The following is a 288,358-nucleotide window of genomic DNA, read 5'->3' as shown; positions in this document are numbered from 1 at the left end:
AGATGGATTTGTTTGCATTGCTGCATGTAACATGATGTATAAATATATGTTTTGTTTGTTTGTTTATTTTATTATTTATGTATAATATGTTAATGCTTTGGCAACACTGTGATTCACAGTCATGCTAATAAAGCTCATTTGAAATTGAAATTGAAATTGAGAGAGAGAGAGAGAGAGAGAGAGAGAGAGAAATGAGTAACAAGGCCTAAAAGCTTCATACTTATGCTGCATTTACGTCACCTCGTATTTACCGGAATCTTGAAATGACAACACGTGACGTTATATTCGGAGCTGTTCACGACCTTTTGGTCCTTGGACTGGGAATTATGCATTTCCATGGCACCACTATCAACGCCTAATAAATCAATCTACAGTGGTCAAGTGGTACAGCGGCCACGTGGTACATCTGGGAGCTTTCAGAAAACTCCAAGCTTACAAGCTGTAATTACGAGCTCTACGAGGACATGAACGCTTTTTACAAGCTAGAATCTTGTAACTACAGGAATTACGAGGCCGCGTGAACGCACCTTTAACATTTTACAAATCAGCAAAAGAATTATTACCATCAGGTGGATCTAATTTCTTGCTGTTTTGTCTCACAAGTTTCAGTCCTTCAAACTCAATTGGTCCAGTGTCTTCTTGAGGTTTGGGTTTGAACACTATGAATAAAAAGAACATTATATTAAAAACTAAAAACTTATTTGGAAGTATTTGGACACTTTTTATTTAAAGAATTTTATGTTACAAGACACACATACAGATCTCTTAGGTGAAATGAAATATGAAGTTAATCATTACTTAAATGTAGTTATGGGAATTTTGAATCAGGTCAAGACACTGTAAATGCATTGAGTGCACAGCCCATAATAACACCTTTCATAAACCAATTGAAAATGTTTTCATGAAAGTTTAAGATATGTAATCTACATATGATTAAATGCAGTTAAATGTGAAGGACTTGTATAATTTGTCTTATTTTGACGTTTGATAGTAGCTTGGAACAACATTCGAACCGCTGATTCGAAACAAAAGATTAGTAAAGGTTTTGAAACTGATACAGTGTTTCAAAAGCATCCATATTTACCAGATAATGGATGGTGAACATACTTACCACTAGGGGGAGTAACTGCTGTTGAGAAATGAATGCCATGCTGTGATCCAGTGACTGTCTGCAGCAGTTTTCTCTTTCTCTCACCCGGTTCCACCTCTCTTCTATGCAAATTTCTTGGTCTGTTATGCTCTTCTTCTGCTGAGGCCTGTTCTTCTTTTTGCTTCTGTAATCTGTTCTTCTCTGTGAGCAGAAATTCTTCTAGGTCCTTTGATTCTCTTGGATTCTTTTCTCTCTTTTTCTCATTGTCTTTGAGTTGCTCCAGTTCTCTTTGTAGCTTCTCATAGTCAGACTTCAGCTGACTCTCTCTTTCATTGGAGGCGATCAGTTCTGCATTGACCCGTCTCTTATGATACCTGAGCGCATACAGCTCTTCTTTAAGTTCATATTTTTTCTTTTTGAGAGCATCAATCTGTTGACTTAACTGCTTCTCTCTGCTTATGGAAGCATCTAATTCTTCCTTTAACCGATTCTCTCTGGCTCTTTGAGCATCCAGTTCTTCCCTTAACTGATCCAGTTCTTCACGCAGATCTTGTAATTCTCTCACATTTTCAGAATTCTGATTTTCCATTTCTGTCATTTTAGCTCTTAGATTTTCCTCTGCTGTTTTAATTTCTGCCAAATCTCCTCTCAGTGTACTCTCCCTCTCCTCATATTTAGCATCAAATTCTTTCTTAAAATAGGTTTCTGCTTTGTCCAGCAATTCAAGATCCTTTGTAAAAAATGTAGCTTTTCTCTGTTTCATCATTGTCCCAGTAGCATCATGGAATAGCTTTAGGACATTGTCCTCATTGTCCTTTAAAATGTGGTACCTTTCGCTGCACTTTCTGACACAACGGTTCCTGCCTATATCTCTGTCACTGTATCCATGCATAAATAACACCATACTGTAGTCTAACGCCTCCTGCCCAAACACTTCACTGAGGGCTCGTAGCAGATAATGCTCTTTACCAGAGTTACACACATCTCCAAGCACTAACAGAAATGCATGAGGTCCAGGAAACACCATTGAGTAAGAAAACTCCATTTCCATTTTCATAGATCTGACTCTATTGCTGAAGGAGAGGTAAGTTTTCAAGTTATTCAGCCAATAAGCAGGTGTTTTTACTACAGAGACATGTCGTCCACTGACACAAGCCTCTCTAAACTCACATGTTCCCTGTTTAATGGTATCCATTTTGTCTGTTGACCTAAGAATGGTATCACAAGCTTCATTGATCAGAACCTCATCACTTCCAAGCACAATGAATCTAAGTCTTTTAATGGAGTCTGGTTGTTTTGCTTCAGCTGACAATGTTTCATCTGTTACAAAGACAATGAAACCAGGTAATATTTTAATGCATTTGTAGTAACTAAATCTCATCTAAAATCTGCATCAGTGGTATAATCTCTGATGCCTCAATAGACAATTAGTTTGAGAAGCTCAAATCTAAATAAAATGTAATCTTCATTTTTGTCAAAAAAATAAATAAATAAATAATAATAATAATAATAAAATAAAAAATAATAAAAAGTGTGCAAAGTCAACAAGACAAAACTAAAGTGTTACCTCTCTTTTGTAGTCTCTGCGCCATGTTGAATCTGGAAAAGATTCTGATAAAAAGTCTAAGGCTAATAATAAGTTAAGTTTAGAATAATAAAAAATGAGCCATCTTCCATCCAGCTGCTATTAAGACAGAAGTTATGAAAATGAAACCATACTTGTACTACAGACTGAAGTAAAACAGGATGTGTTTGAGCATACACACTTCAAACCAAGAAGAATCAGGAAGCATTATTGTGTGGCATCCAAAAAGTTTAATTTAATATTATATATTTTTTCTGTTGCCATTTAATCTTATATTGTGTCATATTGTCTTTACAAAAAAAGTTAATAATATAATAAGGTAATGAGGTAAATAAGGTAAATAAGGTTATGTCAATCATCATCAGACATCAGACTTGCAACTTTGGGAAGTACTTTGAGCACCACAATAATGTAACGCTTAGTTCACATGTTTTCGCAACCCTTCAATTTGCAGTTGTCATTTCCTCTCTTATTGCAATATCAAGTTATTTAACAATAGACTATGAAGAAAACAATGTAATTCACACAAAGGTGTCGCTAGCTTTTTCTGTATATAGTGACAAATTGTATATAGGTCAAAATGCGATACCTCCTACACAAAATACAAACTTGACTAGGTCTGCCACATTGTGATGATATATTTCAAAATGTAATTGTATTCATCAATTATAAAATACGTTTATTTCTCTACAGAGGACAATAGTATTCATAGTATTAATAGAAGGTCATTATTCAGGTCAGTTCAAGACTTGTTCTCATCTAATAGTGCCAGTGAGTGTGGCTCCGTTGTATCCTTAATTTTACATAAAAATGTATTAAAATCAATTAAACATTAAAATCAATATCAAACTCAACTATACATATATTCAGACTATTCAAGCTTCAAATAATGAAAATATTTGCCTCATATAGTTTTTCTTGTTCTTATACTTATTTCACTAACTGTTAAAACACAGACAGGCATGACTGAATGTTTAAACTCTGTATCAACTGGAGCACTGTACATTTCCATTTGTTTCTTAAACAAATTTTAAAATACTTTATTTTTGGTTGTTCTTTTAAAACTTGACAGATATGGTCACCATGAACTGTTGAGCAGCATGAAGATTCTTTTAAGTTCCGCAGAAGAAAGAAATTCATACAGGTTTGGGACATATGACAGATTTTCATTTTTGGATGAACTATCCCTTTAGGACCTGGGAAAAACTCACCTCAGCACTAAAACAATCTATTCACAGAGGTCTGTGTTCACTTTCAGACACTAAGGAAAAGGAGATTTTAGGGCCAATATCTTATTAATTTTAGACAAAGATTAACTGAACTGTATATTATATTTTAGATAAAATTCTTACTATCAGGTGCTCTAATTTATTTCAGTTTTTTCTCAAAGGTTTCTGGATCCCAAGTTAACCAGTGGATTGTGAATCTTCTCTGCTCTTCAGCTCTCCTTTATGTACATACAGAGGTCTGTCATTCTCTTCAAACACTATAAAAAAAGCAATGTTTTTTTTTCTAAATTTGTCCTGTTGCAAAATAATGTCACTGAGCTTGTGTTTGTGATTTAAACTTTTAACCTTGTGAAATTAAAGAGTTAGAGGACACTCTCTGTGTACACAAAACCTTAATACGTTATCTGTGAGTTGAGCTCAACTGTTTGTAATTTATATTAGGGGTGATAGTGACTTTTCGTAGAATAAAATACTCACCAGCAGGGAGAGTATCTGCTGTGGTTTTATGATGTTCTCTAGATCTCACATCTCTCTGTGTCACTTCTCTCTCTCTGATCTCCAGCTCCTTCTGTCTTTTATCCAGATTTCTCTGTCTGTCCTCCATGATTTAAGAAAACAAATTTGCTTCATTCATCACATGATGAATTAAAGTAAGATAACTCCAGAATGTTACTGAACATGCAAATTATGATTCCAAAAAGACACTTTAAAAGCATCATTAGCAATAATTTCAAAAAGCCAAACACGCAAAGAGAGAAGAAAATAGAGGTAACAAGGCAGACTGGGTACAGGAGGTTATAGGAGTTCGATTTTACCTATTTCACCTGGTGACGACCGATGGAGGTGGAGCCAATAGATCCCAGGGCGCAGAGGGAAGCCTTGTCAAAATACCCACATTTGCGGTCTTTGCACTTGACCACTTGTCTACTTACATGACGTATTTCCTGTATTTGGCTCAAGTGTTTAAGTGGGCATGAAGACTGAAGCCCTGCATTCCATTCGGAAGGGCTCATCCTGTGCCCTAATCCCTTTAAAGGGTTTACCCTCCGGAGTGAGAGCTTCAAAAGAGATGAAGGGTGTAGGGGTCAAAAAAACCTCTTCTTTTGGAACACACTTCTGCGTCATCTTAACTAGACCATCAAAGAGGAGTAAATTGTGCAAGTTGCGCCCTTTGTTTAGCGTTCGTTTATTTATTAATTTATTTTAGGTTTATCGCATGTAGGCTATATTGTGTCTATGTATTTGAAACATTTGAATGGACTGATAAAGGGAGCTGTAAAGTATTTTTGTTGAAGTACAATGTCATTTTGACCATAATAATGTACCAAATCTAACTTGCATAAATATAGAAAAATACTATATATACATTTATAGGTAAAATCGAACTCCTATAACCTAATGTACCCATTCTGTGACGTCAAACAACTTCCCTGTGCAAAGGATCATGGGGGCCCGAAGTGTCCATCAGTTGTACTCTTCGAAATCCTTTATTCCCTTTGAAGTGGCCAGTTTTGAGCACTTCAGTTTGGAACGACCCTTCAACATGGCGGCCATGATTATTTTCACTCCGAAGTGCCTTTCGGAGGGTGATATATCCCGTTTGGAACGCACCGCAAGTGTGTGTAGAACTTTTGATTGCCCAATGGTGGGACTCACTAACAGTCTTGCAAAAAAATGCAAGCGTTTACAGTTTTTTTGTTTTTTTGTTTTTTTAATTATTATTTTCAATACTTTCCATTTTAAAATACAGTCCCTATGTAACTAACAGAAGCTATTTTAAAATTGTGGTGCTTCTAATGTGGTGATAAAAAGCAGTTGTAAATGTTGTATAAAATACACATAGCCCACTCATCTTTGCATCAATAAAATGTGCAACACTTTATATTTTACTACCAAATTATATGTAATATATAATTAATTCAACTCAGTCGAATGTTTTCCTTGACATCTCGGCATGTGAGTTCCCGAATGCATGATGGGATACGCTTAGCCTCGAATACTGCGATATTTGAGATAGTGTGGGTCTAGTGTGCACTGCACTAGGGCATTTTTAAGACATGGGACAGTCTTGCGCACTCTCAAGTGGCCAAGACCGCAAGTGTGGGTATTTGGACAGGGCAGAAGAGCCGGTGTTACAATATTCCTGAAATATTCTGTTCCAATGGCTGGCGCTTACAAGAATATTCATGATATTCTCGTATTGTGGGCGTGTCCTTGAGACAACGCGCAAGCGAATGGAACTGAAAATATTAGTACACGCTCCTCAAATCGCATATGGATTATTTAGAAAAGGTAATAAAATATCCAATGTTAGTCAACAGTTCACATGTTCAAAACAATGCATAATTTGTTTAATATGATGAACAGAGCTATTTTGCCTGATTGAGTACAGGACAGGCATTCAGATAAACAGTTAACATAAGGATACAGCATAGCAAACCTGAGCGAATAACCTTGTTTTACACTGATGTGTTTTCTGTTTAGCTTTATTATTATTATTTGAGGCTTTAAAACGTTTTTGAATATTTTTATTAGTCTGATTCCTTCGTTGTCATTCTGCGACTACAGTACTGCATGTTAACAACTTGAAATAAACCTCTACAAATGCATCTGTGTCCTAATAAAAATAAGCTATAGACTGGTGTGAATATTCGATGTCAACCTTAATTTCTTGATAATTATCCAATCAATATTGGTGCACATTGAGTTTTTCACTTTCAACTGTTTTTCCAGCAAATTTCTTAACATTTAAATATTTGTACAAACAAAAAGTCCTCTTGTCTCCTGCAGCAGGACTAAGGCACGTTCACACAGAGACCCTGGGCATCTTTCTTCTGGTGTTTTTCAGAGTCAGTAGAAAGGTCTCTTTAGTGTCCTAAGTTACTGTAACTGATGACCTTGATTGACCTATAGGTGCATGTGCAATAATTTAAAAACATGACAAACATTGTTAAAACCCTTTCTAAAGATCTGTAAAGCTTATTTGGATTGTACAAAATTATCTTTAAAATATTATCCTGAAAATTGACTTTTTTTGCAGATTTTTTCATCTTTTCTTAGTTTTATTTCAATTCTTTAAAACAACAAATCCAGTTGTAGCCTATATAAATATTAATTACATTAAATGTTATAACAAGTACAGAAGTAATTACTCTATGAATGTAACTCAAATTGAAAAGACATTTAAAAATTCAAAACAATGTGTGAAAAGAAGCAATGCTAAATGTGAGGTTCTCTAAATATTAAAACAGGGCCTTGACACTCGGGAACAGCCTTCATGTATGTCCGGATCACACACTGCCAGAGCTATCAAAGACTTCAGCTCTCACATCCAATTCGAAACAGACAGTGTCCTCCTCAGAGAGATTCACTAAGATGATGAGTATAATGTGGAAAATCACAAAAGCAAAACAAAACCATATTATGACATGGTGATAATAACAAGTATAACGTCACCTTGTAAAGTAGCTGTCTATTTTTTCTGTGCATTTGTGCTGTATTACCGCACAGACATAAATTATATTATTATCAGAATTATTTTATTTGACTGCTTTTGAAATTGTTTTAAATCAGGTAAGGTTGTTTGAGAATGTGTTATGGGCACTCTATTTCAGGAACCGAATATATTGTAACACCTGTTCTTTGGGAGTCAAAAACACAGCGCAGCCAAGTTCACTTATGAATTGTTTTTCCATTTGTTCATGAATCGGAAAATTACTGCTTCTTGGCTAACTCAGAAGTCCTCGAATTTTCTTAATTTTTTGCACGCCGATTCACCGATCGCCCGCTCCACTTTCATCATGGATGAAGGTCTTTTTGCCATCCGACGAAACGGTAACATGAAATCAATAAGAAGATCCCGATCACAGAAACTAGTTAGGTAAGAATCTAAATGTATTTTAGCTTTTCTCGATTGCTAATACAGTGATTCAGTTGGCCCAGTTTCCCAAACCATTCGCTCAGTTCTCAAAACAAAGACACATTTCTCAAAACATTTAACAATGACAGCATTTGGTAGCAAAACTGATGACACACACCAGTCAAAATCTGAGAGAGAGAGCTGAATGAATAATTTCAGTACCAGTACTTTAGATTAGGGAAATTTCACTATGTACAGTCAAAGTTGTGATTGTCAACTTTCTCTGTAGCTGTTATGTTATGTTATGTTATGTTATGTTATGTTATGTTATGTTATGTATGTGTTATGTGTACTGTATTTTGCAGAACTAAGACATGACTGCCTAGGTATATAGTCTTGTGTCAGAAGACAAATACACTGCTATAGTGCCTGATATACTGTAATAAAATATGGCCAAATGTGCAGAGGATGCTGAATTTAGTTTTACTGTAATTGACAGTATACTGTATTGTGGTGCATACCAATTTACAATAGTAAATGAAAAAAATGAAGAAACTGAAAATGAAAAAAAAGAAAAAAATCATTGCTGTATTTTACTGTATCTGTAAATTTATTTTTGTATAGTGTATAGACATCATCAACACGACAGCCAGTGCCACAGTTCCTCAACAGACCGTCCATACCAGCGTGATGAATACGATCCTCAACTGGACACGACCACAACGCAGTTCTGAAGTATCAGCAGAGATCGAGTCAACTGGATCATCCATTGTGAAGGCCTCATCAACACGACAGCCAGTGCCACAGTTCCTCAACAGACCGTCCATACCGGCGTGATGAATACGATCCTCAACTGGATGGAACTGAAATAAATACTTTGATTGTTGTGATTCTATCAGACTTATGATAGCAACCTGATTGTAACAAAGCACTGTTCGCCAGAGGAAAACTGGCCCCCCGACTAAGCCTGGTTTCTCCCAAGGTTTTTTTTTCTTCTCCATTTTAACACCTATTTGCCACTTGTTTGCCACCTGATGTCACCTGATGGAGTTTGGGTTCCTTGCCGCTGTCGCCTTTGGCTTGCTTAGTTGGGGACACTTGACATTTGATATTCAATAGTATTCTTGACATTTATTCAACAGTGCTTCTGATCTGCCTGCACTGACACTATTATTTAAGAGCTGCTGTGCAGCCAAATTATCTACCAGTTATCAATGTAAAGCTGCTTTGACACAATCTGCATTGTAAAAAGCGCTATATAAATAAAGGTGACTTGACTTGACTTGACTTGACTAGTGTAGTAGACAGTGAGCTGCAAATAATTCCTGAATCCCAGTAAGCGGTATTTTTGTTACAGTGTTACATGAATTGATCTCACTAGTGTTCACTGGGCAGTGCAGTAGTCTGTGTATTTGTTAAGTTTTGTGTGTCATCTGAGGCCAAAGTTTGATTTTGTCAGACAAGAATAAGTTTTTTGACTAGAACATTTTATTTTGACCTGGAAGTTTGAGGTTTGTACAAGTTGGTGCATAGTTTTGAGATTGTGTTTATAGTTGTGAGAAAATGTTGAATTGTTTCATTTCAACTAGATTGAAAAGTTTGAAAGACAAATTTATGTTGGCTTGTCATAAAGCCAACCTAAAGTCTTGTTTAAAAAACATAAATAGTTTGGTCAGTTAGGCCAGAATATAGATGTTCTGGGTGATTGCTAAAGTGTTGCTAGGTGGTTGCTAGGAGATTCTGGGTGGTTGCTAGGCTCTTGCTGTGCAGTTGATGGGGTGTTGCTAGAGTAGCCTATGTAGCCTATGAGTTTGCAAAAAACAAGTTTTTGTTGTTCTTTAACTTGAACTAAAACATGTGATTTATGCCATCAAAGTAACCTGTGTAATATTAATAAAACTGCTCATCTCCTTTAGTGATACAAGCTCAGACTCATTTTAAATCTGTTGATGTTTTTCATATAGTGCCTTTACTTGGTACCATGATGGATAGTGAACTCTTGTTATTTATTTTTTTAATTTTAAACAGTATATAGATGACTACTTTGTGGTAATGCAATGTGTGTGAACACAATTGTGTATGTCAGGCCATAAATCTCCAAAAACTATGCATGGGCACTTGCTTTGGTGTTGCCACCCCTCATAGACCTCATGCCACCCCTTTGCCACCCTATAAATCATTTTCTAGATCCGCCCCTGGATACTGAGCGACATCGCTGGCACTGGAGAACTAAGTGATGCCATGGTGATGAGCGTTTGAGGTGGAACCAGAGTACCCAACGACTGAGGTGGAGCTGGTGGTTGCTCTCCGTCTGCGGGGAGCACTCGCGAGCTCGCAAAATCAGGTGATGGCGAGACGACAAAAGTTAAAATTAAGGCTTTGGCAGGCTTTATAGTCCATATTTAGCTGTGGTCCAGTCATCTGTCACGGGTGTGTGTTACAGAATGATGATAAGAATAAAGTTCCAACACAAATTTATTAACAATCCACAGGCAAACAGATGGTAGTAACATATATTAACGTAAATGTGACCAGACATCAAACAGAGGACAAGGAACAACTTGAGTACAAACCAATTGAATGAAGTAATAATGAACACCTGTGCTAATTAAATGAATTACTATGACAACTAAAGAGTGGTGGGGAAAATAGAACAAAGGATAACAGAAACTAATAAATAGAAACTAAAAGAAAACAGAAACTAACTAAACATAATTGTGACACTTTCCTTTTTGTTACCTCTTTCCTTTACCACTAGATTTCCTGAGGGGAGATTGTAACACTGCATTCAGTTTAACATTAAAGGGTTAGTTCACCCAAAAATGAAATTTCTATCATACTCACTCTCATGTCGTTCCACACCTGTAAGACCTTCATTCATCTTCAGAACACAAATTAAGATATTTTTGATGAAATCTGATGGCTCAGTGAGGCCTGCATTGACAGCAAGATAATTAACACTTTCAGTGGCCAGAAAGCTACTAAAGACATATTTAAAACAGTTCATGTGACTACAGTGGTTCAACCTTAATGTTATGAACAGTAAAACTAAATTTATTCCACAATATCTAGTGATGGGCGATTTCAATGGTGTAGCCTCTGTGACAGTGCAGCAAAAGTCAGTTCTGTTTCATCTCCCCTTCTGCAACATATTAAAGCTTTTATGCTTTTACTTCATACTTTTAGGTCTTAAACTGTTGACTTGATCAATGTTGCATAATTTCATTAATTATTTGGCATTAAAGGCACAGTGAAATCAAAATTGACAATTCTTGTTTTTTGTATGGAATATTACTGTATTTATTTTACATTGAATCAAAGTATACAAAATATTTGCAGTATTCTTTGCAAAACATTCAGATAAGTTCATAGATCTAATGAAAATATTTGAAATATTTACATTTACATTTTTGCTTAATAAATTGTCTAATGTTAACACAATGTTGACTTCTTTTAAACAGAGATTATTAGCACTGTTAAAACACAGCATGACAAGACATAGTGTGTGAAAGTCATTAACTTTTTTTAACTGCTCCAATAGTTAATTATTCTAAGATGCTTTAATGTTTTAAAGCACAATATTGTGTCAAAACTATTGATTTCATACAAATAGTACATTCTTTTTAGGCCTACATCAAACACCATAGCTGCGTCTGAAATCGCGTACTGTTGAGTAGGTACTGCATTTATTTACTTCACGACCATTGAAAAAGTATGTTCTATATAGTAAGACTGCATGTAGTATGAATGAATTCAGATACACCCACCATGTTTTTACTGTCACATGACCTACCAGCATCAGTTACATCCCTTCAACTCCATTCACAAATTCTCTCCCGTGGCCTCATGGGATAGTAAAGTGTCCATATGCACTCTTCACAATCTCGCAGGAAGTAGTAAGTCACCCGGGTACTTTTCGCCTCCTTTTTTTTTTCGAATACTATGAATTCGGACTTACTGGTCTGTTCGCATACTGTTTTTCACGTACTATATAGAAGAGAAGTATGCGATTTCAGATGCAGCGCATATGTTTCTATTAGCAACAAAATACTGAATATATACATTTCATACAATATATGAGTATATTAGCACAGAAAATTGACCTTTACATCAGATGGTTAAAAGTACCTCAGAAAAACTGAAACTTGTGTTTCAAATATGAACAAAATGAGGATCAACTGTTCCTTTTAACAAATCTCTTTGAGACCCACATTATGAAAGAATCTTGGGCAGTTGAGAGAAGTAAATGCAACACTATAATTTTCAGTCTGTTCTTCACACAAAGCATCACATGACTTCAGAAGAATCAAAAAATAGTGCACGTTATTTTGAATACTTCATGGTGTTTTTTTTTTTTTTTTTTCATTTTAGAGATTGACAGCTGTGGTTACATGAACTTCCAGTCACTGTATGAAAAAGAGCAGCATGAATATTTATAGGTTTGGAATGACATTATAATCAATATGGTGACAGAATTTCATTTGTATGTGAATTATCTCTTTAAGAAGAAAACAGGAAAAAACTCACCTCTGGACAATCCCAGTCCGTTCACAGATTTTGTAGTGGTCTGTGTTCACTTTCAGACACTAAGGAGAAGGAATAGAGAGTAGTTTATTAATGTTAAAGCATTTATAGAAAGTTGATTATAGTTGTAAGACTTTATTACAAATAGAGTTCTTACTATAAGGTGTCTCTAATTCCTTGCTGTTTCGTCTAACAGGTTTCTGGATCCCAATAGATCCACGGGTTTGTGAATCATTTCTGCTCTTCAGCTCTCCTTCACGTTCTGTGTTTGTGAATAATCTCTCACTACAAAAACCTCTAATGCTAATACATCTTCTTAACTCAGTAAATGTATAATAATGGCTGCTGAGTGTCAGATAACAGATGTTATACTCACCAGCAGGAGGAGGATCTTCTGTGGTCTGAAGATGTTCTCTGGATCTCACATCTCTCTGTTTCACTTCTCTTTCTCTGATCTCCAGCTCCTTCTGTCTTTCTTCCAGTTCCTTGACTTTCCTGTCCAGTTCTCTCTCTCTCTCATTCAGCTCATTTTCTTTGGCTTGTGCTTCTTTCTCTCTCTGTATTACATTACATTCTGACTGTAACTTTGTAAGTAGAAAAGTTTCTTTAACTTTTGCTTCACTCAGATTATTTTGTAGGTGTTTTTCCTTCTCACTGAGCTGTTCCACTTTTCTTTGAAGTTTCTCTTTATCATCTTTTAATTGTCTCTCTCTGTCTTTGTAATTGATCAGCTCTTTTTTCAGTTGATTCTCATGATGGGAGGAAGTGGAAAAGGCCTCCCTCATCTGATTCTCTTTCTCTTTTGAATCTTTCAATTCTTTGCTTAACTGATTCTCTTTCTTTTTTGATTCTTTCAGCTCTTTGCTTAACTGATTCTCTTTCTTTTTTGATTCTTTCAGCTCTTTGCTTAACTCATTCTCTTTCCGTTTTGAATCATTCAACTCTGTGCTTAACTGATTCTCTCTTTTTTTTGAATCTTTCAATTCTTTGCTTAACTGATTCTCTTTCTTTTTTGAATCTTTCAATTCTTTGCTTAACTGATTCTCTTTCTCTTTTGAATCATTCAACTCTTTGCTTAACTCGTTCTCTTTCCATTTTGAATCATTCAACTCTGTGCTTAACTGATTCTCTTTCTTTTTTGAATCTTTCAATTCTTTGCTTAACTGATTCTCTTTCTTTTTTGAATCATTCAACTCTTTGCTTAACTGATTCTCTTTCTCTTTTGAATCATTCAACTCTTTGTTTAACTGATTCTCTTTCTCTTTGGAATCATTCAACTCTTTGCTTAACTGATTCTCTTTCTCTTTTGAATCATTCAACTCTTTGTTTAACTGATTCTCTTTCTCTTTGGAATCATTCAACTCTTTGCTTAACTGATTCTCTTTCTCTTTTGAATCATTCAACTCTTTGCTTAACTCGTTCTCTTTCCGTTTTGAATCATTCAACTCATTGTTTAACTGATTCTCTCTGTCTTTTGAATCATTCAACTCATTGTTTAACTGATTCTCTCTGTCTTTTGAATCATTCAACTCTTGTCTTAGTTTATTTTCCTTTTCCTCATACTCTTCCTGAAAATAATTGCTAGCTTTTCTGAAACACTCCAGATGTGTTGTGAAAAAACTGTTGTCTTTACTCTCTGTCATTGTCTCTATTTTTATAAATAATTCATTAACACTGTCAACAGTGTTCTGTAAAGTGTGATATCTGCCTCCACACATCTTCAAACAGTAGTTCTTTGTTGGATCATTGTGTTTAGCCTGATCTATAAATAACACCATACAATAGTCCAAGACCTCCTTCCCGAACACTTCACTGAGAGCTCGTAAAAGATAATTCTCTCTACCAGAGTTTTTCACATCTCTGTGTACTAACAGAAATGCATGAGGCCCAGGAAACAACTGTCCTTCATATGACTCAATGTCTTTTCTGATAGCTTTGACTCCGTTGCTGAAAACCCAGAATGATTTCAAGTGTTCCAGCCAATAGGATGGAGTTTTTAATACAGAAACCTGTCGTCCACGAACTTGAGCTGTCCTGGGCTCCAATTCTCCAAATTGAAAAGCAGCCCTGTTCTGTCTTTCCCCAAGGATTCTGGCACATGCTTTATTCATAAGAGCATCATCTCCTCCAAGCACCATCAATCTCAGCTTCTCATTGGAGCCTGTGGACAGTCCGGCTACATCTGTTAATGATTCATCTGTTAAGTGAATAAAGTCAGAGAACAAATGCATAAGTGAGCAGACGAAGAAAAACATTTCTAATTTAATATCTGCAGACACAAATGTTTTCAAAATAATGCAAACTTACCCCAACAATCTTTTTCTCAGATTTATTTTTAATGTACACAAAAACAAAACTGTACACAAAATGGATATCTATATGCTTTTATTTGCATGAGGTGTATTGTGCTTTTTGCACTGCCCTTATGAAAAAGAAGTGTGCTATTGGTATGCTAAAAATAATAAAGTATACTTTCAGTCTACTTTTTATGTACTTCAAGTACTTTCAAGTAGCTATATATTTAGAATAAATGACTGCACCAAGAAGAGGGACATAATTTGTTTTTGCACAAATCAGTAAATCCTTTTAATTCTTTTGGTGTTATTGGAATACTTCTTTCATGTAGTGGACAATTTTAAGATTTTGGTCTATTTTTGCTGCCATGTCTTTTACTCTAATGGTAAGAAAACTCAACCCTAACCCTACACATTTAGATAGTGTTTGTTTTAAGACTACTTAAGCCGATCTGTCTGTTTGCATCTGTAGATTTCTTCTAAATTAACCAAAACAAGCTAATCTGCATATTTAAACACATCAAGAGTTTTTTCCCCTGAAATGTTATAAATACATTATATTATAACAAATGCCTGCAGAGGGCACCAAAAGCCTGCTGATTTTTGTTGTTAGACAGCACAGCACGATCCAATCCACGATTAAAGCCAACCACCATAATTAAAAAATATGTATTATTAGTTAAATAATAATATTCTGACACTTTTTTTATTTTTTTGATAGAAATGCTACAGCCACTTTTATCGATGTATTCTCCTGTGTAAGCATAGATTTAAGAATAGCATTATGTAATGCTGTATTATGATTTTTAAATAGTTTTAATAAATCGTGCATCCTTAGAAAACTGTTTAATAATGCGGTTCATGATGCTCCTCTTCTAGTATTGACAGCCCTACAGATATCTTTTACATGGTTCAAAACGCAATGCATAGCACATTAAAATAATTGAAATTATAATATGACATAAACTATATTAGTATCAAATCAGGCAGATGTGTTGATGGTGGTCAAACTATTAACGTGGCATTAAACGTATTATAATCTCACCCTTAAATAGTTTCACAATAGTGAAACAATTTCACATGTTTGTGAACATACATAGGCTACCTGAAAGAAATGCACGGAATGGATCTATCCAGGGGCGGACTGGCCATCTGTGTGATCTGGAGAATCACAGAACGGCCGGTACTCCAGGACGGCCGGCGGGCCGGCCCACCACCCGCCACGCACGCAGTCATCATCTGTTTTTTTCCCCCACTAATCTGTTTCACACTCCAGCACTGTAGGTGGCAACACCTTTAAGTTGGATGCCAGCTGCACTGGCCGTGGCCGCCAGGTAAGCAGCAAAGACGTTAGATCAGTGGTTTCAAACTGCCGGCCCGCCCACCCCCTCTACCCGGCCCGCAACTGATCTCAAAAATAAAACATAATCCGGCCCGCTAAATTATTATTATTATTATTATTATTATTATTCTCTAGTTGCTACCTGTCTGATATGCAAAGAAAACGTCGCCGTTCTAAGGGGCATTCACATATCGCGTCACATAAGCAGCCGCGCCGCATTCTCCTTTCCAATGCGCTTTCGCTCCAGTGGCGTCTGTCGTTGCTATGCAACCATGAGCCGCGCTCTCAATCGCTTCTATCATGAGCGCGTTTGCCTAAATTACAGTAAAAGCACTCGACTTTAAGTCACGAGCGCCGATTTAAACCACCGAAACGCATCCGATGCAGCCATTAAACGTTACCGATGCTCAAACGGCATCTTGGACAAATGTGGCCCAGCTGTGTGAGCACAAGCGCTTCAGAGTTTCCGCACGCCAATTGCTTTGGGCCGGGCCTAGTCAAAGTGCAGGGCCGTTTTTTAGTCCCAGTCCGTCCCTGGATCTATCTAGGGTTTTTTCGTTTTCGCTTCTCATCGCCAGACAGCAGTTGTATTTTCCCGGGCATAGTTGTCACTTGTCACAAGTTTTCAGCCAGCAGCAAACATGAAGTGGGGCGGGGCGGGGCAGCGGGTTTAGGGCTATATAAGCGGGCGTTTCGCCATAGGATTTCAGTTCTCTCTCCTTCAGCGACGACTTCACATCGCTCCTCGCTGATCTCCGGCTGAAGCCTTCGCCGCCTGGAAGAAGCTCGCCTGGAAAGAAGCTCGCCTGGAAAGAAGCTCGCCTGGAAAGAAGCTCTCGCCGCCGTCGAAGAGGCTCCCGCAGCGGACTGCTGAGCTCGCCGAGGAAGAAGCGCCGCCTGCCACCTCGAGCGCCGTCTCGAGCTGTCCGCTTCCCGCTTCCAGCCGCCTGCCAGCCCGTCTCCTGCCGCCATCCGGCGCGCCTAAAAGAGCGATTTTCCTGCGGTTTATTGCCGCTCTAAAAGAGCTTTCCAACAGCGGTTTTCACCGCTCTAGCGGCCCTCGCCGCTCTAAAAGAGCCCCTCAAACGCCGTTTTCACGGCGGCGGCATTGTTACAAATGCCGCGCCACTCGTGTGGCACATGCAGAGCCCCTCTGCATGACGACAACGGTCAAGGTGAGTGCGTCGGCTGCCTGGGCAGACCCCATGCAGAGGCCGCGCTCACCGGGACCTCATGTTCTCACTGTGAGAACATGAGTCTCGCCTCTCTGCGCTTGCGGATCGCCTTCTTCAGTGAAGGCGATCTCGCCGCTCGTGCCCTCCCGTCTTCTTCCTCCCGCGAGCCGGCTAGGAAGAGACGGCGGGGCAGAGCGGCCCAGCGCACGGAGTTGGATGACGTCACGCTGGCTTCCCCGCGTGCCTCACCCTCTCCCCCGAGAGAGCAGTCCCCCGTCCTGTTCTCCCGCCCTGAGCTGCGTCCCTCGGCAGATGCGAGCGACCTCATCTCTTTTGGCGGTTCTGAGGACGAGCCGCTTGATGACGTCATGTCTCTCGCGGCCTCTGAAACCGAAGGTTGGGCCGGTGATTCTGACCCCGCCCGCCTTCCCTCGCTGGAGCCCATTGACTGCAAGCCGGGTATGGATGCCGAGCTCTTCCGCATCCTCTCGAAAGCAGTAGAGGTTTTGGACCTCGAATGGGCTCCGCCAGAGGAGCCATCACGGAGCAGGCTCGATGAGTGGTTCCTGCCGGGTTCCGGCCAGGCCCCTCGTCAACGTGCCGCACCGTTTTTCCCAGAGGTTCACAACAAGCTGATGAAGTCGTGGCGCGCCCCGTATTCTGCCCGCCTATGTACTACGCATTATTCAGCTCTCACCTCTGTGGATGGCTCTGAAGAGAAGGGTTACGAGCATCTACCGCCCCTGGACGAAGCGGTGGCGGCTCACCTCTGTCCCCCCACGGCTGTGGGTTGGAAAACTAAGAGGGCCCCTTCCATCCAAGCCCTGCAGGACCACTTCTGCCCTGGCTGGCAGAGCATATACGTCCGCGGGCCAGGCTGCCTCAGCGCTGCACGCCATGGCTATTCTCCAGGTGTTTCAAGCGAAGCTCCTCCGTTCTCTGGATGAGTCCGGTGTCGATGCACCTGCCTTCCGTGACCTCCGCAGCGCCACTGACTTAGCCCTGCGTGCCACAAAGGCCACAGCTCAGGCCATTGGACGATCCATGGCCTGCCTGGTCGTGCTTGAGCGCCATTTGTGGCTCAACTTGACCGAGATTAAGGAGATGGACAAGACGGCCTTTTTGGATGCCCCGGTCTCTCCTTCTGGTCTCTTCGGGCCAGCAGTAGAGGGCTTTACGGAGTGTTTTACTGCAGCACAAAAGTCGCCTCAGGCTATGCGACACTTCCTGCCTAAACGCTCTAGCTCCACGTCTGCTTCCAGCCGCCCCAAGTCTGCGCCGGCTCAGCAGAACAAACCTGCCCCCTCTACCTCTCAGGCAGCACCACCCAAGGAACAGCGCGATCGTAAGCGCTCCTCCTTCCCGAGGCAACGTCAGGGACCTCGGCCTAAGATTACGCTGGACCCGACGCCTCCTAAGCCCTCCTGATGTTTCAGGAAGGAAGAGGATGGGGCAAAGTCTCGCCACGGCCGGACCACCCCAAAAGCTCTTTCGTTCCACCCCCCCCTCCGCCTCGTTCAGCTCCGGGCGTGGGAGATATGTTCAGTGTTGTGCTAACTGGGCCCAGTGCTGCGTCCATGCAAAACGCAATTCTTATGGCGAACACTATGAATATTCTACCTTCTCTAAGAAAGAGCAAAGTTCCTCTTCCACTCTCTCCAGTGCACGGGCCCCCCGATTGGCGGCCCGTCACCCGATACCATTCAGATACCATAAGTCGAGGCTACTCGCTTCAGCTCGCCCGAAGGCCCCCGCGCTTCAGCGGGGTGCTTCAGACTTCAGTCAACACGGACGACGTTCATGTCCTCCGAGCCGAAGTCACGTCTCTTCTGAGGAAAGGAGCTATAGAAATAGTCTCCCCCTCAGAGAGCAATTCGGGGTTCTACAGCCGTTATTTTCTAGTTCCCAAATAAGATGGCGGTCTCAGACCCATCTTAGATCTCAGGCTCTTGAACCTCTCCCTCATGAGACGGAAGTTCAAGATGCTAACGCTGAAGCAGATCCTCGCGCAGGTTTGCCCCGGGGACTGGTTCTGCTCGCTGGACCTGAAAGATGCATACTTTCACTTCCAGATAGCCCCCCATCACAGGCGATTCTTGAGATTCGCGTTGGAGGGTGTGGCTTACCAATATACGGTCCTTCCATTCGGACTGTCCCTAGCTCCTCGCACTTTTACCAAGTGCATGAACGCGGCGCTTTCCCCACTGAGACAGGTGGGAATCCGGGTTCTCAATTACCTCGACAACTGGCTCATCCTAGCCCAGTCACGAGCCGAGCTGGAGCATCACAGATCCGTGTTACTCAGCCACTTGGAGTGCCTGGGTCTCAGGGTCAACTTTGCCAAGAGCTCACTGCTCCCCAGCCAGCGTATAATGTTCCTGGGTGCGGTTTTCGACTCAGTCTGTATGACGGCTGTAGTCTCTCCAGAGCGCGCTCTGGCCATTCAGCAGCTCGCGGCATCGGTCAGGAACAGAGCCTATTTCCCTCTGAAGTTTTTCCAGAGGATGCTAGGACTGATGGCTTCCGCCTCCCCGGTTCTGCAGCTCGGCCTTCTTCGGATGCGGCCTCTGCAGTACTGGTTGAAGTTCCGGGTCCCTCCTCATGCCTGGCGGCACGGCCGCCTGCGTCTCAGGGTCAATCAGGCCTGTTTGGCAGCTCTGAAACCCTGGATGAACCCTATATGGTTCAGCCAAGGGGTACCCCTACAGGCGGTGTCCAGAAGGACGGTGCTCTCAACAGATGCATCCAACACAGGTTGGGGCGCTCTTTGCGAGGGCAGACCGGCCTTCGGCTCGTGGTCTCACGAGGAATTCCATCTGCACATCAACTGCATCGAGATGTTGGCAGTGATCCGAGCCCTTCATGCGTTCCAGGCACACCTGACAGGGCGCCACGTCTTAGTCCAGTCGGACAGCATGACAGTGGTGTCATACATAAATCACCAGGGCGGTCTTTTGTCCAGCCGCTTATGCGCTCTGGCGAAGCGTCTTCTGGAATGGGCATCACCGAGGTTTCAGTCGCTCAGGGCGACTCACATACCCGGGAGAACAAACTTGGGAGCAGACATGCTATCTCAGAGCAATGTCCCCTCAGACAAGTGGATGCTCCACCCCCAGACGGTTCTCATGATCTGGGAGTTCTTCAGAAAGGCAGAGGTAGACCTCTTCGCTTCAGAAGGCAACTCTCACTGCCCAATTTATTTCTTGAAGGAGGAAGATGCGCTGGCCCAGCACCCTCCTTTACGCTTTTCCCCCGATCGCTCTGATCCCACAGGTCATCAGACGAATCAGGGAAGACAAGCACAGAGTCCTCCTGGTGGCCCCGCTCTGGAGGAGCCAAGTTTGGTCCTCAGAGCTGTTCAGGCTTTCCACAAAAGCTCCGTGGCCGATCCCCCTGAGACGGGACCTCCTCTCTCAGGCGAACAGGACGATTTGGCATCCCCAGCCAGAACTCTGGGCTCCAGAAATGGTTGGTCTTTGTTGACTGGTGTTCTACACGCAACATAGACCCAGTGGAGTGTGACGTATCTCCGATACTGTCTTTTCTCCAGGAGCGTTTGAATCTGGGTCGCACCCCTTCAACACTCAAAGTTTACGTAGCAGCCATTGCAGCGTTTCACGCTCCTATTGCTGGCCAGTCAGTGGGACGAAACAACCTCGTGGTGCGTTTCTTGAGAGGTTCTAGGCGATTAAATCCTCCTCGTCCTCTCACTGTTCCCACCTGGGACCTCTCTTTGGTCCTCAGAGCTCTTAAAGGGCCTCCCTTTGAGCCACTGCGTTCAGCTGACCTCAGGCCCCTGACGCTCAAAACCGCTCTGCTACTTGCACTAGCATCGGTTAAGCGAGTTGGTGACTTGCAGGCCCTCTCCGTGAGCCCTGCATGCCTTGAGTTCGGGCCCAACGACTCCAAAGTCATTTTGAAACCTAGGCATGGCTACGTCCCTAAGGTGCTCTCGACTCCATTCAGAACACAGGTTATTTCCCTCTCAACGCTTCCTCCCTCGTCGGACGAGCGAGAGTTGGAACTACTCTGCCCTGTCAGGGCATTAAGGACCTACGTTGATTGATCACAGCCTTTTCGGCAATCTGATCAGCTCTTTATCTGCTTTGGTGGCCGCACCAAGGGGTCTTCGGTCTCAAAGCAACGTCTTTCACGTTGGATAGTCAACGCTATTGCTCTTTGTTACTCCTCTATGGGCCTCGACTGCCCCATAGGAGTTAGAGCTCACTCTACTAGAGGAATGGCTTCCTCTTGGGCCTGGTCTAGTGGAGTTTCGATTAAAGACATCTGTGAGGCGGCCGGCTGGTCCTCGCCTTCCACTTTTGTCAGATTTTATCATTTGGACGTCCCGACCTTACAAGCTCGGGGTCCTCTCGGTATGATCCAGCGGCCTCTATCGAGCTCCGCTTCATGCCACTCTGGGAGTTAACTCCCTTTTTGTAGTGTAACGAGGGTTCGACGGCTCCGGCCTTCTCACTTGTCCTCTGGTTCCCTCACGGTGCCCAAGACAAGTCCAGTCGTTCCCTGCCGTGGGACGGCGCGGTTGAATTCGTTCCCTATACGCAGTACGAGTGAAGTATCGAAAGGGAACGTACTCGGTTACTAACGTAACCTCGGTTCCCTGAGATACGGAACGAGTACTGCGTTACATGCCGTGCCACGAGGCTGCGGCTTCAGTGTCGTCGCTTCAGTCGAATAACCTGAAATCCTATGGCGAAACGCCCGCTTATATAGCCCTAAACCCCGCCCATTTCGGCGGGAATATTTGCGCGCTCTGTCGCCATAGGTCGCCAGATCGCTGAGCTAATTATGATTAGCAATGTGGATTATTTTAAGAGACCATTCAAAGGATGGCACACATCTATCGCTGTATGTTTGTTTAACATTTAAGCTAGCTAGTGCGCTGAAAGTGGCGACTTTTCACCTATAAAACAGAAACTTGATGATTTGTACTAGATAAAACCAACACACCATTACATATGCATTGATTATTTTACCTGATATGAAGTGTGCACTGCAAACACGAGTATTATTTATGATCGTCTCCATCCAGTCTGTACGCCGTATTGCATTCAACCACAATTATCTTTTTGATTTCTGTGAAGGAATGTCTGCCGGGATCTGGTAAAACTTTAGTTTTGAACCAAAACTACTGTTTCTTCTATTCTGGCAGCCAAAAACACAACAAGATGACATTTTAAAGTCAAAACCTCAAACTTTTAGCGCGCCTGCTATGAGTTCTTATTTATGTTTTGCCTCCAGCTAGAGCGGTGACGTCACAGTGACGTAGGCGATTATTTCAAGTACAAATATCTAAAAATTCTCAAATCAGGATGGATTTTCTATATAAGAAAACTATACAGAATAAGATACTTAGTTTTTTTTCTGGGGGGATCTAAATTAAATGCATTTTACTTAAGTAAAATTATCAATATCTGCCAGTGTGGTAATAAAAATAATCTTAATGCAAATGGAAAACAAGATTATTCGGAGTGTCTATTACTAAGTGTAAATTACAGTAGCTCCACCCATGTCACGGCTATACAATCTGCACCTTCTGACACGAACACTTACGCCACGCCCACTCGTTCACAATCACCGGAATACTGAACACCTGTGCATCATCACCAGAGCCACATATAAGCACGCCAGTCCCATTCACTCATTGTCTGGTCTTGCACCGATCCCTACACGTCACTCGACCTCGTCTTACCTGAACATTGTACCTACCTGTTGTCCTCATCGTCTTCGTCTCCAATCCTGAGTCCTTCGTCATTATCTGTGTCATCATCTTCGTCTGCCAAGGAAAGTTATCTATATTACACCAGTTGTCAGTTCTACGTTTCAAGATTCTCTACCTGTGTTATCACCTGTGTCTGAAACCTCTGTTAATAAACACTGTTGCACTTACCTCATCTGTGTCCTCGTCTGTGTCTGACAGAAGACCAGACCAGATGCAGAGCTCTTCAGGCACAGGCGGGGACCGCACCACGGATCCCTTCCTGGAACTGGTCAACGCTGTACGGTCCTCACTCCTTCAAAATACCACAACCACCGCACCGTCATCAACACCTACTCCACCGCTCACTTCTTCAGCTGCCCCTGCAAGTCCCATGGCCAAACCAGCGATATACAGCGGCGCGGCGGAGGATTGCAGCGGGTTCCTACTACAATGCTCTCTTTACATGGAAGCCAATATCCAGTTCACCACTCACCTCTCTTCTCCGTAACCGGCCCAAGTCTCTGTCCTGGAACCCCGCGGCCACGGACACCTTCCATCAGATGAAACTCGCCTTCAAGTCCGCTCCGATCCTGGTCCATCCCAATCCAAACCGTCAGTTCATCGTCGAGGTAGATGCCTCTTCCACCAGGGTCGGAGCGGTACTGTCCCAGCGGCAGGGGGATCCTCCACGACTCCATCCATGCGCCTTCTATTCCAAGAAGCTATCCCCGGCAGAGCAGAATTACGACATTGGCAATCGTGAGCTCCTGGCGATCAAGCTCGCATTGGAGGAGTGGCGACATTGGCTGGAGGGAGCCAAGGAACCATTTGAAGTCATCACTGACCACCGCAACCTTGAATATCTACGAGACGCAAAAAGACTCAACCATCACCAAGCCCGATGGGCTTTATTATTCACCAGATTCAACTTCAAAGTTACCTACCGTCCAGGAGATCAGAACAACCGTGCTGATGCTCTATCTCGTCTTCACCAAGCCGATCCCGATCCTGAAACTCCAGAACCTATCCTCCCTCCAGCCATGATCGTAAGCCCTATCCAGTGGACCATCAACCAACAGATCCAACAAGAGAACCTTCTCCAACCTGCTCCGCCGGGAGGTCCAGAGGGTAGATTGTACGTTCCACCTCATCACCGGATCACCCTCTTGGACTTAGCTCACTCATCTCCGGGCTCTGGACACCCAGGCAGGAGAAGGACCCTCTCGCTCCTTCAACAATGTTATTGGTGGCCATCCATGCCTCAGGACATCTCCCGGTACATCAGGGGCTGCTCAGTCTGTGCCATCGCAGATACCCCTAGGAGATTGCCTGAAGGAAAGCTTGTGCCTCTGCCCATCCCAGAACGACCCTGGACACACATTGGAATAGACTTTATGACAGATCTTCCTTCCTCTCAAGGATTCACCTGTATACTCGTTGTGGTGGATAGATTCTCGAAATCCTGTAAGCTCATTCCTCTCAAAGGACTACCTACGGCCTTCGAAACGGCAGAGGCACTCTTTCACAACGTCTTCCGCCACTTCGGTCTACCTGAAGACATCGTTTCTGACCGCGGACCACAGTTCATCTCCCGGGTCTGGACCGCATTCTTCCGCCTCCTAAGGGTATCCGTCAGCCTCTCGTCAGGATACCACCCTCAGACCAACGGCCAGACTGAGCGGAAAATCCAGGAAATCGGGAGGTTCCTGAGGGTCTACTGTCACCGTAACCAGGACTGTTGGAGCCAGTATCTGCCCTGGGCCGAATACGCCCAGAATTCCCTCCAGCAGTCCACCACAGGGCTCACCCCGTTCCAGTGTGTGTTAGGATACCAACCTCCCTTGTTTCCATGGTCGGGTGAGCCCTCGGAGATCCCAGCGGTAGATCACTGGTTCCGACAGAGCGAGAGGGTCTGGGACTCGGCTCACGTGCACCTCCAGCAGGCAGTCCGGAGGCACAAGGAGCAAGCTGACGCCCGCCGACGAACCCACTCCTCAATATCAACCAGGACAACAAGTTTGGCTCTCCACTCGGGACATCCGCCTCCGGCTGCCTTGCCGTAAGCTGAGTCCCCGGTACATCGGACCATTCACCATCGAGAGGCAGCTGAATGAAGTGACCTACCGTCTCCAACTCCCAGCACAGTACCGCATCTCACCATCCTTCCATGTTTCACTTCTCAAACCCTTCACTGACCCTTAGTCTCCTCCTTCCACAGAGCCTGGTGATGATGCCGTACCTCCTCCTCCTGCCATCGATGAAGACACCAACATCTACCGGGTGAGAGCTATCCTTGACTCGCGGCGACGTGGGTCCCAACTGGAGTACCTAGTGGACTGGGAGAACTACGGCCCAGAGGAGCGATGCTGGGTCAACCGCCAGGATATCCTTGACCCCAGTCTACTTACCGAATTCCACCATGAACATCCCGACCGTCCCGCTCCTCGAGGCCGTGGTAGACCCTGTCGCCGCCATCGTTCCCAGCCATCAGGAGCCGCCCGTGGAGGAGGGGGTACTGTCACGGCTACACAATCTGCACCTTCTGACACAAACACTTACGCCACGCCCACTCGTTCACAATCACCGGAATACTGAACACCTGTGCATCATCACCAGAGCCACATATAAGCACGCCAGTCCCATTCACTCATTGTCTGGTCTTGCACCGATCCCTACACGTCACTCGACCTCGTCTTACCTGAACATTGTACCTACCTGTTGTCCTCATTGTCTTTGTCTCCAATCCTGAGTCCTTCGTCATCATCTGTGTCATCATCTTCGTCTGCCAAGGAAAGTTATCTATATTACAGCAGTTGTCAGTTCTACATTTCAAGATTCTCTACCTGTGTTATCACCTGTGTCTGAAACCTCTGTTAATAAACACTGTTGCACTTACCTCATCTGTGTCCTCGTCTGTGTCTGACAACCCACCAATGTCAGACCAGGTTAAAACTGACACACATTCTTGTGGCTGCAGTGGTGTAGGCAATAGTGTGTTGGGTGCAGAGAATTTACGTGTGATGAGATTGACTGGGTTTGAATCTGCCTTCTGCCGAGCTCGCTGTTCTCCCTTTTCATATCACATCAGAAAGGCATTTATTTTCAATAAAAATAAAGACAATTTTCTAAGTGGAAGTAAATTGCCTAACGAGTGTTTAATAATGATAAAATCATTTACAGTCTTACTATTGCATCCTGTTAAATTATTATTTTTTTCTTCTTTTTTTGCATGTGGGATGATAATGAATATTAGTTCAATAACTTACCATTCTACCAGTTTTCACCTTTGATATTATAACAGTGATAAGAATTAAACTTGCACTGACTCGCATACATAGAAGTATGCGGACATCCCTTTGTCAAGTGCAGTTGCCATGGTGAATTGTAATATCGGAGTTCCATTGATCATGGCTTTTCATAGTCGTGGTGTGTGTGCTTAAAGGATTAGTCCACTTTTAAAAAAAAACTTTTCCTGATAATTTACTCACCCCCCATGTTATCCAAGATGTCAATGTCTTTCTTCAGTCGAAAAGAAATTAAAGTTTTTGATGAAAACATTCCAGGATTTTTATCCATATAGTGGACTTCAATGGGCACCAAACAGTTGAAGGTCAAAATTAGTTTCACTGCAGCTTCAAATTGTTCTACACGATCCCAGACGAGAAATAATGGTCTAAGTTTGAACTAATTGTTATATACTACTGAACTAGCATATTGCATATAACAATTAGTTCAAACTTTGACCTGTGGAGGGCAGTAATACACTTAGCAATGTCTACACTGTTGGAATTCAAATAGAGAAGAAGAAGAGAGCTAGTTCAAGATTAGCATTTATGGTTAAATTGTATAATTATTTTTTTTTTTTTTTTTTTTTTTTAGAAAATGAGTGATGGTTTCTCTAGATAAGACCCTTATTTATCGTCTGGGATCATGTAGAACAATTTGAAGCTGCAGTGAAATTAATTTTGACCTTCAACTGTTTGGTGCCCATTGAGGTCCACTATATGGAGAAAAATCCTGGAATGTTTTCATTAAAAACTTTAATTACTTTTCGACTGAAGAAAGAAAGACATGAACATCTTGGATGACATGGGGGTGAGTAAATTATCAGGAAAAGTTTATTTAAAAGTGGACTAATCCTTTAACTCAGAGTCAACCTACTCAGAGTCGACTGAACCAACTCAATTCAGCTGTTCTGAAACTGAAAACTCAGAGTTTCCCATTTCAGAGTAAGCCAACTCAGAGTTCAAGTTTTAACTCAGAGTGAGGTTGAACCTCCTTATTGAAACAGGCCCCTGATATTTAGTATTTATTTATTTATTTATTTATTCAGTAAATATATTTTTGACAGGGAATCTGTGCAAACAGGAATATTTATTAAAAAAAAAAAAAAAAAAAAAAAAAGCACCCCAGAAAAAAGGGCACTTTCTCTCGAGGAAGAAAAAGGGCAGGGGCTCAAGCCCCCTTTTATGTACAGTGGCATGAAAAAGTATGTGAACCCCTTGCAGAATCTGTGAAAATGGAAATTATTTTAATAAAATAAGAGGGATAATAAAAAATGCATGTTCTTTTTTGTTTAGTACTGTCCTGAGTAAGATATTTTACATAAAAGATGTTTGCATTTAGTTCACAAGACAAAACAATAGCTGAATTTATTAAAATAACCCCATTCATAAGTATGTGAACCATTGATTCTCAATACTGTGTGTGGTTACTTGATGATCCACGACTGTTTTTATGTTTTGTGATGGTTGTTCATGAGTCTCTTGTTTGTTCTGAGCAGTTAAACTGAGCTCTGTTCTTCAGAAAAATCCTCCAGCTCCTGCAGATTAATCGGTTTTCAAGCATTTTTGCATATTTGAACCCTTTCCAGCAGTTACTGAATGATTTTGAGATTCATCTTTTCACACTGAGGACAACTGAGGGACTCAAACACAACTATTAAAAAAGGTTCAAACATTCACTGATGCTCCAGAAGGAAACACGATGCATTAAGAGCAGAGGGGTGAAAACTTTTGAATTCAAATATCAAGGTAAATTGTACTTATTTTTCTGCCGGGAAACATGCAAGTATCTTCTGTTTGGTTCCGAAGGGCAGTACTAAATGAAAAAACAATGATATTTAAACAAAATAAGAAAAATTGTGACATCTTCATCCTGTTCAAAAGTTTTCACACCCCGGCTCTTAATGCATCATGTTTCCTTCTGGAGCATCAGTGAATGTTTGAACCTTTTTTAATAGTTGAGTTTGAGTCCCTCAATTGTCCTCAGTGTGAATCTCAAAATCATTCATTCACTGCTGGAAAGGGTTCAAATATGCAAAAATGCTTGAAAACTGATGAATCTGCAGGAGCTGGAGGATTTTTCTGAAGAACAGAGCTCGGTTTAACTGCTCAGGACAAACAAGAGACTCATGAACAACCATCACAAAACATAAAAACAGTCGTAGATCATCAGGTAACCACACACAGTATTGAGAATCAATGCTTCACATACTTATGAATGGGGTTATTTTAATAAATTCAGCTATTGTTTTGTCTTGTGAACTAAATGCAAACATCTTTTATGTAAAATATCTTACTTAGGACAGTACTAAACAAAAAAGAACATGCATTTTTTATTATCCCTCTTATTTTATTAAAATAATTCTCATTTTCACAGATTCTGCAAGGTGTTCACAAACTTTTTCATGCCACTGTATATATGTGCACGTGCCTGCTTGTACTCAATCTTTTGATCGAGATATACTTTAAAGTATAATTAAGTATTCTAAGGGTACTTAGCTTGTAGTTGTGTTACTCTTTTGACATTTAATTTGTTGGAATGTATTTCCATTAGGATATTCATGATGTGTTTTCCCTGTATCCATGATTCCTTTGCTTCTGTAAAGTGATAATGCAGGATCTTTCTCTTCATTAACTTCTCTTCCCTTTTTCAACATTTTTTGCTCTAACAGCTGTTCTGGTGATTTTTTTATTGGATGTAAAGTCAGCTGCTGTCTAAATATAACACTTGATTTGTTATTTTGTTAGACTTTGACATCTCTTTGGTCATACTATTATATATTTACTTGTGGATAAACAAATATTTTGGAATGCATCTTTTCATGTTTCAAATTATATAGAGTCAATACTATAAAAATATTATTTGGAAACAAATTAAGTTTTTTTTTTAACAAAAAAAAAAAAAAAAGATTGCCAAATTAGGCTACTTACCATCATTGTTCAAGAGATGATCTGTAATAAGAAAATAATATAGTGTGACAACTGCCTGATTTTAACATTTAACCCTAAAACTCATACATTGATTTCTTTCCCTAAATGTTTCACATTAGTGTTTTTTCATTTGACATTCCAGAAATTCCCTATTAAGATATCATTGATCATATGTGCTACATGGAAACAGCTTCATGCAACAATGATTCAGTGAATTAAAGTTTTTTTTAACTCACACATTTCAGTTTCATCTCTATTTCCTGTGAAATACAGAATGAACAAGTTTTGTTAATTAATTTCATACTTTCGTTAGTCTTTAAACAGGCCATTAATGTCCTGGAATTATTATGATCGACAAAGTTGTCTGTATGCAGGACACATTTACTCTCTCAAAGTGAGATCAAAACCAAGACAAAATATTCTAGAAAGTTGAGTCACTGACCTCTGTGTCTAATCACCATACTGTAGAGAATGAACAAAATATGAACTGAAGCAACAAAATGTCAAATGACTGGTAGAAAAACTCAAAATGAACCCATTTCGAGCCTAAGACGATCTATTTCAAAAGTGAAAGTGACAAAAGCCTGTTTTATACATGTTCTGCCCCTCTGTCCCTTTGGCCTTTCAAAGCTTTTCTTAAGCCTACTGGAAAAACCAGCTCAAGCTGTTTTGAAACATGTTAGCTGTTAGATGGTAGCATGATAAGACCACCCAAAACCATCTGATAACTGGGTTGATTGGCACACAGTCAAGTCAAAACATTGAGGATGCTAAATTTAGAGAGGATTTTTGATATCTTGAACGGGTTGGCCGTGACAAGGCAACAAATTTATGGTAAAAAAAAAAAAAAGAAAAAAAAAAGGTAAACAGGAAGCGTGTTATAACTTTTGAATGCATTGACTGATTTTGATTAAACTTCAGCTGCATGTCACTTTAAAGGTGCCATAGAATAGAAAATTGAATTTACCTCGGCATAGTTGAATAACAAGAGTTCAGTACATGGAAATGACATACAGTGAGTCTCAAACACCATTGTTTCCTCCTTCTTATGTAAATCTCATTTGTTTAAAAGACCTCTGAAGAACAGGCGAATCTCAACATAACACCGACTGTTACGTAACAGTCGGGATCATTAATACAGGTGCTGGTCATGTAATTAGAATATCATCAAAAAGTTGATTTATTTCACTAATTCCATTCAGAAAGTGAAACTTGTATATTATATTCATTCATTACACACAGACTGATATATTTCAAATGTTTATTTCTTTTAATTTTGATGATTATAACTGACAACTAAGGAAAATCCCAAATTCTCAGAAAATCTCAGAAAATTAGAATATTGTGAAAAGGTTCAATATTGAAGACACCTGGTGCCACACTCTAATCAGCTAATTAAGGCGAGACACTACAGGTGAATAGGGATTTTTTTTTTTAAATTAGAAGATATCACTGTGAAACTTCTCCAGTTTATTACTGGCATAAACATAAGAAAAAAATGTATTACAACTTTTGTGTAAATTTATGTTTTAATATGCAAATGAGGCCTTATATACTTAAATATATGCTCATTTGCATACATTTCTGAAAACAAAATCTGAAAATTGGAAAGGTCCAGGTTTAAAATTTTTGGTTATATTTGTTGACATATTAGATGAAAGGGCTTTTACAGAAGGGATTCTGGATATCTTATTTTGTGCTTTAGTAAATTAGAGAATACTGACAATAGCCTTAAAAAACCTATTTTCGCCATGTTTTTTTGAGTAACATTACCTATAATTCAGGATAGGAATGCTATATCAACAAATCCCTCTGTAAAAGCCTTCAGAATATAGTTAAGTATAAGTCTGGAAAAGTTGGTGCTTGTAGGTGCTACTGAAGTGGATATATCTGACTCTGAGTGTGAGAAAAAAACTCATTTTGAGAAAACGGCCTTTAAAGTTTTTATATTGTATAATTTCATTTATTTCTATTGAAACCACCAACCTAAAAACAAAATATATATTCAGTTTATTAATATCAGTATTATGTAATATTTAAAACACATGGAAATTGATAAATGAATAAATTATTAATAACAATAGCCTTAAGCTGAAGAGAACTGCCTTAACAAACACACATAACAGTCACAAAAACTGCAAACTTCTGCAGTAGTCTACCTATCTCTCTCACACAGACTACACTCCAGCAACACACTGTTACAGAACCCATGATTCTGTAGCTCGATGTTAATTTTCAGCCCTGATCCAGCACAGTTAGGACAACACAAACCACTTACTAATTCATACAATCGTGTGACGTGAATTATGAGCCATTCCTGTGTGGCGCGGCTGTCATTCCCTCCAACACACTCTTTCCCTTACCAAACAATAGGTTACGCGATTAGACACTCGCCGATGGGGTTTCATCGTCTAATCTGTTGTTTACTTTCATTTTACTAGCTCTTGCAAGTGACAGCCGTTGCCGTATTTTGATTTCGGTGTTGTTGGCATTTTCTCTCAGGCTCAGAATAAACAATGAAGCGTGACGCCTGATCACGTAGTCGGAAATTCACATGATCAATCAGATGTGGTTTTCAGCTGTAGATTCCCCGGCAAACTTTCGCGGTTGGTTATTTCTACAAAGGAAATGTCCATATTTGGATTAGACAGCGCTGTTAATGAGACTGAGAGCTTTACAATGATACCAGGCATGACATGTTTCTGTGAATGGAGACGGCACGGAAGCTCGCGTTAGAATGCTAACTTTTGGTGATTTCCGATAGAAATCTAAAGGCGCAAGTTGACAAAATATAATGAAATAACCACCTTAATGTGTAATGTTGACATATTTTTTATTTTTACATGAAAGCTTACATGTTAAGGGAGCAAACTGGCCCAAAATCTCAAAATTGACCACTGCATGAAAAAACGATGTTTTCACCTGCCGTGTCTCGCCTTAACTCAAAACACCTGCAAAGGCCTTTAAATGGTCTCTCAGTCTAGTTCTGTAGGCTACACAATCATGGGGAAGACTGCTGACTTGACAGTTGTCCAAAAGATGACCATTGACACCTTGCACAAGGAGGGCAAGACACAAAAGGTCATTGCAAAAGAGGCTGGCTGTTCACAGAGCTCTGTGTCCAAGCACATTAATAGAGAGGCGAAGGGAAGGAAAAGATGTGGTAGAAAAAAGTGTACAAGCAATAGGGATAACCGCACCCTGGAGAGGATTGTGAAACAAAACCCATTCAAAAATGTGGGGGAGATTCACAAAGAGTGGACTGCAGCTGGAGTCAGTGCTTCAAGAACCACTACGCACAGAAGTATGCAAGACATGGGTTTCAGCTGTCGCATTCCTTGTGTCAAGCCACTCTTGAACAACAGACAGCGTCAGAAGCGTCTAAAGACAAGAAGGACTGGACTGCTGCTGAGTGGTGTCGTGGAAATTCCTAATAGGCCTACTAATCTGACTTCACCAGTGATAATTCAAACAACCTCCAGTTGTCAATATAATATAATATATAATACTCAGTACCAATACAGTACTACAGTACCTTTGAGGTAATTCCCATCCCGAATATAATACAATACAATACTACAGTACCACAATACTACAGTACCTTTGAGGTAATTCCCGTCCCGAATATAATACAATATAATACTACAGTATCTCGAGGTAATTCCCTTCTCGAATACTTCTAATACACTTCCAATATTTCGAGGTAATTCCCTTACCGAAATAAGGTGACGGCGTCCCGTCAAGAAACTACTATCACTACCTCAATCACACATGAGCACACAGGTCTTTAGCATCTATACACTCTCACCATCCTTCTCAGGTGTACGCTGGTCCGACACAGGATCATTAATACTAACTTTGAGAATTACAGCCTCACCCCGAGGGCGACTCTATAGTCTTCTGTGGTCTTTTGAGCATAGATTCTTTAGTACTTCTATTCCTCAGCTGCGCAGCATATACCTGACACGACTTCCAAGTTGCTCTTTGTAGAAATTAAGTTTTATTTACGGCCGGGAGGTCACTTGTCACAACAACAGAGTCTCAATAAATAGAAAGATTCATGCACATTTAAGTCTTACAGTTGAGTAAAAATCAATGTCTTCATCACTGTGATTTGTTCTGGTGATTGGTTTGTAATGATCTAAGCTAATCATATGACTGGTCTTTGACCTGAGCATCCTTAGTCTGCATTTTCTGTACATTTCATGTTGACATAAAATATTTCTTTCACACTGGTCCAAAGTTATGTTCTCTGATGAAAGTAAATTTTGCATTTCCTTTGGAAATCAGGGTCCCAGAGTCTGGAGGAAGAGAGGAGAGGCACACAATCCACGTTGCTTGAGGTCCAGTGTAAAGTTTCCACAGTCAGTGATGGTTTGGGGTGCCATGTCATCTGCTGGTGTTGGTCCACTGTGTTTTCTGAGGTCCAAGGTCAATGCAGCCATATACCAGGAAGTTTTAGAGCACTTCATGCTTCCTGCTGCTGACCAACTTTATGGAGATGCAGATTTCATTTTCCAACAGGACTTGGCACCTGCACACAGTGCCAAAGCTACCAGTACCTGGTTTAAGGACCATGGTATCCCTGTTCTTAATTGGTCAGCAAACTCACCTGACCTTAACCCCATAGAAAATCTAGGGGGTATAGTGAAGAGGAAAATGCGATATGCCAGACCCAACAATGCAGAAGAGCTGAAGGCCACTATAAGAGCAACCTGGGCTCTCATAACACCTGAGCAGTGCCACAGACTGATCGACTCCATGCCACGGCGCATTGCTGCAGTAATTCAGGCAAAAGGAGCCCCATTTAAGTATTGAGTGCTGTACATGCTCATAGTTTTCATGTTCATACTTTTCAGTTGGCCAAGATTTCTAAAAATCCTTTCTTTGTATTGGTCTTAAGTAGGGGTGTGACTAATATGTGACAAGATTTCTCATCGAGGCGAAAAGTAGTCTCGTGATATTGTTGCCATGACAGAATGTTAGGATGATTAGGAAAGAATATGCCACAGCTTTGTTTACATTACGCCTCCACTGTCGTTTTGCTTTGTATTTAAATAAAAAACATTTAATTCAGTTGGATAACGGTTGCCACCGCTCCATATTTACAGAGTTACGCCCGATCGCTAAAAGTGAAAGTAAATGCGAGCGCGCATTCAAACGCGATGTCAATACCCCGCATTTTGAAAGCGGCTCCCTGATGAATGCAAGTATCTCTCAATATGAAAGCTATTTTAGGCTGGGCAGTGTAGTTGTAACCATCTCTTAGCTCTGTATCAAAGAAAAAATTGGTCTTATTTGCACTTTGGTTGCACTTATTGTAAAGTGTTACCATAAAAAATGAATAACAGTTTTCTCTTAATCTTATTAAGCACAAACAATAAGGTTTCATTTGTTAACATTAGTTAATGCACTGTGAACTATCATGAACTAACAATGAATGACTATTAACTAACATAAAGATTAATAAATACTGTAGCACATATATTGCTCATTGTTATTTGATGTTGGTTAATTAATATTAATAAATGAGACCTTATTGTAAAGTGTTACCATTTTTTAGGGGTTCAAGCACGAAGTGCTGAAACCCTATTGTAATTGCCCAGATTTTTATTATTTTTCTGGTGCCGTAAAACTGATGGTGCAGCCCAAACCGTAAGTGCTAGAGACTTGAAACTTTGTCAGATGATAGTACAAAAATCGAGGAGAGGTTGACAAAGTATGACCCAAATCGGCCAATAGGTGGCGCTACAGCGATCAAAAGTAGAAAATCGCCAATAACTCCTAAACCATTTGTCCTAGAATCAAGTGTCTTATATCATTGTAATCCTTGGCTCAAGCCGGACAATATATATATATACAAAACTATATCTCCGATTTCATTTCCGCCTGGAAAATTTTTCCGACATTTTGAATTTTGTCAAAAACCTACTTTTGCGAACTAGTCCTAGGTTTTTCGCCCGATCGGAACCAAACCAGTGCAGAAATGTTCTCTGGAGACTGAAAATCAATAATTATCAAAAAAAAGTTGAAATTTTGATTCACGGTCGCTAAGGGGCGCCAAAACGTACGTTAAGGGCGGAGCCACTTTTACTAAAATGGCTATAACTCCAGAACGAAATGACATATTTGCACCAAACTTGGGACGTATATGTATGGGCTCAATTTTTGGTCACGATAAAAAAATAGAGTCGACTGGACACTAGGTGGCGCTATAACTTGAAAAAAAACATAAAAACGGCTGTAACTAAGCAACCGTTGGTCCGATTGACTTGAAATTTGGCATGCAGTGTCTTGGTCCAAGGGGGCATGATAGTCTATGAGGACATTGGCATATCTCAAAAAACATGGCCGCCATCGGCCAATGAAGTTTGAGCACCTATTAGACAAGGTTAACAGAGGCCAATCGGAACGAAACTCGATGGGCATGTTCGACTCATGGACCTAGAGGTCTGTAAGAATTTTGAAAGAAATCGGCCACAAGTTGGCGCTAACGAGTTTTACGCCTCAGTAATCACGTGGTGTTTCATAAAACCACATAATATGCATATCATTTGATCGATCTCCTCATGCTGAACAACTTTGCCTCTAGAACCAATGCTGTCAATCAAATCGTTCATTAATTATTCGCAAATATATGAAAAACCTACTTTTGCGAACTAGTCCTAGGCTTTTTGCCTGATCGGAACGAAACTAGTGTAGGACAAATCTATGGACTGTCTAGATAAATAATTATCAAAAAAATGTTGAACTTTCCCCTTTGGGTCGCTATAACTGGGTCATTTAGAAAATGGGCGTGGCTAAATATACCCAAAAGCCTATAACACCTAAACAAAAACTCAGAACTTCACGAAAATAGGTGAGCACATGCAACCTATGACTCTAAAGAAGCATGCCAATTTTTGTGTAAATTGGACAATAGGTGGCGCTATAATCTTGAAAAAACTTTAAAAAACATATGTTTCTAATGGTTTTAGATGAAAATATATATAACTTTGGATGTTTCTGACTTATTTTCATGAGAGTCATGTCTTTTTACTCCTGAATCCTTGCCGAGTCCAACGATATCAAACATGTTAGGTTTCGCCTCATGGTTTGTGCTACGTTGTGATTTAGAGCTTAAAAAACTTTTGCGAATATCTTCGAAACCGTTAGTCCGATCGACGAAACCAGCGTAGAAAACATGAAACCTAAGCTGGTTTACTATATGTTTTAGCCCAAATGTCAAAATTTTGATAGGAAGTGCCAAAAAATCCAATCAAAGTCTTTCATGGGTCATTTTTTATGCTCTCTTATATATAAGTGTCTATAACTTCAAAATGAAATGAGATATTTTTCACCAAATTTGGCACACATATGTATGGACACATTCTGAGGACACCCCGCAAAAATGGTGGGAATCAGGCAATAGATGGCGCTGTAACTGTCCAAAAACCTTTATAAACCATGTTTTTCCTTGCTAAATTGCCTGAATTGGCTGTAAATTGTCTTTTCTGTTTATGATCTAAATGTTTACATGCTTGCTAAATAAAATATAATACCTTTGTATGTGCTTAAAGGCCTTAAATGCTTGAACCCCGGTAAATGCTGCTTGCAGCTTTAATATTTATACTGTTTTTATGATCAGTTTGGGGAAAGGAGTTCAGTTAGGGGGTCAAAAGTTGTAGAAGCTCATAAATCATGTACAGTAAGGTCTGAAGAGACTGAAATCATACAGAAGAGAAGTCAAGTCAGTTGAGTTAGTGGCAAAACCTTTTACAGTATTGAGTATTGTTGTCTTTTACTGCATGCTAATTCATACTCAGAAAGTAGAACTGAAATGACATTCATTACGAGATGATTAGTTAAAACATTTTAAAGACACCTGCAGAATATTTTTTCTAGTCATGTATTTCGCCATTTAGGATTTCTTAAAAATAGTGTGTAAAAATCTTGTCTTGTCTCGTGAACTCAATCTCGAGTCTCGTCTCGTCTCATGAGATACCTGTCTCGTCACACCCCTAGTCTTAAGTAATATTTTAATTTTCTGAGATAGTGAATTTGGGATTTTCCTTAGTTGTCAGTATAATCATCAAAATTAAAAGAAATAAACATTTGAAATATATCAGTCTGTGTGTAATGAATGAATATAATATACAAGTTTCACTTTTTGAATGGAATTAGTGAAATCAACTTTTTGATGATATTCTAATTATATGACCAGCACCTGTATGTACGCCCCCAATATTTGCATATGCCAGCCTATGTTCAAGGCATTAGACAAGGCAGAATTAACATCTGGATCTGTGCACAGCTGAATCAACAGACTTTATGCAGGTAAGCAAGCAAGGACAATAGCAAAAAAAATGGCAGATGGGGCAATAATAACTGACATGATCCATGACATCATGATATTTTTAGTGATATTTGTAAATAGTCTTTCTAAATGTTTCGTTAGCATGTTGCTAATGTACTGTTAAATGTGGTTAAAGTTACCATCGTTTATTACTGTATTCACGGAGACAAGAGCCACAAACACTTGCAGTCTGTATAATTCATAAACACATCTTCATTCTTTATAAATCTCTCCAACAGTGTGTAATGTTAGCTTTAGCCACGGAGCAATATCAAACTCATTCAGAATCAAATGTAAACATCCAAATAAATACAATACTCACACATCTGCATATGCTGCATGACGAACACTTTGTAAAGACCCATTCTGAGGGTTATATTAGCTGTGTGAACTTTGTTTATGCAATGTATTATAGAGTCACAAGCTTGGGGCGGGGAGCGCGAGCATTTAAAGGGGAAGCACGCTGAATCGGCACATTATAATGATGCCCCAAAATAGGCAGTTAAAAAAATGAATTAAAAAAATCTATGGGGTATTTTGAGCTGAAACTTCACAGACACATTCAGGGGACACCCTTAGACTTATATTACATCTTGTGAAAAAGCATTCTATGGCACCTTTAAAAATGCTTTGAAATTGCCCTCTTATTTTTACCCGATTTACTTCAATCTTCATCAGAATAATGTCAAGACACTGCAGATGTGCACCTGTGAAAGGATTCTTGATATCTTGAATACTGTTGTCAAGGCAACTCATTAATATTCTTTATGAGGGTTTCTGAGACACTTATCATGCATAAAAATGCACAAAACTCAACACACACATAAGAGTTGTCAGCCAGAAGACATGGGCAAAGCCTTAGAAATGGGTATCTATAGCGCCACCTTTTGACTAAAGTTGGGGCTTATCTTTACCTACAGTCACCAAATTCGGTACACATAATGGGTCTCATTCATGAAACACGAGCAGAACGAATTTATGTGTAAATCGTGTGTAAAGTGGTTCTGGCGTAAATTTTCGGATTCATTAAAATATTAGTATTTTCCAAATGTTAGTTGGTACGAAAGAAATCTACACCTGCTCCCAGCCATGCGTAAATAGTGCGTTTAACATCCGAACGTTTTGCTTATTAATAAGGCTGCATTTAATTCACCTTAATAAGGTACATATTTACACAGCATTTTGAAAAAATATTATATATAGTAATTACATACGTTTTTTCTTTTTACTTTTATTGTGAGAGCCAGTAGCCTAATAGCATCTGCAAACGGAGCACTTTAATCAAATAATTAATTGATTTCAATAGGGCTGGGCAAACTAATGGCCCCTTAATTGTTATGGAAATTGTTTCCTATAAAATGGCCAAAATCCTTCGTTTGGTGTCATAATATGATGCCCATATATAGTTGTCAGTCGGATTTAATGGGCGGGATTTATGGTAATTGAGAATGAGCGTGCACGCGCGTCCCATTTACGACTGATTGGAATTCAGTAACACACACACATTTCACTATCACCTCTGACGTTTACAAAGTATTTGTGAATCAGGAGAAGAGTTTTCGGGAAGGTCTCTTTCTCACTCACATATTTACTCGTATATTTACCAATGTTTCATGAATGAGACCCGTTGTTCTCATGTAGCCGGACAATGTTCTAATTTATAGTCATTAGCTCTGACCAACAGGAAGTCAGTTATTTTGTGTTTGAATGCTCTGAATTTTTAACTACTGCTCCAAAGGCCATCATACGATTCTGAAGGGGTGGATTCTGGAATCCACTGCTGCTAATATATATCTTTTAAGTTATTAATCAACATTTATCTTTCTGTTAAATTATTTGAATTACTTCTTCAATGTATGTTAAAGCATTTATTTTCCTTTTCAAACACTAGAAAATAATTCTGAATATTGTATAATAATCTGACTGAGAGAAAAGAACATGTTATCAGTATATTTGTTTCCTGCTCAGAGCAGAGCTCAGATCAACTTCAGCCTTGGAGAAGCTGTGAATCATGTGTATCTGTATATGTGCACTAAGTGTTCTGTGCAGGTCTTTTGTACTGATGGACAACTGTCACTCTGCTTGAGATCAGCAGACACCATGTCATGACCCCAAAAAGACATCCAGTACCTAAATCAAGAGTCCCCTCGTCAGCATCGTGACAAATGGAAATATGCTTCTGACTATCTGTCCATGTGTGGAAGATTACCAAATTTGTCTTTTTCTTAGCCAATCAGAATCATTCAACCTGAAGTAATGACATAGTTAGTTGATTCTGTTAGAGTATAATTGTTATGGAAATTTGAATGTACGCGGAGCGGCTTACAAACTCCTTGTGAGACTCGAAGCTGGCTTCTGCTGATGAAACTGCAAACTATTCTTCAGTAAATGTTTCTTCAATGTATTAATTTTTTAAAACTTTGACTCTGGGTCTTTATTCATCATATCTGGTCTTTTGGGTCTTTAACTGTAAAATTCCCCTACAATTCACATAAAACTTTTTTTGTTTTGGATATTGGATATTGGATATCTTAAACGGTGTTGCCATGACAAGGGATTAAATTAATGACAAAAAATTGAAACTGGAAGAGTCGTGTATCTTGTAAATAATATTCGTCTAATTCTATATAAAATAATAAAAATAAAAAGTAATCAATTATTTTAAAAAAATTAAATGAATAAAATTAATTTAAGGCAAGGCAAGGCAAGGCAAGGCAATTTTATTTGTATAGCACATTTCATACACAATGGTAATTCAAAGTGCTTTACATAAAGAGGAATAATAAAAATAGAACATAAGGAATAGAAATAACAGTAAAAACAGAGAATTTTGCTATCTGGATGGATGAGCAAGGAAGTCTTGGGGAGTTTTTTGTTGTTGTTGTTGTTGCTGACTTTGTTTCTTCAGTAGAACACAAATGATGATTTTTAACTTTAACCGCTGCCGTCTGTCAGTCAAATAATGCTAGTGGATGGGAACTTCTACTATAAGAGTAAATAAAACTTGCATAGACAAGACCAAATTAAACCCTGCGGATCGTGACGACACATTGATGTCCTAAGACATGAAACGATCGGTTTGTGTGAGAAACCGAACAGTATTTATATAATTTTTTAACTCTAATACACCACTATGTCCAACCGCGTTCAGTGACAACGACAGTGATGTCTAGCTCTCATTGAAGTATATGCGCGAGACATCACTGCCGCTGTCAGAGCGCGATCAGACCTCACTAAGCGAATGCTGAACATAGTTGGACATCAATGTGCCGCAGGGTTTAATTTGGACTTGTCTATGCAAGTTTTATTTACTCTTATAGTAGAAGTTCCCATCCACTAGCATTATTTGACTGACAGACGGCAACGGTTGGAGTTAAAAATCATCATTTGTGTTCTACTGAAGAAACAAAGTTACCTACATCTTGGATGCGCTGGGGGTAAGCAGATAAACATCAAATTTTCATTTTTGGGTGAACTATCCCTTTAAGGCACTTCAAACTGATAAACAAAGTTTCAATCTCCCCTTTTGCCAAGACACCTCAAACTGCACCACATCATTTAAATGAGGGTATTTGTGCTAGTGTGCATTTTAATGATGGAATTTTCTGTCTGTAAACCATAACTTCTTTTATATGCCTTTCTGATCTATCGAGTTTGATCACTGAGTTTGATTTTGTTTGATTCCCTTTTGTATATATTTGTATATTCTGTGTTTTAGACGTATAACCTATGAATTAGTAGTTTTCATATATTACATACGTTATATCCATGCTATTTGTTCTCTTGCTCATTCCACAAAGACCAGGTCACTTTAACGTTTCGATCCTATATCCTTGCTTTACGTTTGGATGCTAGAATAGGAAGTCTTTCTTGTGGCCAGAGAACAGACCTTCCTTTTAATAACATTCTGAGGAGCTATAGTTTGCCGGACAAACGAACAGTTTCTCTAAATAATTATTAAACCAGAACTAATCATATATATAATTGATTACAATTCGTTGTAATTAATTCACCATATGGTTAATTCCCCCTTGGGTCGGTATGTGCATAATGATTCATAAAGCGTTATGAATTATTATATTCATATTCCCCCCATAAATTGATTAATAACTGTACGAATCGTTACACTAATGACAGATTGCTGTTGCTGCTTCAGTAACATAGAAGGAAATACCATCAACTGTTACGACTTAAGTTTGATCTTCCTTCTATTTTCTACTTTCTTTGTTTTTGTTTGTATCTTTTCTATGTGCGTTCACTCACAGCTGTTTGTGTTTCACAATCAGCTCTTCCGCTCTTTTGTGCTCACCTGTCTCCCCTTATTGCTTGATTTCTCTGCTGTATCTTTTTGTCAGTGTGTTATCTGCTTCTTGTTGTTCACCTGTCTGTTTTTTCTTGTAGTATAGTTTTGTTATTTTTTGTTTTTATTTTCTTTTTATCTCATATTTTTTCTCTGCCCAGTTTGCTTTCAGGTTCCCTGTTGTTGATGTTGATTTCATATAATTCTGTTGCTGCTGACCACTTGGACTGGTGCTGGAGTTTGGATTTACCTTGGTTACCGTTCGCCTCTCTGCACTGCTTTGTTGCGCTGTTGGTTCTGTTTGCCCCTCGCCTGATCATCCTGTCTGTCTGACATTGATTCTCATCTCACAAACTTTGATTGCCGTGGACTCTGACCCCTGCCTGCCTGACTATTCTTCTCTCTACTGTCCAGAACTGATTTGGAACCATGTGGCTTGTACTGTCTATATTATTGTGCTGCAGTAGATTGGAGTTAATACTTCTGCTTTTGGGTCCTTCCTTCCTTAGATCGTAACATCATCACTTCACATCAAGTTACAGTACAAACTGAAATCATAAATTAACATCAGAGGGTGCTAAAGCACATTTTACAGTACTGAAACCATAGGAAAAGAACTATGTAGATTCAATGTACAATTTGTAAGAAAGGAAATCCTCATAGTGATTACAAAATAAGCTACACTGCTTATTATCCCTTAATTAGCACCACAATTAAATTGTCTTCTGTTACATAGGGACTACTGAACTAACATTTAGATGTTTATTTTAAAGTGCAAAGTATTGAACATTAAAATGTATAAATAAAGCTCTGTAAAAACTTGCATTTAATTGCATTTTGTGTTTTAACATTAAAATCATTAAACTGATTTAATTAATCTTGCATCTCACAAGCCATGGCCACATTATTTGTCATCCTCTCGCATTTCAAAAAACGCCTACACTACGCTCTGCATCGTCTGTATTCAAATTACAAAAAAAGTGCAAAAAAGCTTGAAGTTGAATACAGAATGCAGTCTGGCAGAAGCTTGAAATTTTACTTTATAACTTGTTAAATATGGATATTTTTCTTACACAAATGCATCGCTTTGCTTCAGAGGAACTTTATTAACCCTCCAGAGCTGTATGGAGTACGTTTATGATGGATGGATGCACCTTCTCAAGCTTCAAACTCGATGCATTAAGAGCCGGGGGTGAAAACTTTTGAACAGGATGAACAGGATAAATTGTACTTTTTTTGTCTTCTAGGGAACATGTAAGTATCTTTTCTAGCTTCCGAAGGGCAGTACTAAATTTAAAAAAAAAAAAAAGAGAGATCTTTAAACAAAGTATGAAAAACTTATTTAATGAAATATTTTTGGAGTCCCTCAGTTGTCCCCAGTCTGAAATGACAGATCTCAAAATCATTCAGTCACTGCTGGAAAGGGTTCAAATATGCAGAAGATGCTGAAAAACTGAAGAATCTGCAGGACCTGGAGGATTTTTCTGAAGAACAGAGCTCAGTTTAACTGCTCAGAACAAACAAGAGACTCATGAACAACCATCACAAAACAAAAAAAACAGTCATGGATCATCCAGGTAACACACATAGTAAGACAGGAACACATCAAGCCGATGATCGGCTGAACTTGAACTTGGTCCTTGTCGGGTTTTTTTCCAGCTGATTCGACATGTTGAATCGGCGTTGGAGCTCGTCGGGCCATCTGATCATTCTGATTGGCTGTTCAGCTACTGCCACCTGCTGCTACAGAAAGGCATTTCATCTTACGCAAGCACAGAATGGATGTGCTACTTGGCCGTCGGCTGTCGAGCATTGGTTTGGTGTGTCAGGGCAATTTTGGACCCAGATGCTGCCGACGTGAGCCAACCCCTGCAGTCTGCTTTCGTTGCCACTAGTTTGTATATATAATATTTGACTGAGAAATCTTATTTAACAGATTGTACACGCCCACAAGAAGAAAGGCCATCCAAAAACGCCAGTGAAAAGGGTAGATATGTAGTGTTTGGAGGTGACAATGTTCTTATGAATCAAGCATGTCGCAGCATCCTCCGGAAGACATAAAAAGGCAAAGCTAATAAACTCTTGTATGTGAGCCTGTAAAGACTTGTGTCTGTGGACGACAGTTCCAGGTGTTAAAATTCCATCCTACTAGCTCCAACACTTGAAATCATTTTTCAGCAATGGAACTGAATCCATGAAGAATGAAATAGAGATGCGTCAGTCTCTTTTCTTTTCTTGGCCTCATGCCTTTCTGCTGGTTCTTAGAGATGTTCGTAACACTGGTGATGAAAATGACCTTTTACACACTCTCAGTGAAGTGTTTGGGAAGGAGGTTTTAGATTATTGCATAATATTTTTCATGCACAAGGTTCATCCCCCAGAACAAACTGCTGTGTTAAGATGTGCAGTCATCAGTACCGCATCTTAGAGAACACTTATCAAAGTGTTGAAGAGTTCTTCCAAAAAACGAATGAAATGATCACAAATAAAGTCCCAGACTTTTCCATAAATCAGATAGAGTACTTTCAAAAGGCTAAAGAGTACTTTGAAATGGAGTTTGATGAAGCTGAAAGAGAACTGACAAGAGAATCGTTAACAAAACAAAAAGAAACAAATTACAGAATTAGAAAAAAAAAAAAACATGCAGAGACTGAAGGAGGCTTATGAGAAAGATTTGGAGATATGAAGGCTCAATGTGAATCTCTTAAGGGAGGATTTAAATGCTCTCAGCTGAAAAGTGAAAAAACTGTCTCCCAAAGCAAAAAGAGTCAACTTCAAAAAGGTGTGAAATGACTTGAAGACCACACAAAAATTGTAGAAAAGTGTGTGAGTGATGCACAGGTTCAAGCCATGGAAGAACAATTGCTTAATTGCAAGTTAGTGGAGACCAGAAAGAGAGAACTTTCTGTCCAGATCAAAACATGAGCATCATAGTACAGCAGTTACTCCCCCTGGTGGTAAGTATTTTCACCCTCTGTTATGTGGTACTTTAAATAGTATAGTCTTTACTAAACTATACACCTACAGTACACAAAGTAAGACTAGATATTTGAACACAGTAGTAAGTGCTATCCAAAATGTCTTATTTGTAAAAGCTGTTTAAATTAGACTAGAATTGAATATGCAAATTTCCGGTTTAAGACATCTGTGATCATCTGTTTAATTTTTTAATCATAGCATCTGAGCACAATGATGAAGAAGAGGGAGAAGCAAAGGACATTTCACCAACCAGTGAATTAAAACAGAATGATGTCTTTAAACGTGTGAGACGGAATAGCATTAAATCGGATAAACCCAGTAGTAAGATGTAGGGAAAACACCCTAGGAAGTAAAATTAGCTCAAATGAAATATTTATAGGGAATTATAAAGAGTTGTTTAGATTACGACCGAGCAACTGAGTCGTCCAGCATTCATTTGCTCGAACCGTAATAAGCTCTTGTAGCGGATATAAATATCCAACAATCGTGAAAACACTGATTAGAGCACGGTAACTTGAAATCGACAGTTTAAGACATTAAATCATAAAGCACATAATACAAGACACTTTCCTTTTAAAATCTACAAGAGATTTTATTTATTCTAACACAAACTAATCTAACACAAAGGCACACATACATACATACATTCATTCATACGCGTTGCAGTAAGACAGGAAGTGAGAGAGAAAGAGTTTAGGAGAGAGAGAGAGAGAGAGAGAGAGAGAGAGTGTGATATGATGAATTCCTAGCAAAGTTATGCTTTTCAGAAGATCTGCCTGAACGAACCATGAATCATTAAATGCACCAGTTCAGTTTTAATCTGGAGGTACTTGCTTGCGTCAACTTTGAATGTGAATATCCCTCGTTGGCGTGTAGAGAAGAGTTTTCCAAGTCGATGAGTTGTCGCAGGGTATTCAAGGTCCGTGTTGTGTTCGGTAGAACCCAATCACGTTGAGCTTGCTGAAAAATTAAAGGGAAGTCTCTTTGTCGCTGGAGTTAAAGTTGAAGCGGCAGAAGTCGTTGGTTGAACTTTGTGCGAAACTTCGAACACGAGACTTTCAACGGAAAAGAAATTAAAGAAAGAAAAAGAAAAGTGAGTGGAAGTTGGATGGCTTGAAATGAGCGGCTTGTCTGTTCTTCTTGTTACTCCATTGTTCTTGGTACTCTGGTCATGGCTGACCGGTTCTTTCTTCTGTTGCTCTGTTTTCCTTGACCAGAACTAACCCACTCCTTCTATCTGGCAATGACAATTTAAACTTAGTTGTTTGTCACACCTCTGAGGAGTTTTGGCCAATCAGACATCGTCCTGTTTCAAAAGGGCCTTTCTCTGCCCCCAATAACACATAGGTGTTACATCCTGTTTCTGCTTCAGCAGAGTGTCATTTTAACATAATTTCTATTAAATGGAATACAATACATTTTAAACAGATTTCATTCAAGTCAGGATATAGAAAGATGAAAAGAAATAAATCAAGTCCAAATAAGGCATACTTTCAGTCATTCAGTCAAGAGTTAACATATTTACATGAATTGTGAGTGTTCTAAAGCCTAACTGTTTACAGGTAGTACTTGTGGACACATAATGCAAAATGTATGTAGTTAAAAGATATTTGATAAGTCCATTAAAATTGTTGGAACAATTTCGAAGCAGTTTTATTTGTAGAACAGTCTCTGTTGAGTTTTCTGTGAGGTTAGGTCTTTTAGAGAACAAATGGGGCCTGCATTGTTTCCTCTGTTTTCTTTGATCTGGGTGATCAAAGAATCTTATCTTCCTGGTGACCATTTGGTTTGTCACTCCTCCTGCTATCAGGAGCATGGGGTGTCATAAAATTAATCCGCCTGGGTTTACTCCGCAGACGAGCTGGAGTCGGAACTTGATTCTGAATTAGGATTATGTTTAAAAGAATCATCTGAATGATTCAATTGTCTGGTTCGTCCACAGTTCCTACAAAGAAATCAGCTTTATTCTGTTTTCTTTAATCAATAATGCAAGGTATTATAGGCCTAACAACAACAACAGCATCCAAAGTGTTAAATGAACTTTCTCTGAAAATAATAAAATACTGGCAGATCTCTAAAAGACGCACCTATTTCTGTTTGTTTTTTCCACACTGGTGTCTGAATATTCTCTAAGTGACTTGTAACTGCATATAGGTTGTGCATATAGGTTGAGTTTTCATTCAGATTTTCCATCAGTTTTTCTGTATTCATCTGACTAGAGAAACTAAATAATTATTTCAAATAATATTTCAGCATCAATTAAGTGCTTTTAGCTATTGGAAATAAAATATTTTGTAGGTCAACTTCTCAGAGGTTTGGATCAGCAGAAAAAGTTGACCTATTTACAGTTTTTTTTTTTTTTTTTTTTTTTCGCTTTGGTACTATTTTCACAAGTAAGGTGTACATTTTCAAAACTCTTAGTAGTAATATCACAACAGATCATCAAAAGTGCAGTACAATACACAAAATCACAACGTATCCTTTTCACTACACAAAATAAGTGTTTCATCTACAGGTATATAAATGTTTAATTCACAGTAACTGCTTTTCATAATGCTATTATTAAACTTTTCATTTGCATCTCTTCTCGTCCAGTTAAATACATTTGTCTATTATTTATTCCAAATGATCTTAATGGTTAATCAATTAATCATTTGGTTCATCTATAGATTTATATAGACATTGATTCTATAGGCATAGTTTCTATACAATTTATTTGCAATTTCTGGTAGATAATCAAATGTAATTAATTATAAGCAATTTATCTTAGATGATGACCACAATTTTCAAACTGTGTGTGTGGTCCCAGTAAACATTGTGAACCAAATGTCCCAACAAGGATGGTAATAACAGTAATTTTAGACCTTGTTTAGACATTTTTTTTCCTGTCCCATGAGAAAAAGAGAGAGAGAGAGAGAGAGAGAAGAAGGGAATCAGATGGCATCATTTTATATTATAGTATGCCATGTATTTTAAAGCACATTTAAAAACAATATGTGTTGTACCAAAGTGCTATACAATTTTATACAGAAGATAAAAGATAATAAAACGAATTCATGCGATAAAATATAAAGCATGCAAGTGTGTCATACTTTACACCTTTTGATAACACACTGAATAAATACTATTACAAACATTATGGATTTTATGTCAATTATGTAATTTAGGTAATGTAAGTGTATTTTCTGAGGTGGCATCTGTAACCTGTGTAAATATTTCAGCAACAAGGGTGATTTGAAACATGTATCTTGCATTGTTTGCTATTGAATGAACTGATTGTTAAAAGTACTAAACTGAAAGAAGATCATACTGTTGTGTTTTGGTGATTAAACCAAATGTTCTTATTACATATCACAATGATCTTGTGTTTGAAACAGGGATATGAAGAATGAAAATATGTACAGCTAGAATGAAAGCATGAGGTTTTGAAAGAATGACTAGCTGTGTTATTTTTGATGAAATCCGATGGCTCAGTGAGGCCTGCATTGCCAGCAAGATAATTAACTCTTACACTGGCCAGAAAGCTACTAAAGATAGTTCATGTGACTACAATGGTTCAACCTTAATGTTATGAAGCGACAAGAATACTTTTTGTGTGCCAAAAAAAACAAAATAACGACTTTATTCAACAATATCTAGTGATGGGCGATTTCAAAACACTGCTTCATGAAGCTTTATGAATCATTTGTTTTTCGAATCAGTGGTTCGAAGCGTGTATCACACTGCCAAAGTCAAGTGAACCATATAAGTTCTGAAACGTTTCAAAACACTTATGACATAACGAAGCCTCATTTACTGTAATCATGTGACAGGTTGATACATGCCCCGGTGCCGCTGGTTCCATGGCTTTAATTACAATTCTTATAAAGTCATTATCGAATGCAATTCGAGACTGATTGAAAAAAAATAAGGTATATAAAATAGATCAACATACCATGCTATTCTCAGTCACTGTTATTGAGAAGCATTCCAGAATCATTAATTATTCAAATGCAACTGCAAGCTGAAAGATATTATTTGAATTTTTGAGGGTCCTTTTCTATGCCAATTTTGTTTATTCTATTACTTGTATGCAAATGTATGCAAATTAGCACGTTTTAATAAGTTAACTTCAATGTAGCGATTGAGATTATTTTTACTGTACAAATTTTACTGTATTCACGTACAGTACATTAGTGTGTGTGTGTATGATATATTAGCTAAACTTTAGCTAACTTAATACATTAGCTAGTATCTTATAAGTCATGCATGTTAGCAAGACACAAGTTAACTATATTAGTCTTTTGGTTAATTAGCTGTAAAGTCGAGGCACTGGTAGCTAGTCTTTAGTTCATCATCACCAGCACACAACCTAAGAAAAACACATATGGAGCTGGGTATGGCAAGCCGTTTGGACTTTTATTCATTCTCAGGATATGAATTCTTGATATCAACAATTTAATTTTCACTTGTTAAAATGTTCATTTTTGATATCAGGAATTACATTTACACTAGTAAAAACTTGAATTCTTTATATCGGTAATTGTATTTTCACTAGTAAAATGTCACCATAGACTGCAATTCAAATTCAATTGTTGATATCAAGAATTTATTTCTTATTAGTTGAAATTCCAATTTTTACATATCAGAAATACAGTTTGTACTAGTAAAAAATCATAATTTTACCATCAATAATTACATTACTAGTAAAAATGCAAATTTTTAATGTCAAGAATTCAATTGTCACTAGATGAAATGTCAGTTCCTCATATCAGGAATTGATATCCTGAGAATGAATAAAGGTCAAAACGGCTTGCCATAGTAGGGAGGGGCTGTTGCCTGTTTGTGTGTCTGATGCTGATATGTGCTGCACTGCTGCGCGAGACGCGGAGACGCGGAGGGAGGGCATCGGACGTCGGCAAAGTCTCCCACCCTGATATTTTGTTTTTTTATTCAATAAATATATTTGTTTGACAGGGAAGCTGTGCGCAAAGAGGAATACATTCATATTTATATATTTTGTTACAGATTTGGCGAAAACAACTTCCAGAAGAAAATGGGGGGAACAGAAAGTGTAAGTCATATATATTTTTAATTTAAACATTTGACACAGATAACATAATTATGCAGTTTATGAACTTAAGTAATTCACATTATAATGCAATTGTTGTTTTGATATAACCTATTAAATCTTCTTTCAATTTGGTAGTTACTTGAAATTTAGCCACGCTAAATTTGTTCATTTACCAGATGCTCTGTGTAAAAATGTCAGATATCATCACTGACAAATTATTTTAAAAACGTACACAATAAAAATTAATAAAGGCAAAACACTTTTACAAAAATAATTGGAGTGTTTCAGAACAGTTAAAACATGCCAAGTGAGGAATATGGTAAAACGAATTAAGAAAAAAAAAACACAAAAAAAAAGAAAGAACAGAATTTGAACATTTGACAGAATTTGAAGAAGTTTCCAAAGCTGCGGTGTTGCCATTTTAGGGATTTTGTCGCCAAATTTTTGTTTCTGCAACTTTGATTAATGTTTTTCCAACAATGAGCTATTTTGGCTATATTGAAATAAAACTAGCAATTTTGGGGGGATTTTTTTTTTGGGGGGGGGGGGGGTTTTTTTAGGGCAATTAAACTCTGGTTGGCCACACCCTGCAGTATCTAACGTTCGCGCTCAATCCTGCCCTGAGCATGCGCACTGAACACACTCACAGACAGCAGTAGGCTACGCATGAAGAGGTAGTTAATAGAGCTGTATGGGTGGAAAAAAGTTATCAGAGGGTCTGTCCAGCAACTAATGATGAATATAGCGAAGTGTGGACTTTCTGACTAGCATACCGGTGATAGCAAGTCCGTGCTGCTGAAGGACAAAGACCCAGAGCAAAGATTATAGTTCAACCCAAGAGGCGACACTTTGAAACTTTTTGGTTAACACATGTTTCCTGGAAACGGTAGATGGCGCTGTGTCAGAAATGTAGCCCAATCAGCGGCCGGTGTATATAAACCACGCGGTATTAAAGAGGTGAAATGGGTATAGAATCCTTCATATATTTTGCATTGTATTGTGAAGTGACTTAATAAACGCACCCTCTCTGAAAATTAAATATTACAATATCTGCCAAAACAGTGATCATAAATAATGAAGCCTAATACAAACAATAAAAATAATATAGACCAGTTTTTTTTCGGCGGTAAGAAGTGGATTAGTCCTTTACCAGTAAATTGTATGGCTTTTCATCCTACAGTAAATGTTGTATTGTTTTATACAGGGATGGGCTGTATTTGATACATGTATTTCAGATATGTATTTCAAATACAAAATAGTATTTTGTAATTTGTATTTTATAGGGTTGATGAAAATTGGTTTGTATTTTGTATCAAAATACTATAGTGTTTTGTATTTTTGTAGTTTTAAAATACTATAAAATACTTTGTAGGAAGTAAGTCTACGATGATGACATCATAAAATGTGGCCTCTGATTGCTGCTTACCTAGTTTGCCCAGACTTGTTGAGTTCAGAACAGATGTTAAGTTTTGGTGTTTGTTTTGGTAGCCTTCTGTTTTGGTAGCCTAGCTAAATAGCTTACAATTTACATAATGTTCTTGAAAACTATTATACTATACTTGAGCAGTAGCCCCCTATCATTTATGATTAACAATCAATTGATTATTTAGTTAGAAACTAGTTGCTATGAATACAGGTGCCATCAGTTGTCCTCTTATAAATAACTTGTTTGTCAACGTTGAGTCAGTGTTGCTGATGCAAAGTAGGCCCTTAGTTACCAAACACCATCTGTTAAATTAGGATACCAATTATGGTTACTTTAAAACTAACCTTCATCTGGGTGATCAGAGAGATATGTGAATATTTATCAGATCTTGGCACAATATGTAAATTTTCACCGCTAGAGGTCGCTTATTCAGTCGCGTATCCTTGATTTTGTGGAATCATGGGATGTGTTGTCTTATACACATCTACAGCCAGTGGAAAAGAATCAGGATGGGACTCGGGCAGAAATCATGTTCATGGATGAGATTATTAATGCTACTGTAGTATGAAGCAGAGCAGGGCGAGTCTTGTGGGAGTTGTTTTTTTTAGAACGATAGGCCGCAGGAGCCATTGCTAATGAGAGACGAAAATGTGACACATGCACATACTTATTGAGAGCAGCGGAACTTTGATTATGCCACAGTCGCTGTTTCTGCTTTTTTTCAGTTTAGCATTATGTGTAAAGCATTTAAGCACTGTTTTATCAAATTAGATACATTTGTGCATGTTGAAAGTTGCTATAAATGCTACTCTGCATGTTTTTGGCGGCTATCTAGTGCAGACACTTGTTGCAGCCTAAAGGTGTCCATGGTTAAACGTTTTTTCTCTGGATTAATAAAGTCTAAGGTGTCCCCTGGAAACATGTGTCTGTGGATAGTTTCAGCTCAACAAAACAGTCAAACCATAAATTTTTTTGACATTTTTGAATATATTTTTACTAGCCTGTTTTGCAGGACACTATAGTTAGCCGATTTATGTAAGTGAGTATAGCAAAATTAAAGTAAACTGTGACAAATTATACCCAAATATTCTAAGTACAGCTTGAACTAAACAGTGAATGTGATACAAATTTGGAACGGCAATAATTACCCTCAGACACTTTAACCTGACCAGTGTTTTGCTTCAGTGTTATCTGGCATTAGCATGCAATCGGATTTTTCTGACACAGTTTAACTACTTTTGGACACTTTTGCTTTAACGGACATTTAGACAACACTGCAAAATCAAGCTGTTATATTCATATATTTATTGTCCAACATTCCCAATTTTTCTGATGCATGTCTTTAATTTAATTTCATATGAATGGTATTAATTCAGTGTTTATAATGCTATTACTTGAACTTCAAAGAATTTGAACCCAAAATGGTTTCTAGAGAGCAAAGGTTTTGTGAAAAAAGTGGAAGACTGAAACACAAAGTCTGTCAAATAAACTGTTAAAAGGATTTGATGATCACTAGTGATAGTATTTTATTCTGTGTTGTCATCATTTAACAGGTTGGATTTCAGCTTTAATGTATGTTTTTTTTTAACAAAGCAGCTGATATTGCCATAGAAACTAGAGGACTGCTGACTTGCAAATTCACCACAAAATGGCGGAAACGCAGGGCCGCTGCTGGGCGCCGCCGGTGTTACAATGGAACGTCCTATTGACTGTCGCTTCCTGTTAGTGTATATTCTTTGCCCAGAGTAAAAATCGATCAATTACTGTTACCCCCCAGACCTCCCCTGAAAGCAATATGGCTGCCCTATGATCTAATGATTTCATAATGTTGGGATACATGGGCTGGCATTATGTTTATCAAATCATTGGCAGGCAGATACATTATTATATTACGTAAGAGTTATTGATTATATTGAGATTCGCCTGTTCTTCATAGGTATATATATATATATATATATGATATATATATATATATAACAGGACAACACATGGAGTAATCCTGAGTCTGTCATGTACAATATATGACATTTCCAAAAAAGAGTTTGTATTGAGACTCTTGTTTTTTTTTTTTTAAATCGTGATGTCAAAACAATGACACTGACATATTTTATATTTTAATGCAAGTTGCTTTCAGTTAAAACAGCTCAAACATGCATTTTAGTTTGGGACTAGATTAAAGGGTTGGTTCACCAAAAATTTAAAATTCTGCCATTTCTCACCCTCATGTCGTTCCAAACCTGTAAGACCTTCGTTCATCTTCAGAACACAAATTAAGATATTTTAGATAAAATCCAATGGCTCAGTGAGGCCTGCATTGCCAGAAATATAATTAACACTTTAAAATTTCAAATCAGTGGTTCAGAGCATGTATCAAACCAAAGTCATGTTAACCATTGAAATTCTGTAACGTTTCAAAACACTTATGGCATAACAAAGCCTCATTTACTGAAATCATGTGACTTTGGCAGTTTGATACACGCTCCGAACCACTACTTCAAAACAAAAGATTCGTAAAGCTTCGAAGCTTCATGAAGCAGTGTTTTGAAAATCGCCCATCACTAGGTATTGTTGAATAAAGTCGTTATTGTTTTTTTTTGCCCACAAAAAGTATTCTCGTCGCTTCATAACATTAAGGTTGAACCACCGTAGTCACATGATCTGTTTTAATTATGTCTTTAGTAGCTTTCTGGGCATCTGAAAGTGTTAATTATATTGCAATGCAATGCAATGCAGGCCTCATTGAGCCATTGGATTTCATCAAAAATATCTTAATTTGTGTTCCGAAGATGAACAAAGGTCTTACGGGTGTGGAACGACATGAGGGTGAGTAATAAATGACAGACACACAATGGTAACCACAAAAACATCAACATTACAAAAACTCTTTTAAATGTCAAACATATCAGCAAGCATTAAAGACTAACAGATCTTTACTTTCACTAAAATAAATAAATAAATAAAATAACACTTAACATTTCAACATTTACCTTATCCAGTCCTATGCAAAGCATGCTGGGAACTTGAAATCCACTGCGTAATTTCTGAAGTTATAACGATTTCAGTTTCATTTCTAAAAAAAAAAAAAAAAAATCAATTAATGCAGAAATTTGAGTTTAAATTACACACAATATTAAGTTGATGTAATGATCAACATTATTATGTCAACAGATCTCTACAAAATAATGCTTGCAATTTAAAAGGTTTAATTAAAATAATAAATTCGAATTTTTAACTTGCATCTATGCATTTATTTAAGCTCGTGGTTAACAAGTCACCTGAATTACTTTTAAGAGTGTATACAGTGTTTTATTTTACAATTTGATTTCTTTATTCAGTTTCTGTTGTATTTCTTACTTCTGTTTGGTAGACCTACCTGAAAAAACTCAGCACTCTTTATTTCATTTGTATCTTTACATTGTATTTATTTGTCCCTTTTGCTTGTCTTTTTTTGTTGTTGTTCTTATTTTATTATAGTGACTGTTTACTTGTCTTCAATAATTGCTTGAGAAATTTTTACTTGCATTATTAGCCTAGTATTCGTTTTTGCTGTGGTATCAAAATTGGTGTTGAGAATTGTGAAATTTCACTCTAATTTTGGTATCATACCAACATGATTTAGTGTTCATCATAGGCTGCAGTGTAACCCTGATCAGAAATTAGTATAGAAATGGCTGCTATTTGGCATTTTGTGCACAGACGATGGTATCAAATTGATAGATGTCTGATACATGTATTTATGGCCTTCTCTGAATTTTGGATGTTCACTCCTGTATTTAAATGTGTTTGTCACTCCTGAAACTTTACACTGTGTCTTGTGGCCGCAGTGTTCCTGTGAACCGGATAAAATCTATACAGTGAATTCACTCTTCATTTACAGTGGATAAAAGCATGCTTTTCCCAATGAATTAATACAATCTTAATGTCACATCATACAGATAGTTGAGACAGAGGGAGAAATGGATAGAAGAGCGGTGGAACTGGACAAAAGGGAGGTGGAACTGGATAAAAGGGAGCTGGAACTGGAAAAAAAGGGCAGTGGAAGAGAATGAAGGCTGAAGCAATGAATCCTGTGCAACACAACATCAAAGAATCAGAGAAGCCTAACAGTAAGAGTTGTGGTATTGATTCACATTTTGATTGATGCATATGATGACAGAGGATCGTGAAATAATTACAACTTTCATAATCTCAGTAAAAGCAAAAACAACAAAAATAATTATTTCAAAAAATAAAATCATAAGGAAATACCCTTTGCCTAATAAAATGGCAACTGCAATTGGTCAGTGTTAAAAGGTGAAATTATACTTAAATTGCTATAAAAAAAATATGGGGAAAAACAGAAGATGTGTCCTTGATGCATGGTAAAAACTGTAAGAAACTGATAAACAAGGTGATGGTAGAGCCTATGTGACCTGTCCCATCATTTGATAGAGCAAAAAAAAAAGGAAGCGGTTATTTACACTAAGTGACAATAGCAGCATTTTCTTAGCGATATGCTATTAACACTTGGTGAAAATAGTGATAGATTCTATTTACACCATGTATCAGTTCTTTGCAATAAGAGTAAATAGTAATTAGATGCTATCTATACTTTATATTATATTACAGATATTATTTTAACTGTGCATCTATCAGTGTTAATGTTTATAATTATTAAAATTATTAAATGGATGCTGCTAATTGGGAAAATAACCTTCAATAACCTACACCTTCCCCTAACCATACTCAATAAACACTTAATATTATTTAACACTTCGTTTGTAGTTTATTTCCACTTTTAGAACATTATTTTCATTTTTACTTTAAAATAAATACAAACTTGGCAAAAGGCTGATTCGAACCTGTGTTGATCACGTTAAATGTCAGGTTTGCGAGCCTCACTCGCTACTGCTGCGCCACTGAAGACGTTTAACTCTGCAGCAGTGTTAATTTCGTTAACGACAACTATGACGAAAAATGTTCGTTGATGATCTTTTTTTCCATGACTAAGAGGAGACGATGAGAGACGACACCAATTTCATTTAACGATAACGTGACTAAAACTACATGTGCAACATCGTTGACGAAAAAAGACGAGACTGAAATGTGGCTAAAAGACTAAACACATGACCAAAATCACTCTTTTGAAATCACTTTTTGTTTTTGTCGAATAAAGGAGACAAAACATTACAGACTGCCTTTCGGAGCGGTCACGCTTACGGTCGCCAGATTTCCATAATTTAAACCCCCTATCAGAGCTGGCATCTTCAATCATCTGGCAACCCCACACACGAGCCCTCTCTACACTGAAGCGCGGATGATCTGAAAACACAGACAAGTAAACTGGAGTTCATCGCTCTTCATTTGAGATTTCTACTTAAATTAAAGTGTCTATATTGCGCTGCTCGTTTACTGACTAAATCTGGGACCAAAGAGCAGACTGATATCCAGCAGTGGTTCTCAAACTGACGCGAAAAGTGCCGTTCATTTTATTCTACTCCAATAACATGAAAACTGAACATGTATTTCTAGCAGGTAAAATGTCGTATATACACGACATTCAAAACTGCACCTTCACACAAGCCAGCATCGCGCTACATTAGTGCTGTTCTCGACGATAACATTACCTTTGTGAAAGTGGGGATTTAGCACTTACTAGCATGAAGAACAATAAACACAGACTGCATGTAGATTTAAGATTCAATCTACGATCTAATAATCTACGGCTCTTCGATACAAAACATACCCTTCTGTGAATTATGTTTTTAATGTTGATCATATTATACCAGCAAGAATATTGCCCGAATATAATATATAATATCCCGAATATTGATTTTATACAACAGTTCAACAAACAAAAGGGTGATATTAAGTGATTAGTAAATACTGTATTGTCAGTATTGTAAGTATTTTTGCTCTATTTTGCAACGAAAGCCACAGCAGAGCAGCACATAAGCTGTGTTTCGTGAACGAATCTCCTTAATGGAAAATTGTAACTGCAGTCTAAGTGGAAAACAGAGGGTACACAGAAGGATGTTAAATCCCTCAGGGGGTACGACACTCTAGAAAGTTTGAGAACCACTGAAAGAGGATATGTACAATTGCACAAGTGCTACTGATAAGAGTGCAATGTCAACACAGCCTGTTACCTTGATTTCATAAGCTTGAATGAATTGGTCTAAAGAAAAAAATTATAATGACTATTTTGTCTAAAGACTACATATAAAATAGCTATCAAAATTAATGTTGGTAACTGTAGTTTGACAAAAAGTAATGATTAAGACTTGACAAAAATGTGACTTTTCGTCGGCTAAAAATAGACTAAAATATGAAAGACTAAAATAACTAAAATGAGACTAAGACTAAGGAGCATTTTCGTCTGAAGATAAAGACTAAGACTAAATCAAAAATAGCTGCCAAAATTAACACTGCTCTGCAGCTCTTTTTTTTAAAACTTGAGTGGCCCAACCAGACATTGGTGGGCAGAGCTAGTGTAAATAGTGTTTGCCAACATGGGACGCTATTTGCACTTAGTGTAAATAGACGCTTCAAAAAGGCAGGAAACTTACATTTCCCCTGTTTTGATTTTTTTTTATTTTATTTTTGATAAAGCATTTTTATGTCAGTTTTATTGTGCAATTCAAACAATGAGTGTTTGTTTGACGCTCTTTAATGACAGATCGCGGTGGCTGCTTCATTAAAATGGACCAAGCTAACATCAACTGTAACGACTGTCAGGGTTTGATCTTCCTTCTGTTTTCCTCTTTCTTTGTTTGTGTTTCTGTCTTTTCCATGTGTGTTCGTGCACAGCTGTTTGTGTTTCGCAATCAGCACTTCCGCTCTTTTGAGCTCACCTGTCTCTCCTCATTGCTTGATTTCTCTGCTGTATCTGTGCTTCCTTTCTCTTTGTTCTCTGCCAGTGTGTTCTGTGTTTCTTGTTGTTCATCTGTAGGTTTTTTCTTGTCTAGTTTTGTTATTTTTTGGTTTTGTTTTCTTTTTATCTCACATATGTTTTCTCTGCCCAGTTTGCGGTCCAATTGCCGTTTCCTCTCTAGAATCCACTGATCTCGGACAATTCTGTTGCTGCTGACCATTTGGACTGTTACTGGTGCTGGAGTTGTGCACCAGTGAACACCTGCCTGATTCTGATCGTGAGTTAGGATTTCCCTGTTGGTCCTGTTTGCCCCTCGCCTGACCATCCTATCTGTCTGACATTGATTCTCGTCTCACAATTCAGATTTGATTGCCCAGGACTCTGACCCCTGCCTGCCTGCCCATTCTCCTCTCTACTGTCCAGAGCTGATTCTTCATCAATTCACATCAAGTTACAGTACAATGTGAAATCGTAATTGAAGATAAGAGGGTGCTAAAAGGGTGGCACCACAACTTCAAAAGTGGTGGAGCAAAATGTTGTGATTTTGGGGTGTAGTGGGGAATATTATTTTGTGATTCTGAACGCTTTACAACAAGGTTACCTCAAATAACAAAAAACTCCTGTACACTTCTCATCAGAGCTAATTACAAAACACAGTGCCTCAGGGCTTTAATCCAACTCTACCTCAAATTTCTTTATAGAGAACCCCTGCCCCATTTTTACCCAAAATGGGGTGATGTGAGCATAATGGGGCACTAAAAACACTCATGTAATATGTGTTTCGTTCATACTGGTAGCCGGAGGCGCCCTCATGCCAAAAAATCCAAGACTCAGAAATAATAATACTTTGTGAGGTTACAAGAAATCCTTTATATGGACAAAGGCATCCAGCTTTCACAGCTCAATATAGCAGATAGAAATATTTTGACTGATAAAACAACAGGAAATAAACACACGATTGTGAGAGTGTATGGTTTATGTGCTTTTCAAGCCATCTCGGGTATTTTCATAAGAATCTTAATTCTTAATGTTATATTATAATGCAGTGCTAATTGACAATTTTTACTTAACCATTGATGGCTTATTTTGATTTAATTCTGTCAGCTTCAGTCTAGCAAGATGTTCCACTCAATGTTATGTGTAGCTAAACATTAACTATTGGCTGTAGCCTGCATCCACCAGTTCACGAAGGGAGTATGCATTACTTCAGGAACTACGGTGGACTTCATATAGCATGAATTGCTGCCAACGCTCAACTGGACAACAGCCAAAAATCGATGTCATCGCAACACCTCAATCATAGCAAGTTAGACTGCAAACCTTTATGACCACTGCCTGCATCGCCTCGTCAATCAATATGGTAATATCCTTACAGATACTTAAGGGGATAGTTCACCCAAAACTGTTATTTCTATCATCATTTACTCACCCTCATGTCGTTCCAAACCTATATGAGTTTCTTCTGTTGAACACAAAAGAAGATATTTTTAAGAATGTTGGTAACCAGACAGTTGATGGTAGCCATTGACTTCCATGTTTTTCCTACTATGGAAGTCAATGGCTACCATCAACAACTTGAGGGTTACTGTTTGATCAATATCCTTTAGTTCATATGAGCTGAATTTACCTAATATATGACTTCAGGGCAGCCGTGACCTAATGACTAGAGAATCAGACTGGTAACCTGAAGGTCACCGGTTTGAATCTCAGTACAGGCATGAAATAACTGAGACGCTCTCAAGCAACACACTGAACCCCCAATCGCTCAATGAGAGCCACAGGGTGTTTGTGTGTGTGTGTGTTCACTATTCACTGATCACTTCCCATGTCACTTTCACTTTTCTCTTGACTTGTACTAAACCTAGCTAACTAGCATCAGCACTGTATAGTTGAGAAAACTATGTAAAGCTGCTTTGGAAAACTGCATTGTGGAAAGAACTATGTAAATTAAATTTGACAATTTGTGATTACAAAATGAGTAATCTACACTAAGAACAGTCTCTGCTTCCAATAAACCAGACGACTACTACTACTACTACTACTTTGTGCATATTCAATGTAGTGACGATGCAAGCTGCCTCTAAAAACATGAACGATTTAGACATAGTGACGAAACATGCTCTGTAGAGTGTTTGTCTGTTAAGGGCTGCTGTAGAAACATGCTGGTGCATAATGGATGGGGGACCAACGGTGTATGAGAAAGAAATGACTCATTCTAAGATAATAAAAACATTTTTTAATGGTTCGTTATGTAAGGTCTTTATACACCACTGAAAACATAGTTATGTATATTATATTGCATTTCTGTCAATAGATCCTCCCAAATTTTACACATTGCATCTTTAATGGAAACTGATGTTTAACTAAATTGGTTGCATTAATTATTTTTTTTTTTTTTAAGCTATACGTTTATCAGATCATTCGTTACCCTGAGAATTATGACCTTGGCCTTGCAAGTCATCTTTACTTTTTGAGCTACAGGAACTGATCAACATAAAATAAAGTGTTTGCATCATCCTAGCACAAGTCAATTTTGACTAATAAAGACTTAAGCTATTACATGTCACTTTAATGAGCCATAAATAACAGTTTGACAAGTAAATATGCCACATTACATGAATAACTCCAATACTAACAGAAAAATGTAATTTCATGTTCACTACACACATTAAAGGGGTTTGAATCCTGCACTGCATCATGTATTTTCCTGAACACAGCAGAGAGAGACCAGCACATGGTATGGAAAATAAACATCAGGAATTGATCATGACTGGTGAATCTCCTGTTGGTGAAGGATGGAAACCTGTAAGATGCAACAGCATCCAGTTAGAACCACCTGACAGTAAGAATTCCATTTGAAATATATTGAAAAGATTTCACAAATTCTTTACCTTGAAAGGAGTATTTCACTTTAAAATGAAAATTACCCCAAGATTTACTCACCCTAAGCCATGACTTTTGTCTTTCTGATGAACATAATCGGAGATATATTAATAAATATCCTGACACATATGAGCTTTATAATGGCAGTGAACAGGACCAATGAGTATTAAGCTGAAGAACGTGCCTCCACCCATCATAAACGTGCTCCACACGGCTCCAGGGGGATAATAAAGGCCTTCTGAAGCGAAGCGATGCGTTTGTGTAAGAAAAATATCCATATTTTCAATTAAATTCATATTTATTTGTATAGTGCTTTTCACAATACATATTATTTCAAAGCAGCTTTACAGAGAATGCATGTCAACATTACAATTTAAAGAATGCAGTTAGCAAATAATGTAATAATTTAGGCAATTAATTTACAAACACTGTTAGCAATTTAACTGAAGAAGCAATGAGCTCCTGGAAAAATGAATTACATATTAACAATAATTAGGATTTAGAAATTTGGGAATGTGCATGTTGATCCAGATGATAGTCTTCTGAAGTCTTCTGAAACGTATCATCTCACAATTAATTTTTCAACCATGGGAAAAGAACTATGTAGATTAAACTTACAATTTAGGAAATCCTAACAGTGATTACAAAATGAGTAAGCTAAACTGGTTATTATCCCTTAATTAACACCACAATTAAATTGTCTTCTGTTACATAGGGACTACTGAACTAACATTTAGATGTTTATTTTAAAGTGCATTAAAAAGTATAAATAAAGCTCTGTAAAAACTTGCATTTTAATTGCATTTTGCGTTTTAACATGTTTTCAAACTTGTTGCCCCCATTCACTGCCATTATAAAGCTTGGACGCATCATGATAATTATTAATATAACTCAGATTGTGTTCATCAGAAAGAAGAAAGTCATATACACTTAGGCTCGCTTGAGGTTGAGTAAAGTTTGGTGTAATTCTCATTTTAAAGTGAACTAATCCTTTAAGATATTGACAGTTCATGTCCCACCCACAAATTACGCCTACAGTGTTTATATTCAGACTGTTTTAGACAGCCTTTGAGGAATATCAAAAGCCAGTACTTGTGTGACTTATCATATAGGCTACATAAACAGAGATAAGTAGCTCTGGCTTTAATATTCTTCCACAAGATGAATTAAATTTTGTTTACTAACCACTAGAGCGCCAAGAGTTACATAGTGTACCTTTAAGCATTTAACAAGGACTTTAAAATCAAATAAAAATTCGATAAACAGAATTTATAATAGAAAATAATTTGTGTGTGGTTTTGATCCTCAGAATAACTTGAGTTTTTAATGGTTTGCAGCGCCACATATTTTCCCCCAGATGGCACCATTTGTTTTCATTTCAACCACCTGATCATGTTGAGTCCATCTTGATTCAGGAAGAGACTATGGAGCCCGGGAAGTCACCTATAGGAGAGAAAAAAAGGCAGCGGCTATTTGTTGTAAGTGCTAGCACAATTAGATGGTATTTACATTGAATGAAAATGGCAAATTTTGTTAGAAATAGCTGTGCAAGTGAAAACAGCGATTCTATTTAAAATAAGTGACAACAGCAGTTCTTTGTAATAAGTGCAAATAGTTGTTATGTAAATAGTGTAAATAATTATATTAAATGGATGCTGCCTTATTTGGGCCATAAAGTCCTCCCTACACCTACCTCTAACCCTACCCAATAAATCATTTATTGTTAAACACTCATTAAGCACTTTATTTCCACTTTTCAAATATGTTTATTTTTTATTGAAAATAAATTCCTTTCTGATATGTAATGGGAAAAGGGAGAAGAGCGAGAGTCGTGTCAAAAGCTATTCCACGCCATACGCCATACTTCCTACTTCCCACAAATTTAAAATTCCAAATATTGTATATTGTTTTGTTGTATTATTAAGCTAAATAACTGTCTTAAAATGCTATCATTGTTTGTGTAATGGTGTGTACAAAGTAGTGATGTTACGGTCTGTGCCGAGGCTTCGGAGCGTGTGTCGAGAAATCCCGGAAGCTTTCAGTGAAGCGCATATCGAGGCTTGTATCGCTTTAGATCAATGACGTCATTGATGACGTTCGAAGCCTCGCTTCTGCCTGACTGGTTCGAATGGTTCGACTGGATGTGGTTCAAATCTTGACGCGACATTTTGACAGACATATAAACCATGGGATCCCCTCAGAATTTGTGGTTTTAGAATAATAATATCGCCCCTCCTGCCTGTTATGACCAAAGAATTTGTTTACACACATTTGATAGCCCCATTCATTTGAAGCCAATACGTTTATTACACACTTATGTTATACAATCATATACAACCAGAAAATACACATTACATTCAAATAAATATATAAGTCTTTGTGGAAATTGATTTTTTCTTCACCGTTATTTCTAGGCCATAACTGCCGCAAAATACAGTGTATCACAGATCACATCGGGTCATCTGTAATGTATCTACTTGTTTTACACTCTTTGACCACCAGGTGGTATTGTGAGCAAATGAAGCCTCAAGAAATGAACCTTTTTGTGAACCACTTGGCTGAAAAGCTTCAATGCTTCATGAGGCTTCATCTCGCCATCACTAGTACAAAGGCTGAAGAAAGCAGGAGAATAGGTTTCCAAAGAACTCTAAAGGTTTACTAACAACTCAAAAGGTAGGCAAACACATCCAAAACTAACAGTGACAGGACAAAGAGTGAACAAGTCAAGGAGTACGTATACAAGAACTAATGAGGGAACTAATTAGATAATTGATGAACACCAGGTGAACTAAATGACTAATCAAACACACAAGAAAACTGGGTCAACTGAAGAAGAGCAAACAAGGTGAACGTAATGAAAACAAAGACTAAACTGAACAAAACCCTAACAGTTTGCGTAAGCAGTCTGTGAAGAGTAGTAATCAGGGAATTGCTTATAAACAAGTATTTGATAGAAGCTGGATAATTGAGAGTGATGATCATCTGCTAAATGAGCAGCTTCAGTCAGTGAAGCTGCTCCCACAGCCACTCAATGCTGGGGAATATTCCCATCTTCTCACAGGAGAAGAAGCAGCAGCAAGCAGGAGGAATTACTCCAGGAGAAACTACTTAGATACTTATGTAAAGATGGAGATTAAAGGAAGAACCCTGCAGAATAAAAGATGAAGAGACAGAGGAACAAATAGGTTGGTGTTTTCCTTCATTCTCTTTAATGATGAAACCTGACAGAACAATACATCTAAAATCTATATAGAGGACTAGATTTGTGCTAAATTAAGGCTCACTTCCTGTATAATTATCTTGTTCTCATTCGTCTTTCTTAAATTGAATTGTGAGAATTTAATATGTTGATTTTAGAACTGATGGAAGCGAATGAAGTCCGACATCATCATTTCACAAATGAAGATGAAAACGCTGTTTCAAAGACTGAGAAGAATTTCACACAACAACCAGCTGGAAAAACTGGAGTCAAAGGATCTTTGACTTGCTCTGAGTGTGGAAAGAGTTACACACGTAAAAAAGGCCTTAAGAGACACATGCAAATTCACCCTGGAGAGAATCTGTTCACATGCACTCAGTGCAAAAAGAGTTTCAGTTACAAAGGAGACCTAAAAAATCACATGAGAATTCACACTGGAGAAAAACCGTTCACATGCACTCAGTGTGGAAAGAGTTTCAGTTACAAAGGAGACCTAAATAATCACATGAGAATTCACACTGGAGAAAAACCGTTCACATGCACTCAGTGTGGAAAGAGTTTCAATCGCAAAAGCACTCTTGGAAATCATCTGCACACTCACTCTGGAGTGAAGTCATTCAGCTGTGATCAGTGTGATAAAACATTTGTTTTTTCATCAGGCTTAAAAAGACACCTTAAAGTTCATGCTGCTGTGAAGCCTCACTTTTGTTCTTTTTGTGGAAAGAGTTTTTCAATACTGCAGTTTTTAAAAGAGCATGAGCGTATTCATACTGGTGTGAGACCTTATATGTGCTTTGACTGTGGGAAGAGCTTTACTAAATCGGGCACCTTAAAAACACACCAGAGAATTCATACTGGAGAGAAGCCGTACCAGTGCTCTTCATGTGGGAAGAGTTATGCCCGTATATCTAGTCTACAGACTCATAAGAAAAAGCAATGTCCGAAGTTGTCTAAGTGAGCAAAGTTCAAGTTCACATCCATCACTTTCAAGTAAATAATTTGATAATCAGATTTGGCAAACCTGGAATTTCAACAGAGTAAAATCGCTCACTCAGAAACTCTGTACATTTTGAGACTTTACAAAATAAAATGGAATAAAACTTATGTGACTTATTTAATGAATTTACCTGAAATCAAGGGGTTAAACATCGCTGTAACATTGATCAAGTGTGTTGCACCAGATGTTTTTAAATTCATACTTAATCAGGTATTTGCAATATAAGAATATGAAATTAAATGTCTGTGTAAGTGGTAAAGAGATTAAATGAATTTTACTGTAGATGGATTTCGGTCATTTATAAGGTAAAATTGCTAAACAATTAACTTAATTAATTATCTGATTGCTTTGATTCTTGATGAAGATGCAGAGAAACAAACAGGTTGTCTATTCTTGATACTTTATTAATAACTGCTGAACATTAAAACTACAAACCCACATATACAAAGTGAGCTGTAAAATAACTTTAATTATAGAAACAGATATGAATATACAAGATGAGTTTGGGAAAATGTATATTCACACAGAGTGGCCAAGATTTGATGACATAATGACAAAGTACTTTTAGTACAAAACACTCAAAGAAGAGGAGATAAATGTTCTTACACCTGCTCTCAGAGTGGAAACAGATTCGCAACTAAATTAAACTTGAATCATATGAGGATCCACAATGAAGAGAAACCCTTTCCATGCCATCCCTGGTGGAAAAAAGTATACTTTATTGTATTTTAAATATATTCCCTTTTCAATAGTACATTGCAAACATACTAACAAGTGTACCATTTTTAAATATATAACAAGTATAGTATTAGCATCATATTTTCACAATACAACTTTTAATAGTTTAAAATAAATGTAATCCAGTATATTTTCTAAAAATAATTTTCTAAAAATCTAAAAAAATAAACTTAAAATGAACTTTCTGTGTATTTTTTTAAAGTGTGCTTATATGAATATTACTTTAAAATATATTTTAAAATGTATGCTCAAAATAGTAATTGTAACAATGCACTTAAAGTATATTAAAAAAAAAAGTATATTTAAAAAATACATTTAATACCATGAAGTTGTAGTGTTTTAAATGTAAATTTGAGTATATTTTTTAAGTTTAATTATTGGAATTCATTTCATTACTTGTGCATATTTCTTTCAGAAAGTGTTAAAATGTATGACTGATGTGTTAAAAGCCCATTTTTAAATATATGCACTGTAGCCTACAATTTGCAAGTGTGTAAATTTGATTAATAAGTTTACACTGGCAGAAATGAATCATGCTACAATCGTACACACACGTCTATATTAAACAGCACACCAGCAGCACAAGTGCATGCAAAAAAAATATGAGTTGAGTAGTTTCTCGGAATTCAAATGTCTCTTCAACTTCGTCTGTGACCAATCGGTGTTTGTTGCTCACTGCCTTCAGCCAATCAGCTGCTAACATCACGATACTCGTCTGAATCCCTCTTGCTCACTCACAGGAGGAGGCTTGCAGGTGAAGGACAATGTTGCAATGCTTTATTTGTTTAATAAAACATTGAAAGCGCAATACGTCACTCAATGTTGGGGATTCGGACAAGTTAAATCAAGTGACATCACAGCCTGACCTTGATGGCGATGACAACCGGAATAAAATGGTCAACGCGATCCCGGAAAGAACCGGAGAAAGAACCTTCGTGGTTTTTTGAAGCTTTGATTGTGTTTATAGTGTGCAATATAACATGTGTTCATGTTTCGCGTGTAAAAAAACACAGTATTTTTCACATAATTTACTTATCTGTATACCGCTGTTTCCACTGTCATAAAAACGGGCTGATGACTTCCTTGTTCTATGAAGTCCCTCCTTCAGAAATACGTAACGAGTTCTGATTGTGCCAGCGGTTCCTGTGTTGTGATTCGACAGCAGCTTAGCGCTCCTTGCCCGGAAAGGTCACGCCTCTTACCATAACGGGGAGATGCATGCGCTCAGTGTTATTGTAAACATGTCTTTAATTTTACCCTATCAATTTGAGCCGGAATCAGACCCGGAGAACATAGATGAAGAGGATCGAGTAGAACCTGTGCAAACACGTCTGTTTACAGGATGTGTCACAATGGTAAGCTGTTTATTTACAGTAGGTAACGTTACATAGGCCTGTAAACATAGATACAATGATTCGCGTGGCTGCAGCTAAACCAGCATGTGGTTAAACAGTAAACAAAAGATATAATCAACAAATAATTTAAACTGATCATAACAAACACCAACAATCGATGGTGTCCGGTTGAATTACTACACTTTTTAAAAGTTTTGGTCGGATAAGTTTCAATTGCCATCTAGTTAACAAAGCTAAACAGCGTTGCCCTTTGTGTGATAAGTTACAGAAACTGTTAAACGCACCAACGTAAATAATAAAATGCACTTACCGGTTGTGGTCCACAAACAACGCCTTCTCCAGACAAAGAGGGAACTGCTCCATCTTTCAAAAATAATCTTTGTGCTAATCCGGCATTAAACTGACTGAGATTGAGGAAGCTGTCCTCAGTAAAATGTGCTGCACATAGTTTAACATGTGGATTATAATTTTCGGGAACCGAGTTAAACATAAATTGTAACCACTGATTTCTAAGTACAGCGTCCCTGGGAAGGCCAAACAAAGGTGATTGGACTGCGGGATGAAAATAACAGCGTTTCGACGACATGGCGACAAACACACTTTACAAACGCAACTCTTGCTCTTCTCCGTGGGAGCGCAACAAGACCACGCCCCCTTTTTTGTGTATTCCTGTGGGCGGAGGTTAGTCAAAACACAGTTTTAGTGACGTCATTAAAGAAGGAAGTAGAGGGATGTAGTCCAATACAGGCCGTTCATTGTAGGCTATTTCTGTTAAATAAAATATCTCGCTTGGCATTGAACTTTGAGCTTTAAAATTTTACAGATTTTATTTATACTCTAACAACAACATTACACACTAACTAAAGTTGGAAACATGGGATCACGAAGAATGGGACCTTTAAATAAAACCATTGGACTTGTTAATGAAATATGTCTCTTCATTCGTGATGTTACATTTTATTTATTTTAATGACCTTGAAAACAAATGCACTCAACATGAGGAAAATGTCTCCTAATTCATTAAACTGTAGTTAAACGGTAGCACGAATTATGAATTACTGTATTGTGTGAGATTATGTCATTCAAAGTACAGTAGTCAACATTTGAACTGGATCATAAAAGTTCATCCTAAGTTGTCCTAAGAAGAAGGTTTTAGGACAACTTTGATGAAAGGTTTTGATCTACTTAAAATGTTGACTACTATTCAGTATCTCGCAGAAGTAAGTACATCCCTCACACTTTGTATAAAAGTGTAAATTTGTTGTCCCCTCAAAATAACCCAACACACAGCCATTAATGTCTAAACTGCTGGCCACAAAAGTGAGTACACCCCTTAGTGAAAATGTCCAAACTGGGCCCAATTAGCCATTTTCTCTCCCTGGTGTCATGTGACTCATTAGTGACAAGGTCTCAGAATGGGGAGCAGGTGTGTTAAAGGATTAGTTCACTTTCAAATTAAAATTTCCTGATAATTTACTCACCCCCATGTCATCCAAGATGTTCATGTCCTTCTCTCTTCATTCGAAAAGAAATTAAGGTTTTTGATGAAAACATTCCAGGATTTTTCTCCATATAGAGGACATCAATGGCCTCCAAACGGTTTAGCGTTCTACGCGATCCCAGATGAGAAATAAGTTTCTTATCTAGAGAAACCATCACTCATTTTCTAAAAAAATAAATACAAATTTTATACATTTTAACCATAAATGCTCATCTTGAACTAGCTCTCTTCTTCTTCTCTATTAGAATTCCGGCAGTGTAGACACTGCTAAGTGTATTACTGCCCTCCACAGGTCAAAGTTTGAACTAAATTGTCATATACAGTATGCTAGTGCAAGTATATAACAATTAGTTCAAACTTTGACCTGACCTGTTGACATGACATAAGACCCTTATTCCTCGTCTGGTATTGTTTAAAGCCCTTTGAAGCTGCACTCAAACTGTAATTTTGACCTTCAACCATTTGGGCTCCATTGAAGTCCACTATATGGAGAAAAATCCTGGAATGTTTTCATCAAAAACCTTAATTTCTTTTCGACTGAAGGATCTTGGATGACATGGGGGAGAGTAAATTATCAGGAAATTTTATTTTGAAAGTGGACTAATCCTTGGACTAACAATGGTGTTATCACTCTCACTTTCTCATACTGGTCACATGGCACCTCATGGCAAAGACCTCTCTGAGGATCTGAAAAAAAATTGTTCCTCTACATAAAGATGGCATAGGCTATACAAAGATTGCCCTGAAACTAAGCTGCAGCAATTGGCCAAGACCATACAGTGCTTTAACAGGACAGGTTCCACTCAGAACAGGCCTTGCCATGGTCGACCAAAGAAGTTGAGTGCACATGCTCAGCGTCATATCCAGAGGTTGTGTTTGGGAAATAGACGTATGAGTGCTGCCAGCATTGCTGCAGAGGTTGAAGGGGTGGGGGGTCAGCCTGTCAGTGCTCAGACCATACGCCGCACACTTCATCAAATTGGTCTGCATGGCTGTCGTCCGAGAAGGAAGCCTCTTCTAAAGATGATGCACAAGAAAGCCTGTAAACAGTTTGCTGAAGACAAGCAGACTAAGGACATGGATTACTGGAACCATGTCCTGTGGTTTGATGAGACCAAGATAAACTTATTTGGTTCAGATGGTGTCAAGCATGTGTGGCGGCAACCAGGCGAGAAGTGTGTCTTGCCTGCAGTCAAGCATGGTGGTGGGAGTGTTGTGGTCCAGGGCTGCATGAGTGCTGCTGGCACTGGAGAGCTACAGTATGGCCAGAGGGTCAGTATGGCCAATAATGTTTTTTTTCTTTTTCTTTTTTTTTCTTTTGGTGTTCTTTAATGAAAATGGTAAGTTTTGCTGAAACCATGTGAAGTTTAAATAAAACCATTGGACTTGTTAATGAAATATGTCTCTTCATTCGTGATGTTACATTTTATTTATTTTAATGACCTTGAAAACAAATGCACTCAACATGAGGAAAATGTCTCCTAATTCATTAAACTGTAGTTAAACGGTAGCACGATTATGATTACTGTATTGTGTGAGATTATGTCATTCAAAGTACAGTAGTCAACATTTGAACTGGATCAAAAAAATTCATCCTAAGTTGACCTAAGAAGAAGGTTTTAGGACAACTTTGATGAAAGGTTTTGATCTACTTAAAATGTTGACTACTATTCAGTATCTCGCAGAAGTAAGTACATCCCTCACACTTTGTATAAAAGTGTAAATTTGTTGTCCCCTCAAAATAACCCAACACACAGCCATTAATGTCTAAACTGCTGGCCACAAAAGTGAGTACACCCCTTAGTGAAAATGTCCAAATTGGGCCCAATTAGCCATTTTCTCTCCCTGGTGTCATGTGACTCATTAGTGACAAGGTCTCAGGTGTGAATGGGGAGCAGGTGTGTTAAAGGATTAGTTCACTTTCAAATTAAAATTTCCTGATAATTTACTCACCCCCATGTCATCCAAGATGTTCATGTCCTGTTCAGTTCATTGAGGGAACCGAATGAGCAAAGCATGATCCCCTCTCTTCGGTGACTGGGCCGTAGGGTAGTATTTCAACATGATAACGACCCCAAACACACCTCCAGGATGACCACTGCCTTGCTAAAGAAGCTGAGGATACCTAAACCCTATTGAGCATCTGTGGGGCATCCTCAAACTGAAAGTGGAGGAGCGCAAGGTCTCTAACATCCACCAGCTCCGTGATGTCGTCATGGAAGAGGACTCCAGTGACAACCTGTGAAGCTCTGGTGAACTCCATGCCCAAGAGGGTTAAGGCAGTGCTGGAAAATAATGGTGGCCACACAAATTATTACATAAATATACACTTTGGGCCCAATTTGGACATTTTCACTTAGGGGTTTACTCACTTTTGTGGCCAGCAGTTTAGATATTAATGGCTGTGTGTTGAGTTATTTTGAGGGGACAGCAAATTTACACTTATACAAGCTGTACACTCTCTACTTTGCATTGTATTAAAGTGTCATTTCTTCAGTGTTGTCACTTGAAAAGTTATAATAAAATATTTACAAAAATGTGAGGGGTGTACTCACTTCTGTGAGAATACTGTATGTGTTTTGACCGTGGAAAGAGCTTCACTACATCAGCCACAGTAAAAAAATCCATACTGGAGAGAAACTGTCAACTGTCTTCATCTATATCATGTGATTGTGATGTACTAATATTATTGTAATTAATAATATTATATTAAGTCTTTGTGTATTTATGGTTACTTACATCTTCTGTAATTTGTTACATCAATAAAAGACAGAATTAAACTTGTACTTGTTGAGTGGCTTAATTAATAAATTTAGTTCTGTGTAAGGGTTTCTACATTGTATTTATAGTTATTAACTCTGCATTAATAAATTACTATTTTAAACTAAAAAGTGGACTAGATGTTTTTAAATTTAATGTTTGTAGAATAATGAAGCTTCCAGTGCACACATGAATACAACAAGACATGTAATAATGAAACAAAATAATAACAATGTGAAAAGTATAAAGAAATAGAATAAGTAATATTGCATTAAACACTGGGAGTTCTGCACTAAGAGAGGACAAGAGAGGCATTTAACCTGTGGGAGGAAGAAGAAGAAGCTGTTCCTGTGTCTAAATGTTCTGACTCGCTGGCCAGGTGTTTTGATGTATCTCACATAAGAGCAAAAATCAGCTAGTTCACATATCCCTTGCAGAATCTTCAAAATGAACAGTGGGCAGTTTAACTGCTCAGGACAAACACGTATATAAGAATAACTATCACAAAACATAAAAACAGTCATTGATAATCCAGGTATTGACACAGTATTAAGAATCAATGTGAACTTTAGAATTGGGTCATTTGTGTAAATTCAGTAATGAGGGAATTGTTTCTAAATGACTGAGAAAAACACCTGAATAATTCAGAGTGATTGTAAGTGTGATGATCATCTGCTAAATGAGCAACAGCGACCACAATTCACACCTTCAGTCAGTGAAGCTGCTCTCACAGCCGTTCATGAGAGTTTTAATGCTGGGGAATATTCCCATCTTCCCACAGGAGAAGAAGCAAGAATGAGGAATTACTCAAGGAGAAACTATTGACATACTATTGAAAAGATGGAGTTTAAAGAAGAACCTTGCAGCATAAAAGATGAAGATACAGAGGAACAAACAGGTTGGTGTCTATTCTTGATTCTTCATTAATTACTGCTGAACATTAAGACTACAAACCCTCATTTACAAAATTATAGGAGCTGTAAAATAACATTAACTATAAGAACAGATATGAAAATACAAGAGGAGTTTGAGAAAATACATTTATGGTCACATAGATGTTGTATTATAGATGCATTTCTTGTGTTCTCATATGTTATAGTTTCTTATTTTAAGTTGAGTTAGGGAAAATGCATCTGCGGATTTAAGGTAGTTGCCAAGATTTGATGACCTATTATAATGACAAAGTACTTTTAGGACTTGAAAAATAAAATACTTGAGCATGGTTGCTTTCTGTTATTAAACTATGGATTACTTTTATCTCAGTCTTGAATTGACTAACGTAATATGTTTTTTTTAGACCTGATGGAACAAAGTGAAGTGGAGGAGAAACTCCATCAGTTTCAGAAACCTTAACAGAGAGGAGAGAATTGTTCTCACACCTGCTCTCAGTGTGGAAAGAGACTCGCATCTAAATCAGGCTTAAAGAAACACATGAGGATCCACAATGAAGAGAAACCCTTCACATGCCATCAGTGTGGAAAGAGCTTCACATGGGCAAAAAGTCTCCAAATCCATCTGCTGTTTCACTCAGGAGAACGATCATTTGGCTGTGATCAGTGTGACAAGAAATTTATTTTGGAAGCAACCCTGAAAAGACACATGAAAAGTCATGCAGGTGTGAAGCCTCACGTGTGTTCTGATTGTGGAAAGAGTTTTTCAATATTGGAGACTTTAAAACAGCATGAGCTTATTCATACTGGTATGAAAACTCATGTGTGCATTGACTGTGGGAAGAGTTTCGCTCGGTCAGGACACCTGAAAGGTCATGAGATAGTTCATACTGGAGTAAAACCGTACAAGTGCTCACACTGTGGAAAGTGTTTTGCTCGGTTAGGACATCTGAAAGGTCATGAAAGAGTTCATACTGGAGAGAAACCGCACCAGTGCTCTTCATGTGGGAAGAGTTTCAGCCAATCATCTAATCTACGGACTCATAAGAAAAAGTGTTGTCCAAAGTGAGCAAAGTTAACTTTCAGATCTATCAATTTCTAGTAAATAAGCTTCAGATTTGGCAAAAGCTGGAATTTCAACAGAATGATTCTCATTTGCTAAAATTAGTAATGAAGTTTGATAAATGCCAAAGTAACAGTTCAGAAAACTTGTGTGTTGCTGTAAATGCTACAGATTATGAGGGGATTTTTTTTGTTGTTTTTTTTTTTTTTTTTGAAGAAAATCACATTAATTTCTCCATTAAATCATCCATTTCATGAAAAGCTTGATCGACTGCTGTAACGTTAGACAGTGCTCTTTAATTAACTAGAGTAGGATTAGTTTTGTCCTGATAATTATTATTTTATACCCATAAAGATAATTAGTAACTGCCAGATTATGATCACCTGCTTTTTCCGTCATGGCTAACATTAGCCGTGTTATCTTGGCTAATAACATTTAGCTTATAAAGCCCACATTTAACGTGACCGAAAAAAACTCCGTGATCCGTCAGATCTGTAGGTTGGTTAGGACAGTTTACTGCTGTACAACAACTTTTGTCAGTGAAAAATAACACAGAAATCGAAAAATAATAGTTATTTATTCATCTTCAATCTCCCCTCAAAGCTCCGACAGTCCTCAGAGAAGCTGTTAATCAACTGTAAATCGTGACGACACGCCCCGTTTCTATAGCACCAAATTGCTTGCAAAAATCAAACTGATCACAAAAATGAACTATTGAATATATATCAGCATGATAACAACTACCTTAAATGACCAAAACCATCTTTCGGAAAATTGTATTGTATGTGTAATTAATTTTTTGTTATTTTGACAAGTGCCATTAGTTTGCATTGAGAGGGCGGGTTTATGACTTGTACTGCATCCAGCCACCAGGGGGCGATCAAAGAGCCCGCGGCTTCACTTTTCAGGACGTATGAGACACACCCGCTTTAAACAGTAGCAAAAATGGCGGCGGCAAGTGTAGATGACGTTGATGTTGAGGATGCACCAACCTCATTCAAATCGGATGTGTGGCGGCATTTTGGCTTTCCGAAGATTAAAAATGAAAGCGGTGAGGTGGTAACGGACAAAACAAAAACTGTGTGCAGATACTGCAAGAAGATGTTAATATACACCAATAGCACAACAAACATGATGCAGCATACAAACCGTCACCACCGTGAGAAGCTCCTGTCACCGCCGTCTGCACGTAAAAACCTGTTAGTGGGCCAAACCCGGGTGTGTCTCATACGAATATTTTTTTACAAGTATAATTTTAATTTGTGTATAATTTATTTATTTAAAATACATCAATTACGATATGTTGTTTTGACCTAGTTATGAGTCATTTATAGTTTAAAACTGAACAATGTGCATTAATAAACATTCAAATAAATGTAAATTCCTTATTGCCAGATGTAATTAAGCCATCGTTTAAGCCAAATGAAAAAGGGAGGAGGAAAAGAAAAATATAATAAACAATAGATAATAAAACAAATAGGTGATCTGATCTTGATGACGCAGACGTCTGGGCGGAAGTTTGATACCGACTCCGCCTCCGCCTCCTGGTTTCACTGACGAGTCTTTCTGCGCATGCCCAGGTTCCAACATGTCAACGCCCATCATCGTCCGTTTTACCTTCAGTTCATTACAATGGAAGGAAGCGGCGTCGCGTCGTCCATCTTTTTTTACAGTCTATGGTTTAAAGTTACAGCTTGTTCGCTGCTATCGCGCCTGCAAAGCGAGGTCAAAATATAGGCTACTGCTTCAGCGCCCCCTGCTGTTTAAAACGTGTATCGCGATTCATTTAACATCTCAACCGACACGAATCGTCACATATTATTATCGATTTTCAACCGACTCGGAGTGCATCGTTACATCCCTAGCTATGACTTTGCGATGAGACAGCATAACTGGATAAACTAGCGACCGATCTCGTTGTACAGCATCTTTATTGATGTTTTCGTCATTCTGTAATGCCTGAGCAAAGTCTATTGTTAAAGTGGTTCAGTATAATTTCCTCCCACAAGGATCTCACACGATTGTGTTCACAAACACCAAGCATCTGAATTTAAGATAACACGCAGCGTTTATTGTGTTTCGTCTGCGCTCTCTGAGGCGCACATAATTTATTATAGCCTATTAAAATGATTACATGCAGTGGCTTCTACTGCAGAAACTGCATACAGTTTTAATTTACTGAATCATTGTTGCATGAAGACAAACATTGTGTTCATGCAACAATGTTCAAAGGTTAAATGTTTCAGTATCTATTTACTATCTTGGTGAAAATATGCACCTTTGTTAGTGTATCATATATATATATATATATATATATATATATATATCTGAAGAAGATATTGTTGATTTTGCTTCAAGTATTTTGCATTATTTAAAAAAAACATTTTTGTCTGCAGATATTAAATGTTTTTCTTCAGCTGTGCATTTATACATTTGTTCTCTGACTTTTCACTTAACAGATGAATCAGATGAATCATTCACAGATGAAGGTGAACCGTCCACAGGCTCCAATGAGAAGCTGAGATTGATGATGCTTGGAGGTGATGATGCTCTTATGAATAAAGCATGTGCCACAATCCTTGGGGAAAGACAGAACAGGGATGCTTTTCAATTTGGAATAGTGGAGCCCAGGAAGGCTCATATTTGTGGACGACAGGTTTCTGTATTAAAAACTCTATTCACATGGCTAAAACACTTGAAATCATTCCTGTTTTTCAGCAGGCGGGTCAAAGCTATCAGAGATGAAATGGAGTCATACGAGTCTATGTTGTTTCCTGGACCTCATGCGTTTCTGTTCGTACACAGAGATGTGAAAGACTCTGGTAGAGAGAATTATCTTTTACACGCTCTCAGTGAAGTGTTCGGTAAGGAGGTCTTGGATTATTGTATGGTGTTATTTAAAGATGATGCTACTGACAATGATCCAGAACAGAACTCATGTGTGAAGATGTGTGGAGGCAGAAATCACATTTTCATTTAATCACAAACATCGACGAGAGTGTTAATAAATTGTTTATAAAAATAGAGTCAATGACAGAGAGAAAAGACAGCAGTTTTTTCACAACACATCTGGAGTGTTTCAGAAAATCTAACAGTTATTTTCAGGAAGAATATGAGGAAAAGAAAAATAAATAAAGAAAAGAGTTGAATGATTCAAAAAAGAAAGTGAATATGTTATGCAGAGAGTTGAATGATTCAAAAGGCAGAGAGATTCGGTTAAAAAAAGAGTTGGATGATTTCCAAGTCAGGGAGAATCCATTTAAAAAAAAAAGTTTGATGATTTCAAAGAACTGTTAAGGGAAGAGTTGTACGATTCAAAAAAGAAAGTGAATATGTTGTGCAAAGAGCTAAATGATTCAAAAGGCAGAGAGATTCAGTTAAGGAAAGAGTTTGATGATTTCCAAGTCAGGGAGAATCAGTTTAAAAAAGCATTGGATGTTTTTAGAAAACTATTAAGCAAAGAGTTGAAAGATTCAAAAGAGAAAGAGAATCAGTTAAGCAAAGAGTTGAATGATTCAAAAGAGAAAGAGAATCAATTAAGCAAAGAGTTGAATGATTCAAAAGAGAAAGAGAATCAGTTAAGCAAAGAGTTGAATGATTCAAATGGCAGAGAGATTCAGTTAAAAAAAGAGTTGAATGATTCAAAAGGTAGAGAGACTGTTTAAAAAAGAGTTTGAAGAATTTAAAGAACTGTTAAACAAAGTTGATTGATTCCAAAGAGAAAGAGAATCAGTTTAGCAAAGAGTTGAATGATTCAAAAGACTGAGAGAATCAGTTGAGCAAAGAGTTGAATGATTCAAAAGACAGACTGATTCAGATGAGGGATGACTTTTGCACTTTCATTCATCGTGAGAAGCAAATGAAAGAAGAGCTGATCATTTACAAAGACAGAGAGAGACAATTAAAAGATGAAAAAGAGAAACTTAAAAGAAAAGTAGAACAGCTCAACAAGAAGGAAAAACAACTACAAAATAATCTGAGTGAAGCGAAAGTTAAAGAAACTTTTCTACTTACAAAGTTACAGTCAGAATGTAATATGATACAGAGAGAGGTACAAGAGAAGTACAAGCCAAAGAAAATGAGCTAAATGAGAGAGAGAGAGAGAGAACTGGACAGGAGTGTCAAGAGACTGGAGGAAAGAGAGAATGAGCTGGAGATCAGAAAGAGAGAAGTGACACAGAGAGATGTGAGATCCAGAGAACATCTTCAGACCCAGGCACGTGCACATGCCCTTTTTGTCCTTATACTTCGAAGTGCCCTTTTTTTTTGTTTTAGGTGTTTTATTTTATTTATTTATTTTCTTCAATAAATCAATGCTACTGGTCATCCTTTACGTCTGTCTGTCTGTTTTACAAATATATTTAGCCAATTAAAGGTATTAAAAAAGAGATTGTGACAAAATCTTTTTGGATCCGCTCAAACTGTCAGTCAAACCTCTTAACTCCGCCCCCTGAGTGCAGCGAACTGAAGTTCCACAGCAGAGCAGCTGAACGTCTTGCTACGGTAAATAAATATGTGACCCGCTCTGGCGAAATGAGTCGGAAGTCGCAACGTTCTATTTTAAGATATGGGCCGATAATGTGGAAAAACAATGAAAAAATAAAACATTTTAAAGCTAATTTCAAAGAACAGACTTTCAAAAATAATCTCTCAAAGTTTCATAGTCCAAATAATTGAGTAAAGGTATTTAAATGGCTATTAAATTTGACATGGAACTCCTATCATCACTTATGAGCATTTCCCGGTATCCCCTGAAACGTCTCTGCTCTCCAAATATGGTGTTACACGTTGTATGGAACCAATCAAAAAGCTTAGAAATGTAAACACACTGACATAAACGCTGATTTTTATCAATGGGAAGCCCCGTTTCGACTGACAGGCACGCGATCGGTCCAGCCATCCTCCTGTCAGACTAGCGCGCACTCTGTGTAAACAAGCTAGCAGATCTCCTCAATGTCTAGTTGTGAATCAGTTAGTGGTGATCGGGATGTCGAGTTAGCCAAAATACGTGCCTTTTGCTGTAAAGGGTGTAAACTCAACGATGGAGAGCCGTGTTTTCTTCATTTGATGAAGACTTTGTTTACGAGATACGTCTGTCTATGGCCTCTCTCACTCTCCCTCTCTCTCTCTCTCTCTCTCTCTCCTTATTGCATCTGCTCTTTGGCATCGATTAATTTGTGTGGATCCTCCACGAGATCTGCTGCCAAGATTGCAATAAATTTTAATTGACTTTTTTTGGGACAAAATGCATTGGGTACTGAAGTCTATTCTGGACCTACCCAAGGAAGAAGGAGGACATGGTCTAATGCATGTACAGAGCAGAATAGCGGCCTTCAGGATCCAGTTTATTCAAAGATTGTTGACTGGTCCAAGCTGGAAGTTTGCTGCCTGTACCATTTTGCAAGGATTCGGAGGCCTGGACTTTGGGAATCTTTTCAAAGTTTGGTCTCTGTTTAAAGTGCAGAGACATGACACTACAACCTCCTTACATTGGTTGCTCCAAGAACCTCTGATTTATGGATCACGAATGGACCTATCAAATGAGAAGTTGCTCCCTTCTATCAACCTGATACTTCTTAACGCTGGAGTTTTAACATTTGGGCATCTGTTTAAACTGACTGGGCTGGCTTTTGAGAATGTTGATGCTGTCACCAGTTGTCTGGGGGTAAAGTCGAAACGTATAGTAGGCAAATTGCTTGAAAAATGGAAGTCTGCTCTTGTACCTGAAGAAGTTAAATTGTTAAGAGAATACTCTGAAGGATTAATTACCCTAAATTGTAATGATCCATTCCCTGATTTGTGTTTGTTGACTGATTTTAATGAGTGTGATGGTGTGTTTTTACAAAACAGTATTTTGTTTTTAAGGGGACCCAATTCTGCATCTGGGAAAAGTGTATATAAAAGTTGTGTTAAGTCTTTAAATAAGACATTTTTATGTAATAGGGTTGATACTCCTTGGCGTGCTGTCCTCCATTTAGGAGAGAATGTTAAACCGGAATGGAGAGCCCTGTATAAGTCACCTTTGTCAAAGAAAGTAGGAGACTTACAATGGAGAGTTCTTCATGGCACTATTGCTGTGAACGCTCTTGTTTCAGTTATAAACCCAGGTATCAGTGATGAATGCCCTTTTTGCCTCCAGAGGGAAACTGTTTATCATGCCTTTGGTTTTTGTAATAGGCTCAATTCACAAGTTCTAGGGGGCTTGTTTAATCGGTTTGATGAGATCTTTTCATTGGAAGTGTTTATTTGTGGTTTTAAATATACTCGGAAACATCAATTCTGTTGCCAATTGTTAAATTTCCTTTTAGGCCAAGCAAAAATGGCAATTTATGATACCAGGAAAATTAAGATTGAACAGAATTTAAATGGTAACCTACAAACTGTGTTTTTTAACTTAGTGAAGTCTAGGATTCTGGTTGATTTTCGGTACTATAAAGCTATGGGAGATCTTATGCGGTTTGAAATGATTTGGTGTTACAAAAGGGCTTAGTGTGAAATTAGTGACGGGGATTTAGAGTTTACAATTTTTTAATTTTTGGGTGTTTATTTTGTTTTATTTTTTAAAATGAGTTTTGTGTATATGTAGTAGGAATTGATTGTATTATGTTGTCGAAAATTGTAATAAAGGTGTGTTGAATTCAAAATTCTCTCTCTCACACACACATGCGCACACACACACACACACACACACACACACACACACTCTCTCTCAAGCAAAAATGTAGCAGCACCTCTGTTCAATCTTTCTGATTTTAGTAAATCTTTGTAAAAGTGCCTTATAAAATATTAATTCAAATAAATTCTTTAAAATAATTTGAGCTTCAGCCTGGTTTAATAGCATTTATATATAAAAAAATGTCTTTGGTCAAATTAAGCTGTAAAATAAATAGTTTATCCCTTTAAATGCAATGGATTTTGAAAGATATCAACAAAAAAATGGGCAAAAAAACTTTAAAAGCGATTTTCTCAGGTTTTCAATTGGAAAAAGAGGGCAGACGCCCATAATTCAACTGGGTATATCTTTAAAACCATTCAAGGTATGACATTGACTAGGATATCATTGTAAAGCTTATTGTCTCATCTTTCAATTGATACCAAAATCTCAATTGTGAAATTTGGGTCACTGTGACTCATTTTGCTGGATCAGGTCACATATCTTGTTGTTTGAATAAGTACAACGTTGTATTTATGAAAGAAACACTATTTCATGCATTTGAGGCCTGAGACCGGCGGCGGAGAGAGAGGGAGGGGGCTAGCATTTGCCAGCTAAGTTAGTCATAGCCAATTCCCTACAAATAGCCTGTGCATACAGTAGTAGCCTATTCCATCTTTTATATATTGAGATTTTGGCCAAACGTATTTTACAACAGGAAAAACTGAGTACATAACCAATTGATGATGACGTAATGTGATGTCATCGTTTTAATGACGGACAAATTGCACATTTGCACACATTCTGGTCAAAAACCCGACGTAACTGCATTTGACTTTGACACAAAGAGATCCTCGTCGTCAGCTAGGTAAAATAAATTTCTAAGAAACTTCTTGTTTGATTTATGATGGCTATCTGCAGATAGCATGCTGACACACTTCATTTATTAACATTTAATCATATTATATATGGTCACACAGCACGGTTAATGTTTACGATGTTAATATGCATGCATATTTTTTTTTAAATTTAGTATTGTATACTCCCGCTCATCTTAACATGTATAAACAAAGTAAAACATGGTTTTACTACAGTAATGTTGTAGTAACTAAAAATATTATAGAATCATCAGGTCACTGTGCTTCTTTATATTTTATCATGTAGAATGTAATGTGTGTGTGTGTGTGTAAAGTGTGTATTAATATATATATAGCAAAGAGAGAAGCTCAGGCACAATTAAAACTTTTCACTGCAACTGTACTTTTCACATTTGCAACAACTTTTCTCCAGTGTTGTGACGTATTTCCAAATGAAACGGAATATTGAATAGAGGGCAGAGTTTTATTTTAGCGCTCCTCCTCTCCATCACCAGCTCATAGCAGACTAACGGTTGCAGAGGAGTGGTTTACGTGTTTACAACCCAAGCTGTCAAACTGATGTCATTAGAGAAGGGGCACTGTTGCAGAGGGGAGGAGCATTTTCAGATTTTGATTAAATATTACGAAGCCAAACAATTTTTGTGTGGATTGACTTGCACAGATTAATTGTTCACCACAAAACTAACAATTTGAGATAACAAAATAAATAAGGTCAATTTTGATTTCATGTGTACTTTAGTGTTGTGCATGAGAGAGAACAACCAACCTTAGTGCACCTTTTTCAGTTTCAGCACATGCCCCTCAAAGGTCTGTGCACGGCCCTGTTCAGACCAAAGAAGATCCTCCTCCTGCTGGTGAGTATATCAACATATCTCTACTGTCACTCAACAGTCATTTTAATGTTAGTTTACAGTAATGAAGAAACAAAGTCAACTACATCTTGGATGCCCTGGGGGTAAGCAGATAAACATCAAATTTTCATTTTTTGGGTGAACTATCCCTTTAAAAACATGTCTGTGTTAACAATGTGTGGAAAGTTACAGCCGCCAAGAGATGCTCCTAATATGGTAAAAGGACAGAGGCTTCAGCCTTGGAGGTTAGAGATATAAAAGTGAGGGGAAGCTTTTGTTCTTGGTCTTACATTCTGCAGCTTTTTGTGAGCCTGTATGACTGTCTGACCTTTCTTGCAAGAAATAAAACTTTCGAAAGACAATTGGACGTGTTTGTCTCTTATGCAGTGAGTTGAGTTGAATTTTTGCCACAACAAAGACCAAGTTTCATATCTGCACAAACCTCTATGAAGTCCATACATTTTTGTGTCACTTCCTCTAAGTAGATGATGTTGTGGTGTCTGACTGACAGCATCTGTGCATGTAGAAAGATGGGTAACGCTTTAGATTACAGCCTGGAAAGTACTGTGTAAGTAGAGGGAGTTTTCTTACTCAATGGTGTTTCCTGTACCTCATGCATTTCTGTTAGTGCTTGGAGATGTGCGTAACTCTGGAAAAGAGAATTATCTCCTACGAGCCCTCAGTGAAGTGTTTGGGCAGGAGGTGTTAGACTACTGTATGGTGTTATTTATGCATGGATACAGTAACAGAGATATAGGCAGGAACCGTTGTGTCAGAAAGTGCAGAGAAAGGTACCACATTTTAAAGGACAATGAGCACAATGTCCTAAAGCTATTCCATGATGCTACTGCGATGAAACTTTTTTACAAAGGACCTTGAATTGCTGTACAAAGCAGAAACCTATTTTAAGAAAGAATTTGATGCTAAATATGAGGAGAGGGAGAGTACACTGAGAGGAGATTTGGCAGAAATGAAAATAGCAGAGGAAAATCTAAGAGCTAAAATTACAGAAATGGAAAAACAGAATTCTGAAAATGTGAGAGAATTACAAGATCTGCGTGAAGAACTGAATCAGTTAAGGGAAGAACTGGATACTCATAGATTCAGAGAGAATCTGTTAAGGAAAGACCATAAGCAGAGAGAATCAGTTAAGTCAACAGATTGATGCTCTCAAAGATAAAAAAAATATGAACTAAAAGAAGAGTTGTTTGACCTTAGGGATCATAAGAGACGGGTCAATGCAGAACTGATCGCCTCCAATGAAAGAGAGAGTCAGCTGAAGTCTGACAATGAGAAGCTTCAAAGAGAACTGGAGCAACTCAAAGGCAATGAGAAAAAGATAGAAAAGAATCCAAGAGAATCAAAAGATATAGAAGAATTTCTGCTCACAGAGAAACAAGTACAAGAAGAGTATGACATACCGAGAACTTTGGATAGAAGAGAGGTGGAACTGCTGCAGATAGTCACTGTATCACAGCATGGCATTCATATCTCAACAGCAGTTACTCCCCCTAGTGGTAAGTATTTTCAGTGTAGACAGCTATTAGCTGTTGCTGCACGGCGCAATGCAACAAAAGTCGCATCCAGTGTACACACGGTGTTAGATGCCTAAAATATTCTTTCTGTCTCTTTCTCTTAGGTTCTGAAAAAAATCTGCAATCATAGTCAACTCATATATGAACTGAGGTGAGTGTTTGGATTTTACAGGTTCCCTGTGAAACTTTAATTTCATGTTAAACTTCAAGAATACGCATTATATGTAGGGCTGCACGATTGTCGCTTAAACATGACTCTTAGTGGGATTTTGAAATCATAAAGGCTGCGATTACTTTTTTTATGCGCAGCAATGTCAATGAAGTATGGCTTCAAATGCTAATCCATCTGAAAGCACTGCGAGACAACATTTAATAACATGTTTTTACTCCAAACTCGCTTTATAACGACAGTTGAGCATCCATCTGTGAGATGATGTGGCCTCTTATACAGAATAAGGCAGTCGTGTGTTTATTAGTCATGTTTAATAAATCAAAGTGTTTGAATCTTCAGTTTATTCAGCTACAGTGATATGACACGTTATCTTCTTCTGCTGCAGGGCGTATTTTGAGCGCACTCAGGCGTTCAGATGGAGAAGCATTTACTACTGATCACCGAGCTGTACAGCTCTGACAAGCTGCGCATAAAATAATCGCAGCCATTGCCAAAATCACATGTGGTTTAATCACGATAAATCGTGCAGCCTTAATTATATGTCAGTAAAAAACAAAATTGTGAAGGTCAAGTATCAGCCCCCCATTGTTCTCTTCACAATCTATGCTGCTTGCAGATTAATCGACATGATGAATGCTGTGTAGAACATCCTACAAATGCTCTACTTCTCATTTTCTTACTGACTGAAGAATAAAACTAGTAAATTGTTAAATTCTTATGCTTAACTCTTTCCCCACCAATCCATGTTTTCACTGTTATACAGTAGGTGGCGCTATTACACATCTTCTGAAATAGTACAGAATCCCCAGATCCAAAATCAAGCAAAACAGAAGCAAAAACAAGCGATGGAAGCATTGTTTACACACATAAGCTAACATGATCATATCAATGTTTTTCAGCTGATGAATCATAAAAAACATTGACAGCCAATCAAAATCCATCCTGCTTTAAAGAGCTCGAGCATTTAAAGTGGACGACTTAGAATAAACAGAACAATATTGTCCGCTGGCATGGAGATTTTTGTGAAAATTATCAAAAATGCTGGTACCAACTGAAACTTAAAAAAACAACAACAAAAATGTTGAGTTAAGTTGAGTGTTGACTGATTATAAAGAGTATTCAATTCAGTGCTGATAAATATGATGCTTTTTTCTCTTTACATTCAGTTTCCTAGAATGTAAAGTGCCAATATCCCTCAGTACGGAGTTAAACATCGGACTGCTGGGAAACACTTCATCTACTCCCACATGATGGCAGTACATGTGTTTTATGAACTGTAAGACTCAATACAGATTTGTGCTTTAGTAACTGTATTATTAAGAATGTCTGTGAATGATTTTGATAATGTTTCTGATATTTTGTTTCTCCGCATATTCTCTGCGTATTTCCTACTTCTGGCATCAACAGATTAGTTGATCACAGTTACAATGAAGTTTCTTTGGGGTTTTTTCCCCCATAAAAAAAAAAAAAAATGGTTTAGAGGAGATTGAACAAAAAATGCTTGAAATCCTTGATGATTAATAATATCGTGATCCTGTACACATCATTGTAAAATATGAAACCTTGTCAAACGAATATTCTCGGGAAGGTTTTAAAGCATTCACATTTTTATAGCATGCAGATATTGTATGATTATACAATGAACCTTAACAATTTAATGTTTCACTGTTACTGTACAGTACAAAAGATGAAACAGTGTGTGTTTATATAAGACATGCATGACAACACAAGACAAAAAATTCTTATGCTGTCTTTCACTTTCAGAAGTGAGTTTATGGCTGTAATGTAGGGAGTCCACTGGAGGCGAACGTAGTGAGAACCCAAGTGCAGTTTATTAACATTCCCAAATATGAACATGAACAAAAACGAAGACATGACTTGACATGGCTTGGCTTGGCTTGACTTGACTTGAGCAGACTTGGCTTGAGCAGACTTGACAAAATGACTCACCGACAGCAGGTTACATTTACAATACACGACAAAGGAACATGGGGAAGACAATTGCTATAAATACAAGAACTAAGAGAACACATAACTGGCACATAAATGGCAGCCGTGGCATGGCGAGGCTCTGGCATGGCATGACGAGACTCTGGCGTGGCAGCCATGGCATGACGAGGCTCTGCCGTGGCATAGCGAGGCTCTGGCGTGGCAGCGTGGCATGGCGAGGCTCTGGCGTGGCATTGCGAGGCTCAGGCGTGGCATGGCGAGACTCTGGCGTGGCATGACGAGACTCAGGCGTGGCAGCCGTGGCATGACGAGGCTCAGGCGTGGCAGCCGTGGCCTGATGAGACTCTGGCATGGCTTGACGAGACTCAGGCAAGGCATCCGTGGCATGACGAGGCTCAGGCGTGGCAGCCGTGGCATGATGAGGCTCAGGCGTGGCAGCCGTGGCATGACGAGGCTCAGGCGTGGCAGCTGTGGCATGACGAGGCTCTGGCGTGGCATGGCGAGGCTCTGGCATGGCAGCCGTGGCATGGCGAGGCTCAGGTGTGGCATGGCGAGGCTCTGGCGTGGCATGGCGAGACTCTGGCGTGGCTAGGCAAGACTCTGGCATGGCAAGACGAGACTCTGGCATGGCAAGACGAGACTCTGCCGTGGCCTGACGAGACTCTGGCGTGGCATGACGAGACTCTGCCGTGGCCTGACGAGACTCTGGCGTGGCATGACGAGACTCTGGCGTGGCATGATGAGACTCAGGCGTGGCATGATGAGACTCAGGCGTGGCATGATGAGACTCTGGCGTGGCATGATGAGACTCTGGCGTGGCATGACGAGGCTCCATCTTGGGGCGAGACACTGACGTGGCAGCCTTGAGGGTGAAACGGGCGGCGGGCTTGAGTGCGAAGCGGCCGGCGGCCTTGAATGCGAAGCGGCTGGCTCAAGACGAGACACTAGCATGGCAGGCATGGCAGGCATGGCTGGAGCAGGCACTGGCGTGGCATAAATAATCCCAGACATGAACGTGGGCGCATGGAGACAGTCAGGTGTAGATGGTACTGTGGGAGTGTGGGGCTCATCATCCACAAACCCCACAGTAAAAGATGATCCACTTAGTAACAGGGCGTGGTCGATGTATTGAACCAGGGAAAAGTGACTTTTTCCCCATGGCAAAAGTGAACGCAAAGGTTCATTAATTCCATGACGAAATATATCCTTAAGTGCCATGTCGTTAAAATTGACACGATGGCACGCATAACAAAAATCCTTGACATAGTCCTCAATGGAAAAATTACCTTGACATAAGTTCAGGAGGTAAACTGCTGGGTCCATAGAGGGTCATGGATTCTGTAACATAGGGAGTCCACTGGAGGCGAGCGTAGTGAGAACCCAAGTGCGGTTAATTAACATTCCCAAACATGAACATGAACAAAGACAAGCAACATGAAACAAACTACAAAATAAAAGACATGGAATCCAAAACATGAACACAAAACCAAAACACCCGTGACAACGGCGTATCAAAACAAGACTTAAGTGTTAGCTACTACTATTTTTCTTCACAGTACGCCACAATCAAGCATAGGTAAGTAAACTACTTTCTACAGTATTTTATGTTTCTGTATTTATTGTAAGAAACTGAATGTTTTGAAGCTCTTAAAGCTCAAGAACAGTTGGTGAATTCTTGTTGTTGTTTTATCGGTAAATAACAGTCGTCATAGTTTGGGCACAAAACAAAAGTAAGTTCAGTGTTATACAAAATAGCAGCAAAACTGGAATGAAGACTTGCCATATAAAAAAACCCAGGCTACAAAAATTATGTGATGTTTATTTTATTCAGAAGTTTGCATTTTATAGAAATGTACTTTATAGCACACATTCTACATTGTACAAGCTCCATAAAGTTTATACAGTTTATACATACTCAAGAGGTATATCGAATTACAAAAGCTTTTTATTCCAATAAAAACTAAAAAAAAAACTATAAAAATATTCAGAATGAGCAAGATGCAGCATGTTTTATCTTTTGAATCAGAAGCAAGAGTCTTGTTTCAGTCCCACAGTGGTAGGCTCTTCCACAGAATCTTGGCAGCAGTACACTGGAAGACAGATAAAAACAAACAACCTGCCAGTATCTCCAGTCCAATTTAAGCAATAAAGCAAACCAGTTACTACTCTCACTCGTGCACACAATAACCAACCACAGACAACAACATCAAAACCCAGTATCACAGCACTAAACAAAAAAATAAATATAAATAAAAAGGAAAAAGTGACTATTGACTAGCATACTGGCAATTAGTTATCTCAGTCTCTACATGGCGAGGCTCTGGCGTGGCATGACGAGGCTCCATCTCGGGGCGAGACACTGGCGCGGAGGCCTTGAGGGTAAAATGGCTGGTGGGCTTGAGTGCGAAACGGCCGGCGGCCTTGAATGCGAAGCGGCTGGGTCAAGACGAGACACTGGCGTGGCATGACGAGACTCTGGAGTGGCATGGCGAGACTCTGCCGTGGCCTGACGAGACTCTGGCGTGGCATGGCGAGACTCTGCCGTGGCCTGACGAGACTCTGGCGTGGCATGGCGAGACTCTGGCGTGGCCTGACGAGACTCTGGCGTGGCATGACGAGGCTCCATCTCGGGGCGAGACACTGGCGCGGAGGCCTTGAGGGTAAAACGGCTGGTGGGCTTGAGGTCGAAACGGCCGGCGGCCTTGAGTGCGAAGCAGCTGGCTCAAGACGAGACACTGGCGTGGCATGGCGAGACTCTGCCGTGGCCTGACGAGACTCTGCCGTGGCATGGCGAGACTCTGGCGTGGCATGGCGAGACTCTGCCGTGGCCTGACGAGACTCTGCTGTGGCCTGACGAGACTCTGGCGTGGCATGGCGAGACTCTGCCGTGGCCTGACGAGACTCTGCCGTGGCCTGACGAGACTCTGGCGTGGCATGGCGAGACTCTGCCGTGGACTGACGAGACTCTGGCGTGGCATGGCGAGACTCTGCCGTGGCCTGACGAGACTCTGCCGTGGCCTGACGAGACTCTGGCGTGGCATGGCGAGACTCTGCCGTGGCCTGACGAGACTCTGGCGTGGCATGGCGAGACTCTAGCGTGGCCTGACGAGACTCTGGCGTGGCATGACGAGGCTCCATCTCGGGGCGAGACACTGGCGCGGAGGCCTTGAGGGTAAAACAGCTGGTGGGCTTGAGTGTGAAACGGCCGGCGGCCTTGAATGCGAAGCAGCTGGCTCAAGACGAGACACTGGCGTGGCATGGCGAGACTCTGGCGTGGCATGGCGAGACACTGGCGTGGCATGGCGAGACTCTGGCGTGGCATGGCGAGACTCTGCCGTGGCCTGACGAGACTCTGGCGTGGCCTGGCGAGACTCTGGCGTGGCATGACGAGACTCTGCCGTGGCATGGCGAGACTCTGGCGTGGCATGGCGAGACTCTGCCGTGGCATGACGAGACTCTGCCGTGGCATGACGAGACTCTGGCGTGGCATGGCGAGACTCTGCCATGGCCTGACGAGACTCAGGCGTGGCATTTCAAAACCAAAACACCCGTGACAACGGTGTATCAAAACAAGACTGAAGTATTAGCTACTACTATTTTTCTTCACAGTACGCCACAATCAAGCATAGGTAAGTAAACTACTTTCTACAGTATTTTATGTTTCTGTATTTATTATAAGAAACTGAATGTTTTGAAGCTCTTAAAGCTCAAGAACAGTTGGTGAATTCTTGTTGTTGTTTTATCGGTAAATAACAGTCATCATAGTTTGGGCAGAAAACAAAAGGAAGTTCAGTGTTTTACAAAATAGCAGCAAAACTGGAATGAAGACTTGCCATATAAAAAAACCCAGGCTACAAAAATTATGTGATGTTTATTTTATTCAGAAGTTTGCATTTTATAGAAATGTACTTTATAGCACACATTCTACATTGTACAAGCTCCATAAAGTTTATACAGTTTATACATACTCAAGAGGTATATCGAATTACAAAAGCTTTTTATTCCAATAAAACTATAAAAAAAAAAAAACTATAAAATTTTCCGAATGAGCAAGATGCAGCAAGATGTTTTATCTTTTGAATCAGAAGCAAGAGTCTTGTTTCAGTCCCACAGTGGCAGGCTCTTCCACAGAATCTGGGCAGCAGTACACTGGAAGACAGATAAAAACAAACAACCTGCCAGTATCTCCAGTCCAATTTAAGCAATAAAGCAAACTAGTTCCTACTCTCACTCGTGCACACAATAACCAACCACAGCACAACAACATCAAAACCCAGTATCACATCACTAAACAAAAAAATAAATATAAATAAAAAGGAAAAAGTGACTATTGACTAGCATACTGGCAATTAGTTATCTCGGTCTCTACTAGGGGTGCAACGATTCTCTGTAAAAAATCGAACCGTACTGTTCTGATACCTGGAATACCTGGAGGAAACTCATGATGACACGGGAGAACATGCAAACTACACTATATGACCCTAGAAAAAACAGTCACTTTTAGGAAGGAAAAGGGCAGATGCCCCCTTTGATGTCTATGCATTTCACGTGCCTGCATAGTCATATCATGATTCTCAACGTCACATTCATGCTTTCTTCAAATGTTTTTTGTTACAGATTTTGCAGAAACAACGCCCACAGAAGAAAATGGGAGGAAAAAGTGTAAGTCATATTGACTATGCCCACAGAAGAAAAACTGTAACATTACCAAAAATGTCTACATTTTGAATGAACAAAAAGTTGACAAATGATTAATCTGCTCCGTAAATAATTCTAGATAACTTATCCAAATTGTTTAAATTTGTAGAATGCACATAAACTTTTCCATTAACTGGTTAAAATGCATGCAATTTTGGTCTTTTTTTTCACCTTCAGCACTCTTGCAAATCCTCACTGCTTTCCGCCATGCACGAAAAATGAAACCTATGATGGATAGCCAATCTTTAAAGTTAATCAGTTGTTGGTTTTGTCAACAAGCTAGTCAAAAGTGTTTTGCAAACCAGCTTGCTAGGACTGGGTGATATGATATTAGTCTCAGCCTCAGATGTCATGCCCACGAACCGTTGGCTGAAAGTCTGATGCATATGGCACACTTATCTGGAAACACTTCAGGAGTTTCGAAGTTGTCATCTGGTTGTTTGAATTATACAGGATGTCCTGGAGACGTGTGTGTTGCTTTCTTTAAACTAATGCAGTAAAGTCAAACCTCCTCATAGAAGAACACAGTTGTGTTGACAACTGTGACAATAAGTGCTTACCAGGATCAACTAAACGCTTGTGGAATTTTCAAAAGTATGTATTGCATAGGGTTCTTGAATAAATCATTTATTTAGATGCACGGTGGTCTGTTAATGTAGGGACACTACATTTTCACACCCATTAACATGACATGGAACAAAATGAACTGTGATTGGTGTCTGTCCTCTTGGGTGGTCTTTGGCCAAAGAAAGATGCAATAGACTCCAGACCTTTTGTCATCAGTCTGAAGGTCTGGATATGTGAGACTATGTTGATATATACTATATTATGGAGATGATATAAAGCAAGAGTCAATTTAACCTTTTCCATATCCTTTATATATCGCGGTATGCAAATATGTCCAAGAAGCTTTTGAGTTATTGACACGTTAAAGTGATAAAGGAACATGGATGAACAAAAAACGTTTGTGTTGTTTGCATTATATGCACTTGCGTGCCGATTGCCAACAAAACAGACATCTGATGCAGCTTTACTCACCACCCGCGATCTGCAAATCCAGCGCCAAACTGGGACTTGTTTACAAAGTATTCATCACTGAAATCCCGGGAACAAACACACATATGTGCACAACTTTGTTGCTGCCCCAGAAAAACAAACTTCATCCACTGTTCCCTTAACGCTGGGTTCTTTGGGAAGCCTTAAAAAGGTAATCTTTTCCTCACAACCAAAAACACACTCCTTTGGTGACAGGAGCCGCGTCTCATTTCAGTGGCTGTGTCCTCCGGAGATCGCATTTGAAGGCTGAATACTTCATTAAGGATGTCATATTTGAGAAAAGTAACCTTAATAAAATTGACTGATATTTATTATGAAGTGTAAAATACTGTAATTTCTTTCTTACGTTGCAATCTAATGGTTATTTTTCTTAAATGAGACTGCAGCCTTCAAAGGGTGCAGCCCCTGAATTGGGACACAGCCATTGTTGAAAAATCTAGCTTATAATTGGCACAGAAATACTCTGTCATACTTAGCTTTTTATAAATGTATACTAGAAAAAAACATTACAGGTGTGCGTCTTGAGACAAAACGTTGACACTGACATGTGTTAAGATGCCGGTAGTTGCTTACAGTTAAAACAGCTCAAACATAAATTTTAGTCTGAGACTAGTTTAAGCCTTGTCTGTGAAACTGGGGGTAAGTCATTCCAGCTGCTTAAGTTGTAGTGCTGGAACCAATTAATCTTTCCTATTTCTGTTAAAATCCACAGCTATCATAGAACATGCTAAAATAAACTCTTTTAAATGTCAAAAATAACAACATTAAACACTAACAGGTCTTTCACAAAAAAACATAAAAAGTAAAATAACACTTAATTTCAACATTTATTCTCCTTATCCATTCCTATGCAAATTGCAAAGCTGGGAACTAGAAAGCCACTGCCTAATTTCGGAAGTTCAAGACTATTTCATTTTCAGTTTCTACAACGTAATTAAATCAAATGCAACATTAATGCAGAAATCTGAGTTTAAATTACACACAATATTAAGTTGATGTAATGATCAACATTATTATGTCAGCAGAACTCCACAAAATAATGCTTAAAATGTTTAATTAAAACAATACCTTAGAATTCTTAACTTGCAACCATGCATTCATTTAAGCTGTGGTAACAAGTCACCTGAATTATTTTTAATGCAGTGTTTTATTTTACATTTGATTTCTTTATGCAATTTCTAGTATTTCTTACTTCTGTGGTAGCTCTACCTAAAAAAAAAAATTAAGCACTCTTTATTTAATTTGTATCTTTGTTGTATTGTATTTATTTTTCATATTGCTTGTCTTTTGTTTATTTGTTCTTATGGTAACTGTTTACTTGTCTTCAATAATTGCTTGAGAATTTTTTACTTAAATTAGTTAGCCTAGTATTTGGTATCAAAACTTAAGAATTGTGAAATTTCACGCGTATCTATAATTTGTGATTTATATAATAGTGTTCATCATAGGCTGCAGTGTAACCTGATCATAAAAGGGTATAGAAATTGATGCTATTTGGCTTTTTGTGTACAGACGATGTCTTAAACACTTTTTTTTTAAGTTGGTGGTAAGGTATCAAATCAAATGATGTCTGAAACACATTACGCCCATCTCCCATTAGGGGATTTACCCTTGTATTTAAATGCGGTTGTCACTCCGGAAACTTTGCAGTGTGTCTGTGGTCGCAGTGTTCCTGTGAACGGATAAAATGTATACGCTGAATTCACTCTTCATTCACAGTGGATGCCTTTATGAAAATATAATAGAATCCATGAGAAGCCAAGTTTAAAAAAAAAAAAAAGCTTGTAAAATAAAATCTTAATGTCACCTCATACAGTCAAAAGAGAGAAAGCGAGAAATGGATAGAAGAGAGATGGAACTGAAGAAAATGAGGGAGGAACTGGACAGAAGGGAGGAGCAACTGATGAGGAGAAGTAAGAATTGTGGTATTGATTCACATTTTGATTGATACGATGACAAAGAGAATCATAATCAGTAAAAGCAAAAATGACAAAAATAATTATTTAAAATTAAACAGAAAAAAATAAGCAAAATGCACTGCAATTGATCAGTGTTAAAAGGTGAAATTATACTTAAATCTTTATTAAAAAAAAAAAAAAAAATATATATATATATATATATATATATATATATATATATGGTAAAACAGAAGATGATGCATGAAGGCATAAAGAAACTGATAAATAAGGTGATGGGTAGAGCCAATGTGACCTGCACCATCATTTGATGGAGCAAAAAAGAAAGAAAACGTACATTTCTGCTTTTTAAATTTTATGCTATTTTTGATAAAGCATCATCTTTATGTCAATTTTATTGTGCAATTCAATCAATGAGTGTTTGTTTGATGCTCTCTAATGACAGATTGCTGTTGCTGCATCATTAAAACGGACCAAGCTAACATCACCTGTAACAACTTCGGTTTGATCTTCCTTCTGTTTTCTTCTTTCTTTGTTTTTGTTTCTGTCTTTTCCATGTGTGTTTGCGCACAGCTGTTTGTTTCACAATCAGCTCTTCCACTCATTTGTGCTCACCTGTCTCCCCTTATTGCTTGATTTCTCTGATATATTTGTGCTTTTTTCTTTTTTGCCAGTGTATTCTCTGCTTCTTGCTGTTTACCTGCCTGTTTTTTTCTATTCTAGTTTTGTTATTTTTTTGTTTTGGTTTCTTTTTATCTCACATATTTTCTCTCCCAGTTTGCTTTCAGGTTCACTGGTGATTTCATATAATTCTGTTGCTGCTGACCACTTGGACTGGTGCTGGAGTTTGAATTTCCCTGGGTTACCGTTCGCCTCTCTGGACTACTTTGTTGCCCTGTTGGTTCTGTTTGCCCCTCGCGTGATCATCCTGTCTGTCTGACATTGATTCTTGTCTCACGATTTGGATTTGATTGCCCTGGACTCTGACCCCTGCCTGCCTGACTATTCTTCTCTCTACTGTCCAGAACTGATTTGGAGCCATGTGGCTTGAACTGTCTCTATTATTGTGCTGCAGTAGATTGGATTTAATACTTCTGCTTTTGAGTCCTTCCTTCCTGAGATTGTAACATCATCATTTCACATCAAGTTACAGCAAAGACTATAGATACAGTGGGTACGGAAAGTATTCAGACCCCCTTACATTTTTCACTTTTGTTATATTGCAGCCATTTGCTAAAGTCATTTAAGTTTATTTTTTTCCTCATTAATGTACACACAGCACCCCATATTGACAGAAAAACACAGAATTGTTGACATTTTTGCAGATTTATTAAAAAAGAAAAACTGAAATATCACATGGTCCTAAGTATTCAGACCCTTTGCTGTGACACTCATATATTTAACTCAGGTGCTGTTCATTTCTTCTGATCATCCTTGAGATGGTTCTACACTGGTGTTGTCACGGTACCAAAATTCCAGTAGTCGGTACCTGTAGCGGAACACTGGATGCACCACAGGATCAACTCAGAATGAGAACAAACACCAGTAATGCCTTTTCTTGGGTGTTACAACAATCAAATCATCTGTTCTGGTTTCACAATCTCTCTTCAGAATGTTTCACACAGACTCAAATTACAGGTTGTTTTCTTTACAGTATCTTAAATTGTTCCACTCAATAAAATGCATTTCACCAAAGGCATATTTTGTTTATATAGAATTAAAATGATTTATGAATACTGAATCAATAATCAAATGATCCATCATTAAAACAATAGTAAAACAAAATGAACACAATAACTCATACCTGCAAGCATGAAATGGTTCTGGTTTCACAATCTGCAAATACATCATTTAGTTAGTACATTGCCCCATTTTTCTAATATGCAGGTGACTTACAATACCAAAGTAACAATTCACAGTTTCAGTTTCTTCTCCTTAACACATATACCATAGCCTGGTAATACCAGACTCTGCTACTTCACTTTGCTTCGTAGACAGAGTCTGGAATGGCATAATAGAGAAGTGTTTTCTCTCTCGCTAGGGGACGCTTGTCTGAAGTTTAAAATCATTGGTTACCCGTAAGCCAATCAGATACGTTTAGTTATGACGTATGTTATCCGCCTGTACAGCCGCATCGAAGCACAGACATCATGCATCGAACTCAAATCTATGATTGAACTTCCACTGTAAACCTGTTGTAAACACATGATGATGTGAGCGAAATACCGGAGTGAACATGGCTGTAAACGACTTTTGCAGATTATGCGAAGTTAATGCATCCCGAAGTTTGCATCCCGTGTCTCGTTTCCCATTTCCGCGGTCGTTTCGGTTTTCGATTTCTCTAACCTACAATGTAAAACTCGGCGCTTAGCATCTACGTCACAGCTCTCAGCCCGCCCTCTGTTCGTTGATTGGCCCGGCTGTTTCCAGACCGGTGGCAAACACAAAGCTCTGACGCTGTATCAGACTGAGTACAGAAGCGAAATGAAATTGAGCGGAAGTAGGAAGTCTGACGTAGTCAGGCTACATATACCATGCTTTGAGTCATGAACTGCATTACCCAAAATGCACCGCCGATTACAGGTGCCCATTTCACTTTGCGCCGCAAGGAATTAACCACTCGCGTCATCAAAATGTAATGAAATGAAACTCAGATGAACGTTAATAAACTTCCTCATACTCATGAGAATGAACATAAGACATAAACTGATATTTCAGATGTTGTACGTTCATAGAATTACGTCACACGTTTTAAGCGATACAGTTTATGTAAAGTATTAAACATGCACAACCTCTAATTTTACACATAACAGGGTCAACAACAGTATTACCAAAATATTTTGTTCTGATTTCGTTGTAACTTCTATTTAATATGCTCCAAGTCAAGAACATGTTCGAGCTGTCCATTAACAGAGACACATACCTCTCTTCAGAATGTTTCACGCAGACTGAAGAGCGCGGCACCAGAGGAACATACCATTGACCGAATAGAGAGGGGTATAGCCTACCACATGAGCAACACAAAAGAACACATAACATTTCTCCAAACAAACACATGCAGCACAAGAAGGCGACGTGACCACAATGTTCGATATACACCAATATTAAATGCTTTGTTAAAGAGTCTCAATTTCCATCTGCATAAATTGTATATATACTCCCAACCCCTCCCCCATACTGAAATGGTGGATCATCCCTTACCAATTGTTTCTGCATCTGTTTTTTTTTTTAACCAAAAGTAACAAAGTTTGATGAATTATAACACTTTTTACACTATTACATACCAATACCATGAACAATTTACGGTTCTCCATACCAATGTCGGTACCACAGCAAAATCTGTTGGAACTATTTTACTATTTTATAGCCTATTTTAAAAACATTAAATATGATTTGGAGTGTGTTTGTGTGTGTATATAAATAGGCTACCTCAATAAAATTAATTTTAAAATATATCAAATAAATAAATAAATAAATAAATGCTTAAACATCCATTTTGTACTGTTGAAAAAAACAGCATATGCTGGTAAGGTAGGTTTTAAAGCTAGTATGCTGGTCAAGTGCTGGTCCTAAACTAGTCCTGCTGGTCCATGCTAGTCCTAAGATGGTCCTGGACCAGCATGGACCAGCAGAAACCAGCTCAAGCCAGCATACCAGCTTCAAAACCTACCTTACCAGCATAAGTAAGGTAGTTTTTTCAACAGGGGTAACAGACGTGCGTGTTTATTTTAGCTATTCCGTCAGTGAAACAACACACTACAGCCTGTAAAACTATGAAATAAATATCGGTAAATAATGGTAACCTAAATAATAAGAAAGTTAAATATTTGTAACACAGTTTGTATATACGGGAAGGAGGCGGGAACCGGTGAACATTCAACATAACTTTAATGCCAAAATAAACAAAGAACAAAACGAAAGTAATGCAAACACACAAACATAATAAAACATAAAATAATATCCAGGCCTGGGGCCTGTTTCAGAAAGGAGGTTAAGTGAAAACTCTGAGTATGTTAACCCTGAAATGAGGGAAACTCTGGGTTTTCTGTTTCAGAATGGGAGGTATGCCAAACCTGAGAAAGCAGGGTAAGTTAAGCCCGTTTCTGAAAGAGAGGTAACTTATATTCAGAGTCAGTTACCATGGTAACTTAGTCAAGTCAAGTCACCTTTATTTATATAGCGCTTTTTACAATGCAGATTGTGTCAAAGCAGCTTTACATTGATAACTGGTACATAATTTGGCTGCACAGCAGCTCTTAAATAATAGTGTCAATGCAGGCAGATTTAGTACACTGTTGAATAAATGTCAAGAATACTATTGAATATCAAATGTCAAGTGTCCCCAACTAAGCAAGCCAAAGGCGACAGCGGCAAGGAACCCAAACTTACTCTGTGAACCTAACCTGGTCGGGAGCAGGTTTTCTTCAGTAAACCCAGAGTTTCCTTCGGTATCCTACCCCTTTTTAAAGTGAAAGTGATGTTTAAATAGTTCACTCATTCATTCACACTGCAAAAATTAGTATTTTTCATCCTATTTCAAGTACAAATATCTAACAATTCTTAAATCAAGATGGATTTTCTATATAAGAAAATTATATAAGATATTTAGTCTTGTTTTCTGGGGGGGGGATCTAAATTAAGTGCATTTTACTTAAGTAAAATTATCAATATCTGCCAGTGTGGTAATAAAAATAATCTTAATGCAAACGGAAAGTGTCGGAGTGTCTACCCAGGTGAAAAAAAAGTGCAGTAAAATACACATTATTTTAGTACACTTAGTACACTTCCATAATGTACTTAAAATGTGCTCTATTTCCGTGCACTTATTTTATACTTAATATAATAAAAGCTCTTCTTTAGATAATCTTAAGAACATTTAAGTGTACTCAACTGTGCTATTTTGAGACACCATGAATTTGAACTAAAATGTGCTTTTAACATTTGAACCCATCTTTCATACACCTTTAAATGTACTCATCAGACATAGGGAATACACTTATGAATTATTTAAAATATAAGAATAATATATGATAAATATATACAAAATGTATTCATAATGTTGTAGGCAATGAATTATAAATACATTTTGTATATATTCATTATATATTAATCTTATATTTGGAATATATCATAAGTCTATTTTAAAAGTGTTTGAAAGATGGGTTCAAGTGTACTACAAGTGGTAACTAAATAATTTTTTTTAAATACAGAGATAGTATGTTAAAAGCACATTTTAGTTCAAATTGATGGTGTCTCAAAATAGCACAGTTGAGTACACTTAGATGTTCTGAAGATTATCTTAAGAAGTACTAAAGTACAGCTTTTAGTATATTAAGTACAAAATAAGTGCATGAAAATAGAGCACTTTAAGTACATTATGGAAGTGTACTGTGTACTAAAAATAAAATGTATTCTACTGCACTTTTTTTCACCTGGGGGGAAAATGTACTTATAACTATATTTGTAAGAAAATCAATGTCATTTAAACTTAGGATTACTGTATAAAAGTCTACTAAGATTTAACTAATTTTAAAGCATTGAAAGCACACTTTTAACAAATACACTAATAAAACTCCTCTGTATATTTTTATTTCATTGCACTAAAAATCAATTTAAGTAGTAGTGGTATTTAGTATACTTTTCCAAGTGCAGTGAAGTACTGCTGAAGTACAAATATAATTTAAAATAGTGTATTTATAGTGTATAACTTTGACACTTTTATTTAGCACCAAAATAAGAATGTACTACAAATCTACTTGCTTGTATTGAAGAATTTTTTTAATGCACTCAAGTATACTTTATTTTTTCACCTGGATATTACTAAGTGCAAATTTACAGTAGCTCCGCCCACCAATGTCACACCAGGTTAAAATTGACACACATACTTGTGGCTGCAGTGGTGTAGGCAGTAGTGTGTCGGGTGCAGACAATTAACTTGTGATGTGATTAACTAGGTTCGAATCCGCCTTTTGCCGAGCTTGTATTTTCCCTTTTCCCATCACATATCACATCAGAAAGGCATTTATTTTCAATAAAAATGAAGAAAATTTTCTAAAAGTGGAAGTAAATTGCTTAACGAGTGTTTAATAACGATAAAATCATTACACTCTTATTATAGCATCCAGCATTCTTTTTTTCCTCTTCTTTTTTTGCATGTGGGATACCATGAAAATAAATATTAGTTCAATAACTTACCATTCTACAAGTTTTCACCTTTGATATTATAACAGTGATAAGAATTAAACTTGCATTGACTCAGAAGTATCCGGACGTCCTTTTGTCATGTGCTGTTGCCATGGTGAATCGTAATATCGGAGCTCCATTGATGATGGCTTTTCATAGTCGTGGTGCACGCGCTTAACTCCGAGTCAACCTACTCAGAGTCGACTGAACTAACTCAATTCAGCTGTTCTGAAACAGAAAACTCAGAGTTTCCCATCTCAGAGTAAGTCAACTCAGAGTTCAAGTTTTAACTCAGAGCTGGTTGAACCTCCTTGAAACGGGCCCCTGGTCCTCTCTCGTCCTTCACTGTCGTCGCTCTTCCTTTTATGCCCCCGGAGCTCCTCCGTGAGAGACTCAAGGCCGGTGCGCCTCACAGGTGGAGCTCGTTAACTCTCACGTCTATGATTGATTTAGCGCTTTCAGAGAAAGCGAAAGTAAAAAATACCAGCGTGTGTGAAACGCACTATATATACAAATAAACTTGACGCACGCGCCTTATAAAGTCTAACAACAAGCACAAACTGTGTTAAATAGAAATTGATGAGCAAGCAAAAAGGTTTCTGTCCTACGGTGTTTTTCTACTTTACCACAGCAAAGAATGAGAATAGCCTAAAATAGGCCTAAATGCGAACGAAAGAAAGAAACGTTTATAATCCCCTGCGTGAGTGAAGATTTGGGAAAAGAAACAGAGATTCCATGTTCAGTGGAATAACTAATGGAATATTGTTAAATTCTCTGATAATCAGCTACATCGCGATTCGCAAAACAGAATACAAAGCTTAAATGTATGGACTCACAAACCTCTCTCCATGGCTGCGATGTCACATCTAATTTCTAACCTATTATTTCTTCTGTAAACAAAGCGTTGTGCTTCACTCGTGTCATATTCAAGTAAATACTGCCACAGCCCTATCAGTGGGTACCGAATATACCCGGATTTTCGGTACTACCGGTACTACAGAAATGCTGGTATCGTCACATTTTCAAAATTTCAGTACCGACTTGGTACCGAAGTACCGGTACTTTTGACAACACTATTCTACAACTTCATTTGAGTCCAGCTGTGTTTGATTATACTGATTGGACTTGATTAGGAAAGCCACACACCTGTCTATATAAGACCTTACAGCTCACAGTGCATGTCAGAGCAAATGAGAATCATGAGGTCAAAGGAACTGCCTGAAGAGCTCAGAGACAGAATTGTGGCAAGGCCAGATCTGGCCAAGGTTACAAAAAAATTTCTGCTGCACTTAAGGTTCCTAAGAGCACAGTGGCCTCCATAACCCTTAAATGGAAGATGTTTGGGATGACCAGAACCCTTTCTAGAGCTATCGGGGGAGAAGAGCCTTGGTGAGAGAGGTAAAGAACAACCCAAAGATCACTGTGGCTGAGCTCCAGAGATGCAGTCGGGAAATTAATGCGGCCAAGTACAGGGATATCCTGGACGAAAACCTTCTCCAGAGTGCTCAGGACCTCAGACTGGGCTGAAGGTTTACCTTCCAACAAGACAATGACCCTAAGCACACAGCTAAAATAACGAAGGAGTGGCTTCACAACAACTCAGTGACTGTTCTTGAATGGCCCAGCCAGAGCCCTGACTTAAACACAATTGAGCATCTCTGGAGAGACCTAAAAATGGCTGTCCACCAACGTTTACCATCCAACCTGACAGAACTGGAGAGGATCTGCAAGGAGGAATGGCAGAGGATCCCCAAATCCAGGTGTGAAAAACTTGTTGCATCTTTTTTCCAAAAAGACTCATGGCTGTATTAGATCAAAAGGGTGCTTCTACTAAATACTGAGCAAAGGGTCTGAATACTTAGGACCATGTGATATTTCAGTTTTTCTTTTTTAATAAATCTGCAAAAATGTCAACAATTCTGTGTTTTTCTGTCAATATGGGGTGCTGTGTGTACATTAATGAGGAAAAAAATGAACTTAAATGATTTTAGCAAATGGCTGCAATATAACAAAGAGTGAAAAATTTAAGGGGGTCTGAATACTTTCCGTACCCACTGTATAGAAAGACTATTCACTCCTATGGGAGAAAACACATGTTCATGTCAGATTTTGTTGCTGATTTTAAATATGTAATTTAATTGGGAGTTTGCCAAGCAGTTTTTGAGATTTCAGGATTCCCCAATTCAAATAGATAGGACTTGGTCTTGGATGTCCGAAATCATCTGCCCAGAGGTGTTGCAAATATGGCATACTTTCCTTGAAAGGGAAAATAAGAAGAAGAAGAAAAAAAAATGACTTTAGTTACAGTACAAACTGAAATCATAAATGAATATCAGAGGGTGCTAAAGCACATTTTACAGTAATGAAATGTATCATCTCACAATTAATTTATCAACCACAGGAAAAGAACTATGTAAATTAAACTTACAATTTGTAAGAAAGGAAATCCTCATAGTGATTACAAAATGAGTAAGCTATACTCCTTATTATCACTTAATTAGCACCACAATTAAATTGTCTTCTGTTACATAGGGACTACTGAACAAACATTTAGATGTCTATTTTAAAGTGCAAAGAACTGAACATTAAAAAAGTATAAATAAAGCTCTGTAAAAACTTGCATTTTAATTGCATTTTGCGTTTTAACATCTTGCAAGCCACGCCCACATTATCTGTTATCCTCTCGCATTTCAAAAACGCCTACACTACGTCCTACGTCTTCCGTATTCAAATTATGAAAAAAGTGCAAAAAAGCTTTTTTTTAACTCATTTGAATACACAAGGCGGTCTTGCAGAAGCTAGAACTTGTTAAATATAGATATTTTTCTTACACAAATGCATCACTTCGCTTCAGAAGGCCTTTATTAACCCCCCGGAGCCGTGTGGAGTATGTTTATGATGGATGGATGCACCTTCTCAAGCTTCAAACTCGTTGCCCCTGTTCACTGACATTATAAGGCTTGGACGCATCATGATATTTATTAATATAACTCCGATTGTGTTCATCAGAAAAAAGAAAGTCATATACACTTAGGCTCGCTTGAGGTTGAGTAAAGTTTGGTGTAATTCTCATTTTAAAGTGAACTAAGTTAGGATATTGACAGGACATGTCCCACCCGCAAATTACGCCTATGCCTACAGTGTTTATATTCAGACTGTTTTAGACAATCTATGAGGAATATCCCAGTACTTGTGTGACTTATTGGTGGATCCAAAATTGTCAATATTCATATTCATGCATTTTATTCATATTTCATGTTAATCATTTATGGCTTATGATTTATTAATATTACTTTTGATTTCATATATTCATGTACTTTTACTTCATATATTAATCCTCATCATATTTACTCTTTATGGTTTAGAGTATGTATGCTTGTTATATTCAATACTTCTTCAAAGTGTTCCAATGTGACAGGTTATGTCGACATGTTTGTGATTAGATATTGAACACCTGCCAAATACTGCAGTAGTGATGGTGCTTTCAGAATTAGTTGTTCATTTGAACTTGATGTACCTTTATATCAAAATATGTCCGTTTCCATTTCTTCAGACATGTGATAATGCAAGATCTGCAAAATTCCCCTGAGGGTGCCAAAACAACACCTTTTGTATCTATTTTCATCTATCTTTGACATTTGACCAGTCCCTCTGACATAGCCGTTACACCAACTATGACATAATGGATAAATCTGTTTGACCTTTTCTTATTAGACCAAAACATAAGTTTTAGTAGGATGTACGTTTTCCTATGCTTATGGTATAAAACGGACTGGGTCTAATAATTTAGCATTTCTTTTTTGCTTCTGGCATCTCTTCTGCATCTTCTCTCCTACCTCTCATTTCATTCTGCAAATGTTTTAATTTTGTTCCTTCTTTCTCTATATTCATCTTCATCTGTTAGATACAATACTCTAGATTTTATTATTTAATTTGTTTGTCTCTATAATTTTTAATTAATACATTTGTTATTCCTTATTAAAATTTGATCTCTGACATAATCATTGCTGGTCTGCCTGGATCTCATTGCCTCAAGTTTTTGCATCACTTATCATATAGGCTACATAAACAGAGAGAAGTAGCTCAGCTGGCTTTAATATTTTTCCACAAGACAAATTGAGTTTTGTTTATTAACCGCTAGAGCGCAAAAGGTTGCATAGTGTACCTTTAAGCTTTTAACAAGGACTTTAAAATCAAATAAAAATTCACTAAACAGAATTCATAATAGAAAAGAATTTGTGTGTGGTTTTGATCCTCAGAATAACGTGAGTTTTTATGACAATGGTTTGCAGCGCCACAGATTTTCCTCTAGATGGCACCATTTGTTTTCATTTCAACCACCTAATCATGTTGAGTCTATCTTGATTCAAGAAGAGATTATTTTTTTATTGAATTTAGATGCCTTTCTGATATGTGAAGGGAAGGGAGGGAGGGAAGGGAGAAGAGCGAGAGTTGTGTCAAAAGCTATTCCACGTGCCATCCTCTCTACGCCATACTTCCTACTCCCCACAAATTTCAAATTCGAAATTTTGTGTATTTTTTTGTTGTGTATTATTAAAGGTGCCCTAGAATTAAAAATTGAATTCATCTTGGCATAGTTAAATAACAAGAGTTCAGTACATGGAAATGACATACAGTGAGTCTCAAACTCCATTGTTTCCTCCTTATATAAATTTCATTTGTTTAAAAGACCTCCGAAGAACAGACCAATCTCAACATAACACTGACTGTTACGCCCCCAATATTTGCATATGCCAGCCCATGATCAATGCATTAGACAAGGGCAGCCAGTATTAACGTCTGGATGTGTACAGCTGAATCATCAGACTAGGTAAGCAAGCAAGAACAATAGCAAAAAATGGCAGATGGAGCAATAATAACTGACATGATCCATGATAACATGATATTTTTAGTGATATTTGTAAACTGTCTTTCTAAATGTTTCGTTAGCATGTTGCTAAAGTACTGTTAAATGTGGTTAAAGTTACCATCGTTTCTTACTGTATTCACGGAGACAAGAGCCGTAGTTATTTTCATTATTAAACACTTGCAGTCTGCATAATTCATAAACACAACTTCATTCTTTATAAATCTTTCCAAGAGTGTAGCATTAGCCGTTAGCCACGGAGCATAGCCTCAAACTCATTCAGAATCAAATGTAAACATCCAAATAAATACAATACTCACATAATCCAATGTATGCATGCAGCATGCATGACGAACACTTTGTAAAGATCCATTTTGAGGGTTATATTAGCTGTGTGAACTTTGTTTATGCTGTTAAAGGTAAGCGCGAGCTCCGTGGGCGGGGGAGCGCGAGATTTAAAGGGGCCGCAGAATGAATCAGCTCATATTTAATGATGCCCTAAAATAGGCAGGTAAAAAAATTAATTAAAAAAAATATGGGGTATTTTGAGCTGAAACTTCACAGAAACATTCAGGGGACACCTTAGACTTATATTACATCTTGTAAAAAACGTTTGATGGCACCTTTAAGCTAAATACTGTCTTAAAATGCTGTCATTGTTTGTGTAATGGTGTGTGTACAAAGGCTCAAGAAAGCAGGATAATAGGTTTAAAAAGAACTGTAAAGGTTTAATAACAACTCAAAAGGTAGGCAAACACATCCAAAACTAAGGCCGCATTTACACTGCAAGTCTTAATGCACAGATCCGATCTTTTGACCTGATCGGAGATCAGGTAAAACCATAGGGTAAAGCTCTAGACACTTGTTCAGTAGTTCTCAGTGAATCTGTATGATTCATGGGTTCACTTTATCATCGCCCTCTACCGGTGAACCATTGAAATTTCAAACTGTTTTGAAAATGTTTCGAAACAGTGATGACGTAATGAAGCCTCGTTTACTAAAATCACGTGACTTTGGCAGTTTGATACACGCTCCGAATCACTGATTCGAAACAAAAGATTCATGAAGCTTCGGAGCTTCATGAAGCGGTGTTTCGAAATCGGCCATCACTATAAACAAGTATTTGATAGAAGCTGGATAATTGAGAGTGATGATCATGTAAGTGTGATGATCATCTGCTAAATGAGCAGCTTCAGTTAGTGAAGCCACTCTCACAGCCATTCATGAGAGTTTAAATGCTGGGGAATATTCCCACCTTCCCACAGAAGAAGAAGAAGAAAAAGCAGCAAACAAGAGTAATTACTCCAGGAGAAACTACTGACATACTATTGTAAAGATGGAGATTAAAGAAGAACCCTGCATAATTAAAGCTGAAGAGACAGAGGAACAAATAGGTTGGTGTTTTCCTTTCTTTTTAATGATGAAAACTGACAGAACAATACATCTAAAATCTATATAATGGACTCGGTAGTAAATTAGATTTGTGCTAAATTTAAGGCTCACTTCCTGTATAATTATCTTGTTCACATTTGTCTTTCTTTAATTGAATTGTGAGAATTTAATATGTTGATTATAGAATTGATGGAAGTGAATGAAGTCCGACATCATCATAATTTCACAAATGAAGACGAAAACGCTGTTGTTTCAAAGACTGAGAAGAACTTCACGCAACAACCAGCTGGAAAAACTGGAGTCAAAGGATCTTTGACCTGCTCTGAGTGTGAAAAGAGTTACACACGTAAAAAAGCCCTTAAGAGACACATGCAAATTCACCCTGGAGAGAATCTGTTCACATGCACTCAGTGTGAAAAGAGTTTCAGTTACAAAGGAGACCTAAATAATCACATGAGAATTCACACTGGAGAAAAACCGTTCACATGCACTCAGTGTGGAAAGAGTTTCAGTTACAAAGGAGACCTAAATAATCACATGAGAATTCACACTGGAGAAAAACCGTTCACATGCACTCAGTGTGGAAAGAGTTTCAATCGCAAAAGCACTCTCGGAACTCATCTGCGTACTCACTCTGGAGTGAAGTCATTCAGCTGTGATCAGTGTGATAAAACATTTGTTTTTTCATCAGGTTTAAAAAGACACCTTAAAGTTCATGCTGCTGTGAAGCCTCACTTTTGTTCTTTTTGTGGAAAGAGTTTTTCAATACTGCAGTTTTTAAAAGAGCACAAGCATATTCATACTGGTGTGAGACCTTATATGTGCTTTGACTGTGGGAAGACCTTTACTAAATCGGGCACCTTAAAAACGCATGGAGAGAATGGAGAGAAACCATTTTTTTTAAAATGTAAAATAAAATTTTACATTTTATTTTTTGAAATATATTTCAAATATATTCCCTTTTCAATAGTACATTGCAAATATACTTACAAAAAAGTGTACCATCTTTAAATATATAACAAGTATAGCATCATATTTTCACAATAGGCCTACAAATTTTAACATAGTTTAAAATAATTGTAATCCAGTATATTTTCTAAAATTATATCTTAAAAACATATACTTAAAATGAACGTTCTGTGTATTTATATGAACATTACCTACTTTAAAATATATTTTAAACTGTATGCTCAAAATAGTAATTGTAACAATGCACTGAAAGTATATTTTAAAAATACATTATTTAATATTGTGAAGTTGTATTGTATTTAAAGTTAAATTTGAGTATATTTTTTAAGTTTAATTATTCATGCTTGGAAGTCATTTCATTACTTGTGCATATTTCTTTCAGAAAGTGTTCAAATGTATGACTGATGTGCTAAAAGCCCATTTTTAAATATATGCAGTGTAGCCTACACTGCAAATATGTGTAAATATGTTTAATAAGTTTACACTGGCAGAAAAGAATCATGTTACAATCATACACACACATCTATATTAACACAACACACCACAAGTGCACGCAAGAAAATATGAGCTGAGTGGTTTATTATCGGAATTCAAATGTCTCTTCAACTTCGTCTGTGACCAATCAGAGTTTGTTGCTCACTGCCTTCAGCCAATCAGAGCTGCTAACATCACGATACTCGTCTGAATCCCTCTTGCTCACTCACAGGAGGAGGCTTGCAGGTGAAGGACAATGTTGCAATGCTTTATTTGTTTAATAAAACATTGAAAGCGCAATACATCACTCAGTCTTGGGAATTCAGACCAGTTAAATCAAGTGACATCACAGCCTGACCTTGATGGCGACGACAACCGGGATAAAATGGTCAACGCGATCCCGGAAAGAACCGGAGAAAAGGTCCTGCTATTTGGAGGTAAGTTGTAGTCTACCAGTTATTTCCGATAACTATATTGTTCTTCTCAATTTAACAAACGAAAAATTGTCGATGCTTAGCCCCGTTCATATGATTGGTCAAATCGCCCCGTATTCTAGGTACGATATTAATTCATAAAGATTCGTATACTGTATATGCTTGACTATGTACTGGAAACAGTATCGACATGATACAGTACTGATACAGTTCCCTACTGCTAATCCTTATTTACTGTTCAAAAATAGTATTGGTTCAATGTAGGGTTTAGATAGAATATTGTAAACGTGAATAAAAAGTTGAACGTGCTGTCGGACCTTATATCTCTTGTATGCTGTTCTTCACGAGTTTCTGCAGTCACTGCCTCTGTGTAATAATGAGCAGCTCATCAGAACATGGAATATAATGTGTCATTTGTATTTGTGTATAGAGGGTCAGTATGGCCAATAATGTTTTTTTTTTTTCTTTTGGTGTTTGATGAAAATGGTAAGTTTAGCTGAAACCATGTGAAGTTTAAATAAAAACCATTGGACTTGTTAATGAAATATGTCTCTTCATTAGTGATGTTACATTTTATTTATTTTAATGGCCTTGAAAACAAATGCACTCAACGTGAGGAAAATGTCTCCTAATTCATTAAACTGTAGTTAAATGGTAGCATGATTATAATTACTGTATTGTGTGAGATTATGTCATTCAAAGTACAGTAGTCAACATTTGAACTGGATCATAAAAGTTCATCAAAGTTGACCTAAGAAGAAGGTTTTAGGACAACTTTGATGAAAGGTTTTGATCTACTTAAAATGTTGACTACTATTCAGTATCTTGCAGAAGTAAGTACACCCCTCACACTTTGTATAACAGTGTACATTTTTTGTCCCCTCAAAATAACCCAACACACAGCCATTAAAGGGATAGTTCACCCAAAAATGAAAATTTGATGTTTATCTGCTTACCCCCAGCGCATCCAAGATGTAGGTGACTTAATTTCTTCAGTAGAACACAAATGATGATTTTTAACTCCAACCGCTGCCGTCTGTCAGTCGTATAATGGCAGTAGATGGGAACTTCATCTATAAGAGTAAATAAAGCTTGCTTAGACAAATCCAAATTAAACCCTGCGGCTCGTGACGACACATTGATGTCCTAAGACACGAAACGATCGGTTTGTGTGAGAAACCGAACAGTATTTATATCATTTTTTACCTCTAAAACACCACTATGTCCAACTCCGTTCATGACTCCTTTAGTGATGTCCGATCGCGCTCTGACAGCAGCAGTGATGTCTGACACTCATTGAAGTATATGCGCGAGACATCACTTCCGTTGTCAGAGCGCGATCAGACATCACTAAAGGAGTCATGAACGGAGTTGGACATAGTGATGTTTTAGAGGTAAAAAATGATATAAATACTGTTCGGTTTCTCACACAAACCGATCGTTTCGTGTCTTAGGACATTAATGTGTCGTCACGAGCCGCAGGGTTTAATTTGGATTTGTCTAAGCAAGCTTTATTTACTCTTATAGATGAAGTTCCCATCTACTGCAATTATTTGACTGACAGACGGCAGCAGTTGGAGTTAAAAATCATCATTTGTGTTCTACTGAAGAAAAAATGTCACCTACATCTTGGATGCGCTGGGGGTAAGCAGATAAACATCAAATTTTCATTTTTGGGTGAACTATCCCTTTAATGTCTAAACTGCTGGCCACAAAAGTGAGTACACCCCTTAGTGAAAATGTCCAAATTGGGCCCAATTAGCCATTTTCTCTCCCCGGTGTCATGTGACTCATAAGTGTTACAAGATCTCAGGTGTGAATGGGGAGCAGGTGTGTTAAAGGATTAGTCCACTTTCAAATTAAAATTTCCTGATAATTTACTCACCCCCATGTCATCCAAGATGTCCTTTTCTCTTCAGTCGAAAAGAAATTAAGGTTTTTGATGAAAACATTCCAGAATTTTTCTCCATATAGTGGACTTCAATGGAGCCCAAACAGTTGAAGGTCAAAATTACAGTTTCAGTGCAGCTTCAAAGGGCTTTAAACGATACCAGACGAGGAATAAGGGTCTTATCTCAGGTCAACAGGTCAGGTCAAAGTTTGAACTAATCGTTATATACTTGCACTAGTATATTGTATATGACAATTTAGTTCAAACTTTGACCTGTGGAGGGCAGTAATACACTTAGCAGTGTCTACACTGCCGGAATTCTAATAGAGAAGAAGAAGAGAGCTAGTTCAAGATGAGCATTTATGGTTAAAATGTATAAAATTTTAATTTTTTTTAGAAAATGAGTGATAGTTTCTCTAGATAAGACTCTTATTTCTCATCTGGGATCGTGTAGAACGCTAAACCGTTTGGAGGCCATTGAAGTCCAATATATGCAGAAAAATCCTGGAATGTTTTCATCAAAAACCTTAATTTCTTTTCGACTGAAGAGAGAAGGACATGAACATCTTGGATAACATGGGGGAGAGTAAATTATCAGGAAATTTTATTTTGAAAGTGGACTAATCCTTGGACTAACAATGGTGTTATCACTCTCACTTTCTCATACTGGTCACATGGCACCTCATGGCAAAGAACTCTCTGAGGATCTGAAAAAAAATTGTTCCTCTACATAAAGATGGCATAGGCTATAAGAAGATTGCCCTGAAACTAAGCTGCAGCAATTGGCCAAGACCATACAGTGCTTTAACAGGACAGGTTCCACTCAGAACAGGCCTTGCCATGGTCGACCAAAGCAGTTGAGTGCACATGCTCAGCGTTATATCCAGAGGCTGTGTTTGGGAAATAGACGTATGAGTGCTGCCAGCATTGCTGCAGAGGTTGAAGGGGTGGGGGGTCAGCCTGTCAGTGGTCAGACCATACGCCGCACACTTCATCAAATTGGTCTGCATGGCTGTCGTCCGAGAAGGAAGCCTCTTCTAAAGATGATGCACTTTGGATAAAAGCGTCTGCCAAATGAATAAATGCACAAGAAAGCCTGTAAACAGTTTGCTGAAGACAAGCAGACTAAGGACATGGATTACTGGAACCATGTCCTGTGGTCTGATGAGACCAAGATAAACTTATTTGGTTCAGATGGTGTCGAGCGTGTGTGGTGGCAACCAGGTGAGTAGTACAAAGACAAGTGTGTCTTGCCTGCAGTCAAGCATGGTGGTGGAAGTGTCATGGTCCAGGGCTGCATGAGTGCTGCTGGCACTGGAGAGCTACAGTTCATTGAGGGAACCGAATGAGCAGAGCATGATCCCCTCCCTTCAGTGAGTGGGCCGTATAGGGTAGTATTTCAACATGATAACGACCCCAAAAACACCTCCCTCCAAGATGACCACTGCCTTGCTAAAGAAGCTGAGGGTACCTAAACCCTATTGAGCATCTGTGGGGCATCCTCAAACTGAAGGTGTAGGAGCAGACTAAGGACATGGATAAGGACATCCACTAGCTCTGTGATGTCGTCATGGAGGAGTAGAAGAGGACTCCAGTGGCAACCTGTGAAGCTCTGGTGAACTCCATACCCAAGAGGGTTAAGGCAGTGCTGGAAAATAATGGTGGCCACACAAAATATTACATAAATATACACTTTGGGCCCAATTTGGACAATTTCACTTAGGGGTGTACTCACTTTTGTGGCCAGCGGTTTAGACATTAATGGCTGTGTGTTGAGTTATTTTGAGGGGACAGCAAATTTACACTTATACGAGCTGTACACTCACTACTTTACATTGTATTAAAGTGTAATATCTTCAGTGTTGTCACATGAAAAGATATAATAAAATATTTACAAAAATGTGAGGAGTGTACTCACTTCTGTGAGAATACTGTATGTGTTTTGACCGAGCTTCACTACATCAGCCACAGTAACTGTACAAGTGTCAACTGTCTTCATCCATATCATGTGATTGTGATGTACTAATATTGTTGTAATTAATAATATTATATTAAGTCTTTTTGTATTTATGGTCACTTACATCTTCTGTAATTTGTTATATCAATAAAAGACAGATCTAAACTTGTACTTGTTGAGTGGCTTAATTAATAAATTTAGTTCCGTGTAAGGGTTTCTACATTTTATTTATAGTTATTAAAAGATTAGTCCACCTTTAAATAAACTTTTCCTGATAATTTACTCACCCCCATGTCATCCAAGATGTCCATGTCAAGTGTTTTCATCAAAAACTTTAATTTCTTTTTGACCTGAAGAAAGAAAGACATGGACATCTTGGATGACATGGGGGTGAGCAAATTATCAGGAAAAGTTTATTTAAAAGTGGACTAATCCTTTAACTCTGCAGTAATAAATTACTATTTTAAACTAAAAAGTGGAGTAGATGTTTTTCAATTTAAGATTTGTAGAATAATGAAGCTTCCAGTGCACACATGAATACAACAAGACATGTAATAATAAAACAAAAGAATAACAATGTGAAAAGTATAAAGAAATAGAATAAGTCATAATATTGCATTAAACACTGGGAGTTCTGCACTAAGAGAGGACAAGAGAGGCATTTAACCTGTGGGAAGAAGAAGAAGAAGAAGAAGAAGCTGCTCCTGTGCCTAGATGTTCTGACTCGCTGGCCAGGTGTTTTGACATTTCTCACATAAGAGCAAAAATCAGCTAGTTTACATATCCCTTGCAGAATCTTCAAAATGAACAGTGGGCAGTTTAACTGCTCAGGACAAACAAGTATATAAGAATAACTATCACAAAACATAAAAACAGTCATTGATAATCCAGGTATTGACACAGTATTAAGAATCAATGTGAACTTTAGAATTGGGTCATTTGTGTAAATTCAGTAATGAGGGAATTGTTTCTAAATGACTGAGAAAAACACCTGAATAATTCAGAGTGATTGTAAGTGTGATGATCATCTGCTAAATGAGCAACAGCGACCACAATTCACACCTTCAGTCAGTGAAGCTGCTCTCACAGCCGTTCATGAGAGTTTTAATGCTGGGGAATATTCCCATCTTCCCACAGGAGAAGAAGCAAGAAGGAGAAATTACTCAAGGAGAAACTACTGACATACTATTGTAAAAATGGAGTTTAAAGAAGAACCTTGCAGAATAAAAGATGAAGATACAGAGGAACAAACAGGTTGGTGTCTATTCTTGATTCTTCCTTAATTACTCCTGAACATTAAGACTACAAACCCTCATTTACAAAATTATAGGAGCTGTAAAATAACATTAACTATAGGAACAGATATAAAAATACAAGATAAGTTTGAGAAAATACATTTCTGGTCACACAGATGTTGTATTATAGATGTATTTCTTGTGTTCTCATATGTTATAGTTTCTTATTTTAAGTTGAGTTAGGGAAAATGCATCTGCGGATTTAAGGTAGTTGCCAAGATTTGATGACCTATTATAATGACAAAGTACTTTTAGGACTTGAAAAATAAAATACCTGAGCATGGTTGCTTTCTGTTATTAAACTATGGATTACTTTTATCTCAGTCTTGAATTGTCTAACGTAATATGTTTGTTTTAGACCTGATGGAACAAAGTGAAGTGGAGGAGAAACTCCATCAGTTTCAGAAACCTCAACAGAGAGGAGAGAATTGTTCTTACACCTGCTCTCAGTGTGGAAAGAGACTCGCATCTAAATCAGGCTTAAAGAAACACATGAGGATCCACAATGAAGAGAAACCCTTCACATGCCATCAGTGTGGAAAGAGCTTCACATGGGCAAAAAGTCTCCAAATCCATCTGCTGTTTCACTCAGGAGAACGATCATTTGGCTGTGATCAGTGTGACAAGAAATTTATTTTGGAAGCAACCCTGAAAAGACACATGAAAAGTCATGCAGGTGTGAAGCCTCACGTGTGTTCTGATTGTGGAAAGAGTTTTTCAATATTGGAGACTTTAAAACAGCATGAGCGTATTCATACTGGTATGAAAACTCATGTGTGCATTGACTGTGGGAAGAGTTTCGCTCGGTCAGGACACCTGAAAGGTCATGAGATAGTTCATACTGGAGTAAAACCGTACAAGTGCTCACACTGTGGAAAGTGTTTTGCTCGGTTAGGACATCTGAAAGGTCATGAAAGAGTTCATACTGGAGAGAAACCGCACCAGTGCTCTTCATGTGGGAAGAGTTTCAGCCAATCATCTAATCTACGGACTCATAAGAAAAAGTGTTGTCCAAAGTGAGCAAAGTTAACTTTCAGATCTATCAATTTCTAGTAAATAAGCTTCAGATTTGGCAAAAGCTGGAATTTCAACAGAATGATTCTCATTTGCTAAAATTAGTAATGAAGTTTGATAAATGCCAAAGTAACAGTTCAGAAAACTTGTGTGTTGCTGTAAATGCTACAGATTATGAGGGGATTTTTTTTTTATTTTGAAGAAAATCACATTAATTTCTCCATGAAATCATCCATTTCATGAAAAAGCATTATCACATTTTTTTTGTCAAGCTGTTTAGAGGTTGAGAACATGTTTGAAGAGACTTTCTTGCATTGAATTACATTGACTTTCTTACATTTTTTTAGACTTTGAGAAATAAAAAGGAACAAAACCTATGTGACTTATTCAATGAATGAATTTATCTGAAATCAAGGCATTAAACATTTTAACATGTATCAAGTGTGTAGTAATATATGTAAAGAGAAGATGAAATGCATGTGGCAATGCTGCAGAGAAGAATAGTGGTTTTACAGCTGCTATCAAGTGTAAAGAGATGAACTAACTTTTACTTTACATGGATTTTGGTCAATGATAAGATAAACACGAAATCTTGCTAAACAACTTAATGAATTATGTGATTGCATTGATTCATCTCTTGAAGCAGATTGTGTAGTTTCATCATCAGAATAAATCTCTGTGTTTCTATATGAAGTTAATGAATTGAACATTAGCAGTACCACATATTTAATTTTAGATGGCATAATTTGTCATATTCAGTCATTTAATTTAAACGGCTAGAATTTGTGTTGCCATCAGTAGAAGAAACTGTATATTGACTGTCAGCAGAAAGTCATGGTTTCGAAGGGATGAAGGGTGTAGGGGTCAAAAAAACTATTTTTTTGGAAAACACTTCTGTGTCATCTTAATGAGACAATCAAGGAGGCGCCTTCTTCTTTTTCCCACTGTGTACTCTTTGTATTAATATGCAATACATGTTCATTTACTGTAGTAACATTATAAGCTACTGCTGGTCTTTTACATTAAATATAATGTATATTGTGTCTATGTATTTTAAACATTTGAATAGACTGATAAAGGGAGCTGTAAAGTATTTTTTATTGAAGTACAATGCCATTTTGATCATTATAATGTACCAAATCTAACTATATTAAATATTTAACTATAAATATTACAGTATAGAAAAATACTACATATACATTTATAGGTAAAATCAAACTCCCAGCTTCCTGTACCCATTGTGTGATGCTAAACAACTTCCCTGTGCAAAGAATCATGGGGGCCCAAAGTGTCCATCAGTTCGAAATCCTTCATTCTGAAGGGCCCTTTGAAGTGGTCAGTTTTGAGCACTTCGGTTTGGAACGACCCTTCAATATGAAGAAGAAGAAGAAGAAGCTCCTGTGTCTAGATGTTCTGTCTCACCGGCCAGGTGTTTTGATGTATCTCACGTAAGAGCAAAAGTCAGCTACAGTTGTGGTCATAAGTTTATATATCCCTTGCAGAATCTGCACAATGTTAATAACTTAAAAAAGAGGAATCATAAATTGTCATTTTGTTTTTAGCATTTTTCTGAAGAACAGTGGGCAGTTTAACTGCTCAGGACAAACAAGAATATAATAATAACTATCACAAAACATAAAAACAGTCACTGATAATTCAGGTATAATCAATGTGAACTTTGGAATTGGGTCATTTGTATAAATTCAGTAATGAGTTAATTGTTTGACTATTTGAGAAAAAAACCTGAATAATTCAGAGTGATTGCAAGTGTGATGATCATCTGCTAAATGAGCAACAGCGACCACAATTCACACCTTCAGTCAGTGAAGCCCCTCCCACAGCCGTTCATGAGAGTTTAAATGTTGGGAAATATTCCCATCTTCCCACAGGAGACGAAGCAGCAAGCAGGAGGAATTACTGCAGGAGAAACTGACATATTATTGTAAAGATGGAGATTAAAGAAGAACCCTGCAGAATAAAAGAAGAAGTTACAGAGGAACAAACTGGTTGGTGTCCATTCTTGATTCTTCATTAATAACTACTGAACATTAAGACTATAAACCATAATTTAAAAAAATCATAGGAGCAGTAAAGTTTCAGTAAAGGAGCAGTGCTTTCTGCTATTAAACTACTTTTATCTCAGTCTTGAATTGTCTAATGTAATATGTTCGTTTTAGACCTGATGGAACAAAGTGAAGTGGAGGAGAAACTCCATCAGTTTCAGAAACCTCAACAAAACACTCAAAGAAGAGGAGAGAAATGTTCTTACACCTGCTCTCAGTGTGGAAAGAGACTCGCATCTAAATCAGGCTTAAAGAGACACATGAGGATCCACAATGAAGAGAAACCCTTCACATGCCATCAGTGTGGAAAGAGCTTCACATGGGCACAAAGTCTCAAAAAACATCTGATGATTCACTCAGGAGAAAGATCATTTGGCTGTGATCAGTGTGACAAGAAATTTATTTTGGAAGGGGACCTGAAAAGACACATGAAAATTCATGCAGATGTGAAGCCTCACGTGTGTTCTGTTTGTGGAAAGAGTTTTTCAATACAGGCGTATTTAAAAAAGCATGAGCATATTCATACTGGTGTGAGACCTTATGTGTGCTTTGACTGTGGGAAGAGCTTTATTACATCAGACGACTTAAAAACACACCAGAGAATTCATACTGGAGAGAAACCGTACGAGTGCTCACACTGTGGAAAGAGTTTCGCTCAGTCAGGAGCCATGAAAGCTCATGAGAGAATTCATACTGGAGAGAAACCGTACAAGTGCTCTTCATGTGGAAAGCGTTTCAGCCAATCATCTCATCTACAGACTCATAAGAAAAAGTATTGTCCAAAGTGAGCAAAGTTAACATTCAGATCTATCATTTTCAAGTAAATAAGCTTCAGATTTGGCAAAAGCTGGAATTTCAACAGAATGATTTCATTTAAGAGTCTCATTTGCAGTGTTGGGCACATTACTATAAAAAAGTAACTAGTTATAGTTACTAGCATTCATTTATAAGTCAGCACTCATATATTTTAAATATATCTTTCCAATACATTTTTATGAATAGGCTACAATAAATGAATTTTTTTTATGCATATGCTCAGAATTATTGTAAAAAGTCAAAAGCTACAAACCTACAGCCAGTAACAATTGTAATTCATTTTAGACTCTGTGTACAATACAGTTAAATGAAGCTACAGTTAAATCCATGTTTATGAGGAAGGGTAAAAAGGGATGGTGGATCAAACCTTTCTGAGGGGTGATGAAGATTACAGAGTGATAAAGGTGTGAAATCAGTCAGTAGAACGTAAATGGGGCAAATGATGAGAGAACTGTTGCTTATTTTAGTGCTTTAATGTTGTAATGTGGTATAATAAAGGAACTCAGACTTAATTCTGTCTTCACTCCAGCACAGTAGATGGCAGACTGTAGTTAGTTCACAACCCGACAGTAATCCTACAACAGATGAAGACGAATGGCGGCTCTCTCAGCCACAACAAAGAAAACATCTTGGTGAAGTCTTCAGCTGGAGCCTATAGCGTGAGTTAGTTTTTATGCTGTAACAATTCATACTTATTTATATCTGATGTGTGCAGTAGCCTGGAGAGGGGTGGAGATGGATGGGAAAAAACGGAGCATTTTGTACTCCGAATCAACTGCTTTGCGAAATGATTCACTCTTTATAAGCGCTCGAAACGCCGCACGCTGGCGACACCTGCTGGTCAGAACGGTGTAAAATGCAACGAGAACAGCCTGAACATGTGTAATAATGACACCGTTTACAAACCAATCGCAAATGTTTTCATGAAAGTGTAATCTATCTATATAATTAAGTATCATTAAATATTAAGTATATGTAGCTAGAATTTGTGTTCCCATCGCAAGAAGAAACTGTCTATTATTGTCTGTCAGGCGAAAGTGTAAACAAGGCTTAGGCTAGGCTAGTATGCTCAAAATGTTAAATGTGCTCTATGTAAGTTTTGGACTGTACTAAAGCATAAAAATACCATAATATGCTTGCAGATATTTATTAAACATGATGAGTTTACATATTCTTTTCTCTGAAAATCATTGCTACTGCCAGTTATTAGGGCCCAAGCGAAAATTCGCGCAGGGCCCTCTTGTTCTTCTAAGGATTATTATTATTTTTTTTTTTTTTTTTTTTTTTTATTTTTTTTCCGTCTTCCGGGGCTTTTTGGGGGCCTTAACATGCTCAAAAACTCTTGAAAATTGGCACACACATTGGAATCCGCGGCCATTAGGACGCCGGAGAGGCTGGTACCCGGGCGTGGCAGGGGGGCTCGACAGCGCCCCCTTGAAAAAAGTCTGAAAATTTGGTCCATATATTAAACACGCTTGCACGTATTAGTATGAAACTCAGTACACATATAGACCTCATCGGGCCGAACAACTTTCGTGCTCTAAGTTAAACACCACGCCAACAGGAAGTCAGCTATTAAGGGTTGTTTGAAAAACGCATGCTCTGGAATTTGATATACTCCTCCTAGACGATTAATCCGATCGCCACCAAACTCGGTCAGCATGAAGTCAAGACACTGATGATTAAAAATTGCCAGGGGATTTTTGATATCTCGAACGGTTTGGCCGTGGCGAGGCAACGAATTTATGGCGAGAAAAAGGAAACAGGAAATGTGTTATAACGTCTGCATACATATATTGATCTTTATGAAACTTCACGAGTGTGTTCGTTATAGGAGTCTGATCACATGGATGTGACTATTGTGAGTCAAAGTTATAGCGCCACCAACTGGCAGCAGGAAGTGTATCACTTTTTGAAATGTTTTGAGATCACCCTCTTATTTTTACCTGATTTGCTTCAAACTTCATCAGTGTAATGTCAATACACAGCAGATGTAGACCTATGACAGGATTTTTGATATTTGAAATATTGTTGCCATGGCAACAGGTCAAACTGTAATAATATTCTTGAGTGTTTTTGAGGCTCTTAACATGCTTCAAATTGCATGAAACTCGACACACACATCAATATTGTCAACCAGTAGACATGGACAAAGCCATAGAAATGGGCGTGGTGGAGGGGCTCAGTAGCGCCACCTTTTGACAAAAGTGGGGGGGTTAGTTTTTCCTACAATCACCAAACTCGGTACACATATTGTTCTCATCAAGCCGGACAATTTTCTAATTTACATTCATTAGCTCCGACCAACAGGAAGTCAGCTATTTTGGTTTGAATGTTAATTTTTTGAAAAAACAGGCTATGAATTTTATACTACTGCTCCTACAGGGTTTATCCAATTTACACCAAACTTTTTTTAACTTGTTGCTAACACATTGAAGTTGTTTAATTGCAAACGGATTTTGGATATCTCAAACGGTTTGGCCGTGGCGAGGCAACGAATTTATGGCAAGAAAAGGGAAACAAAGTGTTATAACTTCTGCATACATTAATTGATTTTGATGAAACTTCGGCTTAGTCTTCGTTGTACAAGGCTGATCACATGGATGTGACTATTGTGATTCAAAGTAATAGCGCCACCAACTGGAAGCAGAAAATGTGTCACTTTTAGCATACATTGAGATCACCCTCTTATTTTTACCTGATTTGCTTCAAAATTCATCAGAATAATGTTAAAACTTGGCACATGTAATACTTTGAAAATGGGCAGGGAGGAGGGGCTCTATAGCAGCACCTTGTAGTGCAGTAAATGTGGAGCGAATTTGACATAGTCCTTTGATGTTTAACCGTTTTAAATGCCTATTGCCCGCTGTGCACAGTTGCCCTGAAGCCACCGGGGTGGCGGTGCCACCGGGCTTGGGCCCGCCATCGCTGCTCGCAGCTATATTTTTACTTTGAGATTTGCGTTCCGTTCCGTGTCGGAATTTCTGTTTTTGTTTCGGTCTGTGCAAGACATTGCCAATTTACCCAATAGTAGCTATTTCACCACCTCAAGGTTGCCAGATGATGGAAAACACATGCAGCGAATTGCAGCCATGGAAGCCAGCGAACAAAATCGCAGATTCTACTCGACCTAAAAAGCCTCAGAATCTATCTAAAAATATCTATTACCAGGAGCATATTAAATCGCGATATCAACTCATCATAAATCAATAAATCAACTAATTATCTTACAGTGTGTAAGTCTCCTCGCCTTCCAATGGCAGTTGAGCTCGCTCCTGTTGCGTGTCTTCAAACTGGAGGAGAGGGCGGGGCTACAAAATTTTGAATTTGGACTGCAGTACCCATTTCAACCACTAGCTAACATGCTTACATAGAGCATCTTTAAGCATCTGTTAAATAATCAGTTATCATTGCACCCACACTTCATTGGCCACATTTGCCACAGCTATTGACCTTTTATAATACTGTTGAATATTCATGTCTTCCCACAGGTGAAGAAACTTTTCCTAACAAACAGGAGGAATTACTCCAGGAAAATATTGGAAAGATGGAGTTTGAGGAAGAACCCTGCAGAATGAAAGATAAAGATACAGAGGAACAAACAGGTTGGTGTTTTACTTCATTCTCTTCTGTACAAGTGCTCACATCTCCATCCATATCATGCGATGGTGATGTACTAATATTATTATTAATAATAATGTTATATTAAGTCTTTTCTGTATTTATGGTCACTTGCATCTTCTGTATAAATTGTTACATCAATAAAAGACAGAACTAAACTTGTACTTGTTGAGTGACTCAATTTAGTTCAGTGTAAGAGTTTCTACATGTTATTTATGCTATAGTCATTAACTCTGCAGTAATAAATCACTATTTTAAACAAAAAAGTGGACTGTTTTTCAATTTGAGGTTTGTAGAATGATGTGATTGTCACATTTTCAGTTTGTTTATAGTTTGTTTTTGATAATTTTTCCTGTCTTCAGTTTCATAGTTTTCTAGTTTGTTAATTAGTTCAGTTCTCTTCTCAGCTATGGATAGTTTTTGTTCCGAAACGGACTAAATTTGTTACAATGTTGCATTTTCTTCTTGGTTCGGTTCGCTTTCACACAGGAACATTTCAAAGCGTACCAAAATGCGTTTATGGAAGTCACATGCGAGTACAACTGTCCTCTTATTGGTCAGAGTTTTCTCAGCGTCATCCATAATGATTGACAAGTTCGCTCCATGAGCTTATTGTGTCTGTATTTGTAAATGTCGAAACAGACACAAACACTTTATGAATGTAGCTTTCATTCCCACTGTTAAATTATGGCTACTACATTCATATTAATGCTGCTGTAAATTCAAACGCACATGCTCTCTCTGGATGTCCCAGTGTTGTTAAGTAGGCTGTGTCAGTGTGTCGAGACCATATATGTATGTTATAATGAAGCAGAGTGGGAAAAAGGCTTCGTCAGGACAGCATTTTCGCACGGAGAAGTGCAATTACACAACACTTAAGATGAAGAGGTGCTCGTTGGATTTCAACTATGGTAAATAATGTGCTCACTCACAGAATCAGACACTACCGATTTTTATATCACATTTCCTGTTATGAATTATGATATCATTTGGTTCATTGGTCCATTAACTGGATCAGTTTGCTTCCACATCTCAAGCGAACCGCTCCAGAGTTCGTTTGAAAGCGTACCGAGACCACCTCTTCAAGGAGGTCTCGGTACGCTTGTTTGGTCCGCACCCGAGTGCAACTGCTGCATTCACACCTGCCCAAACAAACCGCACCAAAAGGGAAAACGAACTCTAGTACGATTCAACCGAACTAAATGAGGTAGCTGTGAAAGCACCCTTTGTCTCCTTGGTTAATGATTAATTAGTGTCCTCAGTTCAGTTGTGTCTTGTTAATTAGCTCCTTAGTTTGTGTATATATTATAAGCCCTCAGTTTGAGTTAGTTCTTTGTCCTGTATTGATTTGGGTTACTTGTATGTGGATGCGTTATCTTCTGGATTTTAGTTTGCTTTAGTAGGTAATAAAGACTATTCTCACTTGACTCTCACATGTGTGGTAGGTGAGTGCACGACGAAGGAGTCAAGTGAGAATAATCTTTATTACCTAATAAAAACAAACTAAAATCCAGACAAATCCGCAGACTGTGACAGTGATTTAACACACAAGGATTTTTTGGGTAAATGAAGCTTCTAGTGCACACATGGATACAAGAAGAAGAAACTGAGCAAGTCAGAATATAGCTACAGTACAACATAAGTTTACATATCCCTGGCAGAATCTGCACAATGTTAATAACTTAAAAAAGAGGAATCATAAATTGTCATTTTGTTTTTTTAGTATTTTTCTGAAGAACAGTGGGCAGTTTAACTGCTCAGGACAAACAAGTATATAAGAATAAAAACAGTCATTGATAATCCAGGCAACAACAGTATTAAGAATCATGGTATTAAGAATTGTATAAATTCAATAATCAGGGAATTGTTTTAAAGACTATTTGAGAAAAAAACTGAAAACTGCATAATTTTGAGTGATTGTAAGTGTGATAATCATCTGCTAAATGAGCAACAGTGACCACAATTCATACCTTCAGTTAGTGATTCTGCTCACACAGCCGTTTACGAGAGTTTAAATGAATATTTCCATCTTTCCACAGGAGAAGAAGGAGCAAGCAGGAAGAATTACTCCAGGAGAAACTACTGACATACTATTGTAAAGATGGAGTTTGAGGAAGAACCCTGCAGAATAAAGGATGAAGATACAGAGGAACAAACAGGTTGGTGTCTGTTCTTGATTATTCATTAATAACTGCTGAGCATTACAACAACAAACCCACATTTACAAAATCATAGGAGCTGTAAAAAAACTATAGGAACAGATAAGAAAATACAAGATGAGTTTGGGAAAATGCATTTATATTCACAGAGATGTATTGTAGATGCATTTCTTGTGTTTTCATATCTTATAGTTTATGTTAAGATGAGTTAGGAAAAATGCATCGGTGGTTAAAAAGTAGTTGCCAAGATTTGATGACATAATGACAAAGTACTTTTAGGACCTGATAAATAACCATAAATGAAATACCTGAGCATGGTTGCTTTCTGCTAATAAACAGGGATTACTTTTATTTCAGTCTTGAATTGTCTAATGTAATATGTTTGTTTTAGACCTGATGGAACAATGTGAAGTGGAGGAGAAACACCATCAGTTTCAGAAACCTCAACAAAACACTCAAAGAAGAGGAGAGAAATGTTCTTACACCTGCTCACAGTGTGGAAACAGATTCACATCTAAATCAAGCTTGAAGAGACACATGAGGATCCACAATGAAGAGAAACCCTTCACATGCCATCAGTGTGGAAAGAGCTTCACATGGGCAGAAAGTCTCAAAAAACATCTGATGATTCACTCAGGAGAAAGATCATTTGGCTGTGATCAGTGTGAGAAGACATTTATTGTGGAAGAGCACCTAAAAAGACACATGAAAATTCATGCTGATGTGAAGCCTCACGTGTGTTCTGATTGTGGAAAGAGTTTTTTACTATTGGAACAATTAAAAAAGCATGAGCGCATTCATACTGGTGTGAGACCTTATGTGTGCTTTGACTGTGGGAGAAGCTTCACTACATCCAGCGACTTAAAATCACACCAGAGAGTTCATACTGGGGAGAAACCGTACAAGTGCTCACACTGTGGAAAGAGTTTTGCTCAGTTAGGAACCTTGAAAGGTCATGTGAGAATTCATACTGGAGAGAAACCGTACAAGTGTTCACAATGTGGACAGAATTTCTCTGTGTCAGGAACCTTGAAAAAGCATGAGAGAGTTCATACTGGAGAGAAGCCGCACCAGTGTTCACGAATGTGGACAGAGTTTCGCTCAGTCAGGAACCTTGATAAAGCACAAGAGAGTTCATACTGGAGAGAAGCCGTACCAGTGCTCTTTATGTGGGAAAAGTTTCAGCCAATCATCTCATCTACGGACTCATGAGAAAAAGCAATGTCCAAATGTGTCTAAGTGAGCAAAGTTCACATTCAGATCTGTCACTTACAAGTAAATAATTTGATATTCAGATTTAGCAAAAGCTGGAATTTCAACAGTGTGACTTAATTTAAGAGTGTCATCTGCTAAAATTAGCAGTGAAATATGATCATTTGACGAAGGACAAAGTAACAGTTCAGAGTGTGTTGCTGTAAAATTCTATAATTTATGAAGGGAAATGTTTTATGTTAACAAATTAAATTAATCACATTAATTTTGCATATTGTCTCAGATTTTCAATCACTTTTGCTCTTGGTTTCACTTTCATGGACTTTTATTGTATTCATTACTTTCCCTTATCTAGTTTCTGGCCACTTACAGGGTTGTCATGGTTACTGATATGATTCATTCTGTCATTCTGTTAAGCTGTTTATGACAAACTCCAAGTGCAGCTCATGCAGGTGGGGGTCAGGACCTACGCCATCTGATGCCCCCCGCCCCATAAAAAATATAATTAAAAACCACACTGTGTATTGTAAATAATATAATGATATATACTTACTCGTGTAAGTAGTAAAACAATACAAATGCAAACGGGGCAAAAAAATAAAAGCGTTTTAAGTTTAGAAACAATTCTATTCCCCCCTATAAGACTTGCTGCAATAGTTTGCAAGACTAACTAAATATCCCAGCTTTTGCTGAAATATTTTTTCCCCCTCAGCAGTTATCATTGTTACCTCACCAATAGAGCATATAAAAAAAACATAAAATAAATATATACATTATCTTATCTAAGATATGCACGTTTAAAAAGTAATAAAATCAGAACTGTTAGAGCTTCCGCTCATGTGATGAGAGATGACACATGCAAAATGTCATGATGTGCATGCATGATGTGATTGTTTTGTATGAAATATTGAAGTTTATAAATAAGTGTTTTGGCACACCAGGCCAAGTGGCGCTAAGCATTGTTCTAAAATAGGGTTTTATTCTGGTATGTTGAATTAACGTTCAACAAGCAGGAGGAATTACTCCAGGAGAACTGACATACTATTGTAAAGATGGAGTTTAAGGAAGAACGCTGCAGAAAAAAAAGATGAAGATACAGAGGAACAAATAGGTTGGTGTTTTCCTTCATTCTCTTTATGATAAGATGAAAAATTATATGTAACAATAACACATACACTAGATACTTGTAGACTCAATAGAAAAACTTGATTTTTGCTAAATTAAGGCTCACTTATATTTCTTTTGTTTTCATTTTTCTTTCTTTTATTGAATTTTGAGAATTGAATATGTTGATTTTAGACCTGATGGAAGTGAGCAAAGACAAATGCCTGCAGTTTCAAAAACCTCATCGCCTCACAGATAAAGATGGAAACAGTTATTTCACAGACTGAAAAGAGTTTCACACAAAAACAAGTTTGAAAAACTGGAGTCAAAGGATTCTTCACCTGCTCAGAGTGTGAAAAGTGTTACACACGTAAATCAAAACTTAAATTGCACATGAGAATTCACGCTGGAGAAAATCTGTTCACGTGCACTCAGTGCGGAAAGAGTTACACACATAAAGGAAAATTAAATGAGCACGTGGATTCACACTGAGAAAAACCGTTCACATGCACTCAGTTTGGAAAGAGTTTCTCATCCAAAAGTTCTCAAAGAGCATCTGCACATTCACTCTGGAGTGAGATCATTCAGCTGTGATCAGTGTGATAAAACATTTGTTTTTTCATCAAGCTTAAGAAGACACCTTAAAGTTAATACTGGTCACTTTTGTTCTTTTTGTGGAAAGAGTTTTTCAGTACTGCCATTTTTTAAAAGAGCATGAGCGTATTCATACTGGTGTGAAACCTTATATGTGCTTTGACTGTGGGAAGGGCTTCACTACATCTGGCAACTTAAAATCACACCAGAGAATTCATACTGGAGAGAAACCGTACAAGTGCTCTTCATGTGGAAAGAGTTTCAGCCAATCATCTCATCTATGGACTCATGAGAAAAAGCATTGCTCAAAAAGGTGTCTAAGTGAGCAAAGTTCACATTCAGATCTGTAACTTACAAGTAAATAATTTGATTTGGATGACTTCCAGTGACTTCATTTGAAATTAACAGTGAAGTTTGATCTTTTGACAAAGAGTCAAAAAACAGTTCAGAAATAGTGTGTTGCTGTAAAATGCTATAATTTACATAGGAGAAATGTTTAAACAAATTAAATTAATCACATTAATTGTGCATATTGTCACAAGATTTTCATTTACTTTTGCTTTTAGTTAAAATTTTTAATGGATTTTTAGTTTGTATTCATTAGTTTCCTGGTTTCCTTTGTCTAGTTTACCGCCATTTCTGATATGATTTGTCATTTTGTTCAGCTGTTTGTCATTAATTAACCTTGTCTGTCTGACTATTTAGTTCATGTGTTTTAAATTCTGTTTTTTGGTTGTCGTTAACGCATGCCCTGAGTTTGGTTATGGTTTGCTTTCATTTTATTAAAGTTTATTTTGTATTCATCTTCATTGTCCCCATCTTCCCACAGGAGAAGCAAGCAGGAGGAATTACTGACATACTATTGTAAAGATGGAGTTTGAGGAAGAATCCTGCATATTGAAAGATGAAGATACAGAGGAACAAACAGGTTGGTGTCTATTCTTGATACTTCATTAATTACTGCTGAACATTAAGCCTACAAACCCTCATTTACAAAATTTTAGGAGCTGTAAAATAACATTAACTGCAGGAACAGATATGGAAATACAAGATGAGTTTGGGAAAATGCATTTATAACCAAGTTGTAGATGCATTTCTTGTATTTTCATATCTTACAGTTTGTTATGCTGAGTTAGGAAAAATGCATCTGTGGTCATAAAGTTTTCTGCTATTCGACTATGAATTACTTTTATTTCAGTCTTGAATGGTCTAATGTAATATGTTCGTTTTAGACCTGATGGAACAAAGTGAAGTGGAGGAGAAACTCCATCAGTTTCAGAAACCTCAACAAAACACTCAAAGAAGAGGAGAGAAATGTTCTTACACCTGCTCTCAGTGTGGAAACGGACTCTCATCTAAATCAAGCCTGAAGAACCATATGAGGATACACAATGAAGAAAAACCCTTCACATGCCATCAGTGTGGAAAGAGCTTCACATGGGCATGTAGTCTCAAAAATCATCTGCTGTTTCACTCAGGGAAAAGATCATTTGGCTGTGATCAGTGCAATAAGAAGTTTATTTTGGAAGATCACCTGAAAAGACACATGAAAAGTCATGCAGATGTGAAGCCTCATGTGTGTGCTGTTTGTGGAAAGAGTTATTTACTACTGGAACACTTAAAAGAGCATGAGCGTATTCATACTGATGTGAAACCTTATATGTGCTTTGACAGTGGGAAGACCTTTATTTCATCCGGCATCTTAAAATCACACCAGAGAATTCATACTGGAGAGAAACCGTACAAGTGCTCATACTGTGGAAAGAGTTTTGCTCAGTCAGGAACCTTGAAAAGTCATGAGAGAATTCATACTGGGGAGAAGCCGCACCAGTGCTCCTTATGTGGGAAAAGTTTCACCCGATCATCTAATCTATGGACTCATAAGAAAAATCATTGTTCAAAGGTGTCTAAGTGTGAGCAAAGTTCACATCCAGATCCATCACTTTCAAGTAAATAGTTAGCCTAATATTCAAATTTGGCACAAGCTTAATTTTCAGCAGAGTAACTTAATTTAAGAGTGTCATTTGCTAAAATTATTAGTGACGTTTGATAAAGACCAAAGAGTTAAATTAATCACATTAATTGTGCATATGACCATTTGTGACTCAAGGGCAAATTTAGTCCAGGAAATCATAGTTTGTACCTATCATGAACAAATCAATCAATCAATCAATCAATCATGTTTTTTTTTGTTTTTTGGGGGGATTTTTTTTTTTTTTTTTTTTTTTTTTTTTTTTTTTTGCGCATTGAAATCGCACAGAAACTGTACATTTTAGACTGAGAAATAAAAAGTAATGAAACTTATGTGACTTGTTTTAATGAATTTACTTGTTTACCGGAAATCAAGGAGGTAAACATCGTTACATTGATCAAGTTATTAAAAATATAAATATATATATATATATATATATATATATATATATATATATATATATATATATATATATATATTTCACCTAACATATTTAATTGTTTTCAGTCAATCTATCAAGTTGAAGAAACTTGCACATGCGCCTGAGGAAAGCCGTTAGTATATAGAGAATTCAAATGTGGATGCGCGGAGTCCGGCGAGCGGTGCAGACCGACACCAAACATCATTCCCAACGAAGACAGATTTTAATCGTCACAAGTTTCAAGACGCTATGGTGAGTATAGTGTGTTGGCTTTGCTTTAGGACCTGGCATAAGTAATTTTGTAGAATCGCGAGTAATTCATTGCTTTTATGTTCGTGTTTTCCCGGTTAGTATCCCTACTGACGTTACCCTATAATTGTCTGATGGTTGCTTACAGTTTTTTTTTTTTTTTTTTTTTTTTTTCCTTGTCATATATGTATAAATACGTTTAGATAGGCTATCACGCAAATTACATTCAAAAGTTTATGTGCGCCATGTGACCGCTGAACACTGGGTGCGTATCAATCAGCTCCCTAGTTCAGTAGTCAGGGCACTGATCAGGGAATCAGCCACATATACTGATTCACGACGTAGGGAGCTGATTGAGACGCAGGGAGTTTGCCGTCGGCCACTTTTTGCCTCAAACCTCAAACATCGAGCACACGTGTTTCTTATTCCTCCATTAACTGTTTAGCTCGTGTCAGTAACTCAGCAGTCCTGAAAGTTGGGTATATTTACATACCATGAAATCAACGATAAAGCAAAATCTATATTTACTGAGTTTCATCCTCAATATATAAAGTGTACCTTCTTTTCGGTCACTAAACAGATGTGATGCAGGGGAACTTTGCTATTAATGTTATTTTACTTTCTTTTTATTTCCAGGTTTTTAACCAGAGCCATTTTTGAAAGTTTTCTTCACCACATCAAGACATGCATAAGACTTGGAATATATTCTGTTCATGTTGGAAACAAGTTATTTTCACTAAATATCAATCCTGTTGGAATTTATTTGTTAATAAAGTGATGATAAAATGTAAACTCTGTTGTCTGTGTTCTGTACTTTGATGCATTAATTAATTTTTTTTCATACACGTTTTTTTTTTCTTTTGGGACAATGATGGTTAAACAATTACTTCAACAAATTAAAAATATGTAACATCAATAACATTTTTTTCTAGTGACTGGTCACTTTTAAATATTTCAGTGGGCCTAATTGAATTTGTGTGAATTGAATTTAATCAATTGTGGCAACAGTCTGTTAACATTGGCTTAATGAGAAATAAAATGTTTAGCCAATGTTAACAGACTGTTGCCACAATTGATAAAATTCAATTTACTCAATTTCAGTTAGGCCAATTGAAAAATGTAGATGTGACTAAAACTAGATTTTTTTTTATTTGATTTTTTTTTACAGCAAGGGGTGATGAAGATTACAGAGTGCTGTGTGAAATCAGTCTTGTTATACATGGTCAGTAGAACAATTGAATGTAAATGGGGAAATAATGAGAGAATTGTTACTTATTTTAGTGCTGTTAGAATGTGGGATAAATAAACCCCTTTTCTCACTCCAGCACAGTAGATGGCAGACTGTGTTGTTAGTTCACAACCTGCCAGTAATCCTACAACAGAAGAAGACGAATGCTGCTCCCTCAGCCACAACAAATAAAGCTGGAGTCTATAACGTGAGTTAGTTTGTTGTAACTAACTGTTGTGTGCAGTATAGCCTGGAGAGAGGTGATGATAAACTGATGGGATAAACTGAGCTTTTCGAAACTCCGAATCAACTGAATCGATTGCTTCGCGAAATTATTCACTCTCTCGGGGCCGTTCACATGTCGCGTCTAAACGCGTAGAAAAAGCCGGCTGCACCGTTTCTCCTCATTTCAAAGGTGCGCTCCCGTGAAGTCTGCCGTTGCTAAGCAAAGGATAAATGGATTTACAGCCATTGCATTAGCTCCACTAGATATATTTATCCCAGATAGCACACGTATGTCGGGCCAAGATGTAGCTCAGAGAGCGTTTGCTAATTGGGAAAATGTCGCCGAGACGTCGGCATCTGATCGCGAAGCTGTCCGGCCGATGTGTGGATGATGCAAAGATGTAAAACCCGGCCGGTCTGCATGGGCTTTCTAGGGCCTTTATTTATTTATTTATGCTGAACCTCTCGGGCTACACCCAGATAGCACACTGACAGAATAAACCTAGAATTTTTACAAGGCATCAAAACCATTTCAGACACGCCATTCAAAACTAAGGGAAAATCGACGCAGATTGTTTGCTTATCTTATGCTGAAACGATGTTGATATGAGTGAAACGACGCTACAGAATAAACATATATTAAACATGAAATCGATCTGGTTTGATTACAAAATAGTTACAGATAGCCTACATGTCTAGAACATATAACCATACACAAACCTTCAATATGACTAATAGGAAATGCATTTACATTCAAATACACACAAAGAGGTATATAAGTAAATTACAGGCTAATATAAACATTCAAATTACAAACTAAAAAGCAATATTTACTGAAGAACAAAACTGGTCATGTTCTTTTGTACATGTTATTTTTATTGGAGCACAAAAGGAGATGTAAGGCAGAACATCAAGAGACTGATATCCTGAGTCACAATTCACTATCACAGTTTCTTTTCTAATGGTGACTGTGACTCTTTCCTTTTGTGTTCCACAAAAATAAAGACATATGGGTGAGTAGATCATTTATAAAGAAATCTTACCCTTGAAAATAGAGGACAGAAGAATATAACGGATGAATTGGTTTTCCTTTGCAATTTAAGTTCCTTGCTCTTGTATTATCAGGAATGTAAACTCCTTGGGTGAAAAAGGTGACAAAGATGTAACCCACAATTTCAATTTCAAAAAACTATTTTTAGGTTACTTAAAAAAACAAAAACAAAAAAAACATGATGGGCCAAAAAAAAAAAAGTTTAACTCGCACTGAAAAGTCATTATTAAAAGCCCATGAAAAGGATGCAACACTAGAGAAACTGGAAAATTAAAGTATGAAAGTATGACCATTGGACAAGAAATACTGATTGGGTCCGCAGGGTCCAGCCAAACCCTTGTTAACAATTAAATATCACTTGTTTATATATTAATTGTATGCAAAAGTAATAGTAGTTAATTAGATAGATGTGGTTTGGCATTGGTAAAATGTGATTGGGAAAACAATTTAATATATATAGTATAATGTCTAGTATTGTAGCAAAACTGAACACCTGTGACAGTGGAAGGTGTAGAGAATATTTCAGTAAAGTCATTGAGAAAATGTATTAGGAGTTGCAAACTTGTAGTTTTTTTCTTTCTCACAAACACAACACGTTACATTTTTTTCATTGCATGTGTACTAATGCTATTCTACAAATCATTAAGAAACTCATAGGCTCAAATTTTTGTAGATCATTCAAATAAAGTAAAGTTTGTAATGAAAAAAATCCTATCCATAAAAATGACTTCTACCCCTCTAACATAGTCTTAAATATTGATTGTAAAATAGTAGCATTTATAATAAATAATTAGCTACTTTTCATTTCTTGCCAAAACTGTAATTCTACAGTGCAAGGCAATTTTGGGGTGGTGCTGTGTTGATTACTGATTGATTTATAATGACAAGAACATGTTTATCACAGCATAGAACAAGTGTGTGAGTGGGTTCTCACATACTGACATTTAATGTGAGATCTCGCATATCAGTTCACAAGTAAAATTTGTTAATGACTTCACACTTTTGTATACAGGTATGCTGCAACTGCAGAATAAAGGTGCGGTCACACTGTGCTTTTCATTCCATTGACTCCCATTCATACACACACAAATGCAAATATATTTACATTTTGAATATACTATTTGTTTTAATGTTGAATTAATGTATTTAATAAGATGCTGCAGAGCGTGAACATCATATCACGACTGTTGCAGTGTCAGAAGAAATCTCGCGTGCTCAAAGTCCAGTGTGACCACAGCTTAAATGTGAGCATATGAATTTCTTAATTTGTAATTTGTAGAATAGGACTTGTACACCACCAGAAAAAAATCTGAAAAAGGTGTAAGTGTTCGGAGAGAAATCAGTTTGCAACTTCTAAAAAAAAATTTTCTCTGTGACTTTAAGTTTACTGATGTGTGACTATTCTTTAAAACCACAAATCCCACTGTCACAGGTGATCAGTTTTGCTATAATAATACCCTCTCAGAACAAGGTAGTAATCAGCCATCCTTGCAAAAGCAGAGGTCAGTGTGGTGTTCTGTTGGTACATCTGTCCAGGCCAACATCTGATGTCCTGATGCCTTAAACTGGGGATCCCAGAGAACCTGCAATAAAAATAGTACAGTTTAAAATCCATCATACATACCCATTACAAAGTGTCTCATCTGGTTTCACAAAATATCATTCCAGGTTCAATTTAACTTTAACTCAATAGACAATATTTGTGGCATAATATTGCCCAAAAGAAACTGTTTTGACTTGCACTCTGAATATTCCTTTAATGGAATAAATGTTAAAGGCACTCAATCCCAGGAATGACACAATACAGTTTAACTGTATGGTGTCTGTCAGTTGTGTCAGGTGAAATCGTAAACAAGGTATAGTTTTTACTATGCTAAAAAGTTTAAGCAACTGTTAAATGACCAGTTACTTGCACCCACACATCACACAGCTGTTGACCTGTTAAAATACTGGGGAATATATCCCCATCTTCCCACAGGAGAAGAAGCAAACAGAACGAATTACTCCAGGAGAAACTACTGACATACTATTGTAAAGATGGAGTTTAAGGAAGAACCCTGCAGAGTAAAAGATGAAGATATAGAGCAACAAATAGGTCAGTATCCATTTTTAATTCTTCAATAATAACTGGTATAAAACTAGGGATTACTTTTATTTCAATCGTGAATTGTCTAACGTAAAATGTTCCTTTTAGACCTGATGGAACAAAGTGAAGCAGAGGAGAAACTCCATCAATTTCAGATGCCCCAAAACACTCAAAGTGGAGAGAAATGTTCTTACACCTGCTCTCAGTGTGGAAACAGACTAGCATCTAAATCAAGCTTGAAGAACCACATGAGGATCCACAATGAAGAGAAACCCTTCACATGCCATCAGTGTGGAAAGAGCTTCACATGGGCAAAAAGTCTCAAAAGTCATCTGCTGTTACACTTAGGAGAAAGATCATTTGGCTGTGATCAGTGTGACAAGAAATTTATTTTGGAAGATCACCTGAAAAGGCACATGAAAAGTCATGCAGATGTGAAGCCTCACGTTTGTTCTGTTTGTGGAAAGAGTTTTTCTGTACTGCAGACTTTAAAACACCATGAGCTTATTCATACTGGTGTGAAAACTCATGTGTGCATTGACTGTGGGAAGAGCTTTATTTCATCCGAAATCTTAAAAAAACACCAGAGAGTTCATACCGGAGAGAAACCGTACAAGTGCTCACACTGTGGAAAGAGTTTCGCTCAGTCAGGAGACATGAAAGCTCATGAAAGAATTCATACTGGAGAGAAGCCACACAAGTGCTCACACTGTGGAAAGCGTTTCACTCGGCCAGGAGCCTTGAAAGATCATGAGAAAAATCATACTGGAGAGAAACAATACAAATGCTCACACTGTGGAAAGAGTTTTACTCGGTTAGGAACATTGAAAGATCATGAGAGAGTTCATACTGGAGAGAAACCGTACATGTGCTCACAATGTGGGAAGAGTTTCTATGTTTCAGGAACCTTGAAAGACCATGAGAGAATTCATACTGGAGAGAAGCCGCACCAGTGCTCTTCATGTGGGAAGAGTTTCAGACGATCATCTAATCTACGGATTCATGAGAAAAAGCATTGCTCATAGGTGTGAGCAAAGTTCACATTCAGATCCATCACTTTCAAATAAATAGTTTAATATTCAGATTTTTTTTTTTTTGTCAAGTTGTTTAGAGGTTGGAGCATTAAGAACAAATTGAAGACTTTTTTTGCATTTAAGTCACACAGAAACTCTGTACTGAGAAATAAAGAGGAATGACGTGACTTATTTAATGAATTAATTTACTTGTTTACCTGAAATCAAGGGGTCGTCGTTACATTGATCAAGTGTTGAAATTAAAAATGTATATTCATTAATTTAAACATATTTAGTTGTTCAGTCAATCTATCAAGTCGAAGTATGAAACTGTATGCCCATTCCCAAAATGCGCCTGAGAAAAGTTAGTATAGAGAATTCAAATGCGGATGCGCGGGAGTTGGGAGAGCGGTGCAGAATCAGCCGGTGATACTGAAAGGCCTGCTGAAGTGAAAATACCTGTGTTCATTTGGACAGGGCCTCAGTGCGATCCTGCCTATCCCTTCACTAACTGCATGTTAATCGATAACGAATTGTGATTGGATTGTAATTTTGTGCTACGACAAGCTTGGCTACCTTAGTAGGCTGAAATTATATTCAACCCGCCAAAGTGGCTAGTGGGAGTGGCTGTCTTACCCGCCACAGCTGAAATCTACCCGCATTTGGCAGGTTGGTAATGTAGTATATGCTTATATCTCTTAAATGTGAATTTTGTCATTGTTTTGGAACACACCAGCTTATTCATAACCTTAACATATTCATACTAAGCTAAAAAGCTTAAATTTTGATTTCAGGGGTACTTGAAGGCCGACACAGTCATTCTCAACTTAGAAGACATATTAATCGTCGCAAGTTTCAAGACACTGTGGTGAGTATAGTGTGTTGGCTTTGCTTTAGGACCTGGCATAAATTAATAGGCACTTTGTAGAATCGCGAGTAATTGCTTTTATTTTCGTGTTTTCTGGTTAGTATCCCCACTAACGTTACCCTATTTATTTTCCTTGTGTCATATACTGTATAAAAGTTTTAGATCAACTTCTAAATGTATGTGCGCCATCCGCCATGCGACTGCTGAATACAGTGAGTTTGCCTTCGGCCCTTTGGGGACTTATTGCCTCAAACACATAGAGCACATGTTTTTTTTATTCCTCCATTAATTTTTTAGCTCGTGTCAGTAACTGTCAGCAGTCCTGAAAGTTGGGTATATTTACATACACAAAATAAACGATAAAGCAAAATCTATATTGATTGATTTTCATCCTCAGTAATATAAAGTGTGATGCAGGGGAACTTTGCTATTAATGTTATTTTACTTTCTTTTTATTTCTTAGGTTTTTAATCAGTGCCATTTTTGAAAGTTTTCTTCACCACATCAAGACATGCATAAGACTTGGTATATATATATTGTTCATCCTTGTTTGAAACAAGGTATTTTCACCAAATATCGATCCTGTTGGAATTGATTTGTTAATAAAGTGATGATAAAATGTAAACTGTTGTCTGTGTTCTGACTGTATTTTGATGCATTTATTTTTTTCATACACTTTTTTTTTTCTTTTGGGACAATGATAAATAAACAATTACTACAAATTAAAAATATGCAATTGGACCAATAACCTTTTAAAAACTTTTTTTTCTAGTGACTGGTCAGATCTAAATATTTTAATGGGCCTAATTGACTTTGTGTGAATTGAATTTTATCAATTGTAGCAAAAGTCTTTTAACATTGGCTTAATCAGAAATAATATCTTAACAGACTGTTGCCACAATTTATAAAATTCAATTCACACAATTTAAGTTAGGCCAATTGAAAAATGTAGATTTGACTATCACTAGAAAATTTTGAGTTGGAGAGGTCTGTTTTTTTTTGTTTGTTTTTTTTTAACAGTGAGGGGTGATGGAGATTACAGAGTGATGTGTGAAATCAGTCTTATTATACATGGTTAGTAGAACAATTGAATGTAGATGGGGGAAATAATGTGAGAATTGTTGCTTATTTTAGTGCTATAATGTTAGAATGTGGGATAAATGAACCCAGCCTTTTCTCACTCCAGCACAGTAGATGGCAGACTGTGTTGTTAGTTCACAACCTGCCAGTAGACCTACAAAAGAAGAAGACGAATGGCGCTCCCTCAGCCACAACAAATAAAACATCTTGGTGAAATCTTAAACTGGGGTCTATAACGTGAGTTAGTTTATGTTGTAACAGTTCATACTCATTTATAATTAACTGTTGTGTGCAGTATAGACTGGAGAGAGGTGGTGATGATCGGATAAAGAGCTTTTCGAAACTACGAATCAACTGAATCAATTGCTTCACGAAATGATTCACTCTTTCGGGGCCGTTCACATATCGCGTCTAAACGCGTGGAAAACGCCGGCTGCGCCGCTTTCTTCTCTTTTCAAAAGCGCGCTCCCGTAAAGTCTGCTATTACTAAGCAATAATGAGCCGCGTTCTCCATAAAAACGAATGTTTAAAGATGAATGGATTTCCAGTTCTTGCATTAGCTCTACTAGTGATGAGAACAAAAAAAAATGTATCAGAGTTGCCTTAAAATATCATTTGTAAAATGTGTTTTTTTTTTCTACTAACTTTTTCAATATTTCCCTTAACATGGTGGACATACTAAAGTTGACCACATCAAATTTGAAAGATAAAAAAAAAAAAAAAGATAAAAATAAACTGTTAAAATATCACTCTCTTTCCCCATGTTCTTTTCCCTCCAAAGAAGTGAAAAGACTCTCATTTAAAGGGAAAGTGGTCAATAATAACATGTGGACAATAAATTGACAAGCTAAAAACTTTGATTATAATTGTTAACATAAATGTAATAATTAAACATATATATTAGAATCATTACTGATATACCCCCCAAAAAATAATAATAATAAATGTTCATATATTCAAAATGCTGTAAAAAAAAAATAAATAAATAAATAAAAAATATTCAACTTCAATATGCTTTGAGTTCAAATGGTGTTATTTAAGACAGGTTTAAAATTGATATTGTTCAACATTTTAAGGCAGTAAGATCATGATCTACAAGGGAGGCACTGAATCCCAGGAACGACACAGTACAGTTTAACTGTATGTTGTCTGTCAGTTGTGTCAGGTGAATCTGTAAACAAGGTATGATTTTTAGTATGCTAAAGGCAGGAACACACCAAGCTGACAGTCGGCCGTCGGGCAGTTTTTGTTCGTCGACCGACTAAGTTTTCTCAGTGTGTTCCGCACCGTCAGATGAAGTTGGTCCTCGTCTGCTTTTTTTGCCGATTTCGACATGTTGAATCCGTGTCAGAGCTCGTCAGGCCATCTGATCATTCTGATTGTCTGTTTAACTACTGCCACCTGATGGTTCGGAAAGGGATTTCATCTTACGCAGGTGCAGAATGTTTGATGAGTGTTGAGCATTGGTGTGTCAGGGCAACTTTGGACACAGACCCTGTCGACGTGAGCCAACCCCACAGTCTGCTTTCGTCGCCATAGTTCGTTGGCATCGGCTTGGTGTATTCCTGCCTTGAAAAGTATAAGCATCTGTTAAATGACCAGTTACTTGCACCCACACATCACATAGCTATTGACCTGTTAAAATACTGGGGAATATTCCCACCTTCCCATAGGAGAAGAACCAAGTGGAAGGAATTACTCTAGGAGAAACTACTGACATACTATTGTAAAGATGGAGTTTAAGGAAGAACCATGCAGAGTAAAAGATGAAGATACAGAGCAACAAATAGGTCAGTATCCATTCATGATATTTCATTAATAAAATGATTCTAACATTAATAAAACTAGGGATTACTTTTATTTCAATCTTGAATGGTCTAATGTAATATGTTCGTTTTAGACCTGATGGAACAATGTGAAGTGGAGGAGAAACTCCATCAGTTTCAGAAACCTCAACAGAACACTCAAAGAAGTAGAGAGAAATGTTCTTACACCTGCTCTCAGTGTGGAAGGAGACTCACATCTAATTCAAGCTTGAAGAAACATATGAGAATCCACAATGAAGAGAAACCCTTCACATGCCATCAGTGTGGAAAGAGCTTCACATGGGCAGAAAGTCTCAAAAAACATCTGATGATTCACTCAGGAGAAAGATCATTTGGCTGTGATCAGTGTGACAAGACATTTATTGTGGAAGATCACCTGAAAAGACACATGAAAAGTCATGCAGATGTGAAGCCTCACGTTTGTTCTGATTGTGGGAAGAGTTTTTTACTACTGCAGACTTTAAAACACCATGAGCTTATTCATACTGGTGTGAAAACTCATGTGTGCATTGACTGTGGGAAGAGCTTTATTTCATCCGAAATCTTAAAAAAACACCAGAGAGTTCATACCGGAGAGAAACCGTACAAGTGCTCACACTGTGGAAAGAGTTTCTCTCAGTCAGGAGACATGAAAGCTCATGAAAGAATTCATACTGGAGAGAAACCGTACAAGTGCTCACACTGTGGAAAGAGTTTCACTCGGTCAAGAACCTTGAAAGATCATGAGAAAATTCATACTGGAGAGAAACCTTACAAGTGCTCACACTGTGGAAAGAGTTTCTCTCAGTCAGGAGACATGAAAGCTCATGAGAGAATTCATACTGGAGAGAAACCGCACCAGTGCTCACACTGTGGAAAGAGTTTTACTCGGTTAGGAACATTGAAATATCATGAGAGAGTTCATACTGGAGAGAAACCGTTCCAGTGCTCTTCATGTGGGAAGAGTTTCAGACGATCATTTAATCTACGGATTCATGAGAAAAAGCATTGTTCAAAGTTGTCTAAGTGAGCAAAAGTTCACATTCAGATCCATCACTTTCAAGTAAATAATTTTATATTCTGATTTGGCAGAAGATGTAATTTCAACAGAGTGAATCACTCAGAATCTGTCTGTACAGAAAGAAATAAAACGGAACAAAACTTCTGTGACTTAATGAATGAATTCATGTGAAATCAACGGGTTAAAAATCATAGCATTTTTTTAAACTAAAACTGCACCAGAGGTTTTTAAATTCATGTATTAACAGGCATTTACAATATAAGATAACATCTGAATGCATATATGCTCAATGTCTGTGACAAATACCTGTTTTACAGCTGCTATGAAATGTAAAGAGATGAACTAACTTTTACTTTACATGGATTTTGGTCAATGATAAGATAAACATGAAATCTTGCTAAACAACTTAATGAATTATCTTATTAAATGAACACAACCTCATCATTCAGAAGGGCAGAAGTTTTGACATAGTAGCTTTAAGACAAGTAATTTCATTCGGCGACCATCTTTGAAACACCTCTCAGACATGCAGCTTATGTAGGTGGGGGTCAGGACCTACCCCATCTGAGGGTTGTCCCACCCCCCTAAAAATATAGTTAAAAACCATGCTGCGTGTTGTAAATAATATACTGATATATATGTAAATAATTGTGCAAGTAAAACAATACAAATGGAAACGGGGCAAATAATGCATTTTTAAGTTTAGAAATGTTTTATTCCCCACTCAAGGCTAGCAAGCCTAACTAAATATCCCAGCTTCTGCTGAAATATTTTTTATCCCCCTCAGCAGTAATCATTGTTACTTCACAAATAGACCATATAAAATACATAAAATAAATAAATATATGCATTGTCTTATCTAAGATATGCATGTTTAAAAATAATAAAATAAGAACGGTTAGAAAATCCGCCCCTGTGATGAGAGATGACACGTGCATATATGTGCACACGTGCTAGTCTGCCTCAGTTACAAAAAGAAATATGTGTATAGAAAGCATGAAATGTGAACAAATATTCTCTGATTATGTAATCCATATAAAAAAAAAAGAGAGGTACTCACGTTTCCATCCATATCATGTGATGGTGATACACTATTATTATTAATAATATTATATTAAGTCTTTTTGTATTTATGGTCACTTACGTCTTCTGTATAATTTGTTACAACAATAAAAGACAGAATTAAACTTGTACTTGTTGAGTGACATAAGTAATAAACAAATTTAGTTCAGTGTAAGGGTTTCTTCATTTTATTAACTCTGCACTATTAAATCACTATTTTAAAAGTGGACTAGATGTTTTTAAATTTAAGGTTTGTAGAATAATGACGCATAAAGTGCATACATGAATGCAACAATAAGACAATAATAATAAAACAAAAGAATAACAATATGAAAAGTATAAAGAAATAGAATAAGTCATAATATTGCACTAAATACTGGGAGTTCTGCACTAAGAGAGGACAAGAGAGGCATTTAACCTGTGGGAAGAAGAAGCTGTTCCTGTGTCTAGATGTTCTGACTCACCGACCAGGGGTTTTGATGTATCTCAAATAAGAGCAAAAATCTATTTGACAACTATTTGAGAAAAACACCTGAATAGTTGAGAGTGATTGTAAGTGTGATGACCATCTGCTAAATGAGCAACAGCGACCACAATTCACACTTTCAGTCAGTGAAGCTGCTCCCACATCCTTTCATGAGAGTTTAAATGTTGGGGAATATTCCCATCTTCCCACAGGAGAAGAAGAAGCAAGCAGGAGGAATTACTCTAGGAGAAACTACCGACATACTATTGTAAAGATGGAGTTTGAGGAAGAACCCTGCAGAATAGAAGATGAAGATATAGGGAAACAAACAAGAACTGCTGAACATTAAAACTACAAACCCTCATTTACATAATCATAGGAGCTGTAAAATAATATTAACTATAGGAACAGATATGAAAATACAAGGTGAGTTTGGGGAAATGCATTTATGGTCACAAATAAGTTTTTTGTAGATGCATTTTATGCATTTAGTTTGTTTTAAGAGGTTTTCCTTCATTCTCTTTAATGACTGATGAGGAACATTAAGATTAAAAACTGACATATAACAATAACATTTACACTAGATACTAGTAGACTCAGCAGAAAATTTGATTTCACACAAAAACAAGTTTGAAAAACTAGAGTCAAAGGATCCTTCACCTGCTCAGAGTGTGAAAAGAGTTACACATGTAAATCAAAACTTATGATACACATGAGAATTCACACTGGAGAAAAACCGGTCACATGCACTCAGTGCAGAAAGAGTTACACACAGAAAGGACTCTTAAAAGAGCACATGAGGATTCACACTGGAGAAAAGCCTTACATGCATCCAATGTGGAAAGAGTTTAGTTCAGAAAACAAGCTTAAATGTGTTTTTCACACTGGGGAAAAACCGTTCACATGCACTCAGTGTGGCAAGAGCTTCTCACCCAAAAGGTTTCTGAAAGATCATCTGAAAGAATTCTCAAAGAATTATTTACCTGTTTACCTGAAATCAAGGAGTTAAACATCATAGCAGTGATCAAGCAATATTTTTTTTTTTTAAATAAAACTGCACCTGTTTTTAAATTCATATATCAACAAGCATTTACAATATAAGATAAAATTTAAATCCATATGCTCAATGTCTGTGCATGGCAAAGAACTGTTTTACAGCTGCTATCAAGTGTATAGAGATGAACTAACTTTTACTTTACATGGATTTTGGTCAATGATAAGGTAAATTAAATGTTGCTAAACAATTAAGTAATAATGAATTATCTTTTGCCTGGATTCTTTTGAAGAAGATTATGTGTAGTTTCACCATCAGAATAAGCATTATTAGCAGTACCACATATTTGACAGGTGGCGTCATTTGTTGTCATTTTAAATAATTTAAATGTTTCATGGATCAAGAAATCAAGCTCTAAATCTGCTGTGAGTTATTTATCAGGCTAAGTCAATTTAAATATTTGTGTCAGCATTTATTTAGAAGTCAGCATTCAAATCAACTTTATGAATTATTGTTTTCATTTTATATGACATGATGTGCCTGCCAACTAAACTCACATCGTTTTATACACAATGTTAAGCATCATAATTTATCGCAGGCATTTAAATCATATCTTTCCATTAAATGTTTATAAATACAATAAATTACTTTTTGATAGGTATGCTCAGCAGCTTTATTGTTAAAAAAGTAAAAATCTTTGTACAAATGTACAAGCAGTAACGACTGTAATTGTAGTTAAATAAAGCTACAGTTAAATATGAGGAAGGATAAAAAAGGATGGTGGAGGAGGGTGTGAAACCTTTCTGAGTGGTGATGAAGATTACAGAGTGATAAAGGAGTAAAATCAGTCTTGTTATACATGGTCAGTAGAACAACTGAATGTAAATGGCTGAAATGGTGAGAGAATTGTTGCTTATTTAGTGCTAGAACAATGTTAGAATGTGGGAGAAAGGAACTCGGCTTTATATAGACTTTACTCTCTTCTCACTCCAACACAGTAGATGGCAGAATGTAGTTAGTTCACAACCCGACAGCGGTAATCCTACAATAGATGAAGACGAATGGCGGTTCCCTCAGACACAACAAGTAAAACATCTTGGTGAAATCTTCTGCGGGGGTCTGTAACGTGAGTTAGATTTTACGTTTTAACATTTAATACTCATTTATAATTAACCTGGAGAGAGGTGATGATAGATGGGGAGAAACGGAGCTTTTTGTACTCCGAATCAACTGAACCATTTGCGTCGCGAAATGATTCCCTGTTTCAAAGCGCTTAAAACGCCGTACGCTGGCGATACCTGCTGGTCAGAACGGTGTATATGCAACGAGAACAGCCCGAACTTGTGTAATAACACCGTTTACTAGACAATTATTTCAATTGTTTTCATTAAAGTAGTATCTATATAATCTACAAATCATTAAATAAGAAGTATACGTAACTAAAATTTGGAAAGGAAGATATTTGGAAGAATGTTTGTAAAAAAGCAGATCTCGGACCTCATTGACTACCATAGTATTTTTTTCCTACTATGATAGTCAATGGGGGGCGAGATCTGCTTGGTTACAAACATTCTTCCAAATATCTTCCTTTGTGTACAGCAGAACAAAGAGATTTGTACAGGTTTGGGACAACCTGAGGGAGAGTAGTAAATGATGACAGAATTTTCATTTTTGGATGAACTATCACTTTAAGCCTTTTCTGTGAATCTGGGGGAAGGTTCATCAAATAAAGAATTGCAAAAAAATGTAATTTTAATAATATGATTTTTCTACTAACTTAATTCATATTTTCCTTAACAGGGTGGACATACTAAAGTTGACCACATCAAATTTGAAAGGTAAAAATAGACAATTAAGATAATAAAGGATCTCACTCACTTTCCCAAGTTGTTTTCCCTCCAAAGAAGTGATGACTGCTTAATGATGTGGTCATTTAAAGGGATAGTCAATAATAACAGGATGGACAATAGATTGAGGGACAAGCTGATATATTAAACAATGAAAAAAAATCATGTATGGTAAGTGTTGTATTAATCATGAAATTGGGATACACAAGGCTGGGGACATATAGTGATATATGGTGAAAAATAGTAAATGTAAAACCCTGTAAAATGTCTCAAATTACTTTTTTTAAAATCAATTTCAATATACTTAGAGCTCAAATGGTGTTATGTATGACTAAGACAGCTTTAAAATGGATATGGTTCAACATTTTAAGGCAGTAAAATCATTATATTTACTAGGGACACAAAAGGCTCTGAATCCCAGGACAGATGAGCACACTATAGTATGCTAAAAAAGGTTAAATAACCAGGTATACTTGCACCCACAGATCACACAGCTATTGACCTGACCACAATTGACACCTTCATCTCAGTAAAGCCACTCCCACAGCCATTCATGAGAATTTAAATGCTGGGGAATATTCCTATCTTCCCACAGGAGAAGAAGAAGCAACTTGAGGAATTACTACTACTGACATACTATTGTAAAGATGGAGTTTAAGGAAGAACACTGCGGAATAAAAGATGAAGATACAGAGGAACAAATAGGTCAGTGCCCTTTCTTGATTCTTCATTAAAAGGGACATCGGATGCCCCTTTTTACGAGATGTAAAATAAGTCTCTGATGTGCCCAGAGTGTGTATGTGAAGTTTTAGCTCAAAATATCCCACAGATAATTTTTATAGCATGTTAAATTTGCTCGTTTTTTAGGGTGAGCAAAAAACGTGCCTTTTTTGTGTGTGTCCCTTTGAATCCAAATAAGCTGGTGCTCCCAACCTCCTTTTAAGAAGAGGGCGGCGCTTCAAGAGCTTATACCAGCAACAAAACAGGACAATCTCACGCACTTAAAATGCCAGAAGCCAGAGAAGAATATATGCTGCATGGAGATAGAACAGATATAGTTTAGTGTAATAATTTCTTTTATCCTATATTAGTACAAACCTGTTGTACCGGACCCCGTCCGAATGATGACCAAAACTATACTGATGAGTTTTATGAAGTTTATTTTACATCACACAAAAGATTAAGAGTCCAGACATTTACTGTAAGAGCTGAATAAATCACAGTACAAGAAGTGTGCATTAAAGTTTTCCATAAACTCTCTCTCTCCCTTGCATTATCATCAACATACACAGCGAATTACGCAAAAACACTCGTTACAACTAACAGTAAACGATACAGACCTTATGCCTTTTCAGGGGTGCTTAATAAACTGGTAAGCTTTATATTTGTAAATCAACTCCAATGAACAGTAATATAGTGCATGCTCTCCCTTTGATTTACTGCTGTATCCGGTATTGCTCTGGAGACTGTAAGCCAGATCACAAACAGTTGGTACTGATCCATCCTTGAGTAACAACTTTTTAGCAAAAACCTGTGCTTTGTATTGTCCCTTTGTACAAATCAGTCTGTTGTAAAATGATTTGCACAGACGTAAACAAATTTGGCTATATGGGGGTGCATTCCCTTCAAAAATAAAACTAATCCACTGCGTCTTCAGCGGCTCTGATGTCAGGAGTACATGGAGACTGTTTTTTTACTCTTACATCCAACAACAAAACACCTGAGTTGGTTATGGGACGTCGTTGTTGCTACAGCTGCTTGAGCACAGAGAAAATGGCGGACAGTGTACAACTGGCTGAGCGCGAAAACAATGCTAATACGTATGAGGTCATACTGCTCAGAAAAACAAAACGGCTTGATAATTGAGACTGTTTAGGTTTTTTGGGGATTAAAAAAAGAGTGAATGGATTTTTATCATTGTAGGGTGGTTGTGTCCACACACTGCTAAGACACATTTATATGCAAACAACATTTAAAAGTGAATTTTGCATCCAATGTCTCATTTAATAGCTGCTAAAGAACATTAAGAATTAGACAAACCCTTGTTTAAAAAATTATAGGAGCTGTAAAATAACATTAACTATAGGAACAGATGTGAAAATACAAGATGAGTTTGGAAAAATGCATTTATGGGCACACATACGTTGTATTGTAGATGCACTTCCCCTAATTCCTCTTATAGTTTGTTATTTTAAGATGATTTAGGGAAAGTGCATCTTCGGTCATAGAGTAATTGCCAAGATTTTATGACCTATAATTGCAGAAATACGTTTAACACTGATAAATAACCATAAATACAATTTAATAGTGAACTTCTGCTATTAAACTTGGAATTACTTTTATTTCAATTTTGAATTGTCTAATGTAATCTGTTCGTTTTAGACCTGATGGAACAAAGTGAAGTGGAGGAGAAACACGGCACACACCTTCTCACCACACAACAAAAGACTCAAAGACAAGGAGCCGAATGTTCTTTCACCTGCTTTCAGTGTGGAAAGAGACTCGCATCTAAACCAGGCTTGAAGATTCACATGAGAATCCACACTAAAGAGAAACCCTTCACATGCCATCAGTGTGGAAAGAGCTTCCCATGGGCATGTAGTCTCAAAACTCATCTGCTGTTTCACTCAGGAGAAAGATCATTTAGCTGTGATCAGTGTGACAAGAAATTTACTTTGCCAATGCAACTGAGAAGACACATGAAAAGTCATGGAGATGAGAAGCCTCACGTGTGTTCTGATTGTGGAAAGAGTTTTGCACTCCTCCAATATTTAAAAATTCACCAGAATATTCATCTGGGTGTGAAACCTCATGTGTGCTTTGACTGCGGGAAGAGCTTTACTAGATCCAGTGACTTAAAATCACACCAGAGGGTTCATACTGGAGAGAGACCGTACATGTGCTCACACTGTGGAAAGAGTTTCTCTCATTCATCATCATTGAAAGATCATGAGAGAATCCATACTGGAGAGAAGCCGTTTCAGTGCTCTTCATGTGGGAAGAGTTTCAACCAATTATCTGGTCTACGAACTCATATGAAATTGCATTGCCCAATGTTGTCTAAGTGATTAAAGTTCACAATCAGATCAATAACTTTCAATTAAATAGTTCAATATTCAGATATGGCAAAAGGTGGAATTTCAACAGAATTACTTCATTTAAAGGGCAACTATTATGCAAAACTAATTTTTACATGGTGTTTGAACATAAATGTGTGTCGGCAGTGTGTGTACACTACACAACCACCCTACAATGGTAAAAATATACCCACTAATTTTTTTATCCCCATAAGTCATAAGCAGTGTTTCAGAACAAGCCGTTTCCAGATTCTATCATTTGTGACATCACATATGTTTAGGCCCCGCCCACAACTGCTGATGGACTTCAGCTTTACACTGTCTGCCATCTCCTCGCCAGAGCATTTAACAGCAGCATTCAAGTAAGAAATGCATTCTTGTTAAAGCTATTAAAGTTATTCAGTACAAAAGTATCAGGCATTTTGGAGACACAACAAGTGGACAGGGAAAGAAATTATCTGTCTATTTCTATATCATATATCTTTTTTCATTACATGTTGCCCTAAGAAAGAAAATTGTCTGATGAAGAGCCAAACGGCTTGAAACGTCACACATTTGTATGAACATGAAATAAAAAGTATATACTTTATACTTTTGGAGCTGGGGTGTGCCAACTTTTTCTTTCTTTTTATTGTTTGCACACTCATTGAGCTTTTTGTTGCCAGTCAGATGTGCACACTTTTTAAAAACAAATTTATGTTGCCTTAAGAATACATTAATATGCAAATTTAATGTATAGAGGCATTGCATAGAATAGGAATAGCATTGATAGCCATGTTTACGTGCATATTGTAAAAAGTAAAATGGTATATCAAATCATTCTAATCATCTTTATACAAAGTTTGGATATAAAAACCCTAAAAATTGATTGGTGAATAAAAAAAATGTTTTTGCCTATTTGTCTTTTCATGTCTTTTAATTTTCTTAATAAATGGTTCCTGGTGTCCTCTACAGAGGATGTAGCATAGCTGTTAAATAATTTCTTATTTCTTGGGCTTCACTTTTTGACTTTCTCTGTGTCTTGGGATTTTTCCATTGTGCACATCATGTTCCTACCTAGAAAAAACAAGAAGTAGTAGTCCTTGGACACACCGACACTCTCACACACAACCAGAAGTTGAAGACACACACATTTACGCACATACATTTCTTATTTGTTATTATATTTCTTGAAATGCCATACATGGTAAGGTTTGATTCTTAAGACATGATTGGATGCTCATGCCATCCTGGAGATTGTTGTTTGACCTATGTCTATAAATATGACCCTTCTTCCTGAATAAATCTGAGAATGCTTTGTACCACATTTGATCTGTGTCTGCTTGGTCATTCTCCCGAGGCCTTGCGCTGCTGCTGCCACACATCACAGGGGTTGAGGCATCTGTTTCTTAACTGATGACTGGAATTACAAATATTCTACCTACTATTGAGATTTTGATCTAACAGTTTGGGGGCTCGTCCAGGATATTTCCAATAAACATGGGACTGGGGGACTGAGAGGTCATCCATCACAGGTGAGTTGTTTTTTAATAATTTCCTGTGGTGGTAGGATTGATTGAACTCATCCCATATGCAGCTCTAAGAGTTAGTCCAGGAAGATTTGTCTGTAAGGGTACTGTTTAAACGCACAGCTACCTGGCAAATATTTTTTAAAAATGTCTTTATTCAATTTGTTTTTTATGCTCCAAACAATGCAATGACCTAAAAAAAAAAAATCATACAATAAATTCTCGTTGTCAGGAGGATATGAAAACAAACTGAAGCATATAAATATATCTAAAAGCCAAATATTTTCAAGAAAAGTGAATGTGAACTATTCTAGTTATCTAAACATCCCAGAAACCCATACCACACACACAAATCGATTTAATCTGTAACTGAGGTATTTCATAAGGTCAGAAAACTAGGGCTTCTATATATATTCTTAAAAACAGAATTTATTCAAAAACTAAGAGACAAATAATATTTTTCACTGAAAGGAATGATGCTGAAATTTCAGCTTTGCCATCACAGGAATAAATTATATAAAAATATAACTAGAAGACAGATATTTTAAGTGGTAATTTTCATAGTATTACTGTTTTTACTGTATTTTTGATCAAATAAATTCAGCTTTGGTGATCATAAGAGACTTCTTTTAAAAACACTTAATCTACCTTGTTTTACCAAATTCTGAGGCAAAATTGCACACATTTTCCATGGAGAAAGGAATGCACTGTCATTGAAAATCATTCCAACATGGCAGATGAATCAATATGGCCTGTATGTATAAATCTTCTCAGAAATGCTCTTAAGAATAGTTTTAAGTTTTGAATTAAGTGTCAAAAAATTCTTAGTAAAGAGTAGAAGTTTTCTAAGAGTAGGAGACTTTTATAAAGAAGCTAAAAGCAACTTTCAGTAAAGTATAAGATGGATTCTTAAGTGCTGACTTAAAGGTGCCATCGAATTGAAAATTGAATTTACCTCGGCATAGTTGAATAACAAGAGTTCAGTACATGGAAATGACATACAGTGATTCTCAAACTCCATTGTTTCCTCCTTCTTATATAAATCTCATTTGTTTAAAAGACCTCCGAAAAACAGGCGAATCTCACCATAACACCGACTGTTACGTAACAGTCGGGGTGTATGCCCCCAATATTTGCATATGCCAGCCCATGTTCCCAACATTATGAAAGGCATTACACAAGGGCAGCCAGTATTAACATCATTGATAGTGCATATGCCTTGCATGCCAGCAGTGATCAGGCCGAAGTTCGAGACCGACTCAGAGCAGGGTGATTAGTATTGGAGTGTGAGTTTTGGAGGCGGTGCAATGTTTGTTTGGGCTGATTTCAAACATCAAAAGTGTTCAACAACGAATTTGAGAAATCGCATACAGCACCTTTTAAATGTATTAAAATGCATTAAACATATGAATTATTGTTTAAGTAATATTTATTACATTTATTAAAAGTTATTAAATGTCTTATTAGGTCATTTACAAAAAGAATTGACAATCAAGTTTATTTTATCAACTCCATGTCATCATATAACTCCAATACAGCATATCTTCATTGGAAAGAGTGTGTCTCCACTTCTCTGCTACCATCTTTTTACTCTTAACTAGGTTAATAGACCTCTACAGCTCTCTTGAATAATTGAGGAGATAAGACCTAGTCTTGACACTTAGGAACCTTTATGAATCATAATTCTTCATTCTTAATACATTCTTAAGTGTAAGAATAAGAGGGAAATTAGATTCTTAGAATTTTGACACACTCGAGACTAAAATTTTACTCTGAGCGGCTTTATACATACGTACCCAGGTCTGAGGTCCTGAAGCACTGAGTTCTGTCTATGTAAGTGCGGAGAGCACATACTGGACAAAGCAGCGCCAGGGCTGGGTCTGCCTCCTCCATGGGCAGCGCTTGCAAGTTCACCACCTAATCCCTCAAAGGAGTGTTGAAATCTTTGGGAACGTATCCAGGCCGGGGTCTCACGCTAACGTGAGAGTCAGCCGGCCGAATTCCAGGCATGCTTCGCTTCGTCAATGCAAAAAGCCTGTAGGTCCCCAACCCTCTCAACTGAAGCCAAAGCCGTCAGGAGCACAGTTTTCAATGATAAAAATTCAACTCAACTGAAAGCAAGGGTTCAAACGGAGCTCTCTGAAAAGCGGATAGAACCACCGAGAGGTCCCAAGAGGGAACTTGTGGAGGGCGAGGTGGGTTAAGCTCTCTAGCCCCCCTCAGGAACCTGATGACCAGGTCGTGCTTCCCAAAGGACTTACCTTTAAGTACCTAAGGACTTACCAAAGGACTCAACAAGGTCATGGTGAGCTGTAATCGCAGCCACATAGACCTTTAAGGATGGAAGGAGACAGTCCTCAGTCTAACCCTTCTTGGAGAAAGGAAAGCACTGAGCTGATCAGGCATTTCCAGGGGTTCTCTTGACAAGAAGAACACCAAGTGACAAAGAGGTTCCACTTCAAGGTGTACGCTTGTCTGGTAGACAAGGCTCTTGCCAAAGTGATGGTAGCTGCCACCTGAGGTGGTAAGGTACCTAAACCTTCCATGTCCCGTCCAAGAGCCACACGTGTAGGTTCCAAAGATCAGGACGCGGGTGCCAGAGGGTGCCCCGTCTCTGAGAAAGAAGGTCCTTCCTCAGAGGGATAGGCCAAGGAGGGGCTGTCACGAGGAGCATCAGTTCAGAGAACCAGGTACGGCCGGGCCAATAAGGGGCGACCATGAGGACCTGCTCCTTGTCCTGCCTGACCTTGCACAGTGTCTGTGCGAGAAGGCTCACTGGGGAAACGCATACCTGCATAGGCCCTGCGGCCAGCTGTGCGCCAGTGCATCTGAGCCGAGAGTGCCCTCGGTCAGGAAGTAAAACAGCTGGCAGTGGGAATTGTATGGAGAAGCAAACAGGTCTACCTGGGTGTCTCCGAAGTGTTCCCAAATCAGCTGGACCGATTGGGAATGCAGTCTCCATTCCCCGGGGCGGGACTGCTGTTGTGAGAGCTCGTCAGCTGCATGATTGAGTCGGCCTGGAATGTGAATGGCATGGAGCGACCTCAGATGCTCCTGACTCCACAAAAGGAGATGGCGAGCGAGCTGCGACATGCAATGGGAGAAATGACAGCCGCTGCGGAAGCCATATGCCCCAGGAGCCTCTGAAATAGATTCAGTGGAACCGCTCTCTTGCCATTGAACTGACTAGAGTCTGAAGAGAAGAGTCTGCGCTCGTTCGCTCGTAAGCTGTGCGTATATGGTGACCGAGTCCATTTCCATACCGAGAAAAGAGATCCTCTGCAAAGGGGAGAGTTTGCTTTTTTCCCAGTTGACCCAAACACTCAGACGGGCGAGGTGTCTGAGCACAAGTTCCCTGTGCTCGCACAACCGATCTCTAGAATTAGCCAGTCATCGAAGTAGTTGCAGACACCTTGGACCCTGAGGGGAGCGAGAGCTCCCTCCGCAACCTTCGTAAAGATGCGGGAAGTGAAACGGTCTGTGTTGAGGAAGAATGAACACATGAAAGTACGAGCGGTCCTGCTTCCATCTCCTGTATAGCTGTCTCAGGAATGCCACTTCCTGGCCTGATGTTTGGCAGGCGGAGGGGCAGAGATGGGCTACGTGCGCCGCTTTCCTGCGACCATTTCCTCGCTGCGGCCAAGGTGAAGGCTGCTGCTGAAACCCCATTTCTCTGACATAACGTCGAACGTGACTGACTGAAAGGGAATGAGAGTTTTCCAGGTAAACCACTGCACACTGATGCTCCCTAGAGAATGGGGTGTTTATCGTCATTGTTAGTGCATTTGCCTCACATGCCGGCAGCTATTAGGCTGGAGTTCGAGACCGACTCTGAGCAGGGTGGTTAGCATTGGAGTGTGAGTTTTGGAGGTGGAGCAATGAAGAGAGGGGTTGATTTCAAATATCAACAGTGTTTAAGAACTAATTTAAGAAATCGCATACAGCACCTTTAAACATATTAATATTTATTACATTTATTATTAGGTGAGTTACAAAAATAATTGACAGTTTATATCACTTGATCAACTCCATGTCATCATATAACTCCAATACTTCATATCTTCATTGGACAGAGTGTGTCTCCTCTTCTTTGCTGCCATCTTGTTACGACACCTCTCCATAGCCTTGTCCAAATACCCACACTTGTGGTCTTTGCACTTGACCACTTGTCTACTTACATGACGTATTTCCTGTATTTGGCTCAAGTGTTCAAGTCGGTGTGAAGACTGCAAGTGTGTGTAAAACTTGATTGCCCGATGGGACACACTAACAGTCTTGCAAAAAAATGCAAGCGTTTAGATTTTTTTTTTTTTAAATTTCAATACTCTGCATTTTAAAATACACTTCTAAATGTCTCAGTGGTCGCTATGTAAGACACTATTTTAAAATTGTGGTGCTTCTTTGAGTGATAAAAGCAGTTGCAAATGTTGTAGGCTACAAAATAGGTACACATAGCCCACTTATCTTTGCATCAATAAAATGCGCAATACTTTATATTTTACTCTTGGGCATTAAGACATGGGACAGTCTTGCACATTTACTTCTTGTCGTGTACATGAGCTCTCAAGTGGCCAAGACCGCAAGTGTGGGTATTTGGACAAGGCACACCTCTCCTAAATAATTTAGGATCTAAGACCTAGTCTTGACTCTTAGGAATCTTCATGAATCATAATTAAATCTAGGAATAAGAGTAAAATTACATCTCTAAGAATTTACACACTTAAAGGGATAGTTTACCCAAAAATGTAAAAAAATGTTGATGTTTATCTGCTTTACTCCAGGGAATCGAAGATGTAGGTGACTTTGTTCTTAAGTAGAACACAAATTATTTTCATTCTGTCAGTCATATAATGCATTCAAATGGTTACACCATCTGTGAGGAGAGAAAAAAAAAAAAAAAAAAAAAAAAAAAAAAAAAACCATGCAGACAAATCCAAATTAAACCCTGCGGCTCGATGACACATTGATGCACTCTGACACCGGAAGTGATAACTCGCACTCATTTGAGATATGGCCGATTTGAGTCAACGGTTAACAGTAAGGCAGCTCACTATGGTTTTGGAACAGCTTCAGTTTAAAAAAAAAACAAATGCAGACAAATCCAAATTAAACCCTGCGGCTCGATGACACATTGATGCACTCTGACACCGGAAGTGATAACTCGCACTCATTTGAGATATGGCCGATTTGAGTCAACGGTTAACAGTAAGGCAGCTCACTATGGTTTTGGAACAGCTTCAGTTTAAAAAAAAAAAAAAAAAAAAAAAAAAAAAAAACAAACCCTGCCAGAAATGTGGAGAGACTATGAGTCTCTAGATGGGATTTTCAGACAGATGTCTGGAGGTCTTTGTGGAAAGAAATGTAGTTTTGGCCTATGTGTCAATGCTCGGCCATGGGTCTTCCTCAGAGAAATCAATGTGCCCGACTATCCTTCTCTTTCTCATCTCAGGAGTGACATTAACCACACATCCTTCACATTCTGTGCTTTTTCCTCATCTCCACAAGAGGGAGTGCTCTTTGCCACTTACCAGTGGCGTAATCATAAGGCAAGGGTTTATATTTTATGATTTCTTTCAGGCAAAACAGAGCAATGAAGCAGTTTTTGGTACAAAAAAAAAAAAAAAAAAAAAAAAAAAAAAAAAACCCAAGCAGAAAGACATTTCACTAAACAATTTATTTGGTGATAAACACTACGGCTGACATTGGCCATCACATTGTCCTCCACAGTCACCTCTGTGGCCTTGTCCTTTTCCACCATGTCCACGACCTAGTCCAAGGCCTAGTCCATGTCCGCGACCTAGTCCAAGACCTTGTCCGCGTTTGTCGTCGTCGTCATCGTCATCACCACCACCACCACCTCGAGGGGGAGTTTGAGGACAGCTTCCGCCACACACTGGAGGCTTGGGCGGCTCAGCGGCAGGCTTCACAGGAGGCTTGGGCGGCTCGGCGGCAGGCTTCACAGGAGGCTTGGGCGGCTCGGCAGCAGGCTTCACTGGAGGCTTGGGCGGCTCAGCAGCAGGCTTCACTGGAGGCTTGGGCGGCTCGGCGGCAGGCTTCACAGGAGGCTTGGGCGGCTCGGCGGCAGGCTTCACAGGAGGCTTGGGCGGCTCGGCGGCAGGCTTCACAGGAGGCTTGGGCGGCTCGGCGGCAGGCTTCACTGTGGATACAGAGAATCAGTCCATTAAGCAGCATTCTCTCTCATATAGAGCACAAAACATACAAAAGCATGAATAGCAAATCTTTATTAATTTTGTAATGCATGCTGTGCTTGAAACTGTATTATGGGCTGAATTCAGGTAGTTTTGTCAGTATGACAAGACAAAATACAAATACCTGTATATGGAGGCATACACTGATGTCCACATCCACTGCTGCAGCATTTCTCATTGTTCGGACAGTCGAAGTCACAGGCACACAACTCTCCACAATTTTTCACTCCAGATGTCTTGCTTGGACACTCTCCTGGCTTTGCTGTTATACAGACATGACAGAGAAACCCATATGCCTGAATGCTGAATGTTACTCATGGTTTAAAAAAAAAAAAAAAAAAAAAAAAAGTTGGAAGTTGTCAAAGATGATCAGAGTAGGCTTTATAATACACTAGTTCATCCTTTGTAAGATTCATGTTTGGTTCAATGCATTACTCATTTCCTTGAGATTTGTGAAAGTTACTAGCAATTTCTGTGTGAAAACTTGTTTATGCACCATTTTCAGTGTTTCTTTTGGAAGTCCTATAGCATCCATCATTAGATGAACTTCACTGAAAACAGGCGGCACGCACACAGGTCCACGGTCAAAGCAACAGAACAGGCTCTATCAGAAGTACATTTACGGGACAGCATGACCCTCAGGATCGGTGGACACTGACCAGACACTTCAATTCAAGAGGATAGTTAGGGGAGACCAGAGAGTGCAGTAATCGTTTGTTTGGCAGCACTTTACAATAAGGTTCATTAGTTAACACGAACCAATAATGAATTGCACTTCTACAGCATTTATCTTTATCATTTATCAGCATTTATCATACAGCATTTATCTTTGTATTAGTAAATGCTGAAGTTGACATGAACAGATTATTAAAATCTTGTTAACATTAGTTAATGCACTGTGAACTAACATGAACAATGAACCATTTTCATTAACGTTAACGAAAATTAGTAAATACAGTAAAAAATGTATTACTCATGGTTAGTTCATACGCTAACTAGTTTAACTAATGAACCTCATTGTAAAGTGTTACCGTTTGTTTCAGTCAGGGGTTTTGCAATAAGTCTCAAACTTGAAAATATTCACATATTTATCTGCTTCTAGTCAAGTATATAAAATCACCAACACTGGACAATGACACCATTTTCTTCTAGAACTGCTGTACAATCAAAGGCATGTTCCTGCCATCACTGCAGAGCTGTTCTGAAACAATCTGCATTGTAAATAGTGGTGACTTGACTAAACTGTCATTTAGTTTCCAACACAGAGAGCGATTACAACAACAAAAAAAAACAACAAAAAAACAAAACAAAAAAAAGGCACTTTGTGGGCACTCATTTACGCATTTCTTCGGGCTGTGAAATCAAGTTAAAAGATCTTCTCACCTGCTACGACTCCAGCGTCTGTTGTGCTCAAACATGCAGACAGACACAACAAAACAGCACTCAACGAGCAGAACACTCGAGCTGTCATCCTCTCGACCTGCGAGCTCACAATGAACTCTGCTAGAAAACCCACTGAATTAGTGAGTCAGAAGGAATAACGAGGCACTGCTGCTGAATCTCCGCGAAACAAAAATCGCAGAGAAACGCGTTTTTAAAGATCCAAGGAGGTCTGGGCAACTCCAGCCCTGATGAAACTCACCTGCATCTAACTTTCTATCCTAATCTTGAGGACCTTGATTAGCTTGTTCAGGTGTGTTTGATTTGGGTTGGGGGAGCGGAGCGACGCGTTCACGCCAGATCTCGTAATAATTATGGCAGGCTAATTAACCCATTTCAGCCCACCGGCAACTATAGTTGTAATTTTCCTTTTGTAAGTATTTTTTCTAGATGTTATCCATGTCTCAATGACATGTAAGAAAGCAACCAAATAAAGGATTTCAAGAAAGAAAAAAAAAAAAAAAAAAAAAAGGTATTCACTTCCTTCCTGCCACATGAGGCTGTCAACTTACTACCCCTACTTCCAGGAAGCATGTCGAAGGCAAACTCTCCCAAAAAATGTAATGTTCATGTTACTAATAAGTATTTTTGTTGAAATCTACATAATCATGAAGGTCTCTAGAATCATCCAAACAAAACAAATCTTACAAGATCTATAGTTTTTTGTCAATAAGTGGCAACTATAGTTGCCGGTGGGCAAATGACTTGTAAGTACATCATTGGGAAATGGGGTATACTGTGTTAATAAGCTTAATTACTCAAGGCTATTGGTCTTGCTTAGTGCTTTTTTCTTTCATAATATCCCACCTAGAGCATAACTTAACCCTTTAACTGACATCTTTGCTGCTTAATTTGATAGTGATGGACGCACTTCGATTGCATGTGAGAAATACGGTGTTGCTTTGCATGTTGAGTGCTTCAAGAAATTTCAATTCAGAACCATTAAAACTCTTACCAAAGAGACATAGAAAAGGGGAGCGAGGAAAACACATATGACATAACTTCCTTTTCTGAATGTCTTTTAAAAGAAATTGACTGTATGCACTGTTATTTGTTTGTTTGTTTGTTTGTTTGTTATATGTGACCCTGGACCACAAAACCTGTCATAGGGGGCAATTTAAAAATAAAAAAATTAAAAAGCTGAAAGCAATGCATATTGACTCACAATTGACATACATTTTGATATATTTCTGGTAGGAAATTTACAAAATATCTACATGGAACATGATCTTTCCTAATGATTTTGGGAATAAAAGAAAAATCACAATTTTAACCCATACAATGTGTTGTTGACTATTGCTACAAATATACCCATGCAACTTATAACGGGTTTTGTGATCCAGGGTCACAAATAGATGTAAAATTTTCTTCATTCTTTTTATTTTTATTTATTTAATTTCACTTAAGTTTTTGATGCACAATGCCCTGTTGGGGGCAACTTAATGGGCTGCACTTTTTTCTGTACTGTGTTCCACCACTTTAAAACAAATGGATTAGTTATGTTTTTATATTCAAGAGATTATAAGCTAGATGCAGCTTTTTGGGGTTTGTATCGAATGTTCTTCGACTTTAATACATAATGAATGTGTTTATGAATAGAGATTGATCTGTTCAAAGTCATTATATTGAGTTGGATGCCAAATGTTCTCCTCCTATTCAAATCTGACAATGAAAGGGTGCTTACAACATACTTGCCCAAAATAAAAACCTGGGGAAAATATAAATGCAGTAAATGTTCATGTTCACATGGGACACTATTAACACAACTATATGCATGAAACTAGGGCTGTTCAACGATAACACGATAACGTTATCGTGTACAAAATAAGAGTCTGTGTTTACGTAATATATATGTGTTTGTTTTGTGTATAATTATTATGTATATATAAATATACACACATACATGTATGTATAAGAAAAATATCTTATATTTCTATACAAATATTTACATTTATATATAATTTAAATATATGAAAATATAAATATATTTATATATTTATACATACATGCTTATATTTCTTAAATATATACATGTATGTGTGTATATTTATATATACATAATAATTATACACAAAACAAACACATATATTATGTAAACACAGACTCTTATTTTGTACACGATAACCACGGTTATCGTTGAACAGCCCTACATGAAACCATTTAGAAAAAATTGGGCACAAAGGGGTTAAGAGATGATCGAGTGTTTCTATGGCAACAATTTCAACGGAGGTAATAGTTTGGAGGTAATAGGGCAAATGAAAAGTATAATATGCAAGTCAGAATCTGAGGACTTGAACGGCTCCAAGTATACAGTATGGACGTGTGTGGAAAGAGAACAAACTGCAGAATATTCTCAGCATACTGTATGGGATTTGCTTTTAATTCATCATGAATCTGAATGATAGAAGTAGTGCTCTTATCATCTGTATAGAAGCCTGCAAGGGTGAAGTCACAGCAGCACAACACCAATAATTTAAAGTTATTATAAAAAAATATATAATTGAAAAGACACTGAATCGTTTTAATATTTCAATTTATTTTTAAAATAGCTTTGCATTGTGCAAAATAATGACAAATCAGTGTGGAATCTTTTTCTATTGATATATGTCTCCCCATTTACAGTTAGAGCAATGATGTGAACATGAAGTCCATCAATGGCCCCAACAACTCCAGGGAAGCCCACTATCAACATAAAAGTGGCTTGCTTTTGCCACATGGTTTGATTGTCAGTTGGAAATTCAATGAACTGACATAGAGTAGTGACCAAATGTCCAGCCATATGAAAATGGACATCTTCAAACTTAATTCAAATATTTTAAAAGATGTAAGCATATTGTGTAGCTGTGTTTGGGGTCAATTGTTTCATGTGTGATAATGAAATGAAATTTCAAATTATTTTTGGCCAGGCTGTCATGCAAAGAAATTATGAACACATGCAAAAACAAGAGAGGAACCAAGGCAATATTAAAAACTGATTATGTTCTAGTCAACATCATATTTTAAAACATTTAAATAATATAAAAATAAAAATATTTTCCTCATATTTTGATGGTTTAAGCAAAGTTGTAGGGTCATTTAAAAAAAAAAAAAAAACTTTGCACATCAATTTTGGCCACTATGTTTGGTGTGGTAAGTTTACACACTACAAAATAACTCAAAAGAATATTACTGGAATGAAGGTTTATGACTGGGCAAGCGCTTTAGGACCTGCGTTCATATTACAAAAGCTTTCCGGCGGTGGAGAGAGATAAGCAGGAAGGCATGAAAACAGATGAGGAGATGAGATGCTTTGATTCCTTATCATGGAAGTAACACTGGGTTTTGATGGTCTGGAGCTGCTGTTCTGTTGGTGATTAATAAGAAACTCTTATTTGTATTTACTCGTGTACTTTATGTTTATTTTTTGTGCTTTCTTGTCGTTTGCTCATCATCTGCACTTTATTTTTCATGAAGCATTTTGTTGCACTTCAGCTGTGCTAAACAGACATCCACTCGCATTACATGTGTAACAGTGGCCAGATAATGTCTAGGTTAGGTATGTAAACCTTCCCTGAAGCAGCGAACAGAGATGCTACATCAGAGACTGACAAAATAGGGTCTCATGTGAGAGCCCAATCACCTTTGAGTGTCACAAAATGAGCCAATCATACGAAGAGCATCTTGGTCTGCTAAATTTACATTGCATTGCAAGTGTTCACTGAGGAGCCGAGCCATGTGATCCGGCTGTTCAGCGGTACAGCGATTGTGGGAAGGGGACCTAGCATCTCCGTTCCCTCCTTCAGGGAACAAGGGTTACAAACATAACCTAGACGTTCCTTTTTAGTCGGTCACGTTCGACGTTACGTCAGAGACTGAAGAAACGGGGTCCCTAAAAAAACGCCACAATAGCTGTCTTCCTGTGAAATGGCGTAAGTGATGGCACCTTGTTGAGAGGCCAGCACGATACAAGGAACACACAAACACAGACTGCACTGGGTAGCATACTCCAGCTGGAATATGCTAACAGGCTGCCTACTCGTGGAGGTCCTACAAGAAGTTCACCAGCATAGCGGTGATAGGAATCTGAAGTACCCAACCCGCAGGGTGGAGTTACACGTCAGAGACGGCAAGTGGTTTGCCAAGGGAAGATACATGCTCCCAATGAGACTTAATGTGGAATACACATATGGGATTATCCAGAGAGGGAAATCACAACACATGGAGGCACCTAGTCTGACACAGGGGCTGACCGACAAGGCATGCACGCAAGTGTAGACAACAACGGTGCTACCTGCGTAGGCCCTGCGGCCAGCTGTGCGCCAGTGCATCTGAGCCAAGGGTGCACCTCGGTCAGGGAGTAAAACAGCTGGCAGAGGGAATTGTTTGAAGAGGCAAACAGGTCTACCTGTGGCGTCTCTGAAGCATTCCCAAATCAGCTGGACCCAGTGTTAATTTCGTTGACGAATAATTAAGCTGAAAATTATTCGTCAACGACATTTTTCCACGGATGAAAACGAAACGATGACTAAATAAAAATGCGTTTTGAACAGTGTTGGGCACGTTACTTTAAAAAAGTAATTAGTTATAGTCACTAGTTACTTCTCACAAATAGTAACGGAGTTAGTAACTGAGTTACATCATTATAAAAGTAACTAATTACCAGGGAAAGTAACTATTGCGTTAAAATTAAAATATGTCAAATAACTTGAATGCCCCCATTATTAAATATAAGTCTAAGAATAAATATCCAACTCGTGACTCATGATCCGCTCTTGCTTATGAATTTTCTCTGTACTCTACAATACGTGTTGGTAGCCATTAAAGAAAATGTAGTTTCATATATATGTTTAAATAGTCCTATGTTATGTTTTAAATTAATTTACTTGATTATGAAAAGTGAACAGCATGAGTAAGATGCATCATAAGATGCGGAATATATCGGGAGTCATGGAGTGTCACGATCACCTGTGAGAGTGCCCTTCAGCCACTAGAGGGCACTCCTTCCCGGACTCTCTGTTTCACCCATTTCATGGACTACATTTCCCATAACACACTCCCCGGACTAATCACTATTCATCATTGCACCCAGCTGTTGTATATTTTGTCATTAGTGTCTGTGTATTTAGTCTGAGTTGTTTCTGTCTGTTCTTGTGGTTCATTGTTTGATGTCACCCTCGAGTCTGATCCCTGTTCTCCCGTTTTGGTTTGTAGTTTCTTGTTTCGTGTTTCTTGTTTCATGTTTGGACTGTCTATTTATGGATTATGACCTTTGCCTGTACCCCGGATTACGCCTTTTGGATTTGCCCACAATAAACACCATTGCTGCAATTGGATCTATCTCGTCTTCATGAGTTCTGTGACATGGAGTGGGTCAGACATGATTTTGACCACTTCATTAAGTTTTGTTCTACAGATAGCCATGTCAACTTCATCTTTGCAGCCGACTCTGATTCAGAAAACATTAATTTTATTAATAAACAATTAAAATGTCTCCTTGCTGTTTTTTGTCATATTCATGATCATAACTTTTGCCGGTTCTTTGTGGCAAGCGTTATGCGTGCGCTTGAGTGCATAGCCTATATTACATAAACGCTCATTAATAGTTTATTCTCTCCAGTATTCAAGAAATTAAATAAATATAAATGTGATTAGTTAACTAATGGCTTAAATACAGTGGCGCCCCCAGAAAATTTTAATAGGGGTGGCCAGACAAGGCCACAGCAATTCTTGGGGTGGCAAAAAAAAAATTATATATATATCAGGGTTGTGGACTCGAGTCGCATGACTTGGACTTGACTTGGACTCGAGTCTCAAATTTGATGACTTGCGACTCGACTTGACATAATCAAAGATGACTTGCGACTCGACTTAGACTTTGACAACAATGACTCGCGACTTGACTCGGACTTGAGCCCTGTGACTTGGAAAGACTTGATCTACCTTCTAAAACCACAGATCAGAGTTGTAATAATCACTGTAGTATAGCACTGTATCATTGTCGCATGATCACAGCGCTGATTAGCGCTGCTTTCGCACGTTTGGCACTGAGCCAGAGAGCGCTTGCTAGAGTGCGTTCAGCAGCGCGTGTCAGTTGTCATTCATCACACGTTCAGACAGTTTTCAAACAAATAATGTTTTTTTTTTTTTTTTTTTTCAGGCATTTAAATGCACAAGTACTAGCGAACCATTTATAATTTGAGAAAAAAACACTGATATCTAAGTAAGCGGAAATAATAAACCTTTCATATATAATTTTGAGACATGTTTTTTTTCCCCCACAACAAACGCACATTTTAGCCTATAGGTAACTATAAAGTCTTCTCCCTGTTCACCAGCCACTCACTTTCATGTCTTTCGGAAGAAATGGATGGATTTACGTTTTGTAAATGACAGGCATGTAGCCCCAAAAAGTGTCACGTGACGCTTGATAAGTCGCCATGGAAATAGAAATGTTCTACAATTACTCATAGACGGTAAAAGAAAACAATTACTGTCGCATTAACAAAATAATTTAACCAGGGACTCAATATTTTAAACTTAATGTGTAGCAAATCACAATTAATTTTCCCAATGAACAGTTACTTTTATTTTTAAATCTGCATTGCCACTCTTCACATTCAACCAATCAGACAACCAATCAACGTCCACTAAGTTTGAAAATCGCGCATTCATGGACGATTCTGCCAAAATGATACCCAGGGTAATTTTATTTGGATATAAAGAATATAAAACAACAAGCAACAGGAGGACTGCAATATGTAGAACCTGTGGTTCAAAAATTACAGATGCTGTGTCAACAACGTCCAATTTTGTGAGGCATCTGAAAACCCACAGACAGCGGTAAGTTGACATTGTTAACATACCTGTTACACGTCGTAGATGGTTCAGTATTTAACTTATCATGTTAGCTAACATTAGTTAGGTAGTTACACAGACTCAGCAGACAATGGACATCAACTACAGCTTTGTTAATAATTATGCATGCCTCATTGATGAATCCAGCTAAATTGACCAGTGTGGAACCAGTGCCAAACATGTTTGATTTACTTTTTGTTGCGGCCACGACTCGCATTTTATGACTCGAACCCTTGGATGATCAGAAATGGCCTGGTATTATTAAATTATTAACATTTTATTTTGAACGACAGTGCGGCATTGAGACACATCGTCTCGTGAAAGCATTTGAATGAAGTTTGAATAATTTATCAATATAATGATAATTTAGAATAATAAGAACATAAAATAATATTACGTTAAGCCTACAACGAAATAACTTTTATTAATTCCATCCCACAGTCTTTTAAATCCATTCACTTGTGGTTTCTTATTTTTATTTAACATTATAGCCTATATTTTTTTGTGTGTGTGTAACGTTAGCCTGTATTATTATTTTTTATTTCATGTAACTATTTTCCCAATTAACATTATATATCATTAAAGTACCATAAATATTTTGAAAATATACTGTAAATTCCCAATAATCATGTCAAGAAAGCTTCGACTTCTTTATAGTAGGCTATTATTAGTGCCGATAAATGAAGCGTTCAGTTTTACATGTTAAGTGTTTTTTACATGTTAAAATTTGTCCAGATTTATTTTAAATGTATTTATTCTGAATATTTTAATTTATAGAATCTCTGCTTTGTATTCTCTTTACCATGCACAGGTTTGAAGAATATCAGAGTAACAAAAGCATATCACATGATTTACAGCAACCTTCAGTCTCACAGTTCATGAAAACCTGTGTTGAGCAGTACAGTGCTGGTCACCCTCAACAGAAAGCTATAACTAATTCAATACTGTCTGACTTAGTTATTGATTGCAACCTACCTTCTGTCTGTTGTGGAAAACAAGAGTTTTCGGCACTTTCTCTCAGTGGTTGACCAGAAGTACACCCCAGTGTGTCGCAGAACATTGTCCTCAAAAGTGGAAAACCTTGCTGCGGAGCGATGCATGAAGCTAAAAACTGTGTTAAGCAACGCACAAAATGTGTCTGTCACAGTGGATATTTGGTCCGATAGAAAAATGAGGGGGTTTCTTGGAGTAACTGTACACTTCATTGAGGCAGCTGATGAGAAGATGAAGCTTAATTCGAATTTACTGGCCTGCAACCGTTTCAAAGGCCCACACACCGGTGAAAGAATCAGTGAGCAATTTGAGGCCATTTGTGATGATTTTAACATTAAAGATAAATTAGACTACATTATAAGTGATAATGCAGCCAACATGAAGAGAGCCTTCACTGTGTGCTTCCCCACTGAACAAGAACAAGACATGCATGATGAGGACCAACTTGATGATCCACAGCTCTGGAATGACCTAAGCCAAGAGGAGCAGCAATCCCTGGATGCTGCTATGGGAAGAAAACAGCGTCTTCAGTGTTTCGCCCATACGCTTCAGCTTGTGGTGGGGGATGGTTTGAAAGAAACAAATATGATCTCACGTGCTCTCTCAAAATTGTCCAAAATCAACTCATTGCTTCACACAAGCACAACATTCAAAGAAGTCTTTCAGTCTGAATTTGGAGAAAAAAGCATTCCAGCTGCTGTTAACACAAGATGGAACTCAACACTGAGACAGGTACGAGCAGTAATTGAATGCGATCATCCAAGATTCTGTTGTGTTCTGGAAAAGTCTGGACATAAGGAGCTGTTGTTCACATCAAGGGAGTGGATTCAGTTAAAGGAGATGGTGGACATCTTGAAGCCGTTTGCAGAGGCAACAGATTTGACACAGGGGGAGAAGATTGTCACCATCAGCTCTGTTGTTCCATCTGTTCTTTCTATTGAATCACCACTTGGAGAAGCTGAAATCTCAGGTCTGTTTCTTAAGCAGCCTGGTCAGAAGTTTGCAAGCTTCCCTGATCAAAAGATTCCTTGGAATCTTCATCGAATGTGAAAATGGCAAGCACAAAAGATACTACTGCACCATTTTCAGACCCAGTCTACCTAAAAGCAGCCATCTTGGATCCAGCATTTTCACTGCAGTGGGTGGAGCACCATGTGCTGGTCAGTCCTGAAGTCAAGGAAGTGGTTGCACAAAAAGTGAAGGGTAAATATTATCAAGCTATTTTTTTTTTAGGTAATAGATTTTCACTTTAACTAACTGCATAATTAGCAACATTAATATTTTCCTGTTTGTTTCTGCTGTGCATATCCTTTACCAGAATTGATCTTGCAAGATGCTGCTCAGAATGTGCCGGCTGCTTGTTTTGAAGCTGAAGAGCAAGAAGGTCAACAGCCTGAACATGAGGTGGGGCTGTTTGCAGCATATCACAAGAGACAGAGGAAAAACACTGGGACCACTTCAGCACATCAGCTAAGTCACTACATTGACATATCTGAAGGACAGAACGCCCTCTTGTTCTGGGCTATAAACCGGAACACCCTTCCTGCACTATTCCGAGTGGCCATCAGGGTCTTGGCAGTGCCTGCCTCGAGTGCTCCAGTGGAGCGTGTTTTCAGCCATGGAGGCATCATACTACGGCCCCATCGTGCACAAATGTCTGACATACTTTTGGCCAATTTGATCTTTTGCAAGTGCAATGATTCATAGTGCCCAAAGAAAAGATCAATCACTCTTACTGACTCAAACATTCATTTCACTCACATTGACTCTTAGTGTTAAGTATGGTAGCACAGCATTTTTAAATGACCATCTTCATGAGTTTGTCTGCATCCATGTTGCATGTTTCCTCTCTCATTGATTTTGCCATTGTTAATAGGTTACCAATAAAATTGTTTTTTGTTTTTTTTCACTGCCTTTTTTCTTATTTTGTCACACTTAAGAACAATCCCTAAATTGAACTGAGATAGATGGGTGCCCTTAGTGAAAATTTTATCGCAACAAATATGAAATTGAACTGCTAAGTCATGAACATATTTTAAAAGCCTTCCTTATATAAATTAGCATACATTTCATATAGTAATTAACACTGAGACACTAATTTTTGCAAAAAGCACTAATGACTTGTTTAAGACTTGAATCTTGAGGACTTGCAACTTGACTTGGACTTGCCTGTCTTGACTCGGGACTTGACTTGGGACTTGAATGCAAAGACTCGAGACTTACTGTTGACTTGCAAAACAATGACTTGGTCCCACCTCTGATATATATATATACATATATATATTAGGCCTATACATATACATACATGCAAAATCAATTGGTAGTCATAGAATAATGAGGACACAAACCTTTACATTCAGTCGCGTTCGGTCCCATTTATTTGCATACATACCTACATCGTTTTAGTCCAAAAGTGTGCACATTTGTAGAAATACACATTTACCTTAGATTTCATTATGGTTTCATAATTGGCAAGGTCATAAAATATATTTTGCTAGGGGGGTTTGGGGGCATGCTCCCCCGAGAAAATTTAGATTTCTCTGGTGTACATATGTGCATTTTTAAGACGTTTTAAGGCCAACAAATTGTATAACAATAGCTTTAAAACCATGTTAACAAATACACGCATTCACAGTTTTGAGGCAGCTTTAATCGCATGTGTGGTCATTTCATGCCTTAACTTACAACAGAGCAACGACGGTCATTGCTCGTATTCTTTTGGGCTTTATTTAAGCTATAATAAAGTAATTATGCAGCGCGCGCCGGCGCATTTGCGCATGCAATTCTTGAGTGCGCGCCGCGAGCGCAGAATAACGGCTGATTGGACCTGTTCATTTTTCTGAATTTTACTGACATAGTCTGACAACATCTCATCTGACCGCAGTTCACTGTTGTTCAACTGAAGCTCCCTCGTCGTCACTGTAGGATTCATGTTTGGTTCAATGCATTACTCGTTTCCTTGAGATTTGTGAAAGTTACTAGCAATTTCTGTGTGAAAACTTGTTTATGCACCATTTTCAGTGTTTCTTTTGGAAGTCCTATAGCATCCATCATTAGATGAACTTCTGAAAACTGAACTTCTGAACCACTGAAAACAGGCGGCACGCACACAGGTCCACGGTCAAAGCAACAGAACAGGCTCTATCAGAAGTACACTTACGGGACGGCATGACCCTCAGTATCGGTGGACACTGACCAGACACTTCAATTCAAGAGGATAGTTAGGGGAGACCAGAGTGCAGTAATCGTTTGTTTGGGCAGCACTTTACAATACGTTTCATTAGTTAACACGAACCAATAATGAATTGCACTTCTACAGCATTTATTTATCTTTGCATTAGTAAATGCTGAAATTGACGAACAGATTAAAATCTTGTTAACATTAGTTAGTGCACTGTGAACCAACATGAACCATGAACCATTTCATTAACGTTAACGAAGATTAATAAATACAGTAACAAGTGTATTACTCATGGTTAGTTCATACGCTAACTAGTTTGATGAACCTTATTGTAAAGTGTTACCGTTTGTTTCAGTCAGGGGTTTTGCAATAGGTCTCAAACTTGAAAATATTCACATATTTATCTGCTTCTAGTCAAGTGTATAAATCACCAACACTGGACAATAAGTCATTTTGTAAGGCACTCATTTACGCATTTCTTCGGGCTGTGAAATCAAGTTAAAAGATCTTCTCACCTGCTACGACTCCAGCGTCTGTTGTGCTCAAACATGCAGACAGACACAACAAAACAGCACTCAACGAGCAGAACACTCGAGCTGTCATCCTCTCGACTTGCGAGCTCACAATGAACTCTGCTAGAAAACCCATTGAATTAGTGAGTCAGGAGAAATAACGAGGCACTGCTGCTGAATCCCGCAAACAAAAAAACAAAAATTTACAAGATATCTTCATGGAACATGATCTTTCATATTGATTTTGGAAATAAAAGAAAAATCGATAAATTTAATACAATGTGTTGTTGGCTATTTCTACAAATATCCATGCGACTTATAAGTGGTTTTGTGGTTCAGGGTTACATATAGATGTACAATTTTCTTCATTCTATTTATTTATTTAATTTCATTCAACTTTTTGATTCCCAATACCCTGTTGGGGGCGACTTAATGGGCTGCACTTTGTTCTGTACTGTGTTCCACCACTTTAAAACAAATGGATTTGTTGTGTTTTTACATTCAAGAGATTATAAGATAGATGCAGCTTTTTGGGGTTTGCATCGAATGTTCTTTGACTTTAATACATAATAAATGTGTTTATGAATAGAGATTGATCTGTTCAAAGCAGTTATTTTGACTTCTCCTATTCAAATTTGACAATGAAAGGGTGCTTACAACATATTTGCCCACCGGCAACTATAGTTGCTGCACATTCAAATATGATTTTTAAGAAAAAAAAAACCTGGGGAAATACATGTTCAGATATGGAACACTATAACACAACTATATGCTTAAATCCATTTAGAAAAATTTGGGCACAAATGGATTAAGAGATGATCGAGCATTTCTATGGCAACAATATCAACGCCTAAATTAATTTGCAGTGGTCAGGTGGTACAGCGTTCCCAGCAAGCAATAGCCGTCATTTCACCGTCTCGGTTAATAGACCCGATATAGTCCGGCTATGTGTAACCCACTTTTAGCCAAAATAATCTTTCATTTGGTTACATGTCGTTTTTGCCAAAATAACTTGCGAGTTGTATGATATTGCATCATGTAAGTGAAGTCAACAGTGATGACAAGGTGTTTGGTTTCACATCTATGACATGTTATATTGTGTAGGCTGTGCGTAGCCACGATTTAGCTCGTAGTAAGACCGGCTATTTGTAGCCCCCATATAGTCAATCCTGATTTATTGTAGTTTTTGGACAGGAAGTGCATGCGATGGTTGATATCTCATCATGTTCGCAATGTCAATGATTTCTACAAGATTTAAGTGGCATTTCATGACATGGTCTATATGTAGTCACGATTTAGCTCTGAATTGGATAGGCTATGTGTAGTCTGCTTTTAGTCCACCCGGCGAAATCGAGGCAATTTATAGTCTAGTTTTTACGGCTTGGCTATAGCCCTGATTCAGACCAGCAATGAGTGTAACCAAAATAGTGTTTATTTTCGACCACAAAGCTTGTGGGATTCTTGATATGCTTGCATTTATACTTAAATATGCAAGTATAATATACATTTATATGCAAGTATATATTTGAAACAGCATATTTTTGCTGTCACACAATCATTCTACGATATCATATATATATCAGGGTATAGCCAAACCATAATTTAATTATAATTATATAATTATATACCACACACATATATGACTGTATTTAATTTTAAGTTAATTAAAAATTTACAATTCTCAACCGCTAGATGGCAACTGTGGCTCTACTGAGACATGACCACTGGCAACGCGAGACTTGAACGTTGACTCTCGATCACTGTTGCCAGATCTCGCGATAAACATTTCCGCATTTTACAACCGTTGGAGACGGAGAGCAAGCAACAGCAAATGTTAAAGCAAATTCTTTCCTGCTTTTGGTCATGTAAGTATCTGTGTTTTTCATTTTGACATGTGTTTATTATTTATGTACATTATGTGTAGGAACCGTGACATTTTAGAGGGTAGGCCTAACAGTGCAGACAGTAAAACGTGGTTAGATTAACATACATGCACATGTACTGTAGTGTTTCCTTGTGCCCTAAAACTCTGTAATTATCTAAATACAAGGGGGTAAACATGAAACCTGTGCACCCTACTATTATTTGTTATGGAAGCCTTGTATATCTTTTAATCTTTTGATCATTATGGCATAAAAATATGAGTTTTTGATTTGGCAAGGCAAGTTTATTTTGTATAGCACATTTCAACAACAATGTTCAAGGTAATTCAAAGTGCTTTACATAAAACATGGAATTTATGGAACTAAAAATTAATAAAAAAATATTGTTAACATTTTTTATTTAACTTTTTTTTTTGTCAATGTTTTATATTTTTATTATGTTACACTTTGTAATTTTCTTGTAATGTTTATTTGTATTGTATTTGTAAAATTTAATTTATTATTTTTTTATCATTGTGTATTATCTTGAGTTCTTTTTCTAAATAAAACCTTTTATATTTAATTTGTTTGGACGGATTGTCATTTATGAGAACCTGTTACATTTAAGTGAAAAGAATCCTTTAGCCATTATTTTGTTGTCTATTGCATGTATAGATGTAATCATTCATTAGTAGTGTAATTGATGACTAGTCTATTTTTGGGTTATGGTTAGACGTCTATTAGATTTTCACTGACAGCCCAAATTCAGCCTTATTTTAGCCTAGACCCGTATTAACCGTCTATTAGACATAAATATGTAGTTGTATAATAGTCGTCTAATTGATGACTAGTCTATTTTTGGGTTATGGTTAGACGTCTATTAGATTTTCACTGACAGCCCAAATTTTGCCTTGTTTTAGCCTAGACGGCCGGGCTATGTTTTGACGGCTATTAGACGTCTAATAGACATAAAATTGCTTGCTGGGTTCTTGTTTCACTAATCGAAGTTGGGTTGCGTTCATGTCATGTCACCGTAATTCTGACTTGTAAAAGCATTTATGTGATCTTAGAACTAGCCTGCGTCTTAATGTGCATACTATCCATGCTAAATAGTATGTGACATTAATTTTCAATACCATTTAGGGCGGATAAGGTGGACAATATGCACATTGGGATGCAGGCCAGAAATTTCTGAAAGCTACAACTTGACTGCTGTAAATTTGTTTTATTGCAAAAGAAAAGTATAATATGTAAGTCAGAATCTGAGGACGTGAACAGCTCCAAGTATACAGTATGGACGTGTGTGGAAAGAGAAGAAACTGCAGAATATTCTCAGCATACTGTCATTTTGTTTTTTTGTTTTTTGGTGCACAAAAAGTATTCTCGTCACTTTATAATATTAATGTTGAACCACCGTAGTCACATGAACTGTTTTAAATATGTCTTTAGTAGCTTTCTGGGCATTGTAAGTGTTAATTATCTTGCTGGTGATACAGGCCTCTATGAGCCATCGTATTTTATGTAGGAACTGTGGACGAACCAGACAATTGAATCATTCAGATGATTCTTTTAAACATAATCCTAATTCCGACTCCAGCTCGTCTGCGGAGTAAACCCAGGCGGATTAATTTTATGACACCCCATGCTCCTGATAGCAGGAGGAGTGACAAACCAAATGGTCACCAGGAAGATAAGATTCTTTGATCACCCAGATCAAAGAAACAGAGGAAACAATGCAGGCCCCATTTGTTCTCTAAAAGACCTAACCTCACAGAAAACTCAACAGAGACTGTTCTACAAATAAAACTGCTTCGAAATTGTTCCAACAATTTTAATGGACTTATCAAACATCTTTTAACTACATACATTTTGCATTATGTGTCCACAAGTACTACCTGTAAACAGTTAGGCTTTAGAACACTCACAATTCATGTAAATATGTTAACTTTTGACTGAATGACTGAAAGTATGCCTTATTTGGACTTGATTTATTTCTTTTCATCTTTCTTAAATCATGGCTTGAATGAAATCTGTTTAAAATGTATCATATTCCAGTTAATATAAATTATGTTAAAATGGCACTTGCTAAAGCAGAGACAGACCGGGATGTAACACTTATGTTTTATTGGGGGCAGAGGAAGGCCCTCTTGAAACAGGACAATGTCGGATTGGCCAAGACTCCTCAGAGGTGTGACAAACAACTAAGTTTAAATGATCATATTGCAAGATAGTGAACTAGGAGTAGGTTAGTTCTGGTCAAGGAAAACAGAGCAACAGAAGAAAGAACCGGTCAGCCATGACCAGAGTACCAAGAACAATGGAGTAACAAGAAGAACAGACAAGCCGCTCATTTCAAGCCATCCAACTTCCACTCACTTTTCTTTTCTTTCTTTAATTTTCTTTTCCGTTGAAAGTCTCGTGTTCTAAGTTTCGCACAAAGTTCAACCAACGACTTCTGCCGCTTCAACTTTAACTCCAGCGACAAAGAGACTTCCCTTTAATTTTTCAGCAAGCTCAAACGTGATTGGGTTCTACCGAACACAACACGGACTTTGAATACCCTGCGACAACTCATCGACTTGGAAAACTCTTCTCTACACGCCAACGAGGGATATTCACATTCAAAGTCGACGCAAGCAAGTACCTCCAGATTAAAACTGAACTGGTGCATTTAATGATTCATGGTTCGTTCAGGTCAGATCTTCTGAAAAGCATAACTTTGCTAGAAATTCATCATATCACACTCTTACTCTCTCTCCTAAACTCTTTCTCTCTCACTTCCTGTCTTACTGCAACGCGTATGAATGAATGTATGTATGTATGTATGTGTGTGTTCGTGGTAGATTAGCTTGTGTTAGAATAAATAAAGTCTTTTATAGATTTTAAAAGAAAGTGTCTTGTATTATGTGCTTCTATGATTTAATGTCTTAAACTGTGATCTTAAAAAGTTACCGTGCTCTAATCAGCGTTTTCACGATACAAGAGCTTATTACGGCTCGAGCAAATGAACGCTGGACGACTCAGTTGCTCGGTCGTAATCTAAACAACTCTTTATAATTCCCTATAAATATTTCATTTGAGCTAATTTTACTTCCTAGGGTGTTTTCCCTACATTTATCAAAAATATCTTAATTTGTGTTCTGAAGATGAACGAAGGTCTTATGGGTGTGGAACGACATGGGGGTGAGTAATGAATGACATTATTCTCATTTTTGGGTGAACTAACCCTTTAAGTTTGTCTCACGTCCCATTAGATTACATGGAGAGGGTGGGGTTTATGACCTATACTGTGTCCAGCCATTTGGGAGCGATCAAAGCATTTTGGCTTCACTTTTCAGATGGAGTAGTAGGAGCGGGGGTTAGCAGAAGGTGTTGATTGTGTAGAGTGAAGGACAGCATTTGTCAAAATGACAACAGAACTCATTCAGATCATCGGTTGGTTGTTGACTGATTCTTAGCAGATTGAAGTGACAATGTCTTGTAATTGCTGAGGCTTTTCAACACTGATACAGGATCGTTGTCTGGGTTTCCAGCTCATTTATGAAGTACATTGGTATTCACATGGATAATAGGAGGACTTGTGGATACAATTTGATTCACATGTATTTTCAGTGTAGACCAGAAAATTATGTTTTATTTTATCAGGCAGTTATAGATATAATTAAACATAATAAATAGACATAATTAAAAATGGTATAACGGTATAGTTTGGTAATGTTACGGTTTAAGCAAAGACTAAGTTTGCGCACCTGGTAAAATAACAATGAAGAAGACCACAGAGAATGGAAACACCCGTCCCTTGAGACATTATATGAACAGGGAAGCAGGGAATATAATTTTTTTAATATTTAATTTAATATTTTTCTGAAGAGCATTTTTCTGAAAACAATTGCCTCATGAATAAAAACAAACAAACAAACTGTTGTTCATCCTCTACGTAATGACAGTATAAGAATGAAACGGATGTAAACTTTTGAATTGGGTCATTTGTGTAAATTCAGTAATCGGGGAATAGTTATAAACAACTATTTGAATAAGATGAATAATCCAGAGTGATTGTAAGTGTGATGATCGTCTGCTAAATGAGCAACAGTGACCACAATTCATACCTTCGGTCAGAGTTTAAATGCTGGGGACTATTCCTATCTTCCCACAGGAGAAGAAGCAGCAAGCAGGAGGCATTACTCCAAGAGAAACTACTGACATACTATTGTAAAGATGGAGTTTGAGGAAGAAACCTGCAGAATAAAAGATGAAGATTCAGAGGAACTAATAGGTTGGTGTCTATTCTTGATACTTCATTAATTACTGCTGAACATTAAAGCTACAAACCCACATTTACAAAATCATAGGAGCAGTAAAATAATATTAACTATAAGAACAGATATGAAAATACAAGATGAGTTTGGGAAATTGCATTTATATTCATAGAGATGTTGTATTGTAGATGCATTTCTTGTATTTTCATATCTTATAGTTTGTTATTTTAAGATGAGTTGGTAAAATGCATCTGCGGTCATAAAGTAGTTGCCAAGATTTGATGACATATTATAATGACAAAGTACTTTTAGGAGCTGTTAAATAACCATAAATGAAATACCTGAGCATGGTTGCTTCCTGCTATTAGAATATGGATATGGTGCTAAAAAAATGTAAGTATAAATGACCAGTTATACTTGTACCCACAGATCACACAGTTATTGACCTGTTAAATTAATTGGGGAATATTCACATCTACCCACAGGAGAAGAAGCAAGCAGGAGGAATTACTCCAGGAGAAACTACAGCTGAAAGTTCATGAGAGAGTTACTGGAGAGAAGCCGCACCAGTGCTCTTCATGTGGGAAGAGTTTCAGCCAATCATCTAATCTATGGGCTCATAAGAAAAAGCTCTTCACACAAAAGTCCATCACTTACAAGTAAATAAATTGATATGCAGATTTTGCAAAGGCTGGAATTTTTCACTTAGTGACTTCAGTTAAGAATGTCATTTGCTAAAATTAGCAGTGAAGTTTGATCGTTTGACAAAGGACAAAGTAACACTGCAGAATGTGTTGCTGTAAAATGCTACGGTTTATGAGGGAAATGTTTTATGAATTAAATAAATCACATTAATTGTGCATATGAGCATTTGTGAATCAATTGCAAATTTAGTGCATGAAATCATGTGTATCGTGAACAAATCAATATCAAGTTGTTGTTTTTTTTTTTTTTTGTCAAGCTGTTTAGAGGTTGGAGCGTTGAGAACAAATTGAAATCACACAGAAACTCTGTACATTTTAGAATATCAGAAATAAAAAGGAACAAAATTTATGTGACTTATTTAATGAATGAATTTACATGTTTACCTGAAATTGAGGGGTTAAACATTGTAACATTGATCAAGTGTGTAATATTCATACATAAAAAAGAAGATTAAATGAAATGCACATGGTCAATGTCTATATAAGTAGTAAAGAGATTAACTATCTTTTACTTTACTTGTATTTTGGTCAATGATAAGATAAACATGAAATCTTCCTTAACAATTAATGAATAATCTTACTGCCATGAGTTTTCTTTTGAAGCAGATTCTGTGTAGTTAATGAAGTGAACATTAGCAGTACCATGTTTCATTCTAGATGGCGTCATTTGTTGTCATTGACAGTCATTTAAACGGTTCATAGATCAAGAAACAGCTCTAAATCTGCTGTGAGGTAGCCTATAGGCTGTCCATTTAAATCTTTGTGTTAGAATTCATTTAAAAGTCAGCATTCAGATCAGCTGTATGAATTATTAATTGTTTTTATTTTATACATGATGTGCCAACCAACCCCACATCTTTTTCTACATGATGTTAAAGGGATAGTTCACCAAAAAATGAAAATTCTGTCATCATTTACTCATCTTCAGGTTGTTCTAAACTTGTATACATTTTTTTGTTATGTTGAACACAAAGGAATATGTTTTAAAGAATGTGGGAAACTAAACAGTTCTGGGGCACCATTGACTTTCATAATATTATTTTTTCCTACTATGGAAGTCAATGGTGCCCCAAAGCGGCCTGGTTACAAACTTTCTTCAAAATATCATCCTTTGTGTTCAACAAAACAAAGACATGTTTGTTCTAGGTTTAGAACAACTTGAGGGTGAGAAAATGATGACAGAATTTTCATTTTTGGCTGAAATATCCCTTTAATCAGGCATCATAATTTATTAAAGGCATCTAAATCGTAAATTCAAATATATCTGCTTCCCATTAACAAACACTCATATATTTTAAATATATCTTTCAATTTTTTTTATAACATAAATAGCCTACATAAATGTAAATGAAATGAAAACAGACCAGATTTTCCTCTGAGTACTTCATTAACGAGAATGAATTGGCTATTTCCAATCAAATGAAATCAGTGTAAGCAAAGTTCATCCTTAGCACGGCATGAAGTTATAAAAGATGAAAAATGGTAAAAATCAAATGAAAATTAAGTTGCTAAATAGAATTCATATTTGAAAAGAATTTGTGTGTAGTTTTGATGTTCAGAATAACTTGCCACGATGTTGCTCTAGATGGCGCCATTTGTTTTCATTTCAATCACGTGATCTCGTTGAGTCTATCTTAGTTCATGAAGAGATGCTTGCTATTTGTCGGACTGTGAGTACATTTATTATTTTATTATTTATTGTGAGAAATTTAAATCTGTCAACTTACAACAATGTCAATGAGCTCGATTAGTGTCTGATTCCGAGTGACTCTTAAGAGCCGGTTCATTTTAGTGAATCAAAAACGCTTATAAACCAGTAGCTCTTATGAATTAATCTAACTCTGATATTGAATCCTAATTACTTAACCTTAAAATTAACCGATGTTGTAGGCCTACATTACGCTGAAACTTAAGCTCGTTACTGACAGCATGTAAATGTTGTTAGTTTTGTTGAGCTTTGTTTTATGGATAATTGAACTTGAATACTCAGACACGTTTAGTCTGATTACAGCCCTCATCAATATTCTTTCAGCTTTTTCTCTAAATTGCTATGGGAATTGAAGTATAAAAAGTATCATAACACAAGATAAAGACAACAATACTTAAAAAAATAGAATTACACAGTAGACAAGCAAAACACATTTGATGTTTGCCATTATTTACAGTCTGGATGGTTTTCTGTTGCAAGAAAGAGTTTGAACATAAATCTTACAACATTTTTTTTTTTACCAATGTAGGATAAACCATACCTCATGGAAGAGTAAAATCAGCTAGATGATATAAAAGTTGATGTTAAAAAAAATAATATTATGCAGTTGCATGTCTCTAAATGACTATTTGAGCAAAACATTTGCGCATAGAAAATTTGAGAGTGATTGTAAGTGTGATGAGCAACAGTGACCACAATTCACAAATTTAGTCAGTGAAGCTGCTCCCACAGCTGTTCATGAGAGATTAAATGCTGGGAAATATTCCCATTCTCACAGGAGAAGCAGCAGCAAGCAAGAGGAATTACTGCAGGAGAAACTACTGACATACTATTGTAAAGATGGAGTTTGAGGAAGAACCCTGCAGAATAAAAGATGAAGATACAGAGGAACAAACAAGTTGGTGTTTTCATTCATTCTCTTTAATAACTGCTAAGGAACATTAAGATGAAAACTGACATGTAACAATAACATTTTAAACAACAATTGATACTAGTAGACTTATTATTAATCTAGATTTGTGCTAAATTGAAGCTCTCTTATTTATTTTGTTCTCATTTGTCTTTCTTTAATTGCATTGTGGGAATTTAATGTGTTGATTTCAGACCCAGTGGAAGTGAATAAAGACAAACAGCATCCGTTTCAAAAACCTCATCATTCCATAAATGAAGATGGAGATGCAGTTGTTTCAAAGACTGAAAAGAATTCCAGACAAAAACGAGCTGGAAAATCTGGAGGATCTTTCACATGCACTCAGTGTGGAAATAGTTTCGTTCAGAAAGGAAGCTTGAAATGAGCACATGAGAATTCACACTGGAGAAAAACCGTTCACATGCACTCAGTGTGGAAAGAGTTACAATCGCAAGAGCTTTCTCAAAGAGCATCTGCGCTCTCACTCTGGAGTGAAGTCGTTCAGCTGTGATCAGTGTGATAAAACATTTGTTTTTTCATCAAGCTTAAGATCACACCTTTAAGTTCATACTGGTGTGAAGCCTCACTTTTGTTCTTTTTGTGGAAAGAGTTTTCCAATACTGCAGACTTTAAAAGAGCATGAACGTATTCATACTGGTGTGAGACCTTTTATGTGCTTTGACTGTGGGAAGAGCCTTTACTAGATCCAGCATCTTAAAATCACACCAGAGAATTCATACTGGAGAGAAACCGTACAAGTGCTCACACTGTGGAAAGAGTTTCTCTCAGTTAAAAACCTTGAAAAATCATCAGAGAGTTCATACTGGAGAGAAGCCGCACCAGTGCTCTTCATGTGAGAAGAGTTTCACCCAAATATCTCATCTACAGACTCATAAGAAAAAACATTGTTTTAAGTAAATAATTTGATATTCGATAGTTTGATATAGTGAAAACACTCAGAAACTCTCTGTACATGTTAAGACTATGAGAAATAAAAAGGAACAAAACTTAGGACTAATTTAATTAATTTACTTTTATACCTGAAGTCAAGGGGTTAGACATTGTAACACTGATCAAGCGTGTAGTAATATTTATTTAGAACTAAAACTTAGAAATGCATATATAATGAAATGCATATGGTCAGTGTCTGTGGCAATGCTGCAGGGAAAATACCTTCTTTAAGTGGTAAAGTACGGAGCCACTAAGAGGACATGGTGGTGGTAAAAAAAATATGAGATAGGAGGAAAAATATCAAGTCAATGATTTTGCGAGTGACCAAAAGTTTCTCAGGAGAACGCAAAACATCTGTGAGAGAACGCAAAAGCATCGGCCAAATAAAATTTTTACTCCCATCTCATATTTTCTTCCTTGTGTCCCTTTAGGCGCTCTGTAGTAAATTGATGAACTTGTACTTTACATGGATTTTGGTAAATAATAAGATAAAAATTAAAGCTTGCTAAAAAATTAACTTAATAATGAATTATCTTATTGCCTTAATTCTTTTGAAGCAGATTCTTTGTAGTCTCATCATCAGAATAATTTCTATATGAAGTTAAATTAATAAGTTTACCCCCAAAAAATCCTGATTGTTTACTTACCTTTTACCTAAACTAAATACCTAGATTTTGTACTTGGCCTTTCTTTTTCTAAGAGAAATTAAGGTTTTAGAGAGAAAACCTTCCAGAATTTTGGTTCATTCTGCCTATGTCATGCTTGACCTTTCCAATGTGCATACTGTGCGTCACACAAGACGTTGTGAATTAAACTGAGCTGGACCAAGGCAAGCATTTGTTGTTAAAAAGTATATACATTTTTATTTCTTTTTGCAAATGACTGATTGTTTTGCAAGAAAAGACCCTTATTTGTCAGCTAGGACACGTGATTTCTTTGAATCAGCTTAAATATGGACTTTGGACTGTCGAAAATGGTCTACAGTGAGCACCATTCACTTGCATTAGATGGAGAAAGACTGTTTAATGTTTTCCTCCAAAACTTTAATTGGCTGAAGAAAGAAAGATCTATACATCTTAGATGGCCTGGGAGTGAGTAAATAATCTGGGTATTTTCATTTTTGGATGAACTATTCCTTTAATGAAGTGAACATCAAACAACTGTGGTAACTCAGTAAATCAACTAGCAATCACAATGTCATGTGACCTTCTCCTGCTTTTGTTACTTGCACTGCTTCCCACATGTTTAGCTTAGACTTCTCTGTTAATGGTGGGGGTTTAAATAAAGTGAAACCGTTAGGCTGACAGAATAGATTTCAGAATTAGAGACACGCATCTAAACTTTAATCGAGGATAGTGAGAATGCAAGGTCTTTAGATATATACTGCTTTGGATGCAACTAGCTTAGCTAGTACATTCTTTGATTTCAGTTGCAGATTTGACTGTGAGATGGCATAGTTGTGGGATAAAACAGCACGACTGTTCCTATGAAAACAATAAACAGGTTCTCCCCACTCAGAAACCAGTTGAAAGTGCTTCATAGATTCTCTTGTACAGAACATAATAGAGACAACAGTCACCATAGTCAAATGTTTACCGGGGGCCAGACGTCAAAGCTTAAAGTTCTGACTAATGCTAAATGTAAATACTCTGAGATTATTATTCACATTGGCACTAATAATGACTTTCAGGGCACCAGGCATATTACTCAACCTACACGAGAGGTCAGTATTGAGGGGCCGATATCACTATAGACCAAGGGTCGGCAACCTTTTTGGATAAGAATACCACCAATTTTATTAAAGATAGGCTATATTGTTTGGAATAAAGAACTATAATAATATTAGATTATCAAGGCATCTCTTCAGCCAATTCACTTTAAAGGTGTTTATGGTGTCAGCAAAATTTAAAAAATTCAAGGACAACTTCAGCTCTGGTGTTGGAAAGCACATTCTTTTTAAATTTGTGAGGCCTATTTTTCTATATGAAATCTAAAAATATTATTTATGACAGCAGGGTAAACAAAGTGGTAAACACTTGCGGTCTTACTACAAGTCTGCACTTTTGTGATGTAATGCGTGTTGTTGGTTGCTTGGTAACAGACCTGACAGTTGATTACCGAACTCGATGGAGCGGTTTAAGATTTCCTAACTACAAATAAGATGAGATTTTGTAAGATAGGATAAGAATCCTAAATCAAGTTAAGATTTGATTATGTAATATGAATTTGTGAAAAATCCTAAATTCTTCTAATCTTATAATGTAATCTAATCTTATCTTAAGACCTAAGATAGAATTCTTCTGTAATACGTTGTAGTTTAAATTTAGACTTAAATACAAATATATAAATGTGAAAATATATTTTCAGTTAACATTACATTTAACATAAGAAATAAACAAGGTTAACTAATACTTGCTAACGATATAAAACTGACATTTACACAGTTTAACCATACATATTTTACCTGTTTATATGGTGTCCCTAAGTTGTTTAAACTTGGGCATAAAAGGTGTGAGGGCCAGTCGGAGGCACTGATGTAAGTGTTCATTGGTGAGTGTGTCACATGGTTGAAATTCAGTTGAGAATTCTGCAATATTTTTGACAAGAAATGGATTTTCAATGCACAGCAAGACTTGTATTCCCAGAGGGAAATCTTCAAAGCGAGTTTGGAAATTTTTAATCAGCTTGCCCAGGAATTCAGCATAATTGTGATGGTGAGGTTTTCTTGCAGTCTGATCCAAAAGTCTTGGGAAGTGAAGCAGGTCCTGCTGTAAGTCACATCTGAACACCTCCAGCTTCCTCTGGAAAGCACGGAGAGCTGACTTGAGGCCACACACTGTGCTGTTTTTGCCCTGGAGCTTCATATTAAAGTCACTGAGATGGGAAGAAAAGCAACAATTTCCATTTCCACTTCATTCTTCATGAAATCCACAAATGGTTTGGGTTTTGCACTCTTCTGATCCAACAGAAATGTCTCCAGCTCTTTCCACAGTGCCCAAAACCGATCCAGTACCTTGCCTTTACTAAGCCACCGGACATGTTGTGAAGGAGCAAATCATCAAATGTTGCATTCACCTCTATTAGAAATGAGCGCAACAAACGATGTTGCAGAGCAGAACGATGTTGCAGAGCAGAGGATGCTCTCAGATAGTTGACAAGTTTCTTCCGAGTACCTTTCTCAAAACCATCTGGTGAATTATGCTGTGGTATGCCATGAGGTCAGGGTGGTGAGCTCTCAAGCATGACGCTAATCCCATCTCTCTCCCAATCATACATGGCGCTCCATCAATAGCAATGGAAACAACATGCTTCAGGTCTATCTCTCTGTCTCTAAGCATATGTGTCACTGCTTCATAAATCTCATCCCCCCTTGTGTGTCCATGGAGGTTTGTGAGACCCAAAACATCTTCATGAAATTCTTCCTTTTCTTCATCAAAAAATCTGGCAAAGACATGAGTTGTGCTTTGTCTGTGGATTCATCCACAGCCAATCAAATGAATTTGGCTGTTTTTTTTTATAGTTGTTCAAGCAAATCATCAGCAAGTATTTCAGTTCGTCTTGCAGCAGTGGAATCAAAACAGGGTATTTGGCTTATTTTCTTGATTATTTCATCCTTTTGAGTCCTTCAAACAGAGCAGTCACCACTTCACTCATACACTCCTTGACTAATTCAGCATCAGAGAAGGGTTTCTTGTGTTTTCCCAGTACCCATGCTACTCTTAGTGAGGCTTCCATTGCCCGCTCCTGTTGTGTGGCTGATCTAACTATTACACTGCTTGTAGCTTCATATGATGATTTCAGCTGGTTTATTTTTGTGCATCCAAAACCAAAAACGCTAAGAGATTTAAGCAAAAATGGGTGTTCTAAAGAGTCAAACGCTTTATAAAAATCCATAAACATTATAACAGCGTCGGAATCAATATTCTCTGATTAATCAATGAGATAAAGAACTGATATTATATTGAAGCTTATATGTCTATTTTTCATGAATCCATTTTGTGTTTCGCCATTTATTAAGGCCAGATTTTAAACGAACTGTAAATATTAAACAATTAATTTATAATCAACATTTAACAGTGATCTTGGTCTCCAATTCTCAATTATGAATGGGTCTTTATCAGTTTGGGGATCAGAGAAATAAGCTTCCCTGCTTCATTGTGGCGTCATCTCTCCTTTTTTAACAGGGGTAGACCGGGTACAGTTGGTACACTTTTTGCTTTTTCCGTTACCACTCCAAAACTACAGACTGAAAAGAAGTAATTTTTTATTATTTTTTTCACCCATCCGTAATGCAGTAAAGCTGCCTAACCAATTCACTGCAAATGTAAAATACCTCCAAAAATGAGAATTCAACAGTTCTTATTTCCATTCAGTATTTTATTTGATTATTTGTTTAGTTAAAAGTAGTTAATTTGTAAAACATTGTACAGTAATGGCAAACGGCAATATAATATTTAATTTTTAATATTAAAGTTCATCATTTTAATAGTAACAGTTGAAAAGTTGAGTAACAGTAAAAAAAAAACATTGAACAATTGCAAACAGCAACAATAAAACAGATCAACTCTATTAATTGTGATCTTACATCGTGCAACTAAACTGCATGTGCTGCAATAGGATTCTATAGTGCAGGTACATTTGGTACATTGTGTCTCGACTGTACCAAAGAATATACACTAACAAGAAGCGACACTCAATAGAACATTCCATTGCAACACTGGCGCCCAGCAGAGGCCCTGTGTTTCCGCCATTTTGGGGTGAAAGCGACTCGGCAGTCCACTAGTTTCTATGGCAATATCAGCTGCTTTATTAAAAAAAAAAAAAAAAAAAAATTACATTAAAGCTGAAATCCAACCTGAATGATGACAACACAGAATAAAATACTATCACTAGTGATCATCAAATCCTTTTAACAGTTTATTTGACAAACTTTTTGTTTAAGTCTTCCACTTTTTTCACAAAACCTTTTTGCTCTCTAGAAGCCCAGTCAGTTTGGGTTAAAATTCTTTAAAAGATCTAGCATTAGGCTTAAAAACACTGAATTAATACCAACATATGAAATTAAATTAAGGACATGCATCAGAAAAATTGGGAATGTTGACAATAAATATATGAATACAGCTTGATTTTGCAGTGTTATCTAATGTCTGTTAAAGCAAAAGTGGGAATTATGCGATAACAGACACAGCAATGCATCATGTATTATAAGATCATTATGTTTGTAGCTTGATCCATTAAAACGTACAATATTTCAATTCAGACCTAGTGATACTATTATTACTATTACTCCACTAGGTCTGAAATATATTGTTCGCTGCAAACATGATGATCTTACATTTATCAATTATTAATTTACTATTAATAAATGTGTAAAGTTGCATAAAATGGAAATACTCAATAAGGTATGCTAACTAGGTTACCTCAGATGGATGAATGGTTGGATTCCACAACTGGTAAAATAAAACATGTATAAGACAATACAACATTTACTGTAGGTGCCATACAATTTACTGGTGACTTAATTTAAAAAACTGTTCTATTCTATGGTCTAGTTAGTATTTTCACCCCATAATGGCGGCCGCACTACCGGAGCACCATCTAGTGGCTGTTACTAAAATCCCTTTAAGACAAGTCATTTCACTCGGCGGCCATCTTTGAAACGCCTCTCGGGCATCCTGAGCATCATGCAGCTCCAAAGCTGTTTGCCAAGCTTTCGATTAAATTTCATATTTGAAATCACCAATGAAATCTGACAACAACTGTCTCGTAATTTTTTTTCCAAACGCTCGAATCATAACAAAAAAACCTGTATTTTTATGCTGGATCAAGCTAATGCGCATGGGCAGACCTAAATGCCTCATTTCGGAGGCGAGCGTCTGACTCTTTCTATAGAAACCGGTGCTAACGGCCGCTGCAGTGACACGATGACTTTACCAGTCGGCGATTGGCTCTTATTTTGAAGGCGGGACTTGTTCTGCCATATTGCGCGTTACACTTTCTCCCATTCAAAACAATACGAGTGACACGTCTTGTGTTATTCTATAGTCTTTGCTGTTACCCAAAAAATATCAAAGTGTCGCCTCTTGGGTTCTAAGCTCTTTGACTGTACCCTGCTGACCACCTCGAACATTTCTCTAGATTTTAGATGACCTTGCATGACACAAACTCATGCAATATGTCAGGGATTTTTTTAGAGCACAGATCAAGGTTTATGAAAATGTACTTTAACAGTGATGTAAGGATGAGAAGCTATTCAATGTGAAAGGGACATGGTAAAGTGAAAAAAATTACCTTAGAAAAAAAACTTTAGCCGATGTCTTCGGACTGGAGAAGCGCATGTATACTTCAAATTTCCCACTATTTAAGAGAGCGCTGCATATGCAAAGCAAATATCACACATCAGACTTTCTTTTTTTTCTTTTTTTTTTTTGGAAAAAGCTAAGAAGTAGCCTATACAATTTTTTTTTTTTTTTAAAAGGAGTAGGCCTATACAAAAGTTGAGATCATTACTGCTTACATAAAACACCTAACATTTAGGACAGGGAGAGATGTCTTTTACGATTTCCTTTCTACAGCAATAGAGGGTATATGCATTGACGTCACTTTCCCGCCAGAACACGCTCCCTCAGCTGGACTGAGTAGCAAAAGAGCTGCTGCATGACTGGATTTAATAGGGGAAACTGCGAAAACGAGTAAAACAAACGATTACACTAAAGGTTGGGCTCGAAAATGTTCCTTACAACTTGTCAAATAAACCTAATCCATGGATATTGACATGCAGCCAGGAGTCGTGTTTCCTGACATTTATACGTGCCTGATTTCGACGTCGGGGAAATACATAAAGCAAATCTGCCTGTGTTTATATAAATACAATATAGGTAGGTTTAAAAATGCGTAATCACTTATATCAACGTTATTGTTTTATAGTATAGTTTTTGTCAGTGTTTATTTAAAAACACCCAATTATGCAGAATATAAGATGGAAAATATTTAATTGATGAGATGTCAACATAATATATAACAATTCTCATAACAACTCACGGGCTATATGAAGGACTGAGAATAACCGTGGTATAAGCGGAATAATTGACTCCGCTTCGAGTCGTGACCGAATCACGATCTCAAGTGTGCATTATTTTTCTAATAATTCAACGGCCCGTCGTCAATTATTCCTTACTTGAATCATAGCTTAAATAGTGTTTTGACATCGACAACCCAAGTGCATTTTACCTCAAACTTGCTTCTAGTTAACTTTCTAAAGTAGCAATCGCTTCTCGGGTCGACATTAACACACTGACAAAATTATACTTATATTTTTATACCACTTTTTAATGTGTGATTGTGTAAAGGTTTTCACGAGATACCAACCTTTCGCGAACTTGCTTCCAACACTCGTTCTCATGGAGACGCGGTGTGCACGGAGGGGAGGGGCTGTGCGCGTGCGAATATGTGAGAGAGACGCGTGAGTGAGAGACGCAGGGAAATGAAATGCAGCTGAACGTTTGCTCTATGAAAGACACTGACAAAGACGAAAACTACGGACATTTAATCTATAATTTTATTTTATTTTAGTTAGTTTTGCCAAACACACATTACAGTTTTGGTTAGTTATGTTTTTTTTTTTTTTTTTTGGTTTTTTTTTGTAATGCCTCGTTTTTATTTTTATTTCAGTTAACGACGATGTTTTTTGCCACCTAGTTTTCGTTTTTTCGTTCGTTGTCGTTAACGATTATAACCTTCCTCACCTTTCCGACAACGTTAAGTCGTCTCACCCGACAACCGCGACAATCTCCTTCTAGTGCCGCTCATGCAGGCTCAGCTCAGGTGCCGGTCGCGTGCAGCGCTGCAGCCACGTAAACAGAGTTTGCCCTTCCCCTACTGACTTTCACTTTCGGACGGGTGCCCGAATATGGAAGTGAATGAGGCTTTGCGATTTTTTTTTTTTTTTGTAGGCCTACGTGAAATTCTGCATCCATTGTACGATTTTTTTTATTTATTTTTTTCCACCTCGGAAGGGCAACGTGAGTCGAGAAGGGCATATGGGCAGTTGCCCTGGCAACCTGAGCAACCCCCCTGTGCACGTCCCTGTCCATTTGCTTCTTTTTAATTGCAGCTTTTAAATATATACCTCAGGTTTTGTGTCAAAGCTATTTGTACAGTCAGTCGCAAAGCTCTTTCCCGTTTTGGATGTGTTTTGTGTGTTTTTCACAGCATTCACGTTGAAAACCAATGCTGCCGCTCAGTCTTTTGCCACACAGTGGGGTGTAACCGCAGTCATAACGGTCGATGGTGACGTCACGTGCTGCGGATCTCAATTTGAGCTGAGTCATTCGCCCACACTGACATACAGAGTCAGAAGAAATCTGGCAGTTGTTGGATCCAGTGCAGGCTATAGTGGTGCACCGAGAGAGTTTTAGGCACTGAACACAGACACATAACTCTGTGCATGTATAGTTAACAGGATTCTACAGATTCATCATTACAGGTAAGAACAGCAATTTCTTTCACTTTCGAAGAGATGCTGACGTTTGTTTTCGGGATTGTTATAGGCTTTTAGGCAATTATTTCGGTGGTTTTTCTAAATAACCATTTTGTTGTTTTTGTTCACAGGAAAGAGATGCCAGATCATGAAGAGTTATTGAAAAGGGACAGTTATGAATCCCAGAGAAAAAAATAATGCTTAGTCATGTATGAGCTTCAATTTAGCTAGGCTAAATAATACATTAAAAAATAATTATAATTATAATTATAATTAAGGCAAGACATTACAAGAAAGAACATTGTTCATTCATGCACTGGTAAGTTTTGAGATTTGGGAGTATTTGGCTTTAGTCTTGTTTTAGAGTGGGAAGAAAACATGCAAAATACACTTTTAAGTGTTTATGTTATTACACTGTATTCTGTTTTCATTTGATATTTGTGTTCACTTGTGATTTATGTATTATTTTTGTGATTAATCTGCAAAACAAATGAAACATTTAAATATATAGTCCATTGAACTGCTAAAATATGCAAGTTCTGATGAAGGTTTTTCAGAAAATCTTTCAGAAAATCAACAATCTATTATTTTATAATATTTTATTACACTTAAAGAGTCAGGTAACAATCATTGTGACATGACTGTATTTTTACTTGCAGGAGAAAATGGGGGCAGCAGAGGTGAGTCATTATTTCTTATTATTTAATATTTATTTATATTTGATGCAGTTTACCATATTCAGCATTATGACCTTTATAAGTAATTCACATTAATGCAATATAACAATAAAAAGTTGTGACACTTTACTTTTACATTTGTTCATTTAGCAGATTCTTTGACCCAATGTGACTTACAAACAAGGAATGTATGTAAATTAGTACTGTCAATCGAATAAAAAATTAACTAATTAATCTCACATTTTTTTCTGTGATTAATCACGATTAAAACATTGGAGTTTTTAATATTTCTATATTGTAATAATTTCACAGTTACTTTCCAAATTAATGTAGAAACAACTTAGACAGCCTATATTTTAAATATTTGTTTAATGGCATCTTTTTATGAAACTAATACTGCTACTGAATTTGCTATGAAATTTATTTTTTAAAACGTTATGTTAATTATAGACATTCAACATTACAGTATACCTGAAAGCTATCAATTTAAACATTTATTACACTTTAATAAAATAACTTTTAATTTAAGTGAACTTAAAACAATCTTCACATTATAAATGTCATATTTACCTGTGATCTTCCCTGTCTAAAGCCTGGGACACACTGCACGATTTTAGCAATCCTGTAAGATCATAACAAATCACACTGTGCAACATGGATCTATGAAAGGATTAGTTCACTTTCAAATGAAAATTAGCCCAAGCTTTACTCACCCTTTTACTATACCTTTCTTCTTTCTGATGAACACAATCGGAGATATATTAATAAATATCCTGACTCATCCAAGCTTTATAATGGCAGTGAGCAGGATGAATGAGTATGAGCTGAAGAAAGTGTCTCCATCCACATCCATTGATCATAATCATACTCCACACGGCTCCGGGGGGTTAATAAAGGCCTTCTGAAGCGAAGTATTTGTGTAAGAAAAAATCCATAGAAAAAATCCATTAAAAAATATCTAGCTTCCACCAGACTGCCTTCCGTATTCAAGTTATGAAGAAAGTGTATATTGGTATTGCGACAGTTAAGCTTTTTCTGTAAGTTAAATACAGAAGATGTAGGACGTAGCATAAGCTTTTTCAACTGCAAGTGTTTTACACTTTCTTCGTACATTGAATACAGAAGGCGGTCTGGAGGAAGCTTCACTTCAGAAGGCCTTTTTAACGCCCCAGAGCCATGTGGAATATGTTTATGATGGATGATGTGGATGGAGACACTTTCTTCAGCTTCATACTTGTTGGTATCGCTCACTGCCATTAAAGCTCGGATGCTTCAGGATATTTATTAATATATCTCAGATTGTGTTCATCAGAAAGAAGAAAGTCATATACACCTAGGATGGCTTGAAGGTGAGTAAAGCTTGGTGTAATTTTCATTTTAAAGTGAACTAATCCTTTAAATTTGGGTACGACAAATTGTAGACTGTACGATGAAGACACCTACTGACTCGTAGGTCTCATAGGTAAACAAAAAGACAATGATGAATCACACTTTGGTAGTTGTAGTTTTTATGTGAGCTGACGAAAGAGGAAGGGAAAAGAGCTTGGGTAAGCAGTTTTATTAGTGCCATGTCACATTGATTTCATGTCGCATTTTTATTAGCCTGTTAGATGTATGTCGTAGAAGCAAACAAACTATGCGGTGATCACGCAGAATTTATGATGATGTACCTCTGAAAAGAGGGAGATAAAATCACAAAACTCGCTGAAGTTTCCCTACTGTGAACTTTATGCAGAATCTTTTTGTAACAATTGACAATAAACTTCCCAAAACAGCATCAATGTGTCACAGATCCCTTGTTTCCCTGGACTTCATTTCCCATGATCCTCCTGTTCTCCACACCTGCACTCACTTCCCTCGTTATCTCCTATCATCACTCATCACCTGCACCTGGACTTGATCATCAGCACTCCCTTTATATTGCACTCACTCTCTTCACTCATGGTCCGTTCTCTGTTTTGCTTTGTGTATGTTTGGTGTAACCTGCCTTTGTTATTTGAAGTAAAGTGTATGTCGTTGTGGAAATCCGTATCTGCGTCATCCTTCTACCAGTACGCGTAACACAATGGCCTTTTCCCCTCATTTCACACATATTTAACAATTGGCAACACAAGCTGTTAATTATATACAATCTTTAGTTATTTATAAACAATAATACATCAATAAATGAATAAATGTTTTTTTGCCATTTTAGAAATATCTGGTAGTAAATTATATGTAAATACCCTCCTTAAGTAACTATTTCAAAATAAAGCTCTGAGCTGGTGCATTTCTGAAATAATAAAGTTTTTAATATTTCAATCAAGCAAATCGATAAAATACTTGCCTCTGCATACTCTTAAACATTATATCATTATAACATTATAACACTATATCATGAGAATTAAAGGTGCGTTCACGCGGCCTTGTGATTCCTGTAGTTACGAGATTCTAGCTTGTAAAAAGCATTCACGTCCTCGTAGAGCTCGTAATTACAGCTTGTAAGCTGGGAGTTCTCTGAAAGCTCCCAGATGTACCACCTGACCGCTGTAGATTGATTTATTAGGCGTTGATAGTGGTGCCATGGAAACGCATAATTCCCAGTCCAAGGACCAAAAAGACGTGAACAGCGCCGAATAAAACGTCACATGTTGTTATCTCAAAATTCTAGTAAATACGAGGTGACGTGAACGCAGCATAATACCTGAAAAGAGGGAGATGAAATCACAAAACTCGCTGAAGTTCTTCTTTTTTTGATTTCATGGCGGGTTGCGAACCAACTTCATTGGTGCATTCCGCCACCTACTGTGCTGGAATGTGAAGAGAATTAACTAAATTAAATTTTTTAATCCACTAATCCTAATAAATATCATGATTGCATTTATCAGTTTTCCTGCATTTGAACCTCATGTCATATTTTACTTCATGTGAATTCTTGGTATCCCAGTGATTTCAATTCCTCCTTAAGATTTTTTCTTTATCTTTCATATGTATCACATACCATCATTTCATGTTCCACTGTCTCCTCTCTTAAACACACTTCACATAGACCTGTGTTATGTTTCCCTATAATGTGTGATTAATATTTGAATGCCCTGTTCGTAGATGAGTGAAAATGACTTGCTCCTATCTACTTTTGTTATGAAAGATTTTAGATTTCTTTATACTCCTTTGAACCTTATGAAAGTGTTGACCTTTTTGACATGAGTCCAAAAATGTTTGCCATTTCCTATTATTGCATGCTTCTAAAATGAAATGTTTCCCTTCTAATCTGCTGATTGGAATATTTATACTTGGTTCATCCATATTTAAAGGGATAGTTCACCCAAAAATTAAAATTTGATGTTTATCTGCTTACCCCCCAGAGCATCCAAGATGTAGGTGTCTTTGTTTCTTCAGTAGAACACAAATGATGATTTTTAACTGCAACCGCTGCCGTCTGTCAGTGGTATAATGCAAGTCAGCGGGAACTTGGACTATAAGAGTAAATAAAACACGACAGACAAATCCAAATTAAACCCTGCGGCTCGTGACGACACATTGATGTCCTAAGACACGAAATGATCGTTTCCTCCTCCTCTCATTGAAGTATATGCATGAGACATCACTGCCGCTGTCAGAGCGCGATCAGACCAAACGAATCGAGTGATGAATGCAGTTGGACATAGTGGTGTATTCGAGGTAAAAGATGATATAAATACTGTTCTGTTTCTCGCACAAACCGATCGTTTCGTGTCTTAGGACATCAATGTGTCGTCACGAGCCGCAGGGTTTAATTTGGATTTGTCTGTCGTGTTTTATTTACTCTTATAGTCCAAGTTCCCGCTGACTTGCATTATACCACTGACAGACGGCAGCGGTTGCAGTTAAAAATCATCATTTGTGTTCTACTGAAGAAACAAAGACACCTACATCTTGGATGCTCTGGGGGGTAAGCAGATAAACATCAAATTTTCATTTTTGGGTGAACTATCCCTTTAAAGTATCTTGTCTTCTTGTCAGCCATTTTGTCTGCTTCCTCATTACCCTGAATTCCCATATGTGCTGGTACCCACATAAAACCAATTTGTTTTAAACTGTATGACGTAATAATTTCTATTAAAGGGGTGGTTCACTGTTTTTTTTCTAGGCTTGATTGTGTTTATGGGGCACAGTTTAACATGTCTTAATTCTTTGTTTTTGAAAAAAAAAAACACAGTATTTTTCATATATTTTACCTTTATTCTACAACGCTGTTTCCCTTCTCTAAAAATGCTCTGTTGAGTTCCTGGTTCTATGAAGCCCCTCCCTCAGAAATATGCAATGGACTGAGATTGGTTAGCTGGCTCTGTGTATTGTGATTCGCTGTCCGGAAATGCCACGCCCTTACCATTACGGGCAAACATCGCATGTGCTTCCGTCAAAGTCCAGTCTTTGCTTCGGTGGAAATGTAAATAATGGCGTCAATATTGCAGACCCAGATAGCAGTAATAATGTAGAGGGTCAAGCAGAACCTCTGCAAGCACAGCTTTTAATGGACATTTATGAATGTTAAAGGGGTACTTCACCCCTGGAAAGATGAATGTGTATTTAAAATTGGTCATTTATGTAGTAGAAATGTGAAATTATTTTTGAATTTGGAGCTTTCTAGACTGAGAAAAGGCAGAAAATGTATTTTTGACTAATGTGGATGAAAGACAACAACTCCCAGAATGCACTTGTTTTGCTGCCCTTGCGAGGCCACGCCCAAACCACGCCTATCGGTTACAGGCGGCATTCAGGAAAATTCAAACAAATAAATCGTGAGTTAGTTCATACATTTACAGCGAAATGGTTCTAAATTGCTTTGTACCTGGATGTACACCCAAAACCAGGAAAGGACAAGTAAGTTTCCATCATTTTCCGATTAAGTTAAAGATTTGGAGCGATGTAAACAGTGGCTGCGGGCCATCAAACACCCGAAGTTTGGAGATGACACCGTTATAGAAAACCTAAAAAAACGCAGAATATGTAGTCTCCATTTCAAGCACGAGGACTACGAACCAAATATCTTTGCAATGAAGAGAACCATTCTGAAGGACATTGCGATACCATCGATATTCACTTTCCCAGAGGACGAACAGCCTGGGCATCTGGTACTAAGCGTATTCGCCTAGAGGTAAGACTCGCTGATACTAGACTGATAACACAGTAGCCTATATGTAGTGTTGTAGGTAGCAGTAAAAATGCAAACTTAGCAAAGTAACGTTAGATAGACAATTACATATAAGTTGCATATAAGTTGACTGTTATCAAAGTAAAGCCTCTGTTCTGTAAAACTGAGTTTATTTATCTATTTATGCTAACGTTACCACAAAAGCCTGTTGCTGTATTGGTTGAGATGACTGCAGAGACCGATAAATTTGCGAGATGAACCACTGACCACTGCAGACAAAATAAAGTTAATTACTGTAAGCTTAAAAATATATTGACACCCACTTTTGATAAAATCTTTGATCTATGTCCGTGAGTAACCTCAAACGCGCATATGTATGGGCGTGGTGAAAAAATGCGGAACTACCTGCTATTACTGGCTGTAGTTTTAAGCCTCTGGCCAAAAAAGCCTCCGATGACGCAAAATGACGATTTTTGCGTCATCGGAGGCTTTTTACAGAATAAAAATGCATAAATCTCTCATCTCGGGCTGATATGAAGGGGAAAGCACGCTAATTCGAAAATACTAGTGGTATTCTACTAATACAAAGCTTAATGCTAAATCCTGAAGTAACCCTTTAAGTATTTTTGTTTGTATTTGAGTCAAAGTGTTTAGATATGCTCTCACTTGTAAATGTTACTGTTGCCCCATAGTGTTCTGATTAAAGCTTTACTGTAGCTGAATGCATGACTGAGTAGTAGCATTTTTGTATTGGTATTGTTTAATTTATAGTATGAACAAGCATGTGGGTAAACACAACATAAAACCGTAATGAAACAATGCTGTACACTGATAACACAAACACCAACAGAAGTTCGCTGGTGTGATTACATAGAAGTTTGCTGGTGTTTGTTGGAGAAGTATGAAATGGAATTAAGCTACCTGGCTAGCAAAGCCAAAAACAGCAACATTACAAAAACAAATATTGAAAAACAAGAAATTCACAGCAATATCACCGCTACATCAAATATTTCATCTATATTTCATATATTATTATTATTATTATTAGGGGCCAAGCACCAAAGGTGCGTAGGCACCTATTGTATCTGTTGGCGTTCTTTTTAAAAAAAAAAATTATCATTCTTCTTCTTCTTCTTCCGCTCTTGAGTCTATGGCAGCCCACAGAACCGCTTGTGTGAAAGTTGTGAAATTCTTCACACAGTTAGAGGACAGTCTGAACTGTGTCCATATCAAATTTGGAGTCTCTAACTCAATCCCTCTAGCGCCACCAGCTGTCCAAATTTGCACTCATGTTTATGTTAATAACTTTTGAACCATAAGGGTTAGAAACCAAATTTCTTTTTTCCACTGATTTCTTGGGTCAAGACGAATTCAAGTGGATTTTGCTTGCGAAAATAGACATAATGCTGTATCTCTGCAATGCTTTATTGTATTCAGACCAAACTTGGTACATGCCATCACAAGCATGACCTGAGGCAACATGCAGCGTTTCGGCGCAGTGCCACCTACTGGTCCGGAGATACGAAAAATGGCTATTTTTTCTTATAACTTCTGATGGGTTTGTCCAAAAATCATTGGTCTCGTTGGATTTGGGGGATCATGCCGAATCAATTGATATCCAATTTTCCCATATTGGCTATTTTGGCCGTCGACCATTTTGAATTTTGTGCTAAAATGCTGTATTTTATGAAAACATTAGCATATCGTTATGAAACTCGGTATGGGTCATCAGGACAATGCCCTGAAGGAACCTGAGAAGTTTCGGACCAGCGCCACCTAGTGGAGAATTTTTTTTCATATGCTTATAACTTTTGATCTGGTTGACTTATTTTCACAGGATATCCTTAGACTCCTGTATCCTTCCCGAGTCCAACAATACCAAACATGCTAGGTTTCGACTTACAATTTGTGCAGCGTGATGATTTAGCGCTTTAAAAACAATTGTGAATATCTTCGAAACCGTTAGTCCGATCGAGACGAAACAAGCGTAGGAAACACGAAATCTAAGCTGGTTAACTATATGTCACAGCCCAAATATCAACATTTTGATAGGAAGTGGCAAAAAAATCAAAACAAAGTCATCCATGGGTAATTTTTTATGACCTTATACAGATAAATGTCTATAACTCCAAAACGAAATGAGATATTTGCACCAAATTTGAAACACACATATATAGGGTCACCCTTATGTTAATCTATAATTCAGATTTTGATCTCCATATCCATTTACATATATTATATATATATCTTCCAAGGGGTTTTTTCCCTCCTAGGACTTTTTTCCCAGTGTTAACACGCTGGGTTTTTCTCCTAGGGGGTTTTTTCCACCCCTGGGAGTCAGCCGACATTGGCTTAATGTAGCACCATCTTGTATATGTTACATATTACCACGCTTGTTTGTACAGCTTATTTTTAACCACTTCCCTTTTTTCTGTGCTTCTAATATGTAAAGCTGCTTTGAAACAATTACCAATTGTAAAAGCGCTATATAAATAAATTTGACTTGACTTGACTTGACCCTGAGGACACATAAAAAAATAGGTCGTATTGTGCCCCTTAGTGGCCTATAATTGAACAAAACATGAAATTTCCATTAACTACAATACAGTATTATGATAAAAAATGCTATATTATATGAATGCATTGATGTACCATTACGAAACTCACGATGTCGGCACCATGCTCTGAAGGTACACAATAGGTTTTGAGATAGCGCCTCCTTGTGGTCAAATTTGATAATGAATAAAAAAAAAAAATGCTAATAGCTTTATATAAATGTGGCCTACTGTAATGAGACTGGTCTTATTAGATTCCATGGGTCATGCTGAGAACATTGATGCCAATTTTGCCATAGTCAGCATAACTTAGTCTCTACCACTTTGATTTTCTTCAAAATCACACTTTTTCAATCTCCTCCTAGACCATAGGTCCAATTTTCACCAAAATCTAATAGTATTATCTTCAGACCATGCCGGCAAAAACTTATGGATTTCATGTTGATAGACAAAACCTATATTGCAGCAACGAATTAGAGGCGTGACTCCAAAATGACTGTTGAGTCTGTATCTCTGCAATGCTTTGACATATTGACACAAAACTTAGCGATTGTCATTGTCACCTCACTCTGACCATACCACATTAATTTGGTCACAGCGCCACCTATTGGTCGAAAGTGATGAACCAGTAAATCTTTACTATTGACAGTATATATCATTTTTCAGCTCTTTTGCCAAAAATAATCTTAAATGGTCTTTAATTGCTCACTGTTGCAGTTGGTCTGATGCTCACAGCCATGTTGGCTGGCTTCTTGTGCTGCTTTTAAGCTATATTTTCATATATATATATTTCATCTATATTTCCCCCTCACCGCCGGAAAAACTCGTAGAATCACAAATTTATATAAATGGCAGGTTTATTGTGAAAAAATAAATATGTAAAAAAAAAAAATGAAAAATTAGGAGAATCAATGAATTGTGAACAACTTACTGCCATTGTGTAAATATGTAATCATGTAATCCATAAAAAAGTAACTTATTACGAGTATTTTAAAAAGTAGTTTACTCTAATTACAAGTACTTGATTTTTGGAATCTGATTACGTAATCCAGATTACATGTAATCTGGATCTACCCAGCTCTGATCATTACTTGGTCTTATTTCGTAAACCCAACCTAGTGCCATTAGTATTGCTACCATCTCTGCACAGATGTACCATCTGATATTCTTCCAGGATTCCTAACCTCAATCTCTGGAACATAGAAAGCAGCCCCTGTTCTTTCAGATTCTATGCTCTTTGATCCATCTGTGTATATTTGAAGAAAGGTATAATGTGTATTTTTTATGTATTCTGTTACACATGTTTTTACATTAATCTCATCACCTTTTTCCTTAATTTTCTCATGTAACATTAGCTTTAAGTCTATTTCAGGTTGAGCTAGTAACCAAGGTGGTATTGGAGGTATTACAATTATAGGAGCAAATAATTTTGTGTCTAACCCAGTTTCATTTACCCACTGCAAACTTTGTGGAATGAAGAAAGAAACCCCGTGAGTTCTCCCCCTAGTGCTCAAGCAGACAAGAGTAATCGATTGCACATTGAATATATGAGCCTAACACCATAGCTGCATCCGAAATCGCGTACTGTTGAGTACTACATTTAAATTTAAATTTACTTCACGACCATTAAAAAAGTATCTATAGTATAGTTCTATATAATATGAATGTGTGTAGTATGAATGAATTCAGATGTACTACATCCGCCATGTTGTTACTGTCACATGACCTACCAGCGTCAGTTACAACTCCATTCACAAATCCTCTCCCGTGGCCTCATGGGATAGTAATGAATGTCCATCTTAAGTCATGGGTACTTTTCGACTACCGTTTTTTTAAATACTATCGGACATACTTCTCTTATCACATAGGCTGTGTCTGAAATCGCCCCCTATACCCTCATTCACTACTCCCTACATTAGTCCACTAATAAGGTTCACTTGAAGGAGTGAATAAAAATGAGTGAGTGAATTCGGACACTGAGTGTGCTGGAAGGGCTGCAGCTTTTGCATAGTTTGTGTTTGCTGTTTAATAATTAATTGAAACTTAGCAAACTAGCATCTCCCCTCAAATAGTGCCATATTTAAGGGTATAGGGGGTGATTTCGGACACAGCCATACTGTTTTTCGCATACTATATAGTAGAGAAGTATTCGATTTTGGACGAAGCTCATGTCTACATCAGATGCAAACAGCGTGTAACATCCCATCAAAAGCAAATAGAAAGCAAGTTTCGGTAACACTTTAGCATACTGATCCTTCATTAATGAATAACTACACAGGAATAAATGAGTAACACATTATTAACACTCTAATAACTGCTATTAACTAACAAGAAATGAATGATTAATGAATTAGTTAGTAATAGTGCTCAGTTGAAGGTGGTAGTTCACTATTAGCTAATCAGTAACTACTGTTTTTTCATACCTCCCAGAGAATTACTAAGAACTACTATATACAGGTTCATAATTAACATGAATGATGCATAATGTATTTTACTTTAATTCTAAAGTAGAGGTCATGGTAACCCACTAGTAATGACTGAAGTATTACCAAATCCTTCAGAAGGAATTACTAATTATTTGGATCAGTATTCTAAAGTGAGAAACATGATAACTCTCTAGTAACTACTGGAGTCATTGTAAACTTTTGAGGTTTTTGTATGTTTTGTACAGTAATTCCTTCTGATGTTTTTGGTAACACTTAAGTAATTACTAGTGGGTTACCATGATCTTCACTTTACTGATCCAAATAAGTAGTAGTTACTTTAGAGTTATATAGTAACTCTTGAGTTATTACTATCCAATACTTTACAAAAACCTCAAAAGTTTACAATGACTCCAGTAGTTATTAGAGAGTTATCATGTTTCTCACTTTAGAATACTGATCCAAATAATTAGTAATTCCTTCTGAAGGATTTGGTAATACTTAAGTCATTACTAGTGGGTTACTAAATACATTATGTATTATTCTCTGGGAGGTACGAAAAAACAGTAGTTACTGATTAGCTAATAGTGAACTACCACCTTCAGCTGAGCACTATTACTTAATCAGAGTTTCTTGTTAGTTAATAGTAAGGCAAGGCAAGGCAATTTTATTTGTATAGCACATTTCATACACAATGGTAATTCAAAGTGCTTTACATAAAAAAGAATAATAAAAATAGAACATAAGGAATAGAAATAACAGTAAAAACAGAGAATTTTGCTGGATGGAAGAGCTAGGAAGTTTCAGGGAGTTTGTTGTTGTTGTTGTCCGTCAGAGTGGATCTAAACGGATCTATCCATCAGAGCGGATCAGAATGGATCTTCCTCACACGACAGGACTGCTACCTGTTAAGGCACTTCAAACTAATAAACACAGTTTCAATCTCCCCTTTTGCCAAGACACCTCAAACTGCACCACACAGCCCTAATCCCCCTTCCGGAGATATCTTATCTATGCAACGCAGTTCAAATTTCCCCTTTGGAAATTTCCCCCTTTGGAAAGTGTCCTGACTGTAATCTAGAGATATCTTAACCATGCACCACAGCTCAAATTTCCCCATGGTTTGTCCCTTATCCAAATTTACCAAATTTTGACCTAATCACTGTCTTCCTAATTCTCCCAGCTCTTTCAACCAGACAGCAATATTTAAAATGCATTAAAAGTCAGAATAACAAGATGATACATAAAAGATATAAAATACATTAAAAATGAAATAAAAACAGGAAAAGGAATTAAAAGAATAAAAAGATCATATGTATAGAATAAAGTGCAAACAGTTCGGACATAGCACAGTGCTCAATCAGCAAATGCATAGATAAAAAGATTTTGAGTGTTTTGAGTCTGGATTTGAATGTGGCTACTGTTGGAGCACACCTGATCTCTTCTGGAAGCTGGTTCCAGCTGCAGCTGGCGTAACAGCTAAAAGCAGACTCTCCTTGCTTTGAGTGAACCCTTGGTATTTCTAAATGACTTGATCCTGATGATCTGAGTGATCTGTTAGGTTTATATTCTATGAGCATATCTGCAATGTATTAAGGTCCTAGACCATTGAGTGATTTATAAACAAGTAACAGTACTTTAATAGTAGTTACTAGAGTGTTAATAATGCATTATTCTTTTGTTCCTGTGTAGTTATTCATTAATGAAGGATCAGTATTCTAAAGTGTTACCAAAGTTTCTTTTTCACAAACAGTGTTTCAGCAAAGTGAAAACATATTTTAAGAATCTGATGCCGAATGTGAGGAAAATAATAAACTGAGAAAAAACTGACAGAAATAGAAGATATAAAATTGAAGCTGTACGTTTCCTAAGCTAGAGAGATGAGAAGCATCCCATTAGCTCACATTGAGCATTACACTAGCGACAAGATCACAAGGTCAGTGACACGGTCTGTTTCTGGGAAGATACAAACAGTTAAAAATATATATATTGAATTCACTGTAAGTCTCTTTGAATAAAAGCAAGAATTTTCCAACAAATTAATGAATGTAAATGTAAAAGAATCTGTGAGAAGCAAAGTTTAAAAAAGCTTGTAAAATATAATTGTAATGTTGCACCATTCAGACATATCCAAGAGCTACACTTGAAAAGGAGAGAGAACTGGAGAAAATAGAGAAAGAACTGGAAAAAAGAGAGAAAGAACTGGAAAAAAGAGAGAAAGAACTGGATAGAAGAGAGAGAGAACTGGATAGAGAACTGTATAGAAGAGAGAGAGAACTGGATGGAAGAGAGAGAAAACTGGATAGAAGAGAGAGAGAACTGGATAGAAGACTGATGGACCGGAATAGAACATGGTTCTGGAATGCAGAAGATGAAGAGAGCGAAAAGGAGAGAAGGACTGGAGGACTGAAACCTGAGCTAAGTGGCAGCAATGAATTAGACCATCCTAACAGTAAGAATTACATTATTTATTTATTTTGATTATTGCATGCGATGGTAGAGAATCATAAAAATCATTATAATTTCATTTAGTTGTCAAGGTCTGCCTGTTTGTTTTTCGTTTTAATTAACTTTTAGCTTGTATTTCCTTGGTTACTTGATGGTTACCTCCTCCATGGATCCTTCCATCATCCACTCCACCCTGGTTTCTCCGGCCATCATCCCTACATAATGTCAGCTATTCGCCAGCTTCTCGTCCACCTCCAGAGCTCGCTCCCTCCCTCCCTACCTTCATGAACTATTAGTTTGTATTTCCTTGGTTACCTATTTTCCTTTGTTCCATTTTCCTGCTCTTCATTTGTTACCATGGTTATTGATTAAAGGTGGGGTAAGCCATATTTCAAAAACGCTGTTGGACATTGTTGATATTTGAAATAAACCCAAACAAACCCATCCCTCTCTTCATTGCTCCGCCTCCAAAACTCACCCTCCAATCCTAACCACCCTGCTCCGAGTCGGTCTCGAACTCCAGCCCGATTGCTGCCGGCAGGTGAGGCGAGTGCACTAACAATGACACTAAACACCGTATTCTCTAATGGTTTTCAGTGTGCAGTGGTTTACCTGCACAACTCTCACTATCTGGCCACTGTTACACACGTAATGCGAGCAGATATCTGAAAAATAAAGTGCAGATGATGAAAGACAAGAAGCACAAAAAATGAATGTACATTCTTTTGAGCTCTTTTGTATTGTGTCTCATCTCTTTTTCTGCAGTCTTTCTTCATATCTCCCTCTTCTGTTACTGTCATTTCTTTATCCTGTAAATGTAGGTCTTAAATTTATATTCAGTTACACCCTGGTTTTCCGTGCACAGTGGGCAGACACAACTAATCGATAATGTCATTTGTTGTCGATGATTTTCATTATTGATTATTATCGATTTTATCGATTAGTTGTTGCAGCCCTACTTGGAATCATGCATATCCATGTCAACAGTATCAACACTGAAATTAATTGGCAGCAGTCAGGTACAAGCTCTCTAAAGCCGGGCACACATTTAACGACTAGCTAAAACATTCTAAGACTGTGCTCAACATACAGCGATTGTTTCCTGGTTGTTTCCTGAAGCAGATTTAAATACTTACACATGGAATTTGAACACCGACTGTAATCGCAGACTGAACGCAACTGGCTCTGACTGGACGCGTTTGAGCGCGATCAGTCATAAGTATCAATCTACATTCATAATACATACAATCGTTAGGTGTGTCTGCCGCTTAAGTTGTTTACATGTATTATTATTGTAATGTTATGTGCTTTGAGACATGAGGTCGTTTAATGCTGTCTCTTGTAACGCTTTGCCAAGAGCAGCTGTGTGTATCCGTTTGTGTTTATTGTAGGAGGCGTAGCTTTGGAGACGTTCTGAAGGGAGGGTGGGATGTTATGATTTGAAAGCTATAGCTTGCTATTGCTAGCCTCTCTGCAAATGTCCTATTGCACCTTTAAATCCTTCAGCTCATTCAGTTCATGGTCCAGTATTGTTTGTGCTATGCACGTTGTTCGTTTGTGTTTCTTTGTATTGTATTACCTCAGTTTACTATAAACCATGCTTCTATTTTGAACCCTTATGAACCCTTATATTGGCTTCCAAAGATTAGATAATAAATAGTGTTATCAAATCATTACTCACTGGTTACTACAATAGATCTATTTTGATATTCATTGTTGGGAGTAACACACATTACATCACATTTCTCACATTCTTAAAGTAATATGTTACCCTATTTTAAACTTAATACCATAAAACACCATAATACCTAAATATTTAAACAAGTTGAACACATACATTACCTTAATTTATTTACTGATATCAACTGAAAAGCTTTCTCGTCCCCACAGCATTGTTACATAGACATATGCAATGCATGCTTTGAGTCAGTCAGGGAGATTTTCCCTCTCTCTTCATCCAGTTTGCTTTCAAATGTCCACTAATAATGTCCTTCATTACATATGATGCTTAAATTGTCTCTCTATTTCCATTAGTGTCTGAACGTTTGCACGAACCTTCAGCTGCTACCTAGTGGAGACCAAACTTAAAAGGTTTTTGCGTTTTTCAGTGATGGTTGAGTACAACTGAACAATTGATTCATCATCTGCTCAATGATTTGTATTTTAATCCTTTCAGCATGAATACCTGGGTAAGTCGCTTTGCATGAAATAATCTGCTAGCCTTGTGGAGTATGTTTATAGTGGATGGATGCACTTTTATCAGCTTCAAACTCATTGGTTCTGTTTACCGCCTTTAAAGCTTGGAAGCGGAAGGATATTTATCAATATAACTCCTATTGTGTTCATCAGAAAGAAGAAAGTCATATAAACCAGCTTCCAGAGAATAAATATGCCCTTGTTTTGTAGTTTATTTATTTGGGTTATGTATTATGTTTTAGAGAAAGAGTTATTCATTATTCATTTTGTTTAGCTGTTGAAACAGGACTAAGTCATAAATCATATTTTTTATATAAGCTTGAGTTTGTGAATGACGTCACTGTTTTCTCCTGTTTTATAGACAAAATTAACTAATTTAATAATTGATGATCTTTACAACAGAACTGAATAAACTCTGAACTGACTTCTGCTGAACAATGACACTATTTTCTTCAAAAGCTGTAGTACAGTGGAAAGAACTCTGATCATTGAATCATTTTCCTGTTATCAATGTAAAGCTGCTTTGAAACAATCTGTATAGTATAAAGTGCTATAGAAATAAAGGTGACTTGACTTTTCAAATGTGTATTTGCAGGGATGGTTTAGTATTGTAGTCACAGAGGTTAAAGTTAATATCCATAAAAAATATGAAATGTACTTTATTTTTTTTGTCTGTAATAAATATTGTAATATTTGTTGCAGTGTCTTGTTGCAAGGCTGCTGATTTCTATGTTGTATTGGACTTTTTATATTAGCAAAAGATGTAAGGTCTTGTAAATGATGTAAATCATTTCAACTCAATATTGTCATGTCTGTTTTTTATTTATTTGTAAATACTTTAACACAAACCAACTAATAGCACAAACATCACAGAAATCAAGAAGTTCCTTATGAATAGGCCTTCTTACTGCTGTTTTTCCATTGAAATGTCACTTCCTGGAGGATGATGATGTCATTACAGAATTGGAATTTGTTAGTTAAAAGAAGTGACATTTTATATCATTTCATCAGCTGAAGAAGATGACAGAGGCCAAATATCCAAAACATTCTTTAAACATGAATCTTGACACTTTAATTCAATCACTTCAGCCCTATTGTCAACTGTCTTCACTTGTGGCCTTTTAGAAGTCTTGTGGTTGGCACTTCCTCTCATTGCTTTTCCTGTTCTTAGGTAACAGGCCTGCAGTGCATGTGCACACAGTTGGATTATACAGATTGGGTTTACATACAGTATATAGATTTTTCTGTCTGAATTAATCGTGAATCAACAATCCTCTTTTGCAAGAATGTCTGCTTCTGTGGCTGTTTCAGTTTTATCCTTATAAATGAGTTGAGGAACATCACTTTTCTTATCATACCAAACAAGATGGCACTGAGACGAGGTAACTCTTTCGATATTATCAAACGTCAGTATTATCACTCAGTGTTTAAAAGTTTATGGTTTAAATGCTTTGGATTTTTTTTTAAATGACATTCGAGTTTGTTACAAACTGTGCAGCTCAGGATGTTCTTGTGATGTTTAAGCATGTTGACATAAGTAGCACATTTTATGTGTTGTTTTTTTGTGTGTTGTTTTGTTTTTAGTGCAAAGAGAAGATTCAGAATCACGCAGTAAGTAAAATTCAGCAAAATCAGACTATTTTCAATGGTACTTTAATTTTATAAAGGACACTAATATTTTTGTGTCTAATCTGTTTACTTCTGTCCAGGTTTACTCCACGATCAAGGTAAGCATGCTTACACCTTTGCTACATTGTTTTCCAGTATTTCAGTATCTGATACAAGTAAAAAATATATTGGTAATGTAATAATTGTAAGACTAAAATTCATTATTTCTAATTAGTACTAATATCACAGCATATTTTAAATGATGAACAGGTGACAACTAATTAATAACCATGGTAATAAATGAAAAGCTGGAAAATGGAAAATGGGGGCTGTGGAGGTGGACGAGGGGCCAGCAAAGGGCTAAAGACTAGAGGCAATGGTGGTCGAAGAAACCAAGATGATGATGATTGGACTGTGACTGAGGACCAAGACACAGCTGGAGGGAAGGTAGAGCCCGCTTGAGCCTGAAGGGTAGATGGACGAAGCGTAGCTGAAGGCCCTTAGGCCCGTTGTGCAGGCAGGGTGATGTCTGAGGGATGTTGGAGGGATAAGGGAGCCCGGTGGAGCCGTGAGGACGATGGCTCTTGGTGGAGCCGAGGGAGCAGCCAAGGCGAAGCTGACTGGTTGACAGGCTGAGATGGAGTGATACAGATGCTGGAGGTTGATCCATGGGATCCACTTGACAGGGTGAAGCTGGAGACTGGAAGACCCAGGGCTTATCCACACAATATTGTGTTGGAGGAGAAGATAAGGGGATGAAGGGAAACAACAGAGGCGGGGCTGATGGACTGGCTGAATCAGGATGTGGAGGTGGGAGAGGAGGCTGGTGGGATCAATTACGTTGACATAGACTTTGTACTTTGCAAAGTACAGTAGTTAGGATTTTATTGAGGCAAAAGTCATAGTTAATAGTGAGAATTGGACCCTAAACTATAGTGTCACAATCAATCCCTCTTTGCACCCTGGCTTTCTTGCTGAGAAGGCCAGTCAATAGAGAATTTAGCAGCCGCTCTCCTACACATTTCAGTGAGGTCCAATTCCCCTGGCATAGGGGAGAGGACTCAACCATGGCACTGCCAGGTCTAGAAGAAATATTAGGAGGGAGGATAGCATCCTCTTCATCTTCCTCCAAATCCTCTTCCAAGGGAAGAGCAATCACCTACTCCTCCTCTTTGATTCGAAGAGGGGAGGAAGTTCAGGAGAGATCTCATTCATCAACTCTCCCCAGCTGCACCAAGGCTGAGGAGCAACAACCTCTATGCCAGATGCTATGTGTCGGTGTCGGTATACTTCTGTGCCGTTGTCCGCATATGTGCAATTACAAATACAGACGTAGTGTTATTGGTGCTTCCAGGATTGGTCACGCCTGAGTCGTTTCCCATGGTGAATGTTTAAAAGAGAGCTACTTTTTTGAAGAACAAACTTGGTAAAACTTTCTGAGCAAAGTCTACTCATAACCAAAACTGTAACTCTCTTGTTAATCCTGTCAACCCGATTGCCGTCACATTAAAGGGATTAATTTTTTTGTTGTTTTAAGACAATTAACTATAATTATAAGACCACATTACTTGAACTTGATAACACAGGTGAAAATACATATTAGGACTACTTTAAAAACAAACTGAAATCTGTTTTCTTAAATGGATAGCTTACCAAAAAATGAATTTACAGAAATTTATATTTATTTAAAATAACTTGAGTGTAAATAAATGATGACAGAATTTTCATTTTTGGGTGACCTATCCCTTTCAGTACACAGGACACAAATCTTATCACAACCTTTCCATTACTTAAGTTTTTACAATGTAGTTTTGTAGGTCAACAATATAGTAACTTTTAGGTCTAAATCAAAGATTTTTTTTCAATACAGCAATATCACTGGGCAATTTAAGTTTTTTCAAAGGGGCATAATTATTTTAGATTAATGAATAAGACAGATCTGAATATTCTGATTGGCTGGAAGGTGTGCATTCAAACCGTTTAATGCACAGGTAGTTCCAGTCAGTTTAAGCACTGTTCTATAATAATGCACTGCCTTCATTGAAACACACACACACTAAGATCACTCTGCATACACAGAACCTGTAACACAAATGAGGGAGAGCTGGATCCATATACAAAAAGTTTAGTAATAAAATAAACATCAGACAAAACCACAACAGAAGCAATGAAACAGAATGAGCAGCAACAAACGTACATCCATGTAGGACAAGACTTGACAAGAAACACAAGAAACACTGGGGTTTAAATACTAGATAGGTAATAGACAACAAGACACTTGGGAAAGAGTAAAATACAAACTAAACGTCCAATTAACAAAACACAATACAAACACGACAATACAAAGCCAAGGAATATGCAACAGAAACATTCAAGAGCACATGCTCAATCTAATGACCTGTAACTGATGAAAACAATCATTTTTACCATTTTGGTCAAATATTCCACTGCAAACATGAATAGTAGCTTTAACTTATCAGTGTTGGCAAGTGACCATGATAAGTGACCAAGCGTGTTAATCCACAGCTACTTAAGCATTACATAATTTTAATGCACTCTGCTGCATGTAAGGTGGTTCTTTGCCTCACCGTCATGCATTAAAATCGTGTAATGCACACTTAGCCATGGATTATCCCTTAGATATTTCATGCATATGCTGTTTGATTTCACTCTGTTTAATTTTATTTAATTTTTTTAACAGATGACACCTTCACATCTACATCTGAATCCACTGGCTCCACTAAAGACCTTCGATTTCTTATACTGGGAGGTGATGAAGACCTTATGGACCACACATGTGATATCATTCTCAGGAAAACAGCTGAAAGAGCTGAGTCTGAAACATGGCACAGAAAAGGTCATGTGTGTGGCAGAAAGATCTCTGTGGTGAAAACACCTTCCACCTGGATGAGTGACGTGGCATCATGCTGTTGCTTCTCCTCAAGAGTCAAATCTATCAAGGATCAAATGCCAGATTATGCATCTCTGGTCTTTCCTGGACCTCATGCCTTTCTTTTAGTTACTGACAACAGGGAAGTGACTTGGAGGGAACAATACCTTTTAAAAGCAATCGCTAAATTGTTTAGCAAAGAAGCCTTAGATTATGCTATGCTATTGATCATTGGGAGAAATGAACCAAAAGGGATCAGTAGTGTCAGGAAGTACGTGAGAAGGGTTTATACATTGGAGGACAATGAGCAAAGCGTTCAGAGTCTGTTTAAAGAAATTGAAACAATGACACAAAACAAGGAATCCACATTCTTTATTCAGCCTTCATATGAAAACCTCATGAAAAAAGCATTTTTATCATGGGAAAAGGAAAGACATGATGAAACACAAAAACTCCATGCACAAGAGGTGACTGCACTAAAAGAAAGATTGAGACTTACTGAAAGTAATTTAAAGAAAGAAATGGACACTTTGATACAGTTAAAGAAAGACAAATACAGTCAAGAGCAAGACCAGCAAGGGGCTTCAAGTGCTAATAAAGATCTGCTGTTTGAAGAATATGAAGCTTTTAAAGAAAACACCTTAACAAACATGATTTCATTCATCATTGATGATTGTACTGAACGTGAGAATAAACTGAAAGAACAGCTGGACACATGTAGAAACATGTGTTCATCCATGGTTGATGATTATATTCATCGTGAGAGTCAGATGAAGAGAGATAATGAAAATCTCCAAAGAGAACTGGAGCAACTCAAACTCAAGGAAAGAGAGTGGGAACAGAAAAAGGACAGAAAAAAACATGGCATAACATGGCCGGAGATGAATCTGAGTAGAAGAGAGAAGGAACTGGAGTCAGCAGAGAGAGGAACGGCAAAGAAAGAGCAAGACCTCCAGCCTAGTGGAGAACAGCGTGATCTACACAGCAAAGTGGAGCTAACTTCCCATGAGTGTAAGTGGTAAAGTTTTTTTTTTGTTGTTAAGTTTTTTTTTTTTTTTTATTATTGTTGTGTGTTCTGTTTTGTTGAGCCTTTGTCTGAAGACAATTTTCTACCCCTGTGGGACTAGACAATAAAGCTTTTGAATTTGAATACAATCAGTGGTGTATAACACTGATACATTGATTTCCACAGAAAATCATGTGAAATATTGCATTTAAAGTGATTTTAAAGTGATGCACTTCAAACTAAAGTACACATTTAGACTCATTACAGCCCAAATATAAACATATACAATGTTTTTTTTTTTCTAGGTGAAGGAGAACGAGAGCTGAAGAGCGAAGATGAAGATTCACCAGACAGTGGATCACTTGACTTTGAAGGATCAAAACCTGTAAGACGCAACAGCAACCAATTCACTCCTCCAACTAGTAAGAATTCATTCTTTAATCTAAATTTTGACACAGACTATATATATATATATATATATATATATATATATATATATATATATATATATATATATATATATATATATAAACCAGATTCCAAAAAAGTTGGGACACTGTACAAATTGTGAATAAAAAAGGAATGCAATAATTTACAAATCTCATAAACTTATATTTTATTCACAATAGAATATAGATAACACATCAAATGTTCAAAGTGAGACATTTTGAAATATCATGCCAAATATTGGCTCATTTTGGATTGCATGAGAGCTACACATTTCAAAAAAGTTGGGACAGGTAGCAATAAGAGGCCGGAAAAGTTAAATGTACATATAAGGAACAGCTGGAGGACCAATTTGCAACTTATTAGGTCAATTGGCAACATGATTGGGTATAAAAAGAGCCTCTCAGATACCCCTTTTCCACCAAGGCCGTTTGAGTGTTGGTTCGGACCCGGGGCCTAGTTTCAAATCACTTCTTTGTCTTTCGACACACAAAGCACCAGCTCCGAACCAGGAAAAGTGGTTCGTAAGTAGCACCAAAACGTTGCTGGGCTAGAAGTAAGAACCGCTTGCGTCAGGGGCTGGGGGCGGGGTTACCGTGACCAACAAGACACTTGTGACCGCCATTTTTGAAATAGCAGCTAATCGAGCTAATAGCAGCTCGATTGTAATCTCCGTCTATATACAAATTATGGCGCGTCGTGTTTGGATGTAGATGTAAGTTCACAAAGCCATGAGCATCAACAGTAGTGAAACATCCACGATTGTTGATAGAAGGCTTGTTCGAGATGCATCGGAGCAGCGCGGACCGATTCGGCGGGTGCCGTGGATCCGCGGGAGCGTTTGTAGAGCATACGACTCCTTGCGCTTTTGGATCGTTCTCGTGGAGCTTTGATGTCATGCGCCGATCGCTATGCGAGAAGCCGATGCATTTCAAACAAGCCTGGTGTGTTTGTGTTTGGCGCTGCAGCGCTAGTTTTGCTGTGAAATATGAGACATATACGTAATGTAAGACCTGGCTCTGTGCTGCTCTCTAGCCCATGGAAAGGCAAACCGGTTCTTAGAATGCTCGTCAGTTGAACCAACTCCGAACTGGCACTAGCACTAGTTCTGAACTAACACCCGGTTCATGCTGGTGGAAAGGGGGTAAGAGTGGCAGTGTCTCTCAGAAGTCAAGATGGGCAGAGGATCACCAATTTCCCCCAATGCTGCAGCAAAATTATTGGATAATATCAGAAAGGAGTTTCTCAGAGAAAAATTGCAAAGAGTTTGAAGTTATCATCATCTACAGTGCATAATATCATCCAAAGATTCAGAGAATCTGGAGCAATCTCTGTGCGTAAGGGTCAAGGCCAGAAAACCATACTGGATGCCCGTGATCTTCGGGCCCTTAGACGGCACTGCATCACATACAGGAATGCTACTGTAATGGAAATCACAACATGGGCTCAGGAATACTTCCAGAAAACATTGTCGGTGAACACAATCCACCGTGCCATTCGCCGTTGCCGGCTAAAACTCCATAAGTCAAAAAAGAAGCCATATCTAAACATGATCCAGAAGCGCAGGCGTTTTCTCTGGGCCAAGGCTCATTTACAATGGACTGTGGCAAAGTGGAAAACTGTTCTGTGGTCAGACGAATCAAAATTTGAAGTTCTTTTTGTAAAACTGGGACGCCATGTCATCCGGACTAAAGAGGACAAGGACAACCCAAGTTGTTATCAGCGCTCAGTTCAGAAGCCTGCATCTCTGATGGTATGGGGTTGCATGAGTGCGTGTGGCATGGGCAGCTTACACATCTGGAAAGGCACCAACAATGCTGAAAGGTATATCCAAGTTCTACAACAACATATGCTCCCATCCAGACGTCGTCTCTTTCAGGGAAGACCTTGCATTTTCCAACATGACAATGCCAGACCACATACTGCATCAATTACAACATCATGGCTGCGTAGAAGAAGGATCTGGGTACTGAAATGACCAGCCTGCAGTCCAGATCTTTCACCCATAGAAAACATTTGGCGCATCATAAAGTGGAAGATGCAACAAAAAAGACCTAAGACAGTCTCCTAAGTCTCCTCAGTCCCCAGACTTTTGCAGACTGTTATAAAAAAAGAGGGGATGCCACACAGTGGTAAACATGGCCTTGTCCCAACATGTGTTATTTAAACACATTTGAAATTTAAAATCAACTTATTTTTCCCTTAAAATGATACATTTTCTCAGTTTAAACATTTGATATGTCATCTATGTTGTATTCTGAATAAAATGTTGAAATTTGAAACTTCCATCATTGCATTCTGTTTTTATTCACAATTTGTACAGTGTCCCAACTTTTTTGGAATCGGGTTTGTGTGTGTGTGTGTGTGTGTGTGTGTGTATATATATATATATATATATATATATATATATATATACACTACCACTCGAAAGTTTGGGATCGGTAAGATTTTTAATGTTTTTAAAAGAAGTTTCGTCTGCTCACCAAGGGTGCATTTACTTAATTAAGAATACAGTAAAAACAGTAATATTGTAAAATATTATTACAATTTAAAATGACTGTTTTCTATTTGAAAATATTTGAAAATGTAATTTATTCTTGTGTTGGCAAAGCTGAATTTTCAGCATCATTACTCCAGTCTTCAGTGTCACATGATCCTTCAGAAATCATTCTAATGTGTCAATTTGCTGCTCAAGAAACATTTATTGTTTACAATTGTACAAAATATTTGTGTACAATATTTTTTTTCAGGATTCTTTGATGAATAGAAAGTTCAAAAGAACAGTGTTTATTTGAAATCTAATTTTTTGTAACATTATAAATGTCTTTACTGTCACTTTTGATTGATTTAATGCATCCTTGCTGAATAAAAGTATTCATTTCTTTAATTTCTTTTAAAATAAATGAAAATAAAAATTCTTACTGACCCCAAACTTTTGAACGGTAGTGTAAAATGTTACAAAAGCTTTGTATTTTAGATAAATGCTGTTCTTTTGAACTTTCTATTCATCAAGGAATCCTAAAAAAAAAGTACACAACTGTTTTCAACATTGATAATAATAACAAATATTTCTTGAGGATCTTATCATCATATTAGAATGATTTCTGAAGGATCATGTGACACTGAAGACTGGAGTAATGATGCTGAAAATTCAGCTTTGCCAACACGAGAATAAATTACTTTGTAAAATATATAAATATATTCAAATAGAAAACTGTTATTTTAAATTGTAATTATTTTTCACAATATTACTGTTTTTACTGTATTTTTAATTAAATAAATTAAGCCTTGGTGAGCAGACAAAACTTCTTTTAAAAACATTAAAAATCTTACAGATCCCAAACTCTTGAGCGGTAGTGTATGTGTATATATATATATATATATATATATATATATATAGGGTAAATTAAGGGTTTTTCCATTGTGATGCCTTGGATAAAGTGTCCCAATCAATCTGAATTCACTCTATATAAAATGTTTGGCATATTCATCAATGATCTCATCAATGAAATTGAAGTGTTGCCTGAACCCATTTCCTAAGATCATAATTAATGTTGATTAATTAAGAGTTATAGGGACAGTTAACCCAGAAATTAAAATCTGTCATCATATACTCATCCTTCTGTAATTTTCTACAATTATCACTGTGAGCAACTGAATAGGCATCTACGGTGCTTTGTACAATTCTAACCTAAATTATTAAAGCATTTCTCTGAGGTTGAGGTGACTCATGTTCATCAGCATCAAGTGTTGCAGTAATAAAGAACCAATGCTTTAAACTTATTTACCTAAAATTGTGTTTCCCCCCTAGTGACTGAAAGTGATCACAAGCGTCTAAACAAACTCTGAATGGACAGATTTCAATTGGAGGATGTTCAGGTTCCTTTGACATTTCACTTCATCATAATTCAACAGAAGGCTCAAAAAGTGCCAGAGGTCAAAAATCCAAAATACATGCATGTGTGAAGCACACCACAGACTCCAAGCTGGTGGATACAATAATATGACAGTTTAAAACCTGCTTAAAAAAGAGAATGATGAAGTTGTCTTGTTAAGATACTTATCTAAATCATTCACAATATATTCCTGTATATATATATATATATATATATATATATATATATATATATTTGTGTTGGAGACATTTATAAACATTTAAGAATATTATCTTAATCTGTTACTAATGTTTCCATAATATTGAAGAGTATAGTACAAGTGTATTCAAAGTTTTGTAAATATATAGGCTTTATGAGTAAATGTAGGATGAAAAGAATGAAAGAATATTTGATGCATTTGGAAACTGACTCATAAAATGTATAATTCCCATCCCCATGGATGAACATCTGGAAAATATGAATGCTTTTATTTGTGGAGTGCTGTCGTTTATACCCTAAAGATGCTCCTTAAAATGATAAATAAATTCTGATATAATATGTAAATATATTGTTTATTTTAGTGATATGTAAGTTGATAAAAATACATTTCTTGTCAACACACCCATTTGACAGTTTTATGACACAAGTTTAATGGTATTTCATGCAAAATGCTCTAAAGAATATCGGCCCTGGGAGGTTAAAAATTGTGTGAAGCAGTGTGGCCATCTAGTGAAAACATGTAGTATTACATTAACACTATACTACAATAGCACACTGAAGACAAGATATTCTTATCTTTAAATGAAATAATCCAGTGATGCAATTGCAAGTTAATTGTAATTTTATGGTCAGGGAGGAGAGTGAAGACCGAATAAAACCTTCTATACACTCGGACTGTCATTCTAAGGAGGGTAAATTTTGCTGTTTTTTGGTATAATGTCACCATCTACTAGATCTAGATCTTCATCATCATCATCATCATAAAAAAGTGTCATCATTTACTCACCATCATGTTGTTTCAAACCTGTATGACTTTCTTTGTTCTGTAGAATTCTAAAGGATGTGTTCTAAAAGGACACAAAGTTGCCAATAAAACTATTAACATGAAATCAAAACAACCCATAACTCCTTAGCAACCACCCAAACACTCTAGCATCAGGGCAGTGACTTTCACATGGACCTCTTTTTAATTTTACCTCTCCTAGCATTTGCATTTAGCATTATGTCCTAATAAAAGCATTACAGTATGTGCCAATAAAAGGTGCTTTTTATTACAAAATATACTAATACATAAATAAAATTACACTTTCTCATTTTCCTATTCTGTTCTGCAGTTTCACTTCTCTTGATGTACACTATTCTGGCTTACTTTTGAAATGGGGTGTTATGGCACTTCTAATGTTTTTGGCTCTTTAAGGACCAGTTACTTCTGTTTTTCATAATTTGTCACAAAACATCTGGCAAATGAATAAATGTCAAATGTAAAGTTCTTGTTTTTGGCTTTCCACATGATCTGTATCTTTTGTTGCTAAAGGGTAAAGGGGATGATACACGGGGCAACTTTTGAGCAATGTTGCCAGGCAATGTCCCCGAGCAATGATGTTTGGGCACTTTCCCATTGAGAATGGGTAACAAATTTCTATCTGGATGCTTTAGATCAGAAATTTGTTGCACATTGTCAATGGGAAAGTGCCTAAGCATCATTGCCTGGCAACATTGCTCAAAACAGTTGCCCCATGTATCATTACCATTTGATTGTTCCTCAGAATCTGCCAAGAAAAGTACACTCACCAGCCACTTGATTAGGTACACCTTGCTAGTACCGGGTTGGACCCCTTTTGCCTTCAAAACTGCCTTAATTCTTTATGGCAGAGATTCAACAAGGTGCTGGAAACATTCCTCAGAGATTTTGGTCCATATTGAGATATGTTGGCAGATTTGTCGGCTGCACATCCATGATGTGAATCTGCTGCTCTATTGGATTGAGATCTGGTGACTGTGGAGGCCATTTGAGTATAGTGAACTTACTGTCATGCTCAAGAACCCAGTTTGAGATGATTTGAGCTTTGTGACATGGTGCGTTATCCTGCTGGAAGAAGCCATCAGAAGACGGGCACACTGTGGTCATAAAGAGATGGACATGCAACAATACTCAGGTCGGCTGTGGCATTTAAACAATGCTCAGTTGGTACTAAGAGGCCCAAAGTGTGGCAAGAAAATGTAAAACACACCATTACAGCAGCAGCCTGAACCACTGAAACAAGGCAGGATGGATCCACGCTGAATGTTGCAGCAGAAATCCAGACTCATCAGACTAGGCAAGGTTTTTCCAGTCTTCTATTGTATAATGTTTGTGAGCCCATGTGAATTGTAGTCTAAGTTTGCTGTTTTTATCTGACAGGAGTGGCAATGGTGTGTCTTCTTCTGCTGTAGCTCATCTGCTTCAAGGTTGGATGTGTTGTTCAGAAATGCTCTTCTGCAGACCTCAGTTGTGCTTATTTGTGCTTTTTTGAGTTACTGTTGCCTTTCTATCAGCTCGAACCAGTCTGGGCTGCATTTCCCAAAAGCATCACAAGCCTAAGTTGATTGTTGAGACCATTGGTGGCAATGGACTCTCTGATCTACTTAGGCTTACGATGCTTTTGAGAAACGCAGCCCTGGTCATTCTTCTCTGACCTCTGGCATCACTCACACAACTGCTGCTCAATGGATATTTTCTCTTTTTCGGCAGTCAAACTGTGTAGCCTGATGACTGAATAAGTCACTGAGTTGACTGAAAACACAAAAAGAGAAATGATTATCAGTTACCATGAAAACTGCTTAATCAACAGGATTGAATTACAGAGTCAAACAAACTTCACACCAAACATCTTGAATGACTAAACTAACAAGGCACATCAGTCATTCAGTTCACGGATGCACCGTTTGTCATTCTGTGTTTTTGAAGAGGGAGTTACTCTTCATTCCTAACAGTAAATGTTAGTCATCGCATCAGTGTAAAATATAGAACTTCCTTTTTTATTCTCAGAACATCTCTAAGAATTGGACACCAAAATTCTTGCTTGGTTTCTCAAACTGCTTGGCTTCATTAGATGCTGGTAAACTAAAGATTGCAACATACATTTGATTTGGAAATGATTTTAAAAAGCATACACTTAAATCCACGCCAATGCTCATATTTATAAAAGTGGTCTTTGACGAGGAAAAGTGCGTAGAGCCACGCCAGGGTCTGATCAGACGTACGCACTTTTCCTTGTCAGATTACTGCAGGTTTTAGAAATCTAAGTTATCTTTCAGCTCGTCATTCTAAATTAAAGGATTTGGACGATGACTGGTGATCATTTGTATGACACTAAGGTATCACTTACAACACAAAGAACTGAAACCATTCAGTTCACGATCATTTGTGATTTATAGATTCTGAAATTGGGAACTCATAGTTCATACAGTCATTAGTGTTGTTTAGAAACAGTGATGATGAAGGTACCTGGTGGGATAGGGTGGGAATCGATATTTCCTTATTGAAGTCTATCAGCCAGTTCTCATTTTCCATAGTCACGACTCCCTCGTCCACTGATGTTATGGGCTCACACCCCTGGTCAGACTCATAATGGAGCTTCACTTCCGGGGTGAGGGTCAGCTCTGTCCTCTTCTCCTCGGGCTCTGGCTGATGTTTCGCGATGGGTACACACGAGTGTTCTGCGGTCAAAGGTGGGGATTCGGGCTCTGGGTCTGGCTGTGTCCTGGGTTGGGCAAGAGTGCTCTCCAGACACTGGATGAAAGCTTTTTTCCAGTCCATTCCGGTGGTGTCTGGGAGGTCAACAGGGTGATGGTAATTTGCCCCGATCCAGAACAGTGACTTCAGAGTCTCGAAGGGGCAGGTGATGGTGAGATGGCAGAACTCCTTTGTAAATGTTAAAAAATCATGGCTCTTCTGAGCCATGGCTGCAAACTTCGCAGGGTAATCCATTTTAGGTTGGTTGTTCTGTGACGCTTCATACACAGAAGATGAAGATGATGATTCAATAAGCCAACATGTGAGACAGTGTGCTAAAGCACAGACAATAACTGACCATGAACAGGAAGCAGGGAGGAACTTAAATACACAGGGATGATTAACTAAAAGACAAACAGGTGTGATGATTATTGTAGTGTCCATGGTGAATGGAGTCAAGCTAGAGTCAATGAACTGAGCTAAATGGAACATAACGGTGACAGGATTCCCTCCTCCAGGAAGGCGCAACCTCACGCCCTGATGATGAAGATATGGGAGGTGGCTTTGGAGGAGAGCGCAGAAGTGGTTAAGGGATGAAAACAGGATGAGGCACAGGGATGGTGACAGGAGATGACAGAGGAGTGATGTGATGACGAGGATCCCCTGGCAGCAATGGTTGAGATGGTCCGCTAGCACAGACCCAGAGCTTGACAGTGCCAACAGCCCACGGCAGAGTCGAGAGAGGTAGGAGTTCCGAATCAGATAGTATCGAGGCTGACGACAACTAGGGGACGACCAACGGAGATGCGGTGTAACGAGTGACATCGCTGGTATTGGGGGCCAAGGCGATGTCACTGTGACAACTGTCGAAGGTGGAGCCAGAGTAAATCCGTGGTGGAAGTGGTGTGACAACTGACTAAGGGGGAGCCGGCAGGATGACGGAACCCGGTGGAGCCGCAAGTCTGAGGGTCTCCGGTGGAGCCTAAGCTGGAAGGAGCCAAGACAGAGCCGACAGGTCAAGATGGAGCAAAGAGAACAGAGACGATTGCTGCAGGTGGATGCATGACCTGCGGCTTGACGTCACAGGGACACCCCGGAGACGGCTCAGGGCAGTACACATCCAGTAGCGGTGGTCCTGGAGCACTGACTGAGCTTTGCGGTGCAACACAAGATGACAGAAAAACGGTAACAATAGCACAGTCCATGCAGATTGATGAAATGGGAAACTCATAGTTCATGCAGTCATTAGGACTGTCCAAAAACAGTGATGATGAAGGTACCAGATGGGATAGGATGGGAGTCGATATTTCCTCATTGAAGTCTATCAGCCAGTCCTCATTTTCCGTAGTCACGACTCCCTCGCCTGCTGATGTCGATCAGACTCATAATGAAGATTCACTTCCGGGACGAGGGTCAGGTCTGACCTCTTCTCTACGGGTTCTGGCTGATGCGTCGAAGCAGGTGGTAGCTCTCTGTCTGCAGGGGGCTCACACGAGTACTTTTAGGTTGGTTATTCTGTAATGCTTCATCCACAGAAGACGAAGATGATTCAATAACATAAGGATAATTACAATACTCCGATTAACAAGCCAACATGTGAGACAGTGTGCTAAAGCAAAGACAACAATTGACCATGAACAGGAAGGAGGAAGAAACTTAAATACACAGAGATGATTAACTAAAAGACAAACAGGTGTGATGATTATTATAGTGTCCATGGTGAATGATCAGTGGCGGGAAAACAAAGACAAAGAAACACACGTGATAAACGTAAACAAGCTAGAGTCAATGAACTGAAATAAATGGGGAAAAACGATGACAATTGTGACAAGCAGGGTGGGCAAAATCTGTAAGAGAACGGCGCAAGGCCGGTGGCGTGATTGTTAAGGAGTGCGCACTGCACCGGTCTCGTATCTCTCACGGAGGAGCTCCAGAAGCATAAAGGGAGAAACGACAACAGTGAAGGACGAGAGAGGACCAGGCCTGAACTTTATATTTTGCTTTGTTCATTGCCGTTTTTTACTTTCATTTTGTTGTTTGTTTATTTAATATATTAAAGGGCACCTATTATGCCCCTTTTTACAAGATGTAATATTGGTCTTGGGTGTCCCCAGAATGTATTTGTGAAGTTTCAGCACAAAATACCCCACAGTTAATTTATTATAACCATTTGAAAATGTCATTTTTGGGGCCTGTTTTAAAAAGAGCTGTTTTGGTGTGTACCACCTTAAATATAAATGAGCTGCATATCCCCGCCCTGCCTTTGGATGAGGGCGTAACTTGCATACCTATGGCAATAAACAGTCGATAGAAGCAGAATGGCTGAGAGTGAGAGACCCGCTGTTTTGTATGGCATTCAGCCGTACATGTTTGAACCGGAATCAGACCCAGATGATGAAGAGACTCCGGCAGAAGAAACACAATTGAGAATGGAGCAGGATGTCTCTGAATGGTTATTTGATACATTTATGTACTTATAGAGTTTTAATCGCGTCCCCTTTGCAATTATGGATGTGCAACACACACACACACACTGTGATAACGTTCGCGCAATTTTTTGAAACTACAAACACAAATACTGTGATAACGTTTGCTAAGTAAACATACACAGTTTTTAATACAATATCTTTAAAAAATATATATATATATACGTGTGGATACACACTATACAAACAAGGTTTAAATTATATACACAGACATTCTACGACGACGACAACAACTTTAGACGCATTTGTTATTGAATTGGCTGACATCGACTGAAATGACTATTTGCTCAAAAAACATTAAATACACTTACTTCTTCTGGAGGTGACGTTGGATCGCGAATAGTAGGCAACAATCCACACTTGAGAATTAACTTTGAAGCAAGACCTGCTTTGAATTGACCCTCGTTCTCAAAACAGTCAGTCAAAAAATGATTCGCGCAAACATAAACGTATTTTGGAATTTTGAGTGGCGCCTTTCTTTCGTAAATAAAATCCATCCACTGCGTTTTCAGTGGCTCTGATGTCGGAAGTAAGTGAAAACTACTATGTTCATTATTACATCCCACAACAGAACACTTATGTTTCTTAGGAGACATTACCGGCTGTCGTTGAAACAATGGAGGATGGTTGACAGATCACCGAGGTCAGGGTCTATGCCAAAACCAGATTGTCAATCAAACCACGTGGGTGGGGCTTAGCACAATTCTACGTCATTAGTTTAAATTCAGTGTCGACTTCTGAACCTCAATACATGTATGTGTTGTGTTTTGTCATGTGTTAAAATCCCAAGGTTTTTCCCCATGCCTCGCAGTAATCTACAGGCAAGTAAAATTATATGCCCACCAAACGGGTCTAGCCTGAAAAAACACAAGACATGACAATCAACATATCAGGTGTCTTTCCGTGCAGGAAAAGGAAAAACACGTTCAAAATATAATTAATTCATTTCTCAGATTAGTGAGGTGTGGCAGGTGTAGAGGAAATTCCATCATACGTGTAAAACTGATCTGAACGAATCCCCTGGATTGAAATGGGAAACCCAGACAATCAAATTCATACCAAGATGATGCAATTCAATTGATCTGCTATACTGGCAGGAAGATGATCAAACCCAAAATTTTCCAGCTACACAAGATCCAGAATGCCCTGTGATTACATGAACGCCGCTAATGCTATTGAAATGAGACGGTTTATGTTTTCACCTCAAGCATTATATAAATAAAATCCCCTGATATTCTTTACTGGCACAAGATGCTTTATCCAAATCAAAAACATAAGTAGTATTACAGTAATGTAAGAACCTATTACAGAGAAATAAATCTTTCTTATTGAACTGTAAATTAATAATTCAACCGAATATTAAAATCCTGTCATTTTACACACCCTCTTGCTTTAACTAACACTAACAATGAGCAATACATTCTTTGTTAATGTTACATTATATAATATAAAAACTGTTCATTGTTAGTTCATATTAGCTCAGGTTCATTAAATAGTGCTATCCATTGTTAGTTAATGTTAACTAATGTAGTTAACTAAAGTTAACAAATGGGACCTTATTTATAAAGTCTTTTTTAAAGCATTTTGAAGCTTCACACACTCAGTCCTCATATACTTTCATTACAAGAAAGGAAGGAAGGAAGAGTCATGCGAGATGTCGGTAAATGATGGCAGACCTTCATTTCTATTCAAGGGCAGTATCTGTGGTGGATAATTTTCCTTTTCCTTTTCCTGTTTTTTTTTTTTTTTTTTTTTTTTTTTTAATCTGAGGAGGATTATTGTAAAATGATACTAAATTCCTTCCAAGTCTCTGCATGTTGGCCAAAATGAAACTGATGGACAACTTATGAAACACCCAAAGGACTAAACCTGGGAAAAAAGACTAAGTGTTTAGGAGAAACAGACGAGCTGAGAATTTTCTTTCAACAAAGTATGTAAGAATCTATCTATCTATCGATATGATGTGAGTGAATTTACATGTTCATTCCAGTAATGGTTTACTGGATTCTGTGGTGATTTAATGGTCCTGTCATTGCGTTCCCGGTATCCGTATAGATGAAGTGAAGCTGGGTTGAATTATTTAGGATTTTTCCGCGAGATTCGATTTTCTTGAAAAGCGCCGCTTCACGTGACGCGCACAACCAATCAACAGGTAGGAGGAACCGAACACGCGCTTGAAAAGCATTTTACAGCTGTTCCTTCTCCACAATCCTACATAAACAAAACACAGAGCCACATGTCACAGTCATCTGCAGCTCATGAGCTTCATGATTAAGTAAGTAAGCAAGCAATTTCGTGTACAATCCGATCTCTAGCTACTAATAGGTATAGAGCACATGAAATGAAAGCATAGTTATTGATTTTAATTTACTTTTTTTAATATTGTTTTAATTTGTCATTTTAAAGTCATAGATTTTTAAGCTATTTTTTACAGTGTGTTCTAACACAATTTAACATCCTGTGGTTTTGCTGCATCCTGTATTTCTGCAATATGAGGCAGTTTTGTGCACAAAGAAATTGGGCTCTGATAGAGTAAAATATCATGGTAGTAAAAAGTTATGAAAATTTCTATAGTGAATATAATTTTCTCTAGTTATGCTGGATATAGAGGCTCAGAAAGCTAAATCCACTGAGTTACATTCAAGAGCATAAATGCTTGGACTAATCTTACAAGTTTTTTTTTTTTTTTTTTTTTTTTTACATTTTTACATTTTTTACTTTTTAAAGTCAGTTACATAAAAAGTATAATTTGAATCTGCAAAGTAAAACTAATTAACCCCTTGGCTAACTGCTAATTAGTCAGAATAGTTCTTAAAGTGTTAGTAAAACTATGTTTTTTGACACTTTGCAGTTCCTTGGAGTTCCACAGAAATATGTAGAGTTTTTGTAAGAGACAGTGACATATTCTATTCAGATTTCACTGCGCAGATGTTAAACATACTCTAAATGTAAGACTGTTCAGATATACAGACATACAGAGTATCCTAAAGACTGATCTTAGTTTACACTTAAGGTCTAAGCTTTTTTTTTTTTTTTTTTTTTGTAACACTTTACAATAAGGTTCATTAGTTAACATTAGTTAACTACATTAGTTAACATGAACTAATAATGAACTGCACTTAAACAGCATTTGTTAATGTTAATTTCAACATTTACTAATAAATTATTAAAATCTTTGTTAACATTAGTTAATGCGCTGTGAACTAACATGAACAATGAACAACTGTATTTTCATTAACTAACATTAATGAAGATTAGTAAATACAGTAACAAATGAATTGCTCATGGTTAGTTCATGTTAGTTAATACATTAATGAATCTTATTATGAAGTGTTACCCTTTTTTCTATACAACTATGAATTTCCTCATTCATGCTAAAGTGGATAATCTTTAGAAAACCCATTTGTGTGTTCATAACTGGATAGAAAATATTTGTGGTTTAGTTGTGGGTTGGTATCCCAAAGGTTGTTGGTTGAATCTAAAAAAAAAATGAAAAAGGGGACTTACTAGAGTAAGTATTGCCACCCACCTAACCCCGGGTTGCCCACAGGTTACTCACTCTCCCTATTTTTTATGAGTGACTTTATGTAAGCATGTGGGTGTTTTTTTCTTTTCTCACTATCTCACAAGTTTTTTCCTGTGAGGTGAACTATATTAACCGGGGGAATCCAACTTAAAAGTCACTAGTTTCCTATTAATGTTCACAATCAACAGCGAATGATCACCAGCAGCAGAGTGAAGTGCTTGATAATATCATCAATCCTCTCAGTCCCATTATGACTGTTTGAATGTTGAGAAAAAGTGTCTATTTCTGATCTACACTTACTGTCCGGAAGGTACTTTTTGCATACTACTCAAAAACGTAGAATACAGTTGACTCAAGTCACTTGTCAGGTCATCTAATGGGAGTTAATAAAAAAAAAAAATCGGCGTAGGAAGAAACAATTTTCGCTCCGAAATTACTAGTGAATTTCACAAATAATTACAAAGAAATGACAAGTAACTCAATTTTATATATATATATTATATAATGTGTGTGTGTGTGTGTGTGTGTTATGGAAATAACTGGTTATTGTCAGTGGGAAAATATGAGTGAAACTATGGCCTTAATTTAGAAAGACATGGACCTTTTTGAGGAAGAACAGTCACTGTATTTCTCTGTCTGTGTGAGATAATCTACCTGGGGCTCTTTAGGTTTTGTCCCACCGAATCGGCTAATGTGCAGAATCATCTGGTCACTGGTCACACACCGATGCCCCAGATTTGACTCATGTTAGGTCACATGACATTTGAGCAACAACAAAAAAAAAAACTGCTTTGTAACTGTTATTAATGCAGACTTCGTTGGTGCAGTGAGTGGTGTTTGTAAATCAAGAAGTGATTCGCTGCTGATTCATTGTGGCTCATGACATCAGTGATCAGAATATCAGCCGACCTGCTCATACATAGACACCAAACACCTCACAACCAGCTCAGTCTGGGCTTCAGATCAAGAAGATTGTGTGTGTGATATCAGCCTGATGTGTTGTCTTTACCTGCAGGGGTCAATGAGGGGAATGCTGGTTTTCATATTTCAGGCTGTGCTATGGCCTGCCATCCCAGTTTCAGGTATGACTGATATACATTACACATATCTGTCTGTTTTCTGTTTTAAATGATAAAAGAATAATCTTAAAACTGCTAATAAAAAATGTCTCTGTGGTTTCTCTTAAACATTAATGGAGCAAATTAAAGTTTCAAATTAAAAGCTTTAGAGATTCAGAAGAGTCTCAAAGTGTGCTCAGATTTGCCAGAATAGTGAACTTAAACATAGCATCTATTCACGTTTATTTTAGCTACATTATAGTCTAACTAATGATGATGACCGGTAACTCATTTCAAGCAAAGTTAATACATAAAATGCAACTGAGAACTCCAGTGCGTCTATGAAAGTGCAACATTTGAGCAAGAAAATTTACCTTTGATCATTTCACTTCCAGTTCTGAACACTGATGACGTTGTCTCATATATCTCATGCTTTAAAGGCTGGTCCTGTTATGCTTTTTCCACTTTCTTTAGAGTGTTACTGTTTGAGCATGAAAAAAGTCTGAAAGGGAGTTATTCTCCAAAGGGAGAAGAGAGGGAAAGGCAGTTATTCTCTATTTCAGTGCACACTGTTTCTGAACTCCCTGAAATGCCTTCATTGTGTTTTTCCAGGAACAAACATGTCACTATGTTCCTCATTTAAATAATTCCCGCCTAACACATATACAGAATAAAGGGGTGGGGCTTGGTTGAGTTAGATAGTAGTGTGTCGAATCTTACGGTTATGGTAAGAGGCGGGACATTTCCCAAACATGCTCGAAGCGGTTGACCAATCACAACACACTGATCCAGCTGACCAATCAGAGCACATTGTGCTTTTCAGAAGGAGGGGCTTCATACAGAGTAAAATCCCCAGAGTTAAATCAACTCTGCTTAGAGTACATATGGTCCCTCTCTAAATAGTGTTAAAGTAACACTGACGCAGAGTTAAAGTTAATGAGATAATTAAGCAATTAATAAGGCTGTGACTGAAGTCAGTTCTTGTGTTTCTCTTCAGTGAATTCTGCTTGTTAACAGCAGGTGTTCATCAATAATGCACAATCATCACTTAATTAATTGCTTAATTATCTCATTAACTTTAACTCTGCTTTAGTGTTATTTTAACACTAGAGAGGGACCATATGTAATCTGATTAGAGTTGATTTAACTCTGGAAATTTTGCTGTGTAGAGACAGGAACTAAACAGAGCGTTACTGGCAGACTGGGAAGAGAGGTGCTGCAACAATGGAGAATATGAGAAAAATAATGTGATTTTTGAACATTCAAGCTTGAAAACCTGTTCTTTTAGAGCCCAAAAACAAAATAGAGTGGTGGAACTATAACGTCAATTCGTAGGCCAATCGGCAGTTAGCATCACGCTGGTTCCCTCACAAAAGCTGTAGAATAAAATGTGAAAGTATCTTGAGCTTGTGTTTACCACAGACATTATTTCAGGCATTTAGCCAAAAACCCATTCAAAAAACCTGGGACAATGGAACCGGAAGTGCTAAAATGCTAAATCGCTTCTGGGTTTTGGCCTACAAAAATGCGTCAGAGTTAAACACTCTATTAAGACTTTGGAAAAAGGGCTTTATAGTTCCCCTTAAAAAAAATGTCTCATGTATCTGTGATTTTCATCCTGTCTTCCTCCAGCCCTGTTTACAGTGAATGTACAGAAGAGCGCTTACGAGGCAGAGCTACACAGCGACGTGAAACTAGTGTGCGTGTTCTCCACGGTTAAAAGACCTTCAGACCTCACCGTCATATGGAGCCGCGTCAATCCGAAGCCGGACGTGGACGTGTATCGGCTCGAGAAAGGCAAAGAAAACCACAATTACACCAGTGCCCTGTTCATAAAACGGGCGCAGCTCATCCAACAACAACTGAATGAAAACAAAGCGGTATTACACTTGAAAAATCTCCGGATAAAAGATTCGGGAACGTACCGGTGTATCGTGAGAGAGGGAGACGAGGGAGACTACAAGCAAGTCACGCTCAACGTTACAGGTGCTTTTGCCTCACAAAACACACAAGCTTGACAAACAACTTCATAAAAGTAACATTGAAAGCTGCCAACATTTTTAAGGTGTCAGTTGATTGGTTTGCAGTTTAATTAACTTCTGTAATGCATTATGGGACCCTTAATAGTACTCTTTCTACTGATGACAAACTAGCTATGTGTGGTATTGAATACTAAATTACTATTATTGTTATTTTTATTTATATATTATATTAAATGGCACTGTTTTCTGTTCATGTACTATATACTGCAGTGCATTATGTGCATTAATTTATATATATATACACCGATCAGGCATAACATTATGAGCACTGACAGGTGAAGTGATTAACACTGATCATCTCTTCATCACGGCACCTGTTATTGGTGGGATATATTAGGCAGCAAGTGAACATTTTGTCCTCCAAGTTGATGTGTTAGAAGCAGGAAAAATGGGCAAGCGTAAGGATTTGAGCGAGAGTTTGACAAGGACCAAACTGTGATGGCTAGACGACTGGGTCAGAGCATCTCCAAAACTGCAGCTCTTGTGGGGTGTTCCCGGTCTGCAGTGGTCAGTATCTATCAAAAGTGCTCCAAGGAAGGAACAGTGGTGAACTGGCGACAGGGTCATGGGCGGCCGAGGCTCACTGAAGGCTGGCCCGTGTGGTCCAATCCAGCAGACGAGCTACTGTAGCTCAAATTGCTCAAGAAGTTAATGCTGGTTCTGATAGAAAGGTGTCAGAATACACAGTGCATCACAGTTTGTTGTGTATGGAGCTGCATAGCTGCAGACCAGTCAGGGCGCCCATGCTGACCCCTGTCCACCGCCAAAAGCGCCAACAGTGGAGATGTGAGCATCAGAACTGGACCACGGAGCAATGGAAGAAGGTGGCCTGGTCTAATGAATCATGTGGATGGCCGGGTGCATGTGCATCACTTACCTGGGGAACACACGGCACCAGGATGCACTATGGGAAGAAGGCGAGCCAGCGGAGGCAGTGTGATGCTTTGGGCAATGTTCTACTGGGAAACCTTGGGTCCTGCCATCCATGTGGATGTTACTTTGACACGTACCACCTACCTAAGCATTGTTGAGGCCATGTACAGCCTTTCATGGAAACGGTATTCCCTGGTGGCTGTGTCCTCTTTCAGCAGGATAATGCTCCTGACACAAAGGATCTGCTGATAACATCTTGGTGTCAGATACCACAGCACACCTTCAGGGGTCTAGAAGAGTTCATGCCTCAATGGGTCAGGGCTGATTTGGCAGCAAAAGTGGGAGCAACACAATATTAGGAAGGTGGTCATAATGTTATGCCTGATCGGTGAATACTGCACATTTTGGAAAATGTAGAGTTTGTCCAGGTAGAGTTCCGGGTTGAGTTCAATGCATACAGTGAATTCTCATACTGTATGCACAACATATACCATAAAAAAGTCCTAGTAAGGTGGAATGGTATTCCAAACTTGTCCACTCTGTTATACATAACAATCCTGAACACTCCTTCATATGTTTCTCTTTAACTTGCACCTTGCGTAACTTTAGTATATATTATGTTTATGGTTTCCAGCTCCTTATACTCCAATAAAGAAAAGCATCAGGAAAACGGGTCAGGATGAAGTGGAGCTCTCCTGTGAGTCTCAGGGATTCCCGTCACCTCAGGTTATCTGGAGCAACGGTCAAAACGTGAACCTCACAGAGAAATCCAACAGCTCTGCGCACAATACAGATGAAGATCTCATCAAAGTCATCAGCAGTCTGACGGTGAAACGAGATCTTGTGAACAACTACACCTGTTCTTTTCTCACAAAGGTTGGAATCAAGCAGAAGGCCACCTTCAGCATCCCAGGTTTGTTAACTACTATTAAGGCCCGCTCATACTAGGGACGATAACTATAATGATAAAGATATCGCATACTCTCTGAGTAGGTACTACATTTGAATTTGAATTTACTTTGCAAATTTAATTGAATTTACTTTGTGTTAAAAAAGTATGTATATAGAATGAATGTAATTTGAACAGACTACATCCGTCATGTTGTTACTGTCACATGACCTACCAGTGTCAGTTGCGTTACTTCACTGCCATTCATAAATCTTCTCCTGTGGCCTCACGGGATAGTAAAGTGTCCATCGAATCTCGCCGGAAGTTGTAGGTCTATGAATACTTTGTTGTGCGAATACTATGAATTCTGACATAGTACTCTTTTGCTGTACTGATTTTTGATTTTGTAGTAGGAAAGTATTCAGTTTCAGAGGCAGTGCAAGATTTAAAAATTGTTCTAAATGTCCACACCTCAACTACATTGATAACAGCGCAGAGGAACTATATTGTTGCAATCACTTTCACAATTATTTTTTCCAGCTGATGAACCATATAAACATTGTCAACCAATGAGAATCCATCCTTTTAAGTGACAGATGACATTTATGAGAAGCAAAATGACTTAAGATATCAAGTCTTGTTTTTGGAAATTTTTTGATTTAAGTGTGTTTATGTGTGTCTGAAAAATAATCTAGTTTTCCCTTTTAATTAAGTTTATTTTTATGACCCCATTGTCAGATATTTGCTTTGTTTTTAGCATAAACTCACATAATATTGCTCTATTTTTCAGAAAACAAGACTTAATTTCTTAAGTCTTTTTGCTTCTCTAGTAAATGTATCTTGATTTAAATATTTGTAATGGAAAACATGACAAAAATACAAAAAGTTTTTGTGGTGTGTCAGTCAGTGGGAGCCAAAAGTGTGTTTAAATCTTGCACTGCCTCTGAAATTGAACACTTACTTAAAAGCTTGATATCATGAGCGCTTCTGAGAAAGATCTGCATATTGTAATGTTTTTAAAATGAAAATAATAAAACAAATTGCAATAAACATTAACATCATCAATATATTAGATAAGCGAAGAGGTGTAGCACTTCGAAGGAGTTTCAGGAAACAAAGTCTATCAGTTTATCTCAGTATCAGTATCAACCTACGAATTTGAAAGTTGCCTGTGTTTTCCATCGTTTATGGCTTGTGTGAGGCAGATTTTCTTTGATGTATTTCTGAGATGAGGGGGCAGACGATGTAAAAAGTTCAAGATATACACGCACACAAAAAACAGATCTGTTTCTGATAAATATGGAGGAGTGCTTTTGGTACCGCATTTTTCCAACAGACACTAGTCTCGTTGTGATGTAAATATGGTTAGGATATGTTTCACCCTAAAGCAAGTGTTCATCTTACCAAGTCTGAAAGGTAATATCTTCTGTTATGTAACAGAATTACATAATATGTCACATTTATTGTATTCACTGCACGATCACATTCAGTATCAGTGTCGATAGAGTAGTACTGCGCATAGCTTTAATTTAATTTGTGTTTATTGTGAGATACATAGCTCTAGAATCTGATTGGATGATATCATATTATGATCATATTATGATATTCGAAACAGGGTTATCATTAACTAAAGCTAAAACTATAAAAATACATTTTCATTACTTGAAATAAACATTAACTGAAATAAAATAAAATATAAAAAACTTAAACATTTTATTTCAGCTAGTTTCCAAGGCAACATTAATAATTATAATAAATACGTAGTTCTGTCATGAAACTCTAGATGGCGCAAGCTGATACGCAAGCTGAGGATAATTACAGCGTTAACTAGTGGCACAAGCTGATTGGTCCATGTCACATCTGCAGCCAATGAGCTTGTTGCTCACAAATTTAAATGGCTGGTTACATTCGCTATAGCTGTTTGCAGTGCGCTTCAGAGTTCCTCTAAAGCACTCCACCTTCCCCAGCTCCACCTGTATAAATCTGCTATGGGTTATTGATATATGCTATTTGTGCAGCAGCAGTATGTCCTACTTGCAGCAGCGTATTGGCGTATGTATTGGCAGTAAAAAGTTCCTGTACTTGCTCTGCAGCAGCAGCAGCGTAGCTGATCTATTCCACCAAGAACAAATACATTAACATTGTCATATCCATTATCATGCTAACAATCTTCCGAGAGTTGTCATGATAGAACTAAAATTAAATAAACTAAAAAAACTACATAGATGTATTTAAAAAAAAAAACTAATAAAAATGACACAAATGCAACAAAAACAACAAAATTAGTAATATAGAATATGATAAATAAAATATAAAAATATATATAAATAAAGAAAATATAAAAAATTTAATTCAAAATATTAACAACAACAATAATGGTATGTATATATAATACATATATATAATTTTTTTTCTTCTTGTTTTCACAGATGAAATCCTTCATGACTGTTCTGCTCAGTACGTGTGGATTGTAGCTGTGGTCATCGTGCTTTTAGCCATTGCCTTCATCTACGTCTTTCTGCGGAGGAGAAAAAATGGTACTTTGCTAACTTTGCACATTCATTTACATATATTAAAAAAATACCATTATATAGCTAGTTTTTGACATATACCATAGTAATACCAGGATTTTTGGACCATGGTATTATTTGGAGTACCTTGCGAATACCATACTAATCTGTCAAAACGGATGATTCTGTCACAGGTTAACTGTTCGTCACGGTCCATTAAAATGTGTCATGCTGTGATACACGCTGACATCTCGATCAGAAATGATGAAGTTTTAGGTGTAGCCAGTGTAGATTTGCTTGATTGATTTATTGTTTAAGAAAATAATCATGCGAGTCAACATCATGTGATATTACACAACTTAAACAGGAATTTCCTATCTAGAGGAAATAGAAACTCAGGTTTTGTCAGCTGACACAGGTGAAAAACTCACATGCTATGCTTTTGAATAAGATCAACCTTGAAAATTCATAAAACACTTTTAGTTTTCATTTTAAATTACATTTTGTCTAAACTTTTTGACATATGAAACTAAAACTTGTAGAAACAGGAATGACCCAGTAAATTACCCTAAAATAACCTAATCCATTACTTACCAATCCTACCATAGCATTGCCAATATTGTAATTGTAATATTATGGTTATATTCATAAACCATACTAATATATTACTGTTACTATTTCTGCAGTATATAGTATTCATGTATGCGCAATTCTTGGACACCATTCACTTTTTTGCTGTGGTCATGAGACATCAATGTAACAAAGAACTATTTTTGGACCAGTTATTGTGCAATGCCTACTGTTTCACCTTTTTCAGTTTTGTCAGTCAGCAACATGTGACACATAAACAAAGAGTCCCCAGGTTGCTAATCTTCAGTATCTGCAGGAAAAACAACCTAGTTATGTAAATCCCGCATTAGTCACTCACGTGCCGAGTTTCTTTGGCAACTATCTTTTAAGAATATGTAAACATATTGAAATATGAAAACAATGAAATAAGCCTGACAAGGGGAAAAACATTCGTCCATTTAATGACTATAAGCTGAATGCTGAACAGAAGAAGGCTTTTAGTGTGTCTGTCAACATTTGATGACCAGAACAGAAGATACAAAATCATTACTATGTAAAAAATGCTGTTTCATATCCTCTTTTAATGTGCAGCCATGCATGAATTCCAATTAATAATAATAAAACTTGTCTACGTGACCTCTGTTTCCCAGGTCAGAAAAGTAGACGAAATGAATCATCTAAATGCGCTTTCCTGTTCCCGAACTTGCCTTCTGCGAACTCTGATTGTAAGTTTTTCACATTTACATAATTTCCAGTACTGTAAGTATTTGAGCTTGTTATGATATATTACAGTCCAAAAGTTTGGAACCACTAAGATTTTTAATGTTTTTAAAAGAAGTTTCGTCTGCTCACCAAGGCTACATTTATTTAATTAAAAATACAGTAAAAACAGTAATATTGTGAAATATTATTACAATTTAAAATAACTGTTTTCTATTTGAATATATTTGACAAAGTAATTTATTCCTGTGATCAAAGCTGAATTTTCAGCATCGTTACTCCAGTCTTCAGTGTCACATGATCCTTCAGAAATCATTCTAATATGCTTATCTGCTGCTCAAGAAACATTTAATGTGTACAATTGTACAAAATATTTGTGTACGATATTTTTTTCAGGATTATTTGATGAATAGAAAGTTCAAAAGAACAGTGTTTATCTAAAATCTAATCTTTTGTAACATTATAAATGTCTTTACTGCCACTTTTGATTGATTTAATGCATCCTTGCTGAATAAAAGTATTCATTTCTTTAATTTCTTTTCAAAAAAATAAAAATAAAAATTCTTACTGACCCCAAACTTTTGAACGGTAGTGTATAATGCTACAGAAGCTTTGTATTTCAGATAAATGCTGTTCTTTTGAACTTTCTATTCATCAAGGAATCCTGAAAAAAAAAGTACACAACTGTTTTCAACATTGAAAATAATCATAAATGTTTCTTGAGCAGCAAATCAGCATATTAGAATGATTTCTGAAGGATCATGTGACACTGAGGACTGGAGTAACGATGCTGAAAATTCAGCTTTGCATCACAGGAATAAATTACTTTGTCAAATATATTTAAATAGTACACAGTTATTTTAAATTGTAATAATATTTCACAATATTACTGTTTTTTACTGTATTTTTAATTAAATAAATGTAGCCTTGGTGAGCAGACGAAACTTCTTTTAAAAACATAAAAATCTTAGTGGTTCCAAACTTTTGGACTGTGTGTATATATATATATATATATATATATATATATATATATATATATATATATATATATATATATATATCGTTTTAATTTTAAAGTAAAATTTAAAATATATAAATATAATATTGACATGATAATATTAACATGATTTAAAACATATTGTTGATTATTGATTTTGCTGTATTTGGCTGAGCAGTCGTTTGGTTGGCTCGCCAATATATTCGATTTCTCTAATACATAAAATAAGTAAGCTTGACCAGAGTTCTTGTGGGGAGAAGAATGTATTGAAGGTAGTAGTGTAGTACTAGGGACTAGGGATTAAACTTAATATATTTTCAATTTGAAAAATACATTTCCTTAATCTGCATATAGCAACATGTATATTTATATTTAGCATGTATATAAAATATATTTTTTTGTGCGTTTTAAACCTGCAGAATTCCTTTAAGACGTGTTTTTTCATTGTACCTTAACACAATAAACTCTGTTTCTTTTTATTGAACAGTATTTCTCATTTGCATTAATGCCTCTTTTATTCACAGCTTTACTGACAGTGAACGAGAACAGGCCACAAACATGTGACATAACCTCAGAAGGTAAATCATGCTCTTTATGAAAATTAATCTGATGACTAGGAGTAAAATGGTTTGACTGCTAATGCATGTTCAGTTCAGTAGAAACAGGAAATATGACTATTTCCCTTGAACCTTTTACCCCCGACTGCGGCAGGGCACTGTCTATCATTTGTATCATTTCATGCTGTAAATAGCACAAAAAATGTCTATATCACATTCTGAAGCACATCTGGAGGCTTCATGTGACTGAGTCACTGAAGCCTGTTATGAATTCAGCTGATGTGAGCATTAGTCAAATGGAAAATATCCCCTATTGTGCTGCTCTTGTGACACCCTTTGTCTTTGATTTGTGCAGAACTTGCAGAAAAACCTCCATCTCTGAGGGACGTACTAACACAACAGTATTTACAGCTTGACACAGATGTGGAGGTGAAAAGGAAACTTGAGTCATATGCACTTCACAGCAAGTAAGTGGTTGATATGAGGGATTTAAGAATCTGACACACACTTAAACATGCAAAGAGTTACTCACGTGTTTCTGCTGAATGTCTTTCACAACATGACAGGAATCTTCTTTAGAAAAACAGACAAATTAGTGTTCTTAAGGACAGTGTACACACACACACACACACACACACACACGTACACACACACACAGATTTATGAACTTGCTAGCACAGCAAAAGACTTTTGCAAGAGCCTCCCACTTCACAGATGTTTCTCCTGAGAAAAGTCTCTAATGTGTCTCCTCTAGAGTTTCAGAGATCTCAGCAACATCTCACATATCAAATGACCTGAGCTCCTATGGAAAGTTGATATGTAACTAAATAGTAACCTTTTTATTACGCTGTTCCTACAAATGAAATTTACCTGAGAATTCTGAGAGAGCAACTTATGAGAAATGGAATTTTCCTGTAACCTATATGTATATTAGGGGTGTGACGAGATCTTTAGAGATTAAAATGTGGCAAAAAGCTGTCTTGTGATATTGCCATGATAGAGAATGAGGGTAAATTTAGGATAGAATATGACACCGCTACGTTTACATTACGCCACCGCTGTTTTGCTTTTTATAGAAATACAAACCTTTTAATTCAGTTGGATAACGGTTGCTTAAAGCCCATCCAGCTCATCCAACATGAGCTGCAGGTTCGTATGTAGTGCAGCAGGAATCAGAGTTCACTGATCACATGACAAGATGACTGACAAGACCATGGTGGAGGATTTGTTGCACAACAGAGCCTAAATGTCTGACAAATGTCCCTCCTAACAGAATCCGTTCCCTATTCATAGGGTGTGCATGATTGCAAAATCAAAAGTGAAAGTAAAACATGAGCATGCATTCAAGCACGATTTCAGTACCATGCAAAGCTGCTCCCTGATGCATGCAAATATCTCACAATATGAAAGCTATTTTAGGCGGGGCTGTGTAGCTGTAATCATCTCTAGCTCTGTATCATGCTTGAAGGAAAATGTGGTCTCTATTTGCACTTTGAATATTGAGAGAATACTTTGACTATGGTTGCACTTATTGTTTGCACTTAATATGACTAAGAGAAAACTGTTATTCATTTTTATTTCTATGATCAATTTGTGGAAAGGAGTTCAGTTTGGAGGTCAAAAGTTGTAGAAGCTCATAAATCATGTACAGTAAGGTCTGATGAACCTCATGTGAAATCATACAGGAGAGAAGCCAGTCAGTTGAGTTAGTGGCAAAACCTTTTACAGTGCTTGAGTATTGTTGTCTTTTACTGCATATGGTAATTCATACTCAGAAAGTAGAACTGAAATGACATTCATTACAAGATGATTAGTTTAAACATTCCAAAATGCACTTGCAGACATTTTTTCTAGTCATGTAATTGTGGATTTCTTAAAAATATTTTGTAAAAATCTTGTCTCGTTCTCATGAACTCAATTTCGTGTCTCGTCTTGTCTCGTCACACCCCTTATAATGAAAAAATATGAAAATTATGATTGATTATGAAACATTCTGAGATTTTTATATTATGATATATTGTAAAAATGGTCATGCATGGATGTAATTCTGTGCAATGGTTGGCGAGGGTTGAGGAATTAAAAATATATATATATAACAGAGAGGGGAAGGTGTAATTGTTTTCCAGTAAACTGCTGAAAAACAGCACTGGTTGCTTGAGAGATTACCACAACAAACACATATTTCTCAGATTTCCATGCTAATCCACTCCCTCTCACTTCCAGAGAAGGCCAATCGCTAAACATCAGCTCCATCCTGCCTGATAAGAAGCAAACTATCCTTCTGCTTGGAGAACCAGGCAGCGGGAAAACCACCGTGGCCCAAATCCTGTCATCCTGCTGGGCTCGGAGAATCACGGCAGATGCCTTCAACATTCACCGACTCCATCTGGTCGTGTTGGTGGACTGCAGCAGAGCGGAAGGAGACTTTTTCCAGGTGGTAAAGTCCAGCTTTAATTATGAAAAACCATTAGACGTGTCTGACCTCAAAGAGATGCTTCTGGGGCCGACGGATTGTTTGCTCATCCTGGACGGCTATCAAGAGGGAAATAAGGTCTTGGATGAAACTCTCGAGGGGTTTCTAACAGAGCGGCAAACGTGCAGGGTGTTAGTTACGTCACATCCAGGACAATGTCCAGCCTTGGAGAAAACCATCAGGACAGTATTGCAACTCATTCAGAGACCGGAAGAGTCTGGATCATGATGAAATCGGAGACATTTCATTCTTGTATAGACAATTACAGCATTGTGCAAGTGTCTGAGTCCCAGATAATGCCTTTCACTTCTCTGGAATTTTTTTTTTCCGACTTTTGGTAAAGACTCTGGCTGGAGATCAAACCATTTCGCAATACTTGAATTCAGTTGTATTTTTCAAAGACCAAGTACCAGAAAGGAGAAATGAGATCATGATAATAAAACATTACACTGTTAAAAGTGGTAACCTATAAATGTTATCTTAAAGAGTGGATTTTATTTTTTTGGTATAAATTTGGTATAAATTGAATTAATTTTTTTGGTATAAATTAATGTTTTCAGTTGATTCAGTGTTGTTAAATGACATTTATAAATTTAATAAAACCAGTTAATTTAGATGTAAAAAAAAAAAAAAAAATCCAGTGTGTTTCTGCATACTTCTTATCTGGCAGTAATACATGTGGTTTAACTGTAACAGGAATACAGGAGAACTGATTTGTATGCTTTCAACAAAATATAGTTACAAACTAACCATAACTACCGTTTTATGTAACAGATTTTTAGATCAAAAGCTGATCGTGCAAAAACAACTTCTCTGTTAGTCTTACTTCAAACGTTCTGTAACAACAGTCACACTTTTATACTTAGGCTGTGTATTTTGTTTAGAGAGAGAGAGTTATATTTTATACATATATTTTTATACTTTCATTTAGTGTATTGATGTAAAATGTCATGATTTTGATAAAAGAAAGAAATGAGTATGAAAACTGTGGTTATTTTATAGTCTTTCAGAGGCATTTGCAAATTCAAGCAGCTCATTTTGAGGGGTTGGATGGTTGCATTTTCTCACATACAGACAGCGTTGTTTGTTTCACTTTCGCTATGCTTTGACACTCAAGAGGAGTAACTTCCGTTTCTGAGAAAATGCACTCTGCTTTAACTGGCAGTGGAAAAAAAAAGGGAAGTGCATGTTTCCCGCAAAGGGAGGCCAAAAAAAAAAAAAGTCACAATTGCCTGAATGTCATCTGGATATGGACATTTTATCAGCTACTAGTATAGGGCGCTAACCATTTTTAACTATTATGACAACACTAAGGACGAACCAAATGCTGGAGTTCAATTTAGCAACATGCTTTAATTACAGCATTAGATGACATTCAAAAAAAGAAACATTAAATGTAATGAATACAAAAATCACCTATACGTCTGAGGCTGAGACTAGTAATGCATATATATATATATATATATATATATATATATATATATATATATATATATATATATATATATATATATATATATATAGGGGTGTAATGGTACACAAACATGACGGTTCGGTACGTACCTTTGTATTGAAGTCATGGTTCGGTACGGTTCTGTACAGCAGGGGGAAGAAAATTAAACTTAAAATAGCTTTTTTCTGGTAACACTTTATTTTACAGTGTCATTGTTACATGTAGTTACTATAGTAATAACTATAAATTATGCATAACAACTAACCCTTGATCAAACCAAACCCTAATCCTAACCCTATAGTAAGTACATGAAGCTACTTAACATTACTCAGTACTTCAATGTATAGTTACAGTGTATCAAAGACACCTTAAAATAAAGTGTTACCCCTTTTTTTATTAAACTGGTTTATTTGAACAAATGTGATGTAATGCTATGTGAGATATTATTTTCAAGCTGTTTTATTGATATCTTTACACAGTTGAAACAGTGGTTGAGAGGTTACATGTAAACATCGATCGATCGTCTCTTTTTCTTCTGCGCTTTTTACTGGTAGCAAACATTGTTGCATTACCGCATGCACCCCCTTCTGGATTGGAGTGTGATCGCCTGTGACTGACTGTATTTGTCATGTGACTGCATGTACCAAACTGTGACGCCCGTACCGTACAGTTTGGGATGAATACATGTACCGCTACACCCCTAATATGCATATATATATACGTGTACACTGGCGTTCGACGCATGCGCAGTTTTGAGCAATCTCTCACCACGAGTTACAACCCATGTAAATATCTTTGTATTCTTTCATGCTAGAGTTGTACAAATGAGGGTACTTTCTAACCGTTTCACACAATATCTCGTCTATATAGGCCTCCATTGTCGCTGTAGCTTGCATGCGTTCCGTCTGTTCTGTTTATGCAGTTTTTCTCTGAGTACCTTGTGAATTAATGCACCCAGGGCACAGTTGCCACTTTGTGGATAAACAAATTACTTGTGCATGTGTGATCTGCACATACAAGTTACAAAAATCTGGCGGTGTGCGTACAGTACGTGTGTACTCTTCTGATGACGAAAGCCACGTGCACTGTACACTGACCCTTTCGTATGTGTAAAAAGTGAAATATACTTCAGACACACAACATCGATGTTCTCGAATGAATTGCATGCCAGTCTGTCGGACATCGACTTTACATTTTCACGCCCCAAGCATGATGCTGAACAAAACGAACTGTGATCGGTTGCCTCTGGGTGGGTGTAGAGTCCAGAGCTGCGATAGAGTTCAGACATTCTGCCGTCAGTCTGGCGCATCAAGTGTTAAATAAGTACATTCTTTTTATTTTTGCAGCAATTCTCTGTCTATTGCAAGATAATAATAATTGTTATGTTATCTTGAACTCAAAAACACAAAGAACAGTCATGGGATTATGGTAAAGGTCATCATCAACCAAGATGGTGTAATGACTGAGATAAATCAGACCCAAATATTTGTTTTATTTAACAAATATTCTTAACACCCTCACTGAATGCATGCCAAGGTGTCTGCCCAACCCCCAAGGTAATAGAACTGGTTGCCATGTTTTTTTTTATGACCCTGAACTATGCAGACATAAAATTATTCATGAGTCAAGTTACAGGGAAGGCACAAAGCCTGTAGAAACAGACTCTCCTGCATTCATTTATAGATGAACTGATCTATACATGCATCCCAGAACAATGTGTGTATGATTATAACTGTCTTGTAAAGGGGCTCTTGCAAGGCATGTTGCTTTACGCACATTTTATGAGTGAACTATTAGTTTAGATAACCCTTGGTATACCGTGTCTCCTATCAAATTAATGCTCATTTCACAACATATTTTTATGTAAATGACTTCCTCATTGGATGCAGTGTGTGTTTGTTGCATTAATTGGAGTATAAAGGGAAACAAATCCACACGGCCCAGTTTAATCATGCTCAGTCATCAAAGCTCCCACAGGAGGAATTTTGCCGCTCGGAAATCCTACCTATCTCATTGGTTAGGTCAACCCTCAGGGGTGTGACTTCTCACAGATCTTAAAAGCCAGCGCACAATGCTCCTCCCTCTCTCTCGTTTCTTCAACAGACTGAAGAGACCCCCTGCTGGGCAGCCTCTTCAGGCCAAGGCCTGAGGGCGTGGGCCTGCCCTACACCCCAGCCAAGTGCTTAACTAGGAAAGAAAAGGACTCTTTCACACTAAGATTCAAACTAACCATGCAAGTTTGTGATCGGTTCTTCATTCAACACAGAAGACATTGATTGCACCTTCAGCACCATTGGACTGAATTCTCAGGACATCCTACGGCAACAGAGTATCCAGACGCTCTTCAAAAAGGCAGAGGCCCAATGCAAGTATCGTACGATATATTAAATTGCTGCTAGTTAGTTAAAGTTGTGAACCGCCTTTGTTAACAAAGGAGCTTTGTAATGAATACTGATGATTCTTTCCGGGTTTTTGACTTTTCCCCATAGGTCCTCGTTTCAGGCTACTCAACCAACAGTGCAATGCAACCAAACTAGATTAGGAAAGACAGAAGTGTGTGGGCATAGAGGGATTCCCCATGGCTCCTAACCACTGTTATTTCCTGATTCCTACTTCAATGAGACTTAAAAAAACAGGCCCAACAAAAAAGGAACAAATAACTCTTTTGTTGTTCTTTCTGATTCAAGCTATGCTATCCTAAAACCACATACATGCAAAGGATCTGGATGGATAAACCCCCTTAAACTCCCTTAACTGAATGAAAATTTCAGCATTAAAGTCGTCTACATGCAACCGTCACTTGCACATATAAACTGCATCCTAATTCAGAGGCTGCATCCTTCAAATGCTGCATTCCCTGCAAATCTTATTTAAAGCAAAGATAACTATCGTGATCTATATATCATTTATCATGAAATAAAATTACCCATACTGTGAAATAAGATTTTCTGCATGGAAGGTTTTGGGTTTGACAATCATATTAAATTAAATTGTGTGTGAACAGTATTATTACAGTACAGTAACAGTACTTATTCGGGAGTGACTCCAGATCTTGCATTAGTCTCCAAAACAATGTCTTTAGTTTGGTTCTGCACTTATTTAATTTAATTCCAGAAATCACTAGCTAAACTTTCTGGTAGCAAATTAATTTGTAAAATGTAGCTGTTAGTCCTGTAAATAATCAAACTATGTGCATAGAGAATGTGTTTAGATGCTCAGATAACAAATGAACTGAGCTCTGTGTATCAAGTTCATAGATGTGTTGAAGTTCAATGCTTTCACTTTCATATTTAATGTAAAATGAGTCAATGTTGATGATAAATTTGCAGATAAGAATGCTATTTCTGTTTCTTCACTCTATTACTTCTTTCTCATCTCCTCACATCTACACTTTAATTTAGATTTGGTTTGGTTTCTACCGTCAATGTGTCACCGTAATCTATAATCAGATTTAACTTGAAATTCGTTCCTCCTTCTAGGTGCCTGGTTTTGTCTATAAATACTGTCATTCTGTGTTACAATATATAATATTTCAGTCATTTTGTAATCCAGTGTTGTCCATGAATTCTTATATCAGGATGGATGCTGATTTCCCCATATTGAAAGCATTAGATTTTTGTAAACCAGCTGCTTTTGTTGGCTAATGTCCATGTTTGTGTGTGTTAAAAGTGCTCAGTGGACAACACATGTAACTTCAGGGCTGTTTATGATCAGCCTGGACTGAACGGTGCTTTCCAAACCACTCGATTATGACCTCTATTAACCACTGCTGGACATGATAAACCACAGACACGTTCTGCAGGGGGAATTAAAAAACATTTATAATTGTTGTTTAAAAAATGAACACTTTAGCCGTGTGGGCTTTTAGAAAATCTTTTGACACTGAAACTAGTTTGCACTAGTTTAATTAGTCCACTGCCAATTTCCAACAGTGGACATTCATGCATTAAATAAAGAGTCATTTTTGCCCTTTTTTCTGAAAGTCATTGAACATTTTTGGATTATACACTCCATATACATGATTTAATAATATTTTCACACTTCTTGCATTATTTGACAGCTTGATTGGAAATTACGTGCAATAAAAACATTGTTTTTCGTAATTTTCTTCACACAAGCTAAAGAAACACTTGAAGTGCTTTCCATGCATTATTTTCAGGACAGGCTTCTACAGTAATGCAGTGTAAAAAGTGAAGCATTTCAGCATGTAGAATAAAGGCACAAAGCATGATTAGATCACTGACACTAACTGAACAATGATCCACCTAAACACTTTGACTCTGTACTGTTATGGCTACAAATGCAGCTACCTGCACAAGCAATGAGAACTAAGTGGTCAATGTGGAACACACTAAATAGGCAGCAACTGTGTGCAACAATGCAGCACAAGCACAAGCAGATATTTTTTAAACATATATTTAAAAAAATACAAAAAAGTCAAAATATAGGTCAAAAAATATATCTCTAATATAGACATAAAAATATATAATTATTAATATTATTTATTTATTAATATATATGTATGTATGTATATATATACATTACTGTGCAAAAGTCTTAGGCATGTCAGTATTTTCACCTCCCCAAACATGGTTTTAAGCCGTTATTTATATATTTTTCTAGTGTGTCAGTAGGAAACATCAGTTTACATTTCCAAACATTCATTTTGCCATTAATTGTAATAATCCAGTGAGATTTTTGAATGCACAAGGAGTCTGACAACAGCCGGTGCTTCACACCGAGATCTGATCTCACCATCACTGAGTCTGTCTGTGATTCAGAGACAAACTTCCAGAAGAACTGTGGCCGTGTCTCCAAGACACTTGAAGAATCCTTCCTCCAAAGATACGGTACTGTGAAGTAGGGGTGTAACGGTACGCATATACGTGAATTCACGAGGCAAATTCCAAATGGAAGTGATCATCCCTAAGTGATCGTATGTAGCAGTTTGGAATGCACTTGGCAAAGGGAGCGTAATTAATTTCCTCATTATCTTCAGCTGGGATGTTCCCGTGACGTGAATAATGTTGCTCATGTTATGCCTTTAGATTCCTCATATATATATATATATATATATATATATATATATATATATATATATATATATATATATATATATATATATATGTAAATACATTTATATTGTCCCAAATATATTTTTAAAGAATACATTTTGGGTAAATCCCAGATTGGAAATGCATTTTCTTGTCTCCTGAAGTACATTTACTAATATATTTTAGCATGTAAAGGGTTAAATGAAATATATTTTAAATTTGAAAAATATAATATCTCTAGCATGACTAGGCACATATATATATATATATGTGCCTAGTCATGCTAGAGAGAGGAAGTGTTGCCACATGTTCGCTAAAAGGATCGTAAACATTCTCTTTGTGAGGAAGATTAATGTCCTGTTTATGAGAAGGATGTTCAGCCCTTCTCAAACAATCACAAAGTCAAATATAAGCTTTATAATACAGCAGCTGCTGATAAACATTTGAGTGAACAAGGAACAAGGAAACTGACCAAACACTAACATGAATGTGATCTTTCATAACAGCCTTCATAATAGTGCTGCTGCCAGAAAAAACCTGTTCCTTGTAATAGTTTCTCCCTCCTCTTTTCTTTTCACTTCCTGGTGACCTTTAGGAAAAAAATATTTGAGGAAACACTTCATTCTATTTATTGTCCTGTAGTTCTATTAAATTCTCTCATGTTCTGTTTAATAATTTTATACATTGAGGTCATTGTGTTAGTCGGCTTGAATGCTGCTGTCGTTAAAACATGCAAAAACAGGATAAATGCATAGTAATATAATTTGTTGCAAACATATTGTAAGACTGAAGAATAAAAGCTTTCTTGACTTTTGGACCCCATTGCATGCCTTTCTCAGTAAAAGCAAAAATGATTGACTTCCTCCCTCTCTCCTGAGGGATGCAGGAAGTGGTACAAAAGGTATTATCTTCCTCCCTTCACTGTGAGCTAATCATTAACAGAGTCAGAGAAGGAAGTGAATAAACAAACAAGTCAGCACGTGCTAGATTCCCGCACAAGATTTCCCTATAGATTCAGAAGAAACTTTTTTATCAGTTAAAATTATAGGCGCACAAAACTACACAAAGAACATACATGGGTCAGTGGTGTGAAGCTAATTTAGTTTATCCTAAAAAAAAAAAAAAAATCATACACATAGTGACTTGAATATAAGCTACACCTCTTCTGTGATTTTTTAGTTTCCAGTTTTAATTTTAATTTTCCAAAGCTGCTTTGACGCTTCACCAAAGTAAAGTGATTAACAAGACAGCATGTTGCTGTCATTAAGTCAAATGGAATGAAGTTGAAAGTGAAAATACAGTGCGCTGTAGCGCTACTGCCATCTCGTGGTTGAAAGTGGCACCAACATCCCTAAAGTTCCGATTCTCTTTAATCAGATCTCACATAGCCAAAATTGTTTTATATAAATGAATGTTTAACACACACGCTCGCGCATTACAGTTTAAAAAAAACAAATGCAATTTTTTTTAAAGTGCTTCATTATAATGATTGCTTTGCTTAGAATATTACCAAAACATCAATACACATTCAAAAAGTGATTTAAAGAGGGCTACCACTACAATGAAAGCCCACTTCACATTCTAGCCCGTTAGATGGCGGAATGCACCGTCAATACAGCAGAAGACAACGAAGAAGAAGAGTAACGCTGGTAAACAACAGTTGAAAATGTTGGGGAATGTTCCCATCTTCAGTTATTCCAGGAGAAACAACTGACTTCTACATGCCATGCTAGAGGAGAATGAGAGCATGAGTGATTCAGAAGCCTGCAGAATGAAGAAAGATGATCCTGAGCAACAAACAGGTTGGTGTCTGTATTGATTCCTCACTGATGATTGTTGAAGAACATTCAGGTCACAAACCTTAATGCATTTCAGCAGATTTGGTGGTGGTAGATAAATATAAATATGACATAATGCATATAAATAATAATAATGCTTGATATTTAACATTAGAGGATTAGTTCACTTTCAAATTAAAATTTCCTGATGATTTACTCACCCCCATGTCATCCAAGATGTTCATGTCTTTCTTTCTTCAGTTGAAAAGTAATTAAGATTTTTGATGAAAACATTCCAGGATTTTTCTCCATATAGTGGACTTCACTGGAGCCCAAACGATTGAAGGTCAAAAATGGCTTATTCCTTGTCTTATTCCCAGACAAAGAATAAGGGTCTTATCTAGAGAAACCATTTTATAAAAAAATACAAAACTTATATAAGTTTTAACCATAAATGCTCATCTTCAACTAGCTCTCTTCTTCTTCTCTATTTGAATTCCAGCAGTTTAGACACTGCTAAGTGTATTACTGCCCTCCACAGGTCAAAGTTTGAACTAATTGTCATATACAATATGCTTGTGCAAGTATAAATGACAATTCAGTTCAAACTTTGACCTGTGGAGGGCAGTAATACGCTTAGCAAAGTCTAAACTGCTGGAATTCAAATAGAGAAGAAGAAGAGATTAATTTTTTTTAGAAAATGAGCGATGGTTTCTCTAGATAAGACCCTTATTTCTCATCTGGGATCGCTTAAAACTGTAATTTTGACCTTAACATCTTGGATGACATTGGGGTGAGTAAATTATCAGGAAATTTTAATTTGAAAGTGAACTAATCCTTTAAAATATAACTAGAACTAGAATTAACTTAATATAAGTTACTATTAGATAGATAGATATTGGCTTGATCTCTATGTTTAGGCATGCATATAATATAATCTTGTGTGATTTCAGTGCAATAAAGTCTTTTTTTTTTTTTTCAGATCTCAGTGCATCAGTTTTCATCATCTTGGTTGTGAAGTGTCTGGATAATGTTTTAAATCACATTTTTCCCTTTTTAATTTAATTGTGACTCTTTAATATGTTTTAACATGTCATTTCAGATCTGTTGGAAGTCATTGAATTGGAGGTTTTACCTAATCATTTCTTAACTGGAGAAAAATCTTCAAGCCGCTCACAGACCAAACAGAGAACAAGAGCCAAAACATCTTTCCTCTGCCCTCACTGTGGAAAGAGATTCACACGTAAAGGAGACTTCATCAGACACGAACGGATCCACACTGGAGAGAAGCCCTTCACGTGCCCTGAGTGTGGAAAGAGTTTCACGTTAGCAGACGGACTCAAAAAGCATCTGCGCTCTCACTCTGGAGTCAGATCGTTTAAGTGTGATCAGTGTGGAAAGACATTTATTTTGCCATCGCACCTGAAGAGACACATGATAATCCATGCAGATTTGAAGCCTTACTCGTGTTCTCTTTGTGGAAAGAGTTTTTCTCAGCTAGACTGTTTGAAAAAGCATCAGAAAACACACAGCGGTGCGAAACCTCACATGTGCTTCGAGTGCGGGAACGCCTTCCATTCATCCGACACCTTGAAGCGACACCGGAGGATTCACACCGGAGAGAAACCGTACAAGTGCTCCGACTGCGGCAAGAGTTTCACTCAGTCGGGACACCTGAAACAACACGAGAGAGTTCATACGGGAGAGAAGCCGTACTACTGCTCGCTTTGTGGGAGGAGTTTCAGCACATCGAGGAATCTGCCGGCTCATATGAAAAAACATTGTCCGGACACTTATCAGATCAAGAAAGATGATGGAAACTGATGCTGTGAGATCTGTGCAAATCACTCAAGACTATTCTCTATTGTTACAGCATGGATAAAAATATATCATCATATCAATAAATAAATAAGATCAGTTTGGTCATTTCAGCATTCCTATAGTGTAATTTGCAAAAAAAGGAATTGATATTACCTACAGAGGAAAAAGCACAAAGCAACATTACATGCATCATTTCCTCATTTTATAGTCACCATGAAGTCATAATTGACTATTCTTATTTTTAAGGAATATTGCAGTATTTATTATATATGATTTATCCATGCACATCATTATTTTTTTTAATATATTTAACTTCCCCTATTGCAGCAGCTTCTCTTCTATGATGATGAGGCCAACCTGTCAATCACATGAAATCCACCAATAGAGTACCTCAGGGATGACGTGTTTTTGTTGGCCAACCCGGAAGTTAGCGCCACACGGGTTCCCTCGATCGAAAGCCTATGCATTTTTCCCATAGACTTTTGGAAAATCGCAAAAAATAAGCTCTGTGTTTAACAAAGGGTTATGACACTTACACGTTTTGTCTATCAAGATAATCTTTACAAGTTAAAACAACATTTATACATTTTGAAGCCTAAATAAAGTGGTCAGATATAAAAGGCTAACAGTAGGCTATAAACGGACTACAGCACACCATGATCAACGTCACCACCACCAAGGTTCCTCAAACTTTATTTAGAAAACAACTTTATTTAAAAACATGCTCACTGATTATGATCTGTACTGTTATGAATACTTATCCACTTTTTCATGAGAAATACTGTCCAAATGTCCTGTTTGTCATGATGACGTCTAAAGTCCCCGCCAAAAGAAGGAGTCCCTTTTAGCAATTTGTTAGCAACTGCCATTTTTAAGACACAATAAAGGTTAAAAAATCACAAGCGGGTTATAACTGATGTGTTTTATGTCATAGATCAAAACGTGAAAATATTTAGAGGCTTTGTTAACCACAGACCTTATTTTAGGAGATTTAGCAAAAACCCATTCAAAAAACCCATAGACTTTAGGGCGATGGAACCGGAAGTCCTAAAATGCTAACTCTAAAGCTTTAAAAATACTTTCTGACTTTAAAAATAATTCTGTTTATGACATCATATGTAAAGGAATGACATCTCCTAAAATACTTTGTAATCATAAAATAAGTATTCTTACAGCTTCATCAATATATTTTTTGGTTATGTTATTGCAACACATTTCTTTGCACAAAGTACAAAAATATTGACTGAATAATTTTGTTGTGTTCTGATATTTGCCATTTATGGTTAATATTAGTTTCTGATTTGCAGCTCTGTAATATTTAAAGGGTTAGTTCACCCAAAAATGAAAATTCTGTCATTAATTACCACCCTCATGCCGTTCCACACCCATAAGACCTTCGTTAATCTTTGGAACACAAATTAAGATACTTTAGTTGAAATCCGAAGGCTCCGTGAGGCCTCCATACTGGGCAATGATATTTCCTCTCTCAAGATCCATTAATGTACTAAAAACATATTTAAAATGGTTCATGTGAGTACAGTGGTTCAATATTAATATTATAAAGCAACGAGAATATTTTTGGTGTGCCAAAAAAACAAAATAACGACTTATATAGTGATGGCCGATTTCAAAACACTGCTTCATGAAGCTTCGGAGTGTAATGAATCAGTGTATCAAATCATGATTCAGATCACATGTCAAACTGCTGAAATCACGTGACTTTGGTGCTCCGAACAGCAGATTCGATACACTGATTCATTGTACTCCGATGCTTCCTAAAGCAGTGTTTTGAAATCGGCCATTTTTGGCGCACCAAAAATATTCTCGTCGCTTTATAATATTAATATGGAGCCACTGTACTTACATGAACTGATTTAAATATGTTTTTAGTACATTAATAGATCTTGAGAGAGGAAATGTCATTGCTCCCTATGAAGGCCTCACAGAGTCATCAACTAAAATCTTAATTTGTGTTCCGAAGATTAACGAAGGTCTTATGGGTGTGGAACGGCATGAAGGTGAGTAATAAATGACAGAATTTTCATTTTTGGGTGAACTAACCCTTTAACTGTGTACAAATGGCACTCTTACTAAAAACAGCCCTATAACTCAACCAATTTGCAAATAAACTATTTAAAAACAAAATGCAGCAGATCTTTTTTTAGTTTATATTTCTACTTTATGTTTACCATCAGTGCCAGTGGAAGACTAGTTCTGAAACAATCGCGTGGTTTTCAGCTGACAAAAGCGTCGAACGTCATAGATCACGTGCTTATGGCTTCGAATCTTCGGCGTCGAACGTAAACGGTCTTTAGCATAGATAGATATGGTCTTTAGAATCTTTTCAAACACGTCGCGTTCCGAATTCCGTTTGCGAGTTCCACGGCGGACTCATTTCCGACAGCATGTCAGCAAAGTGTGGATGGGGAGAAGCATAGCAGGGGCTTTTATGGCGCGTTTAAGACAGACTGCTGGAGAACATTCACATTCTTCCTACATGTGAGGAAGACGCGTTCAAACATGAGGAATTAACTTCAGCTGAGTTCTGCACGACATACTGCTGTAAAGATGGAGTTTATTAAAGAGGAGAATGAAAACATGAGCGATTCAGAACCCTTCAGAATTAAAAAAGAAGAATCTGAGGAGCAAACATGTTGGTGTCTATTATTTATTCTTCATCAGTGACTGCTGAGGAATATTAAGGTCACAAAAGCAGATTTAGTGGCTGTTGGTACAGAAATTCTTGAAACTGTCAAATATATAAATATTTTATAATTCTTATTATTCAGCAGTATAATATAACATTATTTGCATAACATTATTATTAATATCTAACATTGTTATACTGTTAGCCTATATTATTTAAACCCAAATATTAATGATAATAATAATGATTATTATTATTATATAACGTAAAATTAAATATTTTAATGGCCTTCATACCATTAAATATTATTATAAATTTTATTATTATATAATTTTGACAGTTAATATTAATAATTAATAATAAGAATTGTATATAATGGTATTATTATATAATTTGACAGTTTTTCCAGGTTGTTTTGTAAATAAATACATTTTGTACTATTAAATTATATATTATATACTTATATAATATCAGAAATGTAACATAAAATTAAACATTTCAATGCCTTCCTGCCATTATATGTTATTGTGCTATATTTTTATTACTAATATTAATAATTAATAATAAGAAGAATTGTATACATTATTATTATTTGACAGTTTCTAGAGTTTTTGTGAATATATACATTATGAAATTATATAATGATTAAAAATATATAATAAAAATTCATTTTAATGGCCTTCCTGCCACTAAATTTAACCTTGAATTGGTAAATCTTTATTTAATTGTTTACATTTCACAATTGTTCCTCTTAAATAGATTTTTAACAATTTTGTATCTTCATTTTAGACCTTATGGAACAGAATGAGTTGGAGGAGAAACACCATCAGCATCACTTCACAACTGGAGACAAATCAGGAGGCAAAAATTATTTCATCTGCCCGCAGTGCGGAAAGAGCTTCCCGCATAAAGGAGACCTTAATAAACACATACGAATCCACACCGGAGAGAGACCATTTACATGCATTCAGTGTGGAAAGAGCTTCACGCAAAAAGCAAACCTTAACAGACACCTGCGAGTTCACTCTGGAGAAAGACCCTTCACATGCTCTCAGTGCGGACGCAGTTTCACATCAACAAACATCCTCAAAAACCATCTTCGCCGTCACTCTGGAGTGAGCTCGTTCGGCTGCGATCTGTGTGATAAGAAGTTTATTTTGGCCAAACTACTGAAAAGACACCTGAAGATGCACGCAAACCAGAAGCCTCACTTATGTTCTTTTTGCGGGAAGAGTTTTTCACAGCTGGAGTATTTCAACGAGCACCAGAAGATGCATATCGGTGGAAGACCTCACAAGTGCTCTGAGTGCGGAAATTCTTTTAATACGGCCGACTCCTTGAGACGACACCAAAGGATTCATACTGGAGAGAAGCCGTACACGTGCACGCATTGTGGAAAGGGTTTCATTCAGTCTGGACACCTGAGAGCGCATGAGAGATTGCACACGGGAGAGAAGCCATACCAGTGCGTTTCATGTGAGAGGAGCTTCACACACTCAAGTAAACTACTGACTCATTTGCGAAAGCGTTGCCCAAAGTTGTCACTGAGCAAAGTTCATGCTTAGGTCCTTCACTTTAAAGTTACTGTGAAAGCTTTTCATCCCATTTGTCAATCGAAAGCATCTTCAGGCTAAGGCATCTCCATCTTTAAAGGGTTAGTTCACCCAAAAATGAAAATTCTGTCATTAATCACCATCATGTCATTCCACACATGTAAGACCTTTGAAACAAAAAAATGAAGGTACTGTTTCTAAACGTTTCGAAATTTCAATGGTTCACATGACTTTGGCTCTGAACCACTGATTCAAAACAAAAGATTCGTAAAGCTTTGAACCTTCATGAAGCAGTGTTTTGAAATCCCCCATCACTAGATATTGTTGAATAAAGTCATTATTTTGTTTTTTTTGGCGCACAAAAAGTATTCTCGCCGCTTCATAACATTAAGGTTGAACCACTGTAGTCACATGAACTGTTTTAAATATGTCTTTAGTAACTTTCTGGGCATTTGAAACTGTTAATTTTCTTGCTGGCAATGCAGGCCTCACTGAACCATCGGATTTCATCAAAAATATCTTAATTTGTGTCCTGAAGATGAATGAAAGTCTTACACATGTGGAACAACATGAGGGTGAGTAATTAATTTTTGGGAGAACTAACCTGTTAAAAGATTAATTTTGTAAGTCTATATGCTGAAAGCTGATGCATTGAGATCTGTAGTCTTAATGTGACGTCTTTTGCACTTAAACCCGTTTCTTCTCACAGCATGTGAAAATGAATGCAAGATGTTGCTGTTCATGTTCATTTTTCTGTCATTTACAGATGTAAATATGGACACCATCCTTTTCCAGAGTTGTGAATTTACATCTAAAGTATGTAATATTGTGTAGACTTATATTTACCATGCATACAAATTCAGGGTTTTTATTTTAAAGCAAAAGTACATTTAAATGAATGCATTTGGCAGATTTTTTTTTGGCAGATGAATGCATTTTGGCAAATGTACTTTTGCTTTAAACCAAAAACCCTGAATTTGTATGCATGGTAAATTCATGCATTTCATGCATTGCAAGTGTTTATTTTAGGTGTTGACTGCTCACTGTTTGTTTTAATAACTTTTTTACTTGCATGTTTAATTTCAATGATCTTGTGATGTGACAAATAAATTTTTAAAAGTGCAAACATTCAGTGTATTCTCTGAAATAACATACCTTCATATACAGGTGTAATAATCCTACATGATTAAAAAGTGTTTTAAATGGCATAAATTGTCACAGCAGGATTGAAATCACAAATTGTCTAAAGCAAGGGTCTTCAACCGGGGGTCCGCAGATTAATGTTTGATCACAAATATATTTTGTTAAAAAAATTAAATACATCACAAAGTCAAATTTAAATATAAGCACTCTGAAAGCAAGAACACCCACAGATGATACTGTAATAATATAATATTACTAGTGAAACAGATTTGTCAAACTCTATTGCATTTTTGAGTTTGCACTCTGGAGAAAATAAGTGTTCCTACTTTCAGCGTGTTTTTGCAGCGGTGAGAAGTGTAGCCAATCACAGATATGTTTGTTGCTCTCAACGCATTGGCCAATCAGAGCAGTGTTGCCAAGTCCGCGGAATTCCCGCGGGATGTTTTTCATGTCCGCGGGTTGAATCGACCCACAATAACGTAATACTTAGTCCCTGGAATGCGAATTTTACCAGGGGAGCCCCGCCAAAAACGTGGGACCCCAGGTGGAAAAAAAAAAGTACACTTCTATACTGTAGGCTACTTAAAGTTTCTGTGTATTTAAAAATATATTTAGTTAACACTTGTAGCACTATAGGTTCAAATGTACTATAAGTAGTATCTAAATATATTTTTTTAAATATAGAGATAGTATATTAAAAGCCCATATTAGTTCATATTTCATGGTGTCTCAAAATAGCACAGTTGAGTACACTTAGATGTTCTAAAGATTATCTTAAGAAGTACTAAAGAAGAATTTTTAGTATATTAGGTACAAAATTAGTGCACGAAAATAGAGCACTTTAAGTATATTTTAGAAATATACTTTTTTTCACCTGGGACCCCCTTAAATTGCCATTGGGCTAGTTTTGACAAGCAATTGGTCGGGTTTTGTTGTGAAAACCTGGCAACCCTGAATCAGAGGCGTTTAAGTTAAGAATCCAGTCACCAGTCGCGTAAAACCCCGGAATTTTTGTTCAAGTCATGAGTTCTGCTCGCTTTCGTGAATCCTCTCCTTAACAAACGAAGACACGATGTAAGTACGAGATTCTTTATGTAGTGTGTGTAGACAACTTTACTGACTTTAATGGAACGCTGTGAGATCGCGAACTGAGATGAGCGAAAGCTTAATAGTGTTTGTGAAGCCCTCTTTCGCGCTCGCCAGGTTACAGGGTACAACTTTGCTAAATGCACACCTTAAGAAAAACTGCTTTTCACTACGCCAATAACGTTTGACAAAATATATCAGTTTGAATTGAACATTTAAGGAGTAACAGATTTCGTGTGAAAATAAATCATAAAAGTGGTTTATTTTGTTTAGAAATCTTAAAAATGTATGAGGTGGCGAGGGGGGGACCTTTTACCAGACACAGGGGTGAAAACCAGCAAAAGGCACACAGTATTGTTACAAATTTTAGCTAAAATAATGTCCATGTTAATGCTTGATCAAAACAATCACTTTAGCCAAATTTGTACTATTTTCTGTTTATTTTGATAAATAAAAGAATTCATTTTTGTTCAATAAACATACTGCCATTAAAATTTTCATATAAAATATATTTTAAAAAATACAGAAACGAAATTATCTTAAAAAGCAAAGATTCCATAATATTTTACCATAGATTTTCATTAGAAACATTAAATTGTATTTTATTATATGATATAATTAAAATGATATGGTTTCATTATAAATATGGTATCTCTATGGTGGACACCCAAATAAATATATGATATTAACCATCTAAATCTAACCACGTCATGTCAACAAATGGAAAGTCTTTGGCAAGTCTTTGTGCCGTCAAGTGTTTTAGAGGAAAATAAAATCAAAGGTGTCTTTAGCCCCACTGTACGTTACCCTATAGCTACTAATCCATTGAATGCTTCTAAGGGGAACAATGGCCAATTACACAGTGCAAAAGTTTTGGAAGTGACAAACGTATAAATGTATTCACTATCAAAACTGCAATTAACAGTAATAACTAGCCCAGGACAAAAATATGGCATGTCAAAATATATGCGCAATGCAAATGCAGACTCATAGATTACTAAAATATATTCCTATCAATATATTTTTGAAATTCCATTTGAATTAATTGTAAAAAAAAAAAAAAAAACATTCGTAATCAAATTGTAAATAATCTTAAAGGTCTCACTGTACATTGCTATTCTTGTTATGGTGGAGCCATTGCTTACACATTACATCTGCACTTTAATAGAAAAGCTGCTCCCACAGCCGTTTGTGAGAGTTTAAATGCTTGGGAATATTCCCATCTTCCCACAGGAGGAGAAGAAGAAGCAAGCAGGAGGAATTACTCCAGGAGAAACTACTGACTTGTAAAACGGAGATTAAGGAAGAACCCTGCAGAATAAAAGATGAAGATACAGAGGAGCAAATAGGTTGGTTTTTCCTTCATTCTCTTTAATGACTGATGAGGAACATTAAGATGAAAACTGACATATCAAATTTAAACTAGATACTAGTTGACTTGTATTACAGTAGGCTGTACTAGTAGAGTTGTAAAGTAGATTTTTGTTAAATACAAGCTCACTTATATTTCTGTTTGTTCTCATTTGGCTTTCTTTAATTTAATTTTGGGAATTTAATATGTTGATTTTAGATTTGATGCAAGTGAATGAAGACAAACATCACCAGTTTCAAAAACCTCAACATTTCAAAAATGAAAATGGAAATGCTGCCATTTCACAGACTGAAGAGAATTGCACAAAAAAAACTGGACTCAAAGGACCACTTGCCTGCTCTGTGTGTGGAAATGTTTTCATGTGTCAAAAAAATTTAAATGTGCACATGAGAATTCACACTGGAGAAAATCTGTTCTCATGCACCAAGTGTGAAAAGAGTTTCACTATGAGAGGACACTTAAATGTGCACATGAGATCTCACCCTGAAGAAGGACCTTTTACCTGCTCTGAGTGTGGAAAGAGTTTCAGAAATAAAAAAAACTTGAATTTGCACATGAAATCTCACACTGAAGAAGGACCTTTCACCTGCTCTGAGTGTGGAAATAGCTTCACGAATAAAAAAGACTTAAATGTGCACATCAAATCTCATACTAAAAAAGGACCTTTCACCTGCTCTGAGTGTGGAAAGCGTTTCATGTGGAAAACAAACTTAAATCTGCACATGAAATCTCACACTGGAGAAAATCTGTTTTCATGCACTAAGTGTGAAAAGAGTTTCACTCTGGAAGGACACTTAAACATGCACATGAGATCTCATACTGAAGAAGGACCTTTCACCTGCTCTGAGTGTGGAAAGAGTTTCAGAAATAAAAGAAACTTTAATTTTCACATTAAATCTCACACTGGAGAAAATCTGTTTGCGTGCACTAAGTGTGAAAAGAGTTTCACTCTGGAAGGACACTTAAATGTGCACATGAGATTTCATACTGAAGTTATACTTCTCTCCTGCTCTGAGTGTGGAAAGGGTTTCAAGCATAAAAAAAGCTTAAATGTGCACATGAGAATTCACACTGGAGAAAATCTGTTCTCGTGCACCAAGTGTGAAAAGAGTTTCACTATGAGCGCAAAATTAAAAGTGCACATGAGATTTCACCCTGAAGAAGGACCTTTCACCTGCTCTGAGTGTGGAAAGAGTTTCATAAAAAAAAGAAACTTAAATCTGCACATGAAATCTCACACTGAAGAAAATATGTTTGCATGCACTCAGTGCCGAAAGATTTTCACATCCAAAAGCATTCTCAAAAATCATTTGCGCATTCACTCTGAGGTGAAGTCATTCAGCTGTGATCAGTGTGATAAAACATTTGTTGCGGCATCATACTTAAGATCACACCTTAGAGTTCATTCTGCTGAGAAGCCCCACATGTGTTCTTTTTGTGGAAAATGTTTTTCATTTCTGCAAAGTTTACAACAGCATGAGCGTTTTCATACTGGTGTGAGACCTTATTTGTGCTCTGACTGTGGGAAGACCTTTACTTTGTCCAGCGACTTGACAAAACACCAGAGAATTCATACTGGAGAGAAACCGTACAAGTGCTCACACTGTGGAAAGTGTTTCGCTCAGATAGGTGCCTTGAAATCTCATGAGAGAGTTCATACTGGAGGGAAATCTAAACGAAATAGTCATAAGAAAAAGCATTGCCAACTTAAAAAAAGACTGTCTGTTAAGAGGCGACGGCAGATGCATTATTATTAATGTCATAATCCATATCCAATTGCATCTTGTGTATTTATGTTACATTAACTTATAAAGAACAAAATGTTGTACTTACTGATTGACTTAATGAACAAATTTTATTCAAGGCTTTCGATTGTAGCTGTGCATTGGAATGAATCAACTCTGCATTAAAAATCAGTTTTAAACAAAAATAAATAAAAATCAGGGTTTTTTTTTTTTTCAATTTTTTTCACAAATACACACAATAGAAAAACAAACTGGATATGAAAACTGTACTGTCTGTGGAGGTGCATTGAAAAAATACCTTGTTTTAAAATGGACAATATAGATAAAAAAAAAAAAAGAAGACCTTAATTACATGGTTTAAAAAAAAAAAAAAAAAAAAAAAAAAACGGACACTGAAAACCTATAATAACTGTCCATCAATATGAATGTCAAGACATTTATAAGGGTTTTTCCAGTAACTTACTGGCAACACTGTGGTTTATTAGTATTTTAGTATTTCAATGACTACTGAAATCAAGAGTATGCATCCCTGTGTACATCAAATGGGTTTTAATATTGTATTTGATGTTTTATCTCAGCATTCTAAATAGCAAATTGTTCTTTTAAACAAAGTGATTCCTATAACATTGTTTTGAATATAAAAATTAACATAAAGTGAAGGTCATAATGTTATATTATGAAAGTCTGGAGCATTCAAGTTCCAGTAAAAATGACTGAATCGTTTCTGCATCATATTAATGTATTTTTTCCCTTCATGAAATTATGACATTAGTTAATATAACAGATCTTCCTCTAGGTGGCGGCATTTGTTTTTATTTCAACCACCTACGTTTGTTGAAGCCATCTTGGGTTTGTAAAACTGAGCGTTGCTGTTTCAGACTCTGTGAGTACATTTATTTAGTCATTTTTTGTAAGAAATCTACATCTGATCATTTAATTATGTACTGAGTTAGACCAGTGTCCGATTCCTGAACAAATGACTCTTAAGCAGGGGCGTCGGACTGGGGGGGTAAAGGGTACCGAGTACCCAGGGCCCGAGGCAGGGGGGGGGCCCCTTAGAAGTCAGTTTTCTATACATGAATTTACATACACTAACATTTGTATAGCATTTATGTACAAATAAAAAAGTTCTTGTGCAAAACTAAACTTGTAGTTAGGCACTGGTTTGGTATAACAAAAGTCATTTTCATGCTGTGCAGGGCCCCACCACCCCTCTCGAATCAATGTAAATGGTACGACCCGCAGGTCAGGTGCTTCTGCTGCGGACCTGCGGTGAATCAGTTAATGAGACAGGAGCTGGAGTTAGCCGTGATATGAACTAGGAAGACAGGGGAAGAGTCATGTCTTTCCTTAAGAAAGGAAAATCAGGGGCTCAAAAACGAAAAGAAAAGAAGATTAAAGAGAGAAAGGCAAATGAGGAGTTGGCAAGCAGTTGCTCACTCAGTTTTTTGAAAAGAAAGGTGAGCTCCAAATGCATCATCGAGCATTGACATTGTTTTAACATAAATTCTACTCCAGGTAGAATAACATACATTTATGTTCGTACTCTATTTGAATAATATACCAATACGTTATAGTATCACACCCTACATAGCGAGCAAACAATATTTCTGGGTAAATAACAGGGAGTGAGAAGCAGACGGAGGCGGAGCTGGGAGCTCAACACACTGCCACTCCAGGCAGCTGCGCAGCTTGTCTCCTCTTCTGCTGCAGTTCTCCCCAGAGTCAGAAGTTTACATGAAAACACTGTATATTTCCCTCCATTGTCAAAATCTAACACCCGCGAAAACACAGATCGTTAGCGCCTATTTTACCGCATTGTTATGCACATTAGCTCGCGCACGCTCTTACATTAAGTACAGGATTGTTCTCAGTTTAATGCACATCTTAATGATTGAAAATGACTTATTTTAAAACGTAATTCAAAGACTGAATGTCTAGTTTGGCGGTTAGTGTACCCTGTGATTCTATAGTCTGCATTTATTTTAAACAGACAAATAATCCGCAATTAACTTGTACTTAGCCTACACTTTAAAAAAGGTATTGTGACAATAAAGGATATTTTAGCAACCATTTGAAGCCATATATTTCAGTTTCAGACAAAATATATTAATCAGAGTGTGGCTTATTTTGTATGCATTTTAAAGGTGCCCTAGAATCAAAAATTGAATGTATCTTGGCATAGTTGAATAACAAGAGTTCAGTACATGGAAAAGACATACATTGAGTTTCAAACCCCATTGCTTCCTCTTTCTTATGTAAATCTCATTTGTTTAAAAGACTTCCGGAAAACACACGGATCTCAACATACGACTGTTACGTAACAGTCGGGATCATTAATATGTACACCCCCAATATTTGCATATATGCCAGCCCATGTTCGAGTGTTAGACAAGGAAAGGCAGTATTAACATCTGATATAACTGACATGATAACATGATATTTTTAGTGATATTTGTAAATTGTATTTCTAAATGTTTCATTAGCATGTTGCTAATGTACTGTTAAATGTGGTTAAAGTTACCATCGTTTCTTACTGTATTCACGGAGACAAGAGCTGTCGCTATTTTCATTTTTAAACACTTGCAGTCTGTATAATGCATAAACACAACTTCATTCTTTATAAATCTCTCCAACAGTGTAGCATTAGCCGTTAGCCACAAAGCATAGCCTCAAACTCATAGAGAATCAAATGTAAACATCAAAATAAATACTTTACTCACATGATTCGATGTATGCACACAGCATGCATGACGAACATCTTGTAAAGATCCATTTGAGGGTTATATTAGCTGTGTGAACTTTGTAAATGCGCTGTAATATAGTGGAGAGCTCGTGTGGCAGGGAGCACGCGATTTAAAGGGGCGGCGCGCTGAAAAAAACAGTGTATAGTTAATGATGCCCCAAAATAGGCAGTTAAAAAAATTTATTAAAAAAAATCTATGGGGTATTTTAAGCTGAAACTTCACAGACACATTCAGGGGACACCTTAGACTTATATTACATCTTGTGAAAAAGCATTCTTTGGCACCTTTAAGTGTTTTTATGATAAAAATGCAATACCCCACCCATTGGTATCACTATAGTATTTGGTACGGGGGCCCAGCAAGATGGTTTGTACCCAGGGCCCAAAATTTGGTGCTACGCCCCTGCTCTTAAGAGCCGGTTCATTTTAGTGAATCAAAAACAGTCTGCCACAGAGGCTACTGAAATATATCTGACTCTGATAAACCTAACGAATTGAAACTGTACAAGAGTGAAACACGACTTTATTTTCTATTCACGTATTCACTCAGATTGCATGTTTTCTTGCGTGGCTGGAATTTAGGCTCATGAACAATAATCAAGTTGTCTGCATCTGCCCAAAACAAAATAAACTGTACGTCATAGGTCCTTTTGTGATTATCAATCACAAAACTTTTACGTTCTGGTGACAAATTTTATACTTAAAATTAATAAAATAATTTAACGTCGATCACAAAAAAAATCCCTGAAAATGTACTTATATTCACCAAGTCAGAGGATTCATGCACTTTATATGAAGTGATATAGGCTACAGTCAAATAGAATCCAAGAGGTGACACTCTGATACTTTCTGGGCAACAGTCACTAGGTGGCGCTCTGGTAACCCCATAATGGCGGCATTTAGGCTGCTGAGGAAGGGAGCTTAAAGGGTTAGTCCTCCCAAAAATGAACATTCTGTCATTAATCACTCACCCTCATGTTGTTCCACATCTGTAAGTCCTTCGTTCATCTTCGGAAATCAAATTAAGATATTTTTGATGAAATCCGATGTCTCATTGAGGTGTCCATATCCAGCAAGATAATTAACATTTTCAATGTACAGAAAGCTACTAAAGACATATTTAAAACAGTTCATGTGACTACAGTGGTTCAACCTTAATGTTATGAAGAATACTTTTCATGCGCCCTAGTGAAGCACCTTCACTAAAGCCACTCATGAGAAATGCTAAGGGTATATTGCTATAGTATATTGCCACCTTCCCACAGGTGAAGAAGCGAGGAGGAATTACTGCAGGAGAAACTACTGACATACTATTGTAAAGATGGAGTTTGAGGAAGAACCCTGCAGAATAAAAGATGAAGATACAGAGGAACAAATAGGTTGGTGTTTGCCTCATTCTCTTTAATGACTGATGAGTACCTTCAAGATGAAATATAACGTATAAAAATTTATTTAGAGTAAGATACTACCAGACTTGATAGTAAACTGGATTTTAAAGTTCACCTTTATTTATTTTTCTTGTTTGTCTTTCTTTTTATGGGGAAGTGAAAGAAGACAAATGGCATCAGTTTCAAATACCTTATTTCCTAAATGAAGATGGAAACCCAATCATTTCACAGACTGAAAAAAATTTAACACAGAAATGCACCCAAAAAACTGTAATCAAGGATTGTTTTACCTGCTCTGAGTGTGGAAAAAGTTACATGCATAAAAAAAACTTAAATGTGCACATGAGAGTTCACACTGGAGAAAGACCGTTCACATGTGCTCAGTGTGGAAAGAGTTTCATTCACAAAAGTCATTTAAATGTGCATATGAGAATTCACAGTGGAGAAAAGCTGTTCACATGCACCCATTGTGAAAAAAGATTCTTTCACAAAAGAAGCTTAACTGTGCACATGAGAGTTCACACTGGAGAAAAGCCATTCACATGCTCTCAGTGTGGAAAGAATTTCATTTACAAAGAAAGCTTAAATTTGCATATGAGAATTCACAATGGAGAAAAGCCGTTCACATGCAGTCAGTGTGGAAAGTGTTTCAATAACAAAGGAAACCTAAATGTGCACATTAGAATTCACACTGGAGAAAAACCGTTTACATGCACTCAGTGTGGAAAGAGTTTCATTCACAAAGAAAGCTTAAATTTTCATCTGAGATCTCACACTGGAGAAAGGCCTTATACATGCTCTCAGTGTGGAAAGAGTTTCATTCAGAAGGGACACTTTAATGAACACATGAGAATTCACACTGGAGAGAAAATGTTCATATGCCCTCAGTGTGGAAAGAGTTTCAATCACAAAGGAAACTTTAATGAGCACATGAGAATTCACACTGGTGAAAAACCGTTTACATGCACTCAGTGTGGAAAGCGATTTAAGTTCAAAAGTGTTCTTAACAATCATCTGCGCTCTCACTAGAGAGTTGTTAAGCTGTAATCAGCGTGATAAAACATTTGTTGTGGCATCAGACTTTAAGAACAAACCTTTTAAATTCATGCTGCTGAAAATTGTTCTTTTTGTGGAAAGAATTTTTTTTTACCACTGCATTCTTTAAAAAATGCACAATCTTATCCATACTGATGTGAGACTGTGGGAGGACCTTTATTTAATCTGGCGACTCAGAGAATTCATACTGAAGAAAAACCTTACAAGTGCTCACACTGTGGAAAGAGTTTCACTCAGTTACAATCCGTGAAAGATCATGAGAGAGTTCATAGTACACCAGTACTCTTCATGTGGGAGGAGCCAATCATCTAATATTCAGTTTTATGAGAAAAGGCATTGCTCAGGATTGTGTAGAAAGCAATGTTCTTGTTCAGGTCATTCTTTCAAGTAAATATCTTGATATAATTCTAACAGAGCAAAGGACGGAATTTACTGCAACATATAAACATAATCAAAGAGAGACATTTGTTAAATTTAGTGGTAAATATTGGTTGTATGTTCAACTCAGGAAGGTCAAAATGCCCATATTTACTATGAACACTTTTGTTCATATTGGGGAGTAAATATGGTAAAATTTTGTGTAACAATAATTGTGTACAAATTTACTTTGTTATTCTGGCTGTTAAGAGGTGAAGCACTGTTATGATTATTATTGTCATTTGTTTTATTTATAGCAACTTACATTGTGTTACATCAAAATTGTTACAACAAGAAAAAAGAAAAATGTATATTTTATAAAATGTATTTAGTTTGCCCAAAAATGAAAATTCTGTCATTAATAATTACTGACCTTCATGTCATAACAAAAAACCGTTAAGACTTCTCTTTACATGACTCCAGTGCAGTAGATGGCAGACTGTTCATTTATAATTAACTGTTGTGTACAGTAGCCTGGGGGAGGTAGTGATGATAAGAGAAATGTAGCTTTCAAAATAATTATCTAAGTGCTTGAAGGACTCCATTGTTAAATGACAAAATAACCTGATACTATTCACGCACTACATGGATGAGTACATAGTGCATAAGTAAGTGCATATAGTGTGTCGTTTGGCACGCTACTATCATAGCCTACTTTTTATGAAAAAATTGCATTTTAGAAAGGATATTACTTATATTTTATGGATATTACTTTTATTGCATTTTGGTTAAAAAAAAAATTCTGGTAGAAATGTGCACACTATAAAGGCAAATATTGCCCACAACCTATTGTGCTTTGGAGGAGGATTCAGTTCAGAACTACAAATACGAGTAAAAAGTGTTAAAAAAAAAAAACTACAAAACATGGCGGATGCGCGCAACCGACGGTGAGAGGTTTGAGTGACTAATCAGATTAACCGTATAAAAAAAATATTTATTTAATGTTATCCGTGTTATATTTCATCTGCAATAACAATATGGGCTTTTACAAAGATCCGTTTGGCCCTAAACTTTTAAATGCATCATGCATTATGAGGAGAGTTATCCGCATGATCGACGTGCTACTGCATTTCTCTCTGACACGGTAGGAAATAAAACGAAATGTGAAGGATTTAATATGATTGACAGGCCAGTTTACGGTAGTAGGTCCCAAAGCTTGTCTACTTGACACAGCCTAGGGCGTAACTTTAGTATAAGTAGGTGAATTGGGACGCAGCATGGAAAACATCGTGATTCAACGTACATAACTTTTTGTTCAAAATGTAAATATTTATACAAATAGCAAGTACATTATGAATCCTTCTTCCAAACCGTGCTTTTGCCTTACCCTGAAACATTACGGTACACCTATATAATGTGTTTATATTCGGACTATTTTAGACAGAGCTGGACGCCAACCCCCGCGGAGTAACTGAGTAACGTTACATAGCAGAGGTAAGAAGCTCCGGCTACAATGTTCTTCCGCCAGACGCATTACGTTTTGTTTATTAAGCGCCAAAAACGCGCGTCCCTTTAACGGATTTAATTCACTGTGTTTATCAGACTCCGAGGACTGATTTTATTTTTCTTGGGAGAAATCAGACAACTTGCATTGAGCTGCTCGGACAGAACTGGAGATCTGGAGTTTTCAAGGTAAATCTTCTCTCAGTAACTCTCACATTTTCATTAGCCTTGTCTCAATACTAATCTCAGATAAGATAGTGGTAAGAAGTGGTATGTTTTTCAGACTGTGAGTAACGTTACATTAATTGTATCATTTAATATGAGAGATCTAAATATAAACAAGTCAGTTAATTTAGTGAAATTAATCTAAATGAACCGACTTTTGTATCAGTGTTGGGGTAACTCATTACAAGTAACTTAAATTATGTAATCAGATTACTTTTTCAAGTAACTAGTATTTAAAGGGTTAGTTCACCCAAAAAATGAAAATAATGTAATTAATTACTCACCCTCATACCGTTCTACACCCGTAAGACCTTTGTTAATATTCAGAACACAAATTAAGATATTTTTGATGAAATCTGATGGCTCAGTGAGGCCTGCATTGAGAGCAAAGCCGTTCAAACTCTCAAGGTCCATAAAGGTACTAAAAACATATTTGAAACGGTTCATGTGAGTTCAGTGGTTCTATCTTAATATTTTAAAGCGACAAAATACTTTTTGTGCACCAAAAAATATTTTTAAAAATAAAGACTTTTCAACTATCTATATAGGCCGATTTTAAAACACTGCTTCAGTGAACACAATTCACACCTTCAGTCAGTGAAGCTGCTTCCACGCCCGTTCATGAGAGATTAAATGCTGAGGAATATTCCCATCTTCCCACAGGAGAAGCAGCAAGCAGGAGGAATTACTCCAGGAGAAACTACCGACATACTAATGTAAAGCTGGAGTTTGAGGAAGAAACCTGCAGAATACTACAAGATGAAGATACAGAGGAACAAACAGGTTGGTGTTTTTCTTCCTTCTCTTTAACCCTTTAAACCCTGAAGTGACATACACATTTTCTGAGTTACATACACATTAGTAAAGACTCATAACTCCAAAACTATAGCAAAGGGAGTCAAAAATGTTACATATATTTCTTATTTTACATGCAATAACACAGAAAGGAACTATGGTAGGTGGACAATTCTTTGTTGGTGAAGTTGTGTTCCCCTACATGCGTGCTGCATCTGGATCAAATTTTGTGGTGTTAGCATAAAGTAATCAAAAGTTGCAGCATTTGGAACCAATGTAGCCATTTTCTATAGCCCTTGACACACGTTGGGAGCATCCATTGTAAGTAATGATGCTACATTTTCTACTATCTATGCGTGTTTCATAAAGTTATAAGCGAAAACGGCAAGTGAAATTTTATTTTATTTAGTGCCTGTAGGGTGTATTATTTGTCATAACTCTGTGAGGAATAGCTTGTGATCGACGCATTTGATTAATTATATTCATTATCTTTAGAAATTATTTTTATGCAAGTCATCAGGTTTTTCGATCTCGTGAAAAGACAGACACGACACTGGTTTAGGTGTCTCACAATGCGTCCTATGTTGTTTTGCATGAAATAAAATGATTTAAAGCATAGTAATGATTTTATAGATAAAATAAAACCTACACAAACCTGAATTTCACAGAGGAAATGCAATAATTGGTTAGTCAAATACTAAGTTCTTTTAGTGTGAAAACATACATGTTCAACTCAAACCATGTTTGCTTAGTTTAATTGTCAACTAACCGTTAAGCCCAAAGTGTAGTTCATTTTTTTACGTATAGGTGAGGATCAGCATACAGTGCATGTGAGTGACACAAATTTCATAATCAGGACAGTAATTGTACATGCAGATCACACATGCGCATTTAAATTTTTTGCAGTAATTAGTTTCGATTCATAAGGTAGTAAAACAGACCAAAATGTATGCAAGCTACAGCGACAATGGAGGCCTACATTGTGTGAAGAGGTTAGAAAGTGCACTTATTTGTACAACTCTAGCATCAAAGAATACAAAGATGTTTACATGGATAACTCTAGTGATTGTTCAAAACTGTGCATGTGTCGAATGCCTGTGTATGCGTATGAGTCAAATGACTAGCATACACATAAAATACATATACCCAGGGCTTAATTTGACTAGAAGAGGCTTAGTCAACCAAAACTTTATTAGTCGCTTAGTTGCAAGAAAAACAAAATCTACAGGAAGTGGCGAAGTCACGCAGTCTGTGACAGACAGATCGTTAACATCTGGTCTATGTGGTATTCATTGACCTCAAATATTGGTTATTATCAGAAACATGTAAGTAGTAGCAACTTTACATGGCCGCCTGCTTTAACTTGATGAAAAATGTGGGCTATTCAGGTGTTTGTGCGGAGTGTGAAAGCTGAATTGTAGCAAGCCTACTACATGACAGCTAACATGGAGGCACCTGTGCGATCTCTTGCACTTAAAATACTCGGTCATTTTTGGTCATACAGATGAGAATAATACATCACAAAACAAAAACAAATGATCTCAGGATATGTAATACGTATAACGTGCATAGGTGTGCCCAGTCCACTACTGCGGAGATGATGAGTCAGCATTGTCAACTTCATCACTGCAGCCGAAAATACAGAAAAAAATAGTTTTTCAATGAGTTATTACAATATTAAAGCAAGCTCCTTGCTGTTTTTCCTCGACGCATTCATAATCATTACTTCTGCTGGTGCGCTGTGGCAAGCTTTATGTGTGCGCTTGAGCCCTGATTAGGCTATGTTATATTAGGTATATATCTATATAATGTTCTCATTTGGCTGTCTTTAATTTCTCCAGTGTGAATTTTTCTTTAATTTAATTTTGTGAATTTATCATCTTGATTTTAGACTCAATGGAAGTGACTGAAGATAAACTCCACCGTTTTCAAAAACCTCACCATTTCAAAAATGGAAATGCTGCCATTTTACAGACTAAAGAGAAATGCACACAAAAACAACATCAGAAAACTGGACTCAAAGGACCTCTTGCCTGCTCTTTGTGTGGAAAACTTTTCCATCGTGAATCAAACTTAAATGTGCACATGAGAATTCACACTGGAAAACATCTGTTCCCGTGCACTAAGTGTGAAAAGAGTTTCGCTCTGGAAGGACACTTAAATGTGCACTTCAGCAGATCTCACCCTGAAGAATTACGTTTTACCTGCTCTCATTGTGGAAAGAGTTACAAGCGGAAAAAAAACTTTAATTTGCACATGGAATCTCATGCTGAATATAATCCATTCTCGTGCACTAAGTGTGAAAAGAGTTTCACTCTGGAAGGAGATTTAAAGGTGCACATGAAATCTCACACTGAAAAAGGACCTTTTACCTGCTCTGAGTGTGGAAAGAGTTTCATGTGTAAAACAAACTTAAATGTGCACATGAAAATTCACACTGGAGAAAATCTGTTTTCGTGCACTAAGTGTGAAAAGAGTTTCACTCTAAAAGGACACTTAAATGTGCACATCAGCAGATCTCACCCTGGAGAAAGACCTTTCTCCTGCTCTGAGTGTGGAAAGAATTTCATAAATGAAGAAAACTTAAAATTGCACAAGAAATCTCACACTGGAGAATATATGTTCACATGCACTCAGTGTAGTAAGACTTTTAAATACAAAGGCGGTCTCAGAGTTCATTTGCTCACTCACTCAGAGGTGAAACGGTTTCGCTGTGATCAGTGTGACAAAACATTTTTAATGTCATCATACTTAAGATCACACCTTACTGTTCATTCTGCTGAGAAGCCCCACATGTGTTGTTCATGTGGAAAGAGATTTTCACTTCGGGGAGCTTTAAAACTGCATGAGCGTATTCATACTGGTGAGAGACCTTATTTGTGCTCTGACTGTGGGAAGACCTTTACTTTGTCCAGCGACTTGAGAAAACACCAGAGAATTCATACTGGAGAGAAACCGTACAAGTGCTCACACTGTGGAAAGTGTTTCACTCAGATAGGTGCCTTGAAATCTCATGAGAGGGTTCATAGTGGAGGGAGATCTAAACAAAATATTAGAAAAAGAAAAAAAAAGGAAAAAGCATTGCCGGTAGTTGTCTAGTGAACAGAAATCATAATCAGTTTAATCACCTTCAAGCGATTAGTTTGATATTCTTCCAAAGCTAAAGATTTTCTTGCAGAACTTCAACACCATCTGAGAAAGTTTTTTTTTTTATTATTATTATCTTTTTTTTTTAATATTGTTTTTTTTTTTTTAATAACATTTATGAGGATTAATTAAGGTTGTTTGTTCAACATTTTTAAATTGTGGGGAGGTCAAAATGCCACAAAATTTAGTGGGAATGCTTTTGTTTATGTTGGGGAGTAAGTATAGTTAAACTAATTGAATGACATCAATCAGTCTATTATCTAACAAATTCAGGTTATTTGCTTAAAGTTAGTATGGCTTTCAAGAAATGATTTATTATTATTATTATTATTATTATTATTATTATTATTATTATCTTCATCCACTCACGTCTTGTGTAATTTGTTACATAAACAGAAAAAGGGAACAAAACATGCTGATCAAAGGGTTTCAATTGTCTATGCATTGTGATGTATCAACTCTGCATTAATAAATCAGTTTTAAACTGAAATGTTTTTATTTTCCAGTTTCTTCTTAAAATACGGACTTTCTCAAATGTACAAAATAGGAAATTAACCTGGATATTTAAACTGTACTGTGTCTGTAGATGGGCGCTTTCAAAATATCAAATCAGTGGTTCAGCATGTATCAAACTACCAAAGACACGTGATTTCAGTAAACAAGGCTTTGTTTCATCATAAGTGTTTTGGAATTTCAATGGTTCACGTGACTTTCCTTTTTAAAACTTCTGACTCTTAAAGACCGACGGAAAATGAAAAGTTGTGATTTTCTAGGCCGATATGGCTAGGAACTATACTCTCATTCCAGCGTAATAATCAAGGAACTTTGCTGCCGTACCATGGGTGCTATGATGTTACACAGCGCCTCTCACAAATTTCTCCATGGTTGCAAGGCATGCTCCCTGTGCAAGTAGGTGGTCACAGGCGCTGTGTAATATCATTGCGCCTGTTGTACCCATACGGTACGGTAACTACAGAAGTGTCAAGTTTTAAATAGGAAAAATATTTACATTTTTGAGTGAGATGGTAACGGTCTAATCAGATCCAATGAACTATGTTAAGCTATGCTAAATGTAGTACCACCAGACCAGGAGATCGGCTGCTTGGATTAGAAAACGGTAAAACTCAACTGTTTAATTTTAGGTTGATTTTCCAACTCCTCTATTTTCAATACACAATGTTGAGTGTTCCTTTAAGCCACTGTAATCACATGATCTGTTTTAAATATGTCTTCAGTACCTTTATGGGCAATGAAACCGTTAATCGTCTTGCTTTGTGCTTTTGTATCTTGCTTCGGACCTTTTGTTCCGAAGATGAATTGAAGGTCTTACGGGTGTGGAATGACATGAGGGTGAGTAATAAATTACAGAATTTTCATTGTTGGGTGAACTACCCCTTTAAAACTAAAAATGGTCTGAGTGATCTGATACAGAAAGGCAATGAGTTCCAAAGTTTTGGGGCAGTGACTGAAAAAGCACGATCCCCCTGACTTTTAGGGTGCGTGCACACTTGTAGTTCGGTTTGTCTGGTTAATTTGGTCCAGACCAAAAAAGAAAAAAATCAATTTAGTCCTGGTCTGATTAGCATTTCAGATTCAATTTTAGCGTTCAATTTTATCACAGAACCAAAAGATACCGAACCTAAAGGCACAGGGATACATTCACAATTTGATTGGTTGGATTTTATGACATTGCCTATTTTGAGACGGAACTTACCAAACATCCCAAACAATGCTGTGCTGAGATAAATGTGCTCGTTGTGTGTGCATAGCGGCCTGCATGTGATGGCCAGCTGGGAACTCGTGAAGAGCTTAGAAAATGTGTAACGGACTCAAAACGGCTGCGGGGATCCATCCGTCAAACACATTAAACAATCTGCTGCATGGAGACGTGTGTCTGATGCCTGTCATGTGCAAACTCGTGACTATGACAAGAACAACTGATATGCGTGAGGATTCTGTCCTTTTTAGGGTCTCATCTTCCTGTTTTTGGTTCGTTTACATGTCTTTGGTCCGTGTTGCGTTCATATATCATTCGAAGTTCGTTTGGAAGTGGATCAAGATCCATCTTTTCAGCGGTCTTGGCCCGCTTGTTTGGTACGCACCAGGGTTCAGATGGCAGCATTCAGACATGCTCAAATGAACCGCACTAACCGAGCAATCGCACCAGGGTTTGTTTTAATAGAACCAAACATGCCAAGTGTGAACGCACCCTTAATCTGGATCTAGGAACCACAGAAGCTGATCATAGGAACTCGGGCCTAACAGAGGAGTGCCGGTTCTCTAATGTCTCCAGGTATTTTGGTGCCAACCCATTTAGAGATTTAAAAACAAACAATAAAATTTTATATTCAATCTGGAAACGGACCAGCAGCCAATATTTATTTAATCACTAAATTAATTAACATCTTTATACTTCAAAAATTATTAAAGAGCAACAAAAACACTCCAGTGTTTCCTCTAAGAGAACTTGCTACTGGTCAGCATGTCTAGTATTGATACAGTTAAGACAAAATTTCATCTTTAGCAGTATACCCTTGTGAAAAAAAAGTGCACTTTAGTATACTTTTATAAAGTGTACTTATTGCACAAATAATATACTTTAAAAGAACACACTTAAGTGTGAATTAAATGTAATGTTTTCATCGCTTAAGTGCATTCTATTTGTAATTTAATCTAATAATAATCTATTTGTTCATATTAAATGCAATAAGTTGAACTTTTGAGTGATTTTTTTTTTTTTTTTTTTTTTTTAACAACTTAAGTGGGACTTTAATACAACTTTATGATAACCTTCATAATTACTTCTAGTATCTTTAAAATATAGTTGAAGTGCACTGCCCAATGTACTAACAAGCAATTAATGTGAACTAAAAAATATTTTAATATCAGTTATCAATACACTTAAGTGTGAATTAAATGTAATGTTTCAGCTGCTTAAGTGCATTCTATTTGTGATTAATTTTAAATATATCACAGATTAAGTTCATATTAAATGCAATAAGTTGAACTTCTGAGTGATTTTTTTTAAAGCACTTAAGTAGGACTTTAATACATTTTTTTATGTACTTTAAAATATGGTAAAAGTGTACTTCCGAATGTACTGACAAGCAATTAATGTGAACTTAAATATACTTTAATGTAATTTACATGTACACTATTACATAATTTAATACATTTGTAATTACATTATTTGTTATTACATATACTAAATTGTAACTTCATTATTATATTTCAAAATATTACAAACAACACAAATGCAAATTGAAACCCTCTACAATTACTGACAAAATAATCTTTAAAACAAATACACAAAAACCTTTTTGTTGATGCACAAGAAAAACCCAAGAAACACTATACACAATCACAAACAATTACAACACTTTAACTCTCATTTAGAAAGAGTCTGGAGGACAGTGAGGCTTATATGCACTATAATTTTCTCCCTCACATACAAAGGTACCTAAACCTACCCATTTTTACATTTTCAGATAAAATCATTCTGTATGATGAATAAGATGATAAATAAGATAATACCCATGAATTAATACAAACAAAATGTAAAGAAAAGAAAAGATTCAAAACTTTGGGTAACACTGTACAATAATTTTCTATTAGTTAAAGGCAGGGTAGGTAAAAAATGTATAAACTTTTTTTCAAAATTTGTTTAAACTTTATTTATATATCAATACATAATTAAAATGTAAGTACTCTGAAAAAGAAAGTATAAAAATCGAGTGTCTGTAGACCTCTCACGACTGTTTTAAAGACAGCTCATTATTTCCATTCACTCCACCCCCTCCCTTCTGGGCTCCTTCCAAAGCCACGCCCCCAAAACGCATGAACGTGCGACTCCGACCACTGAGCTGGAAGACGCATTATTTACCTGAGACGAGCGGAGAGGAAGGAGCACAGTGCATGTAGTGACATCATGTCAGAATCACATGTAATAAAAATAACTTTATAATTATGAAGATAAACAAACAAGACATGTTTTAGTACTCACTATCAAGTTAGCATATTGATATTGGTAAAGTTTAAAATATATATTTTTTGATTCGCTAACGAGTTAGTTATCTATAAGGCAAAGCTAAAAACAGGTTGCATGATACACGTTTTTCCATTACCATCATTTACACTGTGATGAAGATGAATTTCGTGTAAGATTCATAACATATACGTTGTTCTACAGATAAACAGAGTAACATACACTCAAATATCAACTCACAACTGCATTGCAGACACAAAATAATAACACACACATACAACAAAGTGTGTACGACACACACAGATACAAGATAAAGACATCAGTAAACATAGGTAGAGAATATAAAAACAAAACAAAGGCGAAAAAAAAACGTGCAGGTAAACTTACAGGTGAACATGGTAAAAGAGTTAGACAGAGGGTAAATATAGTTCTAAGAAAAGTTCCTAGATGCGGAGTAACGTTAGGCCTACTATCTGTTAAACATGTATTTAGTTATCTAAAGCAAAATTATGCACAATTCAACACTATAGCTATCATCTTGAGCTAGGCCTATAGATTATTTATCGTCTCTACTACGGCTCGCTAAGTAATGTTATGTTAGCTATATTACGCAGCTATGTGTGCTAATGACACATGCTTCATGAACAAATAAACAAAAAAATATGTATGATCAAAATACAAAAAAAAGATTTACCTGTCCAGCAGAAATAAAGCCATCAAGGAGTCACTTTTCAGCCCCTTGAGTTCCCTCAGTTCTCGCCATCGCTGGAAAGCCACGCCGATATTAACTCGCGTTTTATTTCTTTGTTTATCCAAAGACTTTTTGTTCATTGCCTTTTCTTGTACTGTTACTGTCTTCCTTTTTTTGCCTGGTTTGCCTTCACTAACTGCATAGGCCGGTACTGTGAATTTTGCTTGCTGTTTCTCTGCCATTGTTTTGGTATTCCTAGGATCCGTGCCTCTTGAATTCCACCAAATCAAACGTGCGCGCGCAAGTGGGCAGGTCATGTGTGGCAAAAGGGTGGTTGCCATGGTTGCGAGAGAGTGACAGTCGCCTAAGCCAATCCTATGTTTCGTCCCGGATGGAAATAATGAGCTGTGTTTAATACAGATTAAACGGTATAGAGTCACTCGATTTTTATACTCTTTTTATCAGAGTTCTTACATTTTAATTATGCATGGATATATATAGAAAGTTTAAACAAATTTGGAACAAAATTTTTTACCTACCCTGCCTTTAACTACTTTAGTTAACATGAACTATGAATGAAAAATAATTTAAGCATTTATAAATCCTAGTTACTTATGCATTATTAAAATCGAAAGTTGCATATGTTACAGATTTTCTGCATTGGTTTGGCTCATTTCTTGAAACAGAAATTACATTCTCAAAACAGCATGGACAAATCTCCAAACCCCTTGGCAATTGTTCACAACAGAATGGAATTTCTCATTCATTTCATCAAATTGCAAATGTCTAAGTACATGTCTCAATGTCTCAGTACATCTTTGCAAATGATTAAGTACAGGTAGCCTACATTTAGCACAATTTCCAAGTGAATAGATCTTGTTGATCTAAACTGATTGTTGATTCTCAGTCTAATGGTCGTTCGCTCCAAAACATATCAGCGTCATTTCATTGTATAAGTCATCACATGCACAATAGTCTGTTCGGTTGTCAAAATTAGTCAAGAACATAATACCATGAATACCATATATGAATCCTTGGAACATTTGATAAATTTATTACAGCAATTTGCAGTCAGGTTAAACTAGAACTTGACTAACGAAGGAGGCGAGGGGGCAATATAACTATGTGTGCTGCCATATCTGAGAATGGTGTGGCCACTCACATCCCCAGACTTGGCCCATACAATACACAGAAGCTTCTCATCTTCTTGGACCGCCTTCATTTTGATTTGAACCCTGAAAATGAGAGAGGTCTCGTAGGGCCTCAATTACCACAATATGTCATTGTATGGGACAATGTGAATTTCCACCGTGGCCCGCTCATCAGGGCCTGTTTCACTACTCATCCACCTTACTCTCCTTTCCTCAATCCTATTGAGGAGTTTTTCTCTGCTTGGAGGTGGAGAGTGTATGAGCATCGGGCTCAAGATCAGAGGTCCCTGCTCCATGCAATGGACATTGCGTGTGAGGATATTACAGGAGATCATTGTAGGGGATGGTTGCGACATGCACACCGTTTCTTCCCTCGTTGCATTGCAAAGGAGAATATACACTGTGATGTGGATGAGAATCTGTGGCCAGACAGACAGCAGGGTGTGGATGGCCAGGAGGGTGAGGACGGTGACCAGGAGAGGGAGGGTGAGGACAGCGACCAGTGAAGAACTGTTAGTTGTGAAACTCCAGCTTTATTTACAGCACTGTAGGCTGCATATAATTTTCATTGTTTTTTGTTTGTGTGTTTATATTACAGTATATTATGCTGTATACATTTTATTTTTACTCTGATGTATGGAAGTTACTTTATGTGTGTGAATGATAATGGTTACAATTTCCTTGGCAGTATGAGTGCAATGTGTGATGTCAAACCTTGGAGGCTACTCTTACCCTAAAATCCTATTTCTTTTTTTTTTTTTTTTTTTTCCTTTTACACAATTGTATTCTGTTAGCTAGACAAAAAACAGTAACCATTGTCAATGAAGGACTGGGCTAAGACTGAAAGGTGGACATGAGGGATATTTATTTCTGCCATAGTGACAAAACATCTAAACATTTTGACTTGCAGTGCTTACACAATGCCAAAGGGACGAAGCATTTTGGGGGCACTGACTGTTTAAATGAGAAGGAAATTTAGTTTTGACACATGAGTGAACAGTTTTGGGAGAGGTATGAGCTTTTGCAGGTGAACCATGGTGTTGTGCCGAACCATCCACGTTATTTTGGCAAAAGCACCAAGACTGTTGAGAATGTCTGGTCTGTTTCAAGAAATGAGCCAAACCAATGGAGAAAAACTGTAATAGATAATGTACTGTAAACTAACATGAACAATAACTATACATTTTATTAACTTGAAAAAAAAAAAAAATTGTATTGCCTAATGTTAACAAATATTGATAAATACTGTAAAAAAGTTAATGCACAAAGTTAGATAATGTTGTCTAATATATTAATTGATGTTAACAAGCGACATCTTTTGTAAAGTGTTACCTTTTGTAAACCTTGTTACTTATGAGCTCTGCAACCTTTACTAGCACAAACATTAAACAGGACCAAAAGTTTTATTCTAAAATCTTACTCCAGCATTACAGTGAATGTAATTTTGAAAAACAACAACAACAAAAAACCAATGAATTCCAAAGGCACAAAAACAAGAAAACCAAAATTGTCTGTCACCACCTTTTTTAACTTGTATGAAAAAGTGCTGTTTATGTCAATGTCCCAGAAGCTCTTCATTGGCAGAAAACCTTAAATGTCCATGAAGCTGCGCACCACCTCTACACAGTATGCGTAAATGGACATGTTCCAAAGAGGCAAGAAAGTAAAAAAAAAATAAAATACCTGGAGGAAAAAAAAACAGAAGTAAAACAACTGTTTGTAAACAGAGTCAGTCCATTATTATAATTGGCTCAATTGAATGAAAGCAATAGATATAGATATATACTTGAACTCCAAAGTTTATATACACCTTTGTAGTTGTATATAAACTTATATACTGTTGTGGAAACGGCTCTAACAAGTATGAACTGTACTGAAAATTTCCTATCAATAGAACTAATTCATCAGGGGAAACCTAGAGTTGATATGGTCAATTTGATTACTCAAGGTTTGCAAAAAGAACAAGATGAAATCAAGAAGAAACAAGATGAGGAAGAGAAGAAGAACCACGAGAGTGGAAGGGATGAAGATGGATCCGAAGGCCAAAGAAATGCTTAAATTATTGAGACAACAGCAAATAATTAATCTGAGATTGATCATGCTTATTAAACAATCATGTATGTTGAATACGTTTATGTGTGACTTGGAACAGATTACAAACGAGGTTGAAGCTTTGAATACAAAAGCTTCAGCACTGGTTGAGTCTGATTATTGTAGTTAAAGGCCAAAAAGGTTAACATTTAGAATGGCCAATATGTATTTTTGTTTCTTCTACATTTTCTTATTTTCTTTAGCCTGACGTGGTCATACTCAATTCTAGTTCGAATATGAGTCTGATACTGCTCCATTGGGCTTTGATTATGGGGGCGTATTTCAACCGATCCAGGAAAGACCTCAATTGGATAGGCCTACAACCAATCAGAGCTACAGAGTAAGTGACGTATGTTGAGCGACGCATAGTTGTCAACAGAACTCTTCTTAGCGACCATCGGGGCCAGCTGATAAATCAAACTTTTGCCGAATCCCGTAGGAAGGACGGCAAAGACATCTTTCCCATCGACAAATGGCTTGATCGCGGTCCTCTGTTCCTTTTTTAAAATTAATGCGCTGTCGATATCTTCTATAATGGACGCGATGGCGGAATCTACACATCTCAGTTCTTCAACAGCCATCATTGTTGTAAACGAATTGACCTTTCGCAAAGACCCGCCCCCCTTAGTTACTGTTGCTTTGTCCGACAAGCCGTGGCACTGTCACACCACACAGAGTGGAAAATACATCGCGGAGCAAAGAGGAAACTGACAACACATCGACAGACGAGACCGAGCAGGTTACTTGTGATATTAAACAAAGTCCCAGCTTTCAAACTGTGTAGTTAGTAAAAAAATTCAAACAATAAAAACCGTTTTGTGGCTCTTTAATGACCATGACCGTGACAGATTGCTGTAGCGCCTCAGCTCAAGAGGCTCGTGAACCGATCATCCCTTCCTACTAGTCCATTTATAGCATCAAATAAACATGAATGAACATGAGAATTAATGTTGTTTCAAACGCGGAAAGACGTCAATATGCACAATTTTTCAAGTTTAACTCCACCGAGGTTAATCTTCTAACTCCTGACTGCTTTGTCGGACAAAATGGCGGATGCGGCGTTCTGATTGGTTAGATCGCTTGTCAATCAAACTCCCCAAGCGCTCTTTGATGACGTGGCTGATTATGTTTCTGGTGATAATCTGTCAATCATCGCCCTGACAATGTGATTGGTCCGAACAGTTTCTGTTCGGGCATAATTACTCCTCTACGGATCGAGTCCAGACCGAACTCCCCGACCTCAAAATGTTGTGGGCGGGGCTAAATTCGGCTGGCATCCAGGCTATATTTTCTTAGAAGTGATAAGCAGAGCTAACCACAATGTATGCTTCAGTTGCAGAAAGGAGAAGTATTAAGAGGAACTAATGCAAGGCTAACGTATGTTTTTTACCACAAGTTAACCGAAATGTGTATTTTTAATGCAAGCTATATGCCTTTTTGCGGAACTAGAATATTTAGTGTGAAAGTCGTTGAGTTTAAGTTAGAAAATGTGCTAAGACTTGCTGCACGTGTGCAACCTATAGATGACCTCTGTATCTTGTACTTTGACAAACAAGGAGATGTTTTTAAGTCAGGAAGGAGGATGTGATTAGACTATATATTGGAAGTTGTACAACAGAAAATTGCCACACCCCGGGTGAAGACTTTACTCGCTTTTATGTTCTTTGTAATTTTTTTATTTCTGTATCTTGTTATTAAACCGAAGCCATTGTATTTGGCGATTCGTAAACTTTTCTAAACAAGACTCAGAGTGAAATTACTTTTTACATAAGACTATTATCTGAACCTTCAACTACTTTACTCCATCGAGCCTCAAGAGCACCGGACCCTGACTGAGCCGGTGTGGACTCCACCTTGAAACCTCTGAACGTCATTCAACGCTCTCAATCCTTGGTAAGACCAAATCTTATGATGAAGTTAAGGATTGTAGAAATGTATGTATGATTAATTGGAGGTTGGGGGGGATAATAAATACAACAATACACCTACTTATATACTTAAATACACCTTTGTAGGTGTTGTTTTGAAAATAATAAAAAATGAACAAAGACATTTCTGTCGTTTTTCCACCACCCTCCTAGACCCATTTGGTATTCCTAAAGGCAAAGAGTTGCTGATAGTAATTAAAGCCTGTGGCCAAGATGTTTACTGTGTACTGATAATTTCCTCCACTTTAATACCAGTTACAGTGTGAAACAAATATGAATGAACGTCTGAAGGTATGTTACACGATACAGTACATCTGATCCATAACATGTCACACTCATGTGTTTCAACCGCGGAAAGACGTCAATAAAACAGCTTGTAAACAATGTCACGTAACGTCACATTTACTTCAGAAAAATCATATTCAGCATAAACTCATTAGTCAGCTATAGAGAGGAGCATTCTGCTAAATACATGCACCATGTTACATGTTCATTATAATTTTATGTTAAATTTTTTTTTATATATATATAATTCATTTATGTATTTAATGTTTGAATAAATCATTTATGACAGCTACAATTTAAATGATTATATTTCAAAAACCAAATTAGAGTAGAAATATGATTATGTAATTCTAAAGTTTACATAATCATAACTTTATTATAAAAAACATAATTGAGTGTAATTTTAGTTTTGGATATGTAAATCAGTTAATTTCAACCTTCAATATTATAGTAATATAGTAACAAGTGACTCCCTCTTATAGTTTACAGCATTATTTGAGAGATTTTTTTTCCTCAAGAAAATTTGCCATTTACTGTATGATATACATCCAAAATAATCGATATTGAATCGAAATTGAATAGTAAGCTTGTGAATAGAAATCAAATCGAATCATGAAAATTGTGTCAAAACCCAGCCCTACTGAATACTGTTAGACTTAGCTGAAAAATATAAAGCACTATTTATTTAATTTGTTTCTTTGTTCTATATTTATCTATGCTTATAATTTGTTCATTATTTTCTGTGTGCATGCACTCACCTAATTGACCCAATCCTCCTAGAATGATTAATTCTTTCCAAATAGAGCTATTTAAGTCATCTGGTGATTTTTTTTTTTTTTCATACCGCAATAAATATTGCAGAAAAAAATATCACAATGTCATTTTTTTCCAATATTGTGCAGCCCTAAACCAAATATCATGAAACTATTTCAATTATAAATGATGTGCTCACTAGTTTTGATTCGGTATTAACTTTGATGTGCGATGTATTGCAATATAATATTGTTTCACTATCGTAATGCTCTCCCACATATTTTGCTATTATAACTGCACTTATTTCCGTCGTTGGTATAAGTGGCAGTGGGTGGTAATAGCAAGATGGTATAAGACTATAAGTTTCTTGTCTGATGTTTCTTTAATCATTCAGCCATCCTATAGGCAAATCACCCTAACACCTTGCAGTATTTGCAAAATATTAAGAATTTTAACAATAAGAGGGATCATAAAAATATGCACTTCCCTGATGAAGCAGTTCATTTTGCAAGGTGTAAGTAAACTTTTGACCGCAACTGCATCACCCAAGATGAATTACCTCAGTCATCAGGACAACACTGTTGTAGAATCCTGGGAGAAGCTCCTTCACATTTCCCACAAACACCAGGATTCCAGTGACCACATAAAAAAAGTGACCTTTAAAAAAAGAGAACATTTTTATAAACATTTTTATTCCTACTTTACAAGGAATTAAACATAACTTTATCAATTACACAAATATAGATAACCCAAGACCCAAGCAAATTGAGGGGTTTTGCTTTGAAAATAATAATATCATTATATATAAATTAGGGCTGTCAATCGATTAAAAATTTTAATCTAATTAATTACATAGTCTGTGATTAATTAATCTAAATTAATCGCATCCATAATTTTTGCTGTGAAAGTATTAAATATTTCAATTCAAATGAATCAATGCAGGGTTTTTCCTGGGTCAAAAATGGTCTTCGGTGGTGACAGACATGGTCATCCACACAAACAGTAAAAAGTGCCCTACCCACGTGATCTGCGAGCCCAATACTGACAATAAAGTACCCGTCACTCTCACTGTAATTCTTTCTTGCTCTCTTTGCAAAAAAAAAAAAAAAAAAAATGATTTTTTAGCTTTGTAACAGAAGATGCTTTTTTGCTAAACCTGAAAAGTATTAAAAAGTAGCATTTTATATTAACTAATAATATAATTTTCTACCATATACAATTGAATGCACCTAGCTAACAACAACTTGCTTTGTTCTGGTTTCACCTCACTCCAGTCTAAACTAACTGATTTTATATAGGCCTAATTTACTACACATTGTCATTTAAATAACCTTGAAAATATTGTGGATTATTAAGGCTAATTTTACTAACCACTCTTGCTAAATGGGGTAAGCACACTTATGTTCTCATTTCAGAGTTGTTCGAGTAAATGATTAATTATAGACCGTGTGGACAGATGATTCATTAAAATGAATCTGTTCAAATGAGTCATTAGGTCGCGAATTGGACATTAGTGGATGTTGACACGTTGCGTGCGAATCGCGACTGTCATTAGGACATCGCAAAAGATTTGTCAACACAGAAAACACTTCACCACTGGATAGGATTTTCTTTTTGTTTACTGAAAGTGTGGTTTATGTCAGCTGCACGTGAAGGGCTCCTGTCAGAGAAGATGAGGTGACGTTCTTTTGAGTGCTATTTACACCTAACGATTATTCAGGAAAAACATTCTCCGAATGCGCCTCGTGAAACATGGATTCGGTCTTACGAACTTTTAGCATTGTGTCAGTTGATTTAGATTATTATGTGTGAGGTAGAGAGAGTGCAAAGACGGTGCTTACTTTGAGAGAGCTCGCGCGCACGAGGGAGGAGCTCTGCTCGTTCTGTCTGTCAGCGCAGCAGTCGTCTCCCTCCTTCATTTTACAGTCGAATGATGGCTAGAACGGCTCCAGGTTCAAAGGTCAATACGGAGTGGATTAATCTGCGTTATTTTTTTAACGCGTTATTTTTTCAGCCTTAATATAAATATATAATGATTAGATGGGGATTTGTAAGTGCACAGGGAGAATTTATTACTTGCAAATAGAAAAGATTCAAAGCATTTAAAAGCTATAAGGACAGTTGATGGCAGTGTTTTAACTTGTAGTGTGTGATCAGGGTGGCTGAATTAAAAAAAGTACAGAGTTCAATTAAAATATTATATTTTCAGCAGCCAAATTCTTTGAACACGCCCACACACGCGATCACATTCATATATAAGAAATTATTATAATGCAATCATAAATAAATTACAGGAAACATGATTACTTCACCTCCATATTGCGATTAAACTAAATAAGTTACACTCTTAATGGCAATAAGAACTGCTATGTTACGGTGAAAAAATAAAAATAAAGAGAGCATATATCAAGATACTTACTTGCTTCTTTACTTGTAGTACATAACTTCTCATCTGTAGTCATCCAAACGTGCGCTCCTTTGTTTTCTCCTTTGATCAGCAAAGTTGCCTCGCGCATCGCGAATTCGCGATCACAGAAAGATGGCTGAAAGTGCATTTTTCAAACTCTGGTGAAGTAGTGCGCCGTCATGACGTAGTATTTTGGCGCATGCGCATTAAACAAAAAAAATGTATAGGCTATAATACGTGCATGATTAAATTTCTGTTCAAGTTGAAGTTTTTCTAATTCATTGTTGTAGTTAGACTGTAAGTTTACAGAACTTGACTCATTCACCTAACTAAAAGTCAGATTAAAAGTCTGGTTAAAATTAAATGTATTTTAACTGAATATGAATTCAAATTAATTTTTATGTTAAACTTTTGCTTGCAATTAATGCAATTAAATATGTTTAATCAACTTAGAACAACAATGATATTAAAAGTATTATACACGTATGTAAAGTACAGCATTATTGCATTAAGTATCACAAATACAGCACTCCATAAAAAACATTTTATGTCAAATATTATGTAGAAAACTGACACTAGTCGAGTTTAGAGCAGGAGCTCGTGATAAAAATTTCAACAATAAGTTGTACTGGATTATACTGTATAAGCAAGTGTATTGAAATTCAAAAGAAAAATAAATTTCAAGTGTATTAATGCACACAGTATATATTAAAGACTAAGCACATTTAAAATACATTAACAAATGTCATTTTGGACAACACACTTGTTGAAATTAAAATAAATTATTTTTCATGTGCTTTAGTATGTAAGTCAATACATCAGAATAAGTTTACTTATTTAAAACACTATAAAGTCATAATTAAGTAAAAATTTAGTGCATTTTTAAAAAGTGCTCTTAAGCATGTTTAGAAATATTGTCATGAAAGTGTGCTTTAAGTAAAGTTAATTAGACATTATTACAAAGTGCATTTTTTAAAAAGTCTTAATAAATATTGTCATTAAAGTGTACTTTCTGTAAGTAAAACTTAATTAGACATTATTTTTAAAAAGTGCACTTAAGCGTGTTAATAAATATTGTCATTAAGCGTGTTAATAAATATTGTCATTAAAGTGTACTTTCTGTAAGTAAAACTTAATTAGACATTATTACCAAGTGCATTTTTAAAAAGTGCACTCAAGCGTATTAATAAATATTGTCATTAAAGTGTACTTTCTTTAAGTAGAACTTAATTAGACATTATTACAAAGTGCATTTTTAAAAAGTGCACTTAAGCGTGTTAAATTGTCATCTAAGTGTACTTTCTTTAAGTAGAACTTAATTAGTGCATTTTTAAAAAGTGCACTTAAGCGTGTTAATAAATATTGTCATTAATGTACTTTCTTTAAAGAACTATTAGACATTATTACAAAGTCATTAAAGTATATTTAATAAATATTGTCTAAAGTTTTCTATTTAAGTACACTTAAGTGGCCTTTAATTTTAATTATATTATATTATCTGCAAGTGCACTTTTTAAAAAGTATACTTTAAGATTTTAAGTACACACAAAGTACACTTTCAATACAATTAAATGCACTTCTTTTTCACAAGGGTATGTGCAGTATTAAACACATATTTATACCGATTTAATCTGACTCCAAAAACTCTTCAAAAAGAACACAAAGAACGGCCTTCTCAGCTGCCATAGTTGCAACTCTTGAGTCTTCAGAACAGGGTGTTCAATGCACCACCGTTTCCGTATAAAAAACGGTTCAACGTTTTGTCGTGGCTAAACGCAGGTATCGCAAATTGATTTCAATATCCCATTTCCTCTGAATCTCTTCTAACAACTTTTCTCTATCATCTTTATACCTTTCAATACATGATAACATGTTCTACCGTTTCATTTTCTCCATCGCGCCAAGATTCGAACCTCATCCAGTCAGGCGGAATCGAGGCTTCGAACGTCATCGATGACGTCATTGGTAGAAAGCGATACAAGCCTCGATTCGCGCTTCGCTGAAACCTTCCGGGATTTCTCGACACATGCGCCGAAGCCTCGGCACAGAACTTAACATCCTCACCACTTTAGTAAGTGACGTTTTGAGTTTTTATTCATTATAAAACCGAAACCAGATGTTTCTATGGCATGTAGATGTATATTCGTTTATGATGTAGTACAGCCTATATAAAACAATATTTATATATATTTTATATTATTTTATAAACTCGTGCCAAAAAAGCAGCGCGGGGTTTTCTGTTATGTTTTTCCTCATAATTTTAGTTGGATTAGTCTGTGGAAACTTATTCGATGTAGCAAATGTTTGAAGCTTTCGTTTTTTTTTTTTTGTTTTTTTTTTGTCAGTTTATAGCCATATCTGTGACCTGTGTGTTAGATGAATTGCAGGACTATTTTTAACGTGTCTTTTCCCATGCGTCCTTCAGCTGAAAGACTGAATCTGAAGGTCCTCTGGCATGTTTAACACACGCACAAACGCTATAGACGGGTTTCCTGTATACAAACAATAGTGGATGCGCGCTCATTCAGGGGACAAAACCGCTAATAGACCAAAATATTATTTTTCAAAACCATTTATTTATTGCAATATTTTTTTTAAGTTGTTTACAACCAAGTCACCAAAATACAGTAAATCCCAACACAACCCATCACACAACAGTAAACCTATTAGCCTAATTAGTTCACACATATGCTTCCCTAGTGAAAAAAGTATACTTTATTGTATTTTAAATATATTCCCTTTTTCTATAGTACATTGAAATATACTAACGAAAAATTTACTATCTTTAAAAATATAAAAAGTATTTTATATTAGCATCATATTTTCACAATACAACTTTTAACACACTTTAAAATATTTGTACTTTAGTATATTTTCTAAAAAAATGTTTTTTTAGAAAAATATACTTGAAGTGAAAGTTCAGTTTATTTTTTAAAAGTGTATTTATTTGCACTTTATAAAAATATATTAGAGGTATATTTTAACTGTGCTGAAAATTATCATTGTAACAATGCACTGAAAGTGTATTTAAAAAAATACATTATTTAATATCCTGAAGTTATTTAAAGTTAAATTTGAGTATATTTTTTAAGTTTACTTATTTATCCTTGGAATTAATTTTATTACTTGTGCTTATTTATTTCAGTATGACTAATGCATTAAAAGCATTTTTTTTTTTTTTATATATGCAGTGTAGCCTATAATTTCCACATAGGAGTAAATATGTTTAATAAGTTTACACTGGCAGAATCCCCTATTGAAAAAAAAGTATACTTTATTGTATTTTAAATATATTCCCTTTTTCTATAGTACACTGCAAATATACTAACAAAAAATTTACTATCATTAAATATATAAAAAGTATATTAGTATCATATTTTCACAATGCAACTTTTAACACACTTTAAAATAATTGTACTTTAGTATATTTTCTAAAAAATATATTTTAGAAAAATATACTTGAAGTGTAAGTTCAGTTTATTTTTTAAAAGTGTATTTATTTGCACTTTATAAAATATATTTGAGGTATATTTTAACAGTGTGCTGAAAATGATCATTGTAACAATGCACTGAAAGTATATTTAAAAAAAATACATTATTTAATATCCTGAAGTTGTAGTGTATCTAATGTTAAATTTGAGTATATTTTTTAAGTTTACTTCTTCATCCTTGGAATTCATTATATTACTTGTGCTATTTATTTCAGTATGAATGCATTACAAGCCCATTTAGTATATGCAGTGTAGCCTATACAATTTCCAAATATGTGTAAATGTTTATTAAGTTTACACTGGCAGAATCATTTTACAATCGTACACACAAATCTATATTAAACAACACACCAGCAGCACAAGTAATGCGAAAAAAATATGTCGAGTGGTTAAACTTATCGGAATTCAAATGTCTCTTCAACTTGGTCTGTGACCAATCAGATTTTGTTGCTCACTGCCTTCAGCCAATCAGAGCTGCTGACGTCACGGTCCTCGTCTGAATCCCCTCGCTCTGTCACTCAGGTTAAGTATAATGTCGCAATGTATAATTTATTTAATAAAACACTGAAAGCGCAATACATCGCTCAATCTTGGGGATTCTGACCAGTTCAATCAAGTGACATCGCAGCCTGACCTTGATGGCGACGACAACCGGCTAATCTAATGGCCTACGCGATCCTGAAAGAACCGGAGAAAAGTGCTGCTATTGGGAGGTGAGTTGTAGTCTACCAGTTAACAAACTTTATTTTATTTTCTTAAACAAACGGAGAGCGATATTTCGGCTTGATATCTCCTTTTTGAGTTTTTGTGTGGTGGTTTATGGCACATGTTTTATGCAGCACCAAAACATTCATATGATTGGTCAAATCGGCCCGTATTCTGTACGATATTAATTCATAAAGTGTTTTATGCTTGACTATGTCCCGAAAACAATATCGACATGCCATTCTGATACAGTTCCCTGCTGCTAATCCTCATTTACTGTTCAAAAATAGTATTGGTTCAATGTAGGATTTAGACAGACTATTGTAAACGTGAATAAAGAGTTGATCATGCTGGTATATTCTGTCAACAGATGCTGTTCTTCACGAGTCTCTGCGGTCACTGCCTCTGTGTAAGCGGCCATCAGACACAATGAGAAGCTCATCAGAAAATGGAATATAATGTGTAATTTGTATTTGTGTATAGAGGGTCACCATGGTCCAATATTTATTTTCTTTAATGAAAAACATGGTAAGTTTTGCTGAATCTAAGTTTAAATAAAAACTATTGGATTTGTCAATGAAATATGTCTCTTCATTAGTGATGTTGTTACATTTTATTTATTTTAATGGCCTTGAAAACAAATGCATTCAACTTTGGGAAAATGTGTTAAACTGTATTTAAATAGTAGCACAACTGTATTGTGTGAGATTATGTAATTCTAAGTACAGTAGTCAACATTTAAAGTGGATCAAAACCTTTAATCAAAGTTGTCCTAACTTTTTTGATCCGCTTCAAATGTTGACTATATTATACAAAGTATAAGTAATAACAAAGTGTATTGTTATTGACTGCAAAGTGTGTACTGTTTAATATTTGGAATAAGCCAAAGGTACTGAGCATACAGTATACTATTACCTGTAAAATAATATATTCAGCGTATATTGCTTGTGTTTTCTGAAGACACTCGTAATTATTTTGTAATGTACTTAAATCACAAATAAAGTGTACTTATAACACAAAGTGTACTCATAACAGAAATAAAGTATACTTATAACACAAATAAAAGTATACTTATAACAGAAATAAAGTATACTTATAATACAATGTATATTATAACAAAAAATATACTTTTAACACAAATAAAGTATACTTATAACACAAATTAAGTACACTTTAATATCACTAATCAAGCATGTAATTAGTCCCTACACAGACATATACTTAAAGTGTACTAAGTATACTTGAAGTTGTTCCAATTTAGCACACATAAGTATACTAAATATACTTAAAGTTGTATTTTAATACTACTTAATTTCAACTTAAATATACTTAGTACAAAATTAGTTGTTTCAAAATAACACACTTTAAATGAACTAATCATTAACACACTTGAAATATACTAATAATTAGTCTTGCTGCAAGTATACTTAGTATACTTTTTTTTCACTAGGGTCATTTTACAATAATACACACAAATCTATATTAAACAACACACCAGCAGCACAAGTAACGTTACGAAAAAAATATGTTGAGTGGCTGAACCATAGACTGTAAAAAAGGTTGAACTTGATACTTATTGAATTTCAAATGTCTCTTCAACTTGGTCTGTGACCAATCAGATTTTGTTGCTCACTGCCTTCAGCCAATTAGAGCTGCTGACGTCACGGTACTCGTCTGAATCCCCCTCGCTCAGTCACTTTGGGTTTTCAGGTGACGTGTAATGTCACAATGTATAATTTATTTAATAAAACACTGAAAGCACAATCGCTTAATCTTGGGGATTCTGACCAGTTCAATCAAGTGACATCGCAGCCTGACCTTGATGGCGACGATGCAACGCAAGATTTTATTGTAGCGAATACATTTCTGAGAACAGCCTGAGACTAGAGAGAGTTAACTGAATATAAGTGATTAATTGTGATAAATCACACAAAGTTGTATTCTATTGGAAATGAAATTGTTTCTAAATGTCTACTCAAAATGAGTAAACGCTCTCTAAAACAGCTAAATTCGATTGAAATATTTGAAAAAAGGCCTAAACTATTGAGTATGGATGGAGAAATTAAGTTAAATTAAGTCTTAAATCTTTGAAGCTTTTCTCTAAATCAGGTCTTCAACCCTGCTCCTGGGAACCCACTGTCCTGGAAAGTTTATTTCCAACCCGGTTCAGCACACCTGCATGTGTAGTTTCAAGCCATCCTGAAGAGCTTGATTAGCTGTGTCTGGTGTGTTTGATTAGGGCTGGAGCTAAACTCTCCAGGGTGGGTCCCCAGGAGCAGGTTTAAAGACCTCTGCTCTAAATGTTTCCAGAAAGGTTTCAAAGAATCAAGAGTGTCAAAAACAGCGCCATCTTGTGGCAGGTAAATTTTACAGCAGCCAGTGTGCAGCTGCATTGTTTTATCCATTAAAGGATTAGTTCACTTTCAAATGAAAATTTCCTGATAATTTACTCACCCCCATGTCATCCAAGATGTTCATGTCTTTCTTTCGTCTGGCGAAAATAAATTAAGGTTTTTGATGAAATCATTCCAGGATTTTCTCCATATAGTGGACTTCAATGGCCTCCAAACGGTTGAAGGTCAAAATGTCAGTTTCATTGCAGCTTCAAAGCGTTCTACACGATCCCAGACGAGGAATAAGGGTCTTATCTAGAGAAACCATAGCTCAATTTCTAAAAAAAAAAAAAAAAAAAATATATTATATATATATATTATATATATATATTATATTTTATATTTATATATATGTATATACATTTCAACCATAAATGCTCATCTTGAACTAGGTCTCTTCTTCTTCTTCTCTATTAGTATTCCGGCAGTGTATTACTGCCCTCCACAGGTCAAAGTTTGAACTAATTGTTATATACTTGCACTAGCATATTGTATATGACAATTTAGTTCAAACTTTGACCTGAGGAGGGCAGTAATACACTTAGCAGTGGAATTCTAATAGAGAAGAAGAAGAGGAGAGCTAGTTCAAGATGAGCATTTATGGTTGAAATGTATAAAATAAAATAAAAATTTAGAAAATGAGCGATGGTTTCTCTAGATAAGACCCTTATTCCTCATCTGGGATCATTTAAAACCCTTTGAAGCTGCACTGAAACTGTAATTTTGACCTTCAACCATTTGGGCTCCATTGAAGTCCACTATATGGAGAAAAATCCTAGAATGTTTTCATCAAAAACCTTAATTTCTTTTCAACTAAAGAAAGAAAGACATGAACATCTTGGATGACATGGGGTGAGTAAATTATCAGGAACATTTTATTTGAAAGTGAACTAATCCTTAAGCACAAATAAAAGCCTGACGATGCAAAATGTGTTCAGTTTTCTGATAATATAGTTTACATATTAAAGTTTGGCAATAAATAAAATGGATCAGCAAAAAAAATAATTATAATAATACTAATAATGCATAGCCTACTGAGTTGTTTGAGGCAAGTAAATTGTGCTGTTATTTTATTGTTTTTATACTGTTTATATGACAGAACATAGGATAATGTAATATAGGCTACAGGCTTATATATTTAATTTTTAGTAAATGGACTTGAACTTCTATATAGTAGTGGTCTGGGTTCAAACATTCTGACACGCAAGTGAAGCATTAACGTGAAAGTGAGTCTTTGTTTTACGTTAATCATATGTTTCTCTGAAAACAATACGCATTATTGTAGAGATTACGTAAAAAACTAAAACAAAAACTTCACAAAGCATCCATCTAACACAAGCAAATCAGAGAGCAGTTACATTCTGTTGTATTTGTTATCCCCCTCAACCTCCAATAAATTAAATACACATCTCTACAATCCTTAACTGCATCAAAGGATTTGGTCTTACCTTGGATTGAGAGCGTTGTATGATGATGAGAGGTTTTAAGGTGGAGTCCACACCAGCTCAGTCAGGGTCCGGTGCTCTTCCCAGCCAACATGTCCATGTGGGCCCCATGTGGGTTTTTGATGGGCTGTCACAACCCAAGTGAGGCCCATAGACTTTTTTTGTCCATTGGCTCCACATAGGCCCCATGTGTGTTAGCCCATAGGGGCACATGATGGGTCCATAGTGGGCTCTAAGTGGGGCCCATTTGTGTGTTCATTATAGGGGCCCACATGGGTCATATATGGGTTCTAATAAATGGGGCCCAATGTTGGCCACATACAGAACCCTTACCCAAAAGGGTGATAACACTGGACCCACAAATGGCCCCTCTATGGGGTTTTTGAGTAACAGTGACCACAATTCACACCTTCCAGAGTTTAAATGCTGGGGAATATTCCGATTTTCCCACAGGAGAAGAAGCAGCAAGCAGGAGGAATTACTCCAGGAGAAACTACTGCCATACTATTTTAAAGATGGAGTTTGAGAAAGAAACCTGCAGAATGAGAGATGAAGATACAGAGAAAGAAATAGGTTGGTGTTTTCCTTCATTCTCTTTAATAACTGATGAGGAACATTATGATGAAAACTGACATATAACGGTAAATCTAAAACTAGATACTATTAGACTCAGTATTAAATTTAATTTGTGTTAAATTAAGAATTAACTTTATTTTTAGTTTCTCATTTGTTCTTCATTAATTGAATTTTGGGAATTTAATATTGATTTTATACCCAATGAAAGTGAATGAAAGACAAGCACCATAAATTTCAAAAACCTCATTTTACAGATGATGATGGAAATGAAGTTGTTTCACAGACTGAAAAGAATTTCACACATAAACGAGCTGGAAAATCTGGAGTCAAAGGATCTTTAACCTGTTCTGATTGTGGAAGGAGTTTCAGACAGAAAGGACAGTTAAATGAGCACAGGAAATCTCACACTGGAGAAAAACAGTTCACATGCACTCAGTGTGGAAAGAATTTAGCAAATAAAACAGTGCTCAAAACACACCTAAAAATTCACACTGGAGAAAGGCCTTATACATGCACTCAGTGTGGAAACGGTTTCATTAGCAAAGGACAACTAAAGGATCACATGAGAATTCACACTGGAGAAAAACCGTTTACATGCACTCAGTGTGGAAAGAGTTTCAGGTTAAAGATGTTTCTCAAAAATCATCTGCGGTATCACTCTGGAGTGAGATCATTCAGCTGTGATCAGTGTGATAAAACATTTATTGTGTCATCACACTTAAGTAGACACCTTAAAATTCATGCTGCTGTGAAGCCTCACTTGTTGTTCTTTTTGTGGAAAGTGTTTTTCACAACTGCAACATTTAAAAAACCATGAGCGTATTCATACAGGTGTGACACCTTATATGTGCTTTGACTGTGGGAAGACCTTCACTACGTCCAGCATCTTAAAAACACACGAGAGAATTCATACTGGAGAGAAACCGTACAAGTGCTCACACTGTGGAAAGAGATTCACTCAGGCAGGAGACCTGAAAACACATGAGCGTATTCATACTGGAGAGAAACCGTACAAGTGCTCTTCATGTGGGAAGAGTTTCATCCAATTAAGTAAATTACAGGTCCATATGAAAAAGCATTGCCCAAAGGTGTCTTAAGTGATCAAAGTTCATGTCCAGATCTGATGCAATTAGGAGATCCAATGTCAGATGACTAAATTGATTTTATCGGTTAATAAAATATGATCAGAAAATAAATCTTAGACATATTAATTTTAAATGATAAAAATGTAAATTTAATAAATGAAAATTATCATACCAGAATAATACAAATAGTTATCAATCTTCCAATATCTGAAATATTGAAGTCCAAAATACAAGTATTATCAAAGTAAAATATTAGTAAAAAATATTAATCATACTTTAGTAAAATCTTAATAAACGTTTAGTAAACTCTTAGCCCAATCCAAATATAATGTTAGTCAAAAATCTAAGTATTTATAATAGATATGCTATAAGTATGAGTGAAATGATTTTACCTATGAAGAATAAGTTTGATGAGATCTTGTTGATATAAAAATGCAAAGACCAGAAACTGAGTCACATCTGAGAAGATGCCAGAAGAGACTGAACATAGGAGAAAATGGGTCCTTCTTATACCCAAAAACTAGACATCAGCTGTTTCCTCTTTTGGATATAACACAAGTGAAAGATTTTATGTTGCACTCTAAAAAATGCTGGGTTAAAAACAACCCAAGTTGGGTTGAAAATGGACAAACCCAGTGATTGGGTTGTTTTAACCCAGCGGTTGGGTTAAATGTTTGCCCAACCTGCTGGGTAGTTTTATTTAAACCAACTATTGTTTAAAAATTGCTATATGGCTAGCTTAAAATGAACCCAAAATAGTTGGGAAATTAAAAACCAGATGCAATTAGAGGCAACAATAATAGACAAAAGGTGAATGTTTATTAATAAGCTTTAATATTTTATTAATATAAATTTAATAGTTTAATAGTTTATTAATATAAATTTATTAATAAGCAATTTAATAAATGTTTATTGTTTAATAATTATTCATTGAACATTAATAAATGTTCATTTCCAACATACTTTGGGTTAATTTTAATTAAGCAATACAGTAATTTTTAAACAATAGTTGAGTTAAATAAAACTACCCAGCAGGTTGGGCAAACATTTAACCCTACCGCTGGGTTAATACAACCTAATTGCTGGGTTTGTCCATTTTCAACCCAACTTGGGTTGTTTTTAACCCAGCATTTTTTAGAGTGTGGTCTCAGCATTGAAAGGTGCCCTAGAATGCTTTTTCAAAGATGTAATATAAGTCTAAGGTGTCCCCTGAATGTGGCAGTGAAGTTTAAGCTCAAAATACCCCATAGATTTTTTTTTATTCATTTTTTAACTGCCTATTTTGGGACATCATTATAAATGTGCTGATTTAGCGCGTGTCCCCTTTAAATCCTTGCGCTCCCCACCCCCGAGCTCGCAACTCTATGATGCATTCCATAAACAAAGTTCAAACAGCTAATATAACCCTCAAAATGGATCTTTACAAAGTGTTCATCATCAGATCATGTAAGTATAGTATTTATTTGGATGTTTACATTTGATTCTGAATGAGTTTGATAGTGCTCCGTGGCTAAAGCCAGGGGCGTCGGACTGGGGGGGTAAAGGGTACCGAGTACCCAGGGCCCGAGGCAGGGGGGGGGCCCTTAGAAGTCAGTTTTCTATACATGAATTTACATACACTAACATTTGTATAGCATTTATGTACAAATAAAAAAGTTCTTGTGCAAAACTAAACTTGTAGTTAGGCACTGGTTTGGTATAACAAAAGTCATTT

The 288,358-nt window shown here is 37.0% G+C and overlaps 12 protein-coding genes, 6 long non-coding RNA genes and 2 pseudogenes across 40 annotated transcripts; 17 read left to right on the top strand and 3 right to left on the bottom strand.

The window, feature by feature from the left end:
* Positions 1–12,311: 12,311 nt before the first annotated feature.
* LOC125252303 (interaptin-like) lies at positions 12,312–17,468 on the bottom strand. The gene is made up of 3 exons (XM_048165489.1): positions 17,348–17,468; positions 12,445–14,484; positions 12,312–12,349 (listed from the first exon to the last, which is right to left on the bottom strand). Exons 1-3 carry the CDS (start codon positions 17,466–17,468, stop codon positions 12,312–12,314), a joined length of 2,199 nt encoding a protein of 732 aa, XP_048021446.1.
* A 32,033-nt stretch (positions 17,469–49,501) lies between these two features.
* Positions 49,502–59,760, top strand: LOC125253365. The gene is made up of 5 exons (XR_007181421.1): positions 49,502–49,702; positions 55,064–55,234; positions 57,787–57,846; positions 58,133–58,258; positions 58,345–59,760. It is a non-coding gene; the product is annotated as an uncharacterized LOC125253365 (long non-coding RNA).
* A 904-nt stretch (positions 59,761–60,664) lies between these two features.
* LOC125253366 lies at positions 60,665–63,975 on the bottom strand. The gene is made up of 3 exons (XR_007181422.1): positions 62,855–63,975; positions 62,251–62,307; positions 60,665–60,784 (listed from the first exon to the last, which is right to left on the bottom strand). It is a non-coding gene; the product is annotated as an uncharacterized LOC125253366 (long non-coding RNA).
* Positions 63,976–63,981: 6 nt separating this feature from the next.
* Positions 63,982–65,167, top strand: LOC125253364 (gastrula zinc finger protein XlCGF8.2DB-like). The gene is made up of 2 exons (XM_048167309.1): positions 63,982–64,049; positions 64,222–65,167. The coding sequence occupies exon 2, from the start codon at positions 64,227–64,229 to the stop codon at positions 65,019–65,021; it is 795 nt and encodes a 264-aa protein (XP_048023266.1). The 5' UTR covers positions 63,982–64,049; positions 64,222–64,226; the 3' UTR covers positions 65,022–65,167.
* A 6,606-nt stretch (positions 65,168–71,773) lies between these two features.
* LOC125253568 lies at positions 71,774–77,695 on the top strand. Its single transcript, XR_007181467.1, has 3 exons — positions 71,774–72,312; positions 72,712–74,418; positions 75,827–77,695. It is a non-coding gene; the product is annotated as an uncharacterized LOC125253568 (long non-coding RNA).
* A 10,993-nt stretch (positions 77,696–88,688) lies between these two features.
* LOC125253624 lies at positions 88,689–94,762 on the top strand. Its single transcript, XR_007181495.1, has 4 exons — positions 88,689–90,067; positions 92,976–93,072; positions 93,521–93,577; positions 93,853–94,762. It is a non-coding gene; the product is annotated as an uncharacterized LOC125253624 (long non-coding RNA).
* A 12,370-nt stretch (positions 94,763–107,132) lies between these two features.
* On the top strand, positions 107,133–114,544 carry LOC125252451 (gastrula zinc finger protein XlCGF7.1-like). Its single transcript, XM_048165775.1, has 3 exons — positions 107,133–107,397; positions 112,380–112,496; positions 112,896–114,544. Exons 2-3 carry the CDS (start codon positions 112,439–112,441, stop codon positions 113,555–113,557), a joined length of 720 nt encoding a protein of 239 aa, XP_048021732.1. The 5' UTR covers positions 107,133–107,397; positions 112,380–112,438; the 3' UTR covers positions 113,558–114,544.
* Positions 114,545–115,499: 955 nt separating this feature from the next.
* LOC125252302 (oocyte zinc finger protein XlCOF15-like) lies at positions 115,500–116,402 on the top strand. Its single transcript, XM_048165488.1, has 2 exons — positions 115,500–115,557; positions 115,729–116,402. Exons 1-2 carry the CDS (start codon positions 115,500–115,502, stop codon positions 116,400–116,402), a joined length of 732 nt encoding a protein of 243 aa, XP_048021445.1.
* A 145-nt stretch (positions 116,403–116,547) lies between these two features.
* On the top strand, positions 116,548–123,694 carry LOC125252450 (annotated as a pseudogene).
* Positions 123,695–125,834: 2,140 nt separating this feature from the next.
* LOC125252449 (zinc finger protein 239-like) lies at positions 125,835–138,286 on the top strand. 6 transcript variants are annotated; one of them, XR_007181229.1, is made up of 5 exons: positions 129,000–129,198; positions 132,245–132,361; positions 132,461–133,415; positions 134,160–134,233; positions 134,697–134,849. XR_007181229.1 is itself a non-coding variant. In XM_048165772.1 (4 exons), exons 3-4 carry the CDS (start codon positions 137,046–137,048, stop codon positions 138,146–138,148), a joined length of 993 nt encoding a protein of 330 aa, XP_048021729.1. In that variant the 5' UTR covers positions 135,200–135,550; positions 136,749–136,890; positions 136,987–137,045; the 3' UTR covers positions 138,149–138,286. The 6 variants fall into 6 exon arrangements, 5 of the variants coding, with proteins under 5 accessions (XP_048021730.1, XP_048021731.1, XP_048021729.1 ...); XM_048165772.1 differs by lacking the exons at positions 129,000–129,198; positions 132,245–132,361; positions 132,461–133,415; positions 134,160–134,233; positions 134,697–134,849 and adding exons at positions 135,200–135,550; positions 136,749–136,890; positions 136,987–137,103; positions 137,214–138,286; XM_048165771.1 differs by lacking the exons at positions 129,000–129,198; positions 132,245–132,361; positions 132,461–133,415; positions 134,160–134,233; positions 134,697–134,849 and adding exons at positions 135,200–136,495; positions 136,987–137,103; positions 137,214–138,286.
* A 3,392-nt stretch (positions 138,287–141,678) lies between these two features.
* LOC125253190 (gastrula zinc finger protein XlCGF7.1-like) lies at positions 141,679–146,888 on the top strand. 10 transcript variants are annotated; one of them, XM_048167021.1, is made up of 5 exons: positions 141,679–141,787; positions 142,462–142,679; positions 142,905–142,975; positions 143,104–143,213; positions 144,891–146,888. In XM_048167021.1, exons 4-5 carry the CDS (start codon positions 143,156–143,158, stop codon positions 145,574–145,576), a joined length of 744 nt encoding a protein of 247 aa, XP_048022978.1. In that variant the 5' UTR covers positions 141,679–141,787; positions 142,462–142,679; positions 142,905–142,975; positions 143,104–143,155; the 3' UTR covers positions 145,577–146,888. The 10 variants fall into 10 exon arrangements, with proteins under 10 accessions (XP_048022978.1, XP_048022979.1, XP_048022977.1 ...); XM_048167028.1 differs by having other exon boundaries at positions 141,692–141,787; positions 142,462–142,499; XM_048167022.1 differs by lacking the exon at positions 142,905–142,975.
* A 5,860-nt stretch (positions 146,889–152,748) lies between these two features.
* Positions 152,749–155,279, bottom strand: LOC125253436 (formin-like protein 5). Of its 2 annotated transcripts, none has more exons than XM_048167386.1 (3): positions 154,686–155,279; positions 153,427–153,564; positions 152,749–153,151 (listed from the first exon to the last, which is right to left on the bottom strand). In XM_048167386.1, exons 1-3 carry the CDS (start codon positions 154,771–154,773, stop codon positions 152,784–152,786), a joined length of 594 nt encoding a protein of 197 aa, XP_048023343.1. In that variant the 5' UTR covers positions 154,774–155,279; the 3' UTR covers positions 152,749–152,783. The 2 variants fall into 2 exon arrangements, with proteins under 2 accessions (XP_048023343.1, XP_048023342.1); XM_048167385.1 differs by having other exon boundaries at positions 152,749–153,250; positions 154,686–155,198.
* A 12,453-nt stretch (positions 155,280–167,732) lies between these two features.
* LOC125253627 lies at positions 167,733–173,374 on the top strand. The gene is made up of 3 exons (XR_007181496.1): positions 167,733–168,127; positions 172,281–172,400; positions 172,869–173,374. It is a non-coding gene; the product is annotated as an uncharacterized LOC125253627 (long non-coding RNA).
* Positions 173,375–174,659: 1,285 nt separating this feature from the next.
* On the top strand, positions 174,660–176,080 carry LOC125252464. The gene is made up of 3 exons (XR_007181232.1): positions 174,660–174,757; positions 175,574–175,693; positions 175,900–176,080. It is a non-coding gene; the product is annotated as an uncharacterized LOC125252464 (long non-coding RNA).
* An 8,822-nt stretch (positions 176,081–184,902) lies between these two features.
* On the top strand, positions 184,903–211,906 carry LOC125252462 (DNA ligase 1-like). 2 transcript variants are annotated; one of them, XM_048165790.1, is made up of 10 exons: positions 184,903–185,141; positions 185,267–185,454; positions 185,795–185,815; positions 198,028–198,355; positions 200,386–201,929; positions 202,132–202,158; positions 202,257–202,274; positions 204,857–206,056; positions 206,357–206,473; positions 210,310–211,906. In XM_048165790.1, the coding sequence occupies exons 5-10, from the start codon at positions 201,914–201,916 to the stop codon at positions 210,345–210,347; spliced, it is 1,416 nt and encodes a 471-aa protein (XP_048021747.1). In that variant the 5' UTR covers positions 184,903–185,141; positions 185,267–185,454; positions 185,795–185,815; positions 198,028–198,355; positions 200,386–201,913; the 3' UTR covers positions 210,348–211,906. The 2 variants fall into 2 exon arrangements, with proteins under 2 accessions (XP_048021747.1, XP_048021748.1); XM_048165791.1 differs by lacking the exons at positions 184,903–185,141; positions 185,267–185,454; positions 185,795–185,815; positions 198,028–198,355 and having other exon boundaries at positions 199,492–201,929.
* Positions 211,907–218,361: 6,455 nt separating this feature from the next.
* Positions 218,362–233,258, top strand: si:ch211-241b2.5. 3 transcript variants are annotated; one of them, XM_048165789.1, is made up of 9 exons: positions 218,362–218,504; positions 221,116–221,182; positions 222,791–223,144; positions 224,708–224,986; positions 227,392–227,499; positions 228,693–228,767; positions 230,284–230,337; positions 230,672–230,783; positions 232,540–233,258. In XM_048165789.1, exons 2-9 carry the CDS (start codon positions 221,122–221,124, stop codon positions 233,015–233,017), a joined length of 1,521 nt encoding a protein of 506 aa, XP_048021746.1. In that variant the 5' UTR covers positions 218,362–218,504; positions 221,116–221,121; the 3' UTR covers positions 233,018–233,258. The 3 variants fall into 3 exon arrangements, with proteins under 3 accessions (XP_048021746.1, XP_048021744.1, XP_048021743.1); XM_048165787.1 differs by lacking the exon at positions 218,362–218,504 and adding an exon at positions 218,638–218,849; XM_048165786.1 differs by lacking the exon at positions 218,362–218,504 and having other exon boundaries at positions 220,910–221,182.
* An 8,118-nt stretch (positions 233,259–241,376) lies between these two features.
* Positions 241,377–243,008, top strand: LOC125252463 (protein krueppel-like). Its single transcript, XM_048165792.1, has 2 exons — positions 241,377–241,420; positions 242,177–243,008. Exon 2 carries the CDS (start codon positions 242,509–242,511, stop codon positions 242,896–242,898), a length of 390 nt encoding a protein of 129 aa, XP_048021749.1. The 5' UTR covers positions 241,377–241,420; positions 242,177–242,508; the 3' UTR covers positions 242,899–243,008.
* Positions 243,009–244,918: 1,910 nt separating this feature from the next.
* LOC125252647 (gastrula zinc finger protein XlCGF7.1-like) lies at positions 244,919–248,221 on the top strand. Of its 2 annotated transcripts, XM_048166117.1 has the most exons (4): positions 244,919–245,548; positions 246,332–247,196; positions 247,581–247,670; positions 247,862–248,221. In XM_048166117.1, exons 1-2 carry the CDS (start codon positions 245,464–245,466, stop codon positions 247,105–247,107), a joined length of 861 nt encoding a protein of 286 aa, XP_048022074.1. In that variant the 5' UTR covers positions 244,919–245,463; the 3' UTR covers positions 247,108–247,196; positions 247,581–247,670; positions 247,862–248,221. The 2 variants fall into 2 exon arrangements, with proteins under 2 accessions (XP_048022074.1, XP_048022073.1); XM_048166116.1 differs by having other exon boundaries at positions 247,581–248,221.
* On the top strand, positions 247,618–252,626 carry LOC125252634 (gastrula zinc finger protein XlCGF57.1-like). Of its 4 annotated transcripts, none has more exons than XM_048166087.1 (3): positions 247,618–247,911; positions 250,558–250,673; positions 250,895–252,626. In XM_048166087.1, exon 3 carries the CDS (start codon positions 250,900–250,902, stop codon positions 252,451–252,453), a length of 1,554 nt encoding a protein of 517 aa, XP_048022044.1. In that variant the 5' UTR covers positions 247,618–247,911; positions 250,558–250,673; positions 250,895–250,899; the 3' UTR covers positions 252,454–252,626. The 4 variants fall into 4 exon arrangements, with proteins under 4 accessions (XP_048022044.1, XP_048022041.1, XP_048022045.1 ...); XM_048166084.1 differs by lacking the exon at positions 247,618–247,911 and adding an exon at positions 249,156–249,312; XM_048166088.1 differs by lacking the exon at positions 247,618–247,911 and adding an exon at positions 249,184–249,312 and having other exon boundaries at positions 250,493–250,673.
* A 6,315-nt stretch (positions 252,627–258,941) lies between these two features.
* LOC125252646 lies at positions 258,942–286,725 on the top strand (annotated as a pseudogene).
* The last annotated feature ends 1,633 nt before the right edge of the window (positions 286,726–288,358 follow it).

The sequence above is a fragment of the Megalobrama amblycephala genome, linkage group LG18 (genome assembly GCF_018812025.1).
Source record: "Megalobrama amblycephala isolate DHTTF-2021 linkage group LG18, ASM1881202v1, whole genome shotgun sequence".
Lineage (NCBI taxonomy): Eukaryota > Metazoa > Chordata > Actinopteri > Cypriniformes > Xenocyprididae > Megalobrama > Megalobrama amblycephala.
This window is presented reverse-complemented; position numbering and strand designations above follow the sequence as displayed.

Bases quoted from the DNA above. Each gene is read 5' to 3' on its own strand.
- si:ch211-241b2.5 (XM_048165786.1), top strand. From the start codon at position 221,095: ATGTGTTGTCTTTACCTGCAGGGGTCAATGAGGGGAATGCTGGTTTTC. The intron at 227,500-228,692 runs GTACTTTGCTAA...TCTGTTTCCCAG, and splicing joins TCTGCGGAGGAGAAAAAATG to GTCAGAAAAGTAGACGAAAT. The intron at 230,784-232,539 runs GTAAGTGGTTGA...TCTCACTTCCAG, and splicing joins TCATATGCACTTCACAGCAA to AGAAGGCCAATCGCTAAACA.
- LOC125252449 (XM_048165773.1), top strand. From the start codon at position 125,991: ATGGAGTTTGAGGAAGAATCCTGCATATTGAAAGATGAAGATACAGAG. The intron at 126,049-137,213 runs GTTGGTGTCTAT...TGTTCGTTTTAG, and splicing joins AGATACAGAGGAACAAACAG to ACCTGATGGAACAATGTGAA.
- LOC125252634 (XM_048166084.1), top strand. The intron at 250,674-250,894 runs GTTGGTTTTTCC...TGTTGATTTTAG, and splicing joins AGATACAGAGGAGCAAATAG to ATTTGATGCAAGTGAATGAA.
- LOC125252302 (XM_048165488.1), top strand. From the start codon at position 115,500: ATGGAGATTAAAGAAGAACCCTGCAGAATAAAAGAAGAAGTTACAGAG. The intron at 115,558-115,728 runs GTTGGTGTCCAT...TGTTCGTTTTAG, and splicing joins AGTTACAGAGGAACAAACTG to ACCTGATGGAACAAAGTGAA.
- LOC125253364 (XM_048167309.1), top strand. From the start codon at position 64,227: ATGGAAGCGAATGAAGTCCGACATCATCATTTCACAAATGAAGATGAA.
- LOC125252647 (XM_048166117.1), top strand. From the start codon at position 245,464: ATGGAGTTTATTAAAGAGGAGAATGAAAACATGAGCGATTCAGAACCC. The intron at 245,549-246,331 runs GTTGGTGTCTAT...TCTTCATTTTAG, and splicing joins AGAATCTGAGGAGCAAACAT to ACCTTATGGAACAGAATGAG.
- LOC125252303 (XM_048165489.1), bottom strand. From the start codon at position 17,468: ATGACGTCATCAAGCGGCTCGTCCTCAGAACCGCCAAAAGAGATGAGG. The intron at 14,485-17,347 runs GTGAGGCACGCG...TTCACTTAACAG, and splicing joins CTGCTCTCTCGGGGGAGAGG to ATGAATCATTAACAGATGTA. The intron at 12,350-12,444 runs GTAAGAACTCTA...CCTTCTCCTTAG, and splicing joins GGAATTAGAGACACCTTATA to TGTCTGAAAGTGAACACAGA.
- LOC125252462 (XM_048165790.1), top strand. The intron at 206,057-206,356 runs GTAAGTGGTAAA...TTTTTTTTCTAG, and splicing joins GGAGCTAACTTCCCATGAGT to GTGAAGGAGAACGAGAGCTG. The intron at 206,474-210,309 runs GTAAGAATTCAT...TTTCCCCCCTAG, and splicing joins CCAATTCACTCCTCCAACTA to TGACTGAAAGTGATCACAAG.
- LOC125253436 (XM_048167385.1), bottom strand. From the start codon at position 154,773: ATGACAGCTCGAGTGTTCTGCTCGTTGAGTGCTGTTTTGTTGTGTCTG. The intron at 153,565-154,685 runs GTGAGAAGATCT...TCTGTATAACAG, and splicing joins AGACGCTGGAGTCGTAGCAG to CAAAGCCAGGAGAGTGTCCA. The intron at 153,251-153,426 runs GTATTTGTATTT...CTGTATCCACAG, and splicing joins GTGTATGCCTCCATATACAG to TGAAGCCTGCCGCCGAGCCG.
- LOC125252451 (XM_048165775.1), top strand. From the start codon at position 112,439: ATGGAGTTTAAAGAAGAACCTTGCAGAATAAAAGATGAAGATACAGAG. The intron at 112,497-112,895 runs GTTGGTGTCTAT...TGTTTGTTTTAG, and splicing joins AGATACAGAGGAACAAACAG to ACCTGATGGAACAAAGTGAA.
- LOC125253190 (XM_048167022.1), top strand. From the start codon at position 143,156: ATGGAGTTTAAGGAAGAACACTGCGGAATAAAAGATGAAGATACAGAG. The intron at 143,214-144,890 runs GTCAGTGCCCTT...TGTTCGTTTTAG, and splicing joins AGATACAGAGGAACAAATAG to ACCTGATGGAACAAAGTGAA.
- LOC125252463 (XM_048165792.1), top strand. From the start codon at position 242,509: ATGATAATCCATGCAGATTTGAAGCCTTACTCGTGTTCTCTTTGTGGA.